The 203,973-nt window shown below is 37.0% G+C and overlaps 8 protein-coding genes and 1 long non-coding RNA gene across 29 annotated transcripts; 2 read left to right on the forward strand and 7 right to left on the reverse strand.

The window, feature by feature from the left end:
* Positions 1 to 2,327: 2,327 nt before the first annotated feature.
* Positions 2,328 to 5,524, reverse strand: LOC128022347 (acidic mammalian chitinase). Its single transcript, XM_052609777.1, has 11 exons — positions 5,413 to 5,524; positions 5,291 to 5,317; positions 4,953 to 5,157; positions 4,725 to 4,781; positions 4,468 to 4,633; positions 4,133 to 4,257; positions 3,884 to 4,007; positions 3,607 to 3,789; positions 3,383 to 3,499; positions 3,154 to 3,286; positions 2,328 to 2,794 (listed from the first exon to the last, which is right to left on the reverse strand). The coding sequence occupies exons 1-11, from the start codon at positions 5,492 to 5,494 to the stop codon at positions 2,541 to 2,543; spliced, it is 1,473 nt and encodes a 490-aa protein (XP_052465737.1). The 5' UTR covers positions 5,495 to 5,524; the 3' UTR covers positions 2,328 to 2,540.
* A 3,061-nt stretch (positions 5,525 to 8,585) lies between these two features.
* Positions 8,586 to 12,371, reverse strand: chia.1 (chitinase, acidic.1). Its single transcript, XM_052609778.1, has 12 exons — positions 12,293 to 12,371; positions 12,053 to 12,091; positions 11,919 to 11,948; positions 11,551 to 11,755; positions 11,323 to 11,379; positions 10,974 to 11,139; positions 10,754 to 10,878; positions 10,546 to 10,669; positions 10,280 to 10,462; positions 9,390 to 9,506; positions 9,184 to 9,310; positions 8,586 to 9,088 (listed from the first exon to the last, which is right to left on the reverse strand). Exons 2-12 carry the CDS (start codon positions 12,075 to 12,077, stop codon positions 8,880 to 8,882), a joined length of 1,368 nt encoding a protein of 455 aa, XP_052465738.1. The 5' UTR covers positions 12,078 to 12,091; positions 12,293 to 12,371; the 3' UTR covers positions 8,586 to 8,879.
* Positions 12,372 to 12,854: 483 nt separating this feature from the next.
* LOC128022349 (contactin-2-like) lies at positions 12,855 to 49,182 on the reverse strand. The gene is made up of 23 exons (XM_052609779.1): positions 48,868 to 49,182; positions 32,494 to 32,599; positions 30,200 to 30,341; positions 26,762 to 26,937; positions 26,543 to 26,638; positions 26,237 to 26,449; positions 26,014 to 26,116; positions 25,693 to 25,874; positions 25,323 to 25,459; positions 24,897 to 25,026; positions 24,557 to 24,707; positions 24,238 to 24,365; positions 23,608 to 23,783; positions 23,014 to 23,134; positions 22,538 to 22,696; positions 19,201 to 19,350; positions 19,009 to 19,079; positions 18,603 to 18,837; positions 18,252 to 18,367; positions 17,359 to 17,545; positions 16,333 to 16,445; positions 15,138 to 15,306; positions 12,855 to 15,041 (listed from the first exon to the last, which is right to left on the reverse strand). The coding sequence occupies exons 2-23, from the start codon at positions 32,549 to 32,551 to the stop codon at positions 14,938 to 14,940; spliced, it is 3,117 nt and encodes a 1,038-aa protein (XP_052465739.1). The 5' UTR covers positions 32,552 to 32,599; positions 48,868 to 49,182; the 3' UTR covers positions 12,855 to 14,937.
* A 12,867-nt stretch (positions 49,183 to 62,049) lies between these two features.
* nfasca (neurofascin homolog (chicken) a) lies at positions 62,050 to 149,242 on the reverse strand. Of its 18 annotated transcripts, XM_052609796.1 has the most exons (34): positions 126,852 to 127,115; positions 108,583 to 108,641; positions 104,254 to 104,428; positions 101,348 to 101,365; positions 97,869 to 97,974; positions 96,793 to 96,983; positions 95,556 to 95,678; positions 94,456 to 94,626; positions 91,941 to 92,052; positions 90,424 to 90,608; positions 90,203 to 90,334; positions 89,969 to 90,112; positions 89,774 to 89,885; positions 89,136 to 89,302; positions 88,843 to 88,990; positions 88,147 to 88,277; positions 87,813 to 87,854; positions 87,576 to 87,677; positions 87,225 to 87,422; positions 87,063 to 87,133; positions 86,754 to 86,976; positions 86,546 to 86,661; positions 86,115 to 86,325; positions 85,880 to 85,999; positions 84,606 to 84,779; positions 84,295 to 84,324; positions 80,268 to 80,549; positions 79,049 to 79,168; positions 73,742 to 73,891; positions 72,273 to 72,401; positions 72,029 to 72,098; positions 70,007 to 70,018; positions 68,682 to 68,699; positions 62,050 to 65,576 (listed from the first exon to the last, which is right to left on the reverse strand). In XM_052609796.1, the coding sequence occupies exons 3-34, from the start codon at positions 104,345 to 104,347 to the stop codon at positions 65,348 to 65,350; spliced, it is 4,131 nt and encodes a 1,376-aa protein (XP_052465756.1). In that variant the 5' UTR covers positions 104,348 to 104,428; positions 108,583 to 108,641; positions 126,852 to 127,115; the 3' UTR covers positions 62,050 to 65,347. The 18 variants fall into 18 exon arrangements, with proteins under 18 accessions (XP_052465756.1, XP_052465741.1, XP_052465744.1 ...); XM_052609781.1 differs by lacking the exons at positions 68,682 to 68,699; positions 70,007 to 70,018; positions 126,852 to 127,115 and adding exons at positions 94,083 to 94,130; positions 149,118 to 149,216; XM_052609784.1 differs by lacking the exons at positions 68,682 to 68,699; positions 70,007 to 70,018 and adding an exon at positions 94,083 to 94,130 and having other exon boundaries at positions 87,813 to 87,851.
* Positions 117,009 to 118,267, reverse strand: LOC128022352 (uncharacterized). The gene is made up of 2 exons (XM_052609799.1): positions 117,879 to 118,267; positions 117,009 to 117,491 (listed from the first exon to the last, which is right to left on the reverse strand). The coding sequence occupies exons 1-2, from the start codon at positions 118,177 to 118,179 to the stop codon at positions 117,133 to 117,135; spliced, it is 660 nt and encodes a 219-aa protein (XP_052465759.1). The 5' UTR covers positions 118,180 to 118,267; the 3' UTR covers positions 117,009 to 117,132.
* Positions 118,289 to 121,159, reverse strand: LOC128022828 (E3 SUMO-protein ligase ZBED1-like). Its single transcript, XM_052610607.1, has 2 exons — positions 120,868 to 121,159; positions 118,289 to 119,341 (listed from the first exon to the last, which is right to left on the reverse strand). The coding sequence occupies exons 1-2, from the start codon at positions 121,081 to 121,083 to the stop codon at positions 118,289 to 118,291; spliced, it is 1,269 nt and encodes a 422-aa protein (XP_052466567.1). The 5' UTR covers positions 121,084 to 121,159.
* Positions 149,243 to 152,235: 2,993 nt separating the features above from the next.
* On the forward strand, positions 152,236 to 190,600 carry LOC128022353 (phosphatidylinositol 4-phosphate 3-kinase C2 domain-containing subunit beta). Of its 3 annotated transcripts, none has more exons than XM_052609801.1 (33): positions 152,236 to 152,505; positions 156,468 to 157,316; positions 159,427 to 159,527; positions 159,752 to 159,912; positions 162,210 to 162,330; positions 164,630 to 164,741; positions 165,206 to 165,285; positions 165,383 to 165,446; positions 166,028 to 166,174; positions 166,434 to 166,467; positions 168,017 to 168,212; positions 170,755 to 170,877; positions 171,364 to 171,531; positions 172,217 to 172,328; positions 175,956 to 176,098; positions 180,215 to 180,403; positions 181,026 to 181,119; positions 181,268 to 181,362; positions 182,026 to 182,206; positions 183,207 to 183,314; positions 183,416 to 183,508; positions 183,606 to 183,735; positions 183,948 to 184,084; positions 184,315 to 184,484; positions 184,690 to 184,846; positions 185,020 to 185,129; positions 185,346 to 185,547; positions 185,633 to 185,757; positions 186,626 to 186,743; positions 187,155 to 187,251; positions 187,851 to 187,957; positions 188,052 to 188,180; positions 188,366 to 190,600. In XM_052609801.1, the coding sequence occupies exons 2-33, from the start codon at positions 156,555 to 156,557 to the stop codon at positions 188,555 to 188,557; spliced, it is 4,758 nt and encodes a 1,585-aa protein (XP_052465761.1). In that variant the 5' UTR covers positions 152,236 to 152,505; positions 156,468 to 156,554; the 3' UTR covers positions 188,558 to 190,600. The 3 variants fall into 3 exon arrangements, with proteins under 3 accessions (XP_052465761.1, XP_052465762.1, XP_052465763.1); XM_052609802.1 differs by having other exon boundaries at positions 152,498 to 152,833; XM_052609803.1 differs by lacking the exons at positions 152,236 to 152,505; positions 156,468 to 157,316 and adding an exon at positions 158,766 to 158,893.
* LOC128022354 (uncharacterized) lies at positions 185,056 to 186,190 on the reverse strand. The gene is made up of 2 exons (XR_008185901.1): positions 185,860 to 186,190; positions 185,056 to 185,772 (listed from the first exon to the last, which is right to left on the reverse strand). It is a non-coding gene; the product is annotated as an uncharacterized LOC128022354 (long non-coding RNA).
* Positions 190,601 to 191,832: 1,232 nt separating the features above from the next.
* LOC128022355 (protein phosphatase 1 regulatory subunit 15B) lies at positions 191,833 to 196,756 on the forward strand. 2 transcript variants are annotated; one of them, XM_052609805.1, is made up of 3 exons: positions 191,833 to 192,630; positions 192,705 to 194,475; positions 196,329 to 196,756. In XM_052609805.1, the coding sequence occupies exons 2-3, from the start codon at positions 192,709 to 192,711 to the stop codon at positions 196,518 to 196,520; spliced, it is 1,959 nt and encodes a 652-aa protein (XP_052465765.1). In that variant the 5' UTR covers positions 191,833 to 192,630; positions 192,705 to 192,708; the 3' UTR covers positions 196,521 to 196,756. The 2 variants fall into 2 exon arrangements, with proteins under 2 accessions (XP_052465765.1, XP_052465764.1); XM_052609804.1 differs by having other exon boundaries at positions 191,833 to 194,475.
* The last annotated feature ends 7,217 nt before the right edge of the window (positions 196,757 to 203,973 follow it).

Here is a 203,973-nt window from a genome sequence, read left to right on the forward strand (position 1 = left end):
TACAGTATCATTTCAAAAAAAAAAAAAAAAAGTGCAAAAAATGTAACTATCAGGGGCACAATTCAAGAAGCAATGCAAAGAAGAGTAGCAGAAAAATATTGATACAGAGGTAAAAATCATTAAAAGTTAATGACTGTGTATTAGCCCGTGATGATTATGTAGTATTTTGAAATGGCAACACTGACACCATGGAACATTTTTGCTTGAGTTTTAACTGAAAAAGACGATGACTATATAATCTAGCTGTCACGTGTTGTTGTGCAAAACAAAGCACACGACGAGGGAGTATAACAAAATAGTTTTTTTTTTATAATTCACAGGAGAGAATAGGCACAACCAAACACAAATCCAAATGAATAAACATCAATAGCAGACAAAGAGACAATGGAAAACACAGGCTTTAAATACTGGGAACGTAATCAAGAGTAACAGAAACAATAGTGGAGCTAATCAATCAAAAAACATGGAAACTAACAGGGTAACAGAGACACAGAAAACTAAAACAGATCATACATGTGACACTAGCATTCATAAAATGAAATAATTCAGTTTAAGTATGTCATTTTCCACTACAACCAAGGGTTCCCAAACTTTTCTATGGGGTTATTTTAATATTTTCAGCATTTTTTCTGTCTTTTATGTACAATATCTTACTCTGTATAGTGCTAAATAAAAAAAATAACATGCATTTTGTATATTCTTTATTATTTTGTTCAAATTATTCACATTTTCACCTGATCCGCAAGGGGTTTCCAAACTTTCGCATGTTACTGTAGCTGGACCAGAGAGAAGAGCAGTAGGCCAAGGGGTGGTTCTACACCAAAGTAACTGGGGTGGGGGGCAGACAGGGGCCACTTGTGCTTTCAGGGGGCAAAATTTTAAAATTCATCTTAACCTACTGTACTTGAAGTATTATACATTAAATCATTTTTTTTCACCATGCCATGTATCACTGCAATCTCTAGAAGAAATATATGACAATTTCAACTAAAAAAAAAAATATTTCATCATGTTTCATTTATTTGACAAATAATTTTGTATTGTTTTTTCAGGGGCATTACCACAAGTGGGTGGGGGGAGGCGGAGGGAAGGGGGGCTCTACTGCTTGTCATGTGACACACAGCAGCAACAATACCTGTATATCTGATATAGGCTTATGTCCCTATTAAAAATAACAACAATACAAGTTTTTTTTTTTTTTTTTTTTTTTTTTTTACAGTTTCCACTACAAATAACCATTACAGACATTACAAACCATCAACTTTTAACTGTTTTCAACATTTCTGTAGTGTGTTTTGGGACATAATCCACTAGGATTTATTGGTTTAACAAGCCCCCTACAGAAGGCGACCAAGTAGAGACCAAAAGGGGCCATTACAAATTTTGTAATGGTGTCTATTGTTTTTTCAGCAGGAGTTTAATACATTTTTTGTTTATTTTAAATATTCCCAAAATATATAATTTAATATATTGATTCTCAAACATGTGTAAGTAAATGCATTTTGCACCTTTATAGATTAGCCTATGGGCGATGGGCAAAGTAGCCTAATAGTGTAATCTATTAACTTTGCATAAAAATCTGTCTTTTTAATAAAGAACCAAATATGGGTGTCATACCATAAAATATTTTTAATACAACTGACTCTGTATTTAATGTTAATTTATTAAAAACTAGAGTTAGAGTTACTAATTAGCCTGCAACACTTTCATTGTACAAAAACAGACCAAAAAAACGTTTCACTTTAATCCAGCGAGTTCAAGCACTCTCAAAAACTGTCATAATAATCTCTAAAAGCTGTTTACACTGTGAAACAGTGTGTTTCAGCCATGACTCATCTGAATGCCTCTGATTCGCCCTCGCATTCATAATCTCAACATTATCGAATGTTATTGGTTGTAATGCGCAATGCTTTAAAAACTCAGTACAACTCAAGTTCACTTCCCACGCATGAAACACGTGCTTCTATTTTTTGTTTGTGATTTCACTTGGTTAACTTGACTCCAAACATGAACTTACTTCTGTGGCAGCTTCACATAATCTAATCGTGAGCTGTTAACATTATCAGAATGGTACCAAAAACTCAGCAGAAAGGTAAACTTAAAGATAATAAGTACAAGAACAGTCATACTGAACCAAGATTTGTCATTTTAATCCTCTTATCTGAATATCTGCACTGAGTACATTAAAACATCCAATGTGCCGAATGTTGCATGTTGTTTATTCATATTTAAAAACAACATAAAGAGTTTTTAAATCTTTTTAAGTGGTGTACACTGGTTATAAATGATGCGCTGTAGAGCAGTTGTACTAACACCAATCACATGAATAGATTTATGGGGGATTTATTCAAAAACAAGAATTATACAGTTTCAAAATACACTCAAATGGGGAAAAAAAGCACATTGAGAATGATTTTCAGTCCACACTAATTTCCTTTAAATAAAAGAGTCGTAGTCGAAGATGTTTAGGTTTGATTCTTCTTGTGTGCTTATGCAAATTTGCAGTGTCCTGTTCCACTTTTTTTCACATTAGTGGTCCCTTAGTGTTTAGGCCAGTCACAGCACTTACAGCTGTTATCAAACACGGTGCCCGGACCGCATTTATTCACGTAAGTTTGGCCTCCAGCACAGTTATAGAATTTGTTGGGGTCTTCGGGATGTGGATAGAGTCCATCTGGCTTTCCATTACAGAATCCTGGTCCTGGAGGATGAGTGGTGGTGGTGGTAGTTGTGGTAGTTTTCGTGGTTGTTTGTCCGGGTTTGAGGGTGGTGGTTGGAGGCAGAGGAGGCAATTCTGATAAAAAATTAAAGGCATGTTAGCATTAGCTATGGAGCTTTTCTTTTGCTTTACACATCAGCAGCACTGTGTTTTATCGAATACCAACATGGCAGGTGTAATTGCCATCTTGTAATCTAAGTTTGGCTGTGAAGCTTTCTGGCAATGCTGGTTCTACAAAGCATAAAAAATAAAAAACGTACAACTTTCCATAAATTAAGCCTGGCCTAAAGATTCCTTGATTTATGTATTAACTGAAGAGTACAATACTGTGTACTTATAGCCATAATATGTCTGCTATTTTGAATTTTACCACAAACTACCTGAGCAGCTTGAGGTGAACAGCACCACCTACGTAGTGACTAGCAAAGACTTACCGATATCCAGAAGATTGCGCAGATGGCCCATGAGAGGATGGTTCCCCTGATTACAGAACTGTCCAGCAAAGTCATCCAGATCAAGCGCCCAGACAAATGCTCCTCCAAACTTCTTGTCTTTCAGATAACGGACCTATAAATGGAAAGAAAAAGAGTGAGCTGCTAGTCAGTAGCTGACAAATGCTGACTATGAAACCCAACTACAGTAAAGTCTCAAAGTCAAACTCACCTTAGTTTCGAAGCTCTCCTTGGTGTCAAATCCAACCCACTCGCCATTCTTTGTGGCATAAGGCACCTTCTGATCTTCAATCCACTGGAGTGATGTTCCCTCTAGGAATCCACAGATCTATGCAAATATATAGATATTAATTGACAGCATTGTTAGGTTTTAATGACTCTATTCCATTAATTTTCTTTGCATTTCAGACAGAATGGCTTTTTCAAAGCTCCTACCTCATAGTAAGACCAGAATCCAGCCTCACGAGTGTAGCTTCCAGCTGAAGCAGGTCCACTAGCTGGGGCTCCGACGCCAGTATCTGAAGATGTCAGACGGAAAGTGCGACCGTATGTCGCAAATCCCATTCTGAGTTTCTCCACAGGGGTACCATTGTCCCTCCAATAGCGCATAGCGTAGTCCTGAATGAGGAGGAGAGTTGTGATTTTAAAATGGATTCCTTTGGGAGGTTTGAAACGCTTGTGGTAAATTATGTTAGAGTATATGAATTCTTACGGTATTAAAGTAGATCAAATCTCCCTCGTCCTCTGAGCCTTGGTACAGGGGGCTGTTGTGGCCTGTGAATCTTTCCCAAGTTCCATGGAAGTCATAAGTCATCACATTGATGATGTCCAAGTACCTGGGAGAAAATAATTACATAAATCATAAATCAACATAAGTCTAAACCATCTCATGCTAGTGTTAATTTTCACCTCAATATTCTGGCAATTTGTAAATGGCGTCATTCAGTGTCATCATACTTACTTGGCAACTTCTGCAATCTCGTATCCATCATCAATTGTCCCTTTACCAGCTGATACAGCAGCAGTCAACATCAGTCTGGCTCTGCCAGTGGCTTTGGCCTCAGCCTCATAGGCCTCAACAAGTTCCTGTAAAGAAAACATAATGAAATGACTTGAGTTGAATAATGACATACTGTCTTCAGCCGAGCTGCCCATCACTGAAATCATTTAACACCTAACTGACTGGAGCTGAAATGCAATGAATAAACTATTGTAATAAAGTTCTGTATAAATAAGGGTTACTTGACTCGCACCACTATACTTGTTTAAAAACACACTTTAATCAACCAGACCCACCTTCAACAGCAGTGTGAATCTTTGTTTGTCTTCAGGAGGGCTTCCTCTTGATCCAGGGTATTCCCAGTCCAAGTCCATACCATCAAATCCATAAGTTCTCAGGAACTTGATGGAAGACTGAATGAACTTCTGACGGTTTTCAGCAGTGGACACCGTGATGGAGAACCTGAGACGGATTTAATGAACAATCTTACATGTTTTTGCATTTCATTTGACAACATAAAACGACATTTCCTCATTTGTTTCAGAATACGTACTGTGTTGAACCAAAGTTCCATCCACCAACAGCCAGGAGAGTTTTAAGATGGGGGTTTCTGTGAGAATAATAGGGATATTATAGGATTTTATGATAGTCGAGGCAATATATAGTGATTTTAGGTTTTGCATGTGTAACTGCATTTGATTTATTTATTTATTTAGTTTTTAACCTTTTTTTTGATAAATGAATCTGAAGTGTTAAACAATATTCTGTAACTAATACATACCGATTCTTCAGTTCATTGAAGGCCTTGTATAGAGTCTCATCGTTCCACTCATAGGTGACAAGCTCGTTGGCATAGTTGACCATTGCAAAAGCATAGAAAAGGTGTGTACAAAGGAAAGGGTCGACATTTGAGGGCATATACTTTCCAATTCCAGGTCTGTACTGAGACCAGTTAGTGAAGTAACAGCCCATTTCCATGGAGAAAGCTGGATAGGGATACACAAAGAAGCTCTTAGTCAAGACATTTTGATTTTCCCTGTACAGTGAAAGACATCTTTCTGATTGGAACATCAGTTGTTAATATATGTAATATATAACAATGAACACTCAATGACTCACCAATGTGGCATAGCACCAAGCCCAAACCTGTAGAAAATGTAATGACATCATGTAAATGATTTGTATGAAAGAATAAATAAATAAAACACACTAGTATTTCACTTATTATTTTAACATAATACCTGCAACAAGTGTAAGCTTCCCCATTTTTATTTTATTTCCAATTGCTCTGTAAATAACAAAGGACAGTTTTAGTAATTGCATTTAAACTAAAAGCAGAAACAAAGATTTTACGCTACATTATGATCGGACATACCTGGGGTACCTCCAGCAAGAAAAATGTAAAGAGGAACGTCAAAGCCCCTCGGTTTTTATAGCAACTGGGTGTTGTTTAAGCCATGGATGATTTATTAGGATGGTATAAGATATGGTATCTGTTGTAAACTATGGACTGAATTGACAATAACGCGCAAGTAAAATACCTTTGGCCTCTTCAGCACACTTTGTGTGAATCTAAAATCATAGATAAGATGAAAAATTGGGCCTGCTGCGATAAAATCTGTGCAATGTGCCAATATGTTTGTTGCACTGATATGAAATTAATAAGGGATCTATTAACTTACACATAATAAATAATATTTATCTGGTGCCAGATATGCATTTACTTTTGTAAAAAGTAATCATAAAATGAAATGACAATGCACGATAAATATAAAGGAAAACAACTACTCCTTAACTTTAATAAAAGTATAAAGAGATCTTCATCTATATGTTAACCCTTGCATGAAGGTATTGCTGAATATTAGTACTTCTATTAATAATAACTGTTATCCTAACTATTCAAAATGTTACTTAAGCTGTGTTATCTAATACATATTTGGTATCTGCATGAGACGTTTCCGTGCAGTTTTCAGCACACCAAACTTTTATGGGGTCATTATTATTTAAAGACGATTATATAATTTATCTTTACAAGGATATTTGTCTTATATAAGATTGTTGTGCTATCAGAAGCATATAATAAAGTGATGTGGTGCCTTCAAGCTTATCACTTCAGAATCACCATAATATTCCCCCAATGTTCTGGAAACCAAAACCAAACAGAGAGTTAAACTGCACTTAACGATACAATTGTGCAGTGTCACATTTGTCCGCATATTGTCATAAATCGGGAATGTGTAAAACTGTGTACAATCTTACCATGAAATTAAAAATATAAATGAAGTGAATTAATAAACTAAGATGTGAAGATGTTGAAAGAGAACATCAGTGTTGTATAGCTCATATCTTATCACTGGTATATTGCCATGTGATGATGACATCAGTGTGAAAAAAGAAAAAAGAACATTATAGAAAACAGAAGATATGCCATAAAACAACCCTTTGTGATGGTATAAAATAAATTAATAAGTTAAAAAGTTATTTTAGATTTTCAAAATACTTTATTCATTGTTTATGTCAATAAGTAGTGAAATAAAATTAAATCTTACATGTATAACTAACAATAAATGCATACTTTTAATAAAGAAATGCATAAACTCCTACTGTTTTGTCACTGATGTATCAAAGACACTTGCACTGCATTAGGATTTACTGAAAAATCTGATTAAAAAAGGCCAAAGGTTTCTACACCACAGTAAAAAAAAAAAAAAATCTAAACTCGTGCCAACTCAGGTGTCCCAGATATCTGCAGGTAGTTTATCAGCTCTGCTGTGTAATATAAAAATCTAGGACCTTGTATAACATTATCAGAACAGTCAGTCATTATGACATGGCAGGCTAATTTGTAATTTTATAACTGTGGTCTTCAGGTTACTATGGCAAGCAGAATTAAACCAGAGGGCACAACAGGACCTTATGCATTTGAGAAGGATTCATAGTTCACCGAACATTATGTTGCTTGGCAGGGCCGGCTTGTGGCATTGGAGACATAGGACGTTGCCTAGGGCTCAAAATGACTGGGGGGCGCTACAGGAAAGTATTTTTGCCCTCTTGTGACCATCGTGCGCTCCTACACCCATATATTAAGCAAAATAATTTCTGACAGTTAACATAGTTTAAGCACTGATCGATCATCAAACTGATTAAAATAATATTAGAATAAAATAAAATTGATATCAACAAAGAATAAACTTTGACAACATGCCATGTTGGACTAATTTAAACCCCTTCTGCCTCATGACATATTAATACATCATCATAACGCCATGCATGGCCCACGCAGTTAAAATCGTTTTGCCATTTATTTCCTCTTAAAGTACAATTTCTAAAAAAAAAAAAAAAAAAAAAAATGAGTGGAAAATTTTATTATCGTAAAATCTACGAATAAATTACAAAATGTAGCCTTTATTTTGTTGCCTTTGTCGTTTGTTAGACTATTTTAGGCATTTCATATTCCTCATATTTCTCTTGGTTATATAATAAGTACTTGTCACTGTAGGCATAGTTGTGGGAGTAGCTCATGTCTGCTCTCTTTAATAGGCTATTTTAACAGATACACTCACAAAATACCTACAAGGTGCTTCAACATCTCCCATTTATTTATCCTTTAACTGTCACCCTGTCCCGTATACAGGACACCTACGTTTACTTCTCTATATTACAATTAAATCCATATCTAATGACAAACTATATATCGTTGGAAAGGTCTAAGATTCCTAAATAGATATTTTACCAATCTTTTTTGTTAAAATAGATTAAGTACTGATTGGAACTAGTTTAAATTAAGAGTGCACCTCAAAAACCTACATCATAACAGGAGTTCTGACCTTTGTCAAAAAAAAAGTCTTCTTTGTTGCCTTTTTCTCTATCACACTTTAGAAATCATCAGAAATGATATATCACTTGAAAACGTATAATCTCAAACTTCATCCTTTGAAACCCATTTTAAATACAAACATTGCATTATCATATAAAAAATGGAATCAAAGTCATGTTACGAAATGTTTTAATTCATGAATTATAAAAAATTAGGTTTGGACCATGCACTTTCAAGTCTATGTTTAAAAATGTGAGTGACATTTAACAGGTTATCACAATTTATTTACTAATTATTTATTTTAATACTTAGGCCTATCAGTATTTATGTTTTATTATAGTGGGGGGGGGGGGTTGCTTGGAGTAGATAGACACAACATTAATTGAGAATACTGTATGAAGATCTGGACTGATGGGTGGTGCTTGTAATATGACGTTTAATGATATCTCTTCTTTATATCTGTCACATTTATAAGAATCCTTTACTATGTGTGAAACTTCACAGTTTCATAAAGCTAGTCATACGTTAGGATTGTCACTATCTTTACTTAATTTTATTTTCAAATGATCAGTTTAAGGAAAAGGTAATAAGTCAGACTGCTATAAATATTTTTATTGAAAGTGAAAAGATAAAAAGGGGAGACTGTTTTTACTGCACAACAACAAGAGTGAACTAGACTGGACTGAACAGGACATTGTGATTTTTCATTAACTAAATGTGAGGAAAAATATGGCAAGCACCTTAACAAGACACCAAACTTTTATGCATAAAATAAAAATGTCTGTCACTTTATTTATTTATTGTTTTCAAATGATGAGCTTGGATAGTTGGAAGCAGAGGTAATGCATCACAAAAAGAGGAGACTGGACAGCTGTATTGGACAGGAGGAGTTCAAGGCCAATCACAACATTTACAGGCATCAGAAAAGACCAGACCAGGCTGGCATTTATGCAGGTATGTGTTTCCACGGAAACACTGGAAGTAAGTGCCATGGTCAGAAGGGTTGGGGTACAGCCCGTCTGGTTTGCCAACACAGAAAGAGGCGACGGGGTCAGCAGTAGTGGTGGGACGTGGCGTAGTGGTGGGCTTGGGTGAGAAACCTGGGAATAGAGAATAAGGATCACATTAATGCATATAATAGAAGACACAATACATTTTGGGGTCTTTTTCTGCATTATAATCGCAAAGTGTTTACCTAGTGCATTGCGCAAATGGTTGATAAGAGGATAAGCTCCGTTGTAACAAAAACGGCCAGAAAAATCGTCGAAATCTAAGGTCCACACTGAGGCTCCGCCCAAGCCCATGGAGTTCAGCCACTGCACCTGTTAAAGCAATTAGGAAAAGTTTATCAGAAATTCATCAAACATATCATTGCATTCCAGAAACCAGCAGCAGATTTACCTTAGCAGTAAAACTTTCACGGTTGTCAAATCCGACCCAAGCCCTTCCTTGAACTGCATAGGGCACCATCTGCTCATTGATCCATTCAATAGTGACGCTTGATTCCATGGGGCAAATCTTTGAACCAAAAATAATCATTAACGATCGCCACCCAAAGATTATGCAAACATGTTTTCTGTGGTAAATAACTGGCTCCCGAGAGCATAAAGTGCTAAAAATTTGAGATAGATTTACAAACAAAACATTCATCATATTGCAGTTACCGTATTTTCCGGACTATAAGTCGCACTTTTTTTCATGTTTTGGCTGGTCCTGCGACTTATGGTCAGGTGCGACTTATTTATCAAAATTAATTTGACATGAACCAAGAGAAAACATTACCGTCTCCAGCCACGAGAGGGCGCTCTATGCTGCTCAGTGCTCCTGTAGTCTACACTAAGCATCATAGAGCGCCCTCTCGCGGCTGTAAACGGTAATGTTTTCTCTTGGTTCTTGGTTCTAAATAAATGCGACTTATAGTCCAGTGCGACTTATATACGTTTTTTTACTCTTCATGACTTATTTTTGGACTGACGCGACTTATACTCAGGTGTGACTTATAGTCCGAAAAATACGGTACTTTTTTATTTTTGTTATTCCATTTAAATTAGTTCCTCAAAACTGAACTGCAATCTCTAACCAACAATGTAATGGTATTCCTGAATTAATAGTTTGAGTGTATGATTCAGTGACATACTTATAAAGGCGATTATTTGTCACCACCTAGTGGCGAATCAATGCAACATGCAAAAAAAGTCACTGACTAAAGAATCACAACACTTTAAACAACTGTTGTATCATAAACACTGAGCATTGACAGTAGTGATTATGTAAAAGTAGCATGTTAAAACCTCATAATAGGACCAGAATCCTGCTTCACGTGTGTAAGGGCCGGCGTCAGCGGGGCCATTGGCTGGGGCCCCGAGACCTGTTTGCGAAGTGGTGAGCAAGAATGTGCGTCCGTATGTGGGGAAGCCAAGAAGCAGCCTATCAGCATGGGCTCCACCGCCCAACCAGAATTCCACAGATGAGTTCTGGAGAAAAGAGCCATTCATGTGCTAGGAGATCTTAACAAATGATGCTTGAAATTTTTGACACTTTGAAGTTTAGATCTTACGATATTGTGGTGAATTATGTTTCCAGTGTCCAAGGAGCTGCGGAAAAGGGGGCTGTTGTGCCCTGTCACGTGGTCCCAGTGGCCATGGTAGTCATAAGACATGATGGTCAAGAAGTCCAACTGACTATAATGACAGATAGGAGGAGAACGTAAAAAAAACAGGCAGATATATGTTACCGCAGTGGTATTGTAATACAGCAATACTTACTTTGAAACTTCAGCAACCTCATAAGCATGCTCAATAGTGTACTTAATGCCGGAAACTTTGCAGGAAAGAACCAGAGGAGTTTTCTTTGTGTCTACTGCCTCCTGTTCCACAGCTTGTCTGAGTTCCTGAGAATTTCCATACAATAGAAACACAGTCAGACCCCCAAGTCATATTTTAATGGAAATCAATATGCCTGATTTTAGCACTCTAGTTTGCTCACCTTGATGAATGTAGTAAACCTCTGTTTGTCTTCTGGTGGGCTTCCATTGTGACCTGGGTACTGCCAGTCAATGTCCATCCCATCAAATTCATGGAGACGCAGGAACAGCATTGCAGAACGGATGAAAGCCTTGCGGTTTTCTGGAGTTGACACCATTCTGATGTATCTGAAGTGCAAATAAAGGCATACAGTACATGTGTCATATGATTCAGTAGATCTTGATTAATGTGTTGGCAGCACTTATACGATTTAAATGACAGTTTATATATATTCTGTGTATGTTTTTCATATTATAGTTTTAAGGTTATGTCATATATTTATGACTTGCACAGATATTTGTTTCACTTACGGACTGACGCCATTGACCAATCCTCCAACAGACAGCATGGTCTTCAATGTAGGATTTCTAAAACAATGTATAAATAAATAAAGTCAATACGAAAAATCAAGGTGTCAAATTTTTCAATCAGTGTAAAAAATAAAATAAAAAAAAAAGGTCTGTAATCAAAAGGGGGCTGTGCATTATGAAAAAGGTCTGTAATTAATCAAGGAAGCTATAGAAACAGCTTTTGCTTACACTTTTTTCAGGTCATTCAGTGACTTGTACAGCACTTCGTCATTCCATTCGACGGTAGTGATTTGATTATCAAAGCTGATGGATGCCAGAGCATAAACCACATGTGTGCAGAGGAATGGATCAATGTTTTCTGGCAGGAACTTTCCATTGCCGGGTCGGTACTGAGACCAGTTGGTCATGTAGCACACCAGCTTTGTAGAGGCCACTATCAGAAATTCAGATTACATGATTAACAGCTCACGAATACACATATATATATTTTTCTCATCATCTTGGAATATTATGAATGTTGATGCGTTTATATTATAGACTGCATATCTGACATATACTGTATTTTGCCTAATGAAAAAGGTATTGAAGGTTCTTACCAATCTGCACTGTAAGCAAGATGCCCAGTGCTATGGAAAAGACAACATGGTTACGCATAAAAAATAAACTAAAATATCTTTTATAGTAAATAAATCAAATTCAAGTTCAATTAACAAAAATACATGAAAAATACCTGCTAAAAGGGTTAATTTAGTCATTTTGCTCTTTGGCGCTGGAAAACAAAACAAATAATACAATTAGCAATTTCACCAGCATGTCTTAGCAAGATTTGCTCTAGTCGAAACCTTTCCATAACAGAAATGGTTGAAAAATGAAAAGTAGCGTGCGCATTCAAACATTAATAATAATAATAATACTACTAATAATAAAATACTTATTAATGAAAGAGAAGCGGACAAGCTGTTGTCTTTACCTGTATCGGCTGTCCTCAGAATGCCCAGTTTGGTGAAAACCTGTTCATGATCATGTATACTTATACATTATTAGTAGTTCCAAAGTACAGGTGATAAGTGCTAACCTCACAACAATTGGGCAATAAAATTAATAACTAGTTATATAAATGGCATGTTACGATCAGGTTTTATTATACTTGAGATTGTTATGACATTATGAGTTAAAAGTCAGAATTACTATCATAAAGGGTGATCCCTCAATACACTACAATTACACAAAAATATTTACATGAGAACAGTTTTGTTTCTTATATTAAAATAATCGTTTCTAATATTAGAAATAAATGGATACCCATGATATGCATACCCATTTATGATCTGTGCATGTCAGTTTAAATATACATGGACGTTTTCATTAATATTTCATGCCATTGCACTTGATGTATGATTAATATAACCTTATATATTCCATATGCATAAATACAAGGTGCATTTTAGCCAGTTGTGTACCTCTGTATGTATGTCAACATTATGTTGATCACTAAAAACTGAACACAGTATAAAATACAGTCTAATGTTTTTTATTATTATTTTTTTATTGAAGAATATTTACAAGTGCTGCATTTTTCACATTCAGTCCACAGTGGACAGGCTCACCCGTTACAACAACTGGGGAACATGGTAGTTCAGAGACATTTTGACATCACAACCTGAGTGCCCTTCAGAGTGAAATTACTAGTGTACCATTCGACTCCTGCAAGCTTACATACAGCTACTTCAGAAAGGTGTCGAAGCCCTGATTCAACACAAGAGGGCAAACTACACAATGTGACACACAGCTGAACAACTGCGTAGTTAAATAAAAGAAAGCTGTGGATTTATATATAGTTAAAAAAAATCTAATGTAAGGACAAGATGACACTCGTTTTGGTTTTGTAGTCCTAATATTACTGTTGAGTGCTTCTACATTTAGAAAGTGTAACATTTACTCGACTGCTACCAAGGTTTGGGACTAGAACCACTAGAGAGAGCTACCGATGATGCTGTTATGTGTTTTTGGCTAACACTGTATTAAATGCCACTGAGTGATCATGAATTGTAATTTACAGTTAAAATCCCAAGGACAAAATATGAAATTACTGGACATCATTTTGAGATGTAAAAAGATGTAAAACAAAAAGAAGGAGCTGAAACAATCCAGCACTCCTCACACAAAGAAAAGTGCTATATTTACAGTAAGAACTTGATGGAACAGTGGGTTAAATATAAAATGAAACACATTAAATTCAAACATTAAAATAAAGAAATCATCCCACGGAACAGGGAAGAGAAAATTACTGAAATTTGATGCAAAAGACTGTGTGCACATCAAATGAATACTGTCAGATTTCACCTGCTACACTCGAAGTGCAATTTCAGTTGGTACTTCATTAGATGATGCCATAATTTTGTGAAACAATACGTAAAAAGCAGAGCAGAGCATCTCTCTGAAATGTTTATTTTTTTGTCCTCATAAATAAAATAATAAAATAAAAAAATAATTAAAAAGGATAACAAAAATAGATATTTTTTTTAATCTATAATTGGTTTTAAACAACAAATGGCAGGTTTAGGCTGAGCTGGAGTTTTTCCCGGGGCCCTGTTATTCTCCTCCAAAGCCCCAGAACCCTCACAATCTAATGTTAGCCACCCAAAAAACATGTCTCCTAATTCTTTCAGCCAAATGGCCCTTGTCACTTAAAGTATGATAACGTTTACACCATTAGGGACAGTCTCCAAAGATCTGGCCATGATTCAGTCCTTGGAAGAAAACTATATCTTAGATTAGAATAAATGATGATATTATAGGATAATAATTAACTTATTTGTCCATGAATGTTATCTTCAGTATTGTTCAATGTCCAGTGTCTCGCACTTGTAGTGTGCCAAGAAAGAAAGTAACAACCCATTGGAGACAATTTAATGTAGTCCATGAGGGAAAAGAAGACAAAGCAATAACAATGAGATAATGAGAAGATAATAGTGTGATAACTTTGGCAAGCCGAGCCCACTTTCACAATCACACAAGAATCCGCTTCTGCTGTACCGCTGCTTTCGTGAGACCTTTCATCTTTAAAAAACTAGAACACTGAGAGAGACAGAATGTTACAAAACACTGTTAATGAAAACCATGATCTGCTCTTGTTTCTAATTACATTATCATGAAAAAAAACCTAAAAGATTAAATAAAAAAGGTAAACATTCATCTGGATCATTCTGCAGTCCACATGCTGCAACAATGTTTAAAAAAAAAGTTTTGTTTTGTCCATTATGGAAATGTAACCAATACATCCATGTGTAAATACACCAATGAGGAAATCAACAAGTCAGAGCTGTGGCTGAAATTTAGAAACAACAACCGAATGCTGACACGACCACCGCTCAAGTTTGAGTTTCCGTAAGGCAAGCATCTAAAATGATAACAATCAAAAAAGTTTCCAACAATGACTCACTTTGACCAGTCCTTCTTGTAAAAAAGCCTTTTTATAGAAAATAATTTTCCACTCCTCTTCCATTCCAATGTCCCTCATCAAAAACCCCCACCACCCACATCCCTACCAATTCTGAGGAAAACCTGTTCAATTCTCTATGATGTTAACAAGAAATGGCTCATCACTGGCTGACATCACAGTCCTGACGAGCCAATGAGAACGAGTGCAGTGACTGCCAGAACAGATGTGCAGAGGTAACCAGAAGTGCCAGCGCTCTTCTGGACCATCATTCCAGTGCCTGCGGATGAGACACACAGACATTTAGCACTTAAAAACTGGTTCACAAGTTACTTTTCTAAAACCAGTACTCCTAGCTACTTTTAGTAGCACATACCTGAGTCTCGAGACACTATGGTTTCATGGGCTGCTCCATCTCCTCCATCTCCCCAAGAGCGGACCTCCAGAATCAAATAACCACTGTCCTTGGGTAACGGCAGAATGACGGAGTTCTTGCTTTTGTCCAGTATTTTCAAGGCAGACTGCCCTTCATGTTTGTAAAGGACCTACACAATTAATAGAGAATCAATTTGTGTTAAAAATGATTTTTTTGAGAATGAAATTCTCCAGATAGCAGTACAGTATTTGAAGTCAAATTTATTTGTACAGCCCTTTTTACAATACACAGTTTCAAAGCAGCTTTACAGGTGAAATCACTAAGTTAATGTTTTATAATTTCATAATATATTCATAGCTTATATTTGCATTAAGCAGACCAGAGCTGTGTGAAAATATACAGTACTTCACATTGACGATCCAAGCAATTGAGCAGTTAAGATTTGCTATACAGTACATTATCGCCCTATGTGAGGATACTGTATGTACTGTATGAAGAAAAGTTGGATAGTCTTATATACATAATTTTACAGCTGATTTTCTGACAGAAGTTAAATTGTCAAACTTTAGATTACAAAATAAGATTACAAAATAAAAAATACAACTACGAAACAAATACAAATTAAAATACAATTATTATTCTTGTTATTTAGATATTACTATTATTATTAATAAAATATTATTGTTTTATAATATTATTTGATTACCTACATAACCAATTTCACACAGAACAGTGAACTTACAAATGTGTTGTTAAATTATTTTGTAATTTTAACTTAAGTTCAGAAATCAGAAAACAGACGTGTATTGAAAGAAACTTGCATTTTATCACCATGCATTTTATCCGTTTCTGAGAATCAGTATATGCTATCTTGATAGCCATCTTGACAAAAGATGACCTTGGTCCTATAGGAGGTCAGATATGAGATGGTTAAAATGTTGTTAACAGGCTAAGAAGGTCGTTGGTCTGGTTTTCCATAAGGGACGACGTGTGTTTTCTTCTCACACGACATTAGGCCACTCATTTATTAAAGTCTTACCTCAGAGGTATGATAATATATGATATCCTGCCTTTGACTAAAATAACTGAATCTGAGCAAATATTCGGATGACATACAGATGGAAATAGATGCTCCAACACAAACACACATCTTAAGAGACAGCCGTAGTGTTGGGTGGCAGCGTGTGTCACTCACTTTGTAACCCAGAACGGCAGACTCATTGTCCATGGATTTAACATGATCCCACCTCACAGTTACCCAAGAACCATCAGCCTTCCATGAGACGTTTCCTGGAGGACGGCTGGGAGCTAGTAATGAAGATACAAGCAAAGGTAAGTCCACAAGGTACACTGGCCTTCACACCATTCTCAGTGACAAAGACAGGAATTGCAAATGTGCATGTAGGACTGTTGGTGGCATTAGAACTGTAATGGAAGTGACATAAGTATATAACCTATTTCTACACATCAAGAGACAGTTTATTTCCTCCATGAAGGAGAATGGAAATACATTTAAGTGGGTTTTAAACCAACAGCAAAGATGGTGGATCGATATGATTTTTTTTTCTAGACAATCTTTACCCAAAGCAATTTGCTGAATAAAAGTTATCACAAAGTTATCTTGTAAAATATCATGACAGTGTGATGACGCAGGAACATCTTTTATATCTCTCAACTCTTCCACCCTTAGGATACCAACTAACACAAGTTGGACACAAATCAGCCTTTGTTGTTTCATGCAACAACATTCTTATCAACCAAACACTGCTGACTGATTCAAAGGGTACCCAGCTGGCATTTCAATGTTTCTTTTTTTTCATAGGTGAATCAATGTCATGGATCAAGGTTCAATAACACATTTAGCACTCTGAATCAATGTAGATATCACTGCGTTGTACCACCTTTTTTATACAGATTTACAAAAGTTCAGCATTCATTTATAATTTTATTTTTTTATTTTTTTTAACCTTTTTTACATTAAACATTCTTTGAATATTGTTTCAACATTTTTCTCTTCAACATTAAAACCACTGACATTCTTTCAATCGCCTTTTAACAGTAAAGTTTGATCATGTGCCGGCTAGGTAGTTTGGAGTAGGAGTTTGGGTGACGATTAGTGGGAAAATTATTCTAGAATTTCCAGAAGCATGTTTTGCTCATTATATATCACATTTTAGCTAGGCTACCAGCACTCCCTGAGCCCCAAAAAATGAGGTCTTACGAGGTCTCTTGGTGATGACAGTGGTTCTTGGGGAGGGTGGTCCAGTGCCTGCACTGTTGTAGGCCAATACGGTGACATGATAGAGAGTGTTAGGCCTCAGACCCGTGACCCGTGCCGTGTTCTCCAGCCCTGCCGTTCTCACTCGGTCCGCGGCTGCCTCGCGTTCATGTTGTCGCCAATAACGAATCTGAAACAAGAGGACAATCTCAAACCTGAGACAAGCTTGTTCATACTGAAATCATAACGTGAAGTCATTTAAAATTATCACACTTTATTTTAAATTCCAATTCTCAATATTTACTAACTACTAACTACGACTTTCGCCTCGATAAACTGCTAATTTGCTGCTTACTAATAGTTAGTAATATGTGCTTTATAAGTACTAATAAATATGCTTTATAAGTACTAATAAATATGCAATAATATGCTATTATAATAAGCAAATTGTTAATAGCGGTCCCTAAACCAAATTGTTACCATTCGAATAAAAATGCGCAAACAAATAATGTAATCTTGTTTTGCTTCTGAAAGACACAAAATTATTAATTGTTTTAGCATGTTCAATTAAATACAACCTGCATAAACACCCTTTGATACCAGTAGATTTCTAAGCATGGTTTTATCTAAAAGGAGGCGTCTTATCTAAATAATGTGTTTCGTGTTCCTTGATCTGATCTAGCCATGCTGTTCATAAAATAAACTAAGATAACAGCACCTCTATTAGTTCATCACCCAACGGGGCAAAGCTCACATATCCTCAGTGGCCAACAATGACCCACAATGGTCAACAAAACAACAATCAACTCAGTCATGCCACTCACATACTGTATATCAGTTCACACAGCAAATACAAAATGAGATGAAACAGATATTAAAAGAAGAATGGACCTGACCTCGTAACCTCGAAGAACTCCATTTATGATCAAATGTTGAATGGGGTCCCAGGACACCTGAATCTCGAAAGCTGTCAAAGCAGTGGCATTGATCCTTCTCGGGGATACGGTAGGTTCTAAGGAATACCAGAAGACATAAAGATCACTGTCAGTTAAGATGAATGAGGCATTATTTGTTTATCATTCCATCTTTTCATTTAATTTTAGATGCCTGGTAAAATTTTAAAAAGTCAAATAAAAAGTCTTAATCTAATTCTCCCTCTGGAGCTTCTCCACTGTCTTCCCTCTAGTGGTTAAGCAATGTCTAATCAGAAAATAATTAAAATTATAATCTTTTATAATGTTTCTCACCCTCTTCTGCAGAATGCACTACAGCAATCTGGCTGAAGGGACCTTCTCCTTTCTTGTTGTAGGCCTTGATTCTGACCTCAAAAGGGCAGTAGGCTGACAGACTCTCATTGCTGTAGACATATCGTGATGACTCCACGTGTGGCACCCTCACCACCGTCCATGTTGGCATGCCTTGCTTTCTGAATGCCAGGATATAACCAAAGCCATCTCCATTCTGATACTCCCTGGCCATGGGCTGCGATTCATACCAGTAGAAATAGTTTTTTGTCTCATTATGTAACAGAAAGTGAGGGTTGAGTAATAAAGACACATTGATCGACCATCTGTTAGCAACTCTTTATACTGATTAAAAGGAATATGGTAAATCTAACATGCAATTAGATCAATAGTGGTCCATGGCACTTACAGTCCATGTAATGATAAGTTCATTAGGGTTTCCTCCACCTCCGCCAAGTCCGCTGGGAGCCACAGTGGGTGCTTTAAGGCAAAATTATAACACACTTATATAGAGGGGAAAACCAGGCTTATATATATGTTAATTTGTTTTTCATTTGTTTTTATTTTTCTTTAACACTAACAACTTTGCAATGGTTCTGACCTGCTTGCTTGGTTCGGACAGACTGGGAGGGCATGCTTGGTTCTCCACTACCCAAAATGTTACTCGCAATGACCTGGAATTCATAATCCATCCAGGCTCGAAGATCTGTCACACGTGCAGATTCAGCATTTCCTTCTATGTTCACGGGGTCTGAAGAAAACCCATGAGAGGTACATATTCGATCATTGAGAATAACATAATGTATGATGCTCTAATACAGCAGTCCCCAAACTGATTTTGATCTGTGTGAAAACATGCATGCCCATCCACCTCATTAAAGAAGACAGGAAGTAATATTAAGGTGACATGTTCGGCTCACTTAGTTTTGTCGTGGTCACTCATGGGAAAGTGATATTATGTCATGGTCACAAGATCATTTTGTCGAGGTAAAGACATTTTAATGTTGTGGCCTCGAGATGTTATGTTGAGGGAACAACATATTTATCTCGTGGCCATGAGTTTAATGAGTAAACAAACCTGCGTGACCATAGCAACCCAGGATTATCAAATATGGATTTATTAATATTTAATTTTGAATTAGGAAATTATTATTTAATTTATTATAGAAATGATTTCATTATTTCTTTATTACATTAACCATAGGCTTTGGCTACTAGGCTGTATTACGTGCGGCAGTCAGCATTCAAATGAAGTTTATCATGAATAAATGTTACATAAAGTGCATAATATAAAATAGGCCTACAAGAAAGCATTTTTATCCATCCTACAGTCTTGTAAGTCCAATAACTGATAGTCTTTTCCCCATAATATATGTATATTATTATTGTTATTATTAGCCTATTATTATTGGTTATATTTTTAGAATCTTTTATATAATTTTTTTTATTTTATATTATATATTAACAAATATTTCATTTTATTTAGGGTAATTAATAGACCACAATTATAAATACTATATAGTGTTTCATTGAGGAATTAATCATTCAGGTAGTTTCTTTTGTAAATTAATCATTCACGTAGTTTCTTTTGTAAATTAATCATTCACGTAGTTTCTTTTGTAAATGAAAACTCAACACGCTAATTTATTATCACACATGGGCATAAATACAATCATAAAGTCAAAACTTTATTGGCATAATTGTCAGATAAATGATAAATGAGCGTGTTGTGTTTTCATTTACAAATGAAACTACGTGAATGATTCATTCCTTAGCGAAACACTAAAGTATTTATAATTATGGTCTATTATCTAGCCGAAATAAAATGAAATATATTTTAAATTTAAACTGCATTTCAGCAAAAATTTCAGTCAGCATAATCAAAGCTTTATTGGCATGTCGAGCATTGACAGTAGAATATTATTTACAAAAGTATTCAGAAAGTTTAGTAAAGAGATTGAAATGAAGGAAAAAAATTAATATAAGTGAATATAAACAAAACGAATGAAAACAACTGCGCACAGATACAACAGATACTGTGGTAAAAATGTAGTTATTATATTTATAACACTTAGCCTAGTTAAGCTGCATGACACGAACATGAGAGTGCAGTTTTCCCTGAAAACCAGTACGACTGCAAATTTGACATTCATTTATACAAGAGTTCAAACGAGTTTAAATAATATTTAAAGACTTACATTTAAGAACAACAACAATAATAATAATAATATACAATATTGTCAATGTTGACTGTTAGTGCTTAATTTGGTTAACGAAAATACTTCCAAACAAAGATCGCAGGCACAGCTGAACACTTGTGCAACTCTGAGCAACAAATAATTTAAAAAACCAAACTCATAACATTATTTATGCTGTTGTAATTTTGCAGTGTATCTTCTGCAGTGGAAAGATAAATTTTTCGTTATTACTGATTTCATTTGCTTGGTAACAGCTCTATAGTGTCTTATTATATTAAGTAAATTTATTAATAAAATGTAATTATTTTATATGAAAGATGAAACATGCATTTAATAAAGTTAGGGGAAAATGCCCTTTTATATACTGGAAATCAATCTAAAACAGTTTTAGTAAGCAGGAACCTTAGTAAAATTAAATGTCATTTCCCAGCAACAAAATTGTGGCCAGTGAAAATGCTGAGTGGCTAGTAATTTTGGAAAACTACTATCCACAGTGGCTGGTGACATAAAAAAATGTTAATGTCAAGACCTGTATACAGTGAATATTTGTATTTAGCTATTGCATTTAAAAATGTGTCATTTAACCAGAGTAAGGTGGTGGGGGTCCCTGACACATGTCAAACTATAAAAAGGCATGAAAGATGCAAGACGTTTGGTAACCACTGCTCCAATACAAATAGATTTCTCAAACTAGGGACCTTCCCCTTACATTGTGAATTCTTAAAGGGGGGGTGAAATGCTCGTTTTCACTCAATATCCTGTTAATCTTGAGTACCTATAGAGTAGTACTGCATCCTTCATAACACCAAAAAGTCTTAAGTTTTATTACATTCATAAGAGAAAGATAGTCTGTACCGATTTTTCCCGGAAAAACACGACCGACTGGAGGCGTGACTCCATCCACTGGTCCCTTAATGCTGTTTTTTTTTTTGGTAATCTGTGAAGGGTTGTCTAGCACTGGCAACCAAAAACACACTTCTTTTGTGACTTTTCGTGACGCTCTCGCTCTGATCAGTGAATCGCTCTGATCAGTGAATCGCTCGATCAGTGAAATGTCTGTGCTGCTCAGCCTCGCTATACGGGAGCGCGCGCTCTTCCGGCAGAAGAGCGCGCACTTAGGACCCATATAAGGAAATTCCTCTCCATCTAACGTCACACAGAGCCATACTCGAATAAAAACTTTCCGAAACTTGTGACAAACCGGAAGGAGTATTTTGGGAACAGAAATACTCCTTCAAACGTACAAATTAATTTTTTAAACTTTGTCCATGTTTAGCATGGGAATCCAACTCTTTAACAGTGTAAAAAACTCTGTATGCATGAAATAGCATTTCACCCCCCCCTTTAAAACATTATTAAATTAAAAATTACATTCTATACATAACAAATTACATTTATTATAATAAATTATAAATAATACAAAATATTCCACTTATATAAAAAGCTTATGCGTAGAAGGCAAGATGGTAAAGTTGATTAACAATGTGGGAAGAGTTATTCAAATGCTTAATATAAGATGCTTCATTAGCTTTATGCACACAGGGGACTGTGAACAAATTCAGGGTTATGAATACATAAAAGTTCTAAAACATTAGAGAAAACCTGCTATAATAATAATAAAAAATATATCTATATATATTCATTATTTTCAACACTTTGCATTCTAAGCACTTTCATAATAATACTGATGCAAAAAATTTAATTCTAGCATTATATAGGAAGAATGTCACATAACCTCACCTGTCCTCATCCTCTTCCAGTCGTGAGTCTGTGAGGATCGGCCCAGGATGACATACTTGCCAATGGGACTGTGGTTGTCATATCCACGGCTCCATCTCAACTCAACCGATGTGTCATTGACACTAGTCACCACTAAACCTCCAGGGGGTCCTGGGGGGCCTGTAAAGAAACAAACCATCAGCTTTATCAAAGAATCTACAATACTTTTGTTTTTTTTTTCACAAGTGAAAGTGGTTTAGCTGAGCTGCTTTCTTTACAAAATCTGTATCAACGGGCTTATGGGAACCAAACCCCAAGGATATAGATCTAATAAATTTAGATTTCATGACTCCACATTTCATTCTGAGAGCTGAGTTCTGAGCATAGTCTGGCTAAAAACGATCAAGCTGAGGAAAAGCATAAGAATCGAGCTGTGGAACAGCCATCGTATCTTTAATAAGATCTCTGTTACTGCTCAGCCAGATGGAAGCCCTCACCCCTCACGACCAGTTTGGCCGAGGCCACCGCGCTGTCCACCACCGTCTGGGCCGTGCAGGTGTATGTGCCAGCATGACTGAGCTGTCCGTTCACTATCACCAGGTCACCAATCGTCTCTTTCTATGTAAAGTGACAATGAAAAGAAAAGGAAACCTTATTAAAAAGGAATATTAGCCCACTTCAGCTTCACAGGAGCATTTTCATGTTTTTATTTCATGCTTAATCTGGCAAGATTTCAAATGTGGGATTTAAAAATTGACTATATATAATATGTCTAAAAGGGATTTACTTTGAAGTGAATCCTATTAAAGCTAAATCTCGGAGTGTGTGAGGAGCCTGCTGCTTCTGGAATACGGATTCAGATGGTATTACTAATCTTACTGATTTCAAATATTTAGATCATAACTAGTTTTTCACATTTTTTTGAGGTATTTGGTTGCATGCTAGAGTGTTGTGGGTGGTTGTCAGGTTTATAAGATGTATTTAGTATACTGTTGCAATGGCACGCCAAAGTGTCAAATCTCTATGACTTTGAAGAGCATAAGAGACTAAAGTTTGTGGTTTTTAAACACCATTTCATGTCAAGTGCTTACCCCCTCCATACGCCGATAGTGTCCATTTGGATCCTCTAGGTCCAGCAGAACTCCATTGAGGGACCAGGTGAAGGTCAGATCCATTGTAGGGTCATGTGACGCATGGCACTGCAGACTGGCATTTTCATCCTGATTAATATCAGCATTAGAGGGTGCTAATGTGATTTTTGTGGCATCTGTTTAAGAAAACAAGGTCAAAAACATAACTTCGATACACTCATTTCATAAATAGATTTCATACACTGAAAGCATTTGCGCCCACAATAAAGTAGCTGATGATTACTAAAATTAACATTTGAGAGATTTACTCTACATTCAGAACCACAAGCCAGAAATGCACTAAGGCTTGAAATTGAGACATAACAGAAGATATGTGCACAATGAACATACAGATAGAAAGTTGATAAAGGTGTTTACATGCAAAGAAAACTAGGCTAAAAAGTCTAAAGGTGTGTCAAGAAAAGTCCAGATTGTGCTTAACCATTAATGACATTTGTTTATGGGTTTTACGGGATCTTACGCTTTCAAGCATAATCTGTGTAAAACAGCATGTAAACACTGCAATATTTAGTGCTAAACTGATAACCTGAGACCTTTAAACTAGATAAACAAAGAATTAGGTTTTGTTACCTCTGACAGACAGGTGTCCTGTGCTGTTGGCTTTGCCGAGGTAGTTTTCAGCAAAGCAGGTGTACTTTCCTTCATCAGAACGACTGATGTTATAGATCCACAGAACCCCATCTGGAGTGACTGTTATCCTGGTGAGAGTTCATTACATGGACTTTTTGAGATCACAGTAAGCATCTACAGAACAGGTAAACAGCTTCCCTGTACAGTGCCTCACCAAACTCATTTAAACAATCTCGCAAGGTCATTTTTCTGTCAGTAATAAAATATACTGAGTTTAAAGCATTTAGGAGACCTTTGAAACACTTCATTACTGGATTACCTGGTACTATTGGTCAGTAGCTCTGTGCCACGGCTCCAGAAGAGAGTTGGTTTTGGAGCTGCCCGAGGTTTACACTCCATTTTTACCTGTCCGCCCCGGGCAGCAGGAACCAGCTTCCGCACTGGATTTAACCTAAAGTCTGGGGCCTGGACTGAAATAGGGTGAAAGGATGGAGCAGGAAGGGAGATAGGAAACCACACAGAGGATTTAAAAACAATCATACAATAACTGGGGTTCAGGCATGACTGGGTGGGTTAAGGTAGACAACAGGAGAAACATGTCAATGTTTATGCAGAGATAATTCTGATTCATTATCATGTTCAGACTCAGTTGTGCTCACCTTGAACTCTGAGCTCAGCGTTTGAGTAAATAGTGCCGTGTTTGTTTTCGGCCACACACTGATACATCCCGGAATCCTCCAGGGCGAGGTTACTGATCCTCAGTCGGCCGTTATTCACTTCCACACGGTCCTGCACACAGGTAAGTGTCAGACTGTGTAAGAGACATAATGCACATGCACATTGCCACCAGCAGAGGGATACACAACATTGCTCTTGTCAATCTACCTCTAGCTGAAAAAAATAATGAGCAGGTTATTCACTGTCACATCTCACTGCCTCTAAGTCATGAAGAGTTTTCTAAAATTGAGTAAGCATATATCAGTCTGAGTCTTGACAGCTAGAGCTCCTGTTCATTTCTGATAACACACACATTGTCAGATGACAGTCCAGCTTCAGTTGTGTGTGTGTGTGTGTGTATGGCTGACCTGTGTGATGAGGGGCTGTCCGTTACGGAGCCAGTGAATGGTGGGTCTCGGTTTGCCCGCAGCAACACAACTCCACTGCAGCTCCGAACTGATTTCCACCTCAGAGTCACTCATGACCTGAAGCCACTCAGGCTGGGCTGGAGAGCAAGAAGACAGCAGATTTTACTTTTTCAGTTCAATTTTTAGGTTTAAGTCTATTTCTAATACTTAGTCTAATATTTTTATTTTAGCTTTACTCTAATAAACAATTTTTAATAATTTTAGTTAACAATAACGACACAATGTTTTATGTCATGTCAGACTTCTACCAAAGGTAACAACAACAGGAAAATGTTGTAGAAATTTGATTCTAGTGCTGTCGTTATCCTACCTTGAACAGAGATGCGTCCCTGATGTGTCTCACGGCCTTCTGAGTTGTAAACCTCACACTCATAAATGCCCTCGTCATCAAAATTCAGTTCAGGAATAATCAGGATGGGTCCCTCTGCACTTGCTCCGACCTTAGGTGGTAAAATCCCATCCACCTTCCTCCAGTGGATTTTAGGAATGGGACTTAGGGAGGAAAGTAAAGAGCGAGCAAGAGGATGTTAGAAAAAAATGTTACATTTTTATAGCTGACTGTGTTATGGATTATGCTGAACCGATGAAGCAGTGATCTCTGAAGGGGGGTGGGGAGCTAAGGGGGACTTACTTGCCATAGGCAAAGCATTCCAACTGAGCGGTTTGTCCCGATAATACATACGTCTCAGCGGGAAAACGCACTCTGATATTTGGAGTGGCTTTCCTTGGGTTTGCTGTGGAAATAAAGGGGGCAAGAACAAAACATAAGATGTACTGTTTTTATATATAAAATATTATTTTGATAGCAGTATGTATTTGAGCTTGTTTCTTGATTTTGAGGGAAACTAACAAACCATCAGGGTAAACAGTAAGCTGGACAGCTTTACTGAAGATGCTTTTGGTGCTGACGTCCATGTTGATGGTGGTGAAGCAGAAATAGTTGCCCGTGTCATTGGCTCTTGCGTTAGCAAGGTATAAGTTACCCGTCACCTGAGAAACAAACCATCTGCCGGCCTCTGGCTGGATGAAGTTGGGGAACTCATTGATGAGCCAGCGGTAGGACAAAGCTTGACGGCAGCAAATAAATGCAAGATATTAACAAAATTATCAGGTTAACTACAAAGTGAAATGTTTTGCTCAATGATCGTGTGTAACCATACCTGGGTAATGAGCTGGTGGCTGGCAGGCAAGAAAGGTTCCCGTTCCCTCATGGACCGTCTGAGGGCTTCTACTCTCAGGGGGGAAATCATGGAGGTCTAGAATACACACAACATTAATCAGTAGAAGTAGTGTGATTTCAACTACTCTGCTACGCTGCTTATATTCAGAAAGGCCTAATTTTCATACTTGGACAACAAAATGGTTTGGTTTGTACTCACAGCCAAATTTGAGGTTAGCCACTCGGCTAACAATGGTGCCACAGCGGTTGATGGCGAGACACTGGTATGACCCACCATCTCGCCCATTCTGAGGGTTATTGATAACGAGGTTTCCTGCGACCTGTGTGTAGTGTGAATCCTCAGCAAATGTTATTTCAGTGCCATTCACACGCCACCTGTCAGAAATCACATACAAGGTCTAACTTTAACAGAATCTAACTAAAAAAGTGCATAATTAATAATTAATTTAATTTAGATAAAAGTATTCTACCTTTTATTGGACACCATGCATTATGCATTTCAAATGTTTTTCTTAAACAGCATTTTTGCCTAGTTTTCCTGTAAAAACTATGTTTAACCTCCTTTAAATTAGATTTTTTAAATGCTATTGAAGCAAACCCGTAAATTGAAATATGTTTTCAGAGAATAATATACAGTATCAAAAAGTTTATTTTTCATACCACAATGATAAAGTGTTTTTCTAATCATAAATACAACTAATTCTAGTGAAATTATGTATAATAATAGAAACATATCTAATAAACTTAATTAAAAGTCTTATTATCTTAAAGACTTGCATTGTTGTTGAAAAGTTTGGGGTCAGTAATATATTCAGCAATCAGCATCAGATTTAGCAAAATTACAATAAAGATATTTATAATAGTATTTATAATACACTTAAGGCATTATAATGAATGCATAATGCATTATAAAAACGTATAATATGTTATATCAATTCATGAACAATCATAACAACAATTATAATTCATCACAATACTTATGTATTTGTGGTGATAAGTTTAAGAGTATGTTTATTTATAACACACAATTAACTCCTATTAAATCTACTTCATTTACAGTATAATGGAGTGTATCATATCTTGACATTGATTATTTAAGATCTGCACAGTATCTTACTACAGCGCGTGAGTGGTTAGATGTTGAGTGTTATTTGAGTGTTTCCTGTGGGGCTTATGTTAATTAACTGATGTGAGCTTAATACAGCAACTGAAATAAAGGCAATGTTTTATATGATTACATTTTATTTTGATGGTCCCCTTAATCAATCGACTGTAAGCCACTTTCCAACTAACTCTCATTAGAGTATTAATATGCTCAAAAATGGTAGTTGACGTACTTGCAAAGACACTTACAGTAAGTTTATCTGTTGGTTGACCATCATATTAAAGTGTTAGCATGTATTTACAGTAGCAGACATACTAATACTCCAATGACCGCTAGTTGATATGTAGTTGCAGAGTTACGTATCACAAACTTTCTAAAGGGTACCATCAAAATAATAAACTGATATTACAATAAAAATAGTTCAAAGTAAATGTGTCATATTACATCTGATCTGATATCTGATCTTATGGCTGTCTGAGAGAATTTTTATTATTATTATTATTATTATTATTATTATTACTACTACTTACCACTCAACTGAGACTGCTCTGCTCTCAGTTACTGAAGCCCTGCGACTAGCAAGAGCAGCTTCAAAATCCTCGGTACTCATCTTACTGGACTTGTCTGCTGCTTTTGACACTGTTAATCACCAGATTCTCCTGTCCAGCCTCAGAAAGATGGGAATCTCTGGAACTGCTATCCTGTGGGTTAAGTCCTACCTCTCTGACAGATCCTTCAGTGTGTCTTGGAGGGGTGATGTTTCAAAGTCACACCACCTTGCTACTGGGGTTCCTCAAGGCTCAGTACTTGGACCACTTCTCTTCTCCATCTACATGACATCTTTAGGATCTGTCATTCAGAAGCATGGCTTTTCTTATCACTGCTATGCTGATGACACCCAACTCTACTTCTCATTCCAGCCAGATGACCCGACGGTAGCTGCTCGCATTTCAGCCTGTCTGAGTAACATTTCTAGCTGGATGAATGACCATCACCTTCAGCTTAACCTTACAAAGACTGAACTACTGGTGATTCCAGCTAACCCACTGATTCATCACAACTTCTCTATACAGCTGGGCTCGTCAACCATAACTCCTTCGAGGACAGCCAGAAACCTAGGAGTTGTGATGGATCATCAATTAAGCTTCACTGACCACATTGCTACAACGACCCGGTCCTGCAGGTTTGCCTTATAAAACATTAGGAAGATTAGACCCTTCCTGTCAGAGCAAGCAACCCAACTTCTTGTCCAAGCTCTTGTTCTCTCCAGACTGGACTATTGTAATGCTCTCCTGGCGGGCCTTCCTGCATGTACTGTCAAGCCTCTGCAAATGATCCAGAATGCAGCAGCAAGGGTTGTCTTCAATGAGCCAAAAAAAGCTCATGTTACTCCTCTCCTCATCAGGTTACACTGGCGACCAGTAGCCGCTCGCATCAAATTCAAGGTACTAATGCTTGCCTACAAGACGACCACTGGCACGGCACCAACTTACCTAAACTCACTGGTTAAATCCTATGTGCCCTCCAGAAGTTTGCGGTCTGCAAGTGAACAACGCCTTGTGGTGCCATCCCAAAGAAGTTCAAAATCACTCTCACGAACCTTTTCCTGGACTGTGCCCAGCTGGTGGAATGACCTCCCAATCTCAATTCGTACAGCTGAGTCTTTACTCATTTTCAAGAAACATCTAAAGACTCATCTTTTTCACCTGCACTTAACCTACTAACACCAGTACTTTTCCTTTTCTTGTCTTTTTCATTTTATAAAAAATATATATATATATATATATATATATATATATATATATATATATATATATATAAATGTAAATGTAAATGTTATAAGTGGTCTTTGACTACTTTAAGTAAAGTAGCATAAGAAAAATGGCAACATAAGAGACTTATAATACATTATAACTATGAGAAATATAATCCATTGTAAAAGTGGATGGAACCTGTTCATTGTGTTATAAATCATCATACTCTTAAAAGTTATAACCACAAGTAAGTAAATATTATAATATATTAAAACTGTTCTTATGAATATTCATGAGATGATACAACATATTATAAGGTTTTTTATAATGCATTATGCATTCATTGTAATGCCTTAAGAATACCCTTATAATGTATTATAAATATGGGCTTTATAGAAAGTGTTACCAAATATTTGTATTTCAAATATATGCTGTTATTTACAACATTCAATTAATCAAAGAATCCTGAAAATATTATCGTGGTTTCCTCAAAAATATTAGGTAGCACTTTTCAATATTGATAAGTGTAAGAAATAGTTATTTTAAATTGCAATAATATTTCACAGCATTAATGATTTTAATGTATTTTTGACCAAATACATTATATATAAATACACCCTTGAACATTGAATTTTTTTTTTCTTACTGACCCAAAACATTTGAACTGTAGTGAATTTCTTTATACAATTTTTGTGTTTATAGATAGGTCATACCAAGTAAACAAAGTTCCTGTATTGCTCGATAAGATGTAAGTGCCAAAAAAATCTGATTTGAGTACCGGTAAATAGTAGCAGGGCTGGCGCGAGCCTGGCAGCTCAGGGTCACCTTGCCTTCTGGCATCCCCTCCGGGTAAATCAGACTAGACGGCTGCTCCTCAAACACAGGCCCACTGTCGTGACCTGACACACACACATCCCCACCTACAAAAATGTGCCATCCATTACTGTCTGTGAGAAACATTTCAACAAAGATTGTCACAAAATTATTTTGAGTCAAAAATGTTTCTTTATTTAATCAAATAAGGTCTTAATGCGTTACTTTTAACATGGTGACCCCCTGAATCACTCTTCAAAGGGTTTAACCAACATCCTCCTCGTTACCAGATGATTAACTACTAGACAACAGCACACTAAATGAAAGTCAAGGGTATGGTAAAATGTCTGTGAGGTAATCTAGCTGAAGTAGTCTTGTCATGCTCAGGTCTTTTTGTACTTTCTCTTTTGACAGCTAGTGTATTGTGCCAAACAGACAGATATAGGGGGGTCGTGCGTGCCTAACAACTGCAGCGTATTTGCACTCAGAGTGGGAGTGTACTCCACCCGGGGAAAGACAGCAGGGGATACAAGCTGTCAGATATAATAGCATGCACTCAGATATTTTGACAGAACGGAGGGGAACAGGGGAATTTGAATACCGTCTTGTAAACGCATATGATGCATTATGTGTTGGGTCAAGAATGAGTATGGATTATATGGGACCGTCACCGTGTGTGTATTTGTGTCAGCATGTGCATCTATGTCTAGGATTTTACTTTTCTACTTTATATAAACTGGTGTTTCCAATGGACTTGAGACTGTGTATTAAAAAGCAATTTGTGATGGATTAGAATACTGAATAAATCAGTATTAATCAGTTTTGTGTGTGTGTGTGTGTGTGTGTGTTTCAGTAAAAATATCTAAACACACTAATTTATATGTAGATATAAGTATCTTTTTCAGGGAATATACTGAACTAAATCAAGTTTAATTTTCTTCCCCATTGGTATGTAGTGATTAAAAAGTAAACAATTTTTAAGAAGAAAAATGAAGTGAATTCAAGACATATTCTCTAAAAATAAGTTTTATTATCTTATGCATATTATCTTGTTTTCAAGTCAAAATATATGGATATTTTAAACAATCTTAGAGAAAAAGACAGAAATACTGATTAATAATTTATTTTTCAGTCTCTATATATGTGCAGACTTTTGATTTATGAATTTGTAATTTAGAATTCACTGGGGTTCTGGATGCACAGGCATATATATGCATGTCTGTATGCAAATCAGTGTATGTATGCAGTTCTGGTGAGACCCACAAGAATCTAGGTCAATAAGAGAGAGGCAGGGGAAGAGAGATGAGTTGAGAAGGGAAGCCGGCTCCCCAGGAGGTTTTCTGCTCTGAGATTACAGTAGAATTCAGTGGTGTGTTGGCTGCTTTCAATAATGGGGATAAACAGCTCCAAACTGTCACTGAAGTTCTTTTCCACTGAAGTCTTTATGTATAGTTACTTCTGTGTACTAGACTAGAGAAACAGTAATTGTTTTGTTAGCCAATTCCTTCTCAATGCCTGTGACAGTACATCCAAACATGGACATTTTTCTCAGTAGCTGTACCTATCTGTCCGGTAACAAAGTCTGATTTAAAAGTTGGTATGTTTGTGTAAAGTGTTGGTACTTATAATTGTGTATAACTTGAATTCTGATTAAAAAGTCTACAAACATTTCTGCATCATCATTATTTTTTATATTCAGGCAGTTGCAGACCAAAATTGTTGAGACGTTATTTTGCTTGGTCACTTATGTGGGTCTGATGGCAGCTCCTGGCCAGAATTTGCTGCAAAGTGGACCAGATTGTATGCCTGTGAGACTAGTACAACTTTTACTAGAGTACCATTTCCCAAGTTAATAGCTTTATGGACAAAAGCACATTTGTATCAATGTTTAATGGGGCCTGGATTACTTCAGCCATCAAAAACACCTCTCAAGTAAATCAAATCCCTTCTGCCCACTGATCTAAGATAACACAATGAATAATTCATCTGAATTTGTATCCTCCTCACCCACCCCCATGCCCAAAACCACACATCCCAGACATGATCAAAGTGACAATGTACATTTCAATTATGTTTCAACAAGAAAATGCTGGAGCAGAGGGAATACAGGAAAACAACAACAACAACAACAACAACGGGTGAGTGGTAACAAAGTTTCACTAATGGGGGAGGGGCTGAGCCAAACTTACTAATTATATTTGCAAATGTGATCTTGAATAAGATGAGATGAAGGGAGACATCAGATCAGATCTTACTTACCCAATGCGTAGCTCAGAGCCAGAGCGCTGAGAGAAAGTAGACACAACAGAATCCTCATCCTCCTACTGCAACCACACCCAGACGAGAGACCGAGGACTTTCAGCTCCTGATGAGAAACAAAAAACCAGATGACTCACCAAAAAAAGAAAAGAAAATTCGGTCACAATTTAATTCGGGGACCAGTTCTCACGATTAACTCTGACTTTTCCTTGGTAAACTCACTTATTTGCTACTTATTAATAGTTAGTAAGATAATTGTTAGGTTTAGTTATGGGTTAGGATTAGTGGATCTAAAATATGGTCATGCAGTATAAGGCATTTATACAAGTATTAATAAACAGTCAATAAGCTAGTAGCATGCATGCTTCCAAATCTACCTAACTTTCTGGTTTCTGTAAAGCACAAAATAATATATTTTGAGGAATGTTGGTGACCAAACAGTTTTGGTGGCCATTGACTTCCATTGTACTGAGAAAAAGAAAACACTGTGAAATTTCTCAAAATATCTTCTTTTACTTCCTACAGAAGAAAGAAACTCATTACATTTTAGAGGTTGAGGACATAGGTGTGTACAGTACATGAGGGTGAGTAGGTACATAGGTTTTTGGTTAATACATCAGGAATCTTCCTGTGGATATTCTTGTGTTTTTCTGTGTCTGTTTTACAACTAAGAAGAATCATAACAGCCAAGGCTGTGTGTTTTAAACTGGCAACAAATTCTGAGTTATTCTGACTGTATTCCTCTGAAAGTCAGAAAATCTACTCTACATCATCATATTCACTGCTCTATCGCCTTTATGTGTCACCTGCTGATGCACAGCTCGGAGCCAGGTCTAATAAAACAGAGGACACGTGACTCAAATTGTCTTGTGGCTAAATTGATAAGAGAGTGCCGGGGAGCAGCTGTTTTGCACCATTTGCCATCCTGTCCTTACATCTGCTTTGAGTGTGCAGGATTGTTTCCTTCACTGTGCAGGATAACCCACGCCCCAGCCCAGTTCTGTAATTGGCAATTGCACATCTTTGTCCTGGCCCAAGTAATGACAATCGCAGCAAGGGTTGATGTTCTGCAGTTCCTGGTACAACTGCAGGAGAAACTGAGAACCAAAGATGTGCTATTTGCGATGAGAACAGCCCCTTCGAAGCATCCAAGCGGTCGTTTGTAGAGGTTTGAAAAAGACAGAAAGGGGCTTTCATCAGAGAATTTCTTCAATTACACCAAACAAGCCTCTGATTGCCATCTGACTGCACTCAAATGCTTGTTTTATCAGCACTGCTTCAGTGTGTTGTCACAAGTCTTTTCAACTGCACTCTATTTAGCACGGTATAATGTGCTGGCTGCCAGAATGTAGCTGACAGGATTTTTCCTCATGCTGCAGTAGATGTAGTACTATATGTATAAATATGAGAGGGATGTTTGTCAAGGAACACACAAATCATCAATGCTACAAATTTTATGAGTTCTGTTATGCTTTGATTTACTGTTGATTGGCCTCAAATACATAAATAGCTAATAACATTTCTTTGTAGTCTATCTACCATTCTCTATCATCAGGGATAGTCTGGGACCCAACAACAGTGTGTCACAAAATTCGAACTTGTTAAATACATAGATTTTACCTATACTTTTACCTACGTTTTAAATAAAATAAAATATTTATTATGTTATTTTGATTACTCGTACATTGTTTTTTTTTTTTATACTGCAAGAACAACACTTTATATAACAAAATATATAAGCCTATTGATTTTAACAATATTATTTGACATAAAATAATTTTTACAGTACATTTATAATAAATGTATTCTTAAATTGCTGTTTTAACATTGCAAAAGCAACCTTTTAATGAACAAAATTATACACAACATTTTGATTGCACAAGATCTTTGTGTATCTCTCAGGTTCACAGCTTTCTAGAGTGAATCATGCTTCTTCAAACACTGTTCTGTTAAAACCCCTGGTTTTGCTTTGTCCATTTCAAATGTCAGTGCTGAGGAAAATCATAACAGCTCGTCCAGCTGGTATGAGGTCATACAGCTGAGTGATTTCTGTTGGCGAGAAATTCTACACACAGAAACAGAGTGAGTCTGAAAATGTATACTATCATATTGCTAAAGAATAGGTATGCATGGGCCAAAAATCAGTATCAGCCCAAAAAAAAACTATTATCTGTACTATCAGCCTATTTAGTTCTGTGTAGGTTAAAGTAATAATAATGCATTAACGCAGCACCGTTAACACAAGTTCTATTTGACCCCATGAACCCCCTGTAGTTTAAGCCAGGGTTGCTAGTATGGCTAGGTGATATGGCCAAAGATATCATATCTCAGTATTTTTTGGCTGAAATGCAATAAACATATATGTCTGTATTCTCTACATTTTCTATTTGGATTGAAAAAAAAAACAAAAAAATATACAGTATATATATACAGGAAAATACAACAACAACGGGTGAGTTTATTGGCTCAATTATGAGCCAAAATGGGCTAAAATCATATTACATTCTAACATTGTAACATTACAGTCTAAAAACAAATGAAAATTAAATAAACAAGAGCACAGCCACAGATTAATTGCATTTTATTTTTTATTACCTCATTACTGCTATCTGCTATCATCAAATCCATCTGTTTGGCACAGCACTCGAGTCTGTCAGAGTATAAACTAGACATGTTAACTATATATTACCAGATATTTTAAATCCCTTAATATAAAGCATGCCTCATGTTTAGTACAAATTGGATTATGCACTTACCCCACAGAAGCTCACTCTGTGTCCACTGCTATTATTCAGATGCGCTCATATACGCGCCTCATACCATATAGCCTTTTAAAATATATATTGATATATGGTACAAACTCGATATACTGTGCCGCCCAGCCCTAATTGCTAGGTGTATTGTTTTCCCTGCACAAAACATTATTTATAATGTGTCTCGAATCCATTTATCACAAAGACCTTTGTGCTTTGTAACTTCTGATAAGAATCAAAGTCTCAGCTTTTAAATCCTGTATATTTTATCACAAAATTCTAACAAAAAATGTCCTTTAGACACTTTTAGATGTGGCGTGATTGATCACTGTAGCAGCTTTGTCCCAGCGCGTGCCGAACTGTGTGTGGAGAACTAAACGGTTCGATTTTTTTCAGTGAACCGTCCCATCCTTAACGTAGTAAGGAATATTACAGAAATTGAATAAAGTGTAAAAATAATAAACTATATAATCTTAACATTAATAATCAGGTAAATAAGGCTGCTGTCCCTTTAAGACAGACTGAATGCTCCAATATACTGATACACATCCGGTTTTACCCATACATTTAACAGTACATTTAAAAAAGTACATTTAAAAAATAAATAAATAATGAATTCTAAGTAACTAAGTAACATGGTTGCATTTAATTAACTGGATTTGCATCACCTGTACTAAAACATTTCTATAAATTTTTGCAGGGAGATGGTGCCATCATTGTGGTTATTATGGACCAATCTGTGAGCTTTTGCCTCAAAATTATATCAGATTACCCTATATATATGCTTTATATTGGTTTTGACATTCAACACAAGAGGGCCCATCAGTATAAAGTCCTAGTGTTCCCTATGGCCATTTCGTCCCTGCCTAGTGCTTGCCCTCATACATTCATCTCTGAGTGAGTACTTCCTTTTCTTTATAAAAAGTAATATTTCTTGTAGGACTCAAGGACTGCCTAGGGCAATGACGCTCATGCCACCCTGACATCTGCTGATGAGACTAAGCCCCCCAATGGATCTTTTCCACTTTTGGCCTGTTTAAGTCAGGTATCCATGTAGAGACTTCATTAAAAAAAAATAAAAAAACATATCTAAGGAATTTTTTATCAGCCTAGATACCTTCATCTACCGTACATACCTTCAGGTTCTGCTGGACACCCATTTACAGTTTTTTTCAGTCGCTAACAAGCATTTGTCCAAGCAGTTGTCACATTTTCAAAACTCTAAACACAATTAGCACAGCATCTGTCTATTGTGGCCATACCATTCACACATTTCATGTCGTTTTCACACAGTATGGAGTCATTGAACACATTTCCACAATGCTTACATTTTCTGAACAGACAAGCTATACCTCCCAACAAAATTATGGATCGTTTTTGTAGTATTTACAAATGTTAACACACAACATCCCACAATAGCAAAAACAATGTTCCAAATCTTAGATACAGTATAAAAACCTCTGCTTCTGCGATGATATCAGTTCAAAAACAAATTATCTTAGCTGATTTATGTTGTGTAAATTGGGCAAACCACAAGTGATTCCAATCCGGCTTAGACTCAATGGCAGGGGTTATTTTTTTCTATTACATTGACACTTATACAATAACAGGAGGACTTTGAAGAGTGATATTTTTGGAAACAGAAACAGAAAAAGACAAACACTGTAATGTATGGACGAGGAAAAGTAAGAGCAAGGGGCCCAGTGAGAGGAGCAGGAGCAGTGAGAGGAGCAGTGAGAGATGCAGTGAGAGGAGCAGGAGCAGTGAGAGGAGCAGGAAGCAGTAAGAGGAGCAGGAGCAGTGAGAGATGCAGTGAGAGGAGCAGGAGCAGTGAGAGGAGCAGTGAGAGGAGCAGGAAGCAGTAAGAGGAGCAGGAGCAGTGAGAGATGCAGTGAGAGGAGCAGGAGCAGTGAGAGGAGCAGTGAGAGGAGCAGGAGCAGTGAGAGATGCAGTGAGAGGAGCAGGAGCAGTGAGAGGAGCAGGAGCAGTGAGAGATGCAGTGAGAGGAGCAGGAGCAGTGAGAGGAGCAGGAGCAGTGAGAGGAGCAGGGGCAGTGAGAGGAGCAGGAGCAGTGAGAGGAGCAGGAGCAGTGAGAGGAGCAGGAGCAGTGAGAGGAGCAGGGGCAGTGAGAGGAGCAGGAGCAGTGAGAGGAGCAGGAGCAGTGAGAGGAGCAGGAGCAGTGAGAGGAGCAGGAGCAGTGAGAGGAGCAGGAAGCAGTAAGAGGAGCAGGAGCAGTGAGAGATGCAGTGAGAGGAGCAGGAGCAGTGAGAGATGCAGTGAGAGGAGCAGGAGCAGTGAGAGATGCAGTGAGAGGAGCAGGAGCAGTGAGAGGAGCAGTGAGAGGAGCAGGAGCAGTGAGAGATGCAGTGAGAGGAGCAGGAGCAGTGAGAGGAGCAGGAGCAGTGAGAGATGCAGGAGCAGTGAGAGATGCAGTAAGAGGAGCAGGAGCAGTGAGAGGAGCAGTGAGAGGAGCAGGAGCAGTGAGAGATGCAGTGAGAGGAGCAGGAGCAGTGAGAGGAGCAGTTAGAGGAGCAGGAGCAGTGAGAGGAGCAGTGAGAGATGCAGTGAGAGGAGCAGTGAGAGGAGCAGGAGCAATGAGAGGAGCAGTGAGAGGAGCAGTGAGAGGAGCAGGAGCAGTGAGAGGAGCAGTGAGAGGAGCAGGAGCAGTGAGAGATGCAGTGAGAGGAGCAGGAGCAGTGAGAGGAGCAGGAGCAGTGAGAGATGCAGTGAGAGGAGCAGTGAGAGGAGCAGGAGCAGTGAGAGATGCAGTGAGAGGAGCAGTGAGAGATTGTTTTTATTTTACCCCCCTTTTTTATCTGGGCTTTTTTGCTGTTGTTGTTTTTTGGTTCAGAATGCTCGTATGTGTTTCATGGATATTTTGTTCACTGTAAGCAATACTGTCAAACCTTTTCTGTTCTATCATACCGTGTTTCTACTGTACCTCCTGCAGTAAACAGTAAAGGAAAAAAAATAGCTTTTTACTGGAATGCTTTTGAATGTGAACATTACTGTATATTTGGACATACAGTTCCTAACCAAGAAATTTAGTGTAAAACAATGAATTTGCATGTTTTGCATGCAAATACCTGTAAAACTGAGACTGAAAAGTCTATGCAGTTTTTGTAATGTCAACAATAGCCAGTATTCTGAAACCTGGTGTAATTTGATTGACTGCATGTACCTTTTGAAGTGAAAACAAGTGTTATTCTTTGACAGAATAATTTAATTTTGAGTCAGATTTCCAGTGTTTTGGTAAAGTTGGTGTGTGCAGAGAAAGATGTGTTCTATTTTGAAATGAAGACTTAGTATATATTTAACAAAATGTGTATTTGAGAAGAAAATTATCCATTTGGCCAATTGTGTTTTGTAGGTGTGAGTCTGTGTTAAGAGTTTAGAAAAAGTATCTGAAGTATGGTTAAGCGCTTGTTAGCGATTGAAAAAAACTGTAAATATGAAGGGTACTGCATCTTCATAAAAATGCTTTGGTCTACAAACTAACAATCAAATTCCAATTCTTAACATCTGATACAGCAAGAAACATATTGCTTGGTCTGAATATTCCTAAAGTGAATAAAATTGGTATTCACTGAACCGATCCAAAGCTGATCTAAAATGTATGGCTTAGTGTCCCCAAGTCATGGCTTTGACACTGAATAAATATTCAGTGTTTGCAATCTGAGTTTGCCGATAAAGTTAGCACTTGATAGCCAGAGCTAAAACAGCAGCAGTGGGGAGGAATTATAATGATGATCCATGCAGAAAAGGCAGATCTATATGTTCTTGCAAAAAACACGTCAACAACACTTATTTGAAAACTACAAATAAGTTTCTGGCTTACAGCTTTGCATTTAAAAGTGCCGAAAATGTCTTATGAGTCATTCCACAGCAAATTTAAGTAGAGGTCTGTGGATTCAACACCATGTGCATCCTTTAATAAGTATTCATGCCATGACTAGCTATTTGTTGTAATTGTTTGCCATTCGACATGTTTGTTCAGAGCAGTGAGTCATTTACTCAGTGTTTGAACAATGACACAAAGCTTGAACTTACTGTTTCCAGACTGAAAGTCTTGGGTACATTAAAACCAATCATTATAATGACTATGCAATTAAGCCTAGAATCTATGAACCGTGACAATAAAGCAGAGCAAAAAGCATGATTAAATTGTAAATGGCAATGTGTAATTAACAGATACTACTGAATACTATTGAAAGCTTTCAGTGATATTATTATGTTTCTATCCAGCCATGTATTGAAATGAAACACAAGGGCAGCAGGGTGTTTATTAGGTCATTTTGAACTTTCTCAATGGGATACATGAAAGCTCATTTTGTGTCATTGCCTGTTTACATTCAGATTTATATTTCAAATTTTTAAACCATAACAATCACTTAAGAACTTTTAATAAAGTCTTTAGTTTTGTTATTTTCATAGTGGTTCCCAATGGTGATAATTTTGAGACTAAAGGGTCTACAAATCCACACAAGGGCTCATTGACTCTGCTGACATACTGACTCTTAGCCTTGTGCCGTGCATTTTTAGGCCTAAGTCTCGTCTTTGAGGCAGTGTTGATCAAATAAAATGCTGAATGAGTTTTAAATGCTGCTGTCCAAAAAAAGGGAACATTGGTCTTTATTACAAACTAAAGCCAAGCAATAGGTGATGTTAATTAAAATAATAAGTGAAAGATTTGAATAACACCTAACATTGTTTTGGAGGAATTTTGGCCCACTCATCTTACTATGTTGCACCATTATTTGTTTATGAACAGCTCTCACCACAGTATTTCAGTCTGGGCTTTGACTGGCTATTGTAACCTTGATTCTTTTCTTTTTAAGCCATTCTGTTGTAGATTTGCTGGTATGTTTGACTCTACAATACTTTAGCATACAGAGGCGTTCATGGTCGACTCAATAACTGTGAGGTGCCCAGTTCCTGTGGCTACAAAACAAGCCCAAAACATCACCTCTCCACCAGCATGATTGACTTTTAGTATGAGTTGTCTGTGCTGATATGCTCTTTTGGCTTTGACCAAATGTGGCACTGTGCATTATGGCCAAATATTTCCACTTTAGTCTTGTCTGTTCAAAGGACTTTGTTGCCTGTAGAGTCTGAGGTGTAGTTGCTGGGTTGTCTGCAAAGATTGTACTGTCTGACCATGGGGCGAATTTCCGGGGACATCCACTCCTGCTCTGTCTTCCATTTGTGAATAATCTTCCTCACTGTGGAATGATGGACTTCTTTGGAATTGTTTGGAAACGGCCATATTACCCTTCCAAGATTGATGGCAGCAACAACTGCTTCTCTAAGATCACTGCTGATGTCTTATCTCTGTGACATTGTTTTATCACACACCTAAAGGCTCCAGACCAGCAAACTGTGAAAACTTCTGCTTTTACAGAGGTGCTCACACTAGCTGATGATCAGTTAATCAAAAATATTTGACTAGCAGTGCCTGACCATTACTTACCCTCTGTTGACAGTAAGATTGTCCTTAGTTTGTCACCCATGAATTTTCCATTTTAGCCAAGTTTTTGTTAAATAAATAATGACAGTGTGTTATGTCATGTGTTGTTGTTCATCTGAGGTCTTTCTTTCCAAATTTTAAGACCTGGCTGCCAATGACCAGATAAATGAATTTGAAACCAATGAAACCATGGAATTTAATAGGGCGTCCTTTCTCGTTCACATGACTGTATGAGTGTGGTAGCTTTTATTTAGAATACTATTCCAGCAATTTCATTTTGCTTGTATAGAACATTGTGTGGTTGTCCATGGCCCATATATTGAGTGGTTACCTAGATTCTCCTATAATATACCTGAGGACTACTGTCATACCAATTCTAACTGGTGCCACCACAATAGACAGGATAGCACAGATGCCGGGAAAAGTGCTGAGGCTGGGTACAGCATGGCTTTAGACAGCAGCTTGTTTGAATATCTGAAACCAGATCTTGGAATAGCTCAAATTTCACAGATCCAAAGACCTGTGCTAAAGTATAAACAATGGTATCTTTAATTTGTGTTAAGCAAAGCTTGAGTACTCCAAATTGGGTTTAAGCTGCACTGTGGCGCCTCTAAATTTGAATATATTGTGAAAGTCTTTCTTATGTATAATGCAGATTTCAAATGCTAAAAGAAAGGATACATATTCAATACTGGGTGATTCAATTCGGTCTCCCACTTTGATTTTATATATATATATATATATATATATATATATATATATATATATATATATATAAAAATTAAACACTAGTTTTAAAGGATATTTTATATTAGCTTTAAATATTTAATCCATTTTATTTTTTTATTCTATATTATATTAGAATTCATAATATTTCAATCTATTAATACTTAATATTTTAGATAAGATAAGATTATTTAGATAAGATAAGATTTATTATTTTTATTAAGTAAATTTCGCCCTAAATGATGAATCACCCATAAATATACAGGATGCACACATTCAGTACATAGATTTAATACAGCAGCTTATGGACCACCAGTTTCAACTGTCCTCATGCATTCACACAATTAACTGAAAAACAGCCAGAAACTTACCGCGCCTTCAAAATCATCCAAACGATCTGATTTACAAAAGGTGAAATATATTATTATTTTTTTAAGTCTGCAAAGGGGAGGCAATGAGGTTTTGTTAAATGTGTGGAATACACGAAAAAAGTCTGCACACTCAGAAAGAAATTACATGCAAAACATTTACTGAAAGAAACATGGCCCTGATTTCTGGTGGAGTGTGCAGACTTTTTTCAAAACAAAATATTTAACAAAATCTCATTGCCTCCCCATCCCCTGGAGATGTAGCTACCCAACTCACAAGAGAAAGTGTGTGTGGGTGAGAGACTCGAGAAGACAAACAGCCTCATGTGGACCCACTAGCCTCCTATAACTGAAATATCAACATGATAGTCTTTGAGTGTTGAAAGCCTGCCAGGATGAAATATCCTGTAATAGCTTTGGCTCACTTCACAGAGGACAATGATATGCTTGTCCTTTTTGAAGAGGAAACAGACTGAAATTTGGTGACCTTCAAAAGCCTGATTACAATCTTTCTTTCTCATATCTAAAAAGGAGCATTCTTTGACAATTTTAATTCAGAGAATAACTTTTTAAACACTGACAGATATCAATCTCGATTTGTTAATACTAATCATGTGTACCCACTACCTCTCCTGCAATGATACACATAATATAATTTATGACTACCTTTGTCTCATCTAACACTCACTTAAAAAACACTTTAAAACCACTAATAATTTAATAACACTGTTAAATGCAACTTAGGGTAAATATGACAAAATATCTATTTTCATACTGTAATAATTTTTTTAATTTTGTGATGCCTAAATTCACTGTAGCATTTATAATGTTTTTTTTTTGTTGTTGATAAAATTTAATGTTATTTTAAAATCAGACTTTAATCAGTTATCACAGGAAAATAAATATAGCTTATATATGAAACAGAAATACTGTGAAATATTATTATCATTTAAAATAACTCTTCTATTTTAATGTTTCCTATTTTACATTTCCTACTGTAAATATATTTTAATGTATTAATTTATTTTAATTTATTATTTGTATTTGTAACTTATATACTGTGATGATAAAGCTGAATTTGAACCATTACTCCAGTTTTTAGAGTCACATAAGCACAACAGAGCACAAAAGATGCTTAATATTTTTGTGAAAAAATATTGCTTTGATGAATAGAAAGTTCAAAAGAACTGTACTGAACTGTAAATGCTTTTAGTGTAACTTTAGATTAATTTCATCCTCCCTATGTGCTTGCTGCATGAAATTATTAATTTCTTAAAAAAAAACCTTACTGGAATACAACTTTTGAACAGCATATAATCTTGTATAATATATTTTAATCGATTCACAGCCCTTAATTTTAACCATAATATCATTAATATTATAGCTGACTGTTCCACTATTCTTTTGGCTGAAATAAATTTTACCGATGTCTTAGTGAAGAGACCAGCAGAAACTGCATATAGAGCTCTCTCTGTTACACATTTCCTGTGATAAGAACCATTAACAGATGACACAGGGATGGACGGCCGTACCGAGGGAGAGACTGCAATTACGATGCCCAGTGACTTCAGTTGGAGCATGCCATGTTATCACTGACAGATACAGCATCTGCAGCAGCAATGTCTGGAGTAGAACAATGACGGCTCTATGTCCCAGATGTGCTCACTGCAGGACACAAAACAGAAGCTCATCTGTACTTGAGTACTTCACAGTAGAGATCAGAGAACTGAGAAATGCCCCACTCTTCCTCATTTATCACCTCCATCCTCAAACACAGGCCCATCCATTCTCTCGAATGGCCGTATCTCAACAAGACCTCCATAACCCAACAGATGTGGTGGTCCTTGACCTTTATCACCCTCTGACATAGACATCTGAACTGTGGTCTCTGACCTTCCCAGTGAACTATTTGATAAAAAACATTTATTAGCACTCCAATTGAATGGTTGTACTGCTTAAAGCGCTCATGACCTGGATGTGTGCAGATCAGGGTTAAGTGAGTACATTCTCATAGGGATGAATGAGTCGTTCAAATATATCTGACGCTTCAGTTCAGATTCACTTGGCTTCAGTTAAAACTTCCCTTCAGTAAGCACATCATCCTAAGTTCAAGGCTTCAATGCTCTCTATAGGATCATTTTTCAGAAGCTGGACAGGAATGCATTTCAGCTCCCATACTAATCTAATTTCATCTCACATTAACATAGATTCTCATAGTACTGTGGATGCATCTCATTCTCACGTCATCCATGATCTATGAGAGGATTACTGGGTCACTTTAGCTTTCTAGAAGTGTCTTTTAGCTATATACTGAAATGTGAATATGGAAATAATCATTAATGAAATTATAGTTAAAGCAAAAGTGCGTTAGTAATTAATTAATTAATTATTAAAATTGAAGTGTTCATGAAACCATTTTTAAAACAGACATTCGTTGCCTTGCTGAGCTATTTTCTACAAATTTTGCCATCTTAAAAAAAGACTTTTATTGATGTAACTTAACATATACATTGAAATCAATCACTTGACTTGAATAAAAACAGTTTAATTAGATGTTAACATTTGAAATACATTTTGAGATTATTTGACTAAATATATCATTTTGAGCAATGAGTCATTCAAACAATTGTATTTAGGCCTACTCACATCACAGCATAAACAAATGAATCATGTGCACTAGCTTCAAGTTTGCCAACTGCCCAGATTCAGAAATAGGTTTATTGATCGGAGCTGAATCACATGTCCTAACCTTGACATTCCAGTAACAAAGCAGCATAGAAACCATAACATTCTGAGGCACAGAATCTGCCTCATTTCCTTCAAGCTCTAGGGAGTAAACAGCATGAAGTGTAGCAATAGATATGATGGAGACCACTGCTTAAAAGAGCCTGACTATTAAAGCGTAAAGAGTAAGTGGATGATTTAGAGACCAATTACTAGAGCCCTATGATTTCCACGATGCAGAAAACAGAATAGCGGAATTCAGTCATAAAATGGAATTTGCCAAATTTTGGGTTAATAAATCAAAAGTAGCTGAGTACACTTAAATCAAAACGTGACATATACTAGTGTCTATGAATATTAAGCCGCAAAAATACGACTTAAGTATTAATTTTTCTTAAAATTTTAATAAATTGTTCTTAAATTGTTTAAGTTTCATGATTTAAATTAATTATACAGGCTTTTAGATTAATACAATTTACTCTAACCATAAAAAAAGCAGAATTAGTGAAAAAAGGGCCCTAAACTGTTTAGTTAAGAGGGTATATGCCCCCAAAAAAGAGAAATTCAGCTGGCAAGGTAAGATGACACTTTTTAAATTCAAAGCTATGACTGGAGTTAAAATGGTCGGAGCTTCAATAAAGCTAAATATATTATGTTCTGCATTTATAGAATAGGTAGCATATAGAGGTTCATTTAGAATTTGAAGTAGGGGTGTCGCGATATACCGGTATTGATGATAACCGTGATATTCAAAGCAACAATTATTGATCTCGTGTTAATTTGGTGTGTGACGATATAGCGATAACCGCAATATTTAAAATGATCAGTTCTCTTATGATAACTTAATAAATGTTAATAAAGTACATCTTATTGTAAAGTGTTACCATTAATATTTATTCATCATACTGTTGACAAAATTTTCTCTCTCGTTATTTCATAGGAGCTTCAAAGAAGATGGAGAAAGCCAGAGTCTTGTGCCCTGCGTTTATCAGTATAGTGATGTTCGTTGGTTGAAAAAGAAAAACTCAATAAACAAAGTAAAAATGATTTGACTGATATCTTTCCCCCCAAGGTTTCTATAGATATCACGGTATATCAATATCGTGAATTCTTATGGCCACAATAACAGTGGTATGAAAAATCTAATATCGAGACCTAATTTGAAGTATTTTTGCAATTTTTTTTTACCATGTCCTGTCTTAAACATGGCACATAATAAAAAGAGAAAGATGACTCATGAATTTGTATATAAAATAATAATATTAATAATAATATAACAATGAGTACCCCATTCGAGAAGCAAAGTACACAAAAAATGGCATTCTCTAACTGCCATATGGTTTAAAATCAATATATTTAGGGCCAATAAGGTTGTTGTTGTTTTTTTTAAAGAAATTAATATTTTATTCAGCAATGATCTAAAAAATTGAACAAAAGTGACAGCAAAGACATCTACAGTACGTAGTTAAAATAAATGCTGGAGAATCCTGAAAAAAAACAAAACAAAACGTATAATTTCCACCAAAGAATATTAAGGAATATTAAGCAGCACAACTGATTTCAACATTGGTAATAATAAGAAAAGTTTCTTGAGCATCACATCAGTATATTAGAATGTTTTCTGAAGGATCATCTTAAAACTAAAGACTGGAATAATGGCGGCTGAAAATTTGGTTTTGTCATCACAGAACACAGAACATCACATTACATTCAAAAATATATCAAAATTGGAATTGTTTTAAATTGCAATAATATTTCATCTTTAAAAACAAAATAAATTATAAAATAATTTATAAATTGGATGTATACTTTTTTATAAGGGAAAGTTGGTCTATTTTTGTGTCACTATGGATTGAATATATGTACCACATGGACAACACCCATAAAAAAAAGAACTGGACCACTAGGCCTATCCAAACGCTCACCCTCATCTGCTTTTGAAAGCATGGGGATCTTGTGAATGTTTTATGAGGCTGGTAGATATAGCACACGCCCTCATTCCTGTAGATTGTGAAGCTATATTTACATGAATTATTTTATAAAAGTTCTAGGTCATAAAACTGCCAAAATCTGAGTCTGCCTGAATCAGCAGCATATTGTCCAAGTGCTTGCGTACTACTGTTTTTTTTTTTTTCTTTCTCTGTCTCTCACCGTCTCACATTTTTGGTTCTAGCCGCACACCTGGGCACACTGATGGGGCTGCTGCAGGCCAGCATTAGCAGTCTGTGGTGTACTTTTCCACAGTGCTTCACTGAGCTTTAATTTGCTGCCGCTGCTCGGTCCATCACTATCAGGTTTAACCCTTGGCCATGGCTGTCCCCAGCCTCCAAAATGCCTTCGAAATGCTCTCTCTCACTACAAATGTCACCAATAAAGTCACTGACCATTTATATACCTTTATTGCTTTGTGCAAATTTCCTTTTCCAGGTTTCAAAATGTGGTTGAGCTAAAATCCTGAATAATTTATGATGTGAAAACCCAATCAAGTTCAGTTTCTGGTCATGTTCATTAGATCTAACTTCTAAAATACTTCTGTTGATTCAGATAGCAAGTGCCTGCAAAGAGTGCAAGTAAAACTAAATGAAGACTGATTAAAAGCATGAAAAGCATGTGGCAAAATGCATGGTGAAAATTCGCATAATACGAAGTTTTGTATACAAGTGTAATAACAGTAATAGTTGTTTTATTAAAATATATATATATATATATATATATATATATATATATATATATATATATATATATATTTAGACTATGTAGTCTATGTTGGTTATTCACAAATTACATTAAATGCCATACACAAGAGTTTCCTTCAGATTGGCATTTTTGAGCGCAGGAAAATATTGTTTATGCATTCAGTAATCTAATTTTGTTTTGGGAGATGGACCTTGTTGGGAAACCGAATAGCCTACTACATCGCCAATCTGGAGCCATCTCCATTCATGTCACCCATCCGCGTTTTTACAAGTGTCTTCCAGTTCCCATGATCACAAACGCCTGGCTGGTCAGGTTTGAAAAAATCTGCCACCTTCACAGCCCTAATTACAGAGAAAAGCCTAAAATGATTCAGTCGGTTCTCAGTACAGTTTTTTCTGAAGTCCTACAGATTCAACTGATAACGGAATAAAACCCGACAAATGAACCGAGAATTTCGTGCCACATGGCTGAGTCACAGAACAAGGCAGTTAGTATTGGGGCATACTGACCTCGGTGAGCTTTAGGGTATGATGAGAATTTATGAACTGGAGCAGTGTGTTCAGATTCGGGTCTGCATTCTTCACAACATAAGATGACATAATTGAAAATGCTTTTATCCTTTAATATTTCAACCTACTGAACAACTTTCCAAACTAGTATACTGTACATGACTACATAAAAAAAATCTAATTTATATATATATATATATATATATATATATATATATATATATATATATATATATATATATATATGTGTGTGTGTGTGTGTGTGTGTGTGTGTGTATTAAGTATTGTTTATTTAAGGGTTATTTTTATTTTTATTATTAAATTTCTGTATAGACGCACTTTATAAACAAACATAAAAATACAAAAAATGTTTTGACCAATAAATAGGCTATCGTATTAAACAAATTGTATACATTTAGAATATTTAAACTACTTGTGACAGCTTGTCCCAACATTAATGTGCCAACATAAGTAGTTTCGCACAAATCGCTTGAAACCATCAAAACATCTGCTAGAGAAAACACACGTGTCTAATAGGACTTTGACTCTAAACTTCGTCTTATGATAACAAGCCCCGGTCTCCTCAACATACAGTATGAGCAGGTCATACTCTTTAATGCAATATAAAACCTACAACGTTATGCAATTTTAACTGCTCCGACTCTCCTATAACATCATTTCTGGTATATAACAGACTTCTCAAAAAGTACTTTATGTTTGTCTTTGGTCAGCAGTTTGCACAGGTGTTTAAGGTAAGACTCACGCTTCTGTTATCTATCAGTCGCTATGATTTCAATCAGGCTCGTGTAAACAAAACGCCGTAAAGATGTTCACACCAGTCCGCCCCATTACTTCATAACAGACGTGTTTGTTTCATATAGGCCTCCTAATAACTACACAGTGTTGCATAGTTAAACGAAATATCCCTAAATTTATTTCCGCTAGACTGTATTGCGCAATCGCTTGCTGAGAGATGGGACGCTTCAATACAAAGCGAAATATAAACACAGCGCGTGTCGTCCGAGATTATATACCACATAAACAGGCAAATAGCGAAGAAAAGGCCATATAAATGAAAATAAGTGGATCATTAAGTTTCGGAAGATGGAGGTTTAAAAGCGCTTTCTTACCTTTGTAAAACAGCTTTGAGTGAGGACGTGCTCGCGTGCCTCTGCCTCCTCCAGTGACGCTGCAGGTGCCGCGCGCGCTCTGCGTCAATAACGGCAACTGGCCTTTGCTAATTTTACAAGATCTTTTCTCTCTTTAAGCAACTGCAGCTCCCTGTCGCAATAAGGATGCTGTCGTCTGTACGACACGATCCCCCTTCCTCACTCTGTCTCTATCTTCCTTTCATAATAGCCTCAATTATTTCCCTCCTCCCACTGCCTCTCTCTCTTCACCTTCCTCTCTTCTCCCTCAGTCTACATTTGATACAAATGAGGGAATACGATTAATGCAACACAGTGAACGTACACAAAGAAGGTAGGTTTCCTCAAAGGAGGTAAAATGTGTACCCTTCCCCCACTAGTCCACACACACAAATACACACCCCTTCACACCTCGCTAATGAAACACCAATGGCACAATATGCAAACCACACCGTCCGTCTTTGTTCATGTTGTTATTCCCGGGACCACTGATTCATAAAGACTCAATAATAAGAAGAATAATGTTTGAACAATATTAACTCCTGCATGCAATGTTTCTCACTGAAATTAGCAAACCACGAAAATACAGCCCCACTCATTTGATTCTTGGACTGAAGTTTTGTTTCTTCCCATATGACAGAAAAATCACAAATGAGATCCCTTTTATTGTGTCCTAATGTTTAGCCTTCACAAAAGAACAATTTGCATGAATTTTTAACACTTTCAAATCAAGCAGCTTTTTTTTGGTCAATGTAGAAAATTACCACAACCTTAACCCGTAGCAAAATCTGTGCATGGAAATCTTTTGCACTGACAAAACTCTTGATTGTGTGGATTCCTATAAAAAATTACTAGATTTTTGTTGAGAAACATTAAATGTGACCGCACCTTTAAGCACCACAGTAATAGTTATGAACTTCCAAATCAAGAACCAATGGGCACCTGCTTCTCAGAAGTTCCCTCTGAAAAAATCATAAAAGCTCCTTACAGTGTATTTGCAATAAAAATCATATCACAATATTAAAACCAACAATCTATTAATTTCATAGTTCTAAACTTTTATTGTGTGTGAAAATCTATCTCATATGTGTCTATTTGTATTCCTCTTGAGGAATTAAAGGAGAAACATTTGCAACGAAGCAGATTTTCTTGAAACTTTCTTGAAACACATCAAGGCTCATAAGCAATAAAAGAGCAACATCAAAGCAATACAATTTTTCTTTGGGTTTTTCTTAAACTTTTTATTTGTAATAGCCTATTTGTAGTCAAGTAAGATCTATAGAAAAAAATACATTATTGGTAGGAAAAATGATTAATAAATCTACTAAGCCAAACTTAGACTATCACTCATTTTATTAAATGCCAAAGAATAGTTTCTTTAGAACAGATCAAAAATAAACAGCATATAAATGTCATCCAATTTCTTCTTTATTTAATAGTTGGTTTTGTAAAATTGGAAGGTGGAACACAAATATACAGACATAATATGATTACAAAACTAGTTTCAGGCAAAATTAGCTCAAGGGCCTAATTCGGTAATAAACTAATCTTGAATGTGAACACAAAATGCAATGAGAGAAGCGTGGCACAGATGAAGACAAAGAGATTTGTTAATTGATCTCGTTGTCTCAGCATCAAGTCATGAAAGGAGAGATTAAATAGCTGTCAGGCCGTGGCAAATGATGCTGGAACACGATGGTTTAAAATTAATTTATTCTACAAGATTCCGGGAAGATCGGACTCCTCATTCTCCCCTGGCTCTCTTGTACACAGACAAGGGGATGTGATCGTTTTTTCAGTTTTTCCCTTGTCCCCAGAGACTGACACTGTCCATCTAATCTGGACCTCACTAGGCCAGTACTAAGAGCCTAGACCCTGACTGACTGCACACCGGTCCCTGGTGTCGTATTAATTTTCATTTTGACTGCTGGAGCCTCTACAAATCTCATCAATGCTGTCACAGACTGTGGCGGCGTGCATGTGATTCAGGAACCGAGCCTATGTGTGTGTCCGCCTGCCTGATGTGATATTTATTCTGATTCTCTTTGTTCAGGCCATGTAATGAATAACTATTGATGTCAGAAGAAAAACTGTCACTCAGTATATATTTATGTGTTGCTAACAGAACAGAAAAGGTACAGATCTTTATGGCCCTTTGCCAAAATAAAACTTGAGTTTTATGCTCTTAAACACAAAACAAAGACAACATTTTGTCTTAAAGATACACAGTTAAAAATATATATATTTTTTTTTTTCACAAAATAATTTTTGACCTTTTGATGCATAAAACAGCATTTTATTAAATCACAAAGATTTGGAAAATGCTTTTCCATGATGCTTCATGCACACCAATAGTCGTATCCACCTGCAACATAACAAAAAACAACTTACAAAGCCACATGAATTGAATATTATGCCGATAGTGTTTCTGTCTGGTCATTCCTGGCTTACTGTAGCGGCTGGCTCCAAACCCTCTGTAGACAAGCTGAGTTCCATCTGTTGCTTTCAGAAGGATCAATAGTTGTGATTTCTAATGATGTCTAAAAGCTCTGGGTAACTTGAGTATTCTGCCCAAGGCCCCAGTACTTGCCTTCAGCTGCCATTGAAGAACAACCCTCATGCCCATGTAGAGGTCACCCAATCTACTAGACTGATTAAATGCTCAGTTCTTATTGTGTATTGCTAAAATCGGAGATTAGAGAGTCATTCCAAAGTGTTAACTCCTTATATGCAAATCGACTGTTTAAAATCAATGCAAAAATAAAAAATGTAACATCCCAGGTGTTTCTTAATGTTTAGATTTCAAAAAAGATGTCAATATGCAAACGATCACATTAATAAATATTACTTGTATGTGCCTGAGCTTGACTACAGCATAATTCTAATAGTCTGGCAGAAAAAATAATAATAACTTGATAAAGTATTCTGTCCTCTATACATCCAATCGATGGAGCCCTTTTTGTTCTGTTTCCTTTTCCGCATCTCCAGGCAAAAGGGACAATTAGCATTTAGATGGGGAGTACTCTCATATAGCCCAGACACTACATGGATGGCCTTTTCTCGAAAACTCTTCATTCCCTGGGGACACAGAATCAGTGGCGACAGCCTAAAGCAGCACTGCCACTCTTACCTGAAGCATGGCACCTGCACACTATCCTCTAGGGACTGTCTGTCATATCTCTTAAATGGGCTTCATGGCCCCTAGCTGTATACTGTATGTATATGTGTGTGTATGTGTGTGTGCATGACTTGAGCATAAACAGAGTTGATCAGAGGTCCTGCTGGGCTCTGCCTGTCAGCCTGCAACAGTCTGTAAACACATTCCCAGAGCAACAAGACATGTAGACCAAACTATATGGTTCATTAGTCATGCTTAGAGTATCACTGGAGAGAAGCAGATTTTTTATCAGTTTATTTTAAATTTGTATGTATTTATATATTATTTTTATTATTATTACATTAGATATATTAATAAAAATTATATTAGATAAATACACATATCAGTATAATGTGCTGCTGAGATATTTAGGCTTCAGAATAAGACATAAATATGTCTGGCATGTATCCACCAGAGATCACCAGTTGGTTTTTGTTACATCTTGCTCTTGAATTGTACACCGTGCTCTATTTCTTGAACATGACATCATTCTCACAGCGCACATCAGAGGGGTGTGGGCAAGATTGCCTGAGAAGAGCTGTTTATCCATGCCACCCGGGGACAAAAGGAAAACTAAAAAACCTAAAGCTCAGAGCAGTTGTAGCGTCTTAACCTTTAGAAAATGTCAGGCCAGGCTGCCTGCTATAGAACAGAAAATCCCTGCACTGGGAATTTAGGATATGCGGCAGCAGTCGTAATGCCATCTGCCTGAGGGGCATATTGTGACGGCTCGCCAGGGCCCAGTGTGGAGCATGTGATGTGACGCTGACTCAGTACACACCTGCCTTAAAACAGCCGGGATGCACAGCAATAATCAGATGAAAAATAAGATGATACAAAATAAAAAAATTCAATAGGCCAAACCATTGTGGAGAAATAGCCTCATGTCCACTTTTGCATGCTTTTCGTAGAATTAGTTCACATGCTTTTCAGAAACAGTATGATTAATCAACTGGAATTCCATAACTTTTTGCCATGGTCTGAAGATGATCTGGTTAAAATTTCAGGACAATCGGTTCAATAGCCTAGGACGAGTTCGAAAAAGTAGTTTTTACGAACAATTGAAAATACCGAAAAAATTAAGCCTTAGAATTTATTTTGTTATTTTTGTGTCCTTTTGAATCGCCATGAGCCAAGGAATCAGAGGAATTTTTTTTTTTTTTTTGTGGTTAATGGATCTTTTTTTTTTTTTTTTTTTTTTTTGAAAGTTTAGACAAGTGGTGGCGCTAGAAAGTTTGAGTTAGAGACTCCAAATTTGTTATGGTAACTTTTCTCACTGTCCTCTATCAGTGTGCCAAATTTCACACTTGGCTTTCTTCATTTTACCACTGGCTCCAGGAAACACAATAGGTTATAATTAAAATCCTCTGTAGAGAAATGTGTGTTCATACTGAGCTCTAGATAGATTACAAAATTAGCCATGCAAACAGAATTAATCTTTGTCATTTGAAGCAGCATGTGCAGATGGTTGCATATGTAATTTGAGTCTGATTAATTCTTTAGTCCTGGTGTGCGTATTGAAAATGTAATAAAATTCTGACATGAAAAGGATGAAAGTTCAGTGATGGCCACAAGAGCAGTAGATTGAGCCACCTGGACCCTAAACAGACCACACATCTCGGCTCTTATCACGGGGGATGAATCCCACAGGACACGACCCATTAAACCCCATTATCTAGATAGAGAGAATATGAGAGAGCAGGACCATTGATCCATCAAAGGAGTGGGGAGGAGAGATGGCTATCATCTCTTGTCTGCTGGCTGATCTTCCTGGGGAGGCTGACATTTTTGGAGGTCCTCAGAAGTCTGAAGGTGACACCGCTTTGTCACGAGACAGCTGCTTTGTGTCCATCTGATGAGGGGCTTGGCCAAAACATCCGGGCATCAACCATTTCTCAAATGAACATCGACTTTAACTGGGCCAGATCCCTTTTCCTGATCTCATTCTCCACCACTAAAGAGAAGACTTTTAATTGTAGAATGAGTTCATTTCAGCATGGTGCCATGTGAGAAGCTTGAAAAAATGAAAGTGATGTGCAAGCTCTATGAACTGTGTATTCAGAGGAGAGACGTGGTTCAGATGCCAAGATAAAAGAATCCCTTTGCGTGACGATTTGCAAGATAGACAGAACTGCAGAATGCACTTGCTTTCCATGCATATTATTTCAATTCACAACTTCTCTCTAGAAAGAGTAAAGCTGGTGAATGAGTCAACCTGCAATTTTTCCTCATACTTTATTACTGTACTTTGGTACATCACCATTCAAAATCGAAAGGCTAGATTCTTTTTAAAGAGATTAATACCTGTATTCATCGAGGATGCATTAAATTGATCTGAATGTCAGTAAAGACATTAATAATGTTACAAAAGATTTCCATTTCAAATAAATGCTGTTCTTTTCAGCTTTCTATTAATCAAAGAATCCTGAAAAAAAAAAAAAAAAAAAAAAAATATATATATATATATATATACATATTAGAATAAAATGATCATGTATCACTGAAGCAATGGCTGCTGAAAATCAAGCTTTGCCTTCACAGAAATAAATAATATTTAAAAATATGTTAAAATAGAAAGCAGTTATTTTTACAGTGAATATTTTTAATACATTTATTTCATACTAAGTACAGTTAAAATCTATTAACTTGTTTACTGATGTATCCCTTGCGACGCACTGATATAAAAATTACAACTTGTCGTAAAATGCATTAATATTAAGCCCAAAATGTGTGTTAATGTCACTATTGATGAGGATTGTATGATCTTTGAATAATATCGGTCTTTAGCAGACTTTCAGTATACTATAACTACAATAGCGAGTGTTTTTTTTTTTTAAGCATGCAAATGCATTTGTAGTATACTAAGCCTGAAGTAAATATTTTTACTGTAATTTTGGTCAAATAAATGCAGTCCCATAATATTATTATATTACTAGATTTACAATGGCACAAATAAATCCAAAGATGAACTTGCCTTCATGTCTTACTATCTTCATATACTTCCTAAAGTGTAATTTTAATGTTTCAGATCCACTGTGCACCATTGCTCTTTGAAAATTGTTCAAGTGATCTATTACCCAATTTGTATCGCCTTCATTTTGTTACAGACTATAAAAATAATTTACTGATAATAACTAAAACAATAAATGTGCAGTTTAAAAGTGAAACAGGTAGAATAAATGGTCCCGGGCTCCCTGCTCACATCAGAAAACCCAATTATCTGCTGACTTAGAAAACACCAGATGACAGCAGAAGTAATGAAATGCGTATCTGAAAGATTAAGATCTCTGACTTTGAGGACCTTAAATGAATTATTAATAGCATATGTATTTATTTTAGACCCCCTTCCCTTCAGTGGGGGGATTAGCTTCTCTTCATTTCTTCATGCTCAGTGGCGATGGCACCGTAGCGTCAAGAATGGGAAAAGGGAAGAAAGGTGTGTCTCTGTGACATGTGAGCTAATTGACTTCCAGTGGCATCCACCCGTTGTGCCAGCTGGGGCTGTTCAGTCTGATCTGCTTTCATTTGGCCTCAGGGTGCAGAAACCCCCCTTCTCCTGTCCTCCTTTGGACGGAAGGACAGAAGGATGGAAAACATCTTTCCGTTGTGCATAGCATTAGCATTATATTGGTCTACCGCTCTGGTCAGACGCCTTAAGTGGCATCAATTATTGAGAGCTTGATGAGTGATGGAAGCTGTAGCTTTTAAGCACAGAGTGCTGCCTGACGTTCAGACCAGGCCCGTTTGACAAATGAACTGTAATAAGATTACTCATGGCTGCTTTTTGTTTTTCCTCCTTGATTAATGATCAGTGGGTGACAAATGTTACGTCTCTGATTAATGTCGAACGGCAGAAAGACATTTATCACAATACAGCATCACTGGAATCTCTGGCAGTTTCGTAATGTATTTATTCTTCTTTGTTTGCTTACATGATGGTGGATAAACTATGATTCAATGGTTTACTGGTAAGTAAAAAATGATTAGAAACCCAGTCTTTGTGTTAATGATGTATTTTTTAACATATTAAAAAACACCAAGTTGAAAATGTTTCCTATACACATTTAATACACTTTAATGCACATAAAAATATTCAGTTATGTCTTTCAAGATGTAAATAAATTGAGCGCAGCGTTAGTTCAGTCAGGCCACGGAGGCAAGGCTGTGAACAGCTGATGCGGTCATCGCTCCAATCACTATCACTCTCCTATTAGACACGGGACATATGTACGTGGCACCACTGCTCAGTAAGTATGCTCAAATGGCTCGCAACCCTCCCTCCGTTGTCTTCTTTGTTTCAGATCACTAAGGCTTCCAAAATCTTAGCGGGCATGGACCTCACTGCTGAGAGACACCCATCACCATAACCAGGCTACAGGATAGACGTCCCACTGCCATATCTACATGATTATCACTGTTTGCTTTAAAGACATTACTAAGAGTCTTAATTGTCATGCATTTCCAAGCTGATGGTTCTGGGAGGTTAATGTTAAAGCTCCTGTATGTTCAATTATTCTGGGAGCAAGAACCCCCATAAGGAACCATATCGCCAATGATAAATTGTGTTCAATAAACTCAAGTTAACTTGCCAAAGTGGTTCCTGTCTGAACTGTTTGTTTGTTTGAATCAATGAATATCATAAATATGCATTGGAGCTACTCCATTTGACCTATTTGAACTTTCTTTCCTTTTAAAAGAGGGGTAAATAGACTTTAAATAATTAAATAAATAAATAATATTAAATAAATAAGATTATACAATTTGCAGTTTAAGGCATGATTTACAAACAAATGTTTTTTTTTTATATGATTTATATAGTAGGCTATAATATAATATTTAAAGTCTGCGTGGACCGAAGTTGCAGTCGACTTTATTTCAGTGTTGTGATGTATTTCCAGCTGGAACGGAATATTGAATAGAGGACATGGTTTTATGTTTGTGCTCCTCCTCTCTGTCTCTCACCAATAGCAGTCTAATCGTTGGAGGGGCGTGTTTGAGGATGTTCTACCCATCCGTCAAACTGACATCATCAGAAAAGGAATGCCATTCCAGAGCGGAAGTAAATGTTCAGATTTTGATGAAAGATTGCAAAGACAAGAAAAACATTTCAGCAGATTAACTTGCATGGATTAATTGTTTACATCAAGACAAACAATGTGTGCTGTAAAGTAAATACAGTCAGTTTAGATTTCAAGCAGACTTTAAATAATATTATTATTGTTATTATTAACGTAGTTTTAGTTTTGGACAAAAAAAGATGACTGTGATGTCATTGACCCATAGATGTATTGGATATATCCAAAGTGACATTGTGTTTGATGTATGTCATACCTGTACACACACTAAAGCAGGCATTTCATTTAGTGGACGGAGAATGTCTGATTGCATATGGTGCACTCAGAGAGATTGAGTCTGGAACAGATGTCACCTGACAGACAACTGTGTGTCCATCAGCGAGGATCAATACTGGTCATGTAATTTATTTTGAGAGGGACAGTAAGAGAACAAGGCATGTTTATAGCCTTTCTAGTATAGACAACAAAACTAGACACTACAACCAATAACTGTTTTTCAGTCAGGAGCACTCCACTGCTTGATTAAGATTATTGTAGAGGTCTTGAAATGTATTTCTTTTTCTTTTTGTGGCAGACTTTGCTCTGAAGGATTTAGATTCTGAACTGAGGTTTGAAACCCCCAACACAATGATGTAGTATGTTCAATTTTAAGATCAGTAGGGGAGCATAGAATGGTTTATTATTTAAAGGGAGTAGCTCTAGCTCTGAAAACTGATATGAAACAACAGAACACAACAGAAACCGTGACAAACTGCTCATATTTGCATTTCATAAGATATATAATAAAACATATTTGAATATTTTTGAAAATATAACATATTCCTGTAATAGCAAACTTACTAGAATATGATTAAAAGCATAATTACAAGTAGATTTAACAACTGTCATCTGTAAAGTGGTCGACTTTGCTGAACAGTTATTAGTGATTTTATTTCCCTCACAAAGAAGCAAAGAGCTAATGTTTGCAGTTTACAGAGTGGACAGTTTGCCTGATATATGTCTGAAATATGGAGAATAATCAATAAACACAAATGGATTCATTAAAGCATCATGAAGATGGATGAGTTCGAAGCTAAGTGTTCATTGTCAGGTCTGTTTCACACCACACATGTAAGCAGGTTTTAAGATGTGCATCTGTTTTGACGCCCATGTTGTTTATTACACACAATGTGCGTGTGTGTGTGTGCGCGTCTGTGTGTGTGTACACAAATATTAGTTTGTTGTTAGTGTTGTATTAGTTGGCACTGTATTTGTTGCTAAATAAATAAATTAATGAATGTATAAATAAACAATAATATGTATTTATCAGGCACGTGCACAGGTAGGGCTCAACCTGTGCAGAGCACATGCCCTTTTTGCCTTACACTCCGAAGTGCCCTTTTTTGGTGGTGTTTTTTTTTTTTCAATGCTATTGGTCACCCTTTACATCTGTATGTCTGTTTTACAAATATTTAGCAAATGAAAGTTCCTTAAACGAGCTTGTGTAAATCTAATTTGATCCTCAAGCTGTCAGTAAGCTGATAACTCCGCCCCCCTCTATATTCATTGAATCAACTGAAGTTCCACAGCAGCCGCACAGTAGACAACAGCTGAGCTGAATGGTTTTGCGAAGGGTAAATATATATCTTGTTGTTTGAATAAGTACTACTAAACACTATATCTATAAAGGCTCATATTTTATTTATTTGATGTCTGACTCACTCACTGACTGAGACATGTGGGACGTCGCCTGAGAGAGAGGGCTAGCATTTGCCATCTAGTCATAGACAATACAAAACCAACACTTAAATAGCCTGTGCATACAGTAGCATTTCATCTTTTATAAAATGCGATTTTGGCCAAATGCATTTTACCACAGGAAAAACTGAGCGCTCCGTCTATATAGCTACAAAAACTATTTTGTAACCTGTAGTTAGATGAAAATGTAATGTGATGCCGGCAGCGGCAGACCGTCGCCGTTTTAATGACAAAAAATAAATAAATAACATTTGCACGCATTCGCTGGTCAAAAACTATATATTGATAAGTAATACAACAACATATAATTAGTTTTTAACCATCGGAAAATCATAACAGGTGCGCACCCGCGCTGTTTCGTACTGGAACTTACACAAAGCGACGAGTGATCCTCATCACCTAGATAAATATATTTCTAAGAAATTTCTTCTTTGATTTATGATTGCTGATACACTTAATTTATTAACATTTAGGCTAATCATCTTATGGTATACTATCCATATACTCTCTGTATAAAATGTAGTAAAACATGGTTTTACTACAGTAATGTAGTAGTAACTAAAAAAAATTACAGAAGATCACTGTGAAATCTTTATCTTATAAAATCTTAATTTTATCATGCAGAATGTAGTTCATGATTCATTCCAAGGCTTCGTTTATTTGATCCAAAATACAGCAAAAACAGTAATATAATGTAATATTTTTACAATTTTAAATAACTGTTTTCTATTTGAATATATTTTAAAATGTAAATTATTTTTGTGAAAAAATTTTTCAGCATCATTACTCCAGTTCAGTACTCTTCAGTGTCACGTGATCCTTCAGAAATGCTTTTCACTGCAACTGTACTTTTCACACTATTTTTATTTATTTTTTCATTGCTGGCTTATTTTAGGGAAAGTGTAGTGAATAAGAGACCTTCAAGAGACCAACATCCCTGGTCCACCACAGTATCAAATTTTTGCCAGGAAGGCGGATACATGTTGGATATGTTATAGTAACGGTATGGCTATAGTTTTTATAATCTGGAATTGAGTTGGACATAATTACTTAAATTATATTTCAAAAAAGTTTGTCAAAAATACTTGACTCATTGCTCACCTTCCCCTGTTCTCAATGTCATTCATAATAATGTTAACCAAATAATACAAATTAGCCTATGAAACCAAACAGAATAGCTAAAAAAGAGAATATATATAATTGATATAAAAAAAAGGGAGGGGGTGCCCTTTTTCAGTTTCAGCACATGCCCCTCAAAAGGTCTGTGCACGGCCCTGGTATTTATCAATTCTATTTGTTAGTTTTTAATTGCAGAAATCTGTGATGGGTTATGTGTTTGTATTCTGAATTAGAATTATTTTTATATTCATCATGCGATATTTGGTCATGGGTATTTAGGGGCTTCTTAAATACCAAATGTCATTATTTTCATTTCAGGATTTAATTATTTTATTCTTTGTCATTATCACTTTATTGTTTTAATGAAGAGCTTCTTGCACTTGTCTGTGGTGGGAATCAACTCAAGAATGGTTTCAATTACAATTCCATTCCATTGTTAAACATTCTAAAAAATGCCACGACAAAACTGAATGAATCTATCAGGATCTTGGCCATGGTGTCTGAAGTATAGGCCCTTGATGGAGGGAAACTAAATGGAGTGTGTGAGCACTCTAAATGATTAAACCAGACTAGAAGATCTGCACAGGTTTAAATGTGATGACTGGCATGAGTTTCTATCACAGGAGCATCCGCCTGCATTTATCTCAGGGACCTTCATTATCTTTTGATATCTCTCTTAGCGTTCTAAGATTATGAGCATCCTTTTGGTTTCCTTAAACTATGAATTGGGCCACATTGATTCTAAAGGGAAGCTCAGACATGATTGGTGTGCTTAAAATGTTGTCAGCTTAAAGGAATAGTTCACATAAAAATGAAAATGTTCTGAACATTTTCTTATCTTTAGACTAACCAAGATGTAGATGAGTTTGTTCAACCTGATCTCACGGCAATTCGTACATTTTTCACAAGGTGGCTTATTCATACGAATTCGTACGACCACACTCGTACAAATTCATACGATTTTTGCCAAATCGTACGTATTTTACGAGTTGCACAATTCGTATGAATTTGTACGAATGACCTACACCTAACCCCGCCCCTGAACCTAACCGTCACTGGGGTCGTATAAAATCGTACGAGTGAGGTCGTACAAATTCGTACGAATAAGCCACCTCGTAAAATATTTACGAATTGGTCGTGAGATAGCGTTGGTTTGTTTCTTCCATTTACTGCTGAAAAAACACTGGTGAGCAAGTGATGTAATGCTACATTTCTCTAAATCTCTTCTGATGAAGAACATATTGGATTGCCTGAGGATGAATTTAGCAAATTTTGTAATTTTTTTGGTTGACTATTTTCTTAAAATGGCATAAAATTGAACAAAACTCAGTTTTCATTTGCAAACAATCCATTTAATTAAAACCAGTCTTGGGTTAATGTTGCGCGACGCTTTCATATGAATCATTCGATTGCACTTTGTCAGTGCATTCAGAGAGTAACATAAAGAGAGTAAATTAACCCCATTTAAAGAAGTAATTACAGAGTCCTATCTGGTACTGAAAGGTGACTTGAAGCTCTGACCATGGATGTTTTAATTAATGGTGTCCCTGAGAGATATATGTGACAGTCCTGGCTTTTCTCTCAGATGGCGGAAGGCAGAGGGCATTAATATTTACCAGTCCCAGGAGGGTCAAGGCAAAATGTATTTATCCCTCCTAATTAAAATATGTCTATGGTCCACAACAGATTCATTGTCACTGGCTTGTTATTTATTTCTCCACTTGTTTTTGTGCCTCTTGCCCTAAGAAAGTTGTTGTATTGGCTACATTAAGCTGTGAAAGTCATTTTAGTCGCCCAGATATGGGCTAAATCAATGGGGAGAGCCTTGAATCCGTTTGAATCTGTCTGTTTGCTACTGTACATCAATGCAAATTCAAGAACTGAACTGCAAAAGCATTCTCAATCCAATTCTGAACAGTTAACACTTTCTCTTTCCTTTTATAAAATCATCAAAATACTCAAATGTCGTGCTATATAAAGATGAATCAATGGGAATGTGTAAAGTTCACAAAGTAAAACAGCAGGTGTTTAAAAAGTGGAACTATTTAGTAATCAGAGGCAAGGACAGATCAGAAGTTTGAGAAAATGACACAGCTTTACTATAAACAAAGGCGTCTCAAGCAGATTAAGTTGCAGCATCTCATCATACACGCATACAATAATGATTGACCATTTCTATGCCCAGATTTGCAGAATAAAGTGTTAACCTGCATGATAAGCAATTAAAAAAAAGCTGCTCCGATGCACAAATGGCTCAAAATACAAGAAGGATGACAATAATAATCAATGTATGTGTCATGAGAACAGCGGTGGCAATTATTGTTTACTTTTTGTTTTATGGTGACTAGCATGTTAGCAGTTCACAAGAACACAGATGATTGGGAGAAAGACAGAATTAGCAGTTTACCAACAAATATATAGTTGTATATATTTTTTGAACATCACGAGCCCAGTTCAACTCATGGACAGGGGAACAATCTGTGAAGACAATAAAAGTGGCAGCAGAATTTCAAGGCAAGGTTGGACAAAATAAGTTCAAGCTGACTCTGATTTGCCTTGATGTTAAACTGTGTGACTCCTAAAGCTACAGCAAAGCAACGTGTGATCTAAAGAGTTGTCTGTGCTTGTAGGTCGCTACAAAAACTGGTAGACTAGGCTTACTGTGCAGAACACAGAACAGAGAAAGGCAAACGAGGAAAGTATTGCTTTAAGGTACTGGAGAGAAAGCAGATCTGATGGGTCCATTGAATTTCATTAACATCTATATCTTTCCTGCAAAGGCATCGTATATGACACTGCATCCCTGTCAGGAACTCACGACCTGATATTCAGCCTTTTCAAAGAGCATGATAGATCAGCTGGGCCGTGTCACATGTGAAAGGCATTATGGGAGCCTGTGGTGAAGTAACACATGAACAGGAAATGACAAACCATTTTCTCTGGCATAACACAATTCAAATGTTTACAAAAAAGGTATCATCCTCAGTGCAGAATGCTACAATGGTACAGCTTTTTACATCATGGTGTCAGCCGGGCGAAATCAAGATGTGAGTGCCGAACTATGTCACAATTGCAATGACAAGACACAAAAACAAGTCTCATTCAATAGCCTAAGATCACCGGCAGAACCCGAATTCAAACCTGTGCCTGGAGTCTTCCATTTTGGGATGCACCAAAAAAGCATTTTAATTACTTATTGTAACACAATAAACTTGCGCATAAAGAAAAGAGGATATTTACATCATGATTGAGGCCTTATTGGAGAAAAATAAATGCACAACATTTCCATTTTATGGTACAGGATGTAGAACTTCCATTAAATAGCAGTGATATGACATTAATACTAAAAGAGAGGCACAATTAACAAATAAGACATACTCTTTTTAATGGTGACATCACATATCACATTTTACATCGCCACAAACATTGTCCTTGATCTCTGAAGTTTACACAGAGAAGCATCCACAATGTGCTAACATCACAGCTCAGACTCTGAGAAGCTGTTGTGCAGTCATCAATAAATTATTAATATATTAGTCCCTATTATTTCTATAAATAAAAATCCAGATAAATATGTAAAAGGGTCCAAAGGTTTGATGCACTGACATAGTTTTGTAATTTAATAAACATTTCTCATTACAATTTAGTTTCAGAATTTCTTAATGTATTTTTTTTTTCTTTTTTTTTTTACATTTGCTTTAATCACAGCAGAAATGAAGCTGTGTGAGCTCAAAACGTTTGTGTAAAACCAAACGATCATGTTCTCCAGCAGGATTTGAGAGCATCCCAAGACACTCTTTGAATGCAGAAGTGTAGCGAGTCACAAGAGACTCATTATTTCAATCTTAAAGTTGGATTAAACAGAAGTGGCGATCGTGTTTTTTTTTCCTATTCTGAGGTAATCCGAGTGAAACAGTTCTCGAACAAAACAAAGGTGATTTTGTAATTTGAGAACTGATTACGAAAAGGCATATTCATTTTTTTTTCTTCATTTTTTTTACACTTAATTGTTGCATAAAATTTAAGAATTGTGAATTTAGATTTCATGTTGACTTTAAATGCATCATATTTTTTTTCAAAAATCTTAAAATGTTGTTCATTTCCAGGTGCAATTAAAAAACTCCCAGGTTTTCAGTGTGGCCTCAGACTTTTGAAGCCTACAGTAAGTACACAGTAGTGCAGAAGATAAAGTAATGGTAGTATTATGAGAGCACAGGTAGAGAGTGGCACTACAATTAAAGTGGCATGTCTTCAGGGCAGTGTCTCAGCAAACACTCCAGACAAAGACAATCAACACTCGATCAACCCCAAACATGTACATGTACACTTCTCATTAGCGACTCTGTATGTCTAGAAATCCTCCTATGAAAACCCAGTTATGTAATGATGCATCCCAAACTTTCTTAGACCCCTCGAAGAAACTTATCTGATGCTGAAATTTCCACCAAGTTGATTTAAAAAAAAGAAAAAAAAAAAAGAATGAAAACCAATCATCATCATTCTCTTTTGAGGACTATATAAAGCAAGTCTTATAAAAAAAAAAATGAATATATAATTGTGTATTTAACTCTTCGTATTACAATCTCTACATTGTCCTTTGCACTAAAATACTACCATGCTACAAAATATTGTCTTTTTTTCTTCATTTACACGTGATGCCATCTAACCTCGGCCGATAAATATTGGTGGCATTTTATAGTTGCAGCCAGTGAAAATATATTAACAGAGCAACGGCAAATGAAAGCATGATATCAGTCCCTGTATACAGATATACAGCCAGGACTGAAGGTGTTTTTTTCTTTGCAAAAGTCAACACAAAAAAGTAAACATGAGATTCTAATGTCCAATTATAACCCAAAAGCATGATAATGATAATAGTGCATAGTTTTATAAAGCACATCAAACCGTGCCAGCACTGTATACAGAATTCATGTTTTTGGACATATCTATCTGAGGTGGGGGAAAAAAAAGGATCATTCACTGCGGAAATATCAATATGATAAACGTATTTGCCGACATTCTGCAGTTAGGTCGACCCACAGTTGATATGTCACAGGTCTGGTGCTTGTTCTTCCGTTTCTTTGATGCTAGCTACAGTTAAGAGGAGGAGGAAGGGGCAGATTAAAGATTTACAAAATAAAAAAGAAGAGAATAAACCACATGAAAAGCTTGAAAGTCTGCCCCCTCGCCCTAAAGGCACACTAAAGTCCGTGTGGGGCACCTGCCTTTCCCCATCCCTTGTTCAGAAGGATCATGCACTCCAGTGCGTTGTATGTGAATACTTGTAATTCTCTCTGTATGTGTATATATATATATATATGTATTTTTATGCGTGTAGTGGCTCCCCCTGGCCCGCTGTGCTCCGGTCAGGGTACTATGCCAGAGAGTAGATGACATTAACAGGTGACGTGGCTTCTGAGCTCTCGTTTCCTTCCGTCTCCTCTTTGTCCTTCTTAACTGTGTACTGGCCAATGAAAGAGCCGTCCTCGTTGAATTGGCCATCTCCTCCTTCACCATAGTCCACCAGACTGTCGTCGCTCTCTTTTACGTTCCCGTCCAGGGACGTCTGGCTAGCCTGTAATGGCTTGTCGTCTTCGTCGCTGCTGTTGGGAGAAAGAGAAAAAGAGTTAGAACATGGTTCAGCTGGTTAGCATGGACCTGTTACAGTAGCACCTGTTGGTGGATGTTGTAACTACAATATCTGGCTGCAATAGCATGTTTCTCTATAGACAACCATTCAAAAGTAGGCATGTATTATGATTACATAAACATTAGCTAGTTAGAAAATATTTTATTGTATATTTTAAGGGCCCTATCATAAACCCGTCACAAGTGTTTCAGCCCGACGCAGTTCTCATTTTCCCATCCTGCGCCGCGTTGTTTAAATAGCATTGTTTAAATGCATTCGCTCCCATTTGTGCGCCAATGGGCATGCTGGTCTAAAAAAGAGGCGTGTTCAGGTGGATTATTGGTGTGGTGCTATTTGAAGGAACTGAAAATAGACTGCGCCATAGACCAATTTAAACCTGGTCTAAAGTCTGGGGCAATATTTTTTCTTTGTTATTTAAAGAGCGTGTTAGTATTATGTGCCTATATGTGGATGCACAACACGCGTACACTTTGCTTATTACACACAAAGGGACACGCTGCAGCACACAAACATTTTTAAAAATGAAAAATTACATTCCGTCAAATAAATAGCGATTTTAAAGACTCTGATTAGTTTATTGCACATTACAACAAAAAACACACACCCATCACTCATTAAGAGAATAGGGACAACCCGTTTAGACCATGCACCCGGGTGAGCCGGCTCTTTTCCCATCATTAAACTAGCAAAAGTAGATTCGGACACGCTCTCCATGCACGTGTGCCATGTGCTTTAGACCATGTGTTCAGATTGTTAAAAATGGGCCCTAAATGTTTTTCTTATATTATTATATATGACATTATTCTTTTGTTTTTGTTTTTGAAAGAAGTCTCATGCTCACCAAGGCTGCATTTATTTGATTAAATTACAGTAAAATCCATATTATAATACTATAAATATTATAATTATTTTTTTTATTTTCAAATATTTTAAAATGTAATTAATTCCTGTGATATCACACATTACACCAGTCCTCAGTGTCACATGATCCTTCAGAAACAATTCTAATATGCTGATTTTATTATCAAGTCAGGACACTTTGATGCATAGAAAGTTTAAAAGTTCAACTTTTTATGTTTATTTTTGACAGGAATCTTTTGTTACATTAAAAATACTTAAGACATACAGTATAAGTATTAATAATACATATAATAATTTAAAAAAACACTTCCTTACTCCAAACATTTGTACAGTAGTGTCTCTCTCCATCTCTCTCTGTCAATATATTTTATTATTATAGACATACACATTATTTATATAATGTTAATCTATTCAGCCTTGTCAAGGTGACACTTTTATGACTCCAAAGTTATCAGTCATATAACATTTACTGATGATTGCTTTAAAAAAATGCTTATGATAATAATACAAATCCTTACAGAGATTAATAGTAAAGTTAACAAATACATTTCTCCAGGTAGTGTAAATCTTAACCCTTGGAAAATAAGCTAGGATAAGAGGGCTGTGAACCAATAAAAAGAGTTTTGAAATTCCCTCAAGGTTCGATGCCAAATAAATAAAGATAAACCAGGGGAGAATACTACAATGTAAAACCTATTTCCCAGATACAATATGTGGCATCTAAATTTAATGAAAATTTCAAAATAATTGATAGTTTTAACTTTTTTAAAACTATTCCAACTTGACCATGCTGAGAAAAACATTTACAATCTCACTTTTGAGAAACTTTAAGGAGAAAAAAAAACTCCCAAGGTGAAAGAACCACAAATGTATTACTAAAGATAAAGACAAAGCTCTTTGCTCTCCACTCTTTGTATTCTATGAAGGATGTCATGGCTATAAATTATTCATTGAACTATATTATCACAGGTAGATCTTTCATCCCCTGTCCTGTCCATGCCCAAACACATGCGACTCGTATTAAAACGAACCTCTGCTGTGCAGTAAGAGTGTCATGCATGATGAACTGAGAAGCACAGTAAAACAGTAAACAATAAAGCAACATCTATCAGATCCTGAAAACTGCTGACTTAACATAGAGGTCCATCTTTAATTTCATGTAATATCCATGGACCTTGTTGTAAACTGTATTACGGATGGGCTGTTAAATTGGAATATAAATAAACTACTCTGTCCTCTCACAAAACAAGGTTTACAACCAGGCTCCATCATATTATCCATGGGTCATAAAAATGATTTTACCAACTGTATATATCGTCTCTATGAACAAGAATCAATTCTGCATTAAATGTCAACATTAAATATAAATAGAATACTATTACCAGTGACACGGTTCTGAGCAATGCACCATGACAACTGGAAAAAATCATGGCAGTTTAGTTATTTATCTTTAGATTCAATAAGGCACAATCAGGAAATGCTTTTCCCCACCAAACACACACTCTGCACCAGCAAGATTTCAGGGAATAATGAGAATGAGTTTTTGATTTAATCGATCAGTCCTCAAACTCACAGTATCAACAGCTTGAATGATGTGTATAGAAATGTTCAATAATAAACATGTATTTCTCATTGTACATCATTTTTGACAGAATATGTGAAAACTATAATGACATGATACAAAATTTGGCATGAATCAGGGCTTGTTGTATACGCCTATATATATATACATATACATATACATATATATATATATATATATATATATATATAGAGAGAGAGAGAGAGAGAGAGAGAGAGAGAGAGAGAGAAAACAAATGGATGAATGAATAAATAAATACATAAATAGGGCTGTCAGTAAAATTAAATTATATATTATTAATTATTATTAGGGTTGTCAACAATATATATATTGTTGACAACCCGATGAGGGATATACATCATTAATCCACTATTATACTAGGTAAATCGTAGCAAAATAAAAATTTGATTCATGAATTCATGTTAGAGTGACAGAAAAAATGTTTCATGGAAGAATATAAGTTATAAATGTTATGTTTTGTATGTTTTCAATCATTTATCAATAATAAAAGAGAAGGACATGTATGAATCGATTAAAAAAAAAAAAATGCATTAGTTCAAGATTAAGTAGTCCAAAGGCAGATGAAATAAGTTCTCTTAGTAGCTCTTTTCATACCTTTCTCTTTCAAGAGACCTTCATTGGACCAACAGGAATGGAAAACACCCAAGAATAAAAAAAATCATTGAGGGGAGAAAAAGTGAGAAAAATGAATAAAACAAAACATCTGTGTCATCAAAGAGGCACTTAAAAGAAAAATAAGAGGAAAACGAAAATGATGCAGTGAACATCATAATTATAAACAGCCCTATGGCAAATAATCATTTGTTAGCTTTTTGCTTATTTTCTAGATGTGGCACCCAATTGAATACAGATTAGCGACAAAACCCATGGGCTCTGATCTCCAGCAGACTCTTCTCTCAGACTGAAGGAAATGCATTAGAAATTCTGAAAGCCAAAGGGTATCGTAGTCTCAATGAACTGAAAAAAACATACATTTTGCTAGCAAACTCCTTGCATGCAAATTTACGTCAATTGAGTTTCCTCTGAACAAAGCAAAGTCATTTTCACATTTCATGCTGTCATTGACTATTGTGTACTTTGCTTTCTATTGAACAAAATTTCAAGGGTGTTAAACATAGGAAGAAGAACCTTGGATCCTTTCTGACAAATTAACCTTGACATTACAGTACCAGCTTATAAAAAATTATTAACTGGTGAATCATGACTATTATTCTTTTTTTATATAATAAAGAGACAACATTATTTTAAGAGGGAATGAAGTGCTTCAGTACTTGACATTTTATTTCTTTTTATGAAGCATAAGTGGTTTAAGTGGTGCACACTGATGTTTACAGCACTGTGTCCTAAACTGGCAAGTTTGCTGTTACTAAAAAGCAAAAGAGCTTCAGATACCAAACAATCCAAACATATTATGTTTAGGGTGACAATATGTCCTCTTTCTCCAAAATTATGTAAAATATCTGGGTTTTGGCCAGGTTTTCCTATCGTTATCGTACTTGATGAAGTTAATAACAATGATGAAAAGTAGCCATCATTTTAGGCAATTTAGAAATTCCGGCCAGGACATGTCTGGGAAAAAAAGGACATATGGTCACCCTATTTATGTTAAAAAAAAACCCTGAAAACATCCTGTCACTATCCACATCTAGTTTACAAAATTACGGAGCTGCTAGTAGCTGGCTTTTAGCCCCTAGCTGCTTTATTGCATTGTGTTTGGTTAAGACATGGTATGTTTACTTTCATAAAATTGCTGGATTGCATTCAAAACAAAAGGACCCAGGAGTTTAACACCTTTGAAGAGCTCAAACACTGATTAGATAGCAGCTTTAGACCCATTTGACATTTTTGACATTTTGTCATCCACTTGAATGCTAACCAATGACATGCTCAGGCAGAGATGATGTGATGAAACCAAATACCTGTTCTCGTTCCTTAACAACCCAGTCGCCAATTTGATATAGGGGGAAGAAAAGGGTTCATGAAGATGGAGTTCACATGTTAGATGGAGAGAGAAGTTAATGCGAGCCATTGAATAAGTGGAAAAGGAGGGCTTAGCAAAACTAACACTTAGCATGAATAAGCTAATCAGCTACTGAAGATCTGTGGCCTTGATCTCCTTAAAGTGAATCAAAAAGGCGAACCGTTTAATGTCATGTAACTGTTAATAATGAAACTGCTGTGACACACGAGTGGTTTTATTAAAAATGATGTAGTCTAAACGGTTAGAGCAAGTTTTTCAATTAGTGGTTAAGAGGATTACATTAAATCAAACTATAAATCCGTGTTACATTTTTACAGATATGTCAAATGTAGCTTAGATGCAGTATTAGAGAAGCTATTGCTGTATCTGAAACCACTCTCTATACCCTATATAGTGCATTATTTCTGATGTCAGCCATTTTGCAGTGGTGTTCAAACTCTGAGTCCCTACATTCACGTTTATACCCACAATACATTTACAATGCTTTGAGCGTATATCCCATGTATGTATGTACACTGGCTAAATCACTATTTGCCAAAACCCACCCCAGACTCTCTCACGTAATTTTGTCACTCCTTGCACTCAACTGCCATACGTTAGCGAATGAGTGAACAAGTGAGTGATTTCAGAAACAGCACATGTTTAGCTTGCTACGCTAATCAAGCTACCTTTTTGAAATTTAACATGTTAAAATTTACAAACAAAAACAGCTAACTGCAATATGAAACTATTTATGTTGTCATCCACCTGAAAATATTTTGAGTTTGAAGGTTGCTATATTTGCAACAAGTAAAAGTAACATGACGATTATTAGCTTTTCAAGCTAGAGATATTGGTTCAGACATATAATGTCTGTCTGAAGCCCTCACTGACACTTCCCTTTATTCTTTGCACCCAGGTTGTAATATCCACACCATATTGAAAGAAGTGGTCTTATACAACAAAACCTTGAAAACAAATTATGAAAGGTAGGAAAAAAAGTTTGTTTAAGTTCACACTGCCTTAACAAATGCCTACAGGCTAACACACCGATCCGAACAAAAGCCACAAGCACAAAAGCCACCAGTGCTGTTATTGTCCACTTCAGCTAAAATTATTCTAAATAGTTTTCTTTAATAAAAAAAAAAATATATATATATATATATATATTACTTTAGAAAATGTTGCACTTACTGTAAATAGGCTTACAATGACGTATTCAAATTAATAAAACTGAAATAAAAGTAATAAAAGTATACAGGATAACATAACTGACAAATTCAAATGAAAACTGAAAATCTAAAAATAAAAGTTCATATTTTTATTAAAAATATAAATAAACACTATATGATAATGTATAAATAATACTAAAGTAAGATTGTCAAGCACTGGATGTTGGTGTTTGTTGGGGCAGTGTGAACACATTGGGTATTATAGGACTTCAGGTTGTGAAGTTATGAGATCTGTCTGGTTTAGAGAGCAGAGGTAGAACTGTACAGGGAGGACTCATTTACAGTAGCTGGTGTTGGTGAGGATGGTAAGAGTTTTTAACTCCATGTCAAGCACAGTTTCCTGAGAATCTGGTGCATTGTTTTCCTACTGCTGGTCAGCAAACAGATCTATCAACCACCAGCAGGCTTAGTTTGTGTTTAATACAAAAGCCTCATCAACAAATGTTTTTGAGGGCATTTATGTAATTTGTTATTTAATATCTGTTTGGTTTACATGGTTAGTTGTTATTTTTGATTAAAATGAGAAAGGCATTTTCCCCTCTGCAGGGTGAGAGCTAAGTTCAGGACCTGTAACAGGTGAAACAAAGTTATTGATCAAGAGGTTCAGTATCATAAATAGCAGAGAGTGCATATCAACAATTCTAAAGTAAGATTATTGAAAGCCCTTTCCCGAATATGAACCCGAATAACTGCATGTTTATGGAAAAAGCTTATGTTTATGGTAAAAGTGATGAAAAGTGCAAACTTACTGATAGTCAAATGAACCATCTTGGTCTTTATGGTCAACAGAATCTAAGGGGAGGTCTTTCTTTTCTCTTACTGATAACAAAAAAAAAAAAAAAAAACATACAACAGTTGATTAGGGACATGTAAATTCAAACCTGCAACTGAAACGCATCAAAAGAAAGACAATTTACATATCATAAATAAACAACCCTATGTTAATATATTACAATTTATGGAAAGTGCATCACCTTTTTTTCACTTATTTACCTGGGTATTTTCCTCCACGACTCCTCTTGATGAAACAAACAATGAGCAGGATCAGAACCAACAGAGCGACGGCACACATCAGCCCAATGAACCAGCCCTGAGTAGCAATGTCTTCCTGTTCCTTGTAAGCTGTTAACAACCAAACACACACACACACACACACACACACACACAGAAGGGGAGGAAGAAAAGAGAGGTACAGAATGTTTACGTTTCATAACGGTATACACATAAGCAATCATGTCAGAATTCAACTCCCATTTTACACGTTAGGAAGCATGGTCTCTTTCTGCATGATTTGTCGAGTCTGGAGAACAGCTGAACACACTAACACTAAATGGAGACCTTAATTAATCTCACTGACTTTCAGCAACATGGTAGGAGTCCTTTGACAACCATCCTTTATCATAAACACATTAGCGGTGAGAGCAACGGATCTGGATTTGAATAACCCATCCTGATAATAACTTCAGAGCACAGGACACTCTCTCCACGAAGAGTTATTGTGCCTTGGGGAAAGCCCATTGGTTCTGAGCCACCTCTGCAGGGGTCTTATGTAACAGAACCTGAGTAAAGGTCGGTTTAACCGCATCATCAAATACTTAAAATACATCAAATACATACAAAAACTCTTTTTAATAGATGCATCATGCAAAACATTTGAGTCTCTCCTGATATTATAAAGTGGTTCTAGAGAGTGGACTAGATGTTTTTTTAGTTCTCTGTTGAAAGGCATTTGGATACACATAATCCATCAGAAACCAGTTGTGCTGCTTAATATTTTTGTGGAACCTGTGATATATATTTTTTTTATTCTATGAAAAATAGACATTTAAGTATTTTGTAAATTATAAATATAAGCTATAAATATACATTTAAATTGCTTTATTATCCAGATTGAACCATTTATTGCATCCTTGCTGAATACAACTATTAATTTCTTTACATTTATTTTAATGTCTTTCTTTTTTTTTTTCTTACTGTACCCACATTTTTGAACATTGCATCTCATGTCATGATAGTGGCATTTTTATGTGGAAAATCACAGGGATATATCAGTGAAAGAGAAGATTATGAGCTCAATCTTCTATACCTGAAAAACAGAACAAACATCTTACCTAAAATGGCATTTACACGGCTCAAGGACTCTTCTCATTACGAGGATCAATATCTTATCAAATGTACTCTTACACAAAAAGCAGTGAGAGTTTATCTTGCTCGCACCACCTGAAGCACATACAGTATGCATCTTGCTGGAAAATGAGATTGCTAATGAATCTGAAGCTTTGAAAAAAGACAAATGCACAAAATCATTTTTGTTCTCTGGGAAATGAAACCATGCCCTTGGTGTTGCTAGCACAATGCTTTATCAGTTACAAGTAACAGTTACTCATGTGGAAATATGACAAAATACAGTTTGGCCACATGTTGAATCCTTTCTTTCTCCCTTGTGTCTTGGCCACTCCTACCTCTGCCTGTCTCGAACGTGACATAGTCGCTGCTGATGGAGTTATGCTCATCGGAATACACCCGCAACCGATACTTGGCCCCGGCCACCAGACCAGCCAGTTTAATCGGAGGCTGGTGGTTTACTTTTATGCTTTTCATCGACCCATTACCTTCAGGAGGAGACACAAGAGAGGTGCCCATCAAACCGAGCCCATCAAGCTCAACTGACCAAAACCAAAAGATAGCAGGTCATGTTTGTTAATTGAGGAAATGTGCTGCATCCCTATCCACTCTATATGTGAGATTCTTCTCTGTTCGGTGCGATAATTCTTAAGTGAGATTGTATGAAAATAGTATTTTAGGCATGCTGGGAGTGAAAATACTGGAATATCTTCACTCGGCACACATCAAAGTCTAGCATTGGTGTTTTAAGGGCATCATTTGCTTCAGTGACGCCTGTTAAAAGCTTTGATGTGAAGTTGCCACTTAATATCACACATTTTATTTGCTATAATGAACTCCGGTCTAGAGTAGAGGGAGGTGCACCTTGTCTCAATTACCCATAGACCTCATCTCATCTCTGAGGGAGCCAAAAATGGAGAGACAAATCCCAATGGCACTGTCAAAAGGTGGGCATGATGTTGCAGTGAGGTTTCATGATGTTCATAAGCAACCTAAATGAAATCATCATGCACTGTTCAACTCATGGGTTGGCATGAGTTTGATGCAGATTCCTGCATATCAAAATGTGACCATATACAACAGCATTTGAAGCAAGCTGCCATTGTATCATATTAAAAACATAGAGCTACAAGAGTTACAAGAGCTACAAGCTGGTGTTATGAGCTATTTATCCCTTTTAGACAATTCCCATTTTTCCGTACATTCAAAAAACTTAAAAGCTTTAGAGGCAGGGTAGGTGATTTTGTTCAAAAACATTCTCTTCACATCCTGATAGCAATGAAAGTTAAGCGGTCTAAATGTATTTATATATGTGTTTTAGAAGTGTGTGTTAGATGATGACAAAGATAATGTAAAGACAGAGAATTAAATAAAAAAAATTAAATACCAAATATCAGGTTACTATTAGGTGATAGCTGATATATGACACTTTTGTTTTTGGCCTAGCAAGCACTGATATTTCCTTCAGGAAAATGTATATCTAGTTCTTTAATAGCTTGATAAATGTGCTGATTGCCTTCCAAAGCCATATAATTCTCTACCTCTCCATCAGGACCAATGTGCATGTGCATTTAAATTTGATTTATTCCCATATTACATGCACAAAATGGGCTGATAACTCTTCAAATGTAATAATGTCCTGCTTTAAGATCAAACTAAACATCTCAGATTGGCTGAGGATCTTCTAAATCTAGTAAAACATTGTCACACACCATGCTTCATGCAGAATGCATGCAGCCACTACAATCTTGACAGGACATGGTGACAGGATGAGGACGAGGGAGAAGGAAGAGGGACTGCAATATAATGATATAGTGGGTAAACATGGGAAATAAATTTAGAGAATGTGTGTGGGTCATGTATTGGTCCTGATATAATTGAATCCTATAATAATGCAATACTCCTTAGTGTAAAACAAATTAGTTCACAGTCTTGGTGCTCCTCTTGGATGAAACCCAGAACCCTAAAGCTATATTTTCACTTGCTTGGTGGGGTATTGCATCAGGATGTACTGTAAAACATGTTTCAAGATTAAATATGTTACTCTGACTCTCCCCTCGAGGAAACTTTGTAGGAAACATTCACCTCATCATTATCTTTCTCTGAAAACTCTGAAACATTTCCGCCAAAGAAAAAAGAAAACGCCCATGGGGTATCAATCAGATATGTCAGGCTTGCTGGTATAATCCAATCATGGGATGGGGCAATGGTGGCCAATATGAACATTAAGCCAAGCAGCTGTGGGCAGCCAAACAACAAGTTCTGCTTGGAAGCCAATGGCTAAGGTAAGAGTGAGTGAGTATCTGATGAGCTGGACAGATAGCTCAAGTACAAAGGAGCAAGTGAGAGAGAGCAAGAAAATGAGTGGGAGAGAGAGACTTTGGTAGAGGAATATGCATTAGTCAAACACTAGTTATGTATTGCATGTATTTTGTCCATGCTGTGACCAGTTTAACATGCACAGGCACAACAGAACTCTGTTGTAGGAATTCATCTGTGTAATTAAAAAGATTGTAAATGCTACTTTTTAGGAACTGGCTTTTTTTTCAAATATGTTTTTTAAAGTAAAAAATAAAAATCCCATTAATAATAAAATCCTACCTTTATTATTATTATTATTATTATTACTTACTATATGAGCTTGATAATATAATTTATTGTTCTCCTCCAGGAACTCAAGCTGCGACAAAATGCTATGGGAATGCCTCTGCATGCTCACACTCTGAAGCACATGTGATATCAGTCCAATCATGTCCAGCCCTGATTGCAGGCTTACCAAGCCGACCTGCTAAAGGATCTTGATGAGGGCGTGGAAGTCAGGTTTAATGACATTAAAGAGCTTCACTGGACTGCAGATTTGTCTCTTTGGGCCACCGAAGAGACCGCCAGAGCTATTGGTCGGTCTATGGTGGCTATGGAGAGACATCTTAGACTGTTCGGTTTGATGGCAGCTCCATCTAACATGATTCCTTTTGACCTGCTGTACATAAGACCCCTGCAGAGGTGGCTCAGAACCAATGGGCTTTCCCCAAGGGACAACCTGCTCTGCACTATCAAGATCATGCAGCAATGTCTTTGGGCCTTAGATATGTGGAGGAGTCATTGGTTTCTTTTGCAGGGTCCTGTGGTGGGAGCTTCATGCCATCATGTAATACTTATGACAGATGCATTCCTCACAGGCTGAGGGGTGACCATGAGTGGTTGCTCAGCTCAGGGTCTGTGGTAAGACCTACATCTCTCATAGCATATCAACTGCCTGGAGATGCTGGTTGTGTTTCGTGCACTGACACACTTTCTCCCAGACCTGAAATGCCATATTGTGCTAGTCCAAACAGACAAAATGTTGGTGGTCTCTCCCTGAGAGAAGTTTACATCCCTGGTCACCTCAACCAAGGAGCACACATCCAGTTGAAAGCAAGGGTTGAGTCCCGGGGAATGGAGGCTTCACCCCAAGGTGCTTGGCCAGGCCCAAGTGGACTTGTTTGCATCTTGAGAGACATTACATTGTACACTCTGATTTTCCTCACATGTCCAGTTCCTCTGGGAGTGGATGCTATGGTACAGACATTGCCGGGGATTCATCTGTATGCTTTTCCCCTATTGCTCTGCTCCCGGGAGTTCTGGAGAGAGTGCGCAGGGATGAGGTTCATATGCTGCTAGTAGCATCGTTCTGGCCGGGCTGAATATGATTCTCAGACCTTGTGGCCCTTCTCGATGGCTCTCCTTGGGAGATTTCCATCAGGAGGGACCTCCCATATCAGGTGGAGGGCTCAATTCTTTCACCCCCGAGATAAACTGTGGGCATGGCCCCTGAGGCCAACTCATAGCTTCCGGTATTTCAAGTGAGGTTGTTGAGACCATTCTCCTCCTCTAGAGCTCCCTCCATGAGGAATCTGTACTCCTTGAAGTGGAACTTTTTCACTTCTGTGTGTTAACTGTCAGCTGGACCCAGTCAACTGCCCAGTTGGTTAAGTGTTGTAGATCATGCAGGAACCATTTTCCACAGGGTTAGCCCACTCCACCCTAAAAGTTTTCATGGTGACCATGGCTACTTACCATACACCTCTGGGTGGCCAGTCATTGGGGAGGAACTCAATGGTTACAAGTTTCCCTTCATGGTGCCTTGAGGCTGAGGCCTGCTTTGCGCCTTAGAGTCCTGTCCTGGGATTTGGCCGTGGTCCTGGAAGCTCTGTGTTTGGGTTAGCCTCCCTTTGAACCTATTGAGGTTCTGGAGAGGTTTCTCACAGTTAATAATATCTTCTTATTACTGTCTCTTCCCTCAAGAGTGTCGGTGACCTTCAGGCCCCTTCATTTCTGGAGTTTGTGCCTGGTATAGCTAAAACATTCTTATACCCTAAAGCATGGTATGTGCCTAATGTGCCCAACATAGTTCCACAGCCCATTGTGCTGCATGCTTTCTGTCCTCCTTTAAGAACCTTAACTTGGTTTGCACTGGACGCTTATGTCTACAGAGCTGCCCTGTGGAGAAAGTTTGACCAGTTATTTGTTTGCTTTGGTCTGCCCAAGTGAGTTCTCCCGGTGACCAACCAGACCTTAAGACGGTGGTTTGTGGATAGGACATCTTTGGATTATGAGACCTCTGCCATCCTTTCACCTTTGGGGGTCAGAGCTCACTCTATGAGAAGTGTGGCGGCGCTCAAGGCCTTTTTATCTGGGATGTCGATTCATTTGTCAGGATTTACAACACTGACATAGGAACCACTCCTGGCTCCTCTGTTTTCTCATACTAGTTGTGACAGTAGACAGGGATTTTTAAGCATGGCGGAGTGGGCATATTCTTGTTCCCATAGTGTTTCGAGACAGCTTGAGTTCATAAGGTTCAAGATTAAAACAAGAAAAAAATATTTACAGTATTTAATATCTATCTATCTATCTATCTATCTGTCTGTCTGTCTGTCTGTCTGTCTACACACACACACACACACACACACATTCATTTATAAAGTTAAAAAGCTAAATTATTATTTATTATTCTCATGTTTTCTTAAAACAAATCTTATCTGAATTTTTCTCAAATTCATTTCTTCTAAGTGTTTAAATCAGTGCAGTAATTTATATAACAAGAGTAGACTGCTGGGTGCCTCAAAGTCACTAGTTTACTGACCAAAATACTCTGCGGCCCAATTAGAGCAGGTCTTGGTCATCTCTTTGTTTCAGTCTCAAGGCGTCTCTCCCCCTCATAGATTTAGTTAAATCACTCCGTTCTTAGCCACCAGTAAGAAAAAGAGCTTTCAAAAGGGGACATGCATGACTGCTGATGACACAAAGCAGAATGCAGTATTGCAGATAGATATGATATTATTAACATCATGCTGGAGGACTTCCTTAGTTTGGTGTTAAAACACATTTTAAGTTAACAAGCTAAACAAATACAGTGGAAAAAGAACATTACAGAGGATCAATGCAGGGAGACATCCTAAATGCTGAACAATTCAAACAACATTTACAATACCTCCCTTTCAAATAATTCTGAGCTCCCTGTAATGTTTACTATGATGTTCTGTAAGTTTGTCATATAAATTAGGCCCAATTAAACATTACAAGAGAATGATTTGGGTCTCCAGCAGGCCCAGTAAAATCTAGAGTCCCTTTATAAGCTCTCAACAGGTGCATCTGGCTCTTACTGTCCAGTGTGAACTCTAGCACAAACTCGCTGCTGTCAACGGAGAAGTTGTGCTTCCAGCTGACGTTAGCATAGTCATTGTTAGCATCCACGGTCAGATTCCAGATTTTTTCATTCGGGGCTATGAAGAACAGGTGGGAGAGGAGTACACTTAAATATTTTCTGATACAGACACTGGTTAGGTTACATAAACTTAAAGACCCCATGATACTTAAATTTGTCTTTTGTATCTTTTAGTTAATATAGATTACTTAGCTTTGAGGTATGAGGTATCTATTTGCTTGTATAGTTGCCAAAATGTTAAGCAAGGAATATAAGATTTTTGCCATACAAAGGTAAATGTCACCTCAATCTTAATGAGGCCCCAATAAACATCAAGCAAAATCAAAGAAGAAACTACTGTGATATTTTTTCGATCTAGACCTGGTCAAAAAAAGTTTGTTTGGAGTTTTTTCTGAAGTTTGAAACAATTCATAATTCAAGTAAACATTTTGGACAGGTTTGTGACAGTTGGTAAATACTTTCTAACTAAGGCTTCCAGCCTCTCTTTCCTCACCATTGTCATTTTTGTTGGCTTTTTATGTTATTGAGATTATAGCATGCAGCACATGTTTGAATATTCATCTAAACCCCACTTCCAGCAGCATGGGTGGTGCCAGAATGTATGATGAATATCCGGGCCTTCATACATTTGCTAGAAATTGCAAGTAGCAAATAATAGTTTCATAGTTCATATCAGACATTAGTTTAAGCTTATTAATTATTTAAAAAAAGCTGTATCTACAAATATGTTTACTGTTTAACTATTAACCACTTGTAAATACTGTTACTATAAATATGTTAACATGAGAAAGAAAACCTTCATGGGGACTTTAAAACAACTGAACACATTAGCTAGAAAATGTTAGCAATATCTGCTAGCATGTGTGATTTCATTTCTAATGTTTTCTTTTAAATATCTCAGTTTACTGAGAAACATCATGCATTTAATTTTATAATGCAACTAAACTATTTGTAAAGCAAATGTCAATATGAATTTAGCATAATCTAAATGTCTGTGATGGAACAGGGCAAACATTAATCATGCCCTATCCTAAATAGTCTGTTAACCAAGTCAGTCATACATAATAAATGTCATCTTAACAAGAAGACACACTGATTTTATCTAAAGATTCTATACTGTGGGCGTTGCCAATGCACACTGCGTCATTATCAGATACCCAGCATTTTCCAATCCACTGTTTTAGGAGGCATGGGCCGAACAGGAAGAACTGTAGTGGAAGCAGTTGTAGTAGTGGTGCTAGTAGTAGTTGGAGTAGTTGTGGTAGTTGTAGTTGTAGTTGTAGTAGTAGTGGTAGTAGTTGTAGGTTTGGGCGGAGCAGCAGTTGTAGGGGCTGGTGTGGCTGGTTCTGGGGTAAGTATTGTTGGGACTGGGTCAGTAGAGAGGGGAGGGGGAGGAGGAGGAGGAGTTTCAAACATGAAGCCATCTGTAAAGTTAACGGCTGAGAGGAAGAACAGAGAGAAGTTTAGGTGGAGGTTCCAGGGTTAAGCACAAGAGAGACAAAGAGAAGCGAGAAAACACAGAAAAAAGAATGAGTTAATTAAATGGAATTCCCACAGTTCCCTTTTTCCAAAATGTATTTAAGTGAAAGACAGTGGCTATGTTCCGAATGGAACACTGGCATATTATCTACTGTATTCTACTCTAATCTACAAACTGTGAATTAACTATGTTAAAAAAATCTTTTCTTCTGTTTTGTAATATTGCATTTGTACGTGTTTGAGTGTATATGTATGTATGCATGTATACATATATCTACACACTACCAGTCAAGTGTTCAGGGAATAGTTTTTTTTTTTTTTTTTTAAGCAATTTATATTTTTATTAAGCATGGATGCATTAAATTGATTAAAAGTGACTGTGACAACATTTATCATGTTAAGATAAATAAAAAATAAAGCACTGACGACTGGGGTAAAATATATTAAAATAAAAAACTTTAACCTTTGCAAGCAAGACTTTACATAACCATTTAAACAAAAAAATCAATCATATTGTCCCATAATCTTTCAATGGTAGTGTATATAGTATATGTATGTATAAGAATTAAATTTCCTGACTCATAACAGACATCCAAATATCATGCTTAAATATCTTTAAGATGCCAATATCTTGTAATGCTTGCATTGTTTGTTTAGCTTGTCTTATCTTTTGAAATACACATGAAACATTCACAATCACAACTTTGTGATGTTTGTGAGCATGAATGTTGGTATATATCATGCATTTGAGGGATACTGAAGAGGATGCATAGAGGGTCTCTAAAAACTGACTGATGTACACCACCAAGGGAAAAAACAGTGTCACTACAAACCACCTTGCTAAAGCTGTTCAAAACTCGGCAAAATGCTGCAGTATTCTCAGATCTTCTGGCATTTTGAAACAACTAAAATAGAAAATCCTAACTACTGGAATTTAACAAACAAACAAACTTGCAGAGCTGTCAATACAAAAAGAGAAGATGTGTGGAAATCCATTAGACAACACATGGGACAGAATCATTATCATGGAAGATAGAGATTCATAATAAAAAAATATTCAATATTGTACATCTTTCTGAATCTTTTACCTTGTAAACAACAGTGTTTTGCGTACCATTAACTTCATAACAAAAACTGTATAAGCAGTTTCCAAACTCAACTTGACAGATAAAACTAAAACCCGAGATCAATCCATACTATGTTGGCAAGGTTTAAACAAGACAGAGTGTCAGAGAGCCCCAGAGAAGTTGGTGACAGACCAAGACATGCTAATGGCTGTGAGTCTTTTGCATAGGGGTGTGGTTTCAGATCGAAACAGCCAATCAGCCATAACCTAGTGCACTCTTACCTGTATGTCTCCATCTGACACACAAAAAATAAAAATATATGAACGTGGCACAAGCAGAAGCGACACGTGCATTGCAAAAGCAACAATTTGTGATTAAAGGCGAGCTGATTTGACATTTATTATTTTTAATAATTAAGCAACACAACATTCACTATCTGCAGCTTTGCTCTATCTAATACTAGCTTCCATGTATCATTACTTGGCATCTGACCTGCACATGAACTAGCTATACATAAACAACAACTTTGGAGGAGTTACTGTAGACACATTAGAAAACAGCTCATAATTACTTGCTAATACATTTATTATTTGACTATTATGCTATTTTTGTTATGGATGGATTCACAGCCAAATATTATCACTCCATTAGTACTGTTCCATCAATGAATAACTGAATTTCATTTTAACACAGGCTATTTTTCATTGTAAGCTTTGCACAGCATAATTTGCATGATTGAAAGGAGAAAACGTATGCCTCTTTTGTAAAGCATAGTCTTGCATGGTAACAGCATTAACTATAAAACTACTGATCAATTTGATGAATTAATCATAAGTATCTGCATCCACTTTAAAAGAGGTGGTAAAGGAAAGTAGTCATTTACACAAATAACACACAAACTGCTTCCTATCTTACTATTTGCAACTTGTGTAAAAAAAAAAAGCTATTTTAAAAAAGCTATTTTAATGACATTAAGAAAATAGCTAATGATTCAACAGGTACTGAATAACTCCTATGACAGAATTGCTATAAATGCTATCCTCTAATACAAAATTATATTAATTCAGTAGGCCTACTCATAACAATATGCGCTTTATCTTTCACCAGAGAAAGAGAAAGAGAAGATTGAGATTTCAATGTTATCAACACAAAGCGCATTTGGAAATGGATGCAATTTTCATCTACAGCAATAACTAGTCAACAGTTTATGAGAAACTGGTATCAACTACATAACAACTGTTAAATTGGCTTGCCACAGTGATTCGCTTCTGTAACAGCATTCTCTTCTCAAATATCCATACATAATTTGATTTTTGTCTTCTATCATCTGAACATTAGCTTCCCTTCCCCTAAAACAAACAACTGGATCAAGCATTACCACTAGAGGTCTCCATTTTACAAACTCTGACAACAAAATGGATCAATCTAGCTCCTGGCTAGATTTTAAACCAAAATCATAAGAAGAGCATGCTAGGATATGCCAAGCAAGGCATGTGGTAGGAAGTGATGTCAGGGCTGAAGAAGCAAAGTGCCATCAGGGATTAGGAGTCAATCAATAAATCACAAATCACATCAGAGCTACACATGACTTTAATCTTGTTTGTGTGTCGCTTTGGGCATAATAGCATTTTACCAGCATCATAAAGTGATAAAACTCTAATCATCTACACTGAGAGCAGATTCAGTGACTTCACAAAAATGCAAGAGCCCATCCCTGAAAGCACACAGTGACATGGATGATGGCAGATGGACAAACAGGCGATAGGGACAGGCATTTACTGACAGTGCAGCCGAGCAGTGTTTTTTAATCAGAGAAAATATATGAATTAAAGGTGAAGTATGCAATTCCTACTAGAGGTATCGGACTAAATGCAAATTCAAATAATAATACATTAAACACTCCTCTTTACAAACAGTATTTTTCCTCAGTAAAAAATTACCCTTAAAAAATATAAATTGGCTTGAGAAGCAAACTTGTGCAAGACAATATTTGTTCACAATTTTGGCATAATTTCTTTAAATATTTCAGATACAAATAATTTAAAATAAATAATTAAATCAATTATAAATAAATATATAATAAGCAAATTGTCAATTAAAAATAATTGAATACCCTTCTGAAAACATCTTATGCTTTAAAGTATCTTATGCCATTTGCTTCTTAAATATCTTAAATATTTTAAAAAGTCCAATAAAAGGCCAATAAAAAAAGAAAGAAAGAAAGAAATCAATTTGGTGCTGTTAAGTGTTGGTAAAACTGTTTAAATAAATACAGTATGTGGTTATTTGTGTTTGGCTACACTGTAAAAAAAAATAATTCAAAGCAGTAAACAAAACAAATAACATTCAAAACCATTTAATACTGTATCACTCTGCATACTTCAAAAATTCAGATTTAATTGAAAGTGTTACTTGCCGATTCTTTGCAATTATTTAAAAAAAATTACTTTAGCATTTTTTAAGTCAAAACTGTTTCAACACCAGTTTTTCTCAAGTGTGGCCTTGAGTTTAAGTACTTAGCTGCACTGTTACATATTTAAAACAGAAAGACAGAATTTGAGAGAAAGAAAGAGAGAGGCTGCAGCAGAGACAGAGCAGGGCAAGAGATAGGCAGGCAGGCAGTTCATTCCCCCATTACCTACAACTGTGGAGTCAGTATCTGGGGTGCCTTCAGTCAACACCACAGGAAAGACAGAAGGAGAAGAGGAGAGACATGTGAGAGCAAGTCAAAGAAGACAAAGAAGAAATCAAGCCGTTAAGAGAGAAACAGACTGAGTTAAAGACAGCACAAAACATCAGGAAACAACAGTGTGAACTGAAGGAGACAGAAAAGTATTGTTAGAAGGAAAGAGAAGGACGGAGTGGAGCACAGACAGGAACACCCAATGATTCTGCTCTCAGATTTACTAACAGCTCACAGCAGCAGAGTGAGACAACTGGCTTGCTGACCTTCATTAGTGAAATGTGGTGACTCCACAGCGTACACTTCTCCTGCTCCGACCTGTGTGCGAGCTGCAAGGTAGAACTTGAACCGCGTGAAGCGGTTAGGCAGATTCACGCTGTACTCTGTCACGTTGGGTAGAAAACTCTGGACCTTCCTCTCTCCCACCTGCGTCCCGTTTACTGGAATCACACAAGCAGAACAAATGAATAAGTATGCTCAATTTTTTTAAGCTTTATGGAGAAAATTTGAGAGGTGCCTGCACTGTGCAAAATTCGTCAAAGTGCTTATGGTGCATTTCATTCATGTTGGAAAGATTTTTATTTATTTTTTCGAGTTGATTGCACATGAACAAAGTCATTATGAGTTTTGCTGGTTTCAAGTGCACCTGGGAAACTCATACTTCCAAGTCGGGCACACGTTATTACAGTACGTCACGCATTTAAGGCCAAGTCACCTTTATTTGTTGCTTTTTAGTGTTCCTGTAGCTCAAGTGGGATAGTATTGCGATAACAAGCGCAAGGTTGGGGGTTCGATTCCCTGGGAACACATGATAGGTAAAAATTGATAGCCTGAATGCACTGTAAGTCGCTTTGGATAAAAGCATTGGCTAAATGCATAATTTTTATTTATTTTTTTATTTTATTTGTATAGTGCTTTAAATGATACTGATTGTGTCAATGTCAAAGCGGCTTTACACTGTCAAACAGGAAAATAACAAAGATAATTACAAAGAGTCATTTTTCAGCTAAAGTTCATTGATGATTAAGTGATGTCATCATCCAGTTCAGGATGATGTCGGAAGTCGGAAACATAACACAGAATTTGTTATTATTATTATTTATTATTCATTATTGTGAGAACAATTAATTATTATTCATTCTTGTGAATGAGCCCAAATAACTGAATGAAAACATAAAGCAAAAACACACCTGAAGCACACTCCTTATTAATTTAGAAAAGCTGAGTTTAAAATATTGCCGTATTTTTGGTAGGAAAGGTATATTGCCATCTTACTCCAACCAAAGTGATTTGATTGCATTTGGCATCATAATTATGACTTACAAACTCATAAATATGAACTTCACAGGAGGAGTTGAAGCATTAGTGTGTTGCTGTGTGTTTACTGGGATTTTACTGTGTTGCTATTTGTTTGCTAGTGTGTTCTGAGTGGATGTTAGCTTAGCTATTATTCCTAAGCTAAACTTGGCGTCAAACTTTTTGCTTTCTGTATGTTTATAAACTCATTTTTTAGGCTTTTCTTTGTGTATGGTGAGCTCACCTGTATGGTATTGTAGTGTGTATCCAATCAGGACACCATTTGGCTCAAGGGGTTTGTCCCACTGCAGGTGAACCACGTCTGTGTGCCTTTGAATCCTAAAGTACTTCGGGGCCCCTGGCTCTATGAAAGGATTGTGAAAACTATTCATATTCTGCTTTTGAATATAAACATTGCACATTGGATGTCTCATCGTAGCTAATGCTATACCACTAAATCATAATAAGGCGAATCCTACCTCCCTCCTTGGTGCTGAACTCCACAGTGTTGCTTTGTGGTCCCTCATATTCATTATTAGCCACCACCATGTACATCTTGTATTTGCTATATGGAAAAAGCTCTGTCAGGATGCCAGAGGGATGTTCTGCAGTGGTGAAGAAGCCTTTATGCAACTTTGTCTTGTTCACTTTCAGGCCCTTTATGAGGCTGGCCTCCCGCCAGAAGTACAACTGAGAATATGAGATGAATATTGAATTACAATGGTGGAAAATAAGTAATTTTAGAGCATGTGTGTGTGTGTGTGTGTGTGTGTGTGTGTGTGTGTGTGTGTGTGTGTGTGTGTGTGTGTGTGTGTGTGTGTATATATATATATATATATATATATATATATATATATATATATATATATATATATATATATATATATCAGGCAGATGTTTGCTCACTCACCTTGTACTCTTTAAACTCTCCGTTCACAGTGCTAGGGTCCACAGGCACCCAATGAACATTTACTTTGGTGCTGTTGATCTTCGACACCCTGAGTTCTGTTGGTGCAGCAGATGGTTCTGATGGAAAAAATATGATTAGTACAAAACAAACCAGAAAAGATGTTTAAGACTATAAAAGGTGTCATTAAATATGTCATGTTCGTACTCACTGTCTTCTCCAGAATAACCAATGACTATGTTGGACTCTGGGCTTTGTCCAAAATCATTAACAGCCTGTATTTTAATCTCATATGGGACATAAGTGTCTGTATTATGAATAATGTGCTTCGTTCTGGTTGTGGTTATGTTATCCCACTCTTCCTCAGTGTCTTTCCTTCTCCATGAGACGACATATCGCAGGTTTGGCCCGTTCCTTTCTGTGTTCTTAAGTGCCTGTGAAATGTAGAGATAGATTAGGTCTCTAACTGTCACATCTGTCAGCTTTTTCAAGGTATTTCAATAAACATAGTTCATTTTACCTGCCATGTGATCTCCATGTTGTTCTTCTTGCTTCCCCAGCCTTTAAGACCACTCGGCACAACATCAGGAGCTGAAACAAATCATTATACATTTCTAAATGACTGTTTAAACACTTTCTAACACATTTCAGTCAGGGCTTATGGATGTAGCTGATCTCTTACGGGCTCCGCTGGTCTGATAGCGTGCAGAAGGGAGGCTGGGTTGACTCTGGCCAACAGCATTGATCGCAACCACTCTGAACTGGTAGTTGACAAATGGTGAGAGTTGCAGGTTAACTGAGTTTAGGTCGCCATCAAATATAGACAGGTTCTGCCACTTCCCCGGCTCCCACCTGTCCTCTTCAAACTGGACAAGGAAATCTGCAGTAACGCAGATAAATAAAATGGAAGAGGTAGAGATATCAGTCCTACACAGAGAAGGAAACTCAAAAGTGCATGACAATAAAGATAAAATGTAATAGGTCATATTAACTTGACTGATCAGTGACTTGAGACCCTATACTCTAAACTCACCTGTAACAGGACTGTTGTTTTCATTCCCAGGCACCCAGGTGAGTCTAACACTACGTGCTGAGGGGTCCGAGAGCTCAAGATCCTGAGGGGGGTCGGGTCGGCCTGGAAGAGAACAACATACTAATTAACCATGTTAACTTATATGAGTAATAATTATTATCAGATGCTGAGAATAAGAATTAAAAAAAACAAAACAGAGACTGATTGTTAGCAGCTTTAATTGGACATTAGAAATACCTGCAGGGGAACTACGATTTGAGGCAGATGAGATGTCATCTTCTATGAGGTAAAGGTCAAAGGTCAGAGGTCAAGTGTTAGTGTGGCTATTAGTAGATCAATATAATAAAATACAAACACTATAGCTAAAAGGAAGCAGAACAGTAGTAATATTTAAGCAAACTCTTAAGAAAACATGCTTTATTTTTCATAAAGGGAAGTGCTGTGATGTTATTTTTAAGAGTGACACATCAAAGAGTTATAAAAGTAAAAAAAAAAAAGTTTACAGCAGTTTATGATCCTCTGGATATGTGACATGTGACTGTCCCCCATGTCCATATCAATATGTGTGTACCTGTGACTGTAAGACGAGCTGAAGCAAAGTCCTCATCTATCTCAGTTTTGGCAGTGCATGTGTAGGTTCCTCCATCTTCTGGATTGACGTTGTGAATAGTCAAGGACTCCTCATCCTTTCTAAAACGGCCACTACAACACACAGAAATTAGACGTCAAGTACAGGACACACACTACTCTTCAAAAAGTTACAAAAAAATTATTTATACTTTCATTTAGAGAGGGTGCATTTAATTAAACAATAAAAACTTTTAGATTGTTACAAAAAATATTACAAATAAATGCTATTCTTTTGAACTTCCTATTCATCAAAGAATTCTGAAAAAAAGGCTGCATTGTTTTCATGTTGATAATAAGATTCTTGTTGATAATAAGATTCTTGAGCGCTAAATCAGATATATAACAATATAAAATTTTTGAGAAATCATCAATAAATTACATTTTAAAATATATATTTAAAATGCAAAACAGCACTTTTAAATTCTAATAACATTTCAAAATATTACTGTTTTTTACATTTTTTTTTTATTAAATTAAGCCTTGGTGAGAAAAAACACTTCTTTAAAAAAAAAAAAAATACTGAACAATCTTTGAATTTAAAAGAGGTACTACTGAAAGTAAAGTGGTATATAACAGTGAAAAATAGTGCACAATCTAATTATGATTATATTGTATAGGTATTGTTACATGACATTACATCCAGCTAAAGCTTAGAGGCGTGTCATCTTTCAGCCATGTGACCGTAGCAGGAAGGGAAGGATCATGTTTAACTCGACAATGAAAGCGAACCGTGCTTCCTTTGGGTTGTGTGACATGTTCAGGTGCCTGCATTATTCTTGTGGGCTCTGAAATGAAGCACAACACACAGAGAGTAAATGAAGGCATTCATGAACAATAATGTAATGTGCTTTCTTCAAAAGATTCAAAAGTTAGCGTGTAAATATAGAAGTAAATCAAGACAGATTTAGTGATTAATGCTTCTGGTCTCACCTTTAACCTCCAGGCGCACCTGATTCTCCATCTTGCCCAGAATGTTACTGGCAACACAAGTGTAGGTGCCTTGGTCTTCTGGCCGGGCTTGTTTAATCTCCAAAGTACCATTGTGGTACAGCTTGTACTGACCACCATCCAGACCACTGCCAAGGCCATTCTTAAACCTAAACACACATGTACAGTATATTCATCTCATTTGTATTCTAAAACCCAACAGTTTGGGGTCAGTGAGCTTTTTTTTTTAAAGGAGAAATTTTCAGTGAAGATACATTAAATTAATCAAATGTGGCAGTGCAGGCAATGAAAATTGTCAGTTTCCACAAAAATATAAAGCAGCAAATCTCTTCTCAACATTGATAATAAATGTTTCTTGAGCAGCATATCAGCATATTATTTCTGAAGAATCACTGGAGTAATGGCTGCAGAAAACTCAGCTTTGCCATCACAGCAATAAATAACATTTTATAATATATTTACATGGAAAACAGTTATTTAAAACTGTAATTTTTCATAATACTACTGTTACTTTATTTTTATATCAAATAAATACAGCTTTTAAAAACATTTAAAAATATTACAGACCCCAAATTTTTGAACGTCAGTGTATCTTTTCAAACAATGAGACAAAAGCTCACCAGCGCAGTACAGGGAACGGTGAGCCAAAGAAAGGGCAGTCAAGGAAGGTCCTGTTGCTTTCAATGACTTTGATCAACTGGTTCTTTGGACCTAGCATCCGTGGCGCCAAGTCTAGGAAGAAAACAACACTAACATATCACAATCTTGTGACCTCTCTGAATATTTTGAATGACTGACTCTTTATCGTATCTTACCCAGGATGTTGACAAACGCATTGGCCAGTAGATAACCATGCTCATTGGAGGCGTTACATTGGTAAACAGCGCTGCTGCCGATCTGAACTGAATGGAACAGGATGGTGTCACCAAGAACTTGCCCGTTTGGGTTTGGCTGTGAACCTGAAGTTACACAAAGAGCAGAAAACATATGCATTACTGCTTTGTGTTGTGATGAAGTCTGTTAAAGACAGAAAAGCAACAGTTACTCACTGTCTATAGGTTCCCCATTCACCAGCCATTGGATAGTGGGTTTAGGGTTCCCTCTGGCACGACACACTAATCGTCCATTCTCTTCTGGGGCAAGCACCAGATTGGTGGGCTTATCTAGCCAATAGGGAGCAGCTGTAGAGTGCAATAAAGAAATTAGGACAAAAGAAACAGCATCTATCTTATGAACAAAGAGCATATTTTGTCTTTTCTCTACGGCTCACCTTTGACCTGGACTTCAACAGAATGGCGAATGCTGCCGATCTTGTTACTGGCCATGCAGGTGTAGTCGCCAGAGTCCTCTTCGGACACATTGAAGATACGTAAAGTTTTACTGAAATTCTCAATCTTTACTTTTTTGGATGGGAGGTCTGCTCCTCTTTTAAACCAATCAATGGTAGGTGTTGGGCTGGAAAAATAAAAGATGAAAAAGGACAGATTAAAAAACAACAACATCACCTAATACCCATAATAGCTTTGTTCGTCTTCTGGACACAATTTAAGATATTTTGGATGAAAACCAGGAGGCCTGTGACTGTCTCATTGACTGCCAAGTAAGTTACACTGTTAAGGTCCAGAAAAGTATGAAAGACATCTTCAGAATACTCCATCTGCCATCAGTGGTTCAATCTGAATTTTCTGAAGTGACGAGAATACTTTTTGTACATGAAGAAAACAAAAATAACAACTTTATTCAACAATTTGTCTCCTCTGTGTCTCTTCGCATCACTGTAGCGTCATTTTGGAGAATATCTGCTGAACGCAAACGGCATAAGCTATTCTGTGTCAGGTGTGACACAAGGATATGTTTTCTGGATATGTATTTATGCTTTGATTTGAACGAAAATAGCGCATCTCATGTGGCGCGGCTGTCACAGAAGAACGTTCACTGCTTGCGTTCAGCGGATGTTTTCCAAAATGGTGCTACGGTGATAGGGAGAGACTTCATAAAATTCCAGTTGAAACAATGTTGGCAGATGGACTATTCTGACGATGTCTTTCATACTTTTCTGGACCTTGACAGTGTAACTTACTTAGTTACCAAAGTCCAAAATATCCTAAATGGTGCTCCGAAGACGAATTTTAAGCTTTTAAGATCCTGCTGTTTTATCAATCTGTAATACAGAGTGTTTTACAGTATGGCATCGGTGCACGGTACAGCTTTCTCTGTTCAACCTAAAGCTAGACTGGCTAGACAGTTATGCATTTGTTCAAACATTGTGGGCCAAACACTTGAGTTAAGTTTTCATGATGCATATGCTAAAAAGAGTCTATAGGCAAAATTATATAATCAAAGGTGGGAAGGAAATATGGAAGTGGTCACTTGTGATTTGTATTGTAGCTCATTATCTATATGCTGTTGTTATTGAATGGTGTTTATTTAGGAGGTTTTGAATGTGATAAGGGTGTAGAGATACACTGAAGCCTTTACATAAAGAAATTATTTACATGGGAAAAAACATATAATTTTTTCATCAAGATGAGTTTTAAGGGATAAAAATAGTGACTGCAGGAAGACTTAACTAAAATCATTAAAAACAGTTTTTGGTAACTAAAATAACTTTAAAACAAAAATGACTAAAACTGAATAAAAATAAATTACAGCTAAATAGAAATATAAAAAACTAAGAAAATAATAAAAGCTCATAGAAAAATAAAAACGGAAAATATAAAAATAAAAGCTAATTCTATATGAATAAGTATGAGAACATTATATAAACATCACTACAATAACACTCACACTCCAGCTGCTATACACTCCAGAAGAAGCTGTTCCCCTCGGAGCACTATCTTGGAGCTGGACAAGCCCTTCGGAGACAGGAAGGTTGGCTGGGTTTCTGGTACATTGCGTGCTGTGGGGAAAAAAAGAGAAACTTGTTAACGTGGACAGAAAGAGACACTGGCTTGAGTTAGGAGTTTAATTACAGTACACAAAATTATGGAAAACCTAATTCTTAATTTTTAATGTTATGGATTATATACAACTTGCTAATTCTAAATACACACACACACACACACACACACACATAATATACATTCACATATGTGAGAGACAAAGTAATAATTAACTGGAAAAGGAAAGGAAAGAGTTATTTCTAACTCTCTTAAGTAAATAATTCATTTGTGAAATCTTAAAAATTCACATTACCAGTGGTAAGAGATGTTAAGTATGAAAGTTACAAAACTGGTTACATTTGATATATAACCAGTATTTAAATATTGCTAGAATTTCAAATAACGGATTTCTATTTTTAAATATATATTTTTTTTACTTATTCCTGTGATGTCAAAATTTTAATTTGATGCTCAAGAAATATATCTTATTGTCAATGGTAAAAACAGTTGTGCAGTTGTGGAAACCGTGATTCAATCTTTCATGATTCTTGATTAAAACTAAGTTCAAAAGAACAGCATTTATTTGGAATAGAAATATTTTGCAACCCCAACCATGACTTAATAAATGTCTTTATTCTCACATTTGTTGCATCCTTAATGAACAAAATAATTAGTTCTTTAAAAAAATATTAGTGACCTCAAATGTTTTTAACCAATTGTTTCTGTAAAATTGATGTTGTTTATAAAAGCGTGAAAGAAGAATCGTATAACTGTGATGACAGACAGATGGTTAGACATTAAATCCTGGTTATGTGAAGACAGACAATCTTCTCAATGAGAAGACTTGATGAGCATGGCAGTATTAGTCCCTATTGTAATGTATATCTAGTAGTAAGATTAGCTCTCAGTTATTAGCATTGCCAGCAGTGCTCTAGGAAAGGGAGTGACAACAGCCTTTGTTGGTGACATTCAGTGGGAGGAAAACGTCTGATAGATGAAGCTGCCAGGAACACATGCTTCACACCAATGTCACGTGTGTCTGTGGTCACAGCAGTGCCAGTTCCCTGTCAGTGCCACCCCAAAATGCCCTGCTGGAGACTAAACGAATGACTCAAGATACAAACTTATGTGGTCTGATCCTGACAATATTGTCATATATGGATATTTGGGTGTATCTCAAAAAGCCATCAAGAACATGCCTGGTTCATATTTAACCCCAAAATCAATCAATCAGTCTATCTGTTTGTATATGTGTGTTTGTGTGTGTTATATACACAAATTATATAATTAAATTCAATGTATTTATTTTAATTATTTGCTAGATCTTTGTTTACATTCATTCAAGAAATTGAAAGATTAAGATATAGAATTTAAATAATAACATTCAATATTTACATAGTTATAGTATAGTATAGTATAGTATAGTATAGTATAGTATAGTATAGTATAGTATAAATAGTATTTATACATCATGGTAAAAAAAAAAAAATAGAAAATTAAATTCTGATCATAATACAATGACAAACATCCTATAAAAAACATTTATATATATATTTATATATTTATAAATGTATATATATATGTGTGTGTGTGTGTGTGTGTGTGTAAACATTTTTTATTTCTTGGTTAAATATATGATCCAGGCTTGTTTGTGACAAGGTTTAAATGTTAATTAAATATTAATGAGTACCTCTTGACTAATCTCCTTGACTCCATTTCCATATCTCCATTTAAGCAATGTGATTAGGATAATTAAAGCAATTTCATTTGAAAAGTGAATAATTTTCCTTCAAACCATGTTGCTGTCCCCAAAACTGCATCGAATCATGTTTTAAAAAATCCCTGTAAGAAACCTACGCACTGAGTGGTAAGTTTTACAGTCTATAAATACTATGTGGAAAATCTTTGTTTGTATTATATATTATACAACAGACACACTATCTCCGCATTTCCTCCGCTGTATGTGGTTAGAAACAGCAGCGCTAATTCAGTTAGTGTTGGTTTACCGAAGCACACAGACAACAGGCTAGCCGTGTGTGGAACTCACCACCATACAGATCAGTGGAGTTGAGAAACGTGTCATTATAAGGTTCCTCTGTGAATAAAGTTGCAGTTTAATCAACATACAAATACAGAAAAAAAAATTAAGTCCACTACGAAGAACAAACAATTCTGGATCAAAAATGGAAAATGGACAGTCCTTCAAAACTCTTACTGAAACTGATAGTAATCAATGAACAGTCTCCAAACGAAAGTGCAAAAAGATAACTATCTCAGATTAATGTCCACTGACAGACTGCAATACTACCTCCTCACCACTAGATGGACCACAATATCCACAATCTAGCTTACCAGCACAGCAACATATCAGTTACATCAAATTAAAGATAACAAGTGATCCTGAAGAAATAACCACTCACTTGTAATCACTTTAAGGGTGTAGGGGTTCTTCTGCTGAATGGTGTGTGTGAACTCGAAGCGAGCGGTGCAACTGTAGTCAGTGGTGGCATCTTTGGCCACAACATTGGAGAAAAATAAGTCACCGTTCAAGCCCATCGACACCCTCTTGTCCTGTTGTATGGACATAATGTCTGTGGGGGGGAAAAGAGAAGACAATCTAGACTCATTTGTTCAACTTAATTTGACATGCAATAGCTGACAGAAGAAATGATGCTCAAGATGAAGCATGATTATCATCTTCAGGCCTGAAACACCACAAGGATCAGTAAATGTGTCACTCAATGAAAAGAGCAGTGTGGAAGAGTGTGAGATGAAAACGAGATGCAATGCACTAAGTCTGGATTTAAATATGATGTCTCTTGCTTTTTGGACTAAAGTGTCATGATCACATGACTAGAAATGAATATTAATATCATATGCAAAGCAGTAAGACAGTATCTCAAAGGAGAAGCGAGTTGTTTTTCTGAAGCTAAAATAAAGGGATATGCAATGTATTAGAAATATAAGAGATCTTTAATCAAATACAATATAGAAAAGTCCATCTGACCAATGAACATGGAAAGGAGTGTTCAAGGAAGTTTTTCATCGAAATGTGTACATACTATGAAAGCTAGAAATGACTTCCCCTTTAAGATTCATAATCTATGCCTTCTCATTATCACCGTCAAATCTCAAAAGAGCCGTTTGTGGCTTTACTAATGACAAATACAGTCAAGATGTGCGATCAGTGCTTTGTAGCGTGCGTCTACGCTGCGTGATTCTGAGTCTGTTGAAATATCTCAGTGCCGTGCTTGTTTCTGCTCTCTCAGCTTTTTGCCAGGTAGTGCAGATTCGCATACATGCACTAGGTCAGCACTAATGCAGTAACGGACACTGCTGTGCAGAGGACACAGACTGAAAGACTGAGAGACACACAAAGTAAGGGGAAGTGAGAGGGAGATAAGAGGAAGAGGTAAAAGAGAGCATGAAGGTGATGACTGAATGCCAAAGTGATGGAGAGGAGGGTTAAGGCTAAGAAATGAGACACAATCAATTGTAGGAAGTAATGGGCAACACTCACAGCTGTCCATCCAGAAGGTTTCAGGAGGTGGGAGACCAGGAGGAGGGTTGCAGGGCAGGACAAGTGGTTCCCCCTCACGTACAACCACAGGCTGCAAAACCTCCTTGGGCCAAAGCGGAGACTCTGAGCAATGGAGACAAGTTTACCAGATTAGGGAAGATAACACAACTCAGTCTATGAGAGAAAATGCTGATTTTATTATGCATTCTGTATGCATGGTATTTTTAAAGGGATAAGTCACTCAAAAATGTTACTGTTGTTCCAAACTTGTACGACTTTCTTCCTCCTTTTCTTTTTTTTGGAACTATAAAAAAGCTCCATAAATGTAAGTCCATATGAAACTGCATAAGATTTCTAAAAGCAGACTGAAAATCAAATGATGCCATATTCAGTGTCAGTGATAACAAATTACACTGTAATATGTTTTTTAACAATTAAAAAATGATGAAAGAGAACAATTATGAGACCTTCTGTACAGTTGAGAGGAAGATTATCAGTCTGTTCCTACTTAAAATATAGCACAAGTAATATTACAACTTTACAGATACTTTTTTTGTGACAAAATCTTCTTTTGTGTTGCATGGAATAATAAAACTTATATGGGTTTGAAACACCATGACAATGACTAAATTATGATTTTTTTTTTTCATTTTAGGGTCAACTATCTCTTTAAATTTCAGCCTGACAGGATTTTAGTGCCACTATATTTAAAATTAAGATTACAAGAGTGAAGTTTAAGTGAGTCAAAAGTCTTTAGTCAAAAATATTAACTTTATTCTCAAAATATTACATTTGGCAAAGACTTTATTCCTGTATTGCTACAACCTTGTTTTGGTCATTTTTACATTATCATCAAAATATTACAAATGAAATCTTTCTTTAATCAATGCTATGACTATATTCTCATAATTCTGACTTTATTTTCCAAATATTGTGACTTTATTATTTAAATGTATTTTTTTATGTGGCACTAAAACACCTTTGTACTATCAAATGAATTCAAAAGACTTCAAATATACTGTAGCGTAAGTCACATTAACTACTTTTATGATATTGTTCTCTGTTTTGATGTCAAAATCGTATCTTTTTGTGTTCCACAGAAGAAAGAAAGTCATATGAGAAACATTGCATACAGTATAGGTAACATAACAACATGATGTTAAGTGAATGATGAAAGAATTAACATTTTGCATTATGTACATGTTGTGTTTTGACATGACAGTAAACCAGTCCTCACTTGACACTCGTAGTAGGATTTTGTTGGAAATCGCCGTGCCAAATTCATTGGTAGCGAAGCACTGGTACTCTCCTTCATAATCTTCAGATTTCCCACTGCTTCTGATCTCCAGTGTTCCGGAACGGCTCCTCATGATCACCCGCGGGTCCTTCCCAACGTTAAAGAACTTCCCATTCCGCCGCCACTGAAATCTGCACAAACAGTTACAAATACGACGTGAGCCAACTTGATTATGTAAGCTTTTTAATAAGTGGATTTACACACACAGATGGACTTTTTTCTAAGTCCATGAAATCTATTTTCTACTGTACATGCATTTAATTTCTGAACAATTCATCAGTTTATATGATTCATTGTTTAAAATGCATTTTGACATTCAATCTTCTGGTGTAATGACAGAATTCTCTCTGGTGACATATGTGGATCATTTTATCCTCATAAACTCGCCCTTTTTCATACAACCCCTTGAAAGCTTGCATTCAGATCAAGAGAACTTTTCTTTTTCAATATTGTCAGAATTTAAAGAAAAGATCTGTCACTACTTCTGCCTGATTGCGACTTTAAAAACTTGTAGGATTGCGTGCTTGGAGTTGACTAACCTACTGAATATTCTGTGAGCGTGAACAGTAAACTAAGTGTATTATTAGACCACAATGGTTTTGCGGACTGGCCTGAGTGGAAGGTTTTGTAAAGCCCAGCAGACCACCAAACAAAAACATTCCCTCTGAATGGCCACACTGTGTTGAGCTGGTCAGGCCTGCTTTTCACAAACAAGCACAAGGGACCGGAGCCAGAATGAGCGCCCCTGCATATCTGACAAAGCTGGTAGTGCCACTGTCAGGTTCGAGGCACTGGGTGTCACTCTCACAAAAAATGTGCTGGTCTTTCTCAAGCCGAGACTAATGGACATCAGGTTTAATTAGAGAGCGAGAGAAGAGAAAGAATGGGAGACGGAGAAGTAACGTGAAAGTGGATGTATACAGTAAGAGGTTGCTGACAAACTGGAAATGTAAAAGTGGCGAGAGATGACAAAAAGGACGAGACGGCACAAAGAAAAAGGTTTCATCCATTCTCACGTTGGCACTGGTTTCCCCTTGGCCTCGCATTCAATGATGATGATATCTCTGGGGTCCACAATGTAGTCCTTTAGTGACTGCTTCACAATGGTGGGGGGCTGTTTCACTGTGGAGGGAGGGACAAAGAGAGTCACTGAGAAAGAGCACTACATGCAAGCACTGCATTTCGCATGGTAACATTCAGAATAAAAGACATCATAAATAATTTATTCTTTGTTAACTACATACATACAAGTATAAATTATTTGCCCCTTGTGTATTAGTTTACTAAATATAGAGGTTAATTTGACTATGTTAGCAGCTAGCAATAGGTTTGTTACTGTATGCATTTATAATTTTACTGATGTTTAAACCAATTTCCCCCCAAAATAAATGCAAAAATACTAAGAAATGAATATATTCAGTATGGATTTTGCTAAAATGTATGAGAGATTGTATGATGTAGCTACGGACAACTTTCAGTGAACACAGTAAAGCTCTATATTGCTGCTATTGCGTATAATTTAGCAGGCAAGCAAAAAGCTTCCAGAACTACAACTATCCATTATGTAATATACATGTTGTCAATGGACGAGTTGTGGAAGTCAAAATTTGGAAATAAAATAGTAAAGTAAAGATACCAATCATTTCCTCCATAGGGGAACTATTTTTTCACAATTACGTATGAACCTTTAAAAAAAAAGGTTTTACTTTTACTGTGCACTACAAGGTGTTAATTGCTGGTATGTGCTTTGGCCCACATACCAGCAATATAAATATTTTTTTAATGATCAAATTTAACAGTGGAATTTTGGATGAAAAACTACATTACCCATGATTCTGTAGAAAGAGCTCCACCAGTCAGATAACTGTGACAAGCAAATCACGAAATTCCCAAATTCCCATGATGCACCGTGAATGTCAGTTTCCTTAAATCCTCAAACAACTTACATTTTTGTACATTATGTACAGTATTGTTCAAAATAATAGCAGTACAATGTGACTAACCAGAATAATCAAGGTTTTTAGTATATTTTTTATTGCTACGTGGCAAACAAGTTACCAGTAGGTTCAGTAGATTGTCAGAAAACAAACAAGACCCAGCATTCATGATATGCACGCTCTTAAGGCTGTGCAATTGGGCAATTAGTTGAAAGGGGTGTGTTCAAAAAAATAGCAGTGTCTACCTTTGACTGTACAAACTCAAAACTATTTTGTACAAACATTTTTTTTTCTGGGATTTAGCAATCCTGTGAATCACTAAACTAATATTTAGTTGTATGACCACAGTTTTTTAAAACTGCTTGACATCTGTGTGGCATGGAGTCAACCAACTTGTGGCACCTCTCAGCTGTTATTCCACTCCATGATTCTTTAACAACATTCCACAATTCATTCACATTTCTTGGTTTTGCTTCAGAAACAGCATTTTTGATATCACCCCACAAGTTCTCAATTGGATTAAGGTCTGGAGATTGGGCTGGCCACTCCATAACATTAATTTTGTTGGTTTGGAACCAAGACTTTGCCCGTTTACTAGTGTGTTTTGGGTCATTGTCTTGTTGAAACTACCATTTCAAGGGCATGTCCTCTTCAGCATAGGGCAACATGACCTCTTCAAGTATTTTAACATATGCAAACTGATCCATGATCCCTGGTATGCGATAAATAGGCCCAACACAATAGTAGGAGAAACATGCCCATATCATGATGCTTGCACCTCCATGCTTCACTGTCTTCACTGTGTACTGTGGCTTGAATTCAGAGTTTGAGGGTCTTCTCACAAACTGCCTGTGGCCCTTGGACCCAAAAAGAACAATTTTACTCTCATCAGTCCACAAAATGTTCCTCCATTTCTCTTTAGGCCAGTTGATGTGTTCTTTGGCAAATTGTAACCTCTTCTGCACATGCCTTTTTTTTAACAGAGGGACTTTGCGGGGGATTCTTGAAAATAGATTAGCTTCACACAGACGTCTTCTAACTGTCACAGTACTTACAGGTAACTCCAGACTGTCTTTGATCATCCTGGAGGTGATCATTGGCTGAGCCTTTGCCATTCTGGTTATTCTTCTATCCATTTTGATGGTTGTCTTCTGTTTTCTTCCACGTCTCTCTGGTTTTGCTCTCCATTTTAAGGCATTGGAGATCATTTTAGCTGAACAGCCTATCATTTTTTGCACCTCTTTATAGGTTTTCCCCTCTCTAATCAACTTTTTAATCAAAGTACGCTGTTCTTCTGAACAATGTCTTGAACGACCCATTTTCCTCAGCTTTCAAATGCATGTTCAACAAGTGTTGGCTTCATCCTTAAATAGGGGCCACCTGATTCACACCTGTTTCTTCACAAAATTGATGACCTCAGTGATTGAATGCCACACTGCTATTTTTTTGAACACACCCCTTTCAACTAATTCAACTAATTGCCCAATTGCACAGCCTTAAGAGCGTGCATATCATGAATGCTGGGTCTCATTTGTTTTCTGAGAATCTACTGAACCTACTGGTAACTTGTTTGCCACGTAGCAATAAAAAAATATACGAAAAACCTTGATTATTCTGGTTAGTCACATTGTACTGTTATTATTTTGAACAATACTGTATATGCATATTTTGCCATAATCATAAAATATATTGTTTATATATACACAACGTCTCTCTCTCCTCTGGCTGCTTCTGTTAGGGGATTGTTTTACAATGGAAGCATTTCTATATCCATAAAAAACATAAATTTCTCAATATATTTTTTAATTATAAATCAATTATGTAATTCCTAATGCTTCATGGGATTTTTTCAAAACTGTTATGTATACTTTTTGGCTGATTTTCAAATACTTATTTTATTATTATAAATCAATGCTGTGATTCACTTTGTAGCTGGTTGGTTTGGGTTATGGCTTATAACTCTTAAAGCCTTTTTTAAAATCTCTATGGAAAACACTTGCAGAATCAAAGGCATTTTTATAAAACGTGAATGGGCGCTGTTGCACTCTATTACATTCCACCAAATTTGAGCTATTAGCCTCTGTGTTCACTGTATTATACTCACTGAACTTGATACATGATTAGTCACAAGATTCCTGACTGCTCTACTCTACTTCTAGCTGGCTCTGAACTGTGGGTGTTCTGGCACGGCTAACAAACCCCTCAAGTAATCCTTGCCTTCAAATACATGCCCTGCCAAAAAGACATGCTCTTGGGCTTACATTAGAATATTAATCAGCTTTAATAAGTGATAGGCTTTATAATTTATCTAGAGTAGCACAGTGAACTTATGTAAGCTCTCTTGAGACTTTGAGTCTCTGAGTGTCTTTTCAATAGTTTTTTTCTTCTTTCTAGCCTGTGTTGGCTTTACTTCTAAAAAGAGATTGGGCAATGTCCAACAGCAATTCAGTAATAAGTCTGTTCTTTAGATTTCTGATGTGATAAGTTTTGTTGTAAGCGGTATTAAAACCAGCGGCTGATTTAATGAACAAGTTAATCCGTGTTAATGAAGCACTTACGCTCTTCCTGGATCTTTGCTGTTAGTTCCAAGGAAGGGCGGATGGAGAGAAAAACAGTTTAGTTGTGTGAAGAGTTAACAGAGAGTGAGGAAACATGGCTATAGTGATGGCAACAATTAAAACATTTATGTTAATGTGTTAAAATTGCTACTAAACTACTGTTATAAGACTAGAAAAAAATATTTATTTTACTTAATGGCTGCCAAACCACAAAATATGATTGCTACAGTTGTTATACATACAATGCTATGTCTACTTCAACATAATACCACCAGAAATAGCAACCAAAGAAATAAACCTACCTGTTAATGGGCGACCAGATGAATGAAGTGGAGAGAAAATTGCAAATAAAACAACAGAGAGAGGGGAAATTATTCTAAGACCGAAAAAAGCACATCGAATCAAAAATACATCACTGTCACATTAGCAAATCATAATCGGTGCATTTGTCTTCCCATATGGCAGCATATTTAATCTTCGACTGTCTCTCATTGTCAGTCTGTTAAAGTGACAGGCCTTGCGGGGGGGCTCTCACATTCGATAATAACCACAATCAATGTGATGTATGTTCTCTGAAGAGTCAAAAAATTGCTTTTGCGATTGTGATTCGCTAATTAAAGGAATATGACCTTCATCAGTTTATAGAACCAGAAAGCATCCATGTGTCTGTTGTGCTTTCCATAACAAGAGGTGCATCTCTGTCATTCATCATCTGACATCAATCACAGCACATATGCATGGTCACGGGGGAATGGGACGTCATGAGCGACATATTTGTTAGTGTGTGTGAGCACATGTGTAAGGTCAGCTAGAACCTTTGTGAGCATAAGAGACTCCTTTCAAAAGCATTAAATAATCTTATCCACCCCAAATGCATGATTGGTAGTGTATGTATTTTATACTATACGTATATAAATGTATATAACTGCCCTGTCTCTCTATACAAACAATGGTCCTTGGACTTTAAAATGCTTTTGTAATATGGAGTATAAGCTTACAAAAGAAGACGTAACACAGTGATTAATTGTGTGATCAGATGCTTGTCATTTCCCAGTAGCCCTTGCTGCTGAATACATTCAGAGAGGTCAAGAGGTCAGAAGGGTATTATGGAGTGCTCAGGGTCAGGATCAGTGCTCCAGTCTTCTCTGTCTACACAGATCAATAGAGGTTCACACAGACAGGTCTGTAGTGAAAGCTGGAGAAAGATGAGGGAGAGATGATGCAAGAGACGGAATGTGAGAATAAGGGAAAAAGGAAAAGCGAATGATGGCGCTATGGGAATACAGGCGGAGAAGTGGATCTGGGGAGGTGCTGAGAGCCCTTGGTCAGGCTGAATCGCTCTCTGTTGTTGAAGCTGGTGAGCACTGAGCGCCGCTGGGCTGTCTCCCTCTGTATGAGCTCTCAAATCATTTTTCATAAGATCTTAAGCCAAACCTGGATGGCTATTATTAGAAGGAAACTGAAGAAAAAAATAATAAAAATGGAGGAGTAAAACAAATACATTTAGACAACTGAAGAGATAGCGGATTTATTGGTTTCTTTGTTTAAGAAGCAGTTCAGACAGAATGGAATTGCCTCATTTATTACGTTGTATAAATAGTAAGAACATAGAGCATAGCTCATAGCAAGATGGTAGGAATGTGCAGAACTAGGGATTTTCAGATTTGCTTAGCTGACTAATCGGTCTAAGGTGGAATTGAGAGATCACAAAACCACTGTGATTATATTTTGTGCAACCAATTATTTTGGCACAGCTCTGATGTCCTAAAATCTAGATCCTGAAACAAAACCAGTTGAGAGGCGCAATTAGAATTTAGGGTGGTGCTGAAAATATGCCCCATAATATTACTTTGGTCTGTTTGTGACAGCTTGTTTAAAAATATATATTCAATGGCAAACGTTGATTATGCATTAAATAATAGACGTGATATTGATATCACACCTATTATTTAATGCATTAAGGCAGAACAATAACCCCATTACTGCCTCAAAGAGTGGTTTGAAAGCCTCATCAAAAACACAAATTAGTGCAGAGTATATCGTTTATGTTGTTGTACACTGAATGAAGGACTGAATATGTGTGCGTGTGAGTATGTGACTTGGAGTGGGATTTTGATTCTCTGTTCCCTTGTGTCCACTATAAAAAATTCAACACGAATGAAAATATAAATATTAAATATATATATATATATATATATATATTGAATAATGATTGAATACATAAGCTTAAGCAACAAAATATTGTTTATTTTTGTTCAACCAAGTCTAGCAGGCCAGTGCAATTTTTGCCATTAAGTGTAGCAATAGCATATTTAGAAATAGTACATTTCAGAAATTCAGGTAGCTTATAGGTGCTGGAGCCTTCTGTAAACTGTTTTTTAAGTAAAACACAATACTGTCAAGTACATTCAGAACATTGGAAACCCTGACTATTAGAAATCATCTCTCTGTTGCTTCAGAGGCCATAACATGCTAAGTCCAACTCTCAATGACCTTGGCCAAAACAATAAAGAGTTCAACATAAAGTGCCAGTTGCACCAACAAAATAATAGATAGTTCAACATAAAGTGTAAAGCCTACGCTAGCTGCTATATGTTTGGCGTTGAGGTGATACTTGAGGCTCGATGTGCTGCAGTGAAATGCGAATGCTAGTTGGTGCTCCAGTATAATCGGTCCGCCGAAACTCATCCAGTGAGAAACGTTCCGCGGGGGCAAAAATACGTTATTAAAAATGTGGGAATTTTTTTTCTGTAATAAATTAATCTTAATTAACGCATTATTTTTTGTGTAATTAATTAATCTCAATTAACGCATTAAAGTCCCGGCCCTAATATATATATACATACATTTACTTTGATATTCGAATTTTATTACGATGTTTGATGTTGATTTCACTGATGACTTACGGTCCAGTGGAACTTCGATTGGAGCCACCACCTTTGACAGCAGCAAGATTATTGACAACACTGCTAGTGCCGCCCACCGCTCCTGCGTCCACATCTCTCTCCTCCGACTGGCTGACCCCTTCCTGTCCCAGCTCCCTACTGATTTACTTGCTTGCTTATAGTTGTGCTGTATCACCTGTGAAAAGAAAAAAATGCTTATTTAGGAACACACTCCACATTACTGTGACATTTAGGAGGTGCCACTGACCTTCCAAAAAGGACTCCTCATAGAGTCCTATTTATTCATATTTTGACCCTTTAATGCTAAAATACAACATTTTGAATGTGTACTATGTGCTTGCTGTGTTCACGAGTACTGCAAGTGTGGGCTGTGCATGCATGGAGGTTTTAAGCTGGCCTACATTTACAGATGACACCAGTGTTCCCTGGAGCCAATGGCCCTCTTACAGATAAACGTGGCATCAGCTCATCACCACTCGTGCACAACACCATACAAATCTCCAAACCAGGAAGAAAAGGACTCATGCTGGTCAGTCTGTTTCCTTGACAGGGGCACAGAACTCAAGGATGGAGGACAAGGCTGTTATAAAAACTACTGAGGTCTGATAGCAGACGTTAACTCCTATGGCTTTAGCTGTATGCTCTGGCAGCTTTGTGTTTCTGCACTGATACAGCTGTCAAATCCTGTCTTTATAAAACTGACAGTCTCTCCACACTTTCCTATGCGCTCTTTGTCATCGCCTTGAATAACATCACATACACTCTGGAGGTCAGTGACAAACTGTTCCCTGCAGATACCATCTAGTTGGAATAGTTGATCTTGGTTTATGTAAATGAGCAGCACATGCCTCAGGTGGTCTGGGTAGCAGGACTCTTTATTACATTGAAAAATTGCAATTTCAGAAACAGTGGCTGGAGCCTTTCTCGCTCCGCTCTACTGAACACAATGAATGTGAAATGATGATTTTCCAGCATTCTGCTCTTGTGGTTTGTTGTTCAGTTAATCAGACATTACAAACACTGTGTTCTCTGTCAGTTGAAAGTGTGAAATGTACTAAACAGATGGAAAAATGAGACTTGGCTTATTATCAGTATCTGCTGCATGTGTTCAAATGTACATCATCATTCCCAAGGGAAGACGACAAATGCCACCTCCTCGTGTCATTCAGTCAAGAAGGCCTAAAACTGATTGTAAAATGAAACATGCTGGACAAATACAGTAGGTGTGCCTTTACTTGTCAATGTCAAATGAATGGGACAGCCAATCAAATCAAAGAAGGCAAGCTACTGTTCGCAGAAGCCAAACATGAAATTTAGAACAAAGCTTCAGTTTCAACTGTAAAAGAGTACAAGGTAAGTTGTAGGAAAACATTTAATATTTGACAACTATTTTACAATAAAAATATTAAAATAATGACAGTTTTGGTATATGTATTAATTCACGTGATTCATGTAACTCACAACTGAATGGTTCAGACCCAGAAAAAGATCCACTGTCAATAATGTAGCTATGCATGAAGCAGTTGGTTAATATGATGAATTTGCATGACCAAACTGATACAGATACATTTACACTAAATGTCACCAATAAAGATAGAAAACCACTGAACTACTTGAGTGCTATTTAAAAATGAAGTCAAGTTAGTTGCATTGCTACTTTTAAATGGTTATTCAAAACGTATGGTGTGCGAATATAAAGAGACAAAGGAGAGCATATAAAAAACAAGAGAGATGCCCTTCAACTTGAACATCAGGTCATAACGGAGTCCTGGTGGTTAGAAAAAGAGACCGTCTGAGGCCTGGAGAGAACATGGGTTTAAGCCAGAAAACAATCTGCCAGAGAGGTCACTGTCAGCCCAGGGACCTCAGCATCCTTTTATTTCTTATTCAAACTCTTTCAAAGAGCCAGAATCTCTTTAGGCTGCCAGGAATCCAATTACAGGAACCTGCTAAATCATTTACCTCTTTGGTGTCAAGGTAAAAACTTGTCATAATAGGTCTGAAATGTACTGTATTAATACAAGCACATCCACAAATTTAAATAGCATGCATGGCTCCAGGATGAAACTCCTCTGGCAAGAGTTCTTTGGCAGGCTCAGCTGTCTGAGAAACTCCCAATATGTCGAATGTCAGTACAGCAATGATCTAACCCAAATACTATAAAAACACCAGAGGAAACCAACAGCATTGCCAGTTTGACCCCCCATCATACTGAGGCTTTTCGGTTCATTCCAAAGGAGCGAACTGAGGTTTAGACACATCTGATTGAGTGCTTTGTGTTTGGTGAGCTGTATTATATTGAGATTATAGAGAAGCATCTCGCATTCTGAGTCCCCAGCAATGTGAAGACAGGAATTATGGAACACATCCTAGACGGTTAGGTCGAGGGGGGATGGGAGGAAAAGGGGGGCAGGTTTTGCTTCCTGCCAAAGGCCAGACAATCAATGGGCTAGTCACTCACTGAGCAAATTCTGAGACAAATCACTACAGGTCTTGTAGTGCAAGTGATATTAAAGTCTACGACATTTATTATATATAAATGGAAGAAAAAAGACTAGAATAAAAATTATAGATTATTATTATAGCTTTTAGGGCAAAAATAATTAAGTAAAATGGCCACTAAGAAATATTACAGACTCAAATTTATTAATAGTTAATTTTGGACCCTCTACACATTTCAGAAAAAGCAGCTTCAAATCACAGCTAGACCCTAGTTAACTCCAGCCCTCAGTTCAATTATTTTCAAATAAGACCTCACATTTAATTATGTTAACACCAGCTCATCAACTGCATTCTGGGATTCATTAATGCTATATAATTAAAAAGCCTTTGTGCTCTTATTTGCATGGATGTCGAGACGCATAATTTTTACAGCAGAAAAACGGAAACCTTCATATGGTATATTTTTCCCCAAATGGTTTGTTATATCTGGAGGGGAAAGAGGTGGGATTCAGTGTGCAACTACAACAGTCATTTACAACATTATAGTCCTGAAACCCACTTGAGCTCCATCAGAGCAGGTGAGTGGGCATAGTGCTGGACTCTTCACTCTTTAATGGTCTTAATGGTCAAGGTTATCACAGCTTAATAATGCAAAATGACTGCTCCGGGTGTGTGTTCACTGTGTGTATGTGTGTGTTCACTACTCATTGCTGTGTGTGCACTTGGATGGATTAAATGCAGAGCTCAAAATCAGAGTATGGGACACCATACTGGCTACACATCATGTCACTTTCACTTCAATAGCATCCACTGAAAGACCTTATTCAGTGACAAAAGTGACACATTTTGAAATAGCTTTGATGTCTTCAAATTTACAATCTAGTATTCTGAAAAAGAGAAAGGACTCTGGCCACATTTAAACTTTCAGCCAGATTAGATTTTTACATTGATCTGTGGTGGTTGATGCATGTAAACTGTGCAATTGTGAGGTCAAATGTCCTTGGTTCCACTGTATGTTGAAGGTCTAGCATTCTGGGGTTTCATCTCTCTGTCTCTCACTCTCTCTCTCTATGCCCCTAGTGTGCTGATGGTAGTACAGCCCCAGGCAGTCTTCTCATCCAAACACACACGCACATTACCCATACTCCCACTCTATAAATACTCACATGCCCATCACAGCCAATTACCCTCAGTGGAGCTGCGCCTCTCTGCCCCAGACTCCCCACTCACTCCTCCTCGGGCTCCCTTCAGCACTGAGACAGATTTTGAGGATGCTGGACTAGTTGCCCCCTACAGCTGTCACTTACACACACCATATGCATGTTTTAACACTATTTTCAATAGACGTGAAAACTGTAGCACTCGTTTTACCTGAGGGCATGAGGGAGATTTTCCATAATGTCCCAAAGACAGTGTGAACACTAAAATAACTTTATATATGATAAAACACATCATTCAGAGTGACATGTGATACCAAAAATATAGGATAATTTATCCAACATTTAAATGAATACATGTAGTAGATAAATATTATAATATGGCTCTCTAGAATTGATTCTAATTGGTCAATCACAGCAGTGACAATCAGTGATTAAATAAATATTTCTATAGTGACCAATGAATGTTAAATGGTGCAATAGAATAACTAAATAAAATAAAATAAAATAAAAATATGTATTGAATTATAATATGACTCTCTGAAATAGCTGATTGATTATTGTACTATTTATAAGTGTTTTTTATTTTTTATTTTTTTATGACTAATGACCACTAAAGAGTACAATTAGTCATAAATAAATTTAAATCATAAAATAAAATTTTTACCACTGCAGAGCAATCAAGATAAAAAGTGGGGGGAAAAAGTGAAACGTATAAGTATAAACTTACACAAAATGGTTGGAAATTTGGCCAATTTCAAGGCTGATGATGGCAGAGACTTCTAAGACCTGTAAAGATGGAAAAACAGGGTTTATGATCATTTCCAAATATGTGTGCATTCGGTTTACCTCTATTCATTTATTATTATTGCTTTAATTTTAGCTCGTACCTAAATACCATTGGTTTTTAATAGAGAAGGTCACACAGAAGCAAAACTTATTGACTTTCTTTTAATTTTCTGTACTCTACCTGCAGACATGAGATGCTTTACTAACACAAGACATTACACTTCACTAGCAGTAAATGTACCACATCAATATCTGTGGACCTAAAGACAGATGAGATTATTGAGACAGGAGCTGTATGAGATATGGGAGCTTGACCTCTGTCAAACAGACGGACAACAAGACCTTTCCTAACTTGACATAATTCTAAGGGAAGATGTAAAGGAGAACGTGTTAACATGTTAATCTCCATCTCAGCATGTAGTGCTTCCAGGTGAGAAGGAGAAAATCACATGTGACACATAGAAAGAAGAGAGACGTGACAAATAAAGAGCGATGGATGAAGTGCTGATAGATGGGTACCATGAATCATGCTGACATCTCATTCTTTTGTGGCACGCAGCACAGACTGATCTTTATGGACATTAAAGATGCTGAGTAGGAGAACATACAGAAAATACCCTCTGCCAATACACTGTGAGGATGTGAGGATGCTCAAGACATGCTAGAAATGTGCCACTTGGCGACAGCTTGTCTGTGACCATCAATTCTGAGATGTCCAGAAAATGTTTCTTCATAACTTCTGACTTAACTCCAAACACTAACACCATTTGTGCTATGAAGATGAATGAAATATCATTTGGCTTGCTGAGGAGAAGTGTGTTTTGTTATATTTTGCATGGTAGACAATTAAAGGGGTGAAATAATCCCACAGATTTAGTCCACATTCACACAGCATCAGAATATGGTTGTCTGTCCTGTATTTGAGTCCTTAATACAGTTACATTCACACAGAACGTCCATTTACCAGAATGACAACCGCTTTCTATAAACAATCTCACACCTGTACATTTTCAGGACTCACAACCGCATTCTCTGAAAACCTGAGCTGTGTGAGTGGAACTGCACTTGACAACTAGATGTCTGTCACATCATAAAATGCAAGAGAGCTGGTCTATGCATGTATCAGATGTTACCGGTAAAGAATAAGTGCTTTGCACGTTCATACAGACAGTAAGTTGCTGTGTGAATGGGACATTTCGAGACTGTAAGTAAATGTGGTTGTCAATCCCAAAACCTGACAGTGTGAATGTAGCCTTATACTGAGGGATGAACTAAAGCCTTTCCCAGTGGTCAAAATATTCAGCCAGCAAGCAACCACGCAGAACACTGTAGTAACTGCATAGCAGCATGGTCAGAAACAGTCACCACCTATAAACCATCAATAGGATTATATCAACCACCAACTCATAAATACTAGGCACACCCTAGCAACCTCCTAGTAAAACTCTACTAAACTATATAGAAAAATACAGGGAACAGCGAGCAAATAGGGCTTGGCGATAATATGCTAATAATACAGTAATGTTCCTCAATAAAATGATAACAAGATCTCAATAATGTTTGATATAATGTTTATTCACCAAAAGCGGAATGAAACAGAGCTGCTCATTTGAACCGGGACACATGGACCATTTATCCGCTCGGCTCAAAGTTCAAACGGCAGCGCAGCACGATCTCACTAGAGCAGATGTGTTTACTTGCTGATAAGTCTCAGCAATGCAAACACATAACAGCGCTGTGAGATCCAGTGTGAAGCACTAGAATTCAGCAAAGAACACAAATTACTCTGTGATTTAAATGAGTTTATAGCTAGATGAAGCCAGAGATTGTCTACTATTGGAAGATGAGAGGGTCCGTATTACTTATGCTCCATTCATGGCATGTGATAATGGCGAGATGACAACGTGACGTTCGACTGACGTTCCAGCTGCTCATACACTTGGCCTTGGACTATCAATGCCTAAACATAGTGCCTAATGAATCTGAGGTGGTCAGGTGGTACAAGTTGTAGTTCTCAGAAAACTCCCAGTTCACAAGTTTTAATTACGAGTTCAATGAAGTCATGAATGCTTTTTACAGGTTGGTATCTCGTAACATTTACTATTTGAGAAAACATAACTATCAGCTTGATATCCAATCATATTACATCCTTGACGTCAATGAATTTCAGTCAAAGTTTGTATGAGACTCTTTTTTGACGGATACCTTAGGAATTAATGATTAATAGCCTACTGTAAGCTGTATCCCACCTGACTTCTCTTATAAAACAAAATTATTCTCTAAAAATAGTTCCATCCAAAACTATTGTTTAGTGTAAAACATGTTGAAGAATCATTAAATGATAAGCTGTTTCCTCTAAAAAGCTGTTCATCGTAGTGAAGCCTCTCTTCCATTGACATCCATTCAAACAGAAAGCAGGAGCGTTAGCATCAGCCGTTATGCTTTTTTGGCTAAAGGTTGCAGGCTTGTCTTACAGTGCTTTAATTATTAGATTATTAATGTAGACATTAATTTAAAGTTTTAACAGAGTAATGGAATATAATTACAGTATGTTTGTGATTTGTTATTAAGCTACATGATTTGTGAATTTATACTAAATGTATTTAGACTACTTTTTTTCATACTAATACATAGAAACCATATACAGTAGTTACATTTTTACCGTGGTATTTAGGTGGGGCATGTGTGGCTTTAGCTGTGGTTATCATAATGCTACTATGGAAGACCAGTAGTTAATTTTAATGAAACTCAAACAGTCAGTTTAAATTTCCCTAAAAACACAGATTTTACTGTTTTTGATAATGTTGTGAAATTGATTTTGAAACAATACAACTCATTAGAACATGCAGGAACCAAGAAAGTATTTTTTCTATTAATATAATAATTTTGTTAAGGAAAATTTTAAAGAATTCAAAAACTTGAAGTGTTTGTCATGTTCTGACCATAAAGAGAAGTTTAAACTCAGTCTGAATTCTACAACTTTTAATGGAGGCTACAGAGTACACCCTAGCAACCATCTATCAGCCACCAGAACACCATAACAACTGCATAGAAACCCTGCAAAACATTGTAGCTACTGCACAGCAAAAAAAAAAAAAAAAAAAAAAAACAGTCAGAAAACCCTAGCAAGTTGCCACCACCTAAAAGACTACATATGATAGAAAAATATAGGACTATATATGCAGGAAGAATCTTCTAAATGTTCTAAACTGTCATTTCAGAATTTCAGGAAAGTGCAGGTTTGTGTGACAAATGTGGAAAGTTCTGACAGAAAAGACAGACTAAGGACATGTCAAACCAAAAACAACCCACAAAAGCCAGGAGGAAGGTGGTCTGAATTTCTGCCCACGTTGACAACCAGACAACCAGTCAGTCACGCATTTGTACGCACAGCCTCTTGCTCACACTTCACTAGACCTCTTCCCTGGAGCTTACTAAAGGTTCTTCCTGCCTCCCTTGAAGCACAATCTTTACATGCTTTTTCAGTTGTACATCTATTGTCTGTTTGTCCCCCAAATATGGATTACTCTACTACCGGATCTTATTAGCCTTTATGGGTCAGAAGGCCACAGTAATAATGGCCCACACAGATGGGCAAAACAGTCCAAAGGTTTATAGAAGAAAATATGCAATGTCATCCTACTAAAGCTTGGCTGTGGACACACTAATGATTTAAATGAAACCAAACCTTGCACTAGAGGTGCAGATACATTCAGTGAAGGTAAGTCAGACAAGTGTGCAGATCTGTGTGGATCTTATGGTTGGCAGGAGCGATGGTTCAATGTTGCAGAATGACCTATTTATACCAGGAGAGAGGATGGAGAGAATGGATGCCGAGAGGAGGTGGCAGGGAGAGGAAAGGGAGGGTATAGAGAAAAGGGGGACCTTGGAGGAGCAGAATGAAAAGTAGTTTGGTGGGAAGAGAGAGAAAGATGGGGGAGGGATGAAGACGGTGGAAAAGCAATGGAGTGAAAGAAGCGTATATCCAGCCCTAAGGGGAACGATAAATCAATCCCGCCTCTTCCTGATTATAGCCGGAACTCTTCCTCCTCTGCCTCCTCCTCTTCCCACTCATTGCTGTCAAATATTACCTAAAGTATATCCAGAAATGATTTACACCAGCAAAAACCTGGAAAATGACACTGTTGAGACATTTAAGCATAAAAGTTAGTCTGAAGTGTTCTCTAATGTGGTTTCAAAGAAGATCTAGTTATATACATCCACTCTCCACCTGAGCAGAAGAGGCTCTCTGGATGTTTTACTGGAAGCTGCCAGATGCTGACCTACTCTACTGAAGGTGGGAAGAAGAGGAGAAGATCTGGGTCACGGTGCACTGAGGGTCTCATAGCGACAAATAAACACATTTTTGACAGCACTGGTTTTAAATGATGTGATTGTGAAGACTTAACTACATGAAAAAACAAAAAGACTTTTACTTAAAGGATGGTTGATTACTTAGGTTGTCTACTGAAAATAAATTAACAAATACAATGCTTTAAAGGTGATCAATTATAAAATATGGTTTTACCATCCTGGGAGTAGAGGATAAAATCCTTCCTGAATCAGTCAATTAGATCATGAAATTAAGTTTTTATTTAACAAGGATGCATAAGTTTGATAAAAAATGACAGTATTGTATATTACTAAAAAAAATATTTACATTTCAAATAAATTATTTTGAATTTTCTATTCATCAAAGACATCTGAAAAAAACATCATGGTCTCAAAAAAAAAAAAAAACTAAGCAGAACAACTTTTTCAAAATTGACAACAATAAGAAATGTTTCTTAATTATCAAATAAGCATTTTAGAATGATTTCTGAAGGACCAGCTTTGCCAACACTTATATTTAAATAGAAAACCACTAAATTATAATGGTATTTCACAATATCCCCCAACAAATACTTAAATCTAATCATCATCCCAGTGATGCTACCAAGAAAACTTTTCTGTTTTCCCTCTGTGCGAACGTCCAAAAAGAAATTTGTCTGAATGGGGTCAGGTGAACCTGAAACAAGCCAAATAATTCAAGACCCAAAGAATGGCCAGTTTTGAAACTGTAGTTATAATAGGGGTGTAACGATACGCGTATTCGTATTGAACCGTTCGGTACGACGCTTTCGGTTCGGTACGCGGTACGCATTATGTATACCGAACGGTTCGTTGGAGTAATTAATTATATTTGAAAAAAAAAAAAAAAGAGAGAGAGAGAAATATAATGATATGCGTTCAACAAGGTAGCCCAATAACCCAAACAACGTAACAGGCAACGCCCCTGACACTCCCGAAGAAGAAAAAAACACCATCTTATATGTTTATGTTAGGCTACTCAGCAGGCGCTCGCTCACTCAGTACGTGCTGAAGGCTCGTTGCAAAATAGCCAATGCGTTTAACAGACTAGAAATGAGAAGATCCTCCAATAACCAACAGGTCTGGTGTTTGGGTGCACTTTGGATTCCCTTTAAGCTATAATGGTGATGGCAAGAGAGTGGTGGATAAAAAAACAACGGTATGTCGCATCTGCAACATGACAGGGTACACCAGCGGGAATAAAAAAAAAAAAAAAAAAAAAAAAAAACACCAGCGGGAATATCTGGGATATATGCGTCAGTACTATCTGGGAAAAGACGAAAAAAAGGAGAAACATGCACGCAGCAAACTATCCCTGCAGCATTTAGAAACTATAGCTTACAGGGAATCCAACCCAAACACCAGACCTGTTGGTTATTTTAGGATCTTATATTTCTGGTCTGTTAAAGGCATTCGACATTTTGCAACGAGCCTTCAGCGCGTGCTGAGTGAGCGAGCGCCTTAGGGGCCGTTCACATATCGTGCCTAAAAACGCATGGAAAACGCTAAGCGCGTCTTTCTCCTCCTTTCCAAAGCGCTTGGGCAGAAGCGCTCATGAGGCGTCTGTCTTTGCTAAGCAACAATGACGTGCTCTCTCCATGTGACGCGGAAATTTCAGCGAAGGATAAATGGATTTGCAGCTCTAAAAATCGCTTGCAGTAGCTCTGCTACTAAATTTATTTCAAAATTGCAATCCATATACAACTATGATCAGCTGATCCTTCATCTTGGCTGAGCTCTCAACGTTGTTACGGGAAAGGATGAAGCTGATTGGTTAGTTCTTGTCACATGACCCGCGGTGCGCTTGCGGCATTCTGAAAAGTTGAGATGTTTTTACATTTTGCTGTATCTAAAACGTATCGAACCGAACCGAACCGAACCGTGACATCAGTGTATCGTATCGAACCGAACCGTGAATTTTGTGAACCGTTACACCCCTAAGTTATAATGTTGTACACCATTACATGCTCCGATATCTAAAGGGAGCTCGTTCACTATTTACCACATACTAACTTCATGGTTTTTATCAGTCTATTTCATGTCCAAAACATGCTGTGCCACATCTGAAATATTTAAGACCCCCTTCTTCTCCTATACCCTTAAAGACGACCACCCTCCTACATCCTCTGAGCACAGCTTTAGACTCTTCCATTCTAAAGTGAAATTGGATTCTGCCTAATCTCCGCCAGCACATTCAGTTTCCTCTCATTTCCTCCTGCACTGTTTAATTCAGTATTTAGCCATTCACAGAAAGGTCACATATTCGGATAAACAGACCAGTGGAAAACCTTCTTTGATGTGTTCTTGTATTGATTTTTTTATTTTATCTCATTCATTTTGTTTTAGTGGATTATAAAAATCTGTTTTGCCGTGTGGATGTCCAGTAACTCAATAAGGTGAGATGAGTTTGTGGCTCGGGAGAGACAACAGGAATGAATCCTACTACACACACACACACACACACACACACTCAAACTATACTGCAAAACACTGCCAATGACCCAGTAAACAATTCACTTTCTTTTTATCTTTTTATTTTCTTCCTGCCCACATCTGAACAAACTCTCCTGTTGTGGCCAGTGGTAGACGACCTGGTCGCTAGGGCTCCATAGCAACAGAATCGGGTGAGGGGTGTTTGTGTGTAAATGTCTTTGAGTCTAACGCTCATCGCAGAGGAGGTGTGGTCTACGCCCATTACCAAGCCAGCGTGTGTGTGTCCGTTGACAATGTGTTGTTTTGAAAGACAAGAAGGGATGGTACCAAACGTGAAACCTTTTTATTTACATTATCAGGTCTGTTAGGCACCTCGATGTTAAATCTGACCCAAGCGACAGGCTTTCAAAGGGACAAAAATGGAAAATAACAATAAAAATGGTGTAACCCGCACATATGTACTGTTGCTGGGATACAAAGTAATAAGGGGTCATTAGAGGTGCAGCAGCTGTATGTTACTGCACAGAACAGGTTTCTGGTAATAATAATTAAAAAAAATTATAATAAAAAAAAACCACTAGACGGTATGTTTATGAATGATTTCCCTTTTTAAGTACTTTAGGAACAGCTGCAGAGAATTCAAAACAGAGAGCCACTCACAAACTACCCTTTTACATTGTATTCTGTATGTTTTATACATATAGAGTGAGAGGTCACATACAGGCCAGGTATGAATATTTAATGCATGCTGATTCCTGTGAAGCTCATGAAGAATACACCTCTATTGACTGCAGAAGTACCCTAATAAATAATAGTAGATTAAAAGAAATGTCAGGTTTTGTTTTTTTGCCAGATGATGGACTGGCTATTGATCAGTGGTTGACCGATACTATTTTTTTTGACAGCCGATACCGATGCCGATATCTTGGAAAGCAGGGGGGCCGATTTATTTATTTATTTATTATTATTGATATTTAAGAAATTTGAAATAATTTGACAATGGATTAAAAAATAAGTATGTAAAATAAACATATTTAAGAAGACAAAGTATTTTTGACAAATAATTAAATATTTCATAAAAATATAATTAAATAGGAAGTAAACACTAATCAACAGAGCACTCAGTATTCTGGGATATTTGTGTGCATTGGGAATCGTATTTTTCAAATACAGCCAAGGTAACACAAATTTTACATACAGCACACAGAGAAGAAGACATGAATATGACAGTGGGCAAATGCATAAAGCTCTGTATAATTTTAAATCATGAGTTCTATAGTATATACTTCTATACTTATGACAGAAAAACAAGAGGGAGAGTTCTAAGGTGCAGCCTTTCTCAGCGCCGTCAAAATAAAAGTCTTGAACACATTAGCCAAGCAGAAAAACTTATAAGCAGAGGTGTAAAAAGTACTCAAAAATTTTACTCAAGTGAAAGTACAAGTACTTAGGGAAAATTTTACTCAATTAAAAGTAAAAGTATCTGGCTAGAATCTTACTTGAGTAAAAGTAAAAAAGTACTCCATTAAAATTGTACTTGAGTATTAAAGAAGTAAAAGTAAAAGCAAGAAAGAAAACTAGAGATTCTTGTTTAAGCTTTTAATCTCAAAAAACATTAAATGAAATGCATACAAGGTTTTATCCTGCTTTAGAACTGTTTGTATTTAATTATCAAACTATAAGACAGACAATCTAATGCCAGTACACGCTACTCAAAGTTGTAAAACCTCAGATTTAACTTCAGTAGAAGCTGATTCTCAAAATTGTTAGTGTCAAGCCTAGCTCTTTTGGGGCTGAAAAGCAATCCTGCAGTGCTGAAAAGCCTCTCACAGGCAGCCGATGCGGGAAGAGGTGTATTAGTCTTGATAGAGAGGCTGCAAATAGCAGGAAACGTGAGCAGAGACTCCCTGGTGTCTGAAACACAGGCCAGATATCCATCCAACTCTTTGCTGGCTTCATGTGTTGTCGGTTTCAAAGAAGCGAAAAAATCTTCATCATCAGATGAAGTGTTGGCCAATTCCTTCTTGTGGTCCAAAGGCTCCAGATGCACTCTGATGTAGTCCATGCCTACAAGCACAGTGAGCAGACACAAAGAAAAGTTTGGTTGAGGGGCTTCTGACTGGGAACAAATTTTATGGATTTTGTCATTAACTACATTTACGTGCAGTCATCTACATCTAAAATCATGCAAATCCCTTATTTTAGCATAAAATCTAACTGCATTTCCAAACCACATATGATACATATGAGTTTTGTTTCAAGAAACACTGAGGGATAACTACAACCTGCTGCAAGAATACTTTACATCAATATTCATATTGAGATCACAGCCAAAGATGGGATATAACATTCCTAAAAAGTGCAAAAATAAATAAATAAAAGAATAATTTTTGTATGGCTCAAAGGTTGCCCAGATTAGAATTCGTCAAGTGTATGTTGCTTGCATTCATTTACCTCGTTTTATGATGGTTTCATCATTTGTCCAAGAGGTCCGAAATTTAGGGAGAAGGATGGCAGCTGCTATGATCTCAGGATCTTCAAACATATGCTTGAATCGTGTTTGGATTCCTTGTTGTAGGGCATCCACAAGTGGGTCACAGTACCTGAGAGAATGGTGGAGTCGCTGAAGTTTCAAGCTTAACTGATGGACACTAGGCAGCAGCCACCCCAGCTGTGTATTCGTTTCCGCTTGCAAGATGTCGAGTACTTTTGCAACTGGACGCATTGTGTTGGCCCACTCTGTCAAGAACAGCATTTCTGCTGGATTAAACCTACAGGAGAAATCAGCATAATCAAAGAGTATTAAACAACAACAACCCACATTTGTTTACATCGATAGAGGGGAAAAACACTTACATTGGAACCTATAGAGAGGTGCATATATTCCGAAGTGCGCCTTCTCCTGCTTCTTTGCAAATTTGAAGAATTCTGTCAACAGCCATAAAAGTTGAATTCCACCGCGTTTGGTTTGGCCTTAAAAGCTGAAGCCGGCTTTCTGATTCAACAGCTTCAGCTGCTAGAGCCGATCGGCTGCTTTTATTCCATAAAGCTTGGCATTTGCCAAAGACAGATCTGTATAGTTTCTTGTAGTGTTCATTTGAGAGAGCTTTTTGGGCATCAACGCTTGAGACTAGGTTAAGTAAGTGACAGGCACACTTTTGATGTTTTGGTAGCTGGAATTCGAAGCCATCGTCTTGGTCCAGGACTCGTGAGGCATCTTGGAATTCCACACCATCACTTCCCTCACCACAGCCTTCAGAATCAGTGTCATCACTTTCACACCTTCTTGCCTCAGTCTCGATATCATTGTTTTCCACACCAAAAACTCTGAAAGCCTTCAGAAAGTTGGAACCACTGTCTGTGGTTGTGCAAACAACCTTGTCACGTATTTCATACTCTGAGTGGATATCATTCATGGCACTGGCCAGTACCTCAAAAGTATGAGAGCCCATTAATCTTTTGCAGGCAAGTGCAAAGGCGGAATGTCTTTCAAGACTTCCAGGGTTGATCCAGTGAGCAGTTACACCAATGAATGACTTTCTACGTGCAGTCCAACAATCCGTTGTGGTTGCAATCCATTCAACTTCACTCATGGCAGCAGTCACTTTCTGTTTCATGATCAGAGCAGCTTCAGCTATCTTGGAGCGTAAAGTAGGCCTTGTAATGACAGAAATGCCAGGCTGCAGTGTACTAATCAGCTCTTTAAATGATGGCAGATCAACAGTGCTGAAAGGATGAAGTCCTTGAATGATGTACCTTAATATAGCTTTGTTCACAGTGACTGGAGACACATGTTTGACTGGGAAAACTGAGTCAACTTTCAGTTGCTTACTGCTGGAAGCATGGGTGGAGGTCCCGATCTTTCTCTTCTGTGCTGTCAATTTAGAGTAGTTTTTGAGGTAATTTGGGTGCATTCTCTGTAAAAACAACAAATAAATATTTATATTGTATGCAATAAATGTAACAATTACACATACACTCTCTGATTACAGCATTAAAGGGTTAGTTCACCCAAAAATGAAAAGATGTCATTAATGACTCACCCTCATGTCGTTCCAAGCCCGTAACACCTCCGTTCATCTTCGGAACACAGTTTAAGATATTTTAGATTTAGTCCGAGAGCTTTCTGTCCCTCCACTGAAAATGTATGTACGGTATACTGTCCATGTCCAGAAAGGTAATAAAAACATCATCAAAGTAGTCCATGTGACATCAGTGGGTTAGGTAGAATTATTTGAAGCATCGAAAATACATTTTGGTCCAAAAATAACAAAACCTACGACTTTATTCAGCATAACGCGGATTGACAACAGACCCGGAAGAGAATACAATGCCGAATAAAGTCGTAGGTTTTGTTATTTTTGGACCAAAATGTATTCGATGCTTCAAAAAATTCTAACTAACCCACTGATGTCACATGGACTACTTTGATGATGTTTTTATTACCTTTCTGGACATGGACAGTATACCATACATACATTCTCAATGGAGGCACAGAAAGCTCTCGGACTAAATCTAAAATATCTTAAACTGTGTTCTGAAGATGAACGGAGGTCTTACGGGCTTGGAACGACATGAGGGCGAGTCATTAATGACATTATTTTCATTTTTGGGTGAACTAACCCTTTAATAAAACTGACATTTGCAGCCAATTGCACACTTTATAATGTTAAATACTTGTTGATTTTAGAAATACAGTAGCATTTAGTGACAATCAAACATTAATTTTATTTCTGATTATATTGACAAAAACACAGGACTGTAAGGCTGACATGACAGGGTGAATTGATTTCATTACATTAGTTTTGATGGTAACACTTTTACAATAAGGTTCGTTAGTTAACTACATTAGTTAACATGAACTAATAATGAACTGCACGTATACATGTTAATTTCAACATTTACTAATACTTTATATCTTGTTAACATTAGTTAATGCACTGTGAACTAACATGAACAAACAATGAACATCTGTATTTCTATTAACTAACGTTAACAAAGATTAACAGATACAGTAACAAATGTATTGCTCATGGTTATTTAATGTTAGTTAATACATGAACTAATCAACCTCATTGTAAAGTGTTACCGTTTTGACAATACAACATGTTTGGTAATTATTAAAAATAAAAATTTCTCGCTTGGTTTTCTTGTGTTTTGCATGAATTCAAACACAATGAGAGCACGGAATGATAATGATTATTCAAAGCTCCAATAGGCGCCAAATTTCCCGTGGACCTAACGTTACCATAGCAAATAATTTACAGACAATTACAAATGCATTTTAGCATTTTATTACGTGAGCCTTATATTGTCAATCGCATGCATTAGTGAAAATAGGCCTACTACACATATAAAAGGCGCGCCATCAACGTCAAAACATGCACACCCAAAAAAAAAAAAAAAAAAACTATCAGTAAAACAAAATACTTAATGTACTTACCTCAATATGCTTCCTTAGGTTTGATGGCGAACTTTTGAAGGCCGATATTTCTTTATTAAGCGGGAGACAGAGGACACATTTCATCTTGAATGAATCTTTATTTACACCACTAAAAGAAAAGAATTCGCGAAGATACGGCCACGGGTGCTCTTGATCCTGTGGCTGATTTTGGACTGTGCTGCTCGCAGCTGCTGATGAATCACATACTTCCTCCATTTTCTTCCACTGATTGACTGTTATAATTTCTCTAATTTCCAGGTCAAGGTGCTGTGCATTGTGGTAATAGATGTGACATGACGTCACTTCCAAAGGACCAATGAACATGTCTGACCAATTTCATATAATGTGAAAACGATTTTCATAGGCAGAATAAATAACATTTAAATTAAACTGGGCATCAGCGCAATTCAATTGGTTTGGTAATAGCAAGGGAAAATAGAATGAAGTGATCTCCAAAAAATAAGTACTTTTTGACTGTAAATAAAATTGTAAGGAGTAAAAAGTACTTTTTTTTCTAAAAAAATGTAATTAAGTAAAAGTAAAAGTATTGATTTTTAATTGTACTCAAGTAAAGTAAAAATCCCCAAAAATAATACTTAAGTACAGTAATCAAGTAAAATTACTCAAGTACTTTACACCTCTGCTTATAAGAACTGATATCTGTTATGATTTTTATGTGTTTTATGATACATGGTCGATATTTGACATTTTTAAAATATCGGCATCGGCCCAAGATGCTGATATTTGAAAAATCATAAAAATCATAAAAAATCTTCCTCTCTTATATGTAGATATTTTTTTATTCTGTAGTTTTGTGTTAACATCTGTAAAAAAAGACCAATAACACAGAAGGAAATCGTTTTTAAAAAATCTATTTCTTTATTTTCTTTGCACACTGTTAAAAATTGTTTTATATATATATATATATATATATATATATATATATTTTTTTTTTTTTTTTTATTTTTTTTTTATTGGCATCTCAGGTTCAACATTCTTGAAGTGATTTTTGGAGTGAAGATGGTTAGCAGGAGTGATGGTTTACAAAAATCACATCTGTGACTCATTTCCTGGATGGGTCCGTCTGCCTGGGGTTACTGTGGTGATTAAATACACTCTGGATCTCTTAATGGTCGTAGCTGTGCCATCCCACCTCCTGGGACACGGGTCCCCTGCCCCTCCCCATGTGTTTTGCTCCTCCTTCATTCGCCCTTTAATAAGGAGGGATTGGTGAATACTGTGAATATAGTCTCTAGAGACACCCGCTCATTGCTGAATGATAAGAAACGTGCGTTACTATGTGTGTGTACGCGTGTGTGTGAGTTTGATTCAATTTGTCTATGTGTGAATGATTGTGTGACAAATAAGGGGGGTCAGAGAGATAAGCTACTGACAAATCCAATAATTAAACCTCAGAAAAATATCCAGTGCACAATAATAACTACAAGAAATGGTCCTGGAGCTAATTTAAGAGGATGGGCTTTTTATTCTTTTGTTATTATTCTGGACATAAGCTGCCATTAAAGCTTTCGTAATAGAGAAAGCCAATCAACCAATGAGATGGCAAGTGAGAATATGTCCCTCCTCGTACATACAAAGAACAGACATCATGTCTTAACCTTAACGATTAATAGAAATGCAGCCAAAAGAGAGAACAGTGATCCAAAATTAGGGGTTAAGAAACCCCATTTCTGTTCTTGCTTCGTTAAACCAATAAAAGGTACATTCAAAATTAAAAATATACACAAATTATTTTCAAGTAATTAAATGTAATAATTTACTATAATAATAATAATAATAATAAAGGCATAATTATAACAGTACTACTAATAATAATAATAAAGGAATAATTATAAAAACAAATGGTATACAATAATAATATTATTAATAATAATGTATACATAAAATGTAAGTATGTTTTGTATAATAAATTATTACGTTTATTCAAATTACTTGAAAATAATGTGTATATTTTTTAATTTATTAACAAATTAAATAATTGTAACAAATGTAACTTTGTAACAAATGTGACAATTTGAACAAATGTAAAATTGTTAACTATTAATTACAAATGTAATTAACATTTGTAAATAATTTGGGCTTTCAAAAGAGTAAAATAATCTTAACAATATGTTAAACAATTTAACAACAACAACAAGGTTAAAATGAGCCCAGGTTTGGTGTCAATGGAGAGGTACTGGAAAAAGGTACGGGATTTTGTGGTACAAAGAGAGAGAGAGAGAGAGAGAGAGAGAGAGAGAGAGAGAGAGAGAGAGTCCCCCAAAAATATTGCTAATTACTTTGTGCTCTGCCTCGGAGGATCCAAAGGGTTCATGAGCTGTTTTTCAAGCCCCTGAAGCAGAGAGAGGATCAGCTTTGTGGGAGACCATCTCTGTCCTTAAACCATTCTGATTGAACACATTCCAAATGCCACAGGGTCAATGCAGTTGGTGCATTCAGGCACTGAAGATAATATATGCGCATGCTATTTACAGTGCTTTCTTAATTCTGTAGTTTATGTAAAAACCTAAAGCCTCAAGTTCCACCCTTCTGTCAGATCTAAAGACACCAGCAAATCGCAGTGGACTGACGTCTGATGAATCAGACTCATGTGTATTCCACGTCAGCCTCTGTTGAACTTCATGTTTGCTTCAGCTCGTACAGTTGCCCTCAGGCGCTGTGATTGTGCACATGAGGCAATACGAGGTCATAATTCAGGTCAATGCTTTTTAGAGACATATAAATCATATGTCTGAATTTATTCCTCACATTTATTGGTGGATTTTAGGCATGTAATACAGCCTATCCCTTTCAGTGTGTGGATTATTTCTGCATGCTACTAACACATTTCTGTCATCGCCTGTTATTCAACATCCATAAAATATGCTCTGACACCTTCGAGCTCCAATAGTGGCTACAAATGGATCAAAAATGTATGAAAAAGGAAATATACTTAAGGTTTTTCATGGTTTGCTAATACGGCAGAATTTTCCTCTAATCCTTCAGCCGAGTTTCTTCAGATTAGTCTTTGTCTTCTGGTGGTCTTGGCAAAACAGGAACATATATACGTTTCTGTGTTCCTCAATATGTTACTGAGTAAACCAGGGCAATGTGCACAATATAAAATTACATCACATTACAGTAGTTACTCTTTCAGTCACACTTTCAGCAGGAAAAATCACGCAATTCAAGCACAATGCTCAAGGGGTCCCAACAACTGTTTCCCCATCTGGGATTCAAACATCTGGCTCCATATTCTTTTCAAAATGTCAGTTCTTACAGTATGATCTCACTGTAGCCGACCTGTAAGACTATTATGCTAAATAATAAAACAAGCAAAGGTCTTGAAGTGCTGAGATAACAGCTGTGATTATTCTGCATGTGATGCTAATTTTGCAGAGTTTGCCACAATAGACTATTTAGATTTCACTCAGCACCACACTGGCGGCAGAATCGCTTAGCTGGTGCCGAAACGAACACAAGGGAAATGATTAGTACTCCAGCAGAGCATTGCCAGTGTCACCAGTGTAAAATCTCTCATTATGGAAAGCAGAAGGCTTTTTAAAGGACACTGACCTGGACTAATTGGAGACGCTTTGGAACAATCCATCTATGTCTAGCCCAATCTCAGGACGTAAACGAGCAGTACCAGACCACTTTTTCTTCTATAACAGAGCATTTATCCACTCTAAAAGGCAGCATAAATTACATGAAAGTACATTACTGAAGCTAGACAGTGATTTTACAAAGTAAATAATTCATTATTTTTGAGCAATCAGTGCACATTTTATTGGTAGATCATCAGGCATTATATTAGTTCAGTGAGGAGGAGACCAGGACTATGTATACTAAGCACTAAGCTTACTATTTCTGCAGTATACAGCATACATACATATTAAAATAATTTAAAAAAATAAGTAAAAATATATTATATATCTGAATCTGATTCTCAGGTGTGTTGGGTTAAGAATGAATCTTGTAGGAAATATTCACCCCACACAAAAGGATGAGCTTTCCAACCCACCATACACAGAAGAGCACAAATCAACACAATCAGCCCCTTGTACTGCATGTCCGGTTGTATGGCTGATTCAAAAGAGCTGATATTACGCAACGTTATAATGTCATTGTCACAAACCTGACATGTTTTTGCCTTTTTCAGGTGCATTCATCTAGAACTTCACTTTACATGTATCTGGTTCTGGTTTAGGCCACTAACAATATTTACATTAAGGCGTGACAGAGGTTCTTTTGTAAAATGACACTGGCCTATTTATTCCCATGTATGTTGCAGAGACACACATGGCAGAACAAATACTGACTTGTCACTATCAACTTTGATGGAAAACATCAAAGTCTGGACAGCAAACAGCCTTTTTCTAACTTCATATGACTGCTATGATGTAAATATCCCAATCCCAAGAGTTTGGAGGCATGACTACATCTATACAAACAGTATAGCCTGAATTTCTTTGTAAATTGTTATCGCTATTCTATTAATTTATTTATATAAACAGTTATTTTTATTTTATTTTTTTGCGCTGAATTGAATCCGTCCTTCAATTTGAAGTTTTATGAAAATATATTTTACCTAGATATTTAAAAAGACAATAACTCAAACTGCTCCCTTTATAGTGAACATTAAATACAGTAATTGTTCATTATACTTTAAACTTTGTAAAAGTGCATAAATGACAAATTATTGTGTAAACAGAATCCAGGCAGATGAAGAGAAAGGGGAAAATATTGAGAAGAGATGTTGAGAATGAGAGCACATATAAAAGAACTAAAAAAAGGAGAAACACTCTAAACACACTTTAATTAGTAAAGGCTAATTACGGTTTAATTGCCTGCTGAAATAAATAGCGAGTAAAAGGTCTTGTTGAATAGTAACAATCTCTCAGTTGGCCCTATAGCTACACTGAGACAGACAGAAACACAACACTGCAGAGTATAAATCCACACAGATCACACAATGACAGCTCAGAGAGTGTCTGAGGTTGTCAAGTGCAGTTGGCTTGTGTTGGTGTATGTGCTTCAGTAAACGAGTGTTTTCTTTTGAATGTGATTCACATGCTTCATACATCCTTAGCTAAACACTTAATGCAACTGACTGACAGCTCTAGTTTAATTTTAGGGTAAAACTAAGACTACTCCTCAGTCTGACATGAGCTGAGATGACATTCAGTGATGTGGTGGCTGCAAGACATGCAGACAGACAGAACACTTTAGAATATGAGGGCAATGCAACAGAGTTCACAAAGGTCATGGCCAGAGCTAGTTAAGTTTTCAAGACCCCGATCATGCAACATGTAGCCCAGCGTACAATTCAAAGATCAATATGTTCTCATCTGCAGCCAGCCACTCATCAATAAGTGTCTGAATGATTAGAAAAAAAAAAAATTAACTCATGAAATCATATGCAATATGCTTTTTACATCTATTATTTGGCCAAAAATAATTTTTTCAACATTCTGACTACAAGTGGACACTCATTAAAAAACAAAGTCTCAAAGGCCCTCTGTTAGAATAGTGTGTAGCTACCATGACCAACCAAAATCACAGCTCAAACGCACACAATTAGAGATACAATAGCAATAAATGCAATCTTGCAAATATTTTATGTAATCTTTCAAATATTTATTTAATGTCACTCTTTAATGTCAAATATCTCAATTAATTTCTGAAAGATTTAATTTGAAAATAAAAAGGTAATACAGTACATTTCATGCTTTTCTATTTATTTAAATACATTTTAATGTCTATTTAAAGCTTAATATAACTAACTTAACAGAATAAGCCACAAGTCTAAATGTGTCAGACCAACAAAGCCCAATCTAATGCAGTCAGCATGAGAAAAGACACATGCTGGCAGCCCTCTCTCTCCTTCCAGAAACAAAAAAGGCAATTATCAGCCCGCTGTAGTCTGCTTTTGAATCTAGGCAGAGACACACCAATGAAATAAGAAAACAAACTAAATTTACCTCTCAGGCAAGAAGGTCTCTGTATCTGGTAAGAGTGAGCTGGCTTGTCATCTCTATTAGAGTAGATTCCTCTGTCATTTGTGCCGGCTGCTTGCTTGGTTTAAAATCCTTTGACTAGAGGAGTAGGTCACTGTGGCTTACAGTCTGTGCCATCAAGAAGCAGAGCATGTGTGTAATTCCTTAATGACGTGTCTTCTGAGGGCTGTTATGCCTCTGTGCATCCTTACCTCAAGCCTTTACTAACTGTCTCTGATGCTCCCTCTCTCTTTCTGCCTCCCTCACACACAGCAAACACAGATTGCCCGTCTGCCACCTCCTACTTCGACGTCTCCCCGCCTTCCTAATGAATAATTAATCACAGTGTGGGTTGACCCCCTCCCCCCCTTTGAAAAAGATCCACACACACGTGCTCCACACAATAAGAAATGCATACACACATCAAGGAAAAAATCCTCCCCCTCTGTCAGCTGGTGGAAATTAAGCGTTTCTCAGGCTGGGCTAGAAGACTCACCCCTCCTCGAGGCTTTCCCTCTGAGCTTGACCTCTCTATTATGACCCTTGTCTCAACCTTGTGTATGTCTGGACTCCTTTTCACTCCCTGTTTGCCCTCCTATCACCTACTGACAAATCAATATGTTGTCAACAACATGCAAATGCTCACTGTATATAATTAAAGGAGCCTAGTTTAGACAGTGATCGATAGATGCCAGTGCCAGAGAATTTGAGTTACATGATAAAGATATTTAACCTCTTGCTTCCAGTCAAAAAAAGGTTAATTAGTTCATTAAAGCAATAGTAATGAATTCTACCTTTATTTAAGATAATAATTCCTCAGCACGTTTATATATCGCAGAATGGGACATACTAGCAAGGACAAACACATTCAAAGCAAGATGCCAAATTACTATCACTTACCATAAACCATCTAAAAGCCAAGGACTGCAGGTGACTTACAACTTAACTCTAAGCAGGACCCTTGATCCAGTGTCTCCAAGGTGGATTTGCAATTTTAAGGTATTTAGTTTTCCAAGGTAAACACATTCAATTATGAAAAGTGGTCTCCTCCGTGACTGCATATCAACAGGAGTTCAACAGCAAGCATGCAAAGATAACAGCTCAAACACTAATTTCAATGCAAAGTGAGATGAAACACTGAAACAACTTCTTTATTCCCCAATTTGCTACACAAATCAAGGAATGTCAAGATTTAACAGTGTTTGTTGTTGTAGCATATTTGCTTGTGACCTCAAACATACACAGTCCAAGTGCAGTGAAGGGCAGAATGGGTTTCCCTTATTATGAGACATTTTTCACATATTTTCCTTTCCACTGACGTCTTTTGTGGGGGCTCCTGTGTTGGCAGATGCAAAACAGAGGGAGTAAGCCTAAATAAAAGGTTTGTTTCAGTTCTTCATAATTGGCACAGAAGATCAACAGTAAATGCTCTGGGGAAGCAGTGAGAAAGAAAAAAGACATAGGAAGACATAAAATGTAACAATTCTTTCAAAAACTTTTCACATACTCTAAAGATTCAGTAATGGCACTGTGGTGCTGCAGTGCAGTAGTGAGGAATGCATGTTTGAGAAACATTAACACAATGCAAATCAATTAGTTATGGTATTTTTTTGAAAACACAACCAGTACTGAATAAGGCTGAATATGTTTTCTTCACCTGACTAGTTTATTTCACAACTGGAAAGTGTCTGATTAATAGGGAACTAACAGGATAAAGTGAATATCATTTGACTGATAATATGACATGGCTGAAAATTGCGATTACAGTTTATGTTTTAAAGCTGTACCTAGAAACCACATATAACATCTTTACCATTGAATTTTGGTTTTAACTGTGGTTATTAGGGCTGTGTATCACCAGCAAAGTCACAGTACTAAACATATCATGATACATATCCCACGATACGATACATATCACGATTCATGGCTGTACTGAATTTTACTTCAGTAGAATTTAGTAATGCAGCTGTTTATAAAACACTGCATACTTTAGGGCCAGTGCTAACTATAAGCAGTTGACCTCTGCAATATGAAATGCCTCCATAACTGTACCACAGTACAATATAGGTAATGGCATATGTTTAATGTTTACATTGGGCACTCCCCACCAGGTACGACATTCTGATTGTTTGCATATTGTTTTTAAGCCCATAAATAATAATTTGCTCATTCTAATACATTTATATTGTAATGTACTCATATTATCATTGCACAAATTAATGCACTCTCTACTTTTTAAAAATATAATGAAAAGAAGAGTTCTAAACTAATGCGCTGTCTTCTGTATCTCATGCACACATGAAAGGGGATAAATTTCTTTATATCAGGCAATCCCAGTTTTGTTCCTTTGCGGCCAGATTAAATCTTGTTGTAGGCTATATATTAAGCTCTATTTATTATTTTTTTAGAAACCTTGCACTTTTCTACTCAATTTTAAATGGTGTTCTTGTAATCCAATTAAGCACTGTCCACTGCTGTGCACGTGCCACAATATCGATACAGGGCCAGCTGTAACGATATTCATATTGTCAAATCTCCAGTGTTTGGAATAACGCTGTTTAAAAGAACGGCGTTAGGTAACGATGTTATTTTTTTCAGTAACGGGGTAATCTAACTAATTACTTTTCCCGTCGTTATAACGCCATTAACACTACTGGACGTTAAATGTGGTGCGTTACTATGCATTGATTTAATAAACTATGTAATCCGAACGCACCCCTGTCTCGCACAGCGAGTGAGGAGGTGGGTTAATATAGAGATAAACGATTATGATTGGCTAAGGCAGAGTCATGTGTTTCATGGTAGCCATTCAGAGCCAGTGTTTTTACACCAGTGGCGCCAAACACACACATACACGCGAACGCGCGCGCACCCATGCACGCAACAGCTACACGAAGATTCGCAGCAGCAGCAGAGATGGCGAGTCAGGAGCAATCCGATGAAAAGTTGGCATTTTCAAGGTGGCGATATAAGCACTACTTTGAATTCATTGTGGTCAAAGGCAAGAACGTGCATGTAATGTGTAAGTGTAATGTGATACACACGCATCTACAAAGCTAGTGGCTTTAGTAGTTATGTACAAACACCTGTCTGTTCTACTCATTTTAACTGACTTGTGAAAACTGCAAAAAAAAAAAACAAAAAAAAAACTTGACATATAGCAATTTTTTTTTTTTTTTTTACAGTAACGCAAATAGTTACTTTCCCTGGTAACGAGTTACTTTTATTATAGAGTAATTCAGTTACTAATTCAGTTACTTTTTGGAACAAGTAGTGAGTAACTATAACTAATTACTTTTTTAAAGTGACGTTCCCAACAGTGCAAATCTCTGTGATGATACATCGTCATATCGATATTTTGAACACAGCCCTAGTGGTTATCATGATCTAAATGTTTGCTATTGTGGAAGACCAATTATTAATTTTAATAAAACTCAAACGGTCAGAATAATTGTATTTCACCATATAAAAATGAGGTTGTTACCATTTTTAAAGATGTTATAGCCAGGCAACACAAACCAGTTTCATGATTTCATGAAACAATATCAATCATTAGAACATGCAATTTATTTTTCTATTAAGATATTTATTTCGTTAAGAAAAAATGGCTGAAAAAGTGTAAAGAATTCAGAAAACACAGTCATGTTCTGATTATGGGTGATAAAAAAAAATAAAACACATACAGCAAATGGACATTCACCCCATAATCGATTTTCAGTAAAGTGACACCAAGAGATTTTCATTCAGTGACAAGTTCTGAGGTAAAGAAACCTGTATTCAAGTCATGCAGACATTAAAAGGCTATGAGCAAAGACATTCCTGCTGTGTTGCCATGCCAGAGCATACAACCACAAAGGGCCTGTCTTTCAATTGCATCAGGTGTAACGCTAACTGGATTGTTTAAATATTTAAACCAGCTTGAGGGACACAAAGGCAGAGGGATAGGGAGGGGCACGGGTTAAAAAATGTGCAAGAGCAGCAGAGGGGGCAGAAGAAGAGAGAGAGATGACAGGAGAAGAAAAGACAGAAGAATATGGATGTTCTGAGAAAGATAGAAAGGCTCTTGTTGTTTGTGGTCCTCCAGGACAGGACATGAGTAAAACAAAGAGAACCAACAGTGGAGCATCATGGCTGTTTGAGCAAAGTAAGACCTCCTTTGTCTGTGTCGGGGGAAATAAGCGATTTTTTTGTTTTTGTTTTTCTTCTTTCTCAGCAATCAACGGGGCGGCTCATTACGGACTAACGAGAGGGCTGAAGAGCACACTTGGGAAGACTGGGAGCTGCCAAGTTTATGAGAGAGGCCATATACAAAAGCTGTCAGTAATGAGTTGAAATGAGTCCATGTGAGTCCCACTGGAGTGAATCCCACTCTGGCATGATTGGTCATGTAAACCAGCAGCTTTCGAGCACTTGTTCGTGGAACGGGGATAAAACTGTGTGTATGGCCAGATCAACATAATGGCAGTGTCACTCGCATTTATTCTAATGACAGTAAAATAAACAGTTCGTGATGAAACAGTTCATGCGCTACTGTTTGGGATCAGTAAGGTTTCTCTTATGCTCACTAAGGCTGCATTTTTTGATGAAAAATACTGCAATAAAAGTTTAAATATTATTACAATTTAAATTTTTTTTTTTTTTTTTAAGAAATAAACGGTTCTCAGACTGACATTTTTTTATGCACATGTAGTCATTCAGACCAGGTAAAAATGGAGATGGGGTGACAGCTTTGATTTGGTGGAAAAACTAGTTTTTTCTTCTTCTTTGAGGATTCCTTGATGATAAGTCAGATGATAAAGTTCAAAAGAACAGTATTCATTTGGAACTTAAATATTTTGAAACATTATCGATGTCCTTTTTTCACTTTTGATCAAATGAATGAATCATTGTTTAATAAAAGTTTTTCAATAATAAAAAAAACTTGGATGAAATATTCCTGCTTTTGTTGTGTTTCAAAGACAGTGCAGATAAGTAAGATACATGCTGCATGTTAGCTAATAGCACTCAGCAACAATCACATTCTCAATGGTTGGACAGGTCAACAAAGTGTTAAAGTCATCTAGATGAGGTAGTATCCGGGTGTTCATGCTATGTAGCTCCCATGCCTCCCATCTGTTTAAGTGATATATCACTTCCTTAGCCAATAAGAGGCATTATTCATCACAAATGAGCCAGTTGATACCTCTGATATCTACTAAACCCATAACACAAAGAGTGAGTTGACTTCGAATAGATTTTAACTATTCTGATTTGCTCATTTAGCCAAGCATGTATAATTAAAGTAGTCCACTCAATATAAAAATTGTAATTACTCTTCCTTATGTATGTTTTTATATATTTTGTGGAACAATGTTTTTTGTAAGTTGAATGTAAGTCATTGTAACTCCAAGACAGTTCTTCAGAATTTCTTCTGTTGTGTTTCTCAGAAGTCTGGAATGACCTGAGGGTGAGTAAATGATGCCAGAATTATAATTTTTGGAAGAACCATCCCTTTAATATTGATGCTGTATCTAATGCAGGCATAGAAGTCATGTTAAGAGAACAAGTTTCTCTCTGATTCCGTTGATGAGGTCTGGCAGCTCTTGGGGACAGCTGGTCTTTCGTTTATCAGGTCCAAACCTCTCCACACACATTCTGTCTTCTCTGTCCCACCCTCCATTGATCCAAAGAACCTTCTCCTCTTATCCTGCTGTGTACAGAGCCGGTCTGAGGGTCAGATTAATGGCAGCCCTTCAGAACAGCTGCTGCCGAAGGCAAGCAGATACATCCACATTAGTCTTGCAACTCTTGAGACAGTCCTCCCTTTCTCCAATGATCCAATTCACTCTCTTCTTATATATATTTAACATGAGGGAACAAAATCGAAGAAAGAAAAAAGAGTTTTTATGACTGAAACAACATAAATTATATCCAGATCCATGATATTGATTCTCTTCCATATATCCTGAAGCTCTTCTTTTGGGCACTTTAAAGTGAAAATTAACTCCTTCCAGTGTTTCTTGATTTAACTTACATTCACACATCTTTAACAGATTCAGATACAGCTAAAACATGAATGGATTCAGTGACTTCACAAACAAAAAGTGTCTCATGAACAGGGTCATGACATAATCAGTTATGTTAACCATTAAATAGTTAAGGGTCATAGTTTAAGCTCTTGCTTTTGCTTGCCTTGTCTAGTAGGGGTGCAAGGCCCCACGGTTCGGCACACATGTGATTCGTTGATTAACTGTTAAGGTTAACCATCATATAGCGAAAGTTTATTATTGGCACATTTTGTCTTGCCAGTTAACACACTCAAGCAGTTTTAACTCGTGCACTGTTTTCTGTGCGCTCAGCCGATGCCGCACACACTGAAGCGCGCACCACAGAGAGTTACATGGGTTAGCGTAAGCAGGAACATGGGTGGACTCTGTAATTCAATGAAGACTCTGAACAGCAGGGCTATTGGAGGTGTAAAAGTCAAAGTGTTTGGATCAGAATGTTCTCAGTGATGTAAACAGTTTCTCTGAAGTACTACTTAACAGCTCGCATAAAGACAGAGATAGAAAATTACAGAAAATAACTTGTTCAAAAACATTTCAAAAGAAAACAGCATTGTGTGTGTGTTACAAATGTAGAAATATCTTTTTTGTATTATATTGTCTACATTATATCTAATCAAATAAATGAATGAATGAATGTTAATAATATTTCACAATACTAATTACACAAATTCAGTCAATTTTTTAATATAAAAATGATATTGCTTGTGATACTTCTCACAGTATGCAAGCCAGCTGTATAAGTATAAACCTTTTTAATGTGTTTTTTTAAATAGGAAAAATTCGCTAAATTACACCATGAATAAACTCAATAAATGACATCATAATAAAAATAATAATTCTCTCACATGATACTAGCCAACCACATACGAATATCAAAGATTTGTACAAACGATTCCTCCCAAACAAAAGACTTAGATGACAATGCTGTAAAACTGATGTGAGATTTCTGATCTGTTTCAATCAAGTCAAACATTTTGAGAAAAAGCACATGTGTATACACACACATGACCTATAAAACAAACTTTTGTGGGCCAGACATCGAAAACATATGGATCATGATGAACTCCGCCACAGATCAGGGCTCTGAACGTTTAACTGTGTCAGTTGAAGAGTCAACCCCAGGTCTGACATCAAGTGTGTTAACCCCTGGGGTCACGGTTCAGTGACAGAAGGCTGAATCAGAGTGAGTGTTAACAAAAAGCCCTTCCTCACTTGTTGGTCAAACGGTGGCTGTCTTGCACAGGCCCATTTAACCCTCCCCCTCTGCTTTTCAGGAGCCTCTATCAACAGGAGGTGTTGTCATTTCTTCAGTTAATTGCTGGCTGAGTCCCGATCTGCCCTCAAGAAATCTGGACAAGAGAGGGAAAGCTTTGGTCACCCGCCAGAGCTTGTGTGTATCCCCCCCAAACTCGCACACATGCTCCAACATCTAAGAATACAATGGGGCAAAGCAGCTGCACTGCAGAACCACAAGACAGTCCTGAATACGTAATTACGAACCAAGACAAGCCATCTGTGCCATGGAGATCATAACATCTGCTTTAGATCAATAATATGCACAAATAAAGCTGGGGTTTTTTTTATCCACAAGATTTCCTACTACATCAATTCAAAGCTTCCTTTTTACAGTATTACATAACACACGGTTTAAGCCTATGAACTAATATGAGGGGCCTTAATGATGTAACCTCCCGTTGGGACCCAACAGACACCTGTTCTGTATGAAAACACTGATAGAGACTTGTAACCCTATATAGGTCTCAGAGGGGCGGCTGAGGGTCCTTCAAAAAGACTAAATAAATTTGCATGGGTTTATTCAGAATTTTAACTGCTTGCAAAACAAAGTCAGTATCTATAAAGGAATATTGATAATACAACTACATGGACTGCTGCGTCTCTGGATAATATACAGACTCCTGGCACTAATTACAGGAAATTAACTTATTGCATTATCTTTCAGACTAAGAAAGAATAGGTCGAATTACCTAATATATTTTTTTAAAAGTATTTATGCTTAGGCTCCATTTATTTGATCAAAAATACAGTAAAAACAGTAATACTGTGAAATTGTTTTAGAATTTAAAATAACTGTTTTCTATTTCAATATTTTTTTCAAATGTAATTTATTCCTTTGATGGCAAAGCTGAATTTTCAGCATCATTAGTGTCACGTGATCCTTAAGAAATAATTTGAATATGCCAATTTGGTGCTTAAGAAACATTTAACATTATTTTCAATGTTAAAACAGTGCTGCTTAATAATTTTGCAAAAACTGTGATACTTTTTCAGGATTCTTTGATGAAGGTTCAGAAGAACAGTTTTTATTTGAATTCAATTGTAACATTACAACTGTCTCAATAGGAATACATTTTTAGCAGTCATGTAAATCCACCCATATATTTTTTAATGGGTATAAATAATATATATATATATATATATATATATATATATATATATATATATATATATATATATATATATATATATATATATATATATACATATGCACACACAAAAAAAAAAGACAGAAAGAGTGTGGTCACGACTTCAGTCTCATCCCCTTCAGAGGCGTGGGAAAAGACGGATAAAAGTGTCACTGCTTACCATAAGGTTATTTTAGATGCGTCAAATTACAGACACCCCCCTCTGAGAAACACCTGCAGGCATGGATATTATTTCTAGGGACAAAATACTTGTGCCAAACCAAGGTTATCACATCTCAGCTAATTAGATGGAACAAATGCGTCCAAGAAAACCCATGAATCTTAAAAGTATCAGCATAACACTTTCACCTAGACATTTTAGGCTGATTTAAAGAAGCAGTAATGAATTAAATTATGAAATGTGATCAAGGGAGTTGTTCTCTAATACAACAAACAGGTCACTGTGTTTCTGTGAACATTAGGTGAAGCTCTGAATCTGACCTACATGTTGCAGGCAGACAGAATCCTTATAAGAATCAGCACTTAAAGGTAAAGTTTGTCCAAAAAAATAAATAATAATAAAAAATTTTCATACATTTAGCAGACGCTTTTATACATTGGATTTGCATTTAAAGTGATTTTACTCTAAAGAATATAACATTTTCACTTACAGAGACACATTCAGCATGATCAGGGTTATTATAGTTTAAAAACATTTTGTATTACTTGAAATTACATAAATGTTACCTGAAATTTTTCCATCTAGTTGCCAAGTCAAGCAACTCATTTCTCATTTACATTTAGTTTTACTTTATGTACTAAAATAACTAAAACTATAATTAAATATATATTTAAAATATATTTAGAGATATATTTAAAAAACTAAAAACTAATAAAATTCCAAAAAAGTTAACTAAAATTACAAATAAAAATATTTATAAATATTTAAATTAAAAACGAATTCAAAATATTAATAAGAACTATAATGACACTATATGGGTGCAGTATGAGCTTGATGGAGAATGACATGCACAACTGAGATATTAAATAGATCCCTATAAAAACACCATTACTGAAAAATTACTCTCCATTTGACACACATAAATTAAATGTCTTGTCAACATAAATTTATAATGGCATTCCCCTCCCCCATGTTTGTTCGCCTTTACCCACCACCTTCATCTTTGGCTTTTACATCTCAGCGAGCAACTGCGTTATCGAAATTAATCTTAATTTAATATTCTCAAATTTAAATGAAACCCATGATATTTCAAGCTAACCTGCAATGATGTATTGGGTCATAAACACAATCACCTTCTGGGTGACTCATAGACATGAAAGCCAAAAGGCACAACAGTGTGACACTTCTGCATGTAATGACCTTCAAAACAGCCGTGGTGACACTGACCTTTGGGTTATGGCCCTGGAGAAGGAAAAATAAACTCTATGTCGTAACCTCACCGAGATAAAGAGCAATCTGTGTCATCTGAAAGCAATCACAATGACAAACAGATCGATTCAAATGCCTTAAATGGAGATGCTATTCTAATTAACAGCGACGAGAAAGAGTGATACGATGGAGAAGAAACTGAGACTGATGGTTGATAGACAAATCACATTAACAAACCCTCATTTCCTGACCTTTGCTGAGATTAGCCATTTAGCAATGCGCTCAGGATAGGACTGTCTGAACACATTAGCCACTAGCCCATGATGACCTAATTAAAACATCATAAATGAAAAGCTGCATCATAACTAAGACTCTAAACACAACTTAAATGACAGGACTTCAATAGCCCTTATTTGGCCTGAGGTCAATATGACCTGTATTTTGTGGGGCACAACAGAGTTAGCGCTAAGCTAACAACAAAACAAGCTATTATTTTCAATGTGGGATATATATATATATATATATATATATATATATATATATATATATATATATATATACAAACACACACATTTATAAATATATTTATCTCGTATTATGGGGCCAAATTATTCTTACTGTAAGCTAACAGGTCTATGATTTCATTCAGCAAATGTACAAATTAAAAATTAAAGACTCGTTGTTTTCAGTTCAGATCATGTCAATGCAGGTTACACACTAATGGTTTATCAGATGTCGTTTAAATGTGTATGGCAACAAAACCTTGGCAAAAAAAATAAATAAGTAGGCCTAGTTCTAAAATTTGGGACATATTCATAAATTTGCTAAAGTGCTGATTCATTTTCAAAAAAAGATTTTCCATTCATCATAATCTCATTTTGTTTAATAACTTCATAAAACATGTTCTGCATGTTTAGCAGGAGCTGTTGTCTCATAGGCTACTATCATATTTGATACTCCTTTGTGTGGCCTGTGTTCTCAGTTTGTGTGCAGCAAGAGGTACAGATGGGAGCGTGTTCAGTTTGGCTGGTCTTTCCCTAAAAACCCCACAGCATACATCTGGCACAGAAACTCATTCTCTGTCCCATGCATCTGCGCTGTCTGTTCATGTCACGGAGCAATGAGGTGAGGTGAGACATGAAATTAAATGATTTGTACAAACTGAGCATTTTGTACCTCAAAAACACAAATTAGAATAGTGTTGGAAAATGGATACTTATTTGTTCTTCCATATTTAAGAAAGGATTATTTCAATGTATATTTATTGTCTAGCAGGTTGTCTACTGTAATTTTTTTGTTATTTCAGTACCTGACAGCTTGCTCCCTCGCTATACACACTTTTTTAAAAATCTTCCTTATTTGCTGTCATAAACGACATTATTTAAACATAAACTGGCATTATTTGCTTCCCCCTCTCAGGATGGGGGAAAATCCCCTTGCTGTGGTTTCTCTGTGCTCCTGTCCATCACACTCAAACTTGGTGCTCTCCACAAAACACACTTTGATTCAAATGGTTGAACCAGAAAAGACTGTCATTCAAAGATTGTTTTCTTCAGTTTTTTTTATATTACCAATCCTTCCCTCCCCTTTTATGTCAATCTGATCCCCCTCTCTTTATTTCTCTCTTTCTTGGCCCACTTTTTCTTGAACAATGGAGACAATCGGGCGTCCCCTGAGGGAAGATGAGGGCGAGTTTAAATATCAAAAGCCCACAATGGACACCATGCCAGACTCCAAGGCCCCCACTGTCCATCTGCTTATAACAGGAGAAATGAGGGATGAAGGATAGATATTGAGAATGGAGACACAGTGACAGACTTGCGTCTCCCGCTCCTTTCTTGCCTTTTTCTCATTGTTTTTAACAAGTCATGATTCTCCCTGTCAGCTGACAAATGATGCTGTCTGTGTCTCTAATATGTGGGAAAAATTACTTTAATCATGAATAGCTAATGCACTATTTTACAACATGATTGTTAAACGGACATTTATATACATTTATCTATTCTATTTTTTTCTTTACTTTTTCAGAATACATAAGATGTTAGTTTACATATATTAAAAAAACAAAGTTGTGTGCCTAGGTTATGCGTACCCGTTACCATCAACCTACCTCTCTCTCTCTCTCTCTCTCTCTCTCCACACACACACACACACACACACACACACACACACACACATATATATATTAAAGAGCCACACAGATGGGAAATCAAAAATCGTCATGTTCAAACACGTCATTAAAATGAAGTGTAACTCTGTGAATGCTCAACGAAGAGACATGAGAGAGATATATATAGAATGCTTGACATGTCTACTTTAAAACTAAACAAGTGCTGCCGAAAACAGATATTCTGTAATAAAGCAATCCATATGAAACCAGTTTACCGTGGAGGTTTGTGCGGAACAACCAATCAAACCTGACTATGTCAGTTGACCAATCAGAACACAGTATGTTACCGAAAGGTGGGGTTTAAGGAAACAGCTTTTGAACAGCTTCGCGCCAACCGTTTGGGGATCTCTGAGAATTTAGGTAATTTTAAAATGATATTTTGACAAAATAACATAAACATTGATAGGAAGCTTAGATTTTCATCTTACTGGCTCTTTAAAAGAACCTTACAACCTTTAGAATAAATTGTAATTTGGAATTAAACTGTGTCAAATTGTCAAACTTTTGACAATCATTTGGGTCATGGTTTCCACAAAATACTGTAGTAAGCAGCTCAGCAGTTTGATGATGATAATAATAAGAAATGTTTCTTGAGCTGTGAGCACCAAATCATCACAGTAATTACTTACATTTTAAAATGCATTACAATAGAGCATTTTTTGTTGTTGTTGTCTTTTTTAAATAGTCCTCACTTCTCTTTCCCCGAAACCTCCCTCCCCTCAAGCCCCGAGGCTCAAATTTCCCAACAGGAATTTTTTCACACCATCCTGCTTTGTGACTGACTGCCTGACACTGATACAGAAGGCAGAATCTGACGGTAATTGCAGGGCAGCTAACATAAATGAAGAATCACCTGTAATATCCCTGAGCTATGTTTCCCAAGTGGCTCAACATCTTAACGTCTTAACACATGTGAAACCACATTAATAACAACATAGAGACCTATTTCAAGCTGTCAGGCAGTTCTATAGAAGGCTAAATTCAATTTCTAAAAACATCAAGTGCACCTGGAAGTAAAAACAAACCTTACACCTGACCTCCGATCCTTTCATCATCTCTAAAGATGGCTTGTTATTGTCCATTTATTTCCATTCACACTAGAGAACAAGACAAGGCATGTGTCATGTTTTCTTCATTGTTTACAGCGACAGGTGTTTCCACCTGAGCAGATTTTGATGGGGAAATTCCAGGGCTTGCTGGCCGTCTGTGATCCCAAGGTGATATACGGATCTAATAAAGACCCCCCCCCACCCTTGAACAAGCTGCAATGTGATAATGTGTCATATCAGATGACTCCATTGCTAATTTGATCAGATAGTTACTGATTTTCTATAGGCTATTTTGACTGATTGTAATCCAGTGGAAAATGAATTGGCCAAATGGCTTTAAATTTTGCATGGAAACTTTTTTTTTTTTTTTATCAAATATACAAAATATGCAGTATTGAGATCAAACATTATGAAATATCATGCTGAAATTTCTGGAGTTACGAGATTTTAATGAGTGGTTTTGTTGATGACAGCAAAATAGCTTATGTTAAAAATTTTAGATGTACACACACTCATGCTATCCAAGATATAAATTAGACTGGTTCCTGATCAGAAACAGATTTGAAGAAATTTAACATTATGTCACCTGTTCACCAGTGTTAAGTTTTTTTTTTTTTTTTGCTTAAAGATGCAGAGACTAAAGTCTCCAAGACTTCCAAAGAGATATTCTTTATAAAAGTTAAGAGTCACCATGCACTCATACAATGGCTTATTTAAACACGCCCTCACATTTATAAGTCACAATGTGGGAAGATTTTCTTAACGCCACCCAAATGTATATGCAAAGAAAGAAAGTGTAACTTTTATTCTGGCTGTATTATTGTTGCTGCCACCACCGCTGCAATGTTTTGGAGATGCTGTTTCCTTGTGAAAGCGAAGCTACTTTGTTTGGTCTTCCAAAAGAGGACACAATTAGAAATCAGTGGTTAAGTTGTATTTACAACAATGTTCCGAAACAGTTTAACCCAAATATTCAGATGTGTGCAGCGCATTTTACGGAGGACGAGGACTGTTTCCTGTGAGAGTAGCCTACAATACCTGGTGTTTTTTTCTATAAAGGGAGACAGTCCCAACCTTGCAAGGACTATCTGGCACTTTTGATTCACAGCCTGTAAGTATGTTTTCATATTTATTGAATTTTGCCACTGAAGATTTAAAACTCCGATCACAAATTCAGACATGGTTTTATGTTTTTGCAGCACGATACACAACACAATGTGTAAAAAGACATTATAAGTCATTATAATCAGTAATTATGTCCCCACTGGATGCAACAAATGCCTTGTTTATAATGGGTTTCATGTTTTTGTCTGGTCGTGCCAGGAAACGACATCACAGTATGGTGAGTGGGGTAACATTTCCATCACACGCTTGAGGCATTCAGCCAATCACAACGCACTGGATAGCTGGCCAATCAGAGCACACCTTGCTTTTCAGACCAATGAGCTTTGTAAAAATCTACACGTTTCAGAAAGGCAGGGCATAGAGGAGCAACAATATAATGTACATTATGTGGAAAATAATGTGGTTTTTTAACCTTAAACCGCATAAACACACTGCTTTATACCAAAAACACAAAATAATGTTCTTTTTAGCAACATCATATGACCCCTTTAAATATTCCAGAACATACTATCTAGAATGAAACTAAATATCCAACAGATATAAACAAAAGAGAACTGGAGCGCTGCTGGAATCCCTTGTATCCTCTGGTGCTCTTGGAAGGGTTAAATATAGAAAAAGATTTTGGAAAAAAATCCAAGTCCAGGCACTCAATAGGATGCAAAAGTTAAAAAGCCTTTAATGGTTGGGCTAAAGCATTAAAACACCAACGCGTATCGGCCCATTGGCCTTCATCAGGGTGTTGGTAACAAACAGACAGAATCACGCAGTACTTATAGTTGCATTGGTTTCAGGTGTGCCACTCTGGCACTTGTAACACAATTTTTTGGCCACTAGAGGCAATAGTTCAGATAATGGCTAATACCAAAGATCAAACCATACAAATACAAGATAAGGGATCTCCAAGTGGAAGAAAAAAAAAAAAAAAAAAAAAAAAAAAAAAAACAGGAGAGAGTAACACCAATACAAACATCTTGTATACTCCACACAATTATATCCATAAAGTCAAATAAATGTGTAGAGGCTAGTTACCCATCTTACTTCTGGATTCATTGTCAAGATAGTTCCAAAGCAACAGGAGAAAAATATTATTATGGGCATTACAGTACATTAAAAGAACAGTCAACATTCACGGACAACAATACACTGTCCCTATTGAGACACAACTTTTACAAAAAAGGTGAGAGGTCAAAGTCTTCATTAAGACCTGGATGACTAGTAGCCCTCAAGGAATAGATCCAATATGTCTCCCTTTGTTTAAGGCGTTTGATGATATCCCCACCCCTGGCATCCAGGCGAACAGCCTCAATGCCCACTACTCTTAGGGTCGAATCACTCCCATGTTTTGCGTCTATATAATGTTTGGCCATTGGATAGTTCATATTTCCAGTCCGAATGGCATATCTATGTTCAGCTACCCTGTCTCTTAGTCTCCTTTTAGTAAGGCCTATATAAAAACAGCCACAAGTACACTCTAAACGATAAACAACATGGGTAGAATTGCAATTTATAAAACTGTTAATAGTGTAAGTCTTATTGCTAAAAACATCCATAAATTTGTCAGTTTTAGCAATATTCTCACAATAATTACAATTACCACAAGGAAAGTTACCCTTGGGTTGACGAAGCCAAGTTTCACGTTTAGGAGCAGGGAGGTGACTTCTTACTAACCTGTCCTTAAGTGTGGGGGCCTTCCTAAAACTGATTCCAGGGGGTTCCGTGAATATTTCCCGTAAAGTCGGGTCACATTCAATAATGTTCCAGTTTTTCTTTATAATGTGTTTAATCTGGACAGCCTCCTTGCTGTAATGAGTGACAAAATAGGGTTTCTGTGTTGATACTCTATTGGGTCTAGACTGAAGCAAGCTCTTCCTTTCAAGTGATTGGGCTCGATTATGAGCTTGAACAAGAGTTTTTGTTTGGTAACCTCTTTGTTGAAAACGCCGCTGCATATCCAAAGACTGATGCTGGAAATCCTGATCTGAATCACATATACGCCTTAGTCTCTGGATCTGTCCAAAGGGTATGTTATCAATAAGCCATGGGGGATGAAAACTATTAGCATGCAGCAAGGTATTACGATCTGTTGACTTTCTGAAGATAGATGTATGTAGGAATCCCTCATTATCTTTTGAGATCCGTAGATCAAGAAAGTTGATAGTGTGTAAATCATAATCCAAACTAAATTTAAGGTTCTCATTTAAGCTATTAACATATACATGGAAGTCTACAAGTTCTTTTTCTGAACCTGAGAACATCAAAATCACATCGTCAATATATCTACCCCACCACAAGATTTTATCTTTAAAAGGGTTGACGTGGGAAAATATATAGCGCTCCTCCCATAAGCCTAGAAACAGATTGGCATAGTTGGGAGCAAAACAAGCACCCATTGCAGTCCCCTTTTCTTGTCTATACAATATGTCTTGAAAGAGAAAGATGTTGTTCTTTAAAGTCCACTCAGTAAGTTGCACTATAAAGTCACTGGGAGGCATCAAATGTTCAGGTCTGGATGAGAGATAGTGTTTCAAAGCCTCTAAACCCTCGTTATGTACTGTAATGCCCATAATAATATTTTTCTCCTGTTGCTTTGGAACTATCTTGACAATGAATCCAGAAGTAAGATGGGTAACTAGCCTCTACACATTTATTTGACTTTATGGATATAATTGTGTGGAGTATACAAGATGTTTGTATTGGTGTTACTCTCTCCTGTTTTTTTTTTTTTTTCTTCCACTTGGAGATCCCTTATCTTGTATTTGTATGGTTTGATCTTTGGTGTTAGCCATTATCTGAACTATTGCCTCTAGTGGCCAAAATATTGTGTTACAAGTGCCAGAGTGGCACACCTGAAACCAATGCAACTATAAGTACTGCGTGATTCTGTCTGTTTGTTACCAACACCCTGATGAAGGCCAATGGGCCGATACGCGTTGGTGTTTTAATGCTTTAGCCCAACCATTAAAGGCTTTTTAACTTTTGCATCCTATTGAGTGCCTGGACTTGGATTTTTTTCCAAAATCTTTTTCTATCCAACAGATATGTTTGTTCTTTATATTGACAAATTAACTAACTTATTGTGAAAATTACCGGCCAATCAGGTAAAATACAGTTTTACTTCATTGTAAGTGTGCCTTCGCAAATACTGCTCTCACAGTCTGAGTCTAGTAAGTTAATGGTTAGGGTTTTTAGCTTCTGTGACTCTGGGACCTCAGACATCTGTCATTCAATGAGTTTTAACAAAACAAATCCCCAAAGAGTTCAATGGTTCTGTACTAAAATAAATAATAAGTCCTCTTTTAAAAGATTTCCTCCTTTCAGCCATAAACAATACTGTAAATCAAACAAGAAGCCACATAAAAGTTATATTATAACCCTTTTCAACATCATATTTATTATGTACAATGTAAAACCTGTGTCAACACATACTCTAAGAGCCTCTCTGATGTCTATGTTTTATCTGATATTTAAAGAAAGCAGCACCCAAATTTATACTGAAAAGAAATACTTTTAAATGACTCACAATGACAGTCAATGGAAGTCTTTTCCCTTATTGTATTCATTCACAATTTTTCAAACAAATGTATCTGTTTTAAACTATATTTAACCCAGCTTCTATTTAACATTGATAAAGGATTTGATTGCATTGTATGCTTTTGACTTTTGATAACATTGTTCAAGAAAGTGGTTATGGTTCATTGTCCAGTTTTGATATTTGTAATTCTTGTAATAAAAAATTAAAAAAAAATCAACTCTTTTAAAAACGTCAACTGTATGTATGTGTATATATACTCTAACACACACACACCCACACCCACACACACACACACACACACACTATACATGTATACACATACAAAGCGCTCTCTCACACACACAGATAACAGACACACTCCATCATTGGTCTCATCAATGTCTTCACTAATTGCCATGGTCAATATTTTCTGTACTTCCCATGCTTAATTTATGTGCTCAATCTATTAGTAGCATTTCCTTTGAGAAAACTCTGTCCCTGATGAATACATCTGACCCATTGCTTCAGAAGCCTGTGCAGGTGCAGGGCTGCTGGCTTCACAGAGCCAGTGGTCTCCCTGCGGGTGCAGGGCACCATGTGTGCCCTGCTAAAAGTCACAGAGAGAAACAGCACTGACACAGAAGGAAGCAAAAAGCCAGCGGAAGACTGTTACAGACAGTTCCCATTGTGCCTATAATGCTTGAATGATTTGAAACAAGAAGAATAAGGATGCAAATGTATAATGCATTGCAAACTCTTTGATGTTGTACATCAAAAACAGTCATAAGTCATAAGAGGCTTAAGTCATTGCTGGGCAGAGGGGAGCGCTACCGTAGATCAAACAGGACATCTGAATCAGTACTGAAGTTGTGGCAAATACAAATACATTCAATAGATTTTGTTGGCTATTTAGCAACTGGGTCACGATAAAATATTCAGAGTGCATCAGACAGGAAGAGCTTGCTAATGAAACAGGAGTGAGTCATGCAGTGAGATGCATGGGTAACTTTGTGTTCTCTAAAATGATATTAACTGAGAATCTCTACTGTCGCATGAAAATTAGGAGTTACAGTGGTAGAGAGCAGTCCAGGAACATTTATTTATTATTATTTTATTACATATTTATTACATTTTATTACATATTCAATTCAAATTATGTAAAAACATTTAATATCACATATATTAAATATTTTGTAATATTTTACTAAACATTACGTATCTGACTTGTAAAATAGTATTTCCTTTATTAAATATATACAATGTATTTTTTATTATATATTTATATATAATTATTTACAATTATAAAACTTAATATAGTTAATTTAATATATAATTTAATATATTTTAGTAATATATATATATATATATATATATATATATATATATATATATATATATATATATATATATACACACACACACATACCTTTAAGTCAACCTTGATTAGACAAATTGATCACAAAATGATTCAGTGCGAACTGTAGGCCAGAGATGTTCAATGACATGGAAATGAAGCTAACAATATATTGACTTCGAAAGCCACTTCCATGTAAAGTACAATGCAAAATAATGTAATGGCTTAAATTATCTTAATATGGGGGCCTAGCAAATACTGATATACGTCATTTATAACCCATCATTTATAACAATCATTTAATAAGCCTAATGTGTGTAAATGTGCCCACTGCCCAGCAACGCCTCTTGACTCATTGCTGGGATAAAGTTGTGTCTTGTAGCACTCAGCAAAAAAAAAATCAATGTTGATGCAGCTAGTTATATGTCCTCCTTGTTTTAGTCCAGTCTGAATCCATAACTTTCCACTGCCTTGACTCAGCTGAAGAGCACTTTAGGGGCTATAACAATCTTCCATTAGCTCTCCATTCACGCACACAGACACAAGTCCCTGTAGCCGTCTCCTAAAACACACTGCTCTAAAATACAACCAAATGTTTCAGCTGACCCCATTGTTTTGGTCTTTCTCATTTTCGTGTCCTCTCTGAGGAAGAAACAGAGCCAGACAGAGATTGAAAACTAGAACGAGGCCCCGTCTGACATCTTTTCTCTCTCCTTCCAGCGTCTAACATTTCTAATCAGCACCGGGCCAGACTCCGCTTCCAGACGCACCTCTCTCACCCTGCCTCGCCCCCCTCTGGAGAAAGCTGCTGTTGCATAGCTAAAAATAGCACCTCTGGAAACAAAACCCTGAGAAGTAAAAGGTGAGCATCCCATTGCAGAGTGAGAAACCTAAGAGTAGGTGAATCTGAGCTGTGGAGGAGGGGAAAGAGGGGAATGCTAGTGCAAGAAATGACGTATTATATGTCATCTCTTGACCTTAATTCAGTGCAGTCATTAAGGACGTATTGGATATTAAGCAGCAAGTCAATCAATCTTCCTAAATATCCTAATTCATCTTTTGTTTTTGGACCTATTTACATAAAATTGACCAAGAAATGTGAGCTTTCTTCCCATTAAAATGTTCTTTTAAGTGGCAGAAGGTGCTGAGAGAGAATCACAGGTTTCTCTAATGCTGTTTTAATTGCAGGCCCAGTGGGGGTATCCACAGGATTGAGCCACAGCTAACATATTGCCAAGTAAAAGGATTTCTTCAAAATTCGCCATATGGCAGAAAATACCTCTATAGGTGGTGAGGGGGGTGTGCAGGTAATAGCATGTGGTCATTTATAGACAAATTCCTCTTATTTAAATACATACATAAATAGAATACAGCAACATTTTATATATATATATATATAAAAGGTAATTCAACATCAACAAGTGTCATGTTAAATAGTGATAAATAGCTGTTTCCTGAAGGATTACACACAAGCTAGCAGTAGAAAATAAGTGGAATATCAGCATCTACTGGTGTGATGAAGTCACTGCGATTTACAGATAATGGACACTGAACTAGAAACAGAACTAGGTTTGATGCAGTTGAGCTACTAAAAAAATAAAAATACATAAATAGTGCAAAAATAGCACGACTATCTATGTTAACATTCTTCAAAAAACATTAATTCTAAAAAATATTATTTTACATGAAATGCTATTATATTTGAAGTTTGCATTATCGGTTCTGTTGACTACTTTTTACTACTGTGTAGAGTTACTTGTTTTGAAACAATCTCTATTGCATAAAGCACTATATAAATAATGGTGACTTGACTACATTTGTAATATCCATTCACCTTTTAAAATGTAGGCTACTAGATTATGTTACTGGTTAAAATGCAGGAAGTACCATTTGGTCTAACAAATCCAAGATTTAATCTGAGACTGTTCTCATTAAATAACTCTTTAGAAATTACTAATCAGGATAAAACAAAATCTTTAGTCAGGATGCCAGCAGTTATCAAATTTCAATATCTACTAAGCTTTATGAAATAACTCCATGAATGATTGCAACACAATATGACAAAGGCTGCTGAATGGTAAGGATGACGTACACATTCTCTAGATCATTCAGAGCACGGTCCAACTCATCGGTATTATGGGCCCAGGCCAGGTCACATGGCCACAGATATCATCTGATGTGGGCAGCTTTGCATCTTTAATTCATGACGGGAAAAAATAGTTTGGTTGGTGGACTAACTCAGCTCCTCTGAGTTTCCCAAAGCTGCAGTAAAAGATTATAAATGGAAACCTTGTCCCTAGGCCCACTTATATTATGAAGTCAAAGATCAAAGAGAATTGTACACAATCACAACAATGCAAGCAGAGTCCCAGATTTATTTTTTATATATATATCAGAATGTTTGATACTTTCCTTTTGATAGATAGACAGATAGATAGATAGATAGATAGATAGATAGATAGATAGATAGATAGATAGATAGACAGATAGATAGATAGATAGATAGATAGATAGATAGATAGATAGATAGAAATGTTACACAGACAGACACTTATAAGTGAATAGAAATCACATTTAAATAATACTATGTAAGCATATAATGCTCATTGCCAATATCAAGATGATTTGCTATCTGACCCTAGATGTCAAAGTTATTTTATCCACACAGGCAAAAGTATCAGAGACAGCTAATTATATCATAATGCAATATTTACCATCAACTGTGGCCTTAAGGTTCCTCGTGCAATGACACGCAGCAGCAAATGTTAGTCGTGTTCGCACAATATCCTTGAGCTCCAAGAAGCGCTCTGGATGGGGCGATGACACTTTAACTTCCTACAGCATCCTTGGCCAACATTCGGCCTTAAAAACAACTAACAACTTGACAGCCTCGAAACACCCTAGCTTATCCATCTAAATATGTCTGGTTGCTTTAAATGAGGCTGCTTTAATATTTATACCGTTTTACGATATATTGCCGGTCTCTTCAGGCTGTGGTCATTTGCGCAGAGCAGCAGAAATAAGACCGCATCACTCAGCGATGCGCAGAGAGGCTGAAGCACGCGGGATGCGCGAGCGGCCGTGTTAAAGAAGCACATATCTAGACTGCTTTTGTCTCCTGTGGTACAAGGCCAGTTTCTTGTAATTCATTAACCCTGACAGCGCAGGGATAACTCTCTTACCTGTGTCGTTGTTAGTTTGGCCACATATGATGCAGTGTGATTCTCCCATACGCAATGTATTGCGGTAAAGGCGGGTAATATCCTCCCTTGCTTCGCTCTGTCTGTGCGTCCCTCTCAGAGCGCGCGCTCGCTTCTGTGGACGCGCCTCCGACTCCAGCCGGACAGGTGTTCAGATCATACAGCATCCGTGCTGCACTTCAGAAACAAACGAAGCGTCAGTTTAATATCACGTGATTAATGCATATATTAGTAATAGCTAAATAGGCTAAAACACACTGAACGCTTAAAAATAAATAGATAAAAAAAAAGATGGGCTGGTTTATATTAACAATAACATTTTAAAATAGGACTTAATTAAGTCTAACATGTGCAGTGCATGTAAACACAACTGCACCATTTTGGTTATAGATTATTTCTGAAAGGCATTGTGGTACACAAATCGAACTATTAATTTAGCACTCAAACAATTTACACACAATTTTAAAAGACAAATAAACAAACAAAGAAAGCTTACTTCAACGTTTTAAAGAAAGTGATCGTTTTATTCAGCAATTAATTGCATTAAATTGTTCAAGACTTCTACATTGTTTAAAAAATATTTTCGAGCTGTCCTTTTAAAAATTCGATAACTACAAAATTCTTAAGAAATTAGTATTTTCACAAAAATATTGAACAGCACAACTGTTTTCATCACTGATATTAATAAGAAATGTTTCAGTGTTTCAGCACATTAGACATTTGGCGCAATGGCACAAACGTTTAGCATTTCCATGACAGGACAATTTATTAAAATATTACATTTATTTATTTATCAAATAAATGCAGCCTTGGTGAACATAAAAGATTTCTTATTGCTAAGCTCAAATTTATATATAAACTGTCATTTGATGAAAGAAAGAGATGCATTGGATTATTCAAAACAATATCTTTATCATGATAGGCTGAGACTATACTCTTTCTTTATCAATGGCCTTCTGTTCCAAACACACAGTGCTCTTTGATAGGAAACTTTACATCATCCATTACAATATAGTGACACACTGGCCCAGTTCAACATCACACATATAGCATGAACAGAGTCGCACAGACTATCCCCTTGAACGCATATCTCCATTTAAGATTATTATAAGCATCAGAAATGCACAATCAACAAATAGACACAATATGACAACTCCTACACATTATCTATAGCCTAATGGACTTTTACATAAACACAACATTGATTCAGAGATTATTATAAAAAGCGGTTTTCAATATTAAAACTGCAGTCAGTAACAAGTTGCAGCTAGAAGATAAGAAGTAATTGGAGAAAGTCTGTGACAGGCATGGTCATTTAAAATAATACAATTTATTCTAGATTACATTCCAGAGGCCATACATCTCTGGAGCTTCAAAAAAAAAAAAAAAAAAACGACATAAAGTTTACAGAAAAATTTAAAATATGCAGAAAGAAATGTCTCGGAGGAGTTTCGAGTATACTGGAAACTGCTGGGAAATCTGATCTCGTATGCAGCCTGCGGTTTGTTCCAGGCTCCCCTGCTTGCAAAAGTCAATCCTGCATACTAAACCTTAAAGACAAAGGCCTGCACTGCTATTCCCACATTATACACAGATTTGCTAGGCACTGACAGACTTCACTATGATGTTTGGAATACAAAGTAAAAGTGCTCAGTACCCCGCTGTCAAGGTTTTCATGTATTTTATGCCAATCATGGTCACACAATGTACAGGCTAAACTCCCCTGCTGTTACTGTTGTGTGCACTGCACACGTGTCCTCTTGTGTGCGCGCGAGCCTCTAGAGGTCACAAAGTGAATTACAGTCATATTCCGATTTAAAAACCCAAAATATTTTTCTGAGATGTTTTTTTACGACAAACAATTCGAAAATTAGTCAGATTTAAATGATAATTACAAAACAATCATATTTCCCTAAGAGTGTTAAATGTGATCATTTTGTCAATATCAGTCACTTTCAAAGAACAAGAAGCAGAAGGTGTGTCTATGATCAATCTTTTAAGATTTTTGAACTAACAGTTATACTTTGGTATTATTTCTGTTATTACAATATTTATTCATATTATGAATTAGCCTTTATTTTTATATTTTCAGCACTCAATGTAATTTTAGTTAGGGCCATATGTCTTTAGTTTTAGTAATTTTTTTGTACATTTTTGTCATTTGTAGTTATTATTAGTTACATTATAATTATATATAGTATTATTTTAGATTTTTTCATGTTTATATTTAGCTTTAATTGATTAACAGCGAACAATTTAATACATTAATGACAATAGACTGATAAAACTAAAAAAAGTTTGGTAAAAAATATATCAGAAATTTCTTGGTGGAGGTTTCAAAAGGATTTAACCAGAAGATGGCGCCACAGTCTGATTTGAGAAAACTAGTACACCATTACGTTTGCCAAAGTAAACATTGCATTTGATAATACAAGAAAATGTATTTCTGTCTTATCTCACTTAATGTGTATTGTTCCCAGAACCCGCCATTTTCTGGTTTCTAGCCTCTTTAAGTGTCTCCATCTTTTCCACAAATATGGTCCTATATTTGGAGAGAGTTTATCTTATTCTGTTAGCTTTATTTAGCCAATATGTTATATTTTTAGGGATCTATAACAAGCTACATTAATCTGTTTAGTGTTTTAGCTTAATTTCCCTTGTGTAACAGATACATGTTGTTACTCAGGCTTAATTTAGACTTTTTTTTATAGGTTTGTTTTGGATAAGTGATCTTCACCTCTGTTCTGTTCATTGGTGTTTTACCTTGAGTATTTAGCATATAGCTACCGTCACACAAACACAAAAAATGTGTAGGGATTAATTATTCTTTATGCTTGCTTGCTAAACAGGTCTCATAATTTGCATCCATATATGTAGCTTTATGTAGGAGGACTAAATTATACTGCAATATGTTGAGGTTGGTATGTTTATATTATAGAATATAAATATTAAATTCCTCCTTATCAAGTATTGTTGCAACTTTTTCGGTTTTAGGAGAAGGGAAATGTTCAGCAGTCTTTGATGTCAGGCGTCCTGATGGGATGCAGTTACCCGTATTTTACACTAGAGTCTGCTATTGTTCCTCTCAACCTGAATCCCCGGTCTTTACACACTCTCCAATGAGAACTGGCCGATGTGAGCTTTGAAACCGAAATCTACAGCACAAGTCGCCAATCAAACAACCCGTGCGAGAGAGAGAGAGGGAGGAAAGAGCGTGCGTCTCATATGGATTAACAGAGACGCGCTCGTGATCTTCTGCCGCTGGACACCGGAAACAGCCTCCTGATCACCATCCATCAAAGCACTGCGATTGAACCTGAGAATAAACGAGAAGGACTATGACACAGGCGCTCAAGAGGCCGTGCACACGGTATGTTATGTGCTCTTTCCTTCACTGTAACCGAGAGCGCTGTAACAGACGTATGACCAGCTGTTTTTGTGCAGGGACTGTACATTTTACTAAAGTCTTTGCGATTGATTGAGATTCTGAGAACGAAACACTCTAGCAACATTTAATACCCGACCGGAGTATTCAGAGGCGTTTGACCGCAGCGCGTTCGCTCATTATCGCATGTTTCTATTTGAAAACGACTGGCCAGAGATCGACTTGACAACTTTGGGCTCAGCTCTAATACATCTGTATTTAAGAGACGTTTATTTAGTCACAGGTGGATGTAAAGGAAACGTTATGTAGTTGGGTAAGATTATTTTTTATTAATTTTATTATTGTTGTTTTATATATATATATATATATATATGTAACACACACAGACACACACATCTCATCAGATTTGAATAATATTTTTATTTATTTTAATGATTTAAAAGTCAATTACAGGACTTGGTACGATGGAGTCTGTTGTTATGCAATGCTTTTGCATGTTTTTTATTTTATTTATTTTTTTGTTTTTGTTTTAAAATGAATGCAGTATGAATGATATTGCATGTTTTTATTATTTTTTAAACAAAAAATGTCTCCATATGTCATCAAGTTATGTTCATTAAAATTATATATAAACAAATATAGTTTACAATAAAATAAATTATGGTTATGCTTAATCAGTAAACTAAAAATTCATGTGTTAGAATATATTACATTATTTTTAGGTTTAAGAAAATTTATATAGGCTATCATTTAATATTAAGCCCAAAAAGTCTGCGTGTTCTTGCACTCATAAAACAAATAATGCAGACTTTTTGCTAATGCATACAGTCAGCATAACAAGCTTTACAGTGTTCTTCTCAAGCCTGTATATGACACAATGACCATGATTTGGACTTAGTCTCTGCAAACCTGATTCAAGATTCAGCTTGTTTCTGAATCACCGTGGTTGACGGGCCGAACAAGGATTGCACTCGTGTTTTGTAGTGCTTTGTGACTAAGCGAGAAAATGTTATTCATCACCTTTGATTACAACCGTGTTTTCTTCCAGGTTTAGTTCCTTGTGTGTTCTTTGCATGATCAGTCATGTATTGTAGTCTGCATTCTTTATATAAGCACGACTTCTGGAATAAGTCTCTGACATTTACCTGTTTCAGGTCTTTCTGTGTGCAAAATATCATGTGTTGTATTTCTGAAACCACCCGCGCACCTAAGACCTGTCAGACAGGGCAAGAAAGCAACGATGAATGTTTTATCAGCTCTAAAATCTTTTCAAACCACATGAAGCCAGGTAAAACAGTGGTGTCTGAAGACGTTCTTGGCCAGACGTCCCCTTTGCAACAGGTTAGATGTGCCATGCGTTTGTCACTATCCTGTGGGATTTATGTTAATGTCCGAGTTTGGACATTTTTCAAAATTGAAAGTTGGTTTTGTATTTGTCAAATGTCAGTACTGACTTTCCCACTGGATGCTAGAGAGGCTGAATGCTAACTCATTAGCTGAATGTGGGCTAGCTTACCACCATCTGCCTGTCAGATCACAGTAGAGTCGGCTAGTCTAGAGGTCTTTGAACCAATATTAGGGTGGGAAAGCCACAGGAAGAGAGGCATATTGATGATGGAAGACCTCAGCATACGGCGCACAAGCCCTGATCAGCTGGAACTACCATAAGCGAACACCCTAGGCATGGAGGGAGCCGTGTGATATTTGTGGTTGGGTGGGGGTGTTGGGGGAGGGGTGTACATGGGGGACAGGGATGACAGCGGTCTCTTTGTCTTTGGCTCTCCAAGCCGTGTGAACGTGTCTAAGTTGGCCCTGCCTCACGTGACGTGGCTGCCCTCACTCCTCCCTGTCCTTTGTTCAGCCAATCTGGGAGCCACCCCTGATTGAATGGGATTATATCCCAGCAGGGGACTGATTCCAGGGGCCTGTATCTGGCTGGCCTGGGGTCCCCGTGGAACAATGCAGAACCACCCTCCTAGCCACCCCTTCTGTCTTTCTGCACCCCTCCGGCCAAAGCTCAGTCATGAGACTGTGGATTGGAAGCTTACGGGAGGCCGGTGCTCCTTGGAATGGAGGATAGCCCCAAAAAGGCAGTCTAGAAGGAGATGCATTAACATTTGTGCAGTCCATCTGTTGGTGCCTGAGAACACTGTTTACAAACACATCTGGTTTATCGGAAGTGTTTTTGCACAAGATTGTTTACGTGCATAAGTTAACTGTCCTGGAGCTGACTCTTACCATCTTAACCATTTTCTCCAAGATTTGTTCTGTTGGGGCATCAAGTAGCAATTCACTTTCAGTGTGGAAAGACAGATGACTTCCTGTAAAAGTACTACATCACACCTGGTTTGAAAACAGTGTAATGTGCTGAGTCCTCTCTGTTTGCACTGATCTCCACATGTACAGCCTGGCAGGAACTAAACAAATGACTGGACGAGTTGCTGATGGAAGGCCTAAAACGTTCAGTCAGGTTGCTGCTTCCATCTCCTCTGTTGATCTGGAAAACACATTTTGTTTATTTATCCAGATGAAGGTCCACAGAGATGACCAGAGGCACGCAAGCTTTTGCAATTTGGGGATGAAAGATGGGGTCGAAATGTGGAGCAATGGAAGGGTCCAGGAATGTCTGTCAAACAGATGCCTTTGTGCTTCCTCTTCAGTCTTTTGTTCGGGTGCCAGTCTTCTGGCGAATGGTGTGAGAATTTCCTACAGTTGTGTTTGTGGGCCAAGAAACAGAGCCCCTGCTACTGTTGATATTACAAAGGAAAAGAAAACGGGTCACAGATGGTCATGAACTTATAGGAAATAGTTCACTGAAAAATGAAAATTGTTTTGCAATTTTCTACCTTTCTTGTCATTCCGAGCCTTTACAACTTTTTTTGTGGAATGACGTGACATAATGGTGCGTAAATTATGACGGAAGTTTCATTTTTGTATAAACTGACAATTTTACACAAAGTGGTATACTTTTAAACATATTTGGGGTCTAGGACCACTCTATAATTTATTCAAGTTATAACTATTATCATTCTTGCAGAAAGCCTGTTATCTGACCTTAGACCTTCCCAGCAGGGCTAGAGGACCGTTAAGCCCAGTGGTTGTCATCTCTTTGGGGCGGCAGCTGTGTCATGGTACATGTTTTGTGAGGCCGATCGAACACTAAACCCATTTGAGCAGCACTCAGCAGGTCTTCAGGTCGATTTGAATTTGAAGCTTAGCGTCTGTCCAGCTGTGAGTCCACAGGAACAGTCTCTTAATTTGGCACATCAGTCTCCTTGCAGGAGAGAGAACAGCTTCCCCCCTCTGCAGAGGAGCTGTTCTGCTGCAGAAGATCCTGCGTTGCACTGATGACTGTGGTGAAAGAGAAAGATCATCTTGGCTCTGTCTTTTGCTGAACAAGCAAAGAAAATAAGAACCAGATGATCAGAGGCAAAGACGATCAGAGTCACATGTGGCACACATCTAGCATCTGCGACTGAACATGTGGCACTTTGATCCATAATAAGTTTCAAGAGCTTCATTAGGTAAATGGTTCTGTTTTTAGGTCATTATTTACTTAGCCATATGTAGATAATAGAGGTGCTTTCTATATCTGTACCGTATTGAAGATTTTTTAACTTACTGGTATCTTAGGCAAGAAAAATAGAACGATTAATTGTTCATGCTGGTTTCCCGTATTTTTGAATTTACATGATTTTTACCCTCATCTAACAAGAATAAGCGTTGGAAGTGGGACTTTTATTTTGACGCGCATCCTGAGAGTAAATGCACAAGAAGTAATTGAAAGACAAACACTTTTTACAGGTTTCATAAACTGCTGGCATTCAGCAAATACACATTTCTGTCGTTATAAACAAGTCTTTGAACAACAATTTTGGCTCCAGATATTGCAGCCTTTATCAGCACTAGCATGTGTTTATTTTTCTTTCATTCTTATTTCCTAACAGTGCCTAATGAACCAGTTGCGCAGCTGGTAGTGCCATCCAGCTCCATTCTGCGTTCCTCCTGTGCACTGCAGCACCCCCTACAGGAACATGTCTGCAGCGCAGACTCAGAATGACCGGGAGCAGTGCTGGGGTTGTCTAGAATCGCTCGGCCTCAGCCAGAGGGAGCTTGTTCTAGCGGAGGCCCTGCAGATGGAGTATGATGCTCTTGCCCGCCACCGACAAGACAAGGGCCCAGCAAATACTCTACCCACTTCAACCAAGTCATCACCCGCAAAGAGTGAGCCCTCCCTGCCTAGACACGTTCCCAGTCCTCCTTGGAATAATTTGCAGCAGTGTGTCACCGGATCTGAGCCCATGCTCAACCACGTCCAACCCGGGGTGTCGAACTTATCACAATCCAGCAGTGAGTCTCACGGATTTAGTAAGGAGCCTCGTTACATTCTGGATGAATGGAAAAGTGACTTCGAAGGAACGTCGCAGTTGCTGTCAAAAGGGCTGCCGTCTCTAGATGAGCCTCCGCCACCAGTACCGCCCAGAAATCCCATCCCACAGAGCGATCCATTCATTGTCCATCGAAGCTCAGCCCCACGAGATGTCAACTTGTTCACTCCTGAGGTGGACCAGCCCAAGCTTTCCTTCGGAGACACTCTGAACTACGACAACCTCAATGACTCCCTGAGCAAGCTAAATGGGGATTGGCTTTCACCTAATAGAAGCCGGAGTGAAAAGGGGGACAAATCAGGGAAGGCAGTAGCTCGCAGTAACACCCTTCCTCCTCAGATTCCTCCCCGCACCTATCTTCCAGCGCAAAAGAGTACTAGAAGCCAACGAAGAGTATCAGTTGATCCAGTGAGCATTCAGACAGTCCTTTCCTAGACTTCTTTTCTTTCTCGTAATATTAATAATTTTTAATTGTATTTTTTATTTTAAAGGGATAGTTCACCCAAAATGAAAATTATGTCATTAATGACTCGCCCCTCATGTCATTCCAAACCCGTAAGACCTCCGTTCATCTTCGGGACACAGTTTAAGATATTATATTTAGTCCGAGAGCTTTCTGTCCCTCCATTGAAACTGTGTGTACGGTTTACTGTCCATGTCCAGAAAGGTACGAAAAACATCATCAAAGTAGTCCATGTGACATCAGAGGGTCAGTTAGAATTTTTTGAAGCTTCGAAAATGCATTTTGGTCCAAAAATATCAAAAACTACGACTTTATTCAGCATTGTCTTCTCTTACGTATCTGTTGTGAGCGAGTTCAAAACACTGCAGTTTAGTGATGTCCGGTTCGCGAACAAACAATTCGATGTAACCGGATCTTTTTTGAACCAGTTCACCAAATCGAACTGAATCATTTGAAATGGTTCACATCTCCAATAACCATTAATCCACAAATTACTTAAGCTGTTAACTTTTTCAATGTGGCTGACTCTCCCTTTGAGTTAAAACAAACCAATATCCCGGAGTAATTCATGTACTCAAACAGTACACTGACTGAACTGCTGTGAAGAGAGAACTGAAGATGAACACCGAGCCGAGCCAGATAACGAAGGAAAGATTGACTCGTTCTCGAGTCAAAAACTGGTTGCATCGGTTTTCGGATTACCAGTAGTGATGGGAAGTTCGGTTCTTTTCCGCCAACCGGTTCTTCTGGACTGTTCAATTCAATAAACCGGTTGAAGAAAACGGTTCTCCGTTTTTTTTGTTCTCGAAGTAATGACGTCATTGGCGATGATAGCCCTTCATTCAAGCCTTCGGTTTACCTGCGCTCATAACACTAGCACAGAATCAGTTCCGAATCAATCACCAAAAGAATCAGTTCAGTTCAGACGCTCTGTGTGTCGGTCTGCTTCATGCTGAATCACACATGCTCAGTATCATCAGCTCCTCGGTTCACGAATCAGACGCATCTGACAGAAATGGTTCTTGACTTGAGAATGAGTCAATCGTATGTTCGTTATCTGGCTCAGCTCGGTGTTCATCTTCAGTTCTCTCTTCACAGCAGTTCAGTCAATGTACTGTTTGAGTGCTTCAATTACTCCGGGATATTGGTTTGTTTTAACTCAGAGGGAGTGTCAGCCACAAGAAAAAAAAAGTTAACAGCTTAAGTCGTTTGTGGATTAATGTATTTTGGAGAAGCAAACTGTTCAGTTCAAACCGGATATCACTAAACTGCAGTGTTTTGAACTCTCACAACAGACACGGAAGAGAAGACAATGCTGAATAAAGTCGTAGTTTTTGCTATTTTTGGACCAAAATGATGTTGATGATGTTTGATGATGTTTTTCTTACCTTTCTGGACATGGACAGTATACCGTACACACACTTTCAATGGAGGGACAGAAAGCTCTCAGACTAAATCTAAAATATCTTAAACTGTGTTTTGGAGATGAACGGAGGTCTTACGGGTTTGGAATGACATGAGGGTGAGTCTTTTTTTTTTCTTTTTTTTTGGTGAACTAACACTTTAACATTTTTTTTGAATATGTATGCATATATAAACAATTTGACACATGTATGCAAAATTAAATGTTCTTTAATTTGAAATTAAATGTACAGAATATATACTATATTAGATATTTCCAGATAGATAGATATACAGTAGTCAACATTTGAAGTGGATCAAAGAAGTTAATCAGAGTTGTCCTAAAACCAAAATAGACACTTGTCTTAGACAACTTTGATGAATTTTTTGATCCAGTTCAAATGTTGACTACTGGTATGTGTGTGTGTGTGTGTGTGTGTGTTCAAATGCAACTATTATAATTATTAAATGAAATATAAATATCTGTTAATTTTTTTTATTAATGTCATAATATATTTATTTATTTATATATAGATATATAGTTTTATTTATTTATTTATCTAGAAATTTTTTTATACATTTTTTTATCACAATCATTTATGATAGTCAGATAAAGAAATATTTACAAATAAATAAATATTTAAACCCATTTAGGTATCTCTGGGGTCCAGGCCTAATGGCTTTGGTTACGAGCTCTTTCAGGTTTCTGAAGAGAGGGATGAAGAAGTGGCGGCCTTCTGTCATATACTTGACTTGTGAGTTACTACATTTAGTATTTTCATTCACAGTGTCTTGTCTTTTGTATGCACTTAAAAAAATGTATTATAGTAATAATTGGTATTAATTATAAAATATGTATTCATTTTAATATTAATTTTGAAAATTCTTTTTGTATGTAACAATGTGTATAATAATTATATTTATTATTAAGACCATTCTTTCACATTTATTTATGCACATCCATTACTGTTTTCACCAGACTACGATTGGCATACCCATGCAATGACTACTCCAAAAATGCCGGCTTTGTTTGGAGTCCATGTGTGGCACAGGATGAACTGCAGCAGGGCCTGGGGGTCAGCATAAAGGTCACGGTTTACAGTGACCACTTCAGAGAACCACTCACATTCTCTTGTGATGGTAAGAACTGAAGAGCTTTCAATTCTTTAAAATCTAACAATACAGATCATTTAAATATTATTTGTCAGCTGTTGAACTTGCTTAGAATTGTGGCATTGTGTTTTTTTGTTGCAAATCCTGAGACTTTTGAACTGGGCAACAGGATCTCATTGGAAATACAGGAGAGACTCTAGACCTTGAGTTCTCTTAATAGCATTACACTGAATGGGCGTTCTGCCAGCCATCTGTTTTGTGTACTCAATTAAAATAGGCAGCTTTTCATTCACCCGCATTGGAGGAACACTCACAAACCACCTCATATAAACACACACACACACACTCGGAAAGATATGGTCTCATGCAGTGAGATTAGAGAGAGGCCCGAGAAATATGTCGTGAACATGTTTTCACTCTCACTTATTCACTGCTCTTGTCTTCTTCTTTTGTTTTTCCTGCTCTGGCGTGATTTGCCTCACAGATGCTCTTCATATCAGCCTCCGATCTCTGTCATAGCAGCCTGCAAGTCTATGATGAGTGCAGACTGTGGTGCCATTCTCACATGGCTCACTTTTTGTGTCACAAAATATGCTAAATGTTAGTAAAAATAATGCAGGTCAACTCAAAATAGTTCACAGGGCATGGAGGAATAGTTGGGCCTGTACAGCACTGCTCAATCAGAAAGCTGATGAATGACAATTAAATGAATATATTTAATACTGTACATTTATAATGTTGTGGTTCCTGAATGCACATTTTTTTATTATTATTATTATTTTTTTTTTTTCAACAAAATCATTTAGAACAATAGTTGTATTCTAAAAATAATTTTACAATAATAAAACATTAAAAACATTTGCATATAAAAAGACAAATAAAAATTACATAATAAAATTACCAAAAAATCTGGAATTATTGTAGGAAATATATAGTTGTGCCGTCAAGCTCACACAATTGGTTGAGTCAACTTTACTGCATTAGGGTGTTCAATCAAACTCCGATTTAGGTGAAAATCAACTGACAAGTTGTGTCTGCATTTTAAACTGGTATCAAGTATTTTAAAATAAAAAGAATTACATCATCACCAGGAACAGTAATAAATGGCTCAGCTCTTTTTGTCAATGGAAATTGTGCATTGCGTTGCCCTCTCTGCTGTCTCAGAGTTTATCTGGGTCCATTCACATAAAAATAAAAAGCTTATCCTCAAGATTCATGTTCCAGCAGAGCTGCCCAATTCATTATTGAAAAACTACGGAGAAAGTGAGGTGTGTGAGAAAGCAAGAGAGAGAGACGGGGCGTTTTCTCCTAAATGTGCTCTCACTGTGACCGCAGTGCAGTACATCTGCCCAGTTAGGGTGTAATTTGTGGGACGGGGGAAGGGTGGATTAACCTTTTTCTGGTTCATCCCTACCTCTGCTCATTTTTATGTCACATCCTCCCAGTGAAGTGACGAACATTGCTCTGAACCATGGGAAAGGTCCCATCTCCCTATATTCTCTGTCTCTTGTCAACCGAATGTATCCACAGCAGTAGGTGCTAATTTACTATATCTGGAGAATCTGGCAACGTGTCCATTTCCAGGAAGAGCTGCACAGACATGTCACTAATTGATGACCTCTCATTGATTTAGCTAAACCAATACCTTTTGAGCCACTGGGCATTTCTTCTGTTTCTTTTCTTCTTCTCTGTTTGTGTACTCACTGCGTATTGTTAGGATGTAATTAAACAAGCATTTGTTTGGTGGTGTTTAGCAGTTTTTGGGAAAGTTAGTTAAAAGTTAGTTTGAAACTGTAGTTTCTCAAGTTTCAAGCTACCGATTATAAACAGCCAAGCTAACCCTGTAAAAACGTAGTTTGCTACTATACAAGTCATTAGCAAAAGTATCTAATTATAAGAGATAATTACCATATTATATAACCATACCATATTTTACAATCAGTAATGGATATTATGCACAAAAATAATGACTCTCTGGGTAACAGATTGTATTACAATAGAACAGATGAATTAAAACCAAATACAAATAAGAAAACTAGAAAATATCCTATATTTATAAAACCAGGTTTTAAAAAATGATTCACTGAACTGAATCATTCAAACAAAAGATAATAGTAAGAAATGTTTCTTGAGCACCAAATCAGAATATTACAGTGATTTCTGAAGGACCACACTGAAAAAGGTTATTAGTTCACTTAGCTGTAAATGTGATACTAAAGTTAACGTACTGTATCATTTTACAACCTCTGTGCTGGAAAAAGCTAAGGAAAAGCTGCACTGTAATACCGTTTTTATATTTTAATGTTGTTGTCCTCTTCCCTCAGGATCTTCAACCATAGACCTGATCATTTACCAGACTCTCTGCTATGCCCATGATGATCTGGATATGATTGATGTGGATGACTACCTGCTGAAAATCTGTGGCCAGGCAGAGTTCCTCAAAAAGTAAGGATTAAGCATCGAAAGTGACTTGACTGAAGCTCACTTTTTGATGCTTTGTTGTTGTTGGTTTTTTTTTGCTCTTTAAATGCATAGAACTTGATTTACTAGATTTTTTGAGTTGTGGATGGAAATGGTGTTATTCCAAGCTGAACGAAGATGTGTGGTTTGTGGTCTGAATAGCTCCTCATCATATAACCGTGGCCCTTTAATTGTGGTTGCATCAAAACAAGCTGTGCTTATGTCTGTGGACTGCTTTAACCACGTTGGGTTTCCCCATGACACGACCACCATTTTGAGGCAGACTTAACAACTTATCACTCATATGTGTGCTCATCCTGTTTTTCTTTTTTTAAAGGCCACTTGACAGTTTTTGATGATAAGGTTGATTTCTGTAAAAGGGCAAAACAGACCGAGCTGAGGCTGAGTTTATCTGTTTGATGAGAACCGCAGGTGTAATTCTGTTGAATGGGTTTGTTGGGTTTTTTTTTTTTTTTGCTTTGGGTGCAGCTGTGTGGTAGGAAGTGTGTCTTTTCCTGATAATCGTGTGCTTGTGCAGTGCTGTGAAAACGAGGGACATTGTGTGTATGACTCCGGTGACTGTAAAATACATAAGCATCAGTTTCAGAACAATAACGTACTTCACTCATAGAGGCCTTTTTTGGGTGCTGCAACAATGAAAAAATAAACCACAATGCCACCGTTTTCTCTACATATCTGAAACAATGGCTGCAATCTCTTCAGCGATGTAAACATTAAGTACTTTAGGCTTATTCAGGCTGATTTATTTTACATTTTCTTCATCTAATATGTATGCAAGATAATTCACTTTTTAAGTTTGTGACTTTTTATAATGTTCTAAGCCATATGTTCTTAGATATGTTAATATACAATATAGTTATCTGTATATACACATGTGAACTAGTACTTTGTTTTGTTCTTTGTGATTGTTTTATATATATGTGTGTGTGTGTGTGTGTGTGTGTGTGTGTGTGTAAAAGCCTAACAATGAATGAGGGCTGTAAACTAGCTTTATGCTATATGTCCTCTCTGTAATGGCATTGGTTATCTGTGTAATATAATTTATTTGGCTCACATTTAACAAAAACCCACCAATTTACAATCTCAACAAATTAGAATATGGTGACATGCCAATCAGCTAATCAACTCATCAACTCAAAACACCTGCAAAGGTTTCCTGAGCCTTCAAAATGGTCTCTCAGTTTGGTTCACTAGGCTACACAATCATGGGGAAGACCGATCTGACAGTTGTCAAGAAGACAATCATTGACACCTCCCATATAAGGAGGGTAAGCCACAAACATTCATTGCCAAAGATGTAGGCTGTTCACAGAGTGCTGTGTCCAAGCATGTTAACAGAAAGTTGAGTGGAAGGAAAAAGTGTGGAAGAAAAGATGCACAACCAACCGAGAGAACAGCTGCCTTATGAGGACTGTCAAGCAAAATCCATTCAAGAATTTTTGTGAACTTCACAAGGAATGGAATGAGGCTGGGCTCCTGAACCACAGACAACGTCAGAAGCTTCTTACCTGGGCTAAGGAGAAGAAGAACTGTCTGTTGCCCAGTGGTCCAAAGTTTTCTTTTCAGATGAGAGCAAGTTTTGTATTTCATTTGGAAACCAAGGTCCTGGAGTCTGGAGGAAAGGTGGAGAACATAGCCCAAGTTGCTTGAAGTCCAGTGATAAGTTTCCACAGTCTGTAATGATTTGGGGTGCAATGTCATCTGCTGGTGTTGGTCCATTTTGGTTTTTGAAAACCAAAGTCACTGCACCTGTTTACCAATAAATCTTGGAGCGTTTTATGCTTCCTTCTGCTGACCAGCATTTTGAAGATGTTGGTTTCATTTTCCAGCAGGATTTGGCACCTGCCCACACTGCCAAAAGCACCAGAAGTTGGTTAAATTATCATGGTGTTGGTGTGCTTGACTGGCCAGCAAACTCACTAGACCTGAACCCCATAGAGAATCTAGGGGGTATTGTCAAGAGGAGAATGAGAAACAAGAGACCTAAAAATGCAGATGAGCTGAAGGCCACTGTCAATAAAACCTGCCATACACACACACACACACACACACACATACATGCATTCATAGATTTTGTTATTTAATATATATATATATATATATATATATATATATATATATATATATATATATATATATATATATATATATATATATATATATATATAAACTTCCTGACCCCAAACTTTTGAGTGGTAGTATATAAATAAATTATGGAGAAGTATATCTCAAGTTTGTTTTTGCCTCTTGTATTTTTGCTAAGCACTCAGACTCTGGCTAGCTTTGAGTACATCCAGCAGTGTCTGAAGTTTGACTGGGACATTCAACTCATTCTTACCAAACGGAGTTCTGTCAACATGGAGCTGGGCCGAACGGTAAGACCAAATCTGACAGTAGATTGATTAGTGACCTAACAACACGTTTTCCTCTTATTGAACAGTTGAAACCCCAGGAAACACCTGTAGGAAACATGTTTTAGACCAACTCTTAGTACTTAATACTGGAAGGTCAGTAAAAAACCTTGAGTTACAAGTTTGTATAATTAAATAAATCTGGTCCCTACTGAATAAAAAATAAATATTTAAAAAATATGTCTATATCTATATATATCTATGTTTGGTCTTAAAATATCACCTTTCACAGAAGGAGGAAGTACATACAGGGTTGGAATGGCATCACATTTTTTGGGTGAATTGTGCCTTTAGAGTTTCTTCATGGAATCATCGACTCCAACGGGAAACCGACAATTTGAAAGCTTTTCAGTGTAGATGCTAAATGTGTTTTAATTTTTAAATGTTAACATTGTGCTGCTGATGTTGTTGTTGTTGTTGTTAAACAGCCAGAGGATGATGATACTCCATCCACCATGAACCAAAGTATTCTACTGCAAGAGAGGCCAATCAAACAGACCGTGACCAGGTGAGAGCGATGAAGTGGAGCTCAGAGATTTTAGGCTGTATTAAGCTATAGAGGTTTTAATATTCATAATGTTCTTACTCTTTTGTTTGTATGACAGGGAGGCACTGACTCTTCTCCTGGATACCTTTCACAATGAGGCCGAGTCGTTCCTTTTATCAGAGGTAAACTTGTAACAAACATTGTTTATCAGAAAATTGTTTGATAATGCGTTAATCTACAAACCTTGGTTATTAACTAAAACTAAGCAAAAATGATAATATTCATAACTTAAACTGCTCTCGTTTTCATTTAGTTTAACTTCTACAAATTACTAAAACAGAAATAAAACTGAATAAAAATTATATAAACTAATGAATGACAAACCCAACATTACTTAAAAAAAATAATTGAACTTTAAAATTTTAATTGAAAATAAAAAGTACATAAAAATACTAATAAATCTGCCATTGGTCAGAAATTAGATAGCCATGCCCCCTCACTCATGACATTGAGTCTTTGTTGCTGGTCAGGGTAATTAACAATGTTTTGATAGTAATTACAATGTTTACACTTTATTTTCAGAAAATTAACCCTTGAATAATTTGTTTGTGATGTCTCTGCATATTAAGCTAGGTTAGCATTGAAGTGCTTTAATGTCAAACAATTACGAGTTAAATAAATTCTCGGTATAGTTGTTATAAATGCCTTCATCTTTTTTTGCTTCAGCATTTGTATTTTTTCCTCAATGTCTTGTCATTTGCAGGTTGAGCTGCTGTTGCATGTGGAGCGGTTAGTGCAGTCTGTGAAGGCTTTGTGTACTTCTCTAGCAGCTGTTGAAACACCTGACATCACTGCTGCCCTAAACCAGCTGCCAGCCTGCCCCTGCAGACTACAGCCTAAAGTGCAAAAGGTAGAACCTTTGAACACTTTCTTAGTCACAAACATTACATGAGAAATGTTTTAGAAATCTGATGTACACATTGCGGTGTTGACTACTTTTGGAGTGCTGCAAACTTGCAGCTTTTGCTGCTTCTAGTTCCTCAAATGAGTAACAGACAATTCTCTGCTTTGCTTAAACCACTAACGTTTGAAACTGCACAAAATATCTGCTAGAAACACCCATGGATTTTCACTTTTTAAAGTGTGTTTGTTTCTGTTTGCATTTATAGGATGTCAGTGTCTTGGCGAAGAGAGAAAACAGAGGTACGTGTTTCTGGTCGTACTTCTGTGTCAAACTGAAGCATGCACTACCAGTGAAACATTTAGCCTTTATAAACCTAATCTTTATATATTATAACGTTTTTGGTCATTATATAATTCTCCAAGTTTGATATTTCTATTCACATAAATTCTTATAAATTACATTTATTTCATAGTTTTGTTGACTTCCAGGTTTTCCAAGTTTACATATTTTATTTTATATTTATTAGTTTTGTAGTTAAGGGTTAAAGTCCATGAGGGTTGTTTGAAATATAAATACAATTTTTATTATTGTATACAATAATGTTTTACCATGCTTTTATTTGGTTACTTTACATATGCCCATTATAAATACATTTGATGGTTCCATCCTTATTCCAGACTCAAACTTAATGTTAACCCTCTCAAGGCAGGCGTTGCAGATTTGCAACAGTAAAGTAACTAGAAACCTTATTACTCCAGATACATATTTTATGTATCTGGAGTACTAAAAACTTTACTAAAGGTTTCTAAAGTTACTAAGTTACTAAAACTTAATTTGAGCCTGAGAGGGTTAAATCCATCTCAAATATATCACATTTAAAAAATATTTAGTTAAAAGATGCAAGTCAGTCAACTCAAGTGTGTTCAAACTTAAAGGGAACATTGGATGCTAGATTTAATTTTATATGGTAATTTGCATATAAATGTGTCTTAGCAGTGTGTGGACACAACCACCCTACAATGATAAAAATCCATTCACACTTTTTTTTTAATCCCTAAAAAAAACCTAAACCGTCTCAATTATCAAGATGTTTCAATTTTCTGAGCAGTGTGATGTCATACTGCACAGGCCCCGCCCACGACCACTGATGGACTGTCCCGTATTAGCATATTTCCGCCCTCAGCCAGTTGTACTCTGTCCATCATTTTCTCTGCACTTGAGCAGCTGTAGCTCATAAGCAATGTTAAGTTTCGTAGTTGGATGTAAAAGTATTTTTTTTAGTGTTCATGTTAACAGTTGAGTGCATTCACACAGGGAGCAGGAGCAATGAGTCTATTTTTGCTGCGCTTTTCACACAAACTTCACACAAGACTATAAATCTTTCAGGATTAACTGACAAATGTATAGTTTTCTAATTATTCTAATGCAAAGCTCAAATTTGTATTGTGAAATGGGCTTAAGAGTCTATATTTTCTCTCGACAATTTAAGGTAAAATTGGGCATCCGATGCCTCCTTCAGCTGTACATGTTTGACTCTTCCTGGGGTAAGACGGTTGAGGATGTGTTCAAGTGTCTCTCGTTTGTTGGAAAATTGTTTATGTAGCATCCTGCTACGAGGAAGTCTGTGATCTCAGATAGGCATAAACAGGAAGGATGCAGCCTTGTGCAGGACGTGTGCAACTTTTAATGTCCTTCTGTCAGCTTTAACGTGAATTCGTACCGCTGCTCCATTCTGCATTCTGTGAAAATGCATAAGAATGTAAGGGATAAACTAGAGTGAGAATCTTCTATTCCAGAGAGTGGTAAATGGTAATCCTTGGCATCAGAATTTTTTTTTTCTCCTTTCAGTGGCAATTGTGGAGAAGTTGACTGCAGCCATCTTGGATCTTGTGGAGTTGTACTGCAGCACTTTCAATGCTAATTTCCACACCATGCCACACAGCAGCAGATCCACAGCCCCCATACAGGAAGCTGGCATGGTCACCAACGTGCTTTCCTTCAGCGTTTACGCGGCTCATCGCATCCCTATCACATGGGCTGCCAGGTAGCGCTATCTTTCTTGTTTTTGCATCATTACCCTGTAAAATCAAGCATTCATTATATAGTAGTATCTATATATATATATATATATATGTGTGTGTTTGTGTGTGTGTGTGTGTGTGTATATATTGTAACAATATAAACTTCACAATCATCGGGAAGGAGGAGGCGGGAACCGGCAGACAATCAAATGAACACTTTAATAACCAAAATAAACACAAAACTGTGCGACAGCCCCTCGCGGACGACTGTCATACACTAACAAAACCAAACACCGAATAAAACCCAGGCCTGGTCCTCTCTCGTCCTTCACTGTCGTCGCTCCTCTTTTGTATCCTTCCGATCTCCTCCATGGGACTCGAGACCGGTGAGTGGAGCAGGTGTCGCTCATTTCCAATCACTCCACCGGCCTCGCTCCGTTCCCACGGCTCTCGGCCTGGATATACGCACACACACACACATACGCACACACACATATATATTTTTTTAAGAAATTAATGCTTTCTGTTCAGCAAGGGTGTGATCAAAAGTGACACACAATTATCCAAAAGGTCAATTTTGTTCATGAAAGAGTCCTGGAAGTAAAAATTTGTTTCCGGAAAAATGTGGAGTAATGGCTGCTGGAAACTCAGCGTTGCCATGGCAGCAGTAAACATTTTAAGATATAAAATTACATTTGTAAAATGTACAATTACACTTTAAAATATATTAAAATTGAAGGTATTTTAAATGATTAATATTTCATAATATTCAGACTTTCTAAAACATTTTGATGACCCCCAAATTTTTGAACAGTAGTTGTCAGCTGTTCACTGTGTTCATGTAACACAAATAAAAAAAAAGGAAACATGGAAATAATATTTCTCCAACTCATTGTCCACTGTCAATCTTCATAAAATTGCTGTTGTAGAAAAGAAATATGAAAAGTGGGTTGTTGTTTTGACTGTTTGAACAAGTTCAGATTTGCTTTAGTAAGTGTTATCGTTTGTTTTGGAAACTGATTAGAGATCCTGAATGACCGGTTTCTAACAAGACTTCCATGATCTCATATTACATGATGTGATTACTGTGAACCAAAATCGAAAGTAGAAAAATATAATAAAAAAAACTATTGCAGCTAACAATGATTCAGATTGGGCCTCTTTCAGCAAAATATTGATTACTTGGAAAAATACTTCTTGCCTTTGCTTAGTTCCACTATTGGGTTTAGTAGCACTTTTTTTGATTTGTACAGAAAGTGCTTATTTCCAGGTAGATAGCATACCAGACATAGGCCCTCTATGTTTTGATCACATTCATTCGCATCAACTCGTTTGTGGTTCTAAATCAATTTTCTGTCACTCAGAATAAGAAAATCTAAATATCTTAATGTACCTGTAGGTCAAAAACCTGATTGTTGCATTTTTAGATTGAATTCTGAGGACTGTGGAAATGACACCACAGGAAAAGTTGACTCTTGTGGAAGAAGCCGCAGCTGTATACCATCTGTCCACATTGTTGATCCCCTTCGGTAATCCAGCAGGATTATTTGCCGTTACGGTGTACCGAGAGGACTCCTGAGAATGGCATTCCCTCTCTTTTTTTCCCACTCCTCTTCCTTCACCCTCTGTCCTAAGCCAGAGCTGCGGCGACCGCTCCTACCAGCATGGAGACAGATGCTGGCCAACATCCCCCAGTCAATCAGTCACAAAATAATACAGCCCCTTCCCCTCCCCGACACGGCACTGGAATGGTCTCTCCTGCCCATTGGCCTGGACTAGTGCCCTTTGTCTCCCTCTGAACCTAATGCTGTGGAACGAGCCATCACAAAGAAGCATGTATGGGAACTCAGCATAACCTTTGACCTCTGGAGCCAGGCGGAGGGCAGGCTGGGCACCGGGCACCTGTGCAGTTGTGAGGGAGGGCTGACGTTCTCTTGTCTCCCATCTGCTTTAGGCAACTAGAGTCAATCAGATGGGCTGATCTAGAATCAGCTTCATTCCTTTTCAAACCTCAAGGCTCAAATCTGATTTCAGATTAGTGTGAAAAGGCCATTTCAAACATTATTTATAATGAAGATGGCTAAATGGTTTTCAGGAGACAATAACCATGGTGTTTATTCTTCTGCTGTGTTATTGTATATCCTCAGATCAGTAATTGGGACATTAGTATTTCAATCACACATTTTTTTTTTCTTCTCTGGTGTTCCATTTAGCTTAGTAATTTTTCCCCTTCTATTTAAATTAGCTCCGGGAGTTCATTTCCCATGTTAAGTGCTTAAATTGATGTTGAATGATGTGGGATAATGTTGGGATTAGGAGAGAGAAGTTGGGAAAAGATGTCATTAGTTAGTCATCTTGTCCATATTTTATTTTATTGGTTATATTTTGTTTTATCAGGTTAGCAGCAGCTTCCCGGAAGGGAAAGTTTTCAGTGGTTTAATGTGCCAAATATCTTGGCTTCTGTTAGATGTAACATTTACTGTGACTGTAAACTGCTCCCATTTGCTGATCTCACCTTCTCTCTCTCTCTCTCTCTCTCCCTCTCTCTCACAAACCCATCTACAGCTATGAAAATTTCTTCCTGTCCTGTTCTCTTACCCATGGTGGAGTGGAGCTTTGTGCCCCCCAGCACACCAGTAAACAGTCGGTCAGCAAATATCTCTTCCACCTGGTGGTGTGGGACCAGAGGTGAGCCTGACGCCAATCCAAACACGTAACACAGTCCCATAAATACTGTGTTTTTGAAGTTTGTCGAAAACAGTGGGCCTAATGTTGGAACACAGTAGATCTAAGTTTGTTTACGAAGTGTTTCCGACGGCATATTTGAAAATAGCTCATCCAGCTTAGCTTCCTGTGGCTGTTTTTGTACTCTGCCGTCTTATTGTAGACTTTTGGTATTGTTCAGGGGTAATTTAGTGGACATTTGTCACTTTTTCTTTTTTTTTTATCTTCCCATCCTTTGGTGAATATTTTTAGGCTCCTGTATGAAGGTGGAATATATGCTATAATAACTCCAAGTGTAGGTGTTTAAAAAAAAAATGTTGCATTTGTTGTGCTTAGTTTTGAGGAGAAACTGTAGTTCTAATTTGATCCTTTATGCAAACGTGTCATTTCAAAAACATGATTCAGACTGGAATTATACTCATTTTAAATTTTGTCTTTTTCAAAATCTAGAGTTTGCTTCCCCATCCAGATCAACCAATTGCCAAGGGAGTCACAGTTGACTGTGACGCTATATGCCACCACTGTACCTCCCCCTGGAGGTGCGGAGGAGAAGAGCAAGCAGAAACGCAGCATTGAGGCTTTGGGTTGGGTCACCATGCCCTTATTCAACTTCAGACAGTAAGCGTGGAGATGTTTTCTTCTTTGTTGTTGTTTTTTTTTTTTCCATTGCTGGCAGATGTTCACGTTCTGGGCATTTGTTATTAATGATAATTGCTTTAGTGCATATTATAGTGGAGGGCATGAAAGCAGGCTCTTTAAGCACTAGAGTACTGCTGATACTCACCTCCTACAGCAAAACAGTTGTGTGATCTGAACAGGCTGACTTCTGCAAGTCTAGTGCAGCCTACAGACACCACAAACACTCAAACGAGTGTGCACCAGTTCCTGAGCAGAAGTGACACATTGAAAAGCTGATTGCCGTTTCTGAAGCTGGGTAAATACAGAAGTAAAAGGAATTGGAAGACGCATTGAGCAAACATCTCATGGTCAAATGCACAGCCAAGTCCAACTATATAAATAGAAGCAATACTTGAAACATTTTGTCCTTTTGACTGTTTAAAAAAAACAAAAGTACTTAAAAGCTGAGATTAGATAAGTTGATTTTGTATAATTCTTAGGAAGACATGTTTGCTTTAGTTCTTTTTTTTAAAGGATCCATAAAAGATTACTAGCAAAAATATTTAGTTTTGCTTGTAAGATTAACACACAAATGTACTTAATAGGTCAATTATATAATAGTCCGTATTATGCAGCCATAAGCGGATGTTAGGTGTTTTCTGACCCTGTTTTACCTCTTCCTTAGTGTTCTAACGTGCGGGAGGAAGCTGCTGGGTCTCTGGCCTTCAACCCCTGGCAGTGGAAACGCTCGTTCCAGCATACCCAACTTCAGCCAGCCAGACAGTGTCATCCTTCAGGTTTGGCCTTCTGCTCAAATCAGATTGTAATTGTATAGTAAACTGGTTCCTGCTTGTCCTACTTCATAATCGATTACTGTTAACTCTCACTCATTCTCTGTAAAGTGATGTTTACTCCCAACACGCTCTTCTTCCATGCACTCATTTTTCTCCATCTCCTCCTATATTGTGGTTGATCTGTCTCTTATCCAGGAGGCTGCAGTGTGCCAAAGAGGCTCTTATCAGGCCTTAAGGATGAGCCTTCCTGTTTAAAACAAACCCACCATCTCACGTTCATCTCTCTTTCAAATGTTTTTTTTTCAAGGTCATTTGTGCATACTCACCCAGTGAAGTTGGCTATTGAGATAATAGGTTTAAGGTGTTTAAGCAGTATATTTTTGAAGCCATGTCTGGTTAGATTATATGTAAGGGAGTATAATGGAAGTGTATTCCGTGCTTGGCTCGTAACCTCAGCAGTAATGGGGTCGGGCCAATGTGCTAGTGGAAATGTAGGAAGGAACTGTCCCGCTACTTGTAAAGTGTCCTAAAAGTAGGTCAGGTAGCTCTGCAGAGAGAGAGAAAGAGAAAGATGAATTCAGAATTGTCACTGTTTTATATGCATCTAAACAACCCCAGGCAAAGTAAGCACGGGAAATAGTTTGGTTACACAAAAGTAGACGTTTTATTCAGATTTTGTTATTGTAAAAGGATATCACCGTAACATTGTTCTTGCTTATTTTGTATCATACATGACCAAACTTATGGTTTAGAGAACCATCTGAATGATTTAGTGATAGAGTCGATAGAAAAAGCTGAATTTTCTGCATCGTTACTCCATTCTTCAGTGTCACATGATCCTTCAGAAATCATTATAGTATGCTGATTTGCTGCTGAAGTAACATTTCTTATTATTATCAATGTTCAAAGCAGTATTTTTGATGAAAAAAGCATTTATTTAAAAAAGAAACATTTGTAACAATAGAAATATCTTTACAGAAACTTCGGATCATTTTAATGCATCCTTGTTGAATAAAAGTTCATTTTTTAATCTCACTGACCCCAAGCTTTAGAACAGTGGTGTAGCAAGATAAATTCTTTAAACATGGCTTTAGATTAAGTGGAAGTGCAGGAAACGCTCTATTAAAAATAAACGCATACTCAGACAGTCAACACAAACACCTGAGATGTCACCCCAGATGTGTGCATTGAGTCACCATTTCCTCCACATGCAATAATATCCTCTTAGCACATTCAGACGTGACATTTCACAGCCGCTCTCTGTAAACAGCAATCCCCGCTGGTATTGTTCTGAATTTGTGCTGTAGATCACGTGTGTGCATGGTTTTCTCTTCACTTGGATTCCCAGCCTCCGCACAGGCCTCCTACAATACAATCCCCGTTCTTCTTTCTGCCATTTCTGCGTGCCAAACCAGCCCATAATAGTGCCAGTAGGGCTCTTTTGTGCCCGAATGGCATGGCTTTGTCTAAGGGCAGTGGGCTGTGCAGTTTAAACTGGGAGCGAAGCCTGGTCCTGTGCCTGTTCAGTAGGTTCTGCCCCTCATTAAGGTTCTGGGGTTATTCAGTGTGAGGTGGCAGATTTTCCTCAGTCAGTCCCTGCAATCTGCCCATTAATCCAAGATGCATCTGGGGCTAATGACGCATCTGGGGCTCATTAAAACCACCTAATGTGCACTTGCTCCCTTTAGCTTCTCTACTTATCCATTGCTGCTTTTTTCTCTCTTTCTCTCTCTCTAGCTTTCTCTCTCTCTCTCTCTCTCTCTCTCTCTCTCTAACTTTCTCTGACCCCATTTTTCACAATCTTTTCCTTTTTTTCTTTTCAATTCAGACTTTTTTTTTTTTTGCATGCCGAACCAAGTCCTACTTTATCAATTGACAGTTCATTGTTGCAAGCTACCGATAGAGTTTATAAATTAGCATAAAGCAATGCGACTTCACTCAAAGACAGTATAAGGGGCGGATGACTACCACTTGTGGTAATATTAGAGGGGGGGTATTAATATCTTTTACTATTATCCATTAAAATTATATATATATATATATATATATATATATATATATATATATATATATATATATATATATATATATATATATATATATCTTTTTTTTTTATAATTGAAAGTTTGTCATTTTTGTTTTGTCTCGGTAACACTTTACAGTAAGGTGTAACTAATACTAATACATTCTAATACATTTAATATAATTTAATATATTTATGTTAAAGTAGATAACTATTATTACTAATGTAATATAATTGTAAAGCGTTACCAGGTTAGATGGCTTATTAAATTTTTCAAAAAAAAAAAAAAAAAAAAAGACCCTTCTATCCCCACAACCTCACTTTCATTCATTATTATTCAATTCAATTGTTATGAACTATTTAATGCGTTGTCTGCCCCAAATAAGTTTCATTAGGAAATTGCTGTATTGGGGTGTAACCAAGTTGGCTGCCGATTGAACTGATTTGCTTTATGGGGGACATTTCTGACATTTGAAGGTCATGAAATGGATGAAGGACTGTGCTCATTACTCTAGTGCATTCTGCTCTGCTAATGGATGAAGTGTGATGCTGAGAGGCATATGGCAATAAACACTGGACTGATTTCAAGCCCGGCTGACAGAAGTGTGAAAACCGACCCAGAAGTCCCTATCATGAGCTTTCTCTTAAAGCTTTTTTCATTGTTCATTATAAAGTTTATAGTTTTATCGACACAGTTTTCTTGATTTCAAACTTGTTTTTGTCACTGGGTGCATGTGGTTGTAGTTTCATTTTGTCTTTAGCTGATTGTATATTGGTCTCTACTGTTAACATTTAGCGTTAGTGGTATTTAAAGGATTAGTTTATCCAAAAAATGTTAATTACCCCAAGATTTACTCATCATCAAGGCATCCTGGGTGTATATGACTTTATTCTTAAGTTTTACATATGGATATTTTTCTAAAAAAAAAAAAAGCCATCAGTTCGCTCCAGGAAGCCTTTTTTTTTTATGATGGATGGACGTACTTTATTGGACTTCTTTTGGACTATTGAAAAAAAAATAATTCATAGCAGTTATAAAGCTTGAAAGAGCCAGTACATTTTTTTTTATATAACTCATGATTTATCTGAAAGAAGAAAGCCATATCCACCTTGGATGCCTTGAGGGTGAGTAAATCATGGGGTAATTTTAATTTGTTGGGTGAAGTATCTCTTTATTTTGGCATGTTTAAGGTTAAAGCCTCATCTGTTCTTGGTGCTGATATGGCTTTCAGAACTGTTAAACTGCTGCCAGCCGTGACCGCGAACCTCAGTGATTGCTTTGGAACATAAATCTCCTAATTTCACTCTTGTCCCATCTTTACAACCCATGAGCTGCAGGAATATTTACCTGTGACAGCCATTTGTTTTCTCTCTATATCAACCCATTTTACAAAAAAAAAAATCAGTTTCAAATAAATCCAAACTTTTAAAATGTAGCGTATACACGCATTGTCTGAGAAATGTGATAAAAGGTCAAATAAAGAGCTAGCGTTGACATTAATTTTTCAGTTCAGACATAGAACTCTTTCTATTAACTGTTGTGTGTTTAAACCCTCCATTGTTAAAACAGCAGCTCATTTTCAACAAAACACTCCTCGTTTTTTCAGGTGGACTTTCCCACTTCTTCTTTCGAAGTGCGCTTCAGCACCCCCCCTCCTGCAGAATTCAGCCCCCAGTACGAGTTCTCCCGCCTGGACCAGCTCAGCCAGAGGCAGCTACATGATGTCTTGCACAAAAAGTCCCTTTTCTGGTGAGTTGGCTGTTGGATAATCCTAAAGCAACTGCTGCGTACTGATCTAATTATTTTATTTTACTGTGTTAATGTATTCCAGGTTTTAATGTATTCCTTGAATGAATTTGTTTCCCTTCTAGCAGCATTTAAAATGCTCCATATGCCTTGTAACAACATTTTGTATTTCATTTTAGACTAGGAAACCACTGTTGTCCTCATTGCAGAACAACTCTAGACTTTCTAGACTGACACTAGATTGGACAGATCAAGATCTCTCATTAAAATTGGCAAAGCTTGATGTGCAATGTGTAAAGTCACCACATTAACTACTCCAGCTACTTAATGCTAAATTATTTAATTAAATGGAAAAAATTAATTCAAATGAATATTAATGTAATTATTAATGTATTATGTTAAAAAACCAAAACAGTATCTTCTACAGGACAAGGGTGGTTTAAGAGTAGTTGCAACCTCAAATAACCAGCTAATGCAAATTCAGGTTCAGCTGTCGTCACGCATCATTCATATTTATGTGACACACAGCATGAAATTTCTTTTCCGATCCCAAATGAGCACGTCTTACATGGGAACAGAGGTTGAAGAAGCACAGGGTCATGCTGAGGTGCTGATCAGAGACTTATGAGAGGGTGCAGCAGAGTGTTGAAGAAGCTGGTGTCAGATCCTTGTTGCTGGGAGTGAAGACAACAACTTTTTGTCCTCTGCATTCCTCTCTGTTTCCCCATCTTATCCCTCCTCTCAAGCAGCAGTGGGAGGAATAACAGAATTCATGTGGCGTTGGAAAGGTCTGATGTCAGGGGAGGGTGAAAAAAAACAGGAAATGAGAACATGCACACACTGTTAAGACTGTAGAGTTAAGTGTAAATTTAATATTCTTATAAAGTGCAATAAAATTTTGTATACTGTATACTATTTTTTATAAACATTTGTATAAATTATATACCATAATAATACACTATACTATTGAAAAGTTTGGCAAGTAAGGTCGTTTTATTCACAAATTTGTGCATCAATCAACAGTGACCATAAATACATCTTGTAATATTAAAAATACATATTTCAGATATATTTAGCAATAGCATGTGTTAATTACATTGCTGTTTTGAAAGAAAGTAATGCTTTTCTTTACAGCCAGAATGCATTAAATTGATCTTGCATGACGGTGATATTTATAATGTCCCAGAAAAATATTTTTCAAGTGAATGCTGTTCTTTTTAACATTCTGTTCATCGAAGAAAAAAAAATAAAGAAAAAATATGTATTATTATTATTATAATAAACTGGTTTCTGCAAAAAAATAATATTTCTCAATATTAATGTTTTATATTTTTATTAAGTAAATGCAGCCTTGGTGATCATAAGAGACTGCTCAACAGGGCTTGGTGCTCTACAGTACTCACTTTGTTCTAGTCAACTTTAGACAGCTGATGTGGATATCTCCCCATCTGGCTCGGTCTCTCTTCTCTTTCTCTCTCAGCTGTTTTTCTTCCTGTGGAGCTCTGAAACATTTGCTGCAGTGTAAAATCTGGAGCCACACCAGCCTGGAAATATTCAGTCATAAATTGTCTCCATCTCTTGGAGCAAAGGTTGAGCATTTGAGCTGGGTGTAAACCGTGATCTGGCTTGTGTCAGCAGAGTTAAAGTTTACCGTTTTTTTTTTTTTTTTTAAACCTGAACCGTGGTGGGTGTTTTCATGCAGTTTATCGATTCTAGAAACTTTAGCTCCTATTACAGCTGCTCATTTTCATTTTCTTTTTTTTTTGCTAATACAAATATACATTCTCTCAAATTGTGCAGCATTTTCCACGGGTGATGTGTTACTTTGTGTAACTTAAGTGCACAGATTTCAAATTGTTGTTTTTTAATTCAGCAAAAATGTACACTACCATTAAAAAAAGTTATAAAATATAAATATTTTCTAAAAACATAAATGTGAAAGTAATGTTAAGATGTATTCTATATTTTAATGAATTTCTTTGATTGCAAAGCTTTATTTTCAGCAGCCATTACTCCAGTTTTCAGTGTCACATGATTCTTGAGAAACCATTCTAATATGCTGATATCAGTGTTGAAAACAGCTAATTAATATTTAATGTGGAAACAATTTAACTTTTTTTTTTCAATATTTTTTTTCTGACTGGAACTGCATTTCTTTGAATTTGAATGAGTATTTTTATGAAAATAGGAATGATTTCTTTAGCAATTTTCATGTCTTTCACTGTCATAAATAAATACATTCTTGCTGAATAAAATGAATTTAACAATTGATCCCCAAATCCTAACATCTACCCAGAACATTCTAGAAACTGCATGTTAACATGCTGGAAAACCACCTACGATGACCTTAAACTGAAAATATTGTCCTAAACCACCCCAAAATTGCAAGACTCTAGATGTTTATCTTGTTGCTCAATGTTTTTTTTTTTGTTCCAGCAAGAACACTTATTAAATTAATTTAATGAGGTTGTCGTTTTCTATACCGATTGATTCACAGAAGCTCCTCTAGGTTGCATTGGGCAACGGCAGCCAGAAATCAATACTCCTCCAGCCTCCTGGGATTTGTGGGATATGTAGTCATCTAATGACAGTAGTGTTTGCATGTTGCCGTGAAGAGTGTGGGTGTGACCATATGAGGCTTTCAAAACCCTTCCCCCAGTATATTGAGCTGTTTGATGACTCTGTATGGTCACGGCCCAGCAGGCGCAGGGGTAATTTGATCCTGGGGTCCTGCCCTAAGCCTGTCATCCCTAGAGGTAGAGGCCACTCCCCAACATGAATTCATAAGCCAGTGATGAGCGCAGTAGCTAAACGCTCCCGCTAATGTGTGTCTGCTTTAACAAATGACATCCAACCAAGCTCAGCTCACATGCTAGTTTCCATGGATGAGATGAGCAGCACGAAGGACCCAAACAAAGTATTTGAAAGCACTGATGGTGTGTTTATCAGTATTTGTACAGGCTATTGCGAGTTGTTGTGAATCCTCATGTCTTTTTAAATATTATTCATGAAAATTCAGTTCTGTTTAACTTGGCCTTCGGTAGTGTTTACTTCTGGACTCAGTGGATTTGGTACATCAGTGTAGAAGAAAACATGCAGCATAAATTACCTAGAGATTGGTTATTTTTCATCCTTTACTGCAGTGAGAGCCCACGCACAGACACCTTCCTGGACATGTTATGCTGTATTAATTGCTGTACCAGCATCATCATTTTGTCAAGATAAAGATTACTTTTAAGCTTTATCGGATTGGGTGATCGTGTTTATGGACTATGATGGCGTGTAGATGATGGATTGCAAACCATGGCTGTTTTTCTGGAAACAACATTTAAGACTTTTATGTTTGCAGTATGCTTGAGCTCTCATGAGAAATGTCTGTTATGTGTTCATTTCCATGAAATGGACCGACAGACCGATGGATTGGGAAAAACACTGAAAAAATGCTGCATTTAATGATGGTGATGACGATAATAGTAATAGTAATAATAATACATTTCTTCATTTGACATGTTTTGTCTGTGCCAAAATGGATTAAAACAGCAGACTTGTACAGCTCTTATAAAATAATATAAGTAACTTATATAAGTATAATTAATATCGTAACGCATTGTCAGGCTTGTCAGGTGATGGCACTTGCAATATGTTGCAAAATAAAGAAAAAATACATATTTAAAATAGAAGATAAACATATCAAAAACATATAAACTTATTTTATATATATATATATATATATAATATTATATATATATTTTTTAATTGAATTATTATTATTATTAAACTATTATTTGTACATTTCCATTGCAAGTGTCATAATTCACTGGCATAAGATATAAAAGATTTTTATATGATATGTAAAAATTGATTGCCTGAATGCACTGTAAGTCGCTTTGGATAAAAGCGTCTGCTAAATGCATACATTTTTTATTTAATTTTTAATTAAATTTAATTAATATATTTTTTCATTTAGAAAGGACCATAACATATACATATACAATATCTTTATTTTTCTTCATATAATGTGCCATTTATTTATGTAAATATTTGTTTTATAAGTTTGAGAGTGGTATACAGGTTTGTTTACTCTTTGTGCTAACTTTTATTGTTGATCTGTTTATCTAGGTTGGCTCCAGAGGACCGGCGTCTATTGTGGGAGAAGCGTTATTTCTGCCACGTGGAAGCCAGTCGTCTGCCGCTGGTCCTGGCCAGCGCTCCCAGCTGGGAGTGGGCATGTCTTCCTGACATCTATGCCCTGCTCCGTCAGTGGGGATGCATGGACCACCTGGACGCCCTAGGCCTGCTGAACGCCACGTGAGTGTTATGGCAACCATGGCAACAGCTTGCACCATTGTTTAGCTGGAGGCGAAGCAGAGCTGGACTGTCCTCCAGTGGTTAGCAGTTGGGCTGATTTGTGCAGACCATGAATAATTGACCTTTACATTTGTCCAGAAGAGCACATGTGGAGCGCACATATCTACTCCTGACATTTACTGAAATGGTTTTAAAGCTTTGTTAGTGTTAAATCCAGAGCCAGCAGGGTGGCCTACCAGCTCTAACCAGGTTGACCAAGATGGGATAGTTCACCCAAAACTGAACATTCTGTCTCTTATTACAAACTGGTCTTAATTTTCTTTGGTTCCTGCTAACAAAACAGCTTTGGTTCCCGTTGACTTCCATTGCATTTTTTGCTTCTAAATGAAAGTCAATGGGATCATCTTTAGTGTGTAGCAGAAGAAAGTCAGTCATACAGGTTTGGAATGACCTTACAGTGAGTAAATGACACTTTTCAGAGACCACTAGACCCCCCAATCCACCCCAACAACCCCCCATCCTCCACCCACATACACATAAAAAAGCACCATTAAAGTAGGTTTTCATTAAAAAATACTTACAAATTGTCCATTTAGATTTCACAATGATCTTAATGTCCCAGGTTTCCAGATCAGGAGTGCAGGCGGACAGCGGTCCAGTGGATGGACTCAATCTCTGATCCAGAGCTTCTGGACTTCCTTCCTCAGTTAGTGCAGGTAGCAAAGGCCTTTTTCTATTCCTTCCTCTCCCATTGACCCGGATCCGTTTACATCCTACCTGTCACTCTTTTTATCCATCTGTTTTGTTTTCTCATCCTCTTGTTTCTTCCTCCCCATCCTACAAATTGCTCTCTATCTTATGCAGGCGCTGAAGTACGAGTGTTATCTGGACAGTCACCTGGTGCGTTTTCTGCTGAGGAGGGCCATCGGGGACATCCGCATTGCTCACTACCTCTTCTGGTGTGTCCTCCACCCTCAGATTATAATTAAGAACGCAGTGCCCTCATAAAGAGCACACATACTGAATAATCTGGTCATGCTGGCTCATATTCTCACATTCAGATTTGTCAATGTTAAACTGATATTTGATTCATAGTGCGCACCATGAATGCATAAAAAATGTTATACACATTAAAGTCATGTACATGTAGATTCACAGTCTCATACTGAAGTCTATGAAGTTAGCTCACAGCTCCACCTGCTGTACAGATGAGGTATTTTTCTCTGTATAGAGGATCATTCAAACCCTTTGTGAATTCTGTTGCATTTTACCCCTAAAGAGGGAAGAATACATTTTATTAAAATTAGTATTTTGGCATTGTGACACTCTATTCAGAACTATTAAGCTAATTTTACCCTAGAAGTAAAATGCACATTCTGTTTTTCTCATTACTGTAACATTAACGTATATATCATTATTTATTTTTTTAAGAATTTACACATAATGGTATTCAGAATAAGATTCACTAAGTAGTGCTTGCATCTAAATTTGCTCTTTGTTAAATTGCAGTTTGTGAGTGCAATTTCACTGTAAAAATTACTTTTAAGAAGCATTAGGAAGTCAGTGCTCTATTGATTATCATCAATACTAATTTTCATTTGTCTCTCTCTCTCTCTTTGTAGGTTGCTGAAAGATGCTCTTCAAGACTCTCAGTTTAGCGTGAGGTATCAGTATCTGCTGGCGGCTCTTCTCTGCTGCTCTGGTCGTGGTTTGAGAGAAGAGTTTGATCGGCAATGCTGGCTGGTCAATATTCTGGCTAAAATAGCCCAGCGAGTTCGAGATGCCTCGCCTTCATCCAGACAGGTCAGCTTCAGCATTCCTCATTTACACAGGCTGTTCACACCAAGCATTATTTTAATATCACTTATGTAACATTATAGTATTTATTAATATTTTAACTGAAATTTAGTTTTAATTTTTTATTTGTTTATTTATGGAAATTAAAAAAGTTAATTGAGAGTCTCAATTCTGTTGGGGCAATACGTTAATTGTGAGATGTAAACTCGCAATTGCGAGGAAAAATAAAGTCAGAATTGTGAGACAAGTCACAATTACCTTGTTTTTCAGTTGCAGAAACAGGCTGTCATGCCTAACCTGATTTTACCAAGTGAGACATGTTCCTGGGACAACATCGTTGTTGACCCTGGAACAACATTGTGATTATCCAATCAGATTTGAAGAACCAGTTTATAGATTTTGTGAAGTTTATGCTTAAAATCAGTGTTTGGTGCTTGTACATCAGTGTCATTCATCTATCATTTCCTCTGATTTTAGGGATTACTCATGGTTAAGGTTAGGTTTAGGTGTAGGGATATGGTTAAGAATATATTTTTGGAGTAAAATGTTGTTCCAGGGTCAACAAAATATGTTGACCTAGGAACACATCGAACTTGGCAAAATCAGGACGTGCGGCTGTCATAGTCATGTGCTTTTTATTTTTTATTTTTTTATACAGATTTACCCTTTTTTCAGTTTTAGCTTTTAGTTTAATTCAAGCGAACGCTACAACGATTAAACCTCGCCATAATATTGGATCACAAGTGGTCACATGATCACAGGATCATGCATGTGGTATTAACATGTCTCCCCTTGATCATGTGAATAGTTAGGTTAGAGGTTTTCTGATAGGAACAATTATTACCTACAAAAAATAATTAGCTAAAAAGAGCCGGCTTCTGAACTTCTCATTTGTTTAATGGCCATTATTCTCTAACAGATTGTTGATCCCTAAGGGGAATTTTGATGTTCTCCAGGCTGTCTGGTCAGCACATTAATCGTGGTTTGTCTTTTGTCTGATGTTCAGGCTATTCTCCGGGAGGGGCTGGAGGAGGTCAAACAGTTCTTCTCTATGAACAGCAGTTGTCGACTTCCCTTGAACCCAGGCCTGTTTGTCAAAGGCATCAACATACAGGTACAGCTTGTGTCTTTATATATCATGCATGTGGAGGACATTATGATGTTCTTGCTGATGCATAAAAAGCAACACACCTCTCTCATTCTCTCTTCATGTAGTCTTGCTCCTACTTCAACTCTAATGCAGTGCCCCTGAAGCTGTCGTTCCAGAACCAGGATTCTCTGGGAGACAACGTCAATGTCATTTTTAAGGTACCACCTTCCCTGGTCTGTGTGCATTATGGATCAGTGGTTCTGCATTGAAAAGTTTTTCAGATGGTCGTTTATGCTCGTGTGTTTTCTCGCTCAGGCTGGAGATGACCTGCGGCAGGACATGCTGACGCTGCAGATCATTCGGATCATGAATAAGATCTGGATCCAGGAGGGACTTGATATGAGGATGGTCATCTTCCGCTGCTTCTCTACAGGACGAGGCAAAGGTAAACCACCCATCCTCCAAAGTCAAGACTTCTGTTAACTACAGTGTTTTACATCCTAGAATTCATTTTTTTTGGGGTCATTTCCTACCTAACATGGATACCCCACATTGTATTTAATATCTAAACTGTGTTAAATTTGTACACAATGGGATTTTTTAAGGATGTGAACTGAAGTAATTTTATATTTTATAATTTTATATGCCCTTGTCTAGGCATGGTAGAGATGATTCCCAGTGCAGAAACCCTGAGGAAGATCCAGGTTGAGCATGGAGTCACTGGTTCTTTCAAAGACCGGCCTTTGGCAGATTGGCTGCAGAAACACAACCCTACTGAGGATGAGTATGAAAAGGTAAAGCTGTGCTCCGTAGGACTCCGTAGCATTTGCTAAACCAATATGTATGTGCAAACTGTCTTTTGCTGTGACACGATCCATAGCTGCTTAAGTTGCACTGGATTGCATCATGTTTATTTTGCATGTCCTAATAATATGAAAATGGATTTTCAGATTTGGTGGTTAATACCTTTGCTGCCTCAGAGTGGTTAATTATAAACTGATTCTGTTGATTTGATTTTTCACAGGCAGTGGAAAACTTCATCTATTCGTGTGCTGGTTGTTGTGTGGCCACATACATTCTAGGAATCTGCGACCGCCACAATGACAACATCATGCTTAAGACCAGCGGACACATGTTTCACATCGACTTCGGCAAGTTTCTGGGGCATGCACAGATGTTTGGTAGCATCAAACGGTAGGTACACAAAAAGCACATGCCCCAGACTTTGATCACTGCAACTACTGTCTCTCAGAACAATGTTCACAACCCACAACAACGTCTGTTAAATATTGCTTGTCCAGTCCACAAAGGAACAGAGGGATGTTTTTGAGCTAAACCAGATCTGAGCTGTTGATAGGAAAATGTTATCACAGATTTAAATCTTTTTTTTTTTATACAGGGACCGGGCTCCTTTTGTGTTTACGTCTGACATGGCGTACGTCATCAATGGAGGTGATAAGCCATCCAGCCGTTTCCATGATTTTGTGGACTTGTGTTGTGAAGCCTACAATCTGATTAGGAAACATGCACATCTTTTTCTCAACCTGCTTGGGCTGGTGAGTTCCCAGATAACACCAGATACTTCTCGTAGTTTTTACTCTTTGGATGTATCCACAGAGTGGAGGTCAAGTAATGTTCCCTGGCTTGCTTTATTTTTTGCCTGTTATTTGAATGCTCATTTGAATTGCATCGTGTCCTTCTGCTCTAACATTGTAACCCTTGTGTGCAGATGCTCTCCAGTGGGATACCAGAGCTGTCTGATGTGGATGATCTAAAATATGTTTATGATGCTCTGAGACCACATGAATCAGAAGCAGATGCCACCATGCACTTCACCAGGTGAGAACTTGGAGACTTTGTTCCTTGAGTTGTGCCCTGGGTGCCAGATAACAAGCACATAACAACCAGCTGGAACACTTTAGCGATGACCTCGCAACCACTCAGAGCATCCTAGCAATTGCCTAATAACCAAGTCTGCACACCTTATGTTATTGCCATTGTCCTTTGAATCCATCCGTCTTCTGGCCTTCATCTAATTCTTATCCACTGTTCTAGGCTAATCGAGTCCAGTCTTGGCAGTGTGGCTACTAAGCTCAATTTCTTCATCCATAACCTGGCCCAAATGAAATTTGCGTCCTCTGAGGAGCGTCCCGTTCTGTCATTTGCTCCCCGTGTCTACACTTTAAAGAGTGATGGTGTCATTCGCAGCCTGTTCATCTACAAACATATCAAAACCTATACTCCAAGCAAAGGCTATGTAAGTTGATTGGATTTGAGGTAAAATGCACTTTTAATGCAATTGCATGCATCTCTATGTTAATACATTTTTTCCCTTCATACAGTCTTATGTTGTGAAAGTGGAGCGGGAAGGTCAACATGGGTCAACTTTAGTCCAGAGGACATTTGAAGAGTTCTATGAACTTCACAGTAAACTGCAGCTCATCTTCCCTTCACCGAAACTACCCAGGTACAATGCTAAAACCTGATAGAAAGAGGAAATATGAAACCAAAAGCTCCCTGAACACACAACACATCACACACCCAAACTTGGAAATTGTCACTTACTCACCTTCAAGTTATTCCAAATATCTATGTATTTATTTCTTCTGTTGAAAGAAAAGCAAGATATTTTGAAGAATGTGGGTAGCCAAACAGTTGCTGTTCCCCCATTGATGTTCATCATAGCATAGACCAAAAAATAAATAAACTCAATCAAAAATTCTTTAGAAGACGATGGGAACAGAAACTGTTTGGTTACCCACATTCTTCAAAATCTTATTTTGTGTTGAACAGAAGAAAGAAATTCATTTGCTTGAGCGTGATGATCCCCTTAAATCAGGGATCCTCAAATCTGGACCTCGAGATCTTTCCTGCAGAGTTTAGCGCTAACCCTAATCAAACACACCTGAGGATGCTAATCAGTGTCAATCGATGTCTTTGGGATCATTTGAAAATTGCAGACAGGTGGACTTTAATCAGGGTTGAAGCTATACTCTGCAGTGCATTGGACATCCAGGGTAAGATTTGAGGAAGGGGGTCTTAAATGATTTAAACTAGTGGAAACTACTGCAGGTTTCTGTTATCATAGGGTATATTTAGTCTGAAATCAGTGAAAGATAAATAATGAAAGCTGGTCATAGTAGATTTCTTCTCAGTAGGCTACTGTTCATTTCAGTGTAATCAGTGTACTGCTCATCCAAAATAAGGCCCTACAGGACCCTGATCACCCATAAGGGATGTTTTTTTTTTTTTTGTAATGGCTGAGTGGCAATACATAAGCCTCATGTACAGTATGTTTGTAATTACACACCCCTCTCGATGTAATGTTCCCACAGCTTCCCCAGCCGCTTTGTGATTGGTCGCTCTCGAGGAGAGGCCCTTGCAGACAGGAGGAAAGAGGAGCTAAATGGATATGTTTGGCATCTGATCCATGCTACTCAAGAGGTGGCACAGGTAACCTTTGAAAAAAGTTAACTTTTTATCATATGAAATGCAAGCTTACATTCAGTAACAACACCGGCATTATTTTATTTTTGGAATAATTATAATAGTCAATAGAATGTGTACAGCTTACGGTAATACGAGTAGTTTCAGTTTGTCTGGCATGTTTCTTGGAATCTGTCTGTGTTCTATGAAAGCGGACACATGTTGTCTGTAAACAGTCCACCCACAGGGCTGGATTTGCATTCACGCAGAGCTGGCTCTACCAGCTGACAAACCCTGAATGCTTTCACTTTTTCTGTTCTATGCTGTACATCTTAAGAATGCAACCGGATCACATGGCATCCATACTATTACTGTGAGAGTACATCTGCTTATTTTAGTCTCTGTTTTCTGAGTTAATGTTACCCTCTCCTCTTTCAGTGTGATCTGATCTACACATTCTTTCACCCTCTACCAAGAGACGAGCGGGCAGGAAGTGTAGGAACTGTTGTTAATGCACTCCATAACAAACCAGCAGGTATTCTTCATTTCCTTATTTGTCTTAGACACACCCAGGTACACTTCTTTTGAATCACTCTACTTACACATGCTTTTGTATGCGATGGATTCAAAGGTCATGCAGTTCAGCCTGTCCTCACATCATCATGAGTTAGTGTAAACTATGGGCCAATCAGCTGCAGTCCATTTAACCTTGTCTGTGACAAAGTAACACCCAGTACTTGGGACTAGTATAACGTATAATGTATAAGCTTTTAGTATAATGTGCCTACAATCACACATTAGCCCAATGCACTGTGACACGAGTTTGTACAGGGGTTTTATAACTGGGGTCAAAAAAAATGTATTTATAAAAACGAATCCATAGTTCACCATAACAACTAGTTAAATATTAAAAGTCATGATGAGGAAAAGCTGCTTTGTGGCAGCTGCTGCCTCTGTCACAGGCCACGCTATCTGATTTGTGATAAAGGTCTCTTTTTAAAAGGTTCATGTCCTGTCAGACTGAGCTCTAGAAATCCAATTAAGTTATTTACTTACTTCACCTTTAGTGTACCATGCAAGCCAGATGCTAACACACACCTGTCCACACTAAATCCAGCTCCTCTTCTTCTCCAGATGTGTCCTGGGCTCCTGTGCCCGGTACAGTGGCAGGTGAAGTGAAGCTCTCGGTTCTGTACAAGAGTGACAAGCTTTTCATTATGGTGATGCACATCAGAGGCTTGGTGAGGGTCTGATATTTCCTACATGCATATGCTCATAATGCGAACAAAAAATGTTGAGTTGGTGCTCACCAGTGTGTTGTGGAACTTTCTTCAGCAACCCTTGCAGGACGGAACAGATCCTGATCCATACGTCAAATTGTACCTCCTCCCAGACCCTCAGAAGACTAGCAAGAGGAAGACCAAAGCAGCCCGGCGAACACGCAACCCCACTTACAATGAGATGGTGAGAAAAGTCAGGCTCCGATAATAAAGAGCTATCAAAATCATTTTCTCCATAGGGGATTTTCATTATTATTTTTTGTCACATGGGATTCTAGTTTTATCCCTCATTAGAGCCATGTTTGTTTTTTTGATTCAAATCAAAGTTTGATCTTGGTTTGGTGAATGACCTCACTTTTCTCTTTACAGCTGGTGTATGACAAGATTCCACGTGGTGATTTGCAGCAAAGAACCATTCACCTGCGGGTACTGAGTGAGGGTGCATTCTGGGAGAATACCCTGCTGGGTGAAACCATTATTCAACTGAAAGACCTCACCCCGGGTCATCGCTGGGTTGGCTGGCACCAGCTTGGCACTAGAGGCTCTGACATAAACCGCTAACACTTGTGAGGATGTCCATCGGAAGTGAAGGATTTCCCATGAGTCCTTCTGTGTGCATGTGTTTGTGTCTGTCTTTGCTTATGGGTTGGGAGTTGGAGATGCCCAGCTGCTCAGAAGGCTTTTTCCCCCAGTGGGGGTTTGTGTTCATTGATTCTTCCAGCCAGGAGACGTGTAGAGTCGGTGATGGAGTGTCATCACTTGATTCTGTTCTGGTGGGGTACCCTGCACCATGTGAACCAGACCTTGGATTTATAAAAGTGGTTCTTAGTGACAATATCAGACAAAAACCATTTGGTGAAACAAGGATTGGCAGACAGATTATTTAAAAATGAAATTACTTCCATGCGCCATATTTTTGGGGAGATTTTCTGGGAAATTGCTGTCCATAAAACCTTAAAGCCCCTAAATGGTTTGTCTTTTTGAGAATGCTAATGGAAATGTAAGTTATTTTCTTTTTAAGATGTTTCTCTATTGTGGCTCAATTTTGAGCTATGTTGTGTCCGGTGACATTAGATTTGTCTCTTTGTATCAGATTTTGGTGACATTTACCTAGAAATTAATAGCGAGGAACGCCTTTGTACTGTAAAATTGGGTATTTCATATTGCCTGTGGCATTTACCTGATCATGATATAGGGATGAACACTTGATAGTCTTTGGCTTGAAATTGTGGAATTAACTTGCTCCATATAACCACTGCAGGGAGTGACACAAACAGTACAGAGTGAATGTAGATTTTTGATCATGTAAAATAATTGGGTTGATTAAAAAAAAAAAAAAAGGAATTGCATGTACAGTATATTGAACGAAGGAGACAGACCAGGAATATGAATTTCGTTGCATAAACCTCTGAGATTTCTTTCCAAAATGATGGGGCACAACTTTATGTGGAGAAAAGGCTTTTAAAGGGACTTGATTTCAGGGTCAATGATTCAATGGGGTCAATGATTTTGCCTTGTTGATATAAGCATAACATACACAAGAAAATTTCTGTTAGGAAGTTGTTGATTTGCATGCTGTGATATTTGCTACTGGATAAATATTGCATTTTTGCATTTGTTTGTCAAGTATATTGATCTCACATTTTTCCAAGTTTTATTGGTTAATTTTGTGTGTGTGTGTGTGTGTGTCAAAGTGGGAGTAAAATTAATGCTTTGGACTGTAGTTAGGTCCATTTCCATTCCACATTTGTACAGTATGTAAAACTGCATGTAAATGAAATGCTAAATATACCACAGGAGTTTTTTTTTGTTTTTGTTTTTGTTTTTTGTTTTTTACTTATGCTTAAAGATTTTGCTTTTGCATTTGCTTTACTTTGCACTCAGTTTGATTTTAAGCTCATAAAGTTTAGAAGGGAAATTAAGTAATTGGAAATTTCATTAAATTATATTTGATCTTATTTGCATAAAATTCAGATTTATCCAAGTGGCATTAATGTTTGTGTTACAAAAATAACCTACAAGTCAAAAGTGCAACCCTGTATGCAGAGGTGCTCTAACAGTCCTGTAGCCTTAAGCAAACTTAGGTATGCTTATCCAGGTCAAAGCAGGCCCTGTTCTGTAGCTTTTTCTAACCAGACAAACCAGCTCCATTTTAGATATGAAGTACATTTTCCTAAGTCTTGAACTTTCTTTCAAATGACAAATGGTTGTGTAGGTGTATATTTTCTCTCCAAAGGGCACCATTGTGTGACATTTAAGCTAATGGGAAATGATTGTATGATTGCATGCCAACCCAAAATGAAAAAATGAGTGTTTTGGAAAAAAAAAATATTGTTTTGTGTGTGTATGCAGGAAGAGTTTGGATTTAAAGGTATAGTACTTTTATAATGTTTGTGTTCCTTATTTTAATAAATAAAAGAGGATGTGAGTAAAATCAATAGGGTTGGCATACTGTAAATGCTGAGAATATAATTTTGATGTGACTTATGGATTATAAATGGGCTTTGTCATTTTATACTTTCTAGACTGAAGGTTTAATGCATTCTTATTTCACACCATGTTTTCAAACTTTATTTGCACTTAATAAATGCACAGGGAAACTGACTTGATGCTTTTTGTTTTGTTTTTTCTTTATTGGACCACATACACTTCTACAAGGATGGTGCAATGATCAATGCCAAATGATGAAACTTGTGCAAAACACTAGTCCTGTATAGAGACAGAGCATGTGTCATAATCTAAAAACCAACCCTCTCCATTGACTTTCTATTGTGGAAGGCTGCCTCCTTGATAATTCTGACTTGTAAAAAAAAACTAACAAAAAAACAAAACAAGCAAGCTCATAAAAACGTAGCTGTGTTTTAGCTTGTTTACTGTACACCTCGTCATCAATCCACTTGTACTTGTTTACTGTGCACCTTGTTTTGGCTGACATCACACTGAAGTAAGAATTACATTAGACTGGGCTTTATAATAAAGGCTTTAATTGGCTGCCTGAACCGTTCATGTTCTTTCACATTACTCATTGTTCTGATACTCCTCTAGAGAATTATGATGACATTAATGTCTCATTCATCCATGTAAATGTATCAAATTAAAACATTCCACTGAGAGCAAGTTAAATTATTGGTTATCCATGGCTGCTCGGAGAAGGGTTTCTAATGGAAGTTTTATTTTCACCATGGAATTAAAAGATAATTGTGAATGTTAGAACAAAATAAAATGTCACAATTTATTATTTGTTTTGATTTATTTTTTTGCATAAACTTGCAATTCTGAAAAAAATTAAATCACAATTTCGTATCTTGCAACCTGCAATTATAAAAGCGAGAAAAAAAATCCAGAATTGTGAAATAAATCGAGATAAACTGTTGCAGTTAGCCTCTTGTAATATTGCTTGAATAAAGGCTTCTGTGTCTGGGTACGGTCGCAAGAGGGGAAGAAATTTTTGAAAAATGCTTTTTCAAATGGCATGCACAGTCAGTTCCTCATGAAGCATTAAGATTGTGCCTAAGGGATTCTGTACAGGCAGTTTCTCCAAATAAGGCTTTGCACCAAGGCAGGAATGGATCTGTCAAATACATGCTGAAAGTCTTACTGGACTTAGACTAGATTAGTCAAAACGACTAGAAGAATGCTCAAACAGAGAGTTGCATTAAAGGTTTAGAAGATCTTGAGGGATTTATGTATGTATTGACTGGACACTGCGTGACAAGCACAAAACAACTTATATAACACATGATTCAAAGTACCACGTGAGATCGGAATTTTACCACGGTCCCTTACAGGGCGTGAGCGCTACTGAAATTAGCGACGCTCCCTCACAGCTTTTCTGATGAAATCTCTCTTTAGCTCCGCGGCTAGCGAGGGAAACGGCGACGTCAACGAGTCTGGAGAACAAGAATTTCCATTTAAAACTAATTAAAAGTAAAACCGCTTTTCCCCTAGATCTAAGGAGAACACTTTGACTCGATTTTGATGATACAGCCGTTTCTTCTACTACAACTTAACGTTAACGTTACAGTATTTTCTTCCGAAAAACGCGGCAGCTGGGCTCGATTGCGGTGACTAGACTAACATTTGAAAAACCGACGCTCGCTTCCCTTCAGACGTCAAGATGGCTTTTGTTTCAAGTTTTCATTTGGAGTATACCAGCCTATCTCACTCTTATACCACCTCAACATGCCTTTCCTTTCCTTCTGCTGTTTCAACAACTCCTTCAAACAGAAATAAGTGGTGTTTTCTTCAGGACAGCACAGTTGGCGTTAACACCGCGGTCAATATGGACGCTGAAGCTATTTACGCGAGCCGGGTTGGACTCAACGCAGCCTAAACGATATGGACACTTCAATTTCCCCCGGAGAATATTTATCTGTATTTATGGATGGTGTCAAGGGCTGAAAGGAATGAGAAACGGAGCGTTTTATGTTTTTCGTAGCTAACATTTAGCCATACATTAAGCTTGGTAACTTACTAATTTAGCTGCGTTAGCCAGCTAAGCCTTATAAAGCCATCTAAAACTGATCTGTATATTAGTGACATTCAGAGACATTTAAACCTACCACTCTAAACTCGAGCACTTTTATGCAAATTAAGTCTAAACAGTGTTTAACGTGCTGCCGCTTATAAAGCAAGTAAGTTACCTAGTTAATAGCTTATTCTGTTTTTTGTTTAGTCTATGTAGTTCAACGCATTTCATATTTTTCAGAAGTATGAGCACACATGGACACTTTTCTCAAGGGGACACGCGATCCCGCGCTGACAGCTCGTGGATAAACGTGTTCTCGGTAGTTTCCAGGCCTGCGTGGGCTCTCATGCAGCGGTATTTCCCCGCAAAAATGCAAACAGCTTTTGAAATGAAGTCAAATCTAGATATTGGAAACTCTCTGGCCCCTCTAAATGTTGCATATCTCCAGTGCCAGCATGAACCCGCACCGGGCGCGTCCTCCAGAGGCCCGGGGGCTCCTTCCTGGTTCACGCGCGATTCGTTGAGTGAGCTGGGAATTCAGAGCGCTTCCCAGAAAGATTTCAGTCTTCAAAAGCAAGCGTCGGCCGGATACCTCGGAACAGCGAGAAACTTTATCAGCCAGGTGTTGCAGAACGCGCTGGAAAAAAGGCGCGCGGGCGGTGAGCGCGCCAAACCGGAAAGCGGATGCGATTTGGGCCCGGATACGCTGTCCGTGCGAACCACTAACAGCTGGTGGTGGGGTGGGTTTTGGGAGGCCGATGACAGACCTCCAAACTGGCTGCTAAACGAAGCACAAAGCAGAAAAGAGACTGATACGAGCTGGCAGCATTGTGGAGAACATCACAGTGTCGGCTATTGTCAAAGCCGCTCGCGCGCGACCTTTGCCGTGACGACTGAATTGTGTGTCTGCAGCGATGATGTGCCATCAATGCACAACGAAAGCGCTGGACCCTTGTGCTCCAAAGAGCTGACCCACAATGCATGCCTATCAAAATCCCTCCCAAACTCATACAAGCTTCCACTAGATGTAGAGCAGCAACTGCTAGTTTGTAGTAGAGCCTACAATGAGGTGGCAATTCTGACTCCAGATCAAGATAATGGCTACTCCAGCTTGGAGGAAGAACACTCAAATAGTAAGCTTCACATGAAGCTGCTCTCCGAGGAACAGGAGGTGTCAGAAACGGCCAGCCCTGGTGCCTCCGAGGACGGCTCATCTCATACTAACACTACAGTGAGCGAGTTTAATAGTGAACCTGTCAATTTTGAGGAAGAAATTAAGGAAAGAGAGGAAGAGGACTCTGAAAAGATAGCTGAAACAGTTCCGGCTGCTGAAAGTGTGCACTTTTTGGCCACTTCTCAATGTCAAAACAAGGTCATCGCTTACATCATGGGTAGCCCTTGCAGCGGCGAATCCGAGTCGGAGGATGATAGTGATTGGGACAGTAATGATGATGATGGCTTTGACAGTGAAGGCTCGTCCAACTTCTCAGAAGACCTAGATGACAGCGATGATGAATCCGAGGAAGATTCGGATGAAGAGGAGGGGGACTCTGAGACCGAGAGGCTGTGGAATTCTCTGTGCCAAAACGGGGATCCTTATAACCCGAGGAACTTCACAGCTCCCATAAGGACTGCAGCCAAGCCAAGCTCTGTGTTTACAGTCTCTTCGGTCTCAGAGTCTCCGCCAGTGCATATGCCCTCCAAGCTTTCGCCGCCTCCATCGTCGCCCTCACTGTCCGAGAATGAGTCCAGCGAAGACGCCTGCGAGATGGATGAGGAAGAGAATCTGAGGTTGTGGAATTCTTTTAGCTGCTCAGCAGATCCCTACAGCCCTTTCAACTTCCAGGCTCCCATACAGACTTGGAAAACCTCCAAAGGATGCCGGAAGGAGAAAGTGCCTGGAACCCCATGCTACAAGAGAGAGGAGGCTGAGGAGAGGCTGGACAGTGGATTCTCAGAGATTTCTCCTGTGCCATGCTCAAGCAGTGCCATAGCCATTCAGCTGAAAAAGGTTTGTATAAAATTGACTTTAATTAATGAATGATCACATTTCAGTTTGGAAGTACTTGCATAATTATCTTTCTGGACATTGCATTTTGCTTCCATGATGTGGTTGACTTAAGAACCCCTTAATATGTCTGGGATGGCAGAAGGAATCAGATGGAGACCATTACTCCTGCTTTTATTCAAGCAGTTGTGATTAGAAGTCTAGTTTTGTTGCAGTTATGTCCACTTTAAGTTCACCAAAATTTGAAATCATTTCACATGCTTAAACAAATCATGGTTAAGTAATTTTTTTAAGGGACCAGGCCAGCAATTTCCTTAGGAAAGTAATTTTTTTTTAAACTACCAACATGCTCTTTTTAATATCTAACATTGTTGTTTTAGATAAGACTTTATTGACCCCCTTGGAGGAAATTGAGCTGTTTGCAGCAGCAGCACAAGGGAATGAAATAATAGTAGCTATAAGAAAGTTGTAGCACTTTTAAAATACGATCCAATTAGGTAACATGGACTAAAATATTAAAAGCAAATATTTAAACCATTTATTAATCTTGTTTTATGTTGTTTCTGCATAAACTGTCATTCACAATTTTGGGGTCAGTAAGACTTGTATTTAAGAAATTAATACTTCTATTCATTAAACTGATAAAGTGTCAGTAAATTTTTTTTTTTAATTTATAGAAGATTTCTATCTCAACCAAAATGCTGTTGTTTTTTCTTTAAAAAGTAAAAGTCCTGAATTTTTTTTTTTAAATCATGGTTTTCATAAAACATTGATTTAAAAAAATAAAGTTAGGTAATGTTAGAAAATTTAGCCAAATCAAATAAATGCAGCCTGGGTGAACATAAGACGTCTTTCAAAAAATAGTACAGATTGCAAACTTTTGAATTATACTTAATACATTTGTTACATTTCTAATTGGTTAACATTAATTAACAGTAAAGATTAATACATTAACATTATTCTAGATGAATACATGTAGAAAATTCTTGACACCTGTTGCATTAACTATATTTATGAATTACATCTAATCATAGTGTTGATAAGAAAGGAAACTGAATAATAGTAAAATAAGAAGACAGTAAGAAAATATACAAAATAAATTGTGCCTTTCATATATTTGGAATAATGGTTAATGGCCTTAGGTCTTCATCAATCCAATAATAGTGTGTTTATATGGATGATAATAATCTTATTCTATGCGATGACTGCTAGCAACAGCTAATCTTCTTTCTCGATGCCCTTCTGCCGTATTTTCAGTCTTCGACAATATGGCAGTATAGGCCAGCTTGAGAAAATGATGTAAAGCCATGCAACATCATTTTCAACTTTTTTTTTTTTTCCTCTCCTGCCTGTGATGATCTGATGCAATGGTTCCATTTTGCTGTCTCCAGGGAGACTGAGTTCGTGCTCTGCCCATTACTCATTATCTTTTTATAACGTTTCATGACTCTAGCATCACACTAGTCATAGTCATTAGATTTGGTCTGGAGTGATGGCACTCCCAACCACTCACATGCGTTATGGGCAATCATATACTCACACATTATAAATCAACCATTTATGGGAAATCACATGTTACTTAGCAACAGTAGAAGGGTGAGTCTTGAAAAGGGAGGAGAAATGGGAGCACTGGGTGTTAATTTCACTGTGAATCCATTGTAAAGCAAGGATATTAATTTGTAGAATTTATATTCTGAAGTTGACAGGGCCTTTTTGATTTAAGAATGCAGATAATATTCATTGGTCACTAGTTTTTAATAACACATAATGTACAGCCCATATAATATGTATGTATATGTATAATATGTAATAACTTGAACAGTAGATGAAACTTTATTAAAACATTCCTTTCCCAGGTGACGTTTGTAGAGGATGTCGAGGAGTTCTATGCCAGCAGTGATGAGGACCGTCGTGGACCCTGGGAGGAGATCGCCAGGGACCGCTGTCGATTTCAGCGCCGCGTTCAGGAAGTTGAAGAGACTATCAGCTACTGCCTTTCTCCAACTTTCCGTCTGGACATTTTTCAAAGACTACACAATACTAGCTAATTAAAAGCCTTGCTTGTTGTTGGACAGTAAGTTAAATGTTCAAAGGGCTCACAAGTCACAAATCCAAGGAGCTCGATGGTTCCTGCCAGGGAGGGACACCTCACTTGAGTCTGATGAACTGTTTTGTGCTGAGTGTCGTGTGGATTCCAGACATATGCATTTTGTTTTGTTTTTTTCTTTGCCACAAGTCACGCTGTCCTTTCTAGTCCTCAATACAATACTTTCATTTTAAAGAGGAACTACATGTCATGTCAGTTTAATCACGGAATTCCCACTCAAACATCTAAACGTTTCTTAATTTTTTGATCAAGCAAATGCAGCAGTTTTTCTTCATGCCTGTTGGAAGGTTGATTTAATGATTTATTAGGTTTGGTTTAGAGATGTACACAGAAGTGCATTAACTTCACCCCTCACAAAGCGACACTAAATTACTAAATTGATGTTCATCTTTCCCTTAGAACTGTATTAGTGCAAAAGTATTCAGGACGGGAAATAAAGTGTTTGCTTTCAAATCCCTGTTGTGTTCATCTCACAGGCCTTCTTACCAACCCCTCGTGTTGTAACCTCAAAGCCAAAGATAACATACTTACGCTCTGCAAAGGATCATTAAGCCAGGCCTCAGTGTTCGATGCCACGGGCGCACCGGCTGAATGATTCCCCAGAGTAATCACATTCATTACCCACATTAAACCTAGTGGTATTTTGCCAGAGCTGAGCAATGCTTATGTCAGTGTCTGTTCCTGTGTCAGAGTGAAGATAAATGGACGTGGGCCTAAGTGCAATGTATTTGCATGATATTAAATGGAAAGATGTACTTTTACCTATCACACAATCATATGTGGAAATCACTGTCTTGTAATGGGGTTTTCTCTGTGCTTTGAACTGTGGCAGCTGTGACGGACAGTAAAATCTTGACTATAAAGAGGAAATGCAGGGACAAAATGCATGTTTATGATTTGAACTATAATATGCTTGATGTTGAAGCATAAATGTAATTTGTTAACCAGTATAATTAACATAAAAGCGTTTTATTTTTGTAATACATTTGCCCAGTTAAGCATCTGTAATGGGATTTGTGATGAAAATGATTAGTCTTAATATAATTAAAATTCAATAAAAAATAATTCAGGAAAATGGACTGTTGTGTTCTTTAATTTTTGTTGGAGTTTATCTTTTTACTTGCTCTAAATCTCAGATTTGTCCTATGGTATGAATGTTTCAAGCATGGTTTGATAAATTACAATGTAAATTAAAAAGAAAAATATAAAAATGAAAAATGGCTCAGGCATAACTTTACAAGTGTCTATTTTAGTAAATGGCAATAATTTTTTTCCATCCATATATTTCTAAAAGTGTAGGAACTTGGTACATTTTGTCAATGAAAACCATGTCCTCTGGTGTGACACCGTTTCCTGATTTTAAATCGGGCAATTCCACATAAAACTTTAATGAGTTGGAAGACCCCAGAGCCATTTAGAGAGACTCTATATGGCTCTGGAAGACCCCATTCAAGGTCATGGTGATGTTACTGAAACCCATGTTAAGTTAAAATAATAGGTTTTGTCTCAGGATTGTTCAAATTAACTTTTTTTTTAAGTTTTGTTGTCCTTTGGTGCGACAACCCTACATTGTATTTTTCATTAAAAACTATGTTAAACTACATAATCATGGAAAATGATGCAAAACTGCTAATGACAGGTTAGCTAGGCATTGCAAGGTCGTAAACCGACATAAAAGGCTGAAACATCCTTTGGTTTGATAGATAATGTCCACCCGTGTGACACCTATATTTTCACACAAGGTCTCTCTGAGAAGAATTTTAAATAATTAAATGCATAAATTACATTCATTAAAATATTTTCTGAACTTGTACTGTTATAGCTTGTTATAACTTTGAAAACTTGTACTGTTATAAAGTGTCATGAAACTAAGTATAAAATCTGATACTTTGATTTTGAGACAGAAAGAACTGAGGGAGAGATGAGTGGGAGAGAGAGGACATGGAATTACACTCACTTTAAAATAATCACACTTTGTTGCTTTGCAGCCTGTAATGAAGACAGATAAGTTTTGTTTTATCAAGTTGTATTTACTCAGTGCAGCTCATAACATCCAAGTGAAAGATATAACACCAACATGTCAAAAAATAAACAAATAAAAAAACAGTTGGAAAAAGTGATTTGTAAAACAAAAATACTTGTAAACTCAATCAGGTGTAGCTAATCACCTTCTCAAAGGCACACAACTCCATTTGACTTTCAACTGTGATCAGCTGTGGTCATTTAGATCAGCTCGCCATGAAAAGAGCTTTCCTGGAGTGTATCAGTAGTGCAACTGAAGCAGACACTCGACTATTGGTTTCAAGGCACTGTCAAAAAGATCTCTGGGATAAAGTTGTGGACAGACACAAGTCAGGAGATGGATACAAAAAAAAAAAAAAAATGCAAAGGCTTTATCAATGCCTAGAGGTGAAGTCTATTATTAGGAAGTGGAAGGTTTTGGGTACAGCACAGACCCTCTATGGGGGGGGGGGGGGGGGGGGGGGGGGGGGGGGGGGGGGGGCAAAAAAACGCTCTGACCCCCAATTTGACCCCCCATCCTCTTCCTGATTAATATATATATATATATATATATCTCCACGATAAAGATAAAAAAAAAAATATATCTGCAAACTACGCAGAATAATAATAAATAATAATTATTTCGACATTTATTCGTACACTGAACCGAGAACCGTTTCTGTCAGACGCGTCTGATTCGAGAACCGAGGAGCTGATGATACTGCGTATGTGTGATTCAGTGTGAAGCAGACTGACTCACAATCACAGCTCGTCTGAACCGAACTGATTCTTTTGGTGATTGATTCTGAACTGATTCTGTGCTGACATCTGAACTGTTGTTATAAGCGCGGGTAAACTGAAGGCTTGAATTAAGGGCAGTCATCGCTAATGACATTGCATCGAGCGCAAAAAAGAACCGGTGAACCGTTTTTAAAAAAAAACTGGTTTATTTGATCGAATTGTCCGAAAGAACCAGTTCACTTGAGCAACTGCTCCTTTGCCCCTTAAGTGCTATTTTTGTCAAAAGAAAATTTCCTCGAATTTTTTTGTAATAACATACGCTTTTCTGAATGCCTGCCCACGCCCAATCATAATATTATTACAATTTATTAATAATAATTTAGCCGTAAATAAAATGACCAACATGATGACCTTTCACCTGACCGGGAAAATTCCTCACGCCGCACGCGCATTTTTTAATTGCTAAAAGATATTTTCAACACCGTGGCAGCTGGTAAGTGGTGTTTCATTCTCAGCGAAGTGATTTTGATGTTTATATACTTATTATTATTATTATAATGAACGATGTGATGTGATAACATGCAGTTATGTTGCTGTGTGTAGCCTGTAGTGTAGAAGTAACACTCGCGTGCGGTTTGAGGGAGAAAGGTTTCACAGGCATCGAGGGGTCTGGTCTTTTTTTATGTTATTTGACTAAACTTTTATTATATTGCAGTACTTATTTATTTTTTAACACGTTGAGTGCCTTACAAATAATTATCACAACACCGGTAAGGCTTATTAAGATTTTCTCATTTTCTGAATTATCATTATAAAAATAAAAACTATTCAGAAATTAATTATATTTTAAATGCGACGCAAATATATTTTTTTCTACAATAGCAACAGTGTTTACAACAGCAAGACCACTTTAGCCTGTAAAAAATGCATAATATACCTGACATCAAAGTGCAGTGTGAAGGATATGAATACCAAATGTAGCCTGTCATTTGTTTACATTGCAAATGTGTTAAATTTTAGACAATAACAACTACAACAGTAATAATAATATTAATAACTATATTCCAGTGTATCAGTTTTTTAATGTTTTGTATCAATATTTAAGGTGGACTTCTTGACTAGGTGCAAGAGTAGTACTGATGGTTAAAATAATAGATTAATGCTTAAACAGAGAAGAAAAAGCCATCATTTTGGGACAATTTAAGACATTTCAGTTTCTAATCCCAGAGCTATTATTATTTTAAACTTAAAATTGTCTTCTCTATTGTTTCTTTTTCAAAACAGCATCAAAGCATTTGCTGCTGTATCCATGCATAATCATCCATATCGATACGCGAATCAGCAAGGAATGCATCACAATATATTGCTGTATTGATATTTTGAGCAGCGCCATTTAAAGCCTTGTTCCATGTGCCACTTCTATACTTTGAGCACCTGCCCCTCCAAAGGTCTCTGCACGGCCCTGTTCAGAGGGAGTGTCAGCCATGTTAAAAAAGTGAACCGCTTAAGTCATTTGGCGATTAATGCTTATTGGAGACTCAAACCATTTCAAACAATTCAGTTCGATTTGGTGAACTGGTTCAAGAAGATCCGGTAACATCGAATGATTCGTTCGTGAACCGGATATCACTACACTTCAGTGTTTTGAAATCTCACACAACAGACACTGAAGAGAAGACAATGCTGAATAAAGTCATAGTTTTTGCTATTTTTGGACCAAAATGTATTTTCGATGCATTAATATGCAGTTATTAGCCGTGCACACTGTATTTTTTGTTGGTTTTCATGAGATCCCCCTTGAATGACCAGGACCCCTCATTGCCTCCCCCATCAAAATTGTCTGGAGCTGCCACTGTCAGGACGAAACTCAAACTGGATGAAAGAGCCAGGAGGAAACTGGTCAGAGCGGGGACCAAGAGGCCGACAACAACTCTGAAGCATGACAAACAGTCATGGTCATTGTGTGCATGTGACGACAATATCACAAATTCTCCACAAATGTGGCTCATATGGGAGGGTTGCAAGAAAAAAGCCACTCCTCAAGAAAGGCCACAAGAAGTCAGAATGAGCTTTGCCAAAATACACCTTGAAGATAAGACTGAAATGTTATTATTTGGCCTCAACACCAAACTATATGTCTGGAGGAAATCCAATGTATATCACCATTTAAATAACAGCATTCCTAGAGTAAAGCATGGAGGTGGTGATATCCTGTTGTGAGGGTGTTTCTCTGCAGGAACTGGAGATCTTGTAAATCTGTTGCCGTCTGCCAGAGAGTTGTCAATGGGAAGAAGGTTTACCTTCCATCATGACAATGACTCAAAGCACACAGCAAAACTGAACACGCAGTGGTTGAAGGAGAAAAAGGTGAATGTCCTTGCATGGCCTAATCAGAGCCCAGACTTAAACCCCATTGAAAATCTGTGGAATCACTTGAAGGCTGTAGTACACAAACAATCACCATCAAATTGAACTGAACTTGAGCAGTCCTGCACAGTAGAGTGGGCAAATATTACAAAGTCTAGATGTGCAAAGTTAGTAGAGCCATATCCCAACAGACTAAAGGCTGTAATTAAAGCAAAAGGTGTTTATATAAATTAAATTAAATTTATGCATTTAGCAGACACTTTTATCCAAAGCAACTTACAGTGCATTCAGGCTATCAATTTTTACATATCATGTGTTCCCGGGGAATCGAACCCCCAACCTTGGGCTTGCTTGCTTGCTAGCATAGTGCTCTACCAGTTGAGCTACAGGAACACACACACAAAAAAATCTGATCTATGTATATGTATTTCAGATTATATATATATATATATATATATATATATGTGTGTGTGTGTGTGTGTTTTTTAAATGGGACTGATTAACAGGGATCCTTGCAGAAGGGCTTGAGACCATTGCAGAGAGTAAATATAATAGAAATGATGCCTTAAAATAAAAAAACACATGTACTGTAAGAAATTCATTCACATCTTAATGAATATTGAATATCAATCATATTTATTAGCTGTGCTGTACATGCTCTAGAAGAGTTTCATGAACATATGGATTAACTTAATGAGTGAATTTATTGATTAAAAAAACATATTGTTTGTATTAAATTTAAACTTTCCTTCTCCTTTAACATGTTCAAAGTTAAATAGAAATACTTTCATATAATACCTTCTTTACATTTTTTTCCTTTAGTGTGACATAATGTCCGATGGTGTGACACACATAAGAAAACCACAGACTTGTTTTATCTCGAAATATCTTTAAAAAAAAACAAAAAACTGCGGAGTATTGCAGTAGGGGAGATAAAATCATCACTCAAAAAATTGTTCAGCAGTTTTGAACGGATGACAGCAAAGTTTGTCTCGTTGTCAAAGTTTGTTTTGAAAATGTCCATCAAGTCACATGGAAAAATAAAAATGTTGTTCATAATTTCATATTAAATAAATAACACTATGAAAATAAGTGTCTAACAATGAAGATGAGTCTCTCAAGGGTTTTTTCTTTTTCTTATTTTTTGCTATGTCACACCATAGGACAAATTTACAGTAGAGTAAAAATGTTTTAAAAAAAGTGAAAGAATTGACAAAGTTAGTGACCCCTTATATTTTCTCAAACATCAGACTTCATGCTACATACAGTAAATATATGTATTTCTTCTTCAAAAATGGTCTTTTACAAAAAAAAAAAAAAACCTTGTCAACTACCCATTTACAGCCACATCTCTCTATCTATGGCATAAACAATTTACAAAAGGATAAAATACAGAAAGCAAGTTATGAAGAATATTTCTCTCATAACCCTTCACCTAATCAAACATTTTAAATAAAACGGTTATAAAACGTAGACCAATTGAAAATGTTGAATGAACACTTCTAGCTCTTTGCTTTATACTGTCACTGGTTATATTCAGAAAATCATCCTACTAGTCTTCCTGCTGTTGCAGTATATCGTATTTGACCTACCTACCTTATTTTGAATGAATATCAGGCAGAGAGATGAGAAATGTTATTTTCGCTTTTGATTTCTTTAACAGTCAGTAGAGGGCGCTGTGTATATTATGTCGTTAGGAACTAGAGGGTGCGTCTCAAAAAGATGTATGCATTGAAAACACCGTACACAGTTCGTCACTAGAGGGCTCTGTATACCATTTTTTTAAATTATATTTATAGGCGCTACTCTCTCTAGTGTCTCTGCTACAGTTGCAAGTTTATGGAATGTGAGGTATTACACTAGATTAAATCCAGCTGCAGATTCAGCGGCTGAAATATGATCACCATCACCTGCCACTGACTCTTAGCTTACTGTGCTCAAGGAACAAACTTATGTGAGCTGATGCATGGATAGATGTACTGTATAAAGAATTGAAATCTCACTTGTTATTATCTATGAACTAAAAACATATATATATATTGTTTAGAAATTGTTGTGGGTTCCATGTAGCTACTGTTATTATAATTAATAAGAATGATGACCCTAACTGAATTGACCTTAACTGTACAATTTACAGTTTTTTGAGTAGCGATGGAGAGCATATAAGGACTAAAATGAAGTGTTTAATCGTATTCACAAATTGTGCTTTGTAACATCATATTATTTTATTTATGTGCCTTATGTGTTTTATCTAATTTATATATGTATTTCATAACATCATATTG

This window comes from Carassius gibelio, chromosome A11, assembly GCF_023724105.1.
Source record: "Carassius gibelio isolate Cgi1373 ecotype wild population from Czech Republic chromosome A11, carGib1.2-hapl.c, whole genome shotgun sequence".
Lineage (NCBI taxonomy): Eukaryota > Metazoa > Chordata > Actinopteri > Cypriniformes > Cyprinidae > Carassius > Carassius gibelio.

Excerpts from the sequence above, each read along its gene's own strand:
- LOC128022352 (XM_052609799.1), bottom strand. The coding sequence starts at position 118,179 with ATGCTGTTCTTGACAGAGTGGGCCAACACAATGCGTCCAGTTGCAAAA. Across the intron at positions 117,492-117,878 it reads TGAAACCATCATAAAACGAG|GCATGGACTACATCAGAGTG; the intron begins GTAAATGAATGC and ends CTGTGCTTGTAG.
- chia.1 (XM_052609778.1), bottom strand. The coding sequence starts at position 12,077 with ATGACTAAATTAACCCTTTTAGCAG. Across the intron at positions 11,949-12,052 it reads TAAATTAACCCTTTTAGCAG|CACTGGGCATCTTGCTTACA; the intron begins GTATTTTTCATG and ends TCTTTTCCATAG. Across the intron at positions 10,879-10,973 it reads GGTTTACTACATTCATCAAG|GAACTCAGACAAGCTGTGGA; the intron begins GTGAGCAAACTA and ends GGAAATTCTCAG.
- LOC128022355 (XM_052609804.1), top strand. The coding sequence starts at position 192,709 with ATGAGCACACATGGACACTTTTCTCAAGGGGACACGCGATCCCGCGCT. Across the intron at positions 194,476-196,328 it reads TAGCCATTCAGCTGAAAAAG|GTGACGTTTGTAGAGGATGT; the intron begins GTTTGTATAAAA and ends TTCCTTTCCCAG.
- LOC128022347 (XM_052609777.1), bottom strand. The coding sequence starts at position 5,494 with ATGCAATTACTAAAACTGTCCTTTGTTATTTACAGAGCAATTGGAAAT. Across the intron at positions 4,634-4,724 it reads TGGAACTTTGGTTCAACACA|GTTCTCCATCACGGTGTCCA; the intron begins GTACGTATTCTG and ends AATCCGTCTCAG. Across the intron at positions 3,790-3,883 it reads ATTTGATCTACTTTAATACC|GACTACGCTATGCGCTATTG; the intron begins GTAAGAATTCAT and ends CTCCTCATTCAG.
- nfasca (XM_052609783.1), bottom strand. The coding sequence starts at position 104,347 with ATGTGGACGCAGGAGCGGTGGGCGGCACTAGCAGTGTTGTCAATAATC. Across the intron at positions 89,886-89,968 it reads TGCGTTTGTCAACATCCTGG|ACTTGGCGCCACGGATGCTA; the intron begins GTAAGATACGAT and ends TTTTCTTCCTAG. Across the intron at positions 84,325-84,605 it reads ACCACATTTCACTAATGAAG|GCACCCCAGATACTGACTCC; the intron begins GTCAGCAAGCCA and ends TGTTGACTGAAG.
- LOC128022349 (XM_052609779.1), bottom strand. The coding sequence starts at position 32,551 with ATGAGGATTCTGTTGTGTCTACTTTCTCTCAGCGCTCTGGCTCTGAGC. Across the intron at positions 18,838-19,008 it reads AACTTATCATTACATGGACT|CCCATGGCCAGGGAGTATCA; the intron begins GTAAGTGCCATG and ends TATGAATCGCAG. Across the intron at positions 16,446-17,358 it reads TGTCATCACCAAGAGACCTC|CTCCCAGCCGTCCTCCAGGA; the intron begins GTAAGACCTCAT and ends CTTCATTACTAG.
- LOC128022828 (XM_052610607.1), bottom strand. The coding sequence starts at position 121,083 with ATGGAGGAAGTATGTGATTCATCAGCAGCTGCGAGCAGCACAGTCCAA. Across the intron at positions 119,342-120,867 it reads ACCTAAGGAAGCATATTGAG|AGAATGCACCCAAATTACCT; the intron begins GTAAGTACATTA and ends TTGTTTTTACAG.
- LOC128022353 (XM_052609801.1), top strand. The coding sequence starts at position 156,555 with ATGTCTGCAGCGCAGACTCAGAATGACCGGGAGCAGTGCTGGGGTTGT. Across the intron at positions 183,736-183,947 it reads CTCTACAGGACGAGGCAAAG|GCATGGTAGAGATGATTCCC; the intron begins GTAAACCACCCA and ends GCCCTTGTCTAG. Across the intron at positions 184,847-185,019 it reads TTCTCAACCTGCTTGGGCTG|ATGCTCTCCAGTGGGATACC; the intron begins GTGAGTTCCCAG and ends CCTTGTGTGCAG.